Genomic DNA, 274610 nt, shown 5'->3' on the forward strand with positions numbered 1-274610 from the left:
CACTCCAGTATTCTTACCTGGAGAGCCCCATAGACAGAGGAGCCTGGCGCAGGCTATGGTCCATAGGAAGTGACTTAGCACACAAGTCCCCTTTTAAGTCTTTCCCTTTTTCCTCCATCTCTACTCACAACTGCTCACTCTCTTCCTTGACTCTCATCGATTTGTGGCTGAGACAAGGTTCTGGAACAAATCCACCAGTGGGTTAAACCCTTCGGTTGCCCCTGACTACTCTGGGCAAAAAAAGCAACCTCGCTGAGCCTCGTTTGGCCTGGCTTCACAATATCTACCTCATGACTCAAAAGACTTCAGACCACTGCTGTGAATACTGAGCCATTTTCTGGACTTGCCTGGTGGTCCAGTAGTAAAGTATCCGCCTCCCAGTGTAGGGGACACGGGTTCCATCCCTGGTTGGGCAGCTAAGATCCCACATGGGAGGCTACTGAGCCTGCATGCTCCGGAACATGCCTTCTGCCAGAACAAAGCCCCAGTGTAGCTAAAAATGATAATTTTTTTAAATCAAGCCATTTTCAGTTCTTTATTTCCCACTCTTATTCTCCCGCCTGCCTTACCTGATTCTGCCTCCTTCCCGCCTCTGTCTCCATGCTGTTCTCCCTGAGACGTTTTGTTTTTCTGTCTTCCAGTTTACCCCCATCTTTTCTCTCTCCCTCTGGTTTTTCTTTCCTGTGTGTGTGTGTGTGTGCACACGTGCGCACGCGCGCGTGTATGTGCTCAGTTGTGTCTGACGCTTTGTGACTCCATGGGCTGTAGCCCGCCAGCCTCTGTCCATGGAATTTTCCAGGCAAGAACATTAGAGTGGGTTGTCATTTCTTCCTCCCGGGGATCTTCCCTACTTAGGAATCAAACCTGTGACTCTTGTTTTTCCCGCATTGACGAGCAGATTCCGTACCACTGCACCACCTGGGAAGCCCTCTCTTGCCCCTGGTGTGGCTTATTTCTTTTTTCCCTTCTTCATCTGGGTTTGCCCTCGCCACCATTTTGCAGCACATGCACCCTCTGCCTTTCACCCCTTCCTTCTCTCCTCCAAGCAGGTGATTGGTTTCTTATCTATCCTGACAAGCCTACTGGGTGCTGGGAACAGACTGCAGAGAGAGGCACACAGGGTCTGCAACAGGCCCCTGCTGTTTAGGGCTGGAGGAGCCGGTTGGAAATTGACACTCAGAGAAGCTTGGCTGGAGCCTGGAGGTGCCAACGCTGTCCTCTCCCATGCCCTTAGTTCTCCAAGGAGGGGAATAGGGCTCCCCACCACAGGGGACAGGCCAGGACTTGTATCTCCCAGGCTGACCTCTGCCTGCTTCAGCTCCAACACAATCTGCACTCCACTCCGAGTTTTCCCTGAAGTTGCCTTGTTTGTCCTGATGGAATCAAGCCCCTCCCCGCCACCAGATGCTTCACCCTTGGGACTGAGTTGGGGGTGGGGGGAGTTCTCTGGGGACTCAGAGGCAGGGGGCCTGGTCCCACCCACGTTTCCTGTTAACTCCGCTGACTCACTGTGTGTCCAGGGGCTGGGGCCGAGCCCCCTGAGCCTGTTTCCCCAGATGTCAGTCACGGCAGGGACATCAGCCATATTGTCCACTTGAAGACCTGAATCTTGAATTCTCCCTAATGAAGCCAGCTAAGCAGAGAGGGTGTCCCGCCTCACCGCAGCATGCCCCCCCCCCTGCCGCCCCTGGTTACTTTTGTGCAAGGAGGCTGACAGGGGGGTGCTGTGGGGGTGGAGGCTGACCCCAGCAGGAATCCAGAGGGACAGCCTACAGTCCAGGAAGGGGAGGGAAAAGATGAGGGACAAAGACGGGGAGGACAGTTAGCCTCTCACTGAGCCTCTCACTGAATGTTCTTGGCTGCGCCTCAGTTGCCCCATGTGTAAACAGAAACTCGAGGGCTGAGGTGAGGATGAGGCAGGCAGACTGCAGTGGTTGTTTGGTTCTCGCGGGATGGGGTGGGGAGCAGGGGGCATTTGGTGGACATGTGGGGAGCACTGGGGGCTCAGAGAGGAAGCAGATGGGCCCCCTGACAGGGATTGGCAGCACAGAGCTGGCTGGAGGGCTGTTGCAATCGTGCCCGGCAGTGTCTGTGCCTCGCTTTCACAACTACCCCCCTCTGCCCCAAGGCTGACACGTGGGTGTGGGGGCACGAGGCCAGCCAACCTGGAGTCTGGGGCCAGGGCCACCCTCTCCCAGCTGCCAGGGTTCACTAGCAGTCAAAGACAGCTGGGCGGAAGAGGGGGGAATGCCTTGGAAGGCAGCCCAGGGGGGATTGATGTGGTGGAAGGGAAGGGGGGTGGTGCTTGGTGTTCTGAGCAGCCAAGAGGGTGCCGAAGGGCAGATGGAGTGTTTACAGGGGCCTTGGAGGCTTGGACAGCGGGGGAACAGAGAGAAGGGAGTTCCTGGTGGATCGCTTGGAGGGGCACATGTCGGGAGTCTTGCAGCTGAGGTTTTGTACCTTTGACAGGTTGAAAAGACCCCTCTCCAGAGAATTCCCTGGTGGACCAGCGCTTAGGACTCACCGCTTTCACTGCCATGGCCCTGGGTGCAATCCACAGTTGGGAACTAAGATCCTGCAACACATGGCAAAAAAATAAATACCTCTCTCCAAAAAATATTGGGGACCATGAAATTAAAATCCCAGAGGAGCATCCAGGGAAGTTTGGGGGAGTCTCCCAGATGCAAAAAGATCGGGGAATAGGAAGGCTAGTCTGAAAGTGACATTGGATATGACAAAGGTGCAGGTGTGTAGCGGCAGACTCTAGGACCCCAGACTCTGGGAGAGAGAGTCATTTTAGCTGAAGAGGCTGGCTAAGAAGGGAGAGGGGATAGTAGAGATGGCCTGGGGACACAGTGTGAATTGACTTAGTGAGTTGGGTTTGTTTGTCTTTTTAATAATTACTTATTTGGTTGTGCCGGGTCTTTTAGTTGCAGCATGTGGGGTCTAGTTCCCTGACTAGGCATCGAACCCAGGCCCCCTGCATTAGGAGCGTGGAGTCTTAGCCAGTGGACCACCAGGAAAGTCCTAAGTTAGTGAGTTATTGAGTTTTACTGAGAGAACCCACCCCCCGCCCCCGCCCACCCAAGGCTGGGAGAAGGGTATGAAGCAGGAGAGACGCCTGAGGGAAGATGACCACAGAGAGAGGGGGAAGGCTGTCCCCTGGGTTGGGAAGGGACTATAGCAACTTGAGGTCCCCACCAGTCAGGGAAATTTGGAGGTGCACGTGCCGAACAACAAAATGCTTTGGGCCTAAGGCTTCAGCCTGGTGCCCTACTTGATCCCACCACCACCAAGGAGGAGTGGAAGTGGAGGAGGTGGGTGGGCACAGGGAGGCAGATGGTCAGGTGAGGGCTTAAGGGAAGGGAGACTAACCTGACCCCCCAAACCCTACCCCTCCACACCCCCGGCATCAATAAGGCCCTGGGCCAGGACCAGGCCACGTCCTGTCGCCTGTGCTGTCCTCAGTGCCCAGAAAGGAAGCTTCAGAGTGCCCCTCCGGACCCACCCCACAACAAAGCTCATTCTGTCCCTCTTGGTCCTATTGGTGGCTCTCTTCATGGTTTGGGGCAGTAAAAGTGGAATGGGACACTGAGAATTTGAGACTTGAAAGACTGAAGCTAGCACGGGCCTGGGGCACAGGCTTAGAGGACCCTTGAGAGCTCTGGGGCCCATTCTGTGCCCTGGTTCTCATATCGTCCACGAAGTGCCCCCGCACCTCCACCCGCCCAGGGCGGGTCTCATGGCTCTCTAAAGGCTGGTCCAGTGGATGGCAATCTGCCCAGGGGAGCACTAGCAACCAATAACGTAGTCACTCTCGCTCCTTCGGGATTGGCTAGTTTGCTTTTACCACGCCTAGAATGGGCGGGGAACCAGTCTAGTGTTGAGAATAAGGCAATTACCAGCATCGTGATCCCGATCTGGTCGCTCTGGTACCCTCCGCTGCATTCTAATGCCATGACACCCAGAAACACATTCAAGGATCTCCTTTCCCATCCCTGGAATCTCATCCTAAAGGGCTCCCGTTATGGAAATGTTTGCACCCTTTCTCCTCTTCTGGGCACTGCCAGCCCCAGCCCAGGTGGCCCCAGGCCCTATCAGATTCCCTCCCATCGTCAGAGGAGTACCGTGGTTTGGTCAAGTCGTGAAGACAACACAGCGAGTCATTAGCACCGTCGAACACAGAGAAGTTCCTCTGAAGGCCACGTAAGGATCCTTCCCAGGGAAAGGGAGGACTGGGGTGAACGGATTCAGAGACTGGGAGGTGGCAAAGTCCCTGTGGTCACACAGTTGGTTCTCAGATCTCAGGGTGCTCAGACTTGGGGGACTGGTTCCCCGATGCCTCTCCAGCCATACTGTAGAGATGGTCCTGGAGGATGGTGAAAAAACCCAAGCCTAAGGGGCAGGTGGACATAGGTCCACAGGCTGGCAAAGACTCACTATGCCCTGTGTAATATGAGCTTCAGTTTTCATGGGTTGACTCATCACCATGCAGGTGGTAGATCTCATTACATTTTGAACGGATAACGAAGAGGGATTTGAAAGAGGGCATGGGCTAGAAACCAGAAAAGACTGACACAATCCCCAGTCTCCACATCTCAGCTTTGATGTGCCTTCCTCCAGGAAGCCCTCCTTGATTCCCAGGTTGGGTCAAGCACCTCCATCCCAGCCCTGTCCACTCTGGGTCATCACTGTCTGGGGATGGGTCTGTCCCACGCCCCACTGAACTCTGAGACCTGGGGGCAGGGACAGGGCTTCATCACCACTGTGGACCCAGGCATAGCCTGGCACAGGACTAGATATGGTACAAAGATTTAATATTTGGTGAAACAAATATGGTGAATTAGGGGAAAAAAACTAAAGGAATGTATCATTTTTACAAAACCCTCCTGAGGCAGATGCTGTCACTGCTCCTATTTTACAAGAGAAAGAAACTGAGGCCCAGAAGGCTAAAGTCACTTGCTAGACATCACAAAGCCCAGCGTGCATAGAGATGGGATTTGAACCCAGGTGGGGCTTCTAGGGGCTATGTTCTACTCTGACCTCCTCCCCCAAGTCACCTTGCATATCATATCAGCTGTAATTAAGCACATACACCCGACCCCAGCCTCACTGGCATCACATTCAGCATGTTAAAATGTGCACATGTCCTTATTTTTTTTTTTAATGTATTTATTTTTGGTTGTGCTAGGTCTTCGTTGCTGCGAGCGGGCTTTCTCTAGTTGAAGCAGGGGCTACTCTTTCTTGAGGTGTATGGGCTTCTCATTGCGATGGGTTCTCTTGTTGCGGACATGCGCTCTGGGTGTACGGGCTTCAGTAGTTGTGGCGCATGGGCTTAGCTGCTCTGAGACATGTGGAATCTTCCCAGACCAGGGATTGAACCCGTGTCACCTTCATTGGCAGGCAGATTCTTAACTACCATATCCTTTATTAGAAGTCCCCTATATCCTTTATTAGATAGAATTCCTACAAGGAGTTACACTCGTCTTGCCTAGTTGGTATATGGGTATATCCTATAGCTATTTCATAAAAAAATAACTTTTAACTTGGTTTATTTATTTAGCATTTTGGAATCAATCAAATGATTTCCCAAGCACTTTCCTAAATCCCCAGAAATCTCTCACGTTAAAGACTCAGAAGACACACACTAATGGTCCAGTGGCTGGGACTCTGCACTCCCAGTGTAAGACCCGGGTTCAATCTCCAGTCAAGGAACTAGATCCCACATGCCACAACTAAGACCTGGTGCAGCCAAATAAATACATAAATATTTTTTAAAGATGAGTACATAACTGAATCCCTTTGCTGCATACCTGAAACTAACATATTGTAAACAACCATACTTCTATTAAAAAAACAACAACAATTTTTTCTTATACTGCGTAGGAAAAAGGATTGGAGAAGGCAATGGCACCCCACTCCAGTACTCTTGCCTGGAAAATCCCATGGACAGAGGAGCCTGGTAGGCTGCAGTCCATGAGGTCACTAGGAGTTGGACACGACTGAGCAACTTCACTTTCACTTTTCACTTTCATGCATTGGAGAAGGAAATGGAAACCCACTCCAGTGTTCTTGCCTGGAGAATCCCAGGGACGAAGGAGACTGGTGGGCTGCCGTCTATGGGGTCGCACAGAATCAGACACAACTGAAGTGACTTAGCAGCAGCAGCAGCAGGAAAAAGGATGAATGAAGTCACTTTGAAAAACAGTTTAGCAATTCCTCAAAAAGTAAAATAGTTATTGTACATCAACTACGCTTCAATTTAAAAAAAAAAAAAAAAGAATCACCTTGGGAATTTTTTTTTTGGGGGTCCGATGTTCAATGAAAATATTTCAGCACAGCAGAAAACTTCAAACAGCTCTAAATTCATCCCAACTGTAGGCTGCGGAGTGACCTGAAGTTTGGACAGACTGCCAAAGTCCAAGAGCTTCAGGGTTTTCTTAGCGTCAGGATCCACTTCAGTGATTTCCTAGTCTAGGGCTGAGACCTCAGGCACGTAATTCTCTCTCCCCTCTCCCGTCTTCTGCAGCTGGATGGAGATAACCCCTCACTGGGCCTCTCTGAATCCGCTTCATCAGATGTGCAACACGACCTTTGATCTTGTTGCTGAGCTTCCTGCCAGAATCAGGGCTATCTCCTGGCCTACACACTTGTTGGTGTGGAAGTACGTTGCTGCCCAGGCTGGTGTAGACTTCTTGGTGATGACCGGGGGCTGCCTTCTTCACGGTTTTGGTGAGATCTCGGCCCACATTGGTGGGTCCTTGGTAAAAGTGGGAGTTTTAAAAAAAAAAAAAAAATTAAAAAAAAAAATTTACAAATAGTTGTCCGAGCTCCTATGAGTGCCACAGCCTCCTCCAACTATTACTTGGAGCCCCTGGATGAGACATCCTCACTATGAGGATTAGGAGAATATGTTGCCTCACCAATTTAGGGACAACGTCCCTTGTCAGCTCGGAAGCAGTTATGGAATGAGAACGACGCCCCTTTTCCCTAGGCAACATAATTCTCCTAAAAGAAAAGGGGGGAATGAGAGAGTCATTTCCGAGGCAGGTTGATAAGAAGTCTAGGGGTCCCCAAGGAGAGAGAGGTCTGGGATATTCAAGGAGGAAGAAAGGACAAACTTTTTTACTTTTTTTCCTCTACATTCCTTAGGATTATATAACAATAATGTATCCTGCTTGAGGACAGTCTTTGGATTAAACCCTCTGGCTAATTCTGTTATCTTAAAACATAAATTATGGGAGTAGGTCTGGTCTTTACAAGGATGTATCCTGCCTGAGGACGATCTTTGGGTTAAACCTTCTGGCCAACTCTGTTATCTTAAAATGTAAATTATGGGAGTAGGTCTGGTGAGGTCTTTACAACCTCCAGACATTCTTTGGATTCATTGGAGAGTATATAACTCCATTGCTAACACTAGCAAAGGGGGTACTCTTTTGCCCTCTTCTGATGCCTATGTCAGAAGCTTTCTCTATCTCCTTTATACTTTAATAAAACTTTATTACACACACACAAAAAAAAAACCCTGTTGTACATTATATGTGGGGGCTTCCCTCGTGGCCCAGTAGTAAAGACTCTGCCAGCAATGCAAGAGATCCAGGTTCAATCCCTGGTTTGAGAAGATCCCCTGGAGAAGGAAATGGCAACCTACTATTGTCTGGGAAATCCCCTGGACAGAGGAGCCAGCGGGCTACAGGCCATGGGGTTGCAAAGAGTCTGACACAACTGAACATGCACACATTGCACACACTTTTTTTTTTCATTTATTTTTATAAGTAGGAGGCTAGTTACTTTACAATATTGTAGTGGTTTTTGCCATACATTGACATGAATCAGCCATGGATTTACATGTGTTCCCCATCCTGAACCCCCCTCCCACCTCTCTCCCCATCCCATCCCTCTGGGTCATCCCAGTGCACCAGCCCCAAGCACTTGTCTCATGCATCCAACTTGGACTGGCGATCTGTTTCACACTTGATAATATACGTGTTTCGATGCTGTTCTCTCAGATCTGCACACACTTTATATGAAAGTTATTATGAGAGTAAATCCTAAGAGTTCTCCTCACAAGAGATTTTTTTTTTTTGCATTTCTTTAATTTTGTATCTATATGAAATGTGTGTGTTTAGTAATCTTTACATGATGTATGTAAGTTAAATCATTATGCCGTACAACTTAAACTTAGACAGTGCTGTATGTCCAGTTTACCTCAATAAAATTGGAAGAGGAAAAATAAAAAGTTAAACAAGGTTACCACATGACCCAGCAATTGCATTCCTAGGTCTCTACCCAAAAGTACTACAAACATGTTCACACAAAAACTTATACACACCTCTTCATAACACTTTTATTCTTAATTGTCAAAAAAGTGGAAAACAGCCAAAAAATACCTATTAACTGATGAATGAATGTTATGAAATAAATCCATATAGTGTATGTATATCTGTATATGTATATCCATACACAGTGGAATATCATTCCATAAAATGGACGAAGCACTGGGAATTCCCTGGTGGTCCAGAGGTTAGGACACTTAAGACCTCACTGCTGAGGGCCAGGGTTTGATCCTTGGTCAGGGAGCTAAAATTCCACAAGCCACACTAAAAAAAAAGAGAAAAATCCAGGAGAAAATAAAAAAGGAGCAAAGCGCTGACACACGCTACAACATGGATGAGCCATGAAAGAAGCCAACCACAGAAGACCTCGTGTGACGATTCCATTTGTATGAAGTGTCCAGAACTGGGAAATCTCCTAAAGGAGGTCAGTCCTGGGTGTTCATTGGAAGGACTGATGCTGAAGCTGAAACTCCAATACTTTGGCCACCTCATGCGAAGAGTTGACTCATTGGAAAAGACCCTGATGCTGGGAGGGATTGGAGGCAGGAGGAGAAGGGGACGACAGAGGATGAGATGGCTGGATGGCATCATTGACCCGATGGACATGAGTTTGAGTAGACTCCGGGAGTTGGTGATGGACAGGGAGGCCTGGCGTGCTGCAGTCCATGGGGTCGCAAAGAGTTGGACATGACTTGGCAACTGAACAACAACAAAGAGACAGAAAGCTGGTCAGTGGTTGCCCTGCCTTGGGGAGAAGGGGATAGGAATGAGGGTTAAGGGGTGTGGGGTTTCCTTTTGGGTAATGAAATGTTCTCTAATTAGATAATGGTGATTGTTGCAAACTTTGCAAATATACCAAAACTCATTGAATTGCACACTTTATTTATTTTTGGCATCACCACACTGCACACGGGATCTTAGTTCCCCAACCAGGGATCAAACCTGGGTCCCCTGCAGGGAAGCATGGAGTCTTCACCACTGGACCATCAGGGAAGTCTGAATTGTACACTCTAAAAGGGTGACTGTTATGGTATGTGAATATCTCAGTTTTTTGTTATGTGTTTTCTTTTTCAAATATCTCAACTTTTATAGTAAAATGAATGAATGGAGATCTACCAGACAAAGGCAGAAAGTAGAGATGGAAGGGATATACCAACCTCTCTTCCACCCCTGACTTCCCCGCCACAACCCAGAGCAGCCAGGGAGGTGAGAAGTTAGGGATGACGGAAGGGAAGTGGAGGATTTCATGAGACAGGGAGTGGAATCTGGATTGAAGCAGAGACCCTGGAGTGGACAGAGTGCTTGGGAGTCTGGTGGTGGGACTGACGCTCTTGTGGACACAGAAGTTCAGGCTCAGAGATGCTCTCTGTCCCCAGACACACATGCTGAGGTCTCAGGGCTCACTGCTCCCGTTCCCTACTCCCCTCTTGTGACCTCTCTGCCCCCCACCCCTCACCCACAGTTGTTTTTGAGCCACCCCTGAGGTCCACCCTGAACGACCTTCAGCCTGTTCCTGCCTTGGATGCCAGAGATGGGCAAACATTGCAAGCAGGGAACAGCTCATGCTGACCTTGGAGCCCGGGCAGGGTCAGAGACCTTCCCCTCGGGCCCACCCACCCCTGGCCCTGCTTCCATCTGTCTCTTGCCCTCTGGGATTGGGGTGGGGGAAGTGAAGGCAGAGGTTGTTTCTGGCTTGGTTAGGCAGAGTGAAAGGGCTGGCTTCAAATTTACCACTTGCTGGCTGGGGAGCCCAACCCCCACAGCTTCAGTTTCCTCATCTGTAAAACCGGAATGAAAAAGATGCCCACTTTGCAGCACTGAAGTTGATTTAGTGAGTTAATGCACTAAAACCCTGATGGGTAGCGAGCATCAGGAAATGCAAGCTTAATAATTAGCAGCAGGGTTGTCAGCAGGGCTTTGCAGTGTGTCTGGCGTTGTTAGGGTAAGTTAGGTAAACGATCTACTTTACTCTCCTGCGTAAGCACATAGTCCATGACTATGGTTCGTGGATGAAGAAACAGGCCCAGAGACATTAAGCAACAAACACCAGGTCACACAGCAGGAAGGAGGTGGAGCCAGACTCTGAACCCAACACCCCACTGCATCCCCTAACACAGTGCAAGGTGGGGTTTTTTCTTTTTCTTTTTTTTTAATCATGGTAAAACATGTGACATCAAGTTTACCATTTGAACCATTTTTTAGGTGTACAGTTCAGTGGATTTAAGTAAACACACAATCTTGTGCAACCATGATCACTATCCATTTCAAGAATGTTTTCATCATCCCAGTCGGAAACTGCAGGAGATTTTATTTCACTTATGATTGTCAGTGGCTCAGATGGTGAAGAATCTGCCTGAAGTGCAGGAGACCAGGGTTCGATCCCTGGGTCAGGAAGATCCCCTGGAGGAGGGAATGGCTACCCACTCCAGTATTCTTGCCTGGGAAAATCCCACGGACAGAGGAGCCTGGCAGGCTACAGTCCATGGGGTTGCAAAGAGTTGGACACGACTGAACAACTAACATACATTGTTAGTGAGGAACTCTAGGGAGCATTCATTGAGCACCTACTGTATGCCAGAGCGCACACAAGGCCCACTGGAATGGACGGCGTTCTGGAAGGCCTCCTGATCAGTTCTGTACAGTCATTCAGGTTGTGGCCAAAGTTCAATTGTCAGACTGCATGTGTGCTTAGTCACTCAGTCGTGTCTTACTCTGCTATCCCTTGGACTGTAGCCCGCCAGGCTCCTCTGTCCATGGGATTCTCTAGGCAAGAACACTGGAGTGGGTTGCCATTTCCTCCTCCAGGGATTGTTGGAATCTCCACATAAAAACACAGGATGCCTGGTTATTTGGGTTTCAGATACACAACCAATAAATTTTAGTATACTTCCCAAATACTGCGTGGGACATATTTATGCAAAAAAAAAAGATTCATTATTTCCCTGAAATTCAAATGTCACTGGATGTCCTGTATTTTATCTGGCACCCTTAGACCAAAGAATCCAGCCTGTGGTTTCTTGGCTACATTGTGCATCCTGGCTCACAACTCAGTCCTCTGGGAGAAAAAGGCTCATTTTCTTTCTGTCTGGTGTTTGACCGAAGCCTGATGTTGACAACCTCCCACTAAGCTCTCCCTCACAGGGCCTCACTTGGCTTTCATGCAGACCCTGGGAAGCAGACACTTACTGCTATCCCCATTTTACAGGTGGAAATGCCAGGCAAGTGTATGCTCCTCGGTTCTATCTCATCACAACAAAGATTTGGAGTGATGGACATTAAAGCCCTTGGCGCGTCACAGCTCTCGGGTCTTAGACAGACCGTGTTATAGCTCTCAGGTCTCGAACAGACCATGTTATAGCTCTTAGACAAATCAGTGTTACAGCTCCATGTTACAGCTCTATTTATTTAGAAAATAGCAGGAGAATTCATCCTCGAGGCGTGAGGGCATGCCAACCCAAAGACAAGAAGAGAAGAGAGTAGGGGGAGCACGCCAGAGTGTGGGAGAGAGAAATAGAGAGAGCCCTTTGGCTCCTCTTTTTATATGTCTTTTTCCTCCCCCTGGGCCTGCCCTATGTAAACTGGGCTAGCCAGGAGTGCTGTTTGTTCTACCTGAGGTCCTCACTCTGGTCCTTGGACCATCCCTTGACCTTCCTTTGTTCTATTTTCGCAGGCTTTTCCCTTCCTTGTCTTTTAGCCACCGCCATTTCGGACTCCTGTTTCCTATTCTAACTACCTAACAGAAAGATTGAGCCCAGAGAAAGGAATATATTCACCCTGGTCAAGCGGTGAAGGTGTGTCTGGCCCTGTAGCCCAGTGGCCAAGGGATCTCAGAGACGAAAGAAAGAATAGGCAACTCTGATCTGTGAGCACCTACATTGCCAGCTTCCACACTAAGAATTTCCCTCAGGATGTCTCTGGGGATTCAGTGGTTAAGACTCCGAACTTCCAATGCAGAGGGTGTGGGTTGGATCCCTGGTCCGGGAACTAAGATCCCACATGCCACAGCGTGCAACCAAATAAAATAAAAATTTTAATTTTACAAACTTAAAATATCTAATTTCCCTTGTTATCACATCATTTAATTTACATCCTAAAGTATGGATTGTGGGCCCATTTTACGGAGGAGGAAATTGAGACCCAAAAGAGGGGTGGAAGAGGTCACAAGAGGTGGAGCCAGGATTTGAACCCAGTTCAGCACAGGAGGGCAAAGAAACTTCTGTCTTCCCCTGTCAGGTTAGGGTGGTGGGAGGGCAGGAAGGAGGCCAACAGGGGCGGGCATGGCCTCTGACTGTCATCGTCACCTGGGCCCCTCTCTCTCTGAAGTCCCTGCCAAGGGGCGTGGGGAGGCGGCCAGGGGAGGACTCTGCTCAGGGCAGCCTGCCCCTCCCCCAGCCCAGAGAGCTGAGCACAGAGGGACAGAGGCCCCCAGAAATGTCGTTCCCTGGACGCAGGCCCCAGGCCCTGGCCTCCCTCTGCTTCTGCGTTCTGGTCCTGGCCTGTGTTGTGGGTGAGGAAGAGCCGGGGGTGGGGTGTGGGGACCCCACAGCAGCTGGGGTGTGAGTGTGAGCGACTCCGAGGCGTGCAGATCTGTGTGCGTGTCTGGGAGTCTGTGTCGGGGGTGGCCGTGTTTGAAAAGTGTGTGCACAGGGTTGGTACAGATGACACTGGTCATGAATTTTGCACTTGTGTCTGTGTCAGCAAAAGAGTATGCAGGAGAGGTAAACATGTATGTGTGAACATTTGTATGCTTGTGGGCACGTGTGTGTCTTTAGTGGGTATTTATGCAAAAGATCTGAGGGTTAGCGGGTGGGAGAGTGTGTGTACCGCTGTGTCTGTCTGGGTTCTGCACGTGCAGTTCTTAAGTTTTGTGGTTTTGGCTGTGCCACGAGGTATGTGGGATCTTAGTTCCCTGACCAGGGATGGAACCTGTGCCCCCTCTATTGGAAGCGCAGAGTCTTAACCATTGCACTAAGCAAGGAAGTCCCTCCGCACATGCATTTAAAATATCACTATGTACACAGTGCCTCCAATGTTCCAGAAACTGGTTCTCCGTGTTAACCCTCAACTCTCACAATAACCCCATAAGCTAGGTCTTGTCCCGAGCCCATTCTACAGAAGGGGAAACTGAGTCTTGAAGAGGTTAAGTCGTTGACCAAGGGCACCCCACTGGCCACATGGGTGTTTCCGTACATGCCTATAAACATGCACGCGGGTGATGCTGGTCTCTGTAGGTGAGGCTTTGCCCAGGAGCGGGGGTGCCGGACAGACAGGTGTTCCTGGTGGAACCCCTGGCCCACCAGCCTGACACACGGCTTTGCCAACCTCTGTCCATGGGGACATCCCTCACTGCCCACGGAGGTCATTCAGACTGTGTGGGTGGGGTCACAGGAGAACAGAGGAGGCAGCAAGATCAGCTAGCGAGGAAGGCATGGCGGGACAAGGGTTACAGGCTGCGGGAGGGGACGACAGGCAGATGCAGGGCTGATGGGGGTCCCGGGCACAGCGGGTGAAAGGAGATGACCTGTGGTTGAAGGAGGCCGAGGGGGTCAGAGGAACAGAGAAGGCGGTGAGCGGACACCAGGAGTGACAGTGACCGCGAGCATGGAGGGAAAGCGAGAGGGACAGGCTCAGGGGCCCGGTCGTCCAAGTTGTCCCCTGGTCCCACCTAGCATGCCAGCAAGAAGAGCCTGAGGGGACCCTGAGCCCCCCGCCAGCGCCGGCCAGTACTTCCCAGAGCCAGATTCCAGGCAAAGTGAAGGAGCAAGAAGGGCCGAAGAGGACCCTGAGCCCCCCGCCAGCGCCAGCCAGGAGTTCCTGGAGCCTGGTTCCAGGCAAGGTGAAGGAATGGGTGGAACCGCTGGTGAACAGGACCAGAGAGAAGTGGAAGTGGTTCTGGTGAGTGTGTGCAGAAGGGGGCCGGGGGCCTGATTCTCGGGTCGGGGCGGGGGGGGGCAGGCTAGGGGGCCTGGATCCTGGGTCTGACGGAGGAGGGGCTGGGGGCTGGACTCCAGGGGGTCTGGGGGAGGAGGAACTGTGCCCAAACTCCAGGATTCCCAGGAGCAGGAATCCCAGGAGAGGAATCCCAGGAGCCCTGGGTGGGGCAGGGCTGTGATGCTGGGTCTGAGTAGGGTGGAGGGTAAGTGTTGAAAGCAGGGGCTCCTGGGTCAAAGGGAGGAATGGGTGGACACAGCAGAAGTCTTGGGGGCTATCTGTGGTCTCCACTGTGAATCCCCTCCCTTCCAGGGGCCCCACGGCCTTCCGGGGCTTCATGGAGACCTACTACGATGACCACCTGAAGGACCTGGGCTCTCGCGCCCAGGCCTGGCTCCGCAGTTCCAAGGATAGCCTCCTGAACAAGGCCCACAGTCTGTGTCCCCAGCTGCTCTGCAGGCCCAGCGACCAAAATTAAACCGTCACACCCTCTGCAATAAACAAGTTCTGTGTGTGTCCCTGTCCCAGTCCCTCCTGGCCTCGCCAGAGATAATCCCCCATCCCCCTCCAGAGGTTAAGGGGTGGAGGAAGTGACACGTGGCAAGGGAGCAACAAGAGGTGGGGGTGGGGAGGGGAAGGACTGGGAGGCCCGGAGGGATGACCCCACCCCGCCCCCAGTGCTAGACCCACCACTGCCAGCTTATGGGGGGCAGAGGACTCCAGGTTTCTTGGTTTGGGGTGGAGGGTGAAGGCTGGAGAGCAGTTAGCAAGCCCCCCACCCCTGCCAGCCGCCCCTCCTTCAGAGCTCTACCTTCCCCTCCCACGCGATGGAGACCCCAGACCTGATGCCTTGTGGGCACCCAGAACCCCTGACCCCTCCACAGCCCCCCATTCAACCTGTTTCCCTCTCTGTCCCCATGCCACCTCCCCCCAACTCTCCCCCTCCCACTCCTGCAGTCCTGTTGGCCAGGACTTTGGCCGAGGTGTCGAGGTGGGGGTGGAGGGGTGGATCTCAAGAGCTATAAAGGCTTTCTCTGCCCATTTGGAACTGCTGAGGACAGCCGCCAGAGTCTGGTAAGAGAGGGGACAGAAATGGGGGGCAGGGGACAGCAGGAATGGGCCAAGATTGTTAAATCAGAAACTGCAAAAGTCAAGATATTAGATTCCAGGGAACTCCCTGGCCGTCCACTGGTTAAGACTCCGAGCGCCCAATGCAGGGGGCACAAGTTCGATCCTTGGTTGGGGAACAAAGATCCCTCATGCTGCTTGGCTCAGCCTTAAAAAAAAAAAAAAAATTAGTTCCAGTTTTAGAATCATGGAATTTAGGGAATTCTCTGGTGGTCCAGTGGTTAGGACTGGGCACCTTCATAGCTGGGGGCCTGGGTTCTGTGCCGGGTGTCAGAACTTAAATCTCGCAAGCCGAGCATGTGGCATGGCTGGGGTTAAAAAAAAAAAAAGAAGAGTCATGGAATTTAAAAACTGAAGAATGTCTGTGTGTGCTGATCCTCCTCCTGTCAGATGTCAACCTCCACGTCGCAGTCTCTGAAACGTGGAGGGTGATGTGATGGGTGGAGGGTGATGTGATGGACTGAGCCCTGTGTCCCGGAGAGTGACTCCCTCCCAGGGCTGGGATCAAGATGACTTTGGAATGTGGGTAGAGCAGGGCCCAGAGCAGAGGAAACTCACTCATCCAAGTGGTGGTTCTTAACCCAGACTGTGGCACGTGGCCCTGTACTGACTGGGTCTTAAAATAAATGCCACCCCACTGCTGAGGCTTTCCGGGACTACACAGCACACCCTCTGCATTCCAGAGCACTTATCAGAGGGAGATAGGCCCTATACTTCATTCATTTGATGTTTGCTGCTTGCATTTCTCTCTCATGTTGGCTTTCTGAGGGCAAGGGCCACTGTGTTCATGGCTGGGCCCAGAACTGTGCCTAGCACACAGTAGGTGAAGAAACACTTCTTGAATGAATGAGTGTTAGAATTAAGATGTTGCAGGGAATTCTCTGGCTGTCCAGTGGTTAGGACTAGGCGCTTTCACTGCCGGGCCTGGACTCAGTCCCTAGTCGGGGAACTAAGACCCCACAAGCCATGCAGAGCAAGGGAAAAAAAAACCAAAGAATTAAGATGTTACAATCAGCAAGCAGGAGTAGCATCATAGAATATTAGGAAGTGAGGCTCAAGTCATTAGGAACTTGACTCAGGCAGGGAGGAAGGGAAGAGGGGGTCCTAGGCCGGTATCCTTGAGGCCCGCAGACCCCAGGACCAGATGCCTCCCATGGCCCTGCCCCTACCCGCCTCAGTGTTCCAGGTCTCCTGACGCCATGGGCACGAGATACTTCCTGGTCGGGTTTCTCATCCTCCTGGTGTTGGGGTTCGGTGAGTGGGGTTGAGTGGGGTCGGAAGGGGAGGTGGGGATGCCAGGAGGGGGAGGAGCCCCGAGCATCCTCCCGGTCCGTTCTTGTCTCGCCCTGCCCCCTGCCCATCCCTCTCCTTCCCCCTTTTATTCTCCTCCTGCATCAGGCCCCTCAGCTCCCCTAACGCACTCTCCTCCTGCAGAGGCCCAAGGGGCCCATGTTCCCCAGCAAGACGAGGCCTCCAGCCCTGCCCTGCTCACCCAGGTGCAGGAGTCCCTCTTAGGTTACTGGGATACAGCCAAGGCAGCCGCCCAGAAGCTGTACAAGAAGACATACCTGCCCACCGTGGATGAGAAAATCAGGTATCACCCGCCTCCCACCCACACCCCCAGAGCCCAGAGTCCCAGACCCCAGCCCCTTCTCCCTCACACTCAGGAGTCCAGGTTCAAACCTGCAGTCTCTCAAGGCCCAGGTATCTCAGCTCCCAATACCTAGCTCTGGGATTCTGGGATCCCATCCCTGTCCTACTTAGGGATCCACGGCTTTGGGTTCTAATCACCTTTTCCAACAGGACCCGTGATTCTGGGCCCCCAGCCTCTCCTCCCCCAGACCCAGGAGTCCAGACCCCCAGCCCCTCCTCCCTCAGTCCTTCTGTCCTTTCTCCCCAGGGACATATATAGCAAAAGCACGGCCGCTGTGACCACCTATGCAGGGATTATCACTGACCAGGTCTTTTCTATGCTGTCAGGAGAAGATTGACAGCTGGGCCCCCAATCACGGGGGAGTCCAGGCTCCAGCAGCCCCCTGGGTCCCCTGATCTACACCCCTCCCCACTTCCTTGCAACTCTCAGCATCCTGTTCCCAATTCTAGCCTGACTTATCAATAATAATAATAAAGCCAAGTTTATTCTTTTTGATATCGTCACTTTTCTGAGACCTCAGGGTCCACGATGGAGGAGCTGATGCCTGCCAGCCAACACTTATTGATCACCTATTCTATGTATATCTCCCTAACCTGGTCAGTGAGAATAAAGAGGTGAATAATAATAATGAATAATCATAACAACAATAATTAGAGACTGACCTGCACGGAGGTCTGGCTTTCTCATCCATTTTTTTTTTTGGTCATGCCATGTGGCACATGGAATCTAGTTCCCTGACCAGGGATCGAACCTGTGCCACCTGCTGCGGAAGCACAGAGCCTGAACCAGTGGACCAACAGGGAAGTCCTAGATTTCTCATTTGTAACATGATAAATGAATCAGTTCAGTTCAGTCGCTCAGTCACATCTGACTCTGCGACCCCATGGACTGCAGCACACCAGGCCTCCCTGTCTACTGCCAACTCCTGGAGTTTACTCAAACTCACATCCATTGAGTCGGTGATGCCATCCAACCATCTCATCCTCTGTCATCTCCTTCTCCTCCTGCCTTCAATCTTTCCCAGCATCAGGTAAATGAATACAGCTTACTTACAGTGGCCTCTGACTGTGTCTGGGGCCTGGACTGACACTTCTTGAAAATTTATTTAGTTTTAAGTGAAGGATAATTACTTTGCAATATTGTGTTGGTTTTTGCCATTCATCAACATGAATCACTGGGCTGACACTTTAAATATGCCATCGCAGAGAGGTGTTCAGTGGTGCTGTGGCAGAGGGGAGAGTGGTGCCCATGAGTCATTGCTGAGTATGGGAAGGCAGTGCCCAGGTTGGCTGGGGCCCAAGAGGGCAGATCTGTAAAAGCTGTGTTCTGTGCCAGTTCCTATACATTTGCCCCACCCCCAGTCATGTATTTATTGAGACACAACCAGGCGCTGGAGACACAGCAGGGAAAAAGACAGCCCTGCCTTCATCAGTTCAGTTTAGTCGTTCAGTCGTGTTCAACTCTTTGCAACCCCATGATCTGCAGCATGCCAGGCTTACCTGTCCATCACCAACTCCTGGAGCTTGCTCAAATTCATATCCAACTTGGTGATGCCATCCAACCATCTCATCCTCTGTCGTCTCCTTCTTCTCCTGCCTTCAATCTTTCCCAGTATTAGGAACTTTTCCAATGAGTCAATTCTTTGCATCAGGTGGCCAAAATATTGGAGTTTCAGCTTCAGCATCAGTCCTTCCAATGAATATTCAGGACTGATTTCCTTTAGGATGGACTGGTTTGATCTCCTTGCCTTCACATGGCCCCTCAAAAAGGTACTGATTGGGTCCTGACCCAGCTTCATACGGTTTTACTGATTACAGCTTGGCAGTATGCTTTTTTTAGCTCTTCTTACTAGCAATAGTAATAATGTTTCCTGAGCTCTTATTCAGGACCAGAAGCTCTGTTCCATCCTGAGCCACAAATAGAGAGGCTGAGGGGGTGGGGTGGGAGGCAGAGAGGACCCATGGAGAAGGTAACTTCAGATAGCAATGCAGGTGATGAAGAAAAGGTGAAGAAGTGAGGAAAGAGTTCAAGAGCTAGGTGCAGCCACCTTGGATAGGGCTCACAGGGAGCGTACTCTAAAGGACACAGCTGGGCTGGTCACAGGGTATGTGGAGTCACAACGAAGTGTGGTGAGGACAACTGCTGATGGGAAGGAGGGGGAGGGGAGGGGAGTATTCACTTGGCTCCCAGGTCTGAGAGGATGGAAGAGGGTATCTGGGCAGTGGGGAATTACCGGCCAAAAGCACAGGGGGTGAATTAAGAGCAGAGGGCCTGCAGTCTGAGGGAGGATAGTGCTGGGGCCCATGGGTGGAGGGGGTGAAGGGCCCGGACTCCTGCATCTGGAAGGAGTAGAGAGTGGGTCCTGTGCCCCCAAGTCCCATGGGTCGGGCCACTGGCCTCTGAGGATGCAGGGCCTGTAGTCTGCTAACAGACTTGACATTAACTTCCGGCCAGCCTTTTCAGCTCTCTTGGGGCAGTTTTCCCAGTCCTGGGGCTGGGCAGCTGTGAGTCCAGCAGAAAACAGGGGCCCAGGGCTTGTGGGAAATGCCCCCAAAGTCCCCAGGGCCTGGGAAGAACTGAAGCTGCCAAGCCCACTGGGTGATGGGGCAGGGGGGGACCCTGGATGAACAATCCCTGCTCTGTCCACTTGTTTCCCACAGACTCAAGCCAAACCAAACCACTGCCCAGGCTAGTTCTGCTTCCAACCAATCCTGGAGTACTTCCCAGACTCCTCCTTCCTTTCTCAGGCACCCACCCCCCAGCCCATTCCCTTCAGGACCCCAGGAGTCGAGGCCCCTAAACTCCTCCTCTGCCAGAATTCAGGACCCTCAATCCATTCTCCTTGGGGACCCAGAAGTTCAGGTCCTCAGCCCCCTTAGAATCTGAAATCTTAGCCTCTGGTTGGTGTCGGGCGTCCCCTAGTGGGGTACAGAATGGGTCTGATCGGTGATTCATTTAACAGGAATGGAAGTATTTACTTGATCATTCAGTGGACATGGGGGAGGGCTTTACAAGGACCCCATCTGAGGTCACAGTGTGGCTCAGAGCCCCTGGTGTTGCAACAGATCAGGACTCTGCAGTATATGAGGATGTTGGGGCGTCTAGTGCTGAAAGCAGAGATGGGGTAACAGTGAAACTGGAGAAGATGAAGCTTCAAGGCCCCTCACTTGCCTGGGCTTTCTTTGGTTCTCTATTTAAATTTGTACACATGATTTTGCACTTCTAAAAAAAGAGGTTCACAGGTACTTCCCTGGTGGTCCAGTGGTTAAGAATTTGTCTTCAGGAGAAGGAAATGGCAATCCACTCCGGTATTCCTGCCTGAGAAATCCCGTGGACAGAGGGGCCTGGAGGGCTACGGTCCATGGGGTTCCAAAGAGTTAGATGTGACTTAGTGATTAAATCGGAGAAGGAAATGGCAACCCACTCCAGTATTCTTGCCTGGAGAATCCCATGGACAGAGGAGCCTGGTGGGCTGCTGTCCATGGGGTCGTACAGAGTTGTACATGACTGAAGCGACTTAGCATGCATGCAAAGTAAATATTTAGAAACATTTATGGCAATCTGGCTTCCTATGAGACCCAGATGCAAATCCAGGAGCTGCTACTGAGTGATCCTGAACAAGCTAATACCTGAGCTGCTACCTTTTTAGAAGAAAGATGATCCTTTCAGCAGCAGAGCCAAGGATTAAAGAACTAACACAATTTGAACACTAGGGAAGGAAGGGCAAGAAGAAAGTGGAAGTGAAGTAAGAAGACACATGAAGTAAAGCTATAGGAAGATGTGATAGACAAAAACACAGCTCAGAGCAGCCCTTGGCAGTTTATCTGTATGGCTTCCCATCTCATTTCTCATAGGTCAAGGTTCATATCCCAGGATATAACTACTCAGAATTTGCGATAGCATCATCTTTCCCTTGACAGTCACCCAGGAAGCCCAAAGCAAGGTCTAAAAATGTGTTTTTTCAGACAAGTTTTAAAGTAGTATGGCAAGTTGGCCTGGATAGGCTCAGCTTACAGGCTTCCCAGGTAGCTCAGTTGGTGGGGAATCCACCTGCAACGCGGGAGACCCTGGTTTGATTCCTGGGTCGGGAAGATCCGCTGGGGAAGGGATAGGCTACCCAAAAAAAGAAAAAAAAAGAATTTGTCTTCCAATGCAGGGGACATGCGTTCAATCGCTGGTGGGGGAACTAAGATCCCACATGCCTCAGGGCAACTAAGCCCATGCGCCACAAACTAGAGAGAAGCCCGTGCCACAGTGAAGATCCCAGGTGCGGCAAATAAGACTCATAATTTTTTTAAAAAGCCCACAAAATCTCCATCTGCCCATCTTCTGGGAGACTTCATCAGTATGCTCATTCCATCTCTAGACTTGAAGAATAGGCCTCCGGTTTCACAGAATCGTTACTATCGTTAGTATCTGTACTAGAAGGGGACAAGGCAAGAAGTTTTCTAAGGTTTCTCCTTCTCCTTGTGTCGGTTCACAGAGGTAAGTCATTCACCTTCTGCACTCAAGAGTTTCATCCTTTCACTCAGCAGTCATGCCCTGGGACAGAGCTGGAAACATGACCATGCGGTGACCATGATCAAGACACACCCATCTCTGTCAGTGAGGACACAAAGTGGCCAGGGACGGGGTGGGGAGTCCAGGGATCCAGGAGGTCTGGGAGGCCGTGCCCTGCCCAGTCTGGGAGCTCAGGAGGGCTTCCTGGAGGACGGATAATACTTTAGAGCTGAGGCCTCGAGGAAAGTGGAGCATGTAGTTAGTAAAATGTTAAATAAATATTTAAAATATCTCAATGCAAAGCCTGCTTTCCTTTCCAGACCATATGTAAAGTTCATAACCACAGTGCTTGATACTGATCACTTACTAAGGCCCACACTAAGTGAGGACGGGGGCCAGGTGCTTTACATTCTTGTACAGAGGGAAAAAATGAAGCCCAAAGAGAGAGGTCAGTTGTCCACGATCATTTAGCCGCTCCGCAGCACAGCCAGGGTCAGACTTCCTGGGTTGAACTCAGGTCAGACTTCCACCCAATTCACTGGTGAAGGTTTCACAACTGCTAAGTCTTCTGTCCTCTCTGGGCCTCTATTACTCCTTCCTTGGGCCAAGGGTCTCTCAACACGTATCCGGAACTGTAGCAAGTTATTGAAAAAGCATGGAGTTCTTCGAGCCCTTGAAGCGGAGTCCACAGAGGCAGGCTTCGCTGGAATGCAAAGACCACGAGGGCTGCGTGCCTGCGCATTAAACTAAGGCAGCCCCAAGGCTTAGCGAGGGGCCGAGAGGGTTCAGTTAGGAAGTGTGGTGGCGTGAGGATGCTGAAATAGTAACTAAACACAAAGGGCTATAACCTAGGGAGACTTGTCAGAGGAAAACAAGAGAGGTCAGAAAGCGAGGCCACCGACCAAAGGTCCTGTCCTCCGAGTTCGGAGGGCAGGACAGTTCCTTTAACACAGGAGAGGTGTGGTTCAAGCGGAGAGGTTCTATGCGTTTACGGTGGCCGGGAAAGCTCATGAAAGTTGAAACGAAAAGGATTTAAAGAATCCGCGGGGCCAAGCGGACAGAATGACCCAGGAGGCTCACACAACTGAGAGGGGCAGAAAGAAGGGAGGCTGTGGCAAGCGTACCTGTTCGCCAAGCAAATCCTGGGAGCTCGGGGCACGCACGGTGTCTACTGTTTGCTGTTGTTTGGGCTATTTCAAATCCTTAAAGTTGATGCTGTGAAAGTGCTGCATCAATATGTCAGCAAATTTGGAAAACAGTAGTGGCCACAGGACTGGAAAAGGTCAGTTTTCATTCCAGTCCCAAAGAAAGGCAATGCCAAAGAGTGCTCAAATTACTGCACAATTGCACTCATCTCACACGCTAGTAAAGTAATGCTCAAAATTCTCCAAGCCAGGCTTCAGCAGTATGTGAACCGTGAACTTCCAGATGTTCAAGCTGGTTTTAGAAAAGGCAGAGGAACCAGAGATCAAATTGCCAACATCCGCTGGATCATTGAAAAAGGAAGAGAGTTCCAAAAAAACATCTATTTCTGCTTTATTGACTATGCCAAAGCCTTTGACTGTGTGGATCACAATAAACTGGAAAATTCTGAAAGAGATGGGAATACCAGACCACCTGACCTGCCTCTTGAGAAACCTGTATGCAGGTCAGGAAGCAACAGTTAGAAATGGACATGGAACAACAGACTGGTTTCAAATAGGAAAAGGAGTATGTCAAGGCTGTATATTGTCACCCTGCTTATTTAACTTATATGCAGAGTACATCATGAGAAACGCTGGGCTGGATGATGCACAAGCTGGAATCAAGATTGCAGGGAGAAATATCAATAACCTCAGATATGCAGATGACACCACCCTTATGGCAGAAAGTGAAGAAGTACTAAAGAGCCTCTTGATGAAAGTGAAAGAGGAGAGTGAAAAAGTTGGCTTAAAATTCAGCATTCAGAAAACTAAGATCATGGCATCTGGTCCCATCACTTCATGGCAAATAGATCGGGAAACAGTGGAAACAGTGAGAGACTTTTTTGGGAGGAGGGCCTCCAAAATCACTGCAGATGGTGACTGCAGCCATGAAATTAAAAGACGCTTACTCCTTGGAAGGAAAGTTATGACCAACCTAGACAGCATATTAAAAAGCAGAGACATTACTTTGCCAACAAAGGTCCGTCTAGTCAAGGCTATGGTTTTTCCAGTAGTCATGTATGGTTGTGAGAGTTGGACTATAAAGAAAGCTGAGCGCAGAAGAATTGATGCTTTTGAATTGTGGTGTTGGAGAAGACTCTTGAGAGTCCCTTGGGCTGCAAGGAGATCCAACCAGTCCATCCTAAAGGAGATCAGTCCTGGGTGTTCATTGGAAGGACTGATGTTGAAGCTGAAACTCCAATACTTTGGCCACCTGATGCGACGAGCTGACTCATTAGAAAACACCCTGATGCTGGGAAAGATTGAGGGCAGTAGGAGAAGGGGACGACAGAGGACGAGATGGTTGGATGGCATCACTGACTCGATGGACATGAGTTTGGGTAGGCTCCGGGAGTTGGTGTTGGACAGGGAAGCCTGGCGTACTGCGGTTCATGGGGTCGCAAAGAGTCGGTCACGACTGAGCGACTGAACTGAACTGAACTGAGTCGCTAAGTCGTGTCTGACTCTTTGCGACTCCATGAACTGTATAGCCCGCCAGGTTTCTCTACCCACGGGATTTCCCAGGTAAGAAACCTGGAGCAGGTTGCCACTTCCTTCTCCAGGGGAATCTTCCCTACCCAGGGATAGAACCCTGGTCTCCTACTTGGCAGGCGGACTCTTCACCACTGAGCCACCTGGGAAGCCCGAGGGTATCTACTAGGTGGAAACAAACGCGGCAAGATTAGAGTACGGTGGCCCGATTGGCCCTTTCATAGCCGGAAGAGGCTCCCGAGAGGCGTGGCTGAGGCGCTCTTGAGGGATAGATACGGTGGCCGGCGGGTCGGGCAAACGTGAAATCTCGCGCGATCGCGCTGGAGCCGTCCGGGACGGGGCGGTCCTGGCGGCGGGGGCGGGGACCCGGAGCGGGAAGATGGCGGCGGCGCAGGAGGCGGACGGGGCTGGCAGCGCCGTAGTGGCGGCCGGGGGAGGCAGCTCCGGTCAGGTACGGAGGCCGAGAGGGGCCTGAGGGGTTCTTCCCCACTCGGGGGGCCTCCCACGGGGCGTGTCCTGCCTCTTTTCACATAATCCTGTGCTCTGAGGGGTCCTTGCCCAGAGGGACCTTGAATACCGGGCCCAGGCGGAGCCGGGCAGCCTGGGAGGCCGGACAGTGCGGGGAGCCGGGCCCTGTTGCGCGCCGGGTCCCCTGCATACTCGCGCCGGGCGGCCACCAGGCTCACTGCTCGAGCCGAGGAGACAGGGGCGCGGAGGGGCGCAGACTTGTACCCAGGCTCCCTGGGTTCTCGACTCCACGGTTCCAGGCTCCCGGATCGTTCCTAGAGTGGGCTGGCGTTCACGGCATGCTCTAGGTGTGGGCAGTGATTGATTATTTTGGAGTTTTCTAACTCTGGGAAAGTCAGGTAATCATCGTGGTGAAAGGCACGCGCTATGGAGACTGACAGACCCATTTTACAGACAGGAATCCAAGGAACAGACTAAGGCGCTTACAGAAGGTCATCTAGGTTAGGTTTGGGATCTGTTCCCTGTAGAATTTACTGGCCGTTGCTGAAGCAGGGTGGTCGAGACAGAGATGGGTTTACTTTCAGCGTACATGAGTCCTATGGGGAAATTAATCCTGGCACTGACTCTTGACCCATTGCCACTTCAGCTAAACAGACTGTGGAACATACTAGTTAGGGCAGCCACCCTTCAAATGTTTAGGGAGTCGATGCAATGACAACGGAGGTTCTGTCGTCCCACCCACTGGGATGTCACTGACATGTGGGAGGCAGAACAGGGGAGAGGAGCGCAGGTTGTGAGAAGAGAACAAATCCGAAGCTGACTCTGGGTGTGACCTTGGGCAAGTTCCTTTCCCCCCTTCATTTTTCCAGTGGTAAATGGAGGGGTTGGACAGGAGGACCAGCCCTGTGAGAGCCCTGCTCTCTCTTCTCCTAGCCACGAGGGTGTCTCTAACCATGTCCCTTCATCAGTGGAGTGAGAGAGAAGACAGGAGTATAAAGAAGTATAATCCTAGAGTGACAAGGGTGGTGACCAAAAAAATCCATGTCAGGGACTGAGGGAGCCCAGAGGAGGGGCAAATAATACCACCTGGGGAGGACACTAGGGTGAGATTTGCGTGACAGAGCCAACCTTTCTGGTCTGGATCTTTTCAGCATCTTCAACCCGGGCCTGGCCCTGAGAGTAGTCCTAGGAAATGTTTGTCCCTGTCTTCAGGGGCTTCCCAGTCTCACTGAAAGAAGGCCTTTCCCTCTCGTGAGTTTCTGTTGATTATTGCCTGGGGGGTGTTCAGAGAGACTAGGGCTCAGTTTGCCCTGATTGCCCTGAGCTTACAGAAACCCACCCCTACTCCAGCCCCCGCAAGATCTCTTGTCCGACTTCTATCCAGAGTCTTTCAAGATTTATCCCTTTGCTTTCAGGATTAAGTACAAATTCTTTGGCAGACCGAGGCCTTGCGTGATCTGCCTTTTTTCCCTTAGACTCGATTAGGATTTCTCAGCTTCAGCACTGTTGACATTTGGGGTTGAACAGTTCATGGTAGGCGCTGTCCTGTGTGTTGCGTGATGTTTAGCAGCATCACTGGCCTCTACACGTTGGATGTCAGTAACACACACGTCCCTCCCCCATTGTGACAACCAAAAACATCTCCAGGTGTTGCTAAATGTCCCCTGGAGGGAGTGGCAGCCGGGGGGAGGCAAAATTGTCCCTGCCTGAGTCCCTGGACAAGAGCAGCATCAGCCACTGTGAAGCTCTTACTATGAAACGAGGCACACGCCTTGCTCTCTTTTCTCCTAGCCTTTGCACAGGTTTCTCCTGTCTTTACCTGATGGATCCTTATTAGTCCTGGATATCTCAGGTGTTCTCTCCCCGAGGAGCCTCTCTGACCCTCTCACACTGCCTGGTGCCAGCCCTGTCCACCCTGGGTTGTCACTGTCTCCTCCTGTGGACTGGGAGCCCCTGGAGGGCGGAACGGGAACTGCCTGGGTCAGCGCTGTGTCCCCAGCACCGCCCAGCTCAGGGGTGGGCATGGAGCAGGCACTCGGCACCTGTGGGATGAATGGGTCTTGAGGCAGAGGCCAGGCTGAGGTGGAATTCCCAGTGTGGATCCAGGCAGTCAGAGGATGCCCCGAGTTCCCTCAAGCCCCAGCCCCGTCTCAGGGCCTCCGCTGCTTCCTGGGGCCCTTCATGGGTGCTCTGGGGGTGGTGTGAGACTGGGCACGCGGGTCCCAGAGCCGGAACTATGTCTTAGTCACCGCTGAGCCCTCAGCCTCCGCTGCTGCCCTCGCCTGGCCCCTGGGCGGGCCCTCAGCGATCTCCTGCTCCAGCCAGCCTGCCCCTCCTTCAGCCAGGGCCTCAGACACCAGCCCACAGCTCTAATAATCATCCTTGTAGCTGATGTGGGTTGAGTCCCCACTGCCTGTTAGTCCCCATGCTGATACTGGGAATCGGCTGTGAACAAACAGAGGCTGTGCACTCTTGGAGCCCAGGTATTTGTTGAGGACTGGGGGGTGGGGTGGAGTTAGGGACAGGGACAGTGAATAAGAGAAATAAGAAAGTTTATCCAGATAAGAACATATATAAGAAAAACATACAGCAGCTTGGGTGGTGGTAAGTGCCGTGGCCAGAGCTAAAGCTGGGGAGGAACATAGGAAGTGAGGGTTGGGTAAGAGGGTTGTAACTTAAATACAGTGGTCTGGGAAGGGCTTTCTGAGGAGGTGACGTTTGAACAAGGATCTACCGGAGATGAGGGAGGGAGTCACACGGACAGTGGGGGAAAGCCCTTCAGGTGAAGAGAACACCCAGTGCAAAGGCCCCGAGGCAGAAGAGGCCTGGGGTGATGAGGGAACAGTGGGGAGGCTGGCCTGTCTGGAGCAAGTGACTGAGGGGAGGCGGGTGAGAGCAGACAGGCATGGAGGATCGTGCCAGGCCCCAGAGGGCCACGGTGACCGCTTTGCCTTTACTGTGAGAGGAGTGGGAGCCGCGAGAGGGTTACCTTTTTACTGAGGTGTAGACACCTGTGGTCAGTGCGGAATTCAGAAGCTTTCTGTACCTTTCTGCATTGTGCAATGCAGCCACTGCCCCAGTGTGGTCTGAGAATGTTCCCAGCCTCTAAGAGTGCTCCCTGGTTCCCTTCTGCATGTTCTCTGCCCCAGCGGTGGTCCTTTTTTATGGCTCAGTAGCATTCCATTGTGCCGATCCAGCACGGGTCACTCATCAAAAGACTCGTTTGTGGGTTGCTGCTGGCTTTATGTATAACACTGCTATGAACATTTGCATGTAAGCTTTTGTATGGACCCATGTTCTGAATTCTCTTGGGCAGAGACCTCCGAGTGGGATTGCTGACTTGGTTGGCGGGGGCACACTTAGCTTTTAAGTATCTTCAGGATTTTCCAAAGCAGCAGCTGTGTCCCCGCCAGCAGCGTACAACTCTTCAGTTTCTCCACATCCTCACCAGCACTTGTGCTTGTCCCTCTTTCTGATTACAGCCATCCTAGTGATTTGGTTTCCCTTTGCATTTCCCTGGGAGGGTTTCCAGGCCAGCTTGTCCACCATCATGGGTAAGATAACAGACCTGGGAGCCAGCTGGGTGCTAAGGTGCTCGGTGTCTGACTCTTTGCAGCCCCAGGGCTCCCCTGTCCATGGGATTTTCCGGGAAAGAATACTAGAATGGGTTGCCATTTGCTACTCCAGAGGATCGTCCCAACCCAGGGATTGAACCCGTGTCTCTTCTGTCTCCTGCACTGGCAGGTGGGTTTTTTACCACTAGCGTCACCTGGGAAGCCAGCCAGACATGGGTTCAAATCCTTGCCTGACTTCAGCCTTCCTTTTCTTGACCTGGAATCAGCCCAGACCTGCTGGAAAACCTTGCCCCCTTTTCCCAACCCCTACCCTGTGTCGCCAGGAGCAAGGCTAGCCCTGAACTCTGCACGATGCCTGTTTGACCTCGCCTGCCCCTTGGTCAAGGCTTTGCCCACACCTTTTCTCTCCCTCAGTTGCCCTTCACCCAAATGTCAAAGACAGCTTCTCAGGACGCCTCCCCGACTACCCAGCCACCCCTTTGTCATCACCCGCTCTGCTTGTTTCCTCCGGAACACATCCCCGTTTAGCATTGTTAATTATCCTGTTTACTTTTCTGCCGGCGTGCTTCCCCCTAGACCCCAAGCTCCGGGAGGGCAGGGCCCAGAGCTCTGTGGCCAGCACTGACCCCACCACCCAGCACCAGGCCTGGTGCTTGGGAGGTAACTTCTTTTGACATGTGAAAGAAATCTTTTCTGCCCTAAATGTATGGTATTATCACAGCCTGGCCCTTGGTCAGAGAGGTGAAGTGTCAGTGAGGGGAAGTGACACGCCCAAGATCTCACAGCCGGTAACTGTGGGACCAGACTGCAGCCTGGGTCTCTTGGACTCCAGAGTCTCCGCCTTTGACCCCAGCGCTGTGTGCTGCCCCCCACTTCTGGGAGGTGAAAGGAGAGCACTCTCACTGGTGAAGGGGCCCGGAAATGACAAGTGATGCGCTTAACAAACACTGGCCTCGGCTTCGTTGCAGCCTCATCTGGCTGTGGGGGCCTCTGTCTTCCGCTCTCGGGGGCATTTGCAGCTGACCGAAGGCAGAGGAGCAGGTTTGGGGTGGGAGGGAGAGAACTGGGGGGGCCCAGGAACAGGTAGACTTGAGCGGCTTGGGTGTTCAGGGCAGGCCTTTGAGGCAGCATTGGTTGATTCTCCAGGTGTTTATCGAGCCCCTGCTCTCTGCCAGCGCTGGGCGGGGCAGTGCACCCACCTAAAAGCAATCGTGACTGTCCTGGTCCTGTTCTTTAAAGCTGGGGGGTGAAGGCACAGCTATCGGGAGGGAATAGGGCAGGACAGGGGAGCCAGCAGGTGCAAAGAGCAGGGCAGGAAGAATATCTCAGGCCCTTCCAATCTGACATCATGACATTCTCTGCTTCTGAGCTTCTCTGTATTTCTTTTTTAAAAAACTTATTTAGTTTTGGCGGTGCCGGGTCTTGGTTGCTACGCGTGGGCTTTCTCCCGTTGTGATGAGCAGGGGCTGCTCTTCAGTTGCGATGTGAGGGCATCTCACTGTAGTGGCTTCTCTTGTTGCCAAGCTCGAGCTCTAGGGCACTCAGGCTTTAGTTGCTTTTGGGCATGTGGCATCTTCCAGGATCAGGGATCGAACCGGTGTCCCTTGCATTGCAAGGCGGATTCTTAACCACTGGAACACCAGGGAAGCCCCTGAGCTTCTGTTTCTGAGTGAAGATTCTGTCTTTGGGCAGCCCTGCCTGACTCCCTGGCCTGCCCACACCCCTGTCATCCTGCCGTCATCCTTCCTGAGTGACCCAGACACGTGGTGGCTTAGGCTCCCCGAGCTTCGTTTGCCCGACTGCCAGGTGGAGATGTTGCTAGTTCCGGCCTCACAGGTGGTCTGAGCCATGTCCAGGTCACGCACGTCCGCCTGTTTCACGCTCCGGTTGTGGTTGTGTTTCTCTGTGTCTGTCTCACTTGCTGGATGGACCCAGAGCCCTTGGAGGGAGGGGGCCCCCCACAGGGCTGACCACAGAGGAGGATCGTGACTTGTTTGCATAGGGAAGGACCTTTCCGATAAACACCAGCCTTGCACAATCTGACACCTGCCTCCTGACCCCTTCTGCACTGTCCCCGGTGGGCACCTCGAATCCTGGGAGCATGCTGGCCCCCGGGGCACTGGCCCGTCCTCAGAGTCAGACTGTCTCTCATGTTCACGTGTCCACCTCATTGCCTGCCCTGTGCCGGCTGACTGGTTGTAATTTAGGGCTCAGCTCTGGCGTCCCCTCCTCCAGGACTGCTCCCTGACCCCCAGGCTGGGCCCCGCGCCCCCTCTGTGCTCCGCCCTTGCTGGGCCTCAGCACACCGTGGTACCTACAACAGCCTTGGTGCGTCAGGATGCGTCCTCCGTCCTCACTCTGGCCTCTGTCCCTGCAGGTGACCAGCAATGGCAGCGTTGGGAGGGACCCGCCGGCAGAGACCCAGCCCCAGAACCCACCGCCCCAGCCAGCCCCCAACGCCTGGCAGGTCATCAAGGGTGTGCTGTTCAGGTGAGCGGATGCGGCTTTGGTGTTGTTCACTGACAAAAGGTCAAATAAGGAAAGCATAAAGAGGGAGTCCTCTGGCAGTCCAGTGGTTAGGACTCTGCTTCTGCTGCCAGGGGTGAGAGTTCAGTCCCTGGTCAGGGAACTAAGATCCCGCAAGCCTCGTGGTATGACCAAACAAACAAAATTTTAAAAAAGAGGAAAGAATCACTGAGAATGACCATCATCACTGTATTGATGGAGACCCTTTCTGTTTTTTCATAATTCTGGAGGCTGAAGTCTTGAGATTGAGGTGTCAGGCTGTCTCGTTTCCTCTGAGGCCTCTCTCCTTGGCTCGTAGCTGGCTGTCTTCCTGTGCCTTCACCAGGGCTTTCCTCTGCCTGCGTGTCTGTGTCCTAATCTGCCCTTTGTATGTGGGCAGCAGTCTTGTGGGATTAGGGCCCACCCTGAGTAATGACCTCACTCAGCCTTAATCACCTCTTCAAAGGCCCCGTCTGCCCATACTGTCACTGAGATACTGAGGGTTAGGACTGCAACACGTGAACATGGGGTGGGGTGGGGTGGGGACACAATTCAGCCACAACATTTGCATTACATAAAATTTACCATTTTAACTTTTTTTTTTCCTGGCCGCACCGCAAGGCACATGGGATCTTAGTTCCCCGACCAGGGATGGAACCCATGCTCCCTGCATTGGAAACCCAGAGTGGTAACCACTGGACTGCCAGGGAGGTCCCATTTAACTATCCTTAAGTGTACCATTCAATGGCATTTGGTACATTGATATTGTGGTGCAACCATCAGACCATCTATCTGCAGAACTTTATCATCTTCCCCAAACTGAAACTCTGTGGGCTTCCCAGGTGGCTCAGTGGTATAGAATCCGCCTGCCAGTGCAGGAGATGCAAGAGACGTGGGTTTGTGGCTCAGACAGTAAAAGCAATGTAGGAGACCCAGGTTCGATCCCTGGGTTGGGAAGATCCCCCAGAGAAGGAAATGGCAACCCACTTCAGTACTCTTCCATGGATGGAGGAACTTCATAGGCTACAGTCCATGGGATTGCAGAGAGTCGGACACGACTGAGCGATTTCACTTTCACTTTCTTTTCCAGTAGTCTTGCCTGGAAAATGTCTTCCCATGGAGGAGCCAGCGGGCTACAGTCCCTGGGGTCACAAAGAGTCGGACACGACTGAGCACACACATCCCCGCTGAAACTCTGTACCCATTAAACACTGACTGCTTATCTCTCCCTCACCCGCTTCAGCCGCTAGCCACCAGCATTCTACAGTACCTTCTGATTCTATGAATTTAACTGCTCTGGGTACCTCCTGTAAGTGGAGTCATACAGGCCATCCTTTCGAAACTGGCTGGTGGGCACCCTTTTACCTGTGGATTCACGTGACCATTCCCAGGTGCCAGGAGGACAGGACCTGCCTTCTGGAAGCCCAACCTTTGACCAAGCCCTGGGGAGCCTCTGGAAGGGCGTGGGAGGTGGGGGGAGGAATCTCCCTGGGTGGGTTTCTTCATCTGTGGGCCCCTCCCTTGGCTTCCCCATTCACTCCCTCCTGTCCCCTTGCCCCCATGTCCAGTAGCCACTCTATGGACCATAGCCTGCTAGGCTTCTCTGTCCATGGGATTTTCCAGGCAAGAATACTGGAGTCGGTTGCCATTCCCTTCTCCAGGGAATCTTCCCAACCCAGGGATTGAACCCACGTCTCTTACATCTCCTGCATTGGCAGGTGGGTTCTTTACCACTAGTGCCAACTGGGAAGCCCAGTAAGGAGTTAGAATCTTCTTATATATCAGTTTCTTCTTTGCATGCTTCAGGCAGCTAGGAATAAGGATTATTTTTATCTTTCCCTTCATTTTTACATAAGAGGTAGCCTATTTTACACAGTTCTGCACCTTGATTTTTCTCATTAACAATATATCTCAGAATCCTCTCCACATCAGTACATAAGAGAGCTTCCTTCAGATAGGCATTCTTCATACAGACACGGTGTAGGCTTATTTCCTTCCTTAGAATCAGGCAGCACCAAGAAGCGGTCCCCGTGGCTGCCCGAGGACCTTCTCCATCCGGAGTTCTTAGATGGGCTTCAGGCTTTGTGCTCAGGGGCCTGTGAACTCTCTGAAGCATCAAGCAGATTGTGAGAGTGGCCTCTTTGGGGAGGAGAGGGTAGAGTCCACGGGTTGCAGCGCCTCCTGCAACTATACCAGTGGTTACCTGGAGTAGGGGTGGGATGGGAGGGTGGTTTCATATGCTTTTTTATATACTTACATTTTTTTCTGTGAATGTATTGATAGACTGCCTGCTTGAGGTTGGAGAGAAGTCTCTTTTATATGCTCACTCCAGTAAGTTGAGAAGCAGTAGGTGAGGCCAGCCCTGGTATCCTCGGGCAGGGCCTCCTAGTCTGGGAGGCGGGGGTGGTGGGCTGCATCTGAGAGGGCCCGCGATGAGCAGATGGTGCACACTGGAGGGAACTGGGGATCTGGAATCCTGCAGAAAGTTTGGTCCAGCCTGCCACGTCTTACACACAGGGGCCCAGGTTCCCCGAGTGGGTGGGCCCCCTGCAGGCCACGCAGTAAGTCAGGGCAGAGCTGCCTGTGGATGTCCTTGCTCCCACACTCTCTCTTGGCATATTTACTAAAATAAGAGCCTCTCTTGGAAGTGGAGGGGGTCCCTGGAGATCACCAGCGTCAGACCTTCCCCAGCCCTATGCATCGGGGACCTCCTGGGGCAGCAGCGGATGGCTCACCTGAGCCGTGGCCCCTGAGACCCCAGGGCTGTGTGCCTTGTACAGGCAGAGGCAAGTCCCTGAGCCTGACCTGCCCTTCGGTGTGGTTTGGGGCTCAGCAGGGAGGTGCCCACGCACACTAGAATTCCCTTGTAGTGTTTTTCACTACAGTTTACAGTTTGTTGTATGCCTTTTTTCATATGATGAAAGTAACGGTAATAGCTGACACGTCTAAAGCATTTACTGTCGGTACCAGGCTCCATTCTAGATGATGTATGTATCGTGTGTGTGTGCATGTATATATCAAGGCATCTAATGTTTATAAGCAACCCTACGTGGTAGGTAATACTGTTGTCCCCATTTTAACTGTTGAGGAAATGGAGGCCTGGAGAGGTTGAATCCTGCCTGAGGTCGCACAGTCAGGAAGTAGCAGAGCTGGACTTTGGATGCAGATATCGCAGCTTAGAGGCTGAGCACTTAACCTCACTGCTACACAGTTGAACAATGTGGGGATCAGGGGTGCCTATGCTGTGAATCCACATATAGCTTAGAGTTGGCCTTCTGTGCCAGCGACTCCTCCATATTTGTGGTTCCACATCCACAGGTTCAACCATCCATGGATTATGTAGTACTGTAGTTACTACTGAAAAAGATTTGTGTGTTCAAACCCTTGTTGTTCAAGGGGCAACTGTATGGCTTTTCACACCTGTGATCAGTAAGTCCTTGGCTCATTTAGTAATTACAGAGCTGCATGTACATGAGAGCCCTGAATTAACACAATAGAATTTTCCCTCTGTCTCATGTACTGTTCTGGACTTAGGCAGACCATGGTTCTGCAGTGTTCTGCATCCCAGATTCCTTCCTGCTCTTTGTTCATTCCTGGAGTTTGCCTTTTATCCTCATGGCCTAAAACAGCTGCTGAGGATGCAGCCATCATGTCCACATTTCAGGAGGGAAGAAGAAATAAAGGAGGGATGCTCTGTCTCTTTAAGATACTTGTATAACATACTGTTTTTACATTTTACTGGCCAGGACTTCACCATGTGTCTACACCTAGCTGAAATGCTAGACTTGTAGTCTTTATTCCAGGTAGCCAAGAGGTCCAGTTAAAATTTAGGAGTTTTCTTTCTGATGGAGAAGGGGAAGATGAATACTGGGAGAAAACTAACAGTTTGCTATAGTTTTATTGTGGGGCTTTTTATTTTGTTCATTAAAAAAATATTCAAAAAGCAAAAAAAAAAAAAATTCAAAAAGCAAAGTGTAAAGAAGAAAATAAAAACCACCTAACGGTCGCCAGCATTCGACATTACTGTGTTGGAGGGGATCCTTTGGCCGCGTGGGCTTTTCTCTAGTTGCAGCGAGCCGGGCTGCTGTTCGTTGCAGTGCACAAGCTTTTCGTTGTGGTGGGTTCTCTTGTTGCAGAGCGCGGGCTCTGGGGCTTGCTGGCTTTGGTAGTTGCAGTTGCTGGGCCTTGGGCACAGGTTTTTAGTTGTGGCATACGGAGTTAGCTGTTCCTCGGCTTGTGGGATCGTCCCAGACCAGGGATGGAACCCGTGACTCCTGCATTGGCATGCGGAGTCTTTACCACTGAGCCACCAGGGAAGCCTCTGCGCAGAGTGTTTTTAAAGACAGTATTGTGTTTTGAGGCATTTTGTGCTGTTTTTGCTTACCCCAGGTCTTCCCTATTCCCCCAAAGCAGGGGGTCCGTTTTAAAGTTGATTTGTGCTTTATGCCTGTCTCTGCTTTTATGATGGTATAAAGGTGCATTACAGATTGTTGGGATTTTTTGTTTCTTTTTATTGCAGCAAAAAATGTATATAACATAAAACTTACCATTTTAACCATTTTTAGGGGTACAGTTCTATGGCGTTAAGTACATTCACATTACTGTGCAGCCATCATTGCCAAACTTCTCCAAAACTCTTTCATCTTCCTCATCTGAAACTGTCCCCATTAGACACCAACTTCCATTTCTCTTTCCTCCAGTTCAGATTTTCTGTGGGGTTTTTTAAGTATATTACACAATATGGATGGATAACTCTATATATTTTCCTTCCCCTTGCCTTTCTCTTTTAAAAGTGTATCCTGTAAATACCTCTGCTTCATTTTCAACTCAAAGATTGTATATTATGTTTATTCGATTTTGTAAATTGAGAAAATGATTCTAATATATTTGTTTTAACTAAGAAAAAAGAATACGTGTACACAAGTATACTTTAATAAAAATGAATAAAGAGAATATATATTTACATGTATTATGTATAAAAATTATATGTAAGAATATAGAGAATATATTGCTGTATTAAGAGTTGTAATTATGTATATAAGACTATATATACATGCTTGGTGTTTTCTTACTATATATGTATATTTTTTTTGGCCATGAAACGAGGCTTGTAGGATCTTAGATCCCCTACCAGGGATTGAACCCACACCCTCAGCAGTGAAAGCGCAGAGTCCTAACCACTGGACTGCCAGGGAATTCCCTACATAACTCCTCCAACTAGTTTCCAACAAGAAAGTTGGTCTGCGTAACCTAGCCCAATGTTACTAAAAATAGGGACTCACAATTCCTTACTATCTGCTCGTCCAGTTTTCAGTTGACTTGAAGTTCTGAGATGTTGCTCTCCCTAATGTCTGTGCCTCCAAAATGCTGGGATTCCAGATTCCAGGGTTCTCACACTTTGGGGTTCCAGGGGACTGGGACCCGGGGTTTCTAGTTCTGAGGTTTCGAGGGTCTGAGTCCCTGCGGCCTGTGGCTACCAGCCTCCCAGTGGGAGTCAGTGCCGGGGCCCCCACACTGGCGGACACAAGCATCTGGGGTCTGTCCCAAGGCATGGCCTCTGGGGGCATCTGGTCTTCTCAGCAGCCCTGCAGCTGCCTTCTCCGGGACCCCCCTCCCTGATCAGGCCCCCAGTCAGGCCCCAGCAGGTGCTGAGTCCGGTCAGGAGTAGCCACACTGGGAAGAAGAGGACTCACCATCTGCCCTGCTTGCCTCCTCAGGATCTTCATCATCTGGGCCATCAGCAGCTGGTTCCGTCGAGGGCCGGCCCCTCAGGACCAGGCAGGCCCTGGAGGAGCTCCGCGCGTCGCCAGCCGCAACCTGTTCCCCAAAGACACTTTAATGGTAACTGCTGGCTGGGAGGCCAGACCCGGGAGAGGAAGGGATGGGGTAGGGAGGGGGAGTCGCACGGGCAGTCAGCACGGACGCAGTCCCCGGTCACAGTCAGGTCTGTGAACAGGTCTGGGGTCAAAAGACTCTAGGTTCATCTTCAGCCTATGAAACCTGAGTCACTCAAGTGACATTACGAGGAACAAAGAAATTCTTTGGGGTTTGGGCTGGTGTTCTCTCTGGGGAAGAGGGACATCGTGCAGGAGAAGCAAGTGTTCTGACCTCAACAGTCTTGGCTTCTCCCGCGTTTGTGGTTCTCCAGAGCTCTGGGGTGCCAGATTTATCGGAATTCTGGCCAGCAGGATTACCGCTGCTGAGCTGGTCCTTATCAGGGGTCTTCCAGGTTCTGGAGAGAGAAGGCCACGGGGACGTGAGAAGGGAGTGGGTTCCGACGCCGCCTCTGCAGCGGCCCTGGGTTCTCAGTAGCCAGCCGACACTCCTGCACACCTTGACTGGGCTTTATCCATCGAAATTCTGATGAAGAAGCGCAAGAGAGGCTGAGAGGAAACATAATGCAGGGAGGTTCGGATCCTTTCTAGCCCTAAATTCTAATTGTCAGACTGGCCATTGTTAAGATTCAAGGTTGATCCCTTGGTTGGGAAGATTCCCCTGTAGAAGGAAATGGCAACCCACTCCAGTATTCTTGCTTGGGAAATCCCAGTGACAGAGGGGCCTGGTGGGCCACAGTCCCTGGAGTCGCAAAGAGTCAGACATGACTGAGCACGCACGCCTTCCTCCTTAGACGTCATAGGCTCAGACCAGGACAGACGTGGTGGGGTATGAGGAAAGAGATTTATTCTACCAGCTGCCACGCTTTTCCCCACTAACCCTCCACACCCCAGATTGTTCATGTTACTGTGATGACAGCTCCTCACCTGCTCTTTTATCTGTCAACCTTCAGAGGCTCCTATGAGCAGCCCTGGCTCACTCCCCTCCGCTTCCCCTCCCGACAGAACCTGCACGTGTACATCTCCGAGCACGAGCACTTTACAGACTTCAACGCCACGTCGGCGCTCTTCTGGGAGCAGCAAGACCTCGTGTACGGCGACTGGACTAGTGGCGAGAACTCAGATGGCTGCTACGAGCACTTTGCTGAGCTCGACATTCCACAGGTGGGGACGGCTTCTGGTTTCCGGCTCCACGGCTGCTGGGCCAGCACCCAGGGCGTATCCTTGAACCAGCTCCCAGGCCTGCAGTCGGGAGTCTGGGTTCCAAGCCTGGCTCTGCCCTCAGTTCACACGCTCTTGAGCACAGGTTGACCCCACGGTCTCTGGGCCTCGTTCCCTCCACTTCTCCCGGCAGATGGAGTTGGAATTGGCCTCCCACCTGCATTCAGGGTTGTGATCTGTGGTTTAAACCAGTGAAAGATGAGTAATCGTCCCTGGAGGTGTCCAGTCAGGCAGCCTGGTTTGAAAAATACAGTTAGTGTTGATTAAGTGCTCACTGCATACTGGGCACCAGACTAGGCTGACTGGGGGGTACCTCCCAAGGCAGTGGGAACTTTTCTTTCCATTTAACTAATGAGGAAGATTAGGTACAGAGAGGCCATACCCGGGGTCACACAGCCAGTGACAGTTTTGAACTCAGGCTGTCTGACTGTGAACTCTACAACAGCCCCAGGTTCCGATCCCACCTCCTCCAGGAAGCTCTCCCTGACGGCAGGCTCAGGCAGAGCCCTCTCTGGGCTCCCCCACCCAAGCCTTGCCAACTCTGGGTGGAGGGGGGAGGTGGTCGCTACCTGAATATGGATCTCTTTCCCCATGGGACTATGAACCCTGTGATGGTAAGGCTGGGACCATCTTGGTCACCACTGTATCCCCAGGTCTGCTTGGCAGTGGACTGGGTGCAGAGTCTGTGACTGCTGAAGCATCAGTGAATGTGATGGCTCTGTGAATGTCGACATGTCTCTGGGGCTGCCCTTGTTCATGTCTCCCCATCAGGTGTCCTCAGCTTCCTGGGGAGGAGGGGGTGTGGGCACTGTGTCTGGCTCTGTCTTGGTCTGTTTGGTAGCTGGAGGCGGTGGGGCAGATGCAGGCCTTCTGAGGCAGGTACGACAGTCCCAGCTGTGGGCTGTGGGAGGGGCGACTCCCACGGAGACTTCACGTCCAGCCCCTAGACCCCTCCCCAAGATCCCAGGAGGGCTGCGGGGTAGGAAGCCAGGCAGTGAGGACTGCTCCCAAGGACTTGGAGCTCACCCTCCTTCCCAGCTTTGTGGCGGGAGGGTGTCCAAGTTGTCCCTGATGTTGATTTAAGGAGGTGTCTGAGCAGCGATACAGAGAGGCCAGTGCCATTGGAAGAAGAATTTACTACTTACATTTCCTGGGAGGAGGGGGCCCACCACACCGTGCAGGGCCATGTGCGAAAGTGCCGGGTTTGGATAGGAGCACTTCGAAGGGGCAAGGGGAGGCCTCGGCCGAAACCTCTATTGAGGTTTCCTCTGGACGGGCAGGCCAGGTGGGGAAACAGCTTAGGACTGGGCAGCTTGGTCACTGTGTAGGCTCCGGGCTGGAGCCGTGGTCTCTGGTCGTCTGACGCCTGTCCTGGGTGATTGAGTGCAGCCTGGGCTATGAGAGCTGGGTAAAGGGCTCGTTGCGGGTATGGACTTGGGCTTCTTGGTTTGCGTTTTAAAGGTGTCTTTGAAGACAGGCGAGTTGTTTATTATTTCCAGGAATCAGCTAGCCCTGGGAGGAGCAGTCTCTCCCCCGCCAGATGTGAAAACAGCATAAAATATAAAAAACATAAAAATAAAAAATAAAAGGAAATAAAAAACATGGTTAGCACAGAGGTGGGCTTAAAAGACGGAAGTTGAGGACATGGTGTGGCCGAGTGACTCCCAGCTACCCATGAAGGTCAGACAGAGAGGCTCCAGCGAGGCCTTGGCCACCCACAGGCAGGCGGCCCCCCTGCTTCAGGTTCCTCATCTGTGTTGGGGGGGAGGGTGGGCAGGGAGGGTGGATGAGAACAGCAGTGAAGGACCCAGGGAGGACACAGATGGTGAGAGTCAGGGCCCTGGGGGAGCCCACAGACTGGGTTTGGATCCACTTACTGCCTGTAGTCTCTCCACCTGAGCCTCAGTCACCACGTCTGGAAAAGGGGATAATAACATGCCCCACTGCCTCAGGTGTACGTGCGCTGTGTGGATGTGGACTCGCCGGATCAGGCAGTTGCCATTCGCAGTGCTCAGAGCAGGGTCTGACCTTCATTGTTATACCATTTCATGAATGCAGGCCGCTGGTGTTATTGAGTGCCTCCTCTGGGCTCGAGTGGCTGTGCCCAGCGACCTCGGGTACTCCTTACGGGCCTGCTGTGCCCTCCGTGCTGACCATCTGTGTCCTGCAAGTGGGCCCTGGGACTCAGCGAGGCCACACAGCTATTGTGTGCTGGAGCCCGGTTTTGAATTGGAGTCTAACTGCAGTGTCTGACCCTCAACCCCTCAGCTACACTGCCCACCCTGAGCACTCAGAAATGGGAGTGGGGGTGGACGTCATTAGGGGCTTCAGTTTCCTTGTCCCCGTGCACCCACCTTGCAGAGTGTCCAGCAGAATGGCTCCATCTACATCCACGTCTACTTCACCAAGAGTGGCTTCCACCCAGACCCTCGGCAAAAAGCGCTGTACCGCCGGCTCGCCACAGTCCACATGTCTCGGAGTAAGTTCCTGCCCGCCCTGGGGCCTGGCCGGTGTGGCCAGACTCGAATCCCACGTATCCTACTTGTCTCTGGACACCCATGGACAGGCAGGAGAAGAATCTGCTGAGAGCAGGTGGAGAAAGGGCCTTTGGAGGGGGAGGAGTTGGTGTTCGCAGAAGGGGAGTGCGGGGTCAGCGGTGCACAGTGCCGGGCCTGGTAGACCAGAGGGTCCAGAGTAGTCTGTGGGTAAATGCTAGCTGGATTGAATGAGCAGAGGGAAACCGGAAGGCCCTTGGCCATCGGTTTCATCCAGTGTGATCTCCGATCATCCATGTCAGCTGCTTCTGGAATGAGTGCTGCACTGTGGGCGTCTGGGGCCTCCCTTGGGGCCAGGCGAGCCTTCTGGGCTGCGGGTTTGGGTGCGTCCTGCTTGGCTGTACTCTGAGCCTCTGTCCCCCCACACCCACCAACACACACCTCTGAGCGGGGCCTCTCTTGATGAGGCAGGCTGGTGGGGGCCACGTCACCAGACTGGCCCCACTCTCAGCCTTGCTGGCCGTCCGCCTAGTGCCAGATGCACCCCCCGAGAATCTTGATCTGGTGAGCAAACCCCAGGACAGCCAGTGACCCCAAGAAGCCCCAGGTCAGAACTGTGGCCATTTACAGAGCCTTGTACTGAAACTGAGCTTCTCTCTGCCCAGGGCCTCTTAAAATTTTTTTTGTTTTAAATCTCTTGTTAATGAGCACATGGTTTAAAACTCATGTAAATTCAACCAGACAGCAAAACTCATCCGTCTCCTGCCCACCCCCTCTCTGGTTCCCCTAGTTTCCACTCCCCACTGGCAGCTGCTTTAGCGGTTTCTGCTCCTTAACCTCCAAGGCTCCCAGTAACAAGGCGATGCTGCAGTTTTTGGGTTTTTCTGTTCTAGACATTGTTTCTTGACTTCCTACTCTGGAAGAGGAAATCTCAACTCAGGAACATAATTTGATTAGATTCAAATTCAACATTCAAATGATATTGAGTTTGTGGCTCTTCCTCTCGTCTAAACCACACAGTGTATGTGTTTATTTTCCCCTTCCTATTCTAACTTATTTTCCGTGAGGTTAATAATTATTGGCATTTTTTCATCTGCTCTTTGTCTTTTGTCCTTGAGTCCACTGTCTTCTAATGGGCAGGCAGGGGACTCTCTCAACGCACTTGAGTTTTAGCAGATCTAGAGAACACACCCGCTACCTCCCACCCCCAAAGCCCCCATCCCCTTCATGTAAATGCTGTGTGCCGCACCTCGCTTTGATTCTGTTGTGCCTGCGGACTTGGTTAAGATCCCTCCAGCTGTTTTGTGTGGGACAGCAACAAATGCACTTTAATTTGCGTGGTTAAGTCTTTCCCTACTTCTTTGGGTATAAAAATAACCCAAAGGATGAGAATATTTTTGTGATCATCTACACTGGATGAAGCAAAAAACTAGTGACTGTCAGTTCTCATGGCTGAGTCGGAAAAGTCCCTGGGGTGTGCTGAGCACTGTTCTAACTAAGCAAGTGTGTCTGTGGACCATGTTCTGCAGGGTGTTCTACCCAGCTGGCTGGCAGGCTTCAGTGGAGCGCATCCTCGAAGATGTGGGCTGAGGGGGTGTGGTCTGCAGCCCCCCCCCCAAAAAAAAGGTGTCCCTGCAAGTCTGGGTCACACGTGCCTGATGCCTGAGAGGTTACCTCGCACGTGACCCAGGTGGGCAGCTGCTCACCTGTCCAGTTATCCCCCATCAGCCCTGCTCAGTGCCAGCATCCCTTGTGGTTTCATCTTTGGTGTGAATGTGATCTGTGTCACTGTGTGGCCAGGTCATGTTCACGGTCAGTGCGACAGATACTGGCGTGCTCTGCAAAATAGAATCTGCAGCCTGTGAACCTGAGAAACCACCGGGGTCACCCAGGCTTGCCTCACAGCTGGGCCCTCTTAGAGCAGGGGCTCGGAGGGACATGCCAGCCCACTCCAGGGCATAGAACAGGAGTGTGGGATCGGAAAAGCCCCCTCCCCAAAGAACCAGCGATCAGGACTCTAGCAGAGTGCTGTCCCATAGAGATACAGCGCCTGCCACAGAGGTCATTTTAAGTTATCTAGTGCCCATGTTAAAAAAAAAAGCAGACGAAAAAATGATTGTTAGTAATAATTTTATTGAGGTCAGTGTGTTGTCATTTCAGCATGTGATCAGTATAAGAAATTAACAGGATGTTTTAGTCTTCTTTTTCCTGTTCTCCGTTTCAAAGTTCAGTGTGTGTTATGCTCTCATAACACATCTCCGTTTCAGCGAGCCCCATTGTTGGTGCTCAGGGTATAGTTCTAGAAGCTTTAACTCCTGAAAAGCGGAGCTCCTTTCACCCTTCGGAAGCCAGTTCCATCTCATATCATAATCCCATCTGATGCCACCAAGTTGCAGAACATTCTCCACCTGAGTGGAGAAGCCGCTCTCCTCTGGGGCTGGCCTCTCCCTTCCTCGGACAGCCTCCCTCCCCCAGGTGTGGAGATCAGTGGAGCATGTCCCCCTGGATTCGTTCTCCAAGTTGTCCACCCTTGGGTGTTTCCTGCTTTCCCCCAACAAGTGGGGCCTAGGTCTCAAATGCCTTCCCCATTAGTAATAATAGAAGTGCTGGGATGATATTCATGGGGACGATAGGAGCAGCTGTTCCTGGGCTGAGACCCTCAGTCAATTGCCACAAGAGTTTTTGAGTGTGAGCTTGTCCATAGTCTCCAGAAGCCCCCAGTTCTGAGTGGGTGGGAGGAATCTGGCCCCTGTGGTGTGTGTCAGTGTGACTGTGCCGGAACACTCCGCTTGGCTGGGCTCTGTAGAGCAGAGAGCCCCCTCCCAGTGGTCCTGCCCAGAAAAGGCGAGGCTTTTATCCCCATTGTCAAGAGCGGGGACCGAGGCCCAAGGAGGTGACATAGCTTACCAGTGGCCTCCAGCTCGTGGGAGACAGAGCCGGGGTGTGACCCCAGGGGCCCCCTCTCTTGGCTAGCTCCCTCTCTCAATTCCCCATCTCTCCCTAGCCCCTGAGGGCAGGATGAAGTCTCAGACGGGCCGTATGAGGTCCCAACATAAGGAGGAGCTGAACAGTTACCCAGCTGGGGTGGAGGCGGGGCGACAAGAGTGTAAACAAGAGGCAGCCCTGTCTGTCTGGTGTGTTTTGGCAGGGCTGGGGGCAGGGTGGCAGGGAGCCCGTGGCTGACCTGGCATCCACAGGAGGAAGTGAGGTCCATTCCTGCCCAGGGACTCAGCCCCACAGTACTTTCCATGTTGGTGGCGCTCGGCCGCCTCCAGCGCTGTCGCGCCCACCTGTTTACATCCGTCAATCGCGCTGCTCGTCACCATGGGCCCAGCCTAGAGTGGGGGATATACCAGAGCCCAGGAGGGCCGAACCCCACCTGCAGTTCGTAGACTGGTTGAGGGGACAGACAGCAGACAAGTAAACCAGTGCACAGGTGACCAGTGGGTGGTGATGGGCTGTTGTGAAGGAAACGGAAATGGCAAGGAGCAGGCCTAGGCAGCCTCCTTCAGTGCAGGGGGCAGAGGGCCACATAACCAGGGGCTGGAAGGGGTAGAAGGAGCCAGCCAGGAAGATTCGCACCCTGCTGGGTCCCTGCCAGGGAGACACAGCCGCTCATCTAAAGGCCCAGGGGCAGCACATCTGCGGAGAAGGCAGTGGGGTGGGCTGAGGCAAGGGGGCCATGGCGAGCCTCTCAGGGGCCTTGCCCAGGGCAGTGGGAGCCCTCTAGGGTTCTGAGGCAGAAGGATGGTGCAATTGGATACTTGGTTACAAAGAATCTGGCTTTCCTGGGCAGAGGGCATCTTAGGGGGCAAGAGTGGGCACCGGGAGGCCAGCACTGACGTGACTCTGGTCACCCGGAGGGGGTGCTGTGGCTGGCGCGGAGGAGGGCCCAGAGGGGAGACAGGAGTCAGGTGTTTGGCATGTGCTGGAGGACACGTCCATTCAGGGTGGGCTGATGGAACGGATGTGGCAAATTGCGGAGAGGGAAGACTGGGGACAGTTTGGTGGATGCTACTGTGGCCGTAGAGATGGGGACCCCGAGGCTAGGCGAAATGTGGAAGGCAGTGCAGGCTCTCTGTTGCTGCTGTTGTCCGTTGGCGGGTGGAAGAGTGGGGACCGGGAGCCAGGTGAGCAGCCGTCGGTGGGCGGGGGTCTGGGGCCTGGGTCCCATGAGTGCCAGCCCATCTCAACGTCCACCCCTTTTCCTGGCCTTCCTGCCTGCAGTGATCAACAAATACAAGCGCCGACGGTTTCAGAAAACCAAGAACCTGTTGACAGGAGAGACAGAAGCTGACCCAGAAATGATCAAGGTAAACACGAGCAGAGCCATCGGGTCCTGGGGGCGCCGTCCGGACCCGGGTTCCCAGCTTAGCAGGCAGCCCAGGGGAGTCATCTCCTGCACCACCCCTGAGCCACTGGGGGAGCCTTTATGTCTCCCAGCCTCAGTTTCCCTCACTGGAAGCAGAGTCAGGATGTAGTTAGCTCTCAGGGAGCGGGGGGTGCTCCAGGCGCGGTTCCAGCCGGCTTCTGGCAGTGGCGGGGCGGGCGCTCTGCGCACTGTACACAGACCCACCCAGAAGCCTCTCACCAGCCCGCTGGGTGGTCCCGGCACAGGCAGACTTGCCTGAGGTGTCACAGCCGGGAGATGGCAGGGTCGGGATGCATACCCAAGTGCCGGGCCCAGGGTTGGCCTGGCACAGAGGAGGTACTGGCTGATGGCTGTGGCTCTGGAAAGAACACTCCCCGTCAGTCCAGGGATGTGAACCTCTGGTGGCCCCAAAAGTTTCCCTCTCCACAAGGTGGTTCCAGGTGGGAGGGTGGTCCCTGAGTACGGAGCCTGCACTCCACAGCCTGGCACGCCATCCCATCCAGGTGGGCAGACCTGAGTGTTCTGCTCCAGCGGGTGGCTGGGGACAGCCAGGGCAGTGGGGTCTAGAGGCTGGCCAGCGGCCAGTGGTCGCTGTGGTGGTTGCTCTTTTGCCGTCGCAATGGTCATGGGAGTCCTCCGGAGGAAGCGAGCAGCTGCCTCTGAGGCCCCCCAACCCCTGTCTTCCCTCAGAGGGCCGAGGACTACGGGCCCGTGGAGGTGATCTCCCACTGGCACCCCAACATCACCATCAACATCGTGGACGATCACACGCCGTGGGTGAAGGGCAGCGTGCCGCCTCCCCTGGACCAGTGTGAGTCCCGCCGCGCTCAGGCTCCTGACGGGCCATTTCCTCATCTGGCCCCATCCCTGACCCCTCTACTCCTGTCGTCTCCAACTAGGTGTCCCCCCTCCCAAGCTTCCCGCCCCACCCTCTAGACACACCCCTTTCCCTCCCTCCTGCACCTCCTGGTGACCCCAGTGCTGACCACCATGTGCCCAAACTGGTCTCATCTGGCCCACGAGCTTTCTTCAGAAGGTGTGCACCGTTGCCAACCTTGGAAATGGAGGCAGCATCACTTACGAAGCCAGATTTCTGACTCTTTTACAAAATCCTGACACGCGGTGGCCCTCGGGGCAGCTGGAATCTGGAGCTGAGCTGCACCTGTCCCTCCAGCCGGGGCCTGCCCAGGCTGCCCTTAGCCTCCTCTTCCCGAGGTCATGCAGTCTTTCAGCTCCTTGGTACAGCCCAGAAATGTCCCCTGTCCTCCATTCTCTGTCGGGGGGGGCCCATTGGGTCCCCTTTGTCCTCGGAGGCCATAATCGCCGCACCCTGTGGGTGCCTGTGGCCTCTGGCCCAGGCTGAGTGGCGCCCCCACCGCTCGTGCCTACAGATGTGAAGTTCGACGCCGTGAGCGGTGACTACTACCCCATCATCTACTTCAACGACTACTGGAACCTACAGAAGGACTACTACCCCATCAACGAGAGCCTGGCCAGCCTGCCGCTCCGTGTCTCCTTCTGCCCGCTGTCGCTCTGGCGCTGGCAGCTCTACGCCGCCCAGAGCGCCAAGTCGCCGTGGAACTTCCTGGGTGACGAGCTGTATGAGCAGTCAGACGAGGAGCAGGACTCGGTGAAGGTGCGGCAGCGGGTGGGGCCTTCCCGGGCTGCAGGAGGGGAAGGGGAAGTGGACCGCGCTGCTGGCCTGGGGGCTGCTGGCCGGTGCTCTCCTGCCCACAGTTTCACAACCTCCCAGGGCCCCTCCCCGTGAGGGGCAGGAAGCAGGCACTCGGCCTCTGGCCCTGGCTGACGCTGGGGGTCCTGCCTCTGAGGCTTCCCTGGCTGTCCTTGCCGTGGCTTTTCTGTTTGCCAGCCGGCCCTCTGGGTCTAGACCTGCCCCTTCTGCCCCACGGCCTGCCGCCCGGCCTTTAGGCTCCGACTCGAGGTCTCTGCTCACTCTCCCTGTGTCCTTGAGCAGCATCCTTCTCTGCCCGCCTCTGGCATGTTGGGTCTTGGCCGCGCTTGCCTGGGGCCGTCTCTGGTGTTGGGTTTCTGTCCCTCGCTCCGACTGTCCCTGCATATCTCTCAGTTATTACTCTGCCTGCCCCCATCGCTGTCCCCCCACCTCTCTGTCCCCATTGTTCCCCCTCCCTCGCCCACCTGCTCTGTGCCCATCTGCCCATTTATGACCTGCTCTCCTCCTGGCCAGCACACCCCCTCCTCGGAAGCCCCGGGGTCAGATCTGTGGGAATATCATCAGGCTCTTCCGGGGCCAGAGGAAGGAGAGGCGGGCCGGCTAACAAGGAGTCGCGGCGGTCAGCCTCAGCCGGGGCCTGGCAGTGCTCACGGCCATCTCCCCACCCCCGTCCCAGGTTGCCCTCCTGGAGACCAACCCCTACCTGCTGGCGCTCACCATCATCGTGTCCATCGTCCACAGTGTCTTTGAGTTCCTGGCCTTCAAGAATGGTAAGGGTGGGCCCCAGGGCCCTGTGAGAGGCCATGGGGGGCTGGGGGCACTGGGGTGCGTGTGGGAAGGTAGGGTGCACTCACTCCCTCTTCGTCTCGGGCCCTCTCCCTGCGTGGGGCCCGCCAGCCCCACTCTCCAGATGCCTAGGGAGCGGCTACCAACTCCCAGCCCAGAAACTCCCGGCCGCCGGGTGTGGCGCAGGGGGAGGGGCAGGCCTGCTGTTCTGGCAAAGGTCTGGTCGGCACCGCCAGGAAGCAGGGCCGGGGAACTCCAAGGCTGGGAGCAGGGAAGCCCCACAGCTGCTCCCACCGCCCTGCCCAGCAGGCTGCCCGTTGGGGGAGACCCCTCGGGGGTAGTGCACAGGGCCCACCTGAGTGGGAAGGTGACAGCCGTGTCCCCAGAGGGCCCCAAGGTGCCAGAGGCCAACAGGGGTGATGGCCAGTGTTTGAGGGGCCCTGGCCACCTGGCAGGCACTGTGCAGGCACCCTCACCAGTGAGCCTATGGAAGCCCCGCAGCCAGAGCCCGGAGGCAGCATCATTACCCCACATTTATGGATCAGAGAGGTTGGTTACTTGCCCACAGTCATACAGCTCCCAAGCGGCCCAGCCAGGACTTGGATCTGGGAGCCCGCCCCAGCTCCCGCTTCATACTCCTGGCCCTCTGCAGCTTCTAAAAGTGGCAGTAGTAATGAGTACTATTAATATTATCATCATTATTATTAAGAGGGTATGGATGTGATTGAGTTACCTTCTGGAAAACTGTAACATCAAAACCCAGCAGTAAGTAGTGCTGACCCCAGCAGGGAGGAGTCTGTCAGCTGAGGTGGGTGCCAGTTCAGGCACCAGGGTCCCTCAGGGTCCCTCTTTCCCTAAGCAGAAATGAAGGCATAGGGGAGGTAGTCGCTTGCCCAGGGTCACAGAGCAAGTGTGTGGGCCCGGGGCCAGCTGGCTTTACACCCCGTGCTTGCTGCCTCTCTGGTCTGAAGCAGAACTCAAATCCACGCACCCCCACTAGAAAGAACCCCGTCTTCAGATGCATTCTTCCTAGTTAGGATCAGGTGGGGGAGGTCCTGTGAGGGGCCCCTTCAGATCTCCTGAGGGTCTGATGGTCTAACAAGAGAGGGATGAGCCTGCTGGGTGGGCTGGGGCTCTGGATTCAGAATCAGAGCCGGGTGGGCAGCCAGCACTCAGGCCGTGCCCATGTGACCGCAGGCCTGGCTTCTCCCCCAGAAGACCAGCATCATGCTGACTCGGCCTCCTCTGGTGGCAGAGGCTGGGTGCACAGCCCAGCAGGGTCCCACAGTGCCGTGGTCCATGGGAAGATCAGGGCCGGCAGTGGGGCTGAGCTGGGCCCCACGGAGGGTGGCAACGGTCCGGGGCGGGGTGGGAACACAGGAAGGAGCTTCTGTTGGAGAGCAGAGCCTGTGGTCCTTGTGCACTCCAGCGTGGGTGCTGGCCAGTTCCTTCAAGGGTTTGGGGCCTTGGGCCGAAAGAGTACGCATGCTGGATCTTCCCACCCAGCGAAGGCGCCACAGCACCAGGGTGGACAGCTCAGGTCTGTGTCACACAGACCCAGCTTCCGTGTAGATTCTGCCAGGCCAGGCTGTGCAACCTTAGGGATGCCGCGGCCCTGAGCAGCCCTCAGCACTGAGCGCGAGGAGCCCCGCAGCATGGCCGCTGTCGTCACCATCACTGCCCGTCTAGGGACTGACCCTGGTGCGGGGGTGGGGGGTGTCCAACGCGAGGACTGCAGAGATCCTGCCTTCCTGGGGCTTTGGCGGCACCCGTGGAGCTGACTCTCAGGGGAAACGGGAGTCGTGTGCCCCCTTCCCCCGGGCAGACCCAGTGCCGTCCCAGGAGTCTGAGGAGGTCGGGGCTTGAAGGAGCTGCAGGAGGGTCCAGGCGACTCCTCACCTCCCGGCTGCCCCCCTCCCCTTCCCGTGCACAGATATCCAGTTCTGGAACAGCCGGCAGTCCCTGGAGGGCCTGTCCGTGCGCTCCGTCTTCTTCGGCGTCTTCCAGTCCTTCGTGGTCCTGCTCTACATCCTGGACAACGAGACCAACTTCGTGGTCCAGGTCAGCGTCTTCATCGGGGTCCTCATCGACCTCTGGAAGATCACCAAGGTCATGGATGTCCGGGTAAGTCAGGCCGCCACGCTGTAGCGGGAGCCCCCTGAGGTTGGGAGCGGGGTCGCACGGCCCAGCCAGACCCTGGAGCTGGCCCCGGGGGATTCCCAGTGCCTGCCGCACTCCCGAGACCAAGGGGATTTTCGCACCAGGGGATTTTTCGGGTCACACATGGGGCAGGGGAACTGGGAGCAATGGGGGAAGGTCAGGGGCTGGAGCTGGCTTGGGGGCGGGGGAGGGCAGGAGCCCGCATGGTGGCTGACCGCAGCCTCCCTCCTTCTCTGCAGCTGGACCGGGAGCACAAGGTGGCAGGACTCTTTCCCCGCCCAACCTTCAAGGACAAGTCCACATACGTTGAGTCCTCAACCAAAGTGTATGACGATGTGAGTGTCCCCCTTCCCATTGGGCCCCAGGGAGGCTCTCCAGGTACCCGCTCGCTCCTGGGGGCCCCGGCTCTGGGCAGTGGTTGGGGGGCTGGGATGTCTGTCAGCTGACAGCCCCTTGCTTTAGGGCTTGTGTCATTCCCTCCAGTGTCCTCTGACTGCCACATCAACTTCCTGACTGAGTCCAGAGTTCCCAGGGCCACCTGGAAATTCCCCCGGGCTGGCCTGCCAAACCAGGTGTGGGTGGGTGGGGGCGAGGAGCCAGGGTGCCAGGTGGGGCCCGAGGAGCCACATCCAGCCCCACCCTGTGCCCTGCAGATGGCGTTCCGGTACCTGTCCTGGATCCTCTTCCCGCTGTTGGGCTGCTACGCCGTCTACAGCCTCCTATACCTGGAGCACAAGGGCTGGTACTCCTGGGTGCTCAGCATGCTCTACGGCTTCCTGCTGACCTTCGGTGAGCAGGCCCTGGGCGCACAGCCCCCATGGTGTCCGGGCAGGTATCCAGCCATGGCTCTCAACCCCGTGCTGAGGCCTCGACAGTGAGCGAATCAGCCTGGCCCTGCCCTCCCCACAACTTGAGGTCCAGTGTGGGAGACTGACCCATCCCCAGACATGGACACTTGGGGGTGGTCAGGGATGGCACATGGGCAGCCTCAAAGTGCTGCCCAGTCTGATCTAGGGGTCAGGAACGGATTCCAGGAAGCTCTGGACAGTGCATCTCGGTCATCCCCGGGGGAACCGACAGAGTGAACAGGCAGACAAGGGAGTGACCGCAGGTGATGAGTGGTATGAAAGGGTCAGAGTGAGGGGGCATTGAAGCTGGTGGGGGGACCTCTCTGAGGAGATGACATGTAAACTAAGGCCTGAAAGATGCCTAGGAGGGAACCGTGCAAAGATCTGGTGACAGCGGGCAGAGCAAGTGCAAAGGCCCTGAGGTAGGATGTGCCGGGCTGTTGGAAGTAGCAAGGCCAGTGTGGCTGGAGCAGAGTGAGGAAGGGACAGAAGCCAGAAACGCAGTCAGAGGTGGAGGGTCAGGATGCCCTTTGCTCTGCTCACGGGTGTCCCTTCCTCACCCCCACAGGCTTCATCACCATGACACCCCAGCTCTTCATCAACTACAAGCTCAAGTCTGTGGCCCACCTGCCCTGGCGCATGCTCACCTACAAGGCCCTCAACACCTTCATCGATGACCTGTTTGCCTTTGTCATCAAGATGCCTGTTATGTACCGGATCGGCTGCCTGCGGGACGGTGAGGCCCGGTGGGTGGGTGGGTGGGTGGGCCAGCCGCCCACCCACAGGCTCTCACCAGAGCTGGGCATGGGTGGGGCCTGGTGAGGGAGGGGCCCTGGCCTGGGGGCTCAGCCCACTCTGAGCAGTCCCACTCCTCCACCCCCCCACATGTTGGGGGGCCAGGTGGGCCCTGCCTCTGTCCCTCATGCTACCTCCTCCCCACCTCTCCCCTCAGATGTGGTCTTCTTCATCTACCTCTACCAACGGTGGATCTACCGCGTCGACCCCACGCGGGTGAATGAGTTTGGCATGAGTGGCGAGGCCCCAGCAGCAGCTGCCCCTGTGGCCGAGGCCCTGCCAGCAGCAGGGGCCCTCTCACCTGCCCCCAGCCCTGCCACGACCGAGGCCGCCGGGGAGGAGGCCTCTACACCCCCGCCCTCCCAGGCCCCCCAGGGGCCCAGCTCTGCCAGCGAGCCCCAGGAAGCCCCTCCAAAGCCAGCAGAGGACAAAAAAAGGGATTAATCACTCCTGGTCCTCCTCCGCCCAGGCTCCTGGTGACCACCACCCCGCTGCCCTGGCCCCTCGCCACCCCATCCCCGTTGCTCTTTCCCTGGACAGATCGGGCCGGGGTGGCGGGAGGCCCCCACGGCCGGGGCCCAGTGTGTGGCATGGGGGCCGGGGCAGGCCAGGGCCCATCATTTGTGGAGGCGCCGTCCGTCTGTCTGTTCCTCTGTGTTTCTAGCCATCGCGCCCCGCCAGCCCAGCACCATTGGGAATCATGGTGAAGCCAACGTGGCACTGCCGAGGGGGGGCCAGGCGGGGGAGGGGCCGGGGCCCCGCGGAGGGACGCCCACGGCCGTCGTCATCTTGTCTCTCGATCCCCCACCGAGCCCCCTCCTCCCAGACCGCCGCCCTTTAACACAGTCTGGATTTAATAAATTCATATGGGTGTTTAACTTAAACTCAGCAGAGCCCCCACCTCGTGCCTTCCTTCCTCTGCCACCCCAGGGAGCAGGTGTGGGCGGCTCTCCCGAGCATACACAGGGCCGCTGTAGGCCAGGCCCCTTTCTCATCCTTCTCCCCCTCCCAGAGGGTTCCAGAACTGTCCCTTCTCACAGATGGGGAAGCTGCCTGCCGTGACCGCACCGCACCAGCACTCTTAGCCACAAAGCTGTGTCAAAGCCTCACCTGTGCCCACTGACTATCTCCTGGCCTCAGGCGGCCTGGCAGGGCAGGAGGGCAAATCTACCGCCTCGAGAGTTGAGTCAGCCTCCCTTGGTCCATAGCCCTGGGACCCTGGCTGCCCGACCTTGCTTCTGGGCTTAAGAGCTTGTCTCCAGGGGGACCCCGAGGGTGAATCCTAGCTAAGAATGGTGCCAGGCTGTGGCATCCATAACTGTTGGGGTGCCGTCAGCACCCTCAGGGCTGCCAGTGCCCAGGACCCAGCCAGTCTTGTGTGGTGTGCCTGCCTTCCCGACAGACTGGGTACTGGTTCACCCACTTTGTAGATGAGGGGACTGAGGCCCCCAGGTGTCCCTGCACATCCCAGGAGTTGGCACCCCACATTCCCAGGTTTCCTTTTATTTGCGTGGGTGTTCTCATCAGTACTTCTAGGAGAGGAGCCCTGGGGCTGAGAACCTCTGCCACGGTACCCACAGAGCCAGGCAAGGCATCCAGGAGGTGTGTACAGAGCCCCACCTGTGTACACAGACACGTGTGCACACGCTGCAGGTTCTACCCCTCAGGCCGCTGCTCCACTCCCTCCACTGCTGTGCGTCAGTCCCCGCGCCCACTTCCCTAGGAGAAAGCCCCACATCCTCATCCCACAGCCTTTGGCAAGACCCATCAGTATACCCCACAATTGGCTTGGGGTTCTCACTGCTTCCACTGAGGCCGCCTGGTCCAGGCTCCTCATTACCCTGGGGTCCCCACTCAGCCTCCTCCCTGGCCTCTTACCCTTCCCCTCATCTGTTCACTCTTCATCCAGCAGCCAGAACTTTTCTTGTTTCTTTTTGTTACCCTGCATGGCGTGTGGGATCAAACCCATGCTCCCTGCAGTGGGAGCGTGGAGTCTTAACCACTGGACCATCAGGAAAGTCCCAAATAGCCAGAGCTTTGTGAAGCACAAACCTGACACTGCTCATTCGTTCAGAACCTACCATGACTCCCCAGTACCCCAGGGAGAAGAGCCCAGGCTGCTAACAGTGCTGAACACTTGTGGGGAGGGGGCTTCTTAATCCTTAGAGCCTCATCTGCCTTGCTCTAACTAGCTGTGCCTCTTACCCTCTGGCACTCTTCCCTTACCTGAGACATGCGTCCAGGCACACAGCACTTCATCTTACCCTGTGCATCCTCCAGGTTGTAGCTCCACAGCTCCTCCTCGAGGAAGCCCTTCCTGATCACCTCCTCTGAGACAGCCCCCCCCCCCCCCCCAGCTCCCTGGTCCCACATCCCAGCCCTGCCCACTAAGGGTCATCACTGCCTGGGGACAGGTAGTGTCCACCACCTGGACTGAGCCCTGTGAGGACAGTCTCAGAGCCTTGGCCATTGCTGTGTCCATGGCACAGAGGAGTCACTCTGAATGTTTGCCCAATCCTGACTCTCACCGGCACACATCCAGAAGTAAAGACCTAGATGGGACCTGTTTTAAGACACCAGTGGAGAGACTAACATACAGTCGATCAACAAATGTTCCCTGAGCCCTTCCCCTGGGCACTGCTCTGAGCTGGGGGGAGTTCTGTGCACACAACAGGGGTCAAGACAACCCCAGGCCTGCCTTCATGGGGCTCAGAGCCCCGAGCTGAGGATTTCCGATGTGTCCTTTCAGTCATTAACCCAACAAAGTGTTGTGAACCCTGACATTTCATGGGGCAGAACGGAAGGAAGCAGGTGGACTAACTGGTCCTACACATAGGAGCCACTATTCAACACTCTTATCATGAGGCAAGTTCTAGTCTTAAGTGCTGTATGTGGTTCTCTTCATTAAATTTCAGTACCCAATGGCCCCGTCACCTTACAGACCACGGCTTTTGCCTCATCTCCACTGCTTCCCCAGCAATCCCTCACGTCCTTGCTATTCTCTGAACATGCCATGCGTGTTCCCACCTCAGGGCCTTTGCATTTGCCGTTCCTTGTGCCTTGAACACTCACCTAGACATCCACATGGATCCTTCACCATTTCAGGTATCTGATCAGATGTCATCTCAGACCCTTCCTGAACTTCCAAACCCAAATGTTATCCTCATACTCAATCCTTGTATCCTGCTTTAATCTTCTGTAATAACCGCCATCCCCATCAGACATGTATTTGCTTACCTCTTTTCCAGCTGTCTCTCCCCCAGCTTGGATTTCAGTGCCATGATGGCAGGGGCTTTTTAAAACTATTGTGTTGCTTGCTGTGTCCCCAGCTTTTGGAAGAGTGCCTGGTACTATTACCCTGTGTGCCATAACTCTTGTTAGTCATAGTTCACAAGAGATGAGAAAACTGAAAACTCAGAGAAGTTAATTTGTCCAAAGTGCTAGAACAGCGCCTAGCACATGGAAGAGCTCTATACAAGTGTCAACTATTGTTAGTATTTAATTCTCACAACCATCATATTATTAGACCCATTTTACAGAAGGGGGTACCGAGGCTCAGGGAGATGAAGTCAGTTTCCTAAGATCTCCTAGGAAGTGGGAGACCTAGGATTGGAACTTGGGCAGCCTGATTCTGAACCTTCAAATCACAGCCTTTCTAGCAATGCCCTTGTCATATGCAAACTACAGCCTGCAGGCCCAAAATAGCATTTTCCAATTTTTCTGTAATTTTGACATGTTTTAAGTGGTTGGAGAAAAATCTCAATAATACGTTGTTTCACATGAAAGTTAAAATTCAAATTGTAGTGGCTATAATATAATATTTTATTGGAGCATAGTCATATTCATTGTTTCTGTATGGTCTTCAGTGGCTTTTGTGCTATGGCAAAGTGGAGTTTTGAGACGCCTGAACCTCAGCCTAAAGCAGAACAAATTTGCTATCCAGCCCATTGCAGAAAATGTCTGCTCCCTATTTGGCTTTATAGCAGTACTCCAACTTAAGCTGACTTCATATCACCAGAAGGCTTAAGGCCACACCTTGAGAACTACAGTGGACTCTCCTGCCTCCCATGAGCAGTTCCAGGGCTGGCTTGGGTGCCCTGGTACCCAGTGCAGGCTCTGGCACACAGCAGGTGCTCAATAAGTGTATGTCGACTGAATCAGTGAGTCCATGTGGGCCATGAAGAGAAGAGGTGGAACACTCAAAATTTTTACAAGCAGACACAGGATGTCAAACCTGGGCTCTGACCTGAGGGTGCTTGGTGTCCAAGCTGTGACCTAATAAATAGGCTTAAGACATATGATCTAACCAACTGGCTGCCCCTCTTTGAGCTTCAATCTCCTCTTCTCTGCATTAGCCCCAATTATATCACCTTTCTCTGATGCTGGTGCAAAGTGTGAGGCATTGGTGAGGCCCCCAGGTAAGCCCAGGGATCAGGCACTCAACTCATGAACCCTAGGGTCTGTGCTGTTATCGTTCCCAGACAGTTATTGAGCCTTTGAGCTGAAAGTGTTGTGGGCTGTTAGAAAACCTAAGGGAGCTGTGGGGAGGAATGAAACATCCATCCATTCATTCAGTAAACATTTATTGGGCACCTACTGTTTTTCAGGTGCTGTTCTAGGTGCTGGGGATACAGCAAGGAAGAAAACAGACAAATCCTAGAGTTGACACCCTAGCTTTAAATGTTTAAGTACCTTCAACGATTGACTCAGTTGAAGGAACTGAGGTGTAGAGAGACCATGGAAGTTTCGAAAAGATTATCATCAGGGCAGCTATAGAGCCCTGGTAACCTCCTGATCCCGAAGCTTCCCTTCCAGCCACAGAAACAGGTCAAGGCCGTTTGGCAGACTTGGGGAGGCAGGTCTCAGTTTCCTAATTTGCTGCATGGGTAGGTTAGGTAGTGGCTACAAGCGGACTCAGTGGTCTCGGCCTGGGTAATGGGCATCGTCGCTGGTCGGGCCCCTCCGGTGCGCCCAGCCTCCTCTTCCCGGCCGGCCCCGCCCCCGAAGCCACGTGACGCGTGGGGGTTTTCCCGTTCCCCTGGCGTGACGTAACGACGGGGTGCGGGCCAATGAACGCGCAGGCCGGCGGCGCCGGGGAATTCCGCCGCCCCGCCCCCGCCCGCCGCCCGCCCGGCCCGGCCCGGCGCCCCCCGCTTCCCCGGGCGCCGCGCGTCCAGCCCGGCTTGAGGCCCCAGCCCCTGCGCCGCTCTCCCGACCCGCGATCGTCCGCCAGACCGTGCCACCTGGCCGCTCTGCCCGCCCGCGTGTGTGTGTTTTGGTCTGGGCTGGCCTCCGGGCCGTCAGTCCCCACTGGTTGGGCCATGCCGAGTCGCCGCGTCGCCAGATCGTCCGCTGCGCCGGAGCTCGGGCCCTTGGGTAAGCGGGGTCAGGAATCAGGAGAGGAGTCTGGGGCGGGACTGGAGACGCGGGAGTTCTGGGGGTCCCGGAGTAGTCTGGGAGTTCCTACAGGAGTCCAGGGGTTTTGCGGGGAGAGTGTGAGGGTTCTGAGGGACACTATATCAAAGGGAAGGAGGGAGGCAGAGGATGGTGACCGGGTCCGGTCCAAGGTAAGAGAGAGGCGTCCCACTACGGAGTGAGAAGGGGGCGGGGCCTGACCCTGAGGCAAAGAAGGGGGCGGGACCCGACGACAGAGGGGGGGGCGGGGCCTGACTCGAAGAAGGAGGAGCGGAAGCCGTTCCTGAGGGATTGGGCGTGGCCAGACGCAGACAGGGAGAAAAAGGAGGGGCCTGGCTCCCAGAAGGGGGCGGGGTCTAAGATTAGTGCGATAAGGGGGCGGGGCCTAACGCAAAGAAGGAAGCAAGCTCTCGCCTATTCAGAGTAAAAGGCGGGGCTTACGGTGATAAGGGGGCGGGGACAGACTCGGATAGGGAGAAGGGGCGGGGCCTGACTCTGGCGGAGAGAGAAGGGGTAGGGCCTGTTCTGAAAAAAAGAGGGCTGGGTCTTAGAGAAGAAAGAGGAGGTGGGGCTTGTCTCAGGAGAGAAGTGGCAGGGTCTGAGAGGGAGAAGAGGACTGGCTTGACACTGGAAAAGTGAAGGGTAGGGTCTGACCCTGAAATAAGGGAGGGCGTGGGGGCTTTTTTAACTGAGGTTGATAAGGGCTCCTTCAGGCCCTTCTCAGCCTTCTTAACGGAGAGAAGGAGCAGGGAGGGTCTGAGTGTGACGAAGGGTGGGGTGACAGAGAAAGTAGAGAACCTGTCCACGAGTTAAGGAAGTAAGTAAGGCCAGACCAGGCAAGCTAAGGGTGAGGGGCCTGACCCAAAGAGGCGGTGCCAGGAGAGGAACGGGGTGAGGCTTGGAAGATTCTCTGGTTTTCCCGCCGCATCTTCATCACCTCCTGAAACATGCCTCCTTCCCTGCAGGGTCCGCTGACCTCTCCTCGCTCTCTCTCGCCGTTTCCAGGACCACGGGTGAGCAGCCCTCCACAGTTGCTGCCCGTCTGCACACTCAGGACGGGCAGAGGGAATCCTATGGAGGTGGCTTTGTGCATGCCTCTATCTGGGGGGGAGGGGGGGGCGCAGGGGATTGCGGAGGTCCACCTCAGCTTTCCTCAGCCTGTGTCCCTCCCTGCCCGTTGAGATGGGGGTCCCCAGATGCCCCTACCTCCCAGGTGATAAGGAGCTGGGCAAGTATAACTAACCACTTACTCTCTTTCTAAGAGGAGTCCTCTTTAGAGATTCACTATCATAGTGCAGAGGGCAATAATTATATACTGGTGCCACCACCCCTTCACTGTGTGAATGTCTGCAAGTCATTTCCCCTCCCTGGGCCTCAGTTTTTCTCATCTGAAGAATGGGCATAATATCAATGCCTCCCTTTTAGAGGGACCAAGATGAGTCAATGAGTTGATACAGCTAAACAGTTCAGTATTAAAACAATGACAGTATCAAAGCAATATCTGGCACACATTTAAGGATCACCCAGAGAGCTGTTAAAAACAAATCTTTGGGCTCCACCTCCAGAATTTCTGATTCAGTGGGTCCAGGATGAGCTCTGGAAATGTGCATTTTTAGCAAGATCTCAAGAGATGCTGAGAACCACTAGTCTATAATGCCCTTCATTCAGTGCCATCCAAAATTCATGGGACTTCCCTGGTGGTACAGTGGTTGAGACTCCACGGTTCCACTGCAGGGGGCGTGGGTTTGATCCCTGGTTGAGCAATTAAGATCCCACGTGTTATGCGGCAAAAAAAAAAAAAAAAAAACCCACACACACACACCATATACAGCGCTGACCAAGGAAATACAGAACCATGGCCAAAGGATGACATCCTTTCTCATAAATGTGCTGGAATTTGCAGGTCAGGGATTGAATTCTGCCGCCGTGAAAACTCAGAGGCCCCCGAGGGCTGGGTCTGAACCTCTCTCTGGAGGTAGAATCTTGGGATGGACCCCAGAAGTGCTGGCATGGCTGTGGAGGAGGGCCTGTGGGTTCTCTAACAGATCTCTGAGTGGGAGATTCTGAAAGGTGGGAGCTGCACTGGAAACAGGTCCTGCCAAGCACTGCGTCTGGGCAGGAACAAGGCTGAGATTTTTCTGACCCAAGACCTAGATCTTTGGTTTCAATTAAGAGTAATTTTTGCCATAATCCATTCGATAAATATTTATTGAGTGCCTATTCCTTACCTGGCCCTGTGCTGGGCAGTGCTGAGGACTCAGCAATAACTGAGATAACCCTGGCTGTGCCCTCACAGGGTTCCCTACCTAGACGTGGAGGCAGCTAGGTACACAATGAATTAACTGTAGGACTGTAAAATGTGATAAAGGTTATAAACAAATCTTGGGATCAGTGACACCTAAATAGCAAGGTGGGGATGGGAGAACTGAGATGGAGGGAAATTTTCCCTCGTTTTGATGAACCAGATACATACTGGGCCCTGGGTATAGTGGGGAAGGGCAGACGTGTTTCCTCCTCTCTGGTGCTCACAGTCTACAGGAGACTGATGTGAGTCACTGTAATATAAGGTCATGTCAAATCCTAACGAGTGTCATGAAAATGATAAAACCAAGGCACCTAACTATGAGTGACTGGAGTGGGGGTTCTGGGGGTTACCTTGGATAAAGTAGTCAGGGAAGACCTATCTAGGAGGTGACATTGGAATGGGGACCTGCAAGTGGAGAAGGAGGCATACAAAGAACTGAAGGAAGGGCATTCTGGCAGAGACTAACCTGTGCAAAGGCCCCGAGGCAAGTGGTGAGAAAGACAGCTGCTCAGATGTGCTCAAGTGACTGCCCCTGAATGGTGGCAAGTTTGGGTAGGAGGTGGGGGCAGGGGGTAGGTTGAGCAGACCCTGAATAAGACCCTGACTGAAAGATGATTTTAGATAATAACAATTTTAAAAAACTAATAACTAAGCTTTATGAAGGGCCTGAAGTGTTCAGACCCTATACTAAGCAATTTCCCAGTGTGCTTCTAAATCCTCATGCTAATGCCTGAGATATATCAGCTCATTTTATAGAGAAGAAGGCTCAGAGAAGTTAGGCAACTTGCCCAAGGCAACACAGCCAGCAAGTGACAGCTGGGATTCAAACTGACATCTGTGTGACTCCACACCTGATACTCTGATATGATGTCTTCCAACCTCCCCATTTTATAGACAGACAAACTTCTGCTGCTAGAAGCAATTTTCCCAAATTCATAAAATAATGTCTCTGACTCCTTACCCAACAATAGCCAGCATTTATGTATCACCTACTATTATGGCAGTTCTAAGTGCTCCCTGTATATCAGCTCATTTAATTTTCACAACAGCCCCACAAGAGGGGCATTATTATTATGTCCACTTTATAAATGAAGAAACCAAGGCACAAAAAGAGGTTAAGGGACTTCCCCTGGAGAAGGAAAAGGCTACCCACTCCAGTGTTCTGGCCTAGAGAATTCCATGGACTGTATAGTCCATGGGGTCACAAAGAGTCGGACACGACTGAGTGACTTTCACTTCACTGGTGGTCCAGTGGCTAAGACTCTGCACTCCCAATGCAGGGGGTCCGGGTTCCACCCCTGGTCAGGGAACTAGATCCTACATGCCACAACTAAGAGTTCACATGCCACAACTAAAACATCCCAAATTCTAAACTACAAAAAAAAAAAATTAAGTAATGGGCTCAAGGCCACATTAGCACATAGCAAGGAGTGGAGCCAGGATTTGAACTGAAGCAGTCCAGAGCTTCAGTCAAAGTTGCCCGGGCCTCAGTTTCCCCTTGCAGCCTGGGAGCTCTTTGAGGGCTCGGACACAGGCTAAGTCATCTTTAGAGCCCCTGGTCATCCAGCACAGACGCCTGAGAAGGTGTTTCCAAGTTGAAGTGACTTGATGTTGGCCCTGCCACTGACCGACAGCATGTCCCCTCCTCTCTCCCAGCCTCAGTGTCCACATCTATCAAGTGGGGGTGTCTTCCTCACCCTGCTGACTTCACAGATCACGTGAGATAAGAAGTGTAGGAAGACTGCTTGCTTTCCAAGGAGCAAAGGTCTGGCTGCCGGGAGCCACTCCCGGAGAGTGGAGGAGGAGGACAGATCTGGCAGCCGAGCAGCTCGGCGATAATCCAGTCGCCAGTCGCCAGCACAGGCAACCGTGGATGGGGCACCTGGACCCCGCCTGCCCTCCCTGGCTGTGTGACCCTCCAGGCTTGCTTGCTCCCTCTGGGCTCCCGTTGTTTTACGTCTGTGGAATGGTGGGAGGTTGGTTTCAATCCTCCATGGTCCCTTCCAGGGCTGAGCTTTCCTGAGGAGGTGATAAGGGGCTTCCCCAGCATTGCTGTTATTCCCTCCTTAGGGAGAAGGGGTGAATCCCGGATCCTGGGTGGGCACTGCTCGGGGACCAGCATGGGATGCAGAGCAGGTGGTTGCTTGGGGTGGAGGATCAGCCTCCCTGGAGCTTCAGACACCAGCAAGTGATATCTTGGGGTCTCGGGTGGGCTTTAGGGAGGGGTACAACCTCACATTTTGTTTAGAATCTTTTTTTTGTTATTTGGCTGAGCTGTAGAGCTTGTGGGATCTTAGTTCCCCAGCCAGGGATCAAACCTGGGCCCTTGGTAGTGAAAGCACAGAGTCCTAATGACCAAACCTCTAGGGATTTCCCTTGTTTAGAATCTTAGGTGTCCCCTTTTTTTTCCCCTCATGATAAAACCCTTGACTTTTCATCAGGTTTTCAAAAATGCTTCATAATCCCTGGTCTAAATGTTTTGAGGGGAGGTATTTGAGGGTAGGCTAACCCTAGGACCCCAACATTGGGAGCTGAAGGGAAAGTAGGCCAGGAGCGAGAGATGGGGGTTGGGGCTTAACATCCCAGGATTTCCTAGGATGGAGGAAGAGGGAAGGGTTCCAGGAGGGGAGGGGGTTGGGGGGGGTTCTATCTTAAAACATGAAAGTCTTGAACTTTCTGGACCTCACCTTTCTTACCTTTCTCTTTCTCTTCCTTCCACAGATGAACTGGGTAAGTATCACAGGGCGGTCTAGGGGGGAGGCTAAAGAGTCCCAGGTGCTCACTGAGGGGGATCTTGGCCTTCCTTGTTGATGAGGAGGTTACGGTGTGACTTCTGGGACTGCTGGGGGATTTTAACAGTCATGTGCTCCCAGGGTAATTAGCAGCGCTTGTGAAAATTCAGCATATGCCAGCTGCCTTTAATATTAGTTACTATTACTATGACCATTGTTCATTCCTTGAGTGCCCTGTATGGAGCACGAGCTGTGGATTCAGCCCTGAAGCGAAGCCTCTGCCCTCTTGGAGCTGATACTCTAGTGGCGGAGACCGAGGGAAAAGGAATAAAGAACAAAACAATGTTAGATTGGGCTAAGGCTTGTGAAGGAGATAAACAGGAAAGGGCCTGGGGAAAATACATTAGATCAGGCCTTTCTGAAGAGGTGAACTGAGACTGGAAGGACAAGAAGGAACCAGAATGGTTCAAATAGGGGGACCAGGCAGATGGAGGAACCAGTACAACACCCTGAAGAGGGCCGGGCTTGGTGGGTGCAACAGAAAAGAGACCAGAACGTGGTGAGAGGGGGCAATGGGAGGCCAGAGGCCCAGGACAGCCAGGATTCTGTGGCCAAGGCCAGGGGTTGTCTTGTTTTCCTGAGATGAATGGAGTCTGGGGAGAGCTTTATATGGGGAAGGTGGTGACTGACTCTTGGGGAGATGGGAGCCACTGGAGGTTTCTGTGCACATGGGGACAGGGTCTGATATCAGATCCCTCCGGCGATGAGTGGCGGATAGACTGGAAGAGGGAGGTGGGGACCAGGAGCAGTGATCAGATGGAAAAGGATGGAGGGCGGCCCAGGGAGGAGGCAGCGGGGGTGGGAGAAGTGGTGGGATTATACATGTATATTTGAGGGAGAGGCAGGAGAGAGAGTTCCAGGTGGTGCTAGTGGTAAAGAATCCTTCTGCCAATGCAGGAGATGCAGGAGACGTGGGTTTGATCCCTGGGTCAGGAAGATCCCCTGGAGGAGAAAGTGGCAACTCACTCCGGTATTCTTACCTGGGAAATCCCATGGACAGAGGAGCCTGGCAGGCTACAGTCCATAGCGTCACAAAGAGTCAGACGAGACTAAAGCGACTTAGCACGCACACACACACATGCAGGAGAAGTTCATGGATTAGACCTAGTGGATGTGGGATCCTGAGCCGCTGACAAACATGGCATCCTTCCAGCTTGATCATTGGATGGTGATGCTCCTTTCTGATACGAAGCTTCGGCAGAGCGGCTGTTATTCGTGTTGTTATTAAATGGGGCAAGATGGAGGCAGGGATGCCTGTGACTTGGTCTTACCTTGATCCAGGTGAGAGGTCATGGAGGCGTGGGTGCAGGAGCTGTTTTGGAGGCGAGTGGACATGAGCGTGCAGGAGAAGGAGAAACCAGCCGACCCCCAGGGCCTTAAGAACTGGGGATGCTGGGGGTCTGTTTGCAAGGATGGCAGGGGCTTTTTTGTGTGTTAAGAGCTGAAGCCCCTACTCTCTGTGTGTGAAGCCCACAAGAAATCTGTCTTGAAGAAATGAATGAACAGGAAATGGAGAGGGTGGCAAAAGTCAGGGGATTAAACAAGCGTTTTCTTTTAACAATCAGCGTCACCCCCAGTTTTGGCTTCTCCCGCAGAGATCATCGACGAGTACATCAAGGAGAACGGCTTCGGCTTGGAGGGGGCGCAGCCCGGCCCGGGCGAGGGGCTGCCGCGCCTGGTATCTCGCGGGGCGGCCTCCCTGAGCACCGTCACCCTGGGCCCCGCGGCGCCCCCTGCCCCGGCCACACCGCCGCCCTGGGGCTGCACCCTGGGCCGGCTGGTGCCCCCGGCCCCGGGCGCCGGGCCGCGGCCGCACCTGGTCATCACCGAGCAGCCCAAGCAGCGCGGCATGCGCTTCCGCTACGAGTGCGAGGGCCGCTCGGCCGGCAGCATCCTCGGAGAGAGCAGCACGGAAGCCAGCAAGACGCTGCCCGCCATCGAGGTAGGCAGAGGGAGATGGGCACCAGGAGTGGGGGGAGGCGGGGCGTGGGGTGGGGACTCGCGATTCTCTTGCCCCCAGGAGTCACATGCGCGTATTTCTTTATTCGTGCATTTTTATGATGATGATGATTGTTTTAAATTTTTCATTTATTTCTTTATTTTTGGCTGCACTGGGTCTTCGTTGCAGTGGGCTTTCCCTAGTTGCCGAGCGTGGGGGCTACTCTCTAGTTGTGGTGCCGGCTTCTCATTGAGGTGGCCTCTCTTGTTGCAGAGCAGGGGCTCTAGGCCCTTGGACTCAGTTGCTCCACAGCATGTGGGATCTTTGCAGACCAGAGGTTGAACCCCTGTCCCCTGCATTGGCAGGCAGATTCTTATCCCCTGCGCCAAGGGAGAAGTCCCTATGGTGGTTATTATTACTGTTGTTGCTACTTTTGGGGTGGATGATACCACTGGGGTGTGTGTGTGTGTGTGTGTGTGTGTGTGTGTGTTAGTCGTGCTCAGTCATGTCCAACTCTGCAACCCCATGGACTGTAACCCGCCAGGCTCCTCTGTCCATGGAATCCTCCAGGCAAGAATACTGAAGTGGGTTGCCATTCCCTTCTCCGGATACCACTGTTACTTGGCATTAAATTTAAAGAGTTTTCAAAGAAAGACCTTCTTCCTGGCAATATGACAGTATTGATCAAAATTATTATTGCTGTAAAGGCAGTGTAGCCTCTTGGTTCTTGGTAAGAATCAGAGTGTTTGAGTTCGAATCCTGCTTCCACCATCTGCTAGCTCTGCTGCCTCGGGCAGGTTACTCAGTCACGCTGTGCCTTCTCTACAAAACCTGATAATAGGGACTTCTCTAGTGGTCCAGGGGTTAGGACTCTGCTTTCATTCCTGAGGGCCCAAGGTTCAATCCCTTGTTGGGGAACTAGGATTCTGCAAACTGTGTGGCATGGCAAAAAAAAAGTAAAATAAAATCCCCAAACTTCTGGAAGTGGGATTGCCCATCAAAGGCAACTTGACAGCTGTTGCCAAGTTGCCCTCCTTGGGGGTTGCACCCATGACTGTCTCTCCCAGTGATGTCTGAGAGGGCTGGTGCTTCATGCCTCTCCAATACGGAGCCTTCTTGTATTTCTGGATCTTTGCCCCAAGTGTCCGTGGACCCTGAATTGTGTCCTCACCATCCCACTCGCCCCGGATCTAGGCCCAGCTGCTCCCTGACCTCCAGCTTCCTGCCTGGTGACCAGCTCTCAGTCCCCTGCAGATTTCCCTCCCCTCTTCGGTGAGGCAGCCAGAGGGGTGCTGGTAAATTACACATCTGCTCCTCTCTCCTGCTTAGAATCCTCCTTGGTCTCCCGAGTGCCCTCAGGAGGAGGCCCAAGATCCTCCTGGGGAAGAGCCTCCCCGGGGCCTCTTAAGACCTTTGCTTATTTCTTTTTAAAAAAAAGATTTATTTAATTATTTAACTGTGTTGGGTCTTAGTTGCAGCACGTGGGATCTTCCATCTTAGTTGTGGCATGTCGGATCTATTTCCTTGACCAGGGATGGAACCCAAGGCCTCCTGCATTGGGAGCATGAAGTCTTAGTCACTGGACCACCAGGGAAGTCCCTCTAAGTCCTTTCCTGGTCCGGCTTCTGCTGCCCACTCCCACCTGGAGCCCTCACTCCCCACCATCCAGTCATCACACCTTCGCCTCTGCTGTTCCTCCTGCCTGAAATGCTTTCCACCTGCAGCCTTGAGTTCAGTTCAGTCACTCAGTCCTGTCCGACTCTTTGCGACCCCATGGACTGCAGCACGCCAGGCCTCCCTGTCCGTCACCAACTCACGGAGTTTACTCAAACTCATGTCCATTGAGTTGGTGATGCCATCCAACCATCTCATCCTCTCTCGTCCCCTTCTCCTCCTGCCTTCAATCTTTCCCAGCATCAGGGTCTTTTCAAATGAGTCAGTTCTTCACATGAGGGGGCCAAAGTATTGGAGTTTCAGCTTCAGCATCAGTCCTTCCAATGAATATTCAGGATTGATTTCCTGGATCTCCTTGCTGTCCAAGGGACTCTCAAGACTCTTCTCCAACACCACAATTCAAAAGCATCAATTCTTCAGCACTCAGCTTTCTTTATAGTCCAACTCTCACATCCATACATGACTACTAGAAAAACCATAGCTTTGACTAGATGGACCTTTGTTGGCAAAGTAATGTCTCTGCTTTTTAGTATGCTATCCAGGTTGGTCATAACTTTTCTTCCAAGGAGCAGGCATCTTTTAATTTCAGTCACCATCTGCAGTGATTTTGGAGCCCCCAAAAATAGTCTCTCACTGTTTCCCCATCTATTTGCCATGAAGTGATGGGACCAGATGCCATGATCTTAGTTGTCTGAATGTTGAGCTTTAAGCCAACTTTTTCACTCTCCTCTTTCACTTTCATCAAGAGACTCTTTAGTTCTTCACTTTCTGCCATAAGTGTGGTGTCATCTGCATATCTGAGGTTATTGATATTTCTCCCGGCAATCTTGATTCCAGCTTGTGCTTCATCCAGTCCAGCAGTTCTCATGATGTACTCTGCATATAACTTAAATAAACAGGGTGACAATATACAGCCTTGACATACTCCTTTCCCAGTTTGGAACCAGTCTGTTGTTCCATGTCCAGTTCTAACTGTTGCTTGTTGACCTGCATACAGATTTCTCAGGAGGCAGGTCAAGTGGTCTGGTATTCCCATCTCTTTCAGAATTTTCCACAGTTTGTTGTGATCCACACAGTCAAAGGCTTTGGCGTAGTCAGTCACCCCCTATTTACCTGTGAGGCCTCAGCCCACCTCAGGGTTGCCTTTTCTGATCCCCATCCTGGTGCCGGCTTCTGTGTGTGAGATGTTTGCGTCTCCTCTCCCTCAATGCCTCTCTCCTTATTTATTTAATTGGAAGATAATTGCTTTACAATGTTATGTTGGTTTTTGCTGTACAACAGTGTGAATCAGTCGTAACTGTATATATATCCCCTCCCTCTTCAGCCTCCCTCTCACCCACCCTTGCCTCTCTCTTTATATAGACATTTATAGAGGGCAATTTGAAAGTGAGTTGGAGATATGATACTTCACTCAAAATGTTTCTGCCTGTATCTCTCAAAAGCCATGACTTTTTTCTGCAAGGTAGAACCTGTATAATGACAACTCTGTTATCACGTACTAGAAATGTAATATTCATGCAATGATATCGTCTAAGGTTAAGTCCATAGTCTATTGATCCCACTGACCCCAGATATCCTTTATACTTTTTTTTCTTTGGTCCACTTGTTTAATATCTGGTCTAGTCCAGTCCTGCCTTTAGTTGTCAGGTCTAAATGTTTGTGTACCCTCTCAATTCATACATTCAAACCCTAACTCCAAAAGTTGGAGTAGGAAATGGCAACCCGCTCCAGTATTCTTGCCTGAGAAAATCCCATGGAGAGAGGAGCCTGGCGGGCTACAGTCCATGGGGTCCCAAAGAGTTGGACACGACTGAGCACACGCAACTCTGAAGGTGATGGTAGTAGGAGGTGAGGCCTTTGAGATCAGTGCCCTTATAAATGAGGTCCCAGAGCACGCCCTCAGCCCTTCCCCCATCTGAGGACACGGTGACAGAGCCTGCACCCAAAAGAGGCCCTCACCAGAACCCAGCCGTGCTGGCACCTTGATCTTGGACTTCCAGCCTCCAAAATTCTCAAGAAATAAAGACAGGCATCTTCGGTGTCCTTTGACCTGGGTTTGTTCCTCAGGCTGCCTTTGAGTTTTGGGATGGGGACATTTATGGAGGACAGAAAAGGTGTAGTTTTGTTGTTGTTTTTGCTTATTTGGCTATGCTCCGTCTTAGTCGTGGCCCGAGGAATCTTCGATCTTCACTGCAGTGTGCAGTCTCTTTAGTTGCCTCATGAGGGACTTTTTTAGTTATGGCATGTGGACTCTTAGTTGCAGCATGTGGGATCTAGGTCCCTGACCAGCGATCAAACCTGGGCCCCCTGCATTGGGAAGTGCGGAGTCTTAGCCACTGGACCACCAGGGAAGGTGTTTTGTTGTATGTGTCACATTCTGGATTTATTGGCTGTTTCCAGGTTAGATCAGGTTATTAATTTTGGCAGGAATACCCCAGTGGTGAGGCTGTGGTCCTCTTAGAGTCTGACATCCTGGCACGTGGAGTGGCAGTTTGTCCTAATATCTGATGCTGAATCGGATCCTGCAGTTAAGGTGGTTTATACTAAGCTCCAGCTGCCCTCACAAAATCCCACAGACTGGTTGCCTTGAACCACAGGAATTTATTGTCTCATGATTCTGGAGGCGGGAAGGCCAAAACTGAGCTATCAGCAGGGTTGGTTTCCTCTGAGGCCTCTCTCCTAGGCTTGCAGATGGCCGCCTTCTCTCTGTCCTCACTTGGTCTCTCCTTTTTGTCCACACTGGTGTCTCTTTGTGCATCCAAATTACCTCTTCTTGTTCAGTCACTCAGTTGTGTCTGACTGTTTGTGACCCCATGGACTGCAGCATGCCAGGCTTCCTTGTCCTTCACCATCTCCTGGAGTTTGCTCAAACTCATGTCCATTGAGTCAGTGATGCCATCCAACCATCTCATCTTCTGTCATCCCTTTCTCCTCCTGCCTTCAATCTTCCCCAGCATCAGGGTCTTTTCCAATGAGTCAGTTCTTTCCATCAGGTGGCCAAAGTAGTGGAGTTTCAGCTTCAGCATCAGTCCTTCCAATGAATATTCAGGGTTGATTACCTCTTCTTGTAGAATGGCAACCCACTCCAGTATTCTTGCCTAGAGAATTCCATGAACAGAGGAGCCCAGCGGGCTACAGCCCACAGGGTTGCAAAGAGTCGGAGATAACTGAGCAACTTTCACTTCAGAACAGAAGGCCAAGAGCAGATTGGATTAGTCCCCACCCTAAGTGAAAGTGAAAGTGTTAGTCACTCAGTGGTGTCTGAGTCTTTGCAACCCTGTGGACTGTAGCTCGTAAGGCTCCTCTGTCTGTGGGATTTTCCAGGCAAAAATACTGGAGTGGGCTAGCCATTCTCTCCTCCAGGGGATCTTCCCAACCCAGGGATCCAACTTAGGTCTCCTGAATTGCAGGCAGATTCTTTATTGTCTGAGAAATCAGGGTAGTCTCCACTCTGAGAGCTGATTAATTTACTCACCTCTCTAAAGGCTATAAGGCTTCCCAGGTGGTACTAGTGGTAAAGAATCCACCTGCCAATGCAGGAGATGCAAGAGACTTGGGTTCAATCCCTGGGTCAGGAAGATCCCCTGGAGGAGAAAGTGGCAACCCACTCCAATATTCTTGCCTGGGGAAAATCCCATGAACAGAGGAGCCTGGAGGGCTATAGTCCATGGGGTCACAAAACAGTCAGACTCGACTAAGCACAGCACTTACAGGGTCTGTCTCCCTGGGGCTCGGGCTTCAATATATGAATTTTGGAAGCGTGCAGTTTAGCCCATAACAGGTAGTGACTCACTTCCTTGATGGTCCAGTGGTTAAGACTGCATGCTTCCACTGCAGGGGCACCAGTTCAGTCGCTGGACAGGGAATTAAGATCCCACAAGCTGCATAGCGAGGGAAGAAAAAGCCACCAAAGTGATGAATAATTCTCAGTCTAAATAAAATCCAGTCCTCTGTCAATTAACATAGTCCTTGCAGTTTTTGAAACTTCAGTGTATTTGAAAGTTATGGGGAAAAAATGTGTGCGTGTGCGCTCAATCGCTCAGTCGTGTCCGACTCTTTTCGACCCCATGGACTGTCGCCCACCAGTCTCCTCTGTCCACAGAATTTTCCAGGCAAGAATACTGGAGCAGGTTGCATTTCCTATTTCAGGAGGTTACCCGACCCAGGGATCTCCTGCGTTGGCAGGCAGATTCTTTACCATTATGGCACTGGGGGAAAAATGCTATATGTGTAAAATGGAAGGAGGTTCTGGCTTCCGAATTTTTCAAACAGGCTTGTCACCAATGTGAATGCTGGCGGGATATTCAGAAGTCTTACAGGATTTGTATGGGTCTGTCCTGGTATTGCAGGCTGGGTAGCATCTCTGGCTGTGTGTACTGCCTGCTGTCTCCATCACCAAAATTGTCACCAGTATCACAAACACCCTCTAGAGGGCAGTACTCGCCCACTGAGACACACCTGTTCATTGTATTTTATAGGCACCAGCTTTACATGTTCACTTTCCCTGGTGGCTCAGCTGGTAAAGAATCTGCTTGCAATGCAGGAGACCTGGGTTCGATCCCTGGGTTGGGAAGATCCTCTGGAGAAGGGAAAGGCTACCCACTCCAATATTCTGGCCTAGAGAATTCCATAGTCCATGGGGTCGCAAAGAGTCAGACACGACTGAGCACCTTTCACTTTTCACGTTCATATCACACTTTAGAGGTTCTCTGATGCCAGCAGGGCCCTGCGAGTGACCCAGGAAAACCAAGTGGGTCTGGGCCCCATCTCAAGGGGCTGGTATCTGTCTGCTGCCCCATGTGGCCACTGAGTAGAATTCCAACCCCAGTTGTCATAACTTCCTTTTTAAAAGGAGAACCTGGAAATCTGGAATAACATGATGTCTCATACCTTTTAAATGTGGCCTCAAAATTTTCCCCAACTTCTTCTTTTTTTTGCCCTGCTACACAGTGGTCGGGACCTTAGTTCCCTGACCAGGGATCAAACCTGTGCCCTCTGCAGTGAAAGCACAGCCTTAACCACTGAACATCAGGGAAGTCCCTTCACCAACTTAGAAAAATTTTATTTTATTGAGTTATAGTTGATTTACAATATCTTGTTAATTTCTGCTGTACATCAGTGATTTAGTTATATATACATATGTATATATTTATACATATATTCTTTTCATTATGGTTTATCACAGGATAATGAATATAATTCCCTGTGCTATCCAGTAGGACCCTGTTGTTTATCCATCCTACATATAATAGTTTGCATCTACTAATCCCAAACTCTCAGTCCTTCCCTCCCCTACCCCGCCCCAACTTTTTATTTTGAAAAAAAATCTTTTAAATCTTTTTTCTAGGTTTCTTGTTTGTTTCTTTCTTTGAGGTATAACTGACATACAAAAAACTACTTATTTAATGTACACATTTTGATGAATTTAGAATGAAAACAACTGCAATCTCCAGAAAAATTTAAAAAATAGTACAACAAACACCTGTGTACCCCTCACCTGTAGTCACCAGTAGACCTCAATTTTACCTAAATTTGCTATATCTGACCCTCTTTCCATGCACGCAAACATGCGTAGTGTTCACACACACACAGATTTGCACATTGCTTTTTTTGCGGACCCATTTGCAGATGAATTGTAAATATCTTGTTGTTTCACCTGTAGATACTTCAGGGGGCATCTTCTAAAAATAAACTCCTGATGGCTATGATGCTCATTACTATCCCTAGAAAAAAATCAATATTACCCCATAATATCATCTAATATACAGTCCATGCTGAAATTTCCAAATCATTCCCCCCATTTTTTTTTTTTTAACATCTGTTGGTTGATTGATTTTTGGCCATGCCGGGTCTTTGTTCTGCATGGGCTTTCTCTATTTGCGGTGAGTGGGGGCTTCTCTTCGTTGTGGTGCTCAGGCTTCTCCATTTGGCAGTTTCTTTTGTAGTGGAGCACAGGTTCTAGGCTGGAGGGCTTCAGTAGCTGTGGCTCACTGACTCTAGAGCACTGGCTCAGTAGTTGTGGTGCTTAGTTGCTCTGGGCTTAGTTGCTCCAGGCATGTAGGATCTTCCTGGGCCAGGGACAGAACCCATGTCCCCTCCATTGGCAGGTGGATTCTTAAACACAGGGAAGTCCCTCAAAATGTGTTTTATAATGACTTCTCCCTCCTCAATTTAGAGTCCTATGTTGCATTTGGTTGTGTCTCTGAGTCTCTCTCCTCTATTGTTTTTGGAAATTGAGTTGTATTTGATCAAATACTAAGTGTGTAGCTCTAAGAATTTTGACATATGTATACGTTATTTAACTACCAGCAGATCAAAATACATTTTTTGTTCTTTTTTAACCCCAAATATGACATCTATCTTTTTCTTTGACCACTCTGGGTTTTAGTTGTGGTGTGTGGGATTTAGTTCCCCAACCAGGAATCAAACCCAAGCCCCCTGTAGTAGGAGCACAGAGTCTTAGCCACTGGACTACTAGGGAAGTCCTCACTCATCTTATTGTCTTTCACGACACATATGTCTGAATGGATGACCTGCAGTTAGACCTTGTTTGACATTTCCTCACAACTAGATTCTGGGGTTGCACTTCTGGAGGGGCTGTCATAGAAGAAAGCCTTCTTTATGGTCCAGCTCTCACATCCATACGTGACTACTGGAAACATAGCTTTAACTAGACGGACCTTTGTTGGCAAAGTGATGTCTTTGCTTTTTAATACAACCTGTCTAGGTTCATCATAGCTTTCCTCCCAAAGAGCAAGCATCTTTTAATTTCGAGGCTACAGTCACCATCCGCAGTGATTTTGGAGTCTAAGAAAATAAAACTTTTCCCCCTTCTATTTGCCATGAAGTGATAGAACCGGGTGCCATGATCTTAATTTTTGGAATGTTGAGTTTTAAACCAGCTTTTTCACTCTCCTTTTCACCCTCATTAAGAGGCACTTTAGTTCCTCTTCACTTTCCGACCTTAGAGTGGTATCATCTGTGTGTCTGAGCTTGTTGACATTTCTCCTGGCAATCTTGATTCCAGCTTGTGATTCATCCCAACAGAGGATGCCTGTGCTCTGTTGGCCCCGTATTGGTGATACTGACCTTGATCACCTGGTTAAGGTGGTGTCTACCAGGTCTCCCCACTATGAGTATGTTATCTGTGGGCCACACTTGGAGACCTTGTGTGCATCCATTTTTTTTTTTAAGTGGCCAAAGTAAGTGCATCTGTGGGTCAGCTCTCGTGTTATGAGGTCCCCAGGTTGGAAGCTTTGGGTTTGGGATCTAAAAGAGGTCTTCAACCAACACACTTCCATTGTTGAGGGGGAGAGGAGGTACCAGAGGAGGCTTGGATGGGTGCAGGTGTCTGCGATGGGACCCCAAGAGCACCCGTCTTCCTGCAGCTCCGGGACTGTGGAGGGCTGCGGGAGGTGGAGGTGACCGCCTGCCTGGTGTGGAAGGACTGGCCTCACCGAGTTCATCCCCACAGCCTCGTGGGGAAAGACTGCACAGACGGCGTCTGCAGGGTGCGGCTCCGGCCTCATGTCAGCCCTCGGCACAGGTACCTGACCCCTGACTCCTTGCGCTTGGTCATGGAGATTTTGAGAGGCCGAGGATCACCCCAGGAAACCTTAGGACTGGGGCAGCTTAACCAGACTCTCCCCGCTGCATTGCCTAGATGGGGAAACCAAGGTCTGGGAACAGTGGAAGGTCTCATTTAGGCCTGGAACCCTGCTGCATGCACTTTCATATGCATTATATTTATCCCCATTTTGTAGAGAAGAAAACCGAGGCTCAGAGAGCTGAAGGAGCCCAGATAGCCAATGGCAGAGCTGAGATTTGACTCCAGACCTGACTTAACTGCAAGGCCCATTCTTTCTTTCACTTTATAATTTATATGTTTTCAGTTTAAAAAAGTAAAAGGTTCAGAAAGGGTGTGCAGTGAAAAATAAATTTCTTTCCATCTTTGGTCCCATAGTTACTAGTGCCCCTTCTTGGAGGCAACTAAAGATATGCTATGCCTATATATATACATACATACACACACACACACACACACACACACACACACACATGTCATTCCCTTATGAATGGTAGAGACATTTGCACCTTGTTTTTTTGTTTTAGTACATCTGAGAGATAATTCCTATCAGTACATTTAGAACTGTCCTATCCTTTTTATTGGCTGCATAGTATTCCAATGAATGGATGTTATCAATTGATTGAATATGTCCTTATTAATGGGCACTCATTCCAATCTCTGTTGCTCTGTTACTATTATTCAATGAATGGTTTCATATATACCCTTCTCTAGGATAAATTCCTAGAAATGAAATTGTTGGCTCCACATCTGTGCATTTATATTTTTAGCAATTTATAAACTTAATGAAAATGTAAGTTCTGTGAGAGCAGAGATTTTATCTCTTTTGTTCCCTGCTGTATCCCCCTGTTCCCTGTGCCTAGCACAGTCCCTGGCACACAGTAGGTGCTCAGGAAATCTTGGTGGAATGAATGAATACTGCCGTGTTGTCTTCTAGTACATGATCACTCAGGTGATTTACAGTCCCTCCAGCAATGAGTGAGAGTGCCTGATTCTCTTCAACATCACTTACAGAGGGTGTTATCCAGCATTTTGATCTCTGCTGTTTTGGAGAGTGTTTTAAAACATTGATATCACATTAGAGTTTAATTGGCAGTTTGCTTTTTATAAATGAGGTCAACTGGTGCTTTCATGAGATAAAGATAAGGTGTGTTCCCAAGTTCTCTCAGGAATCCTCCATTCCCCTAAGGGTTTGAGCCCCAATCCCATCCCAATGCTGGGAACCCTGGGCCTGGGGGGCTTCAGCCTTTGAGGGTGTGAGCCCCGCAGCAGCATCTGCCAGAGCTGTCTTGTGGGTCAGGGCTACACCTGCCCTCTCAGGAGTACCTCCCTTCACCCCTTCCCCCACTCAGCTTTAACAACCTGGGCATCCAGTGCGTGAGGAAAAAGGAGATCGAGGCTGCCATTGAGCGGAAAATTCAGCTGGGCATCGACCCTTACAACGGTGAGTCCCTGTGCCTAGCTCAGCATCTCATCCTCCCAAACTCCTCACCCTTCCGCCACCCCGTCCCCTCGCCTTTTCTGGTATCCACCATTGTCCCAGCCCCATCTCTTCCCTGTCCCCCACCCCCTTACTAGGGTCTCCACCACCCCAACTCAGCCTTCCTGTATCTCTCCCACAGCTGGGTCCCTGAAGAACCATCAGGAGGTGGACATGAATGTTGTGAGGATTTGCTTCCAGGCCTCATACAGGGACCAGCAAGGACAGATGCGCCGGATGGACCCTGTGCTCTCTGAGCCTGTCTATGACAAGAGTGAGTTGAGGGTGCTGTTCCATTAGGATTGTCTTTGGTTGCAAGTACTGGAAAGCCCCACACAGAATGGGTGAACAATCAGGGAATTCTTTTTTTTTTTCCTCAGTTATTAAGTCTGTTCCTATTGATTCAGCTGCTCAGCTATATCAGGGTGCTGGTTCAGTAGCTCTGTGATTCTCGTGGCCTTTCCCTCGTGGTCATGAGCTGGCTGCCACAGCTCCGGACATCATATCTGTGTTCAGGATGGTGTGTGGGGTCACCCTGTATGGTGTGCAAGCTGTACACTGCCCATCTCTAGAGGTCAGCATTTACTAAGTAGCCTATGGCAACAGGGCCTTCTGGTATTGTGGAAAGCGCAATCGGTACAACTATACAAAGCAGTCCTTGGGAAGAGGCAGCATAAGTAATAATCTCTCTGTTTTACAGAAAATGATACATTTCTCAGAATCACCCTGATAGGCATCTGCTTATGTCTCACTGGCCAGAACTTGGCTTCATGGCCACCTTTAGTTGCAAAGCAGTCTGAGAAAGCATGTATTTAGATTTTTCATCCTCTATAGAGGGGTACAGGCATAGAAGAGGATATTAGGAATGGCTGTTAGATTTTAGCCCACTTACAGTGACTGCCACAAGCATCAAAATGGGCAGGGAATATTAATTCAATCTGGACTTTTATGGATGCAAGAGATAGAATCCCAACTCACATAAGAAAAAAAAAAAAAAAAAAAGAATGTTAGTTCCATTAACTAAAAATATCCAGAGGTAATATAATGTTTCAGGTTTGGCTTTATCCAGGCTCTCAGTGATGTCATTAGGGATCTATTTCTTTCCATCTCTCAGTCATGCTTCCTTCATGTTAGAGTCACTCTTAGCAGGGCCCTCCCAGGCGGGGGCAAAATAACTGTACAAAGCTCTAGTTTTATGTCCTACCAGCCTGGAACTTTTCTCCTGCTCCTAAAGAGAGATTTTTTTACCCAATTTCCTTTTTTTTTTTTTTCCTGCATGCAGTCTTTCTCTAATTGCGGTGAGTGGGGGCTACTCTTTATTGAGGTGTGTAGGCTCTAGGCACTTGGACTTCAGTAGGTGTGGCAAGTGAGCTTAGTAGTAGCAGCTCAAAGGCTCTAGAGCTCAGGCTTAGTTGCTCCGTGGCATGTAGAATCTTCCCATGCTAGGAATCGAACCTGTGTCCGCTGCATCAGCAGACAGATTCTTGTCCCCTGTACCACCAGGAAGTCCTCTTACCCAATATTTTTGCTCGCATCCTCCTCTCTGACCAATCATCTGTGGCCAGGAGGAGGTGATGCTTTGATTGGCCAGGTCTAGGGCACATGGTCACCACTTAGCTACCAGTGGGCTTTGACCTATCCAATCCCCATGACAGAGATGGGAGCTCACTAGACCTCAGCGCGGAGGACTCATGGATTTCCATTAACCCCTCCACCCCAGGCATCTTCTTTTTCCACCTGCACCACAGGTTCCAAAAATATCAGACACCCTGGCTTGTCCATTTCCCACCTCTCCAACCCCGAGTGGGCACCCATGGGGTTCCTGGTAAGGATTTAATGACTGAATTCTTTTTTTTTTTCCCCTTTGTGTGTCTTCCTCTCCTCTTTCCCAGAGTCTACAAACACGTCGGAGCTACGGATTTGCCGAATCAACAAGGAGAGTGGGCCGTGCACGGGTGGCGAGGAGCTCTACCTCCTCTGCGACAAGGTGCAGAAAGGTGAGGGGCCTGGGGCAGCGAGCGGGCAGAGTGGGGTCTGACGCTTGCAGAGAGGGAGACGGTGAGGGGTAGCTGGTAAACCAGGGGAGCCTAGAAGAAGGGTCCAGAGCTCTGGTTTCAGATATTGCCCATTGATTCACTCTCTCACTGAGTCACCCAACCACACACCCACTCACTCATTCATGAACAGAGAACGAAGCCTGTTTATATCGGCCAGCGTTGAGTGCTGGGAAGACCTTGGCATCAGGAACTTTGGGGAACTACTCTGGTATTAAAATCGTGGACTTGTATAAATGCATGCTTTATGCCAGTTGGGTCGGAGCTCCAGATGGAGAAAATGGAGGAGGTTTCCACTTGAGTCATGTCCATTCAAATGTCAAAATCCCTTTCTCAAACAGGGTTTTTAAAAATTTTACTATTTATTCATTTTTGGCTGCACTGGGTCCTTGTTGCTTTGTGTGGGCTTACTCTAGCTGTGGCGAGCAGGGGCCACTCTTCATTGCGATGCACAGGCTTCTCACTGCGGTGGCTTCTCTTGTTGCAGAGGACAGGCTCTAGGTGCACACATACTTCAGTAGTTGGAGCACGCGGGCTCTGTAGTTGCGCCATGCGGGATCTAGGGCACTGGCTCAGCAGTTGTGGTGCACAGGCTTAGCTGCTCTGCAGCATGTGGGGTCTTCCCAGATCAGGGATCAAACTCATGTCCCCCTGCATTGGCAGGTGAATTCTTATCCATTGTGCCACCAGGGAAGTCTGGGTTTTTGTGGTTTTTTTTTTTTTTTTGAACAAGTAAATGGTTATTGGGTGGCTCCTCTATGCTGGCCTCTGTGCTAGGCAGTGCTGGGACATAGCAGTGACCAAGACATGTCCAGACTCTGCCCTCACAGGGCTCTCAGTTCAGTGAGAGGTAGGGAAAGAAATACAAATTATAAATATGCGTAATGCTGATAGGGAAGAAGACATAGTACTGAGACTGAACAACAGGAAGATCAGACATGGCCCAGGCATCTGGGAAGGCTTCCTGGAGGAGGTGATATTTGAGCTGAGATCTGAGGAAGGCCAAGGAGATTCTTAGGAGCCTGGGAATTGGGGTTAGGGCCAAAAAACTGATCCTGCCCTGGGTGAATGATTCAAGGTAGATGTGAGTTCTATTCCATTATTGACTCACTGGTTGATTTTGGCCAGGTGACTTCACTACCCTGTTTCCTCAACCCCTAAAATGAGCTGGTATTAAGATGAGATGGGATTCCAAGTCCCTAAGAGCTACATCACAAAGAGTTAGCATTTACTGAGGATTTTCTGAGTTCCAGACCTGGAGCTAATATTTTGCATAATGCTTATAAAAGCCATCATACTTAACAAGGATTGATCACCTATTATGTTAAGTCCTCTTCTAAGCCCTTTTATTGGAATGACTAATTTAATCCTCCTAACAAGTCCTACAAGGTGAGTGCTAGACTTTCCCTCTTTAGGGTGATGACACTGGGCCCAGAAATAGCAGTAACTTCCCCAAGTCCTAGGAGCTAGTGCTGAAGAGCTCCCATCTTGGATTTCCATCTTGGCTGCACCACTTCTCGACCATGTGACCTTGGACAAGTGGCTTAATCTCCTGGTGCCTTTGCTTTCTCCTCAATATCATGGGCTTCCTAGAATTGTTGTATGTCTTAGAGGTAATCTGTGTGTGTCCAACACATATAAAGCCTCAATATATATACATACACATGGGCTTCCCAGGTAGCCCTAGTGGTAAAGAACCTGTCTGCCAATACAGGAGACATGGGTTCGATCTCTGGATCATAAATCCTGGAGGAGGAAATGGCAACCCACTCCAGTATTCTTGCCTGGAGAATCCCATGGACAGAGGAGCCTGGTGTGCTACTATTCATAGGAGTCAGACATGACTGAAGTGACTTAGCATGCATGCACGCATAATTAGTTTTATTCTTAGAAATATTGGTGTTGATTTTGGGGGAGGCTGAGTGAGTTGGGTCTCTGGTGGACCAAGTGTCTTGGCCCAGCTGATGCCCCCACTTTCCTGCCAGAGGATATATCGGTGGTGTTCAGCAGAGCCTCCTGGGAAGGCCGGGCTGACTTCTCCCAGGCCGATGTGCACCGCCAGATTGCCATTGTGTTCAAGACACCACCCTACGAGGACCTGGAGATCGTTGAACCTGTGACAGTGAACGTCTTTCTGCAGCGGCTTACCGATGGGGTCTGCAGTGAGCCTCTGCCCTTCACCTACCTGCCTCGGGACCATGGTAACCACAGCAACCCAGGGTGACCCACTGCCCCAGAGACCAGGTCTTTGGCCTTGCTTGGGGTGACCCAAAGGGGAAAGGGGACGAGGCAGAAGTAGAATGGGGGCTCCGAGTTGCACAGACTGGGGTTCAAATCCTGATCTGCTTACTGGCTTATGTGACCTTGGCTTTTCCTAGTCTCAGACTCCTCCTGTGCAAAATGGAAATAATAACAGTACCCATCTCTTGATATTTTGGGATTATTTAATGATTTCTCCTCTCAGCACAGCTGCTCATGCCTGGGCCTCTGCTGGGAACATAGTGGTACCAGAGACAGCCCCAGCCCTGTGCTATGAGGCTCATCATCCTCTGGAGGTGGGGGGATGGGGGGAACAGATCCATTCCCATACAGGAACAGCCAGAGTGGGCAGGGCTGGGATGGAATTGCTTACAGAATTCGGCTTGCAGAGTAGGGCAACTGACCCAACCTTAGAGTTCAGGGTGGGTTTCCTGGAAGAGGGGGCAGTTGACCTGAGGACAGGAGGGTGACTAAGCAGTTTTCCAGGGAAGTGATAAGAGTTGAGGAAGAGTGTTTTAAGCAGCTGGAACAGCAAGTGTGAAGGCCCTGAGGCAGAATTATGCCTGGGATGTTCCAGTGTGGTTAGAAGTGGATTTGGGTTTTATTCTAAGATATGGACATCTATATACATTGGTTGGGAAAAAGCCAGAACAGCTCAACAACTTCCCAAACGGTTTCTATAATTCTTATTTTTCACGGGTTATTTTTTATGCCTCTGGTATCTCCTGATATCTCCTGATACAGACAGCTACGGCGTGGACAAGAAGCGGAAACGGGGGCTGCCTGATGTTCTTGGGGAGCTGAATAGTTCCGGTGTGTCCCCTCTGCCCCTTTTGATGTCCCTCTCCAGGTCCCTGGGAGGGGTTGACTGACCCCACCGCCCTGCCCACTCCCCCAGGTTGGGGAGGAGGGGCTGGTGGGATCCAGGGGTCCTCATCTTTGCCTTCCTTCAGATCCACATGGCATTGAGAGCAAACGACGGAGGAAAAAACCAGTCTTCCTGGATCAATTCCTGCCCAGCCATGGCTCAGGTGGGTATTGATTCAGTGCAAGCCCCTGCCCTCAAGGTGGGCTGAGGTGGGGGCTGCAGTCCCGCTTTTCTAGCCTCTTCAGGCCCCCCAAGAGCTCCTACATGGCCGGTGCCTCACCACTTAACCAGCAACATAAAGTGGAAATAGTGGCTCTGGACACAGTCCAGAGGCTCTGATCTCCACTTGGCCATGTACATGCTGTGTGACCTTCATCAAGTTGCTCTACCTCTCAGAGCTTCAGGGCTCCTCTGAAAAGTATCACCACATCCCTACCTCATTGGCCTTTTAAATATTACTGTATTTATTTTTACAGACACTCTGAGCATAACTGCTTTGTGTGTGTTCACTTAATCTGTGCAGTCCCTCTAGTGGGTGGGGGGTGGGTGCTGTCATCTCCTCCCATGCCCCGGTCCCATTTTACTGGTGAAAAAACTTGAGGCCCAGAGAGGTGACATCTCTTGCCCAAGGTCACACAGCCATCCGTGGTGGAGCTAGGAGTTACACCTGGGCAAAAGTTTATTTACTTGTTAATTTATTTAAATTTTTAATTATTTAATTAGGCTGCAATAGGTCTTAGTTGCATGTGGAATCTTCAATCTTCTCTGTGGCATGTGGGATCTTTAGTTGTGGCAATGTGAACTCTTAGTTGCGGCATGTGGGATCTATTTCTCTGACCAGGGATCAAACCCAGGGCCTCTGCATTGGGAGCATGGAGTCTTAGCCACTGGACCCACCACCCATGGGCATAGGTTTAGATTAGTGATGATACATATGAAACCAGTAGTAGGGAGTAGATGATGGATAAATAGAAGTGGTGTCAGAGCTAGCCAGCCTTGAATTCAGTCACCCTCTGACCTCTTCTACCACGGCCTTCATCTCAACTCACATGCCAGCCTCCAGATCCCATGAACTGTAACCCTGTCTGGCTGCTATCCAAAGCCTCCCCACTTGCTGACTGCTAGCTCTAAGAACGCTGTCCCCAGGACCCCAGCTACCCCAGGAGCCCAGCTCCCAGTCAGCTCCCAACCAGAATCTGCTGGAGTTGTCAATCTCAGCCAATCTCACCCAAAGGTTTCAAGTGTCATCTGTTGTCCCCCCCAACCCCTCTAACCAATGCCCAAGACCTCTGCCCCTAGAAACCCCCAGTCCTAGTCCATTTCACCAACCTTCAACCCTGAATCCCTGAAATCCCTCATCATTAGCCACTTAGTAATTCTTTCACTTGCTCCATCACCCCAATTTCCCAGTATCTAAAGTTCCCCTTTCTCATTCCTGTGGCAAAGCTGCCCTGGCATTAGAGTGGAATGGTTAGGAGCCTGGCCTCTGCAATCAGACTGGGTTTGAATTCAAGGCCACAATTTAGCCACTGTGTGATCTTTTTTTAAAAAAATATTTATGGCTGCATCAGGTCTTAGTTGCAGCATGTGGGCTGTTCATTGAAGTACAAGGTCTTCTCTCTAGCTGTGGTGTGTGTGTGGGGGGTGTCTAGAAATGTATTTGTGGTGCATGGGCTTAGTTGCCCTGAGGCATGTGAGATCTTAGTTCCTGAACCAGGAATCAAACCTGTTTCCCCTGAATTGGAAGGTGGATTCTTAACCACTGCGCTGGGGAGTCCCAGTGCAACCTCTTTGGGCCTCAGTTTACTTAACTTGCAGATGGAGATCTTCCTTCTTGGGGTTCCTTCCAGAATTTAGTGAGGCCACAAGGCACAGTTATTTAGTATAGGATTTGGTGCCCAGGAGATGTTAGGAACTTGCTGGAAACCAGGAATGCCACCTGTATTTGTTATGATCATGTTTAACTGCATTTACAGCAAAACCTCAAATAACAGGAGCTTCAGTAGGATAGGACATTATTTCTCCTCTCACATTAACACAGTCCAGGGGTGGGTGGTCCACAGATGGTTTGGTGGCTGCATGATCATCGGCGACCCAAGATCCTGCCATTTTCAGCTCATAATTTCCACCTAATGCAGAATGGCTGTTGCAGCTCCAGCCATCATGCCCACATTTCAGCCAGCAGCACTTGGTTACATGTCCACATGAAGCTACAAGGGAAGCTGGGAAATAGAGTTCCAGCAGCACTGTGACTCCTTCTAAAATAAGTGTAGTCAGTCTTTGCTGGTAAGGTTTGTCTTGTCTCAAAAAGACTTCCACAATAACACTTACCATTTTACCTTACAATTTTGGGACTTGATATTTCTCCTTGGGTCTCCCATGTTGTGGAGATTTCACCTTTTGGGTTGTCTTTAAATGCTGGGGGGCTTTGGAGCATCTTTTTCTTCCTCATTCTTAAGGAAAACCCACTAGCATTATAGGAGCACAGTTTCAACCCTGGTTCCACAACTCACCTGTGGACTGCAAGTTATTTTGCCTGTTTGCTTATTAAATAAGAATGATTCTTAGTTTCTTGAGGAACTTCCAAACTGTTTTCCACATACCAGTTTACCCTCCCACCAACAATGTATGAGGGTTCTCTTTTCTCTACATCCTCAACAGCATTTGTTATTTATGTCTTTCTGATGACAGCCATTCTGACAGGTGTGAGGTAATACTTCATTGTGGTTTTTATTTGCATTTCTCTGATGATTAACCATGTTGAGCATCTTTTCATGTGACTGTTGGCCAACTGCATGTCTTCCTTAGAAAAATGTTTATTCAGTTGCTCTGCTCATTTTTTTAGTTGGGCTATTTGTTTATTTAATATCGTATGAGCTGTTTTTATTTTGGACATTAACCCTGTATTGGTCATATCATTTGCAAATACCATATGATGCAGCAATTCCACTCCTGAGTGTATATCCAAAACAAACAAACAAAATGAAAACACTAATTTGAAAAGAGACATGTACCCCAGTTCATAGCATCATTGTTTACAATAGCCAAGAAATGGAAGTAACCTAAGTGTCCTTCAATAAATGAATGGATAAAGAAGATGTGGTATATATATATACAATGGATTACTGCTGCTGCTTAGTCGCTTTAGTCGTGTCTGTCTGTATACGACCCTATGGACTGCAGCCTGCCAGGCTCCTCTGTCCATGGGATTCTCTAGGCAAGATTCCTGGAGTGGGTTGCCATGCCCTCCTCACAATGTATTACTACTCAGTCATAAAACTGTAATTTGCAACAACATGGATGGACTTAGTATTATGCTTAGTGGCAGAGAAAGACAAATACTGTACAACTTATATGTGGAGTCATTAAAAAAAGTGAATATAACAAAAAAGAAATACTGACAGATATAGACAACAAACTAGTGGTTATCAGTGGGAAGAGGGGAGGGGGAGGGGAAATATAGGGATGGGGATTAAAAGGTACAAATTACGATGTATAAAATAAATCAGCAACAGGGACAGGGAATACAGCACAGGGAATATAGCCAATATTTTATAACAACTATAAGCAGAGTATGGGCTTCCCTGGTGGTCTGCATGGTAAAGAATCCACCTGCAATGCAAGAGACCTGGGTTCAGTCCCCGGGTTGGGAAGATCCCCTGGAGAAGGGAATGGCAACTCACTCTAGTATTCTAGAAGGGCAACGCCCTTCCAGTATTCTTGCCTGGAGAATCCCATGGACAGAGGAACCTGGTGGGCTACAGTCCATGGGATGGCCAAGAGTCAGACACAACTGAATGATTAAGCACACACACATAAGTGGAGTATAACCTTAAATAATTGTGAATCACTATGTTGTACACCTGAAATGTATAATACTGTTCATCAATTATACCTCAAAAAAAAAATTATTGTACATAAAAAAAAAAGAGAAAGAACGGTGGTAGTCCCTACTCAGAGTTCTCCCTGGCGTTATAGGAGGCCACATGATAAAGTATTTAGCCATAGACCCGGCATTTGACCTGGCGGGAGGTCGATCCTAAAAGCCCACCATGCTTCCTTCTTTCTCCTCATCCCTGCAGGACCGTACCTCCCGCCGTCAGTGCTGCTACCGGACACAGACTTCTTCCCGGGCACCGTATCCCTCCCTAGCCTGGAACCCCCCGGCGGGCCGGACCTCCTGGACGACGGCTTTCCCTACGACCCCGCTGCCCCCACGCTCTTGACCATGCTGGACATGTTGCCCCCAGCGCCACCACTCACCAGCGCTGTCGCGGGCAACGGCGGTGCAGGGGCCGCGGTCGGGGAGCCCCCCGGCCCTGAGCCGCTGACGCTGGACTCGTACCAGGCCCCGGGCCCCGGGGACGGAGGCACTGCCAGCCTCGTGGGCAGCAACATGTTCCCCAACCAGTACCGTGAGGCCGGCTTTGGGGGTGGCCTCCTGTCCCCGGGCCCTGAGGCCACGTAGCCCCGCGGCGCTGGAGGAGAGGCGCTGGGTGCGGAGGGAGGTGGCCTTCCAATCAGGATACCCAGCACCCCCATCCCCTGGGGCGGCCCTTGGTCAGTCTTCCAACGTCCTCGTCCTTCTGAATCGGACATCTTCAGCGCTGGGGAGAAACTCCGTAGCACCGGTTTCTCCTGAGCTCATTTTACAAATGAGAAAACTGAGTCTGGAGAGGAAAGGGGGCTTGGCTCTCAAGCACTAGCTTGTTAAAGCTGCTGTCTCAACCCCCACAAGCAGGGGCACTTCTCCAGGGGGATTCTGTTGTGTATATATGGGAGGAGGGTGCAGATCCCCCATCCTCCTTCCCCAAGCTTGAAGGTGGGGGGGGGGATAGGTTGTTTGTTCAGAGTCTTCCTAATAAAGATGAGCTTTTGATCCCTGGGGGTCTCGTCTCTTCGCTAGAGAAACAACCCCCGCCCTTACGTACGAAGTCTCCAGGCTCCGCCTACGTCCCCCGGATTTCCTCAAGCCCCGCCCTTCCGCTCACTCTCTAGTTCAACCTAGTTCCCGCCTCTCGAGTAGGCGGAAGTGCCTCTGCAGCTCCCCGCCCCGTCATTCAGCCTCCCACTTCCGCTTCCGGTGCGGGTCGCGCGCGAGCGCAGCGGTGGGAGGTGGCGACGAGCCGGTGAGTTCGGGCAGTGGGTGACCTGCTGGCCTCGGGCGGACGTCAGCCCGGCTTCCCCCTTGCCTCGGCTTCTCCGCGGTCTACTGTGAGACTCCGCTTGGCCCGGGCCCCGAGGGCCGCCCGCCCCGCACCCCTTCGGCCTGCCGTGCCTCAGGCCGCGCCCTGCCTCCGCCGTCGGCCAGAACTCGCCGCGTCGGACCTTGCCGCTTGCCACAGGTCCCGCCCCCTTGTCAGAAAAACTTAGACCGATCCCTCAGGCCCAGAGCGGGTACTCGAGCCCTGTCCTCCAGGCTTGCCCCTAAACGCAGCCCACCCCCTCCTGTCAGCTCGCTCCGCCTCCCTCAGCCTCTGTACCCTCCCCCCGCCCCCAATTTAGATTCCTGCTTTAGACCTCAGCAGCGCTCCGTTCTTTTCTTCCGGCGCTGCCTCCTGCCCCCCTCCTCCCGCAAGTGTCGGGAGGACATCCACCACCATCCACGCCCTTCACGTGCCCTCGACCCCCACCTCCACACCACTACTCTTTTTCCATAAAAACTTTCTCCTCTTCGTCCACCAGCCTTCATCCCCAGACCTCTGGTACCCAGACCCCGCCACCCCCACGGATGGCCCCTGGTGGGCGCCGTTTCAGCCCTTCCTCTCCCTTGAGCTCCCAACCCCAGCTGCTCATGGTCTTCCTCCAGACCTTACTTCAAACACTCTCTTCTTCCATTCTTGAACCTTTCATCCTTGATTCCTCCTCATTAAACACAGGATACCTCTTTCCCTGGGCTGCTCACTCCAGAATCAGCGGAAGTGGGGGTGGGGGATTCAGAATGCCCAGGGTACTGGATCAGACTTGCCCGGGATCCACCAGAGTGTATCCTGCTGCACGGCTCTGCAGCCTCACTTCCCCTCCCTGAAGCTGGTGTTCAGGATTAATTCTATCAACTTGTTAGGTGACGGTGATCCTGCCCGTATTTTTTTTTTTTTTTTAAAGCCCATCTGACACCCCTTCCCTCATCCCTCAGGTTGAGGCCCCAGCCTTGGCCTCACCACAATGTGGCACGAGGCTCGGAAACATGAGCGGAAACTTCGAGGCATGATGGTCGACTACAAGAAGAGGGCAGAGCGGCGCAGGGAGTACTATGAAAAGATCGTAAGTGACCCTTAATCTGGGTTGGGAGCTCCGTGAGAGGGCAGAGCCCTGGTTATCCTGGTACCACTGAGGCTTGGAAATACGCTAAGAGGGGATACCCATTTCCTGAAGAGAATGTCCATCTTTTGAGCATAGTGATGTGCTGTGCTATTCGGTGCTGAGCTGAGTCTCTCAGTCCCTTCCAACTCTTTTCCATCCCGTGGACTGTAGCCCACCGGGCTCCTCTGTCCGTGGGATTCTCCAGGCAAGAATACTGGAGTGGGTTGCCATGCCCTCCTCCAGAGCATAATCATTGGGGCAGGGGGGGCGGGGGGGCGGGGAACTGAGGTATTTTGTTACTTGTCCATGCTGTGCTGTCTGGTGTGGACTCAGAGTACAGAACTGGTGTTGGCAGGAAGGAGGGAAGTCTTTGTAGCACTCCAGACATAAGATTGGCCACCTCCGGAATGTTGTCGGTCTTGCTTATTCCTGTGTTCACAGTGCCTAGAGGAGCTCAGTCCTTCTTAAGATTTAACTTGGCACCCGTAAGGAATGCCACCAGTATTCACTAAGTGAATTCTGACCATTTCTCCCGTTAGATGCTTCAGTTGCTTTTGGAGAGAAGAGCACACTCCATCTTGTGACCTAAAAGGCCCTTGTGTTCTGGCCTGTCAGCTTCATCCTGAGGTCGCGCCATTGGCCTTTTTTTCCACCTCTGCCACCACTGGGTATTGAGCCTGTAATGCCTCCTCTTAGCTCCTTAACTTGTTACTTGTTCTTGAGACCCGAGCTTGAAATGGCATTGGCATACTAGGTTCTGATCTTCTGTGAGATGGTATTTATTTAGACGTTTTCATTTACTACTGCATTACTGCTGCAGGCTCCTCCCTGGTGTTCTGGCTTCCAGTCCTGCCGCCTCTAATCCACCCTCCTCAGAGAGGCCAGAGAGTTTTTTTTTTTAAATAAAGGATGGAATTAGTGTTATTTTTTAGAAAATATTTACTTATTTGGCTGCACTGGGTCTTAGTTGTGGCATGAGAGATCTACTTCTCTGACCAGAGACCGAACCTAGGTTCCCTGCACTGGGAGTGTGGAGTTTTAATTGCTGGACCAGTAAGGAAGTCCCCAGAGAGGTCTTTCTAAAGCACAAAGCTGACTCTGTCCCTCCCTTACTCAGAACTTCTCTGTGACTCCCTAGTGCCAGGCTCCTCATGACAGTCTTTAAGACCATCCATGGCCTGGCTTTTACCACCTCCTACAGACTCATGCTACTCTGCTTTCTGCCTTATTCGTTTGCTTACATCATCTGGCCTCCCTACTATCTGGGGCTACTTTTTCTAGCCAAAAAAGGTGTGTAAAGAGCTCCCAGTTTACCTCCCAAAATTGTATAGTTCTCTCTAGCCATAGGGGCTTTTGCGTGAGCTTTTCCTCTACTAGGTTAGCTCCTGCTCATCTCTCAGATCTCAATCCTCGGGGGAGTCTTCCCTCATCCTTCATACTCAATCAGTGTCCCCTATAAATGCCGTTATAGCTTCTTGTTTTTCCCCTTTGTGGCATTTGACACAAATTTTCAGCTCTGTGAGACTGGGGATTGTGTTTATTTGGGTCATGCTACTGCTTTCCAAGCTTGAGCCCAACGTGATTTAAAAGACTAGGTGAATAAAACAATAATAATAGCAGTTGCCATTTTAATTGATCCTTCTCAGGCTCCAGGCTCTGTGAGGAGAACTTCAGATGTATGATTTCTTTGAGTCCCCACAATCACCCATGAAACAGAGGCTGCTATTATCCTAGGAGAGGAATCTCTGAGAGCCTGTCTCTAGTGATATCGGAATAATTATGACGTGACCACAAGGGCAGGGCCTGGGTCTGTGTTGTTTATAGTTGAGGCCCTAGCGGTGGGCCAAGAACGCTGTCAGTGCTCAGGGCTGAGTAACCGCCACTTAATAAGGGTTCAGGGTGCGCCAGACCCCATGCCTGCTACTCTGTCACATTGTTTCTAGTCCTTTCAGCAGCCCTGAGGTGGGTGTTGATCCGTGAGTTAAAGGTTTGCTGATAACAGTAGTTAATGCTATTGAGCATTTGTGTGTTAAGCACTGTGCCGATCGCTTGACACGGGCCTCTGTTTCGTCATATCTTCACTGAAGACAGATGTTTATTTCCTTTTTGCCTAAAAGCCCACAGGTGGCCAGTCCTGCTCAGGGAACTGTTATTCAGCTGTGAGTGGCTTCTCTTGCCAGTGTTTTCTTTTTTTTTTTTTGCCAGTGTTTTCTTAAGGTTTAAGAGGGCTGCTCAAACTCTAGCCATCATGTCTTTATATTCCATTCAGCAGGGAGGAAGGGAGAGAAAAGAGGCCAGTGGGTTCTTGTCAGTTGTTAAGAAAGTTCCTAAATGTTTGCACGTGATACATCCACTCATATCCCCGTGACCACAAAGTAGCCCCTGGTCACATACAGCTGCCAGGAAGGCTGAGAGGCATACCCTGTGTTCTGGGGGGCCTTGTGCCAGTTATGTTAGGAGTCTTATTACTGTGGAGGAAGGGGCAGTGGATGTTGGTTGCCAAATAACGGGCTATCACAAATGGTGGGGATAGGGGCACCTCCCTCCCAGGTTATTGGAGTATTCGGTGAGATTGGGCGCAGAGACTCCCGAGGGCCGACCTGCTCAGGATAACTTGCTCAGTAAATGCCAGCTCTTCTTGTGCTCAGGTTATTATTACAAAGTAGAGCTGGAATTGCATCCAGGTGGATGGATGGAGTGGAGGAAAGAAGGCTGGAGTGGGGTCACTCAGAAGGCCTGGGTCTCCAGGCTCTCGTCCGTGTGAGCCAGAGAGCTCTCTGAGCTTTGTTTTCCCCCTTGCGATGGTGGTGATGACCAGCCCCTCTCACTGGGTGACAGGGAAGAGCTTCAAGAATAGAACAGTGTCTGTGGGGTGCGTTGTGGTGCAGGCCTGTACAAGCAGCTATTGTCCCCGAACATGAACGTGATCAGCATTCAGATCAGAGCCACCGAGCTGTGGATGGTGGCGGCTTTGAGGAGAGGATGGGGCTGTCACGTGGGTCTCTCATCTTATTCTCCACCCTAGAGAGGCAGCTGAGGCCAGTGTTGAAGAAGCAGAGGTCGGCTGTGGCAGACTGGGCCAGTGTGTCCAGACAGCTGATTTCTCTTCTCCTGATGTGTCCTTGGTGCCTGCTGTCCCTCCCTTCCTATCCCTGGTTCCGTCATTGTTCCTGTCCCTGTTGACTTTCTTTTAATCAGTGGTTTGGGTAAAGAAACAGAATTCTATGTTGATGTGAAAGTGGGAAATAACACAGATCTCAGCTCTGGCCTCTCCTTCTCCAGGAGGCCCCAGGCTGACCCCACTGGGCTGAGTGGTGCAACCCCTGGCTCCCCCATCCCAGCACTGCTCACTCTAGGTTGTCACTGCGGGGCCCAGGTCTGTCCCCCACACTGGACTGCAAGCCGTGGGGACAGGGGCTGACTGTCTCAGTCGCAGCTGTGGCCCTAGCACAATACCTCGCTCAGAGTGGGTGCCTACTTCACAGTTGAATGAGTGAGAGAAAGGCCAGGAACTTGTCTGACCCTCTTTGATCTGGAGACGTAATGGTCCAGTGGTTAAAAATAGATTTTGGCTCTTGAAGAAGTATTTGTACATGTTTGTTGGGAGTTTGTTTCACAATAGCCAAGATGTGGAAACAAATGTCCGTCAGCTGATGATGAATGGGTAAAGAAAAGTGGTCTGTACATGCAGTGGAATATTATTGAGCTGTAGAAAGAAAGGAAATTCTGTCACAGGCTACAGCATAGAGGCACCTGGAGGACTTTATGTCCAGTGAAATAAGCCAGTCACAAAAAGAGAAACCCTGCAAGATTCCATGTGTATGAGGTATTTGAAGCAGTCAGTCCCTTAGAGACAGAAAAGGATGGTTGTCAGGAGCTGGGGGAGGGGGAAGGGGGAGTAGTTGTTCAGCAGGTGTAGACTTTCGGTTTTGCAAACAAAGACGTCCTAGAGATCCGGTGCACAGCAGGGTGCAGATAGTGCTACTGTACTGTGCATTTAAAAGTGGGTAGGTTAGTAAATTTTATGTTGTTTGCCTGTTACCATGACAAAAAAAATTATTTTAGAAAAAAAATGGATTTTGGAGTCAGGCCTATTTGGGCTCAGATCCTGGTTCTGTTTGTGACTGGTGTGATCTGGAGCGAGTGAGCCTCCCCGCTCTGAGCTCCAGTTTCCCCACCGGGAACGTGGGGTAGGAGTAGCACCTTCCTCCCATGGTTGAGAAGTTTGGGATGTACATAAAGCACTTGGCTTTTGGTGTGGTTCATTGACTTTTCCAGAAGCTCCCAACAGAGCCAGGCCACAGACCCAAGTCTGCACTCCCCGCCCAGTGCTTTTTAGTTGCTGTGGTGCTGGTACAGTGAGTTCTTGGTATAGGCCAAAGTCCTTCCTGCGAACTGAGTCCCAGGTGTGTCTTGGGTGTGGGAGCTGAGCATTTGGCCTGGAGCTGTCTCGGAGCTCCGGGCGGTCACGGGGCCTGGGATGAGGGGCTGAGGGAGGCGGGTGAGGTGCGGGAGGCGGCGCCGGGTCGCAGCAGCGCCACCCTGTGGGGCGGGTGTAGCCCCCCCCCAGCTCCTCCAGGTGTGAAGGGCGCCTGGCGCAGGGTGCGCAGGACAGGGAGCAGCCCGGTGGCCCTGGTCATCGGTGAGCGTCCTTCTCAGCTCCTGCTGCCTGGGGTTGGGGTGGGAGCCGGAGGCCGAATGAGGAAGTGCAGGCTCTCGAGAGCTTGAGGCTGATGGTTTTCTCAGTCTCAGGGGCTCAGTCTCCTCATCTGTGAGTGAGGCCGCATTCTGTTTCCTTTGGTCAGTGTTCCTGGGCTCTGCCTTGGGCGCTCGGAATACAAGAAGACAGGTCCTGGCCCTCTGGAAGTTCCGTTCTAGTTGGGGGCGGGGGGCAGGTGATAGGTGATGGGCGGTGCTCTGAAGAGAGTAGGGTAGGGTAAGGAGCTAGCGTCAGTCGGGAGCTGTTGAGATAGACTTGATGAGGAAGGCGGCTGGAAGGAGATCAGAAATAAGTGAGGAGACAAACGTGGAAGAGCAGGGCTGTTCTGTGGTGTGGAGGCCGACGGTGTGGATCAGGGCAGGGCGGGGCTGGGGAAGCCCGTGGTGAGAAGTCAGAGGAGCCAGGCGGGAGCGGGCCAGGCTCTGCATAGAGGGACAGGGCCTAATACGTTTAACACCGCCTCAGGCTGCTCTGTGGAAAAGGAGCTGCAGAGGGCAAGGGTGGTAGCAAGGAGCCAAGCTGGGGAGAGGAGGCTGCTGAGTGGTCAGGGAAGGTGGCGGGGCAGGGGGGCTCGGGATGGGGGGTGGTTGGAGTCTGGGGAGGGGAGCTTGGTCAGGGTTTAGTGGGGAGCACCAGCACCCTGGCTCGTGGCTCTGACTCGGATTTTAGGCTTTCCTGCTGCAGTTATGGTCACTTGGGGTTGTAACCCCCACAGGAGAGCTCAGGTCAGAGGTGAGAAGTGAATGGAAGGTAGCAGCAGGTGGTGAGGTGGTGGGAGGGGCTCTGGAGAAAACGGTGACTCAGGGGCCATTCTCCTCCATCTTGGTGCCTTTTTTTTTTAATATAGCTTTACTGAGATATAATTCACATACTCAGGCCTTCCCTGGTGGTCCAGTGGTTAAGACTCTACACTCCCACTGGTTCTATCCTTGATCAGGGAACTAAGATCCTTTGTGCCTCGAGGCATGGCCAAAAAAAGAAGAAAAGGAAAAAAACTTTTTTTAAATCCACATACTGTACAGTTCAGTGGTTTTCAGTATCTTCCCAACCCAGGGATTGAACCCAGGTCTCCCACATTGCAGGCAGATTCTTTACCAGTTGAGCCACTGGAGAAGCTCAAGAATACTGGAGTGGGTAGCCTGTCCCTTGTCCAGCAGATCTTCCCGACCCAGGAATCGAACCCGGGTCTCCTATATTGCAGGCGGATTCTTTACCAGCTGAGTTACCAGGGAAGCCCTCAGTATATTCACAGGATTGTGCAACCATCTCCACCGTCTAATTTTAGAAACTCTTTGTGACCTCCAAAAGAAGCCCCATGACCATTAGCAGTTAGTTCCCCCCTCCCCACAACCCTGGGTAACCGCTAATCTACTTTCTGTCTGTATGGATTCATCTATCCTGGACATTTCACACAAATGGAATCATAGGTATATGGCCTTTTGTGACCGACTTCTTTGACTTAGCCTAATGTTTTCAGGGCTCATCTAGGTTTTAGCATGGATCAATATTCCATTGCGTTTTACTTCTAAATAATATTACATTGTCTGGCTATGCCATGTTTTGTTTCTCTGTCATGCATGGATGGACATTTGAATTGTTTCCACTTTTTGGCTGTTGTGCCTAGTGACACTGTGAACGTTTGTGTACCAGTATTTCAGTATCTGTTCTTAGTTGTTTCAGGTATGGAGTGGAATTGCTGGGTCATGTGGCAGTTCTCTGTCTAACTTTCTGAAGAACCTAATTTCTCCATATTCTTGCCAGTGTTTCTTGCTGTTGTCTGTCATTTCAGTTTTAGCCATCCTAGGGAGTGTGAGGTGGTGTCTTGTAGTTCTGATTGCTGTTTCTCTGATGAATAGTGACACTGATCATCTTTTCATGAGTTTATGTAGTCATGGTGTCTTCAAGGCTGCTCCTGGCCAATGTGCTCACACCTGGCTCTGAATGGGTGGTCCCGTGGTGGGTATGGGGTGGAGAGTTGGGGACTGATATTTTAGGGAGGTCGGTCTCAGTACTGGCTCGGTAGAAGACTGAGCTAGAGCTCAGAGCCTCTTGTGGCTACCTGGAGAGGGGCCACAACCTTGCCCTTGTCCGCAGAGGTTAGGTGGCCTTGTTAGTGCAGCCCGCATGACTTGGCAGGTTCTTTTACTTCAGAAGTGCAGCCTGCTTGGCATAGAGGTGAACCTGCTGCTAAACTTGGTTGTGTGGGGAGTGGCAGGGTTTGGGGCTCAGTTGGGTGGCGACCTCCATCTTGTCCATCCCTGCAGAAGAAGGACCCAGCCCAGTTCCTGCAGGTGCACGGTCGAGCTTGCAAGGTGCACCTGGATTCTGCAGTTGCCCTGGCCGCGGAGAGCCCCGTTAACATGTAAGACTGGGTTTGAGGGTGGTATCTGTGGCTGAGGTTTGGGGGTCCAAAGGGACCTGGTGTATGCACAGACCTGTGGAGCCTCAGACAGGAAAGGCTTGGCCTGAGTGGGAGGATGAAAGTCACTAGCTAAGGCAAGACAGCAGGGTTTGGGATGGAGACCCCGTGGTGTAGTGGTCGGAGCACCTAGAGGGGAACCGGCAGGGCCACGGCCAGAGGCCCAGGTGAAGCAGAGAGTTGGTTGCCAGAGGGGGTGTTTTGGTGTGTTAGCAAGTGGCCCATGGGACCTTGTTCAAGTTCCCACTCTTGCTTCATTCTGAGAAATAGGGCCCCGATTTCCTTGGGGCCCTTTCAGGTCAGGAGCCTGAATGTAGATTCAGGGTGTGTTGTGGCATAAGGACCTGAGAGGTGGGGGCTGAGAGTGGGACTGGCGGGGGGTCAGAGGGGCTGAGGGCCAGGCTCCCAAGCACAGGTGGCAGGGAGCAGCTGCTCTGTGTCCAGGCAGTGGGACCCTAGGCTCCTTGCTCCCTGCTCCCACTTTAGGATGCCCTGGCAGGGGGACACCAACAACATGATTGACCGCTTTGACGTCCGTGCCCACCTGGACCACATCCCCGACTACACGCCCCCGCTGCTCACCACCATGTAAGCCACCTCCCCCGGGGTTGCCGGGGTGTCCCTCCTGGGAAGGAGGGAGGTGTGCATGTGGGGGAACCCCCGCCAGCTGGAGGCTGGCCCCTCATCCCTCTTCCTGCTGGCTTGGGGTGGGAGCTCCCTGTGACCTCAAGACCTTTTCCTCCTGCAAAGCTCCCCAGAACAGGAGTCGGACGAACGGAAATGTAACTACGAGCGCTACCGAGGCCTGGTGCAGAACGACTTTGCCGGCAGTAAGTGACCTGGTGTGTGGGGAGTGGGTTAGGGGGAGGGGTCCCTGGAGGCTGGAAGACCGCAACAAGACTGGGAAGAAAAGTTATCCCAGTGCTTTCTACTACGGGGCCTTGGGTGTGGTCCCAGCTCTGTCATGGACCACTCCGTTTGCATCCCTTTTTTCTCTTGGGGCCTCCGTCTCTGGAATTGGTACAGGAGATGTCTGCTGACCTAGATGGTCCTACTGGATGGCCACTTCCACTGCCTGTGCCCTCTAATTCTGTAATCTTTTTCCTAAAAAATTGGGAGAGGTAGGAAGAACTTATTTTTTTTGCTACGTGTATTTTCCCCACCTGCATGGGTCAGAATGTTAGCTTAGAAGAGGAAATTTATGCCTGTTTTAAATGACTATTTAGGCAGTTTGACAGCTTGCCAAGTGTTCATACATATCTAAGGTTCTTTTCCCAAGCTGTCACCTCACAAAAGAGAAAACAAGTATAGGGGCTGTTCCCTGCTCTGGACTTGTGGAGGTTCCAACCCTGGCAGAGTTTTTCATCTCTGTTACTGCAGTACATCTCTGTGATCACCCAGCAGGGTAGGGGTGATGCCCCATCTTACAGATAAGGACATTGAGGCTCAGGGGTTGGGAGGGACACTGTGTCAAAGGAGTTGGGGTTCTCACCCTGCCCTTAAGCACTGTTGCCTCCTGCAGACAGCTCTGAACTGTCTCTCACCTCCTGAGAAGGACTCAGAGCCTCTCTCCCAGATCTCCTTGTGAGATTAAGGACCACACACTCATCCCTCAGCCTGGCTGGTCTCGTCTCCTGGAGAAGGGTGACCGTGGAGGTTTCTGCCCCTCAGGGTGATGTGAGGGTTCGCGTGAGGGATGCTTAGGGCCCCTGTACAGAGCCTGGCATAGTCCACCCTCGCTGTGGGTTCACTGTCCCCATATTTCTTTGTTTCTGAAGTAGATGTTTAGCATCTTTAAAAACAGAGATTTTCAAATTCTGGCTATCAATGAAGCCTTCACATCAGGGGAGTGTAGCATTACTGATGTGGTGGTTGTTTTTGCCTTCCCCCAAGGCCACATAGATGCTTGATGATGGAGCCAGGGTTTCCCTTAGTTCTGCCTGATTCTATCTCTTCATCCATTCATTCATTCATACAATTCCTGAGCACCTGTAGTGTGTCAGGCATTCTTCTGGGAGGAGGAGTCTAGTGGGGGAGCCATGTAATCACAAAAGCGGGGGGCTCATTACAAGCTGAGGCACTGTTTCGACAGATGGTATGGTGTTCTCTGAGGCGCTTGACTGAGGCTGGATCAGTGGAGGGTGGGGTGGAGTGGGGCAGGAACACCCCAGTGAGGGGAGGTGGGCTCCCAACTCTGTCCAGGCCATAAGGACAGCCATGAGGGGGCAGGAGGGGGGTGGCCTCGGGGACAGGGAAGGCCAGCTTGGCTGGGGTGAGACAGCTCTGTGACTGCCTAAGCCTGAGGCCCACATAGAAGCCCAGGGCCCTCCCTGGGGCTGTGTAGACCACCAGCAAACCAGACCCCGCACCTCGCTTTACAGATAGAAAAGCTGAGGCCCTCTGAGGGAAGGGGACATGTCCAGGGTCCCGCCGGAGCTGGGCATATGTCTTACTGCCCACGGACCAGGGGGCTCTGGCACATCGCTGAGCTCATCAAGTTGGATGTTGTAGCTGAGAACCCAGATTAGCTTAATTTAAACTGGGGCCCAGGTGACTGACGTCCAGCTCTCAGGATAGGTTTGTCGTTCTGAAGGGTCCAGTCAAAGGTCTCTGTGACAGTGATAACAGTAGCAGTGACCAAGTGCTCACTCTGCCAGTGGTCCTCCCGTTTTACAGAAAAGGAAACCGAGGCACAGAGTGGCTGAGTTCCTTGCCCAGGGGTGCGTGGCGAGTCAGCTGTGAGCCAGGGCCCTCCTGCAGCTGCTGTGTCTTCACCGCGCACAGTGTGATTATCTGGGCATCCGTGACTGCCTCCAGCCATGCTGGGTTCACACCTGCCCAAGCCCCACTGCATTCTTGAGTCCCCCCAGAATTCCCAGTGTCCCCAGCCCCCTCTGACTCACATGCCTCTTGCCCCACCCACCCCAGTCTCCGAGGAGCAGTGCCTGTACCAGATCTACATTGACGAGCTGTACGGAGGCCTCCAGAGACCCAGTGAGGATGAGAAGAAGAAGTGAGTCGGGGTTCAGGGCTGCGGGGGGCAGGAGGGGTCTGTGCCCCACAGGGCACGGCCTCGTCGGTTCTGTCCACCCGCTGTCTCCTAGAGCCGGGCCTGGTGGTTGGCACACAGTAGGTGCTCGCTTCATCAGTGTTGTAAGGAGGAGGCAGCCGCCAGAGGGGAAGGGTTTGCTGACAAAGCTCTACATGGCGTTTTCCACCCTGGGACTGGGAGGAGGTGCAGTTAGGAGAGCAGGCGCTGCACTGGGCCAGAGCCTGGCTTTGAGTCCTGCCCTCCGAGCCTCGGTGCCCCCGGCCTGACGCCCCAGGACTAGAGGAGACGGAGCTGGTGAAGTGCTTGTCCCCTGCCAGGCAGTAAGCGTGTGGCCCGCAGCAGCTGATGTCACTCCGCAGAGGGCTCCTCCAGGCTGTGCACCCTGAGGAGTGACTCATCCCTGTGCCGGCCTGGCCGGCCCCTCTGCCAGGGCAGCTGCTGCTCTGCAGTCCCGGAGCTCCCTCCTTAGGCCCTGCTGCCGAGCCATCCCCACCGCTGTCCTCACGGAGGTGACTGAGCGTCTCAGTGACTGACCCTTATCCACGGCCACCTGTTTTGGACGAGACTGGCCCAGGGATGGCGTCAGGGAGTGTTGACTCAGTTTAGCAGCACACGTTCCCTAGGCCCCTGCTCCATCCTGGACCAAGTTGGGCTGCGTTGTTACCCACCAGATTGCGGGCCAGCTATTGCAGGACACATAGTCGGGGGTGGCAGTGGAGAGACCCAGTGTGAGCGGGGCCAGGGGCTGAGGATGGCCTCCACCACCCAGTGGGAGGACTTCCTGGAGGATGGTGCGCTGGAGCTATAGGAAGAGGGAAGGGCTGGTGGGAGGTGGGCGCAGCGCGTTCTAGGCTGAGGGACCGTTGGAGGGCGCCAGGCTGCCTTGACTCTCAGGAGGGTGTCGTGTGGGCAGGGGTGTGTGGGCCCTGGGAGGTTTGCCTGGGCTGCATCCGGCCTGGCGCCTGCCTCTCCTGGCGCGGCCCTGACTCTTGGCTCCCCCTTGCCAGGCTGGCAGAGAAGAAGGCATCCATTGGCTACACCTACGAGGACAGCACGGTGGCCGAGGTGGAGAAGGTGACAGAGAAGCCGGAGGAGGAGGAGTCCCCGGCCGAGGAGGAGAGCAACTCGGATGAAGATGAGGTCATCCCCGACATCGGTGGGGTCCCCTCTCTGCCCTCCCCATCCACAGTCCCCGGGCAGCGTTTTCGTGTCTCGCCCCTCCCCCTCTGTGGGGCGCTCCGTGCTTACGAGCCCACTTCTTCTTCCCCCACCTCCCGCCGTCCTTCCGTCTCACTCGTGTCCTCCTGGTCCAGCCTCCCTCGCTGTTTCTTTCTCCTTCCTCGTTTCTAGGACTCTGCTCCTCTGACACTGTCCCCACCCGGGTTCTGGCTCTGTTCTCCTCTTCTGACCTCAGCCTCTTGGTCTCTCCCCGCCCTTCTCTCTCACTCTCTTCTGGAAAACACGTGTTCCTCCAGTTACAGAGCCGGCCTCAGCCCCCACCCTGCTGCCCACCGCCTGCTAAATGCCCACTGATCAGACCGGCCACCCATTTCCCCCCTTGCCTCATCCAGCTCGCTCTCAGCCTGTCCGCTGTTTGTTCAGAAGTGTGTAAAGCCCACCTGCCACTCAGCCATCAAACATCCCGCTCCCGAATATCTGAGACCTGCGCCCCTGCCTCCACCCACCTAGATCTGCAGCTGCCCTTGTTCACGCCCCCGTGTCCGTCACTCTCTCCCCATCATATCCCCCCCACCCACGCCCTCACCCACTGTTTATGGTGCTTGCTCCGGGCCGAGCCCTGTGCCAGCCTGGGGATACCAGGATGTGCTGACTCATGTCCCCACCCCCACCCATCCACAGAGGCCTGAGGTCTGGTGGGCACCCCCGCCCCCATGTCCTGGGGCACTGCCCCTTCCCTTCCTCTTGCTCGGCTTTGGCCCCTGACAGCCTTTCTCTTGGTGCAGACGTGGAGGTGGATGTGGATGAACTGAACCAGGAGCAGGTGGCCGATCTCAACAAACAGGCCACGACGTATGGCATGGCCGACGGCGACTTCGTCAGGTGAGGCCTGTGGGCCGACACCGCTCCCCACCCTGTGGACCTGGCATCTCTGCTGTTACCTCTCTTCCTGAGCACTGGTGTCCCTGACTCTGCACCAGGGACGTTACACGCACAGGCTCCCGAGCTCGTGGAGGTTGTACAGGGTGGTCCTTGGGGTCAGCTTCAGCGGTGTTGAGACAGAGGCTGCCCCCAGCTGTGTGACCTGAGGCCTTCTGAGCCCTGGGAGCTTTGGGGGTTTCTGGGCCTGGTTGAACAGCGCCCTCTAGTGGAGAGGCTCCTCTCCCTGCCTCTGCCCTGTGCCTCACCCAGGTGGGTCACATAGACTGGTCCCAGCTAACAGGGTGCTGAGTCCTGAGTACTTACTCCCACTTCTGAACACAGCCTGAGCGTCTGAGCATCCTCACTCAGGAGCAGCCAGTGTCCTCACCACAGCCAGAGTCTCACCTCTCTGGTCCTCTCCCCACACATTCCACCCCTGCCCGGGCTCCGTGGCCTCTTTGCCCCTCAGATGCCCGAGGCCCCACCTGATCCAGGGCCACTCAGGTGCTGTGGGCTCTGCCTGCACCTGCGCGGCTCACTCCCCAGGGGTCTCGTCAGCTGTCACTCCCTCTGAGGGGCTTCCCCAGCCTCCCTGTTAAAAACTGCAGCCTCTACCAGGTCCCTGGACTTCTCTCCCCTTCTGTGATTTCCTTTCCTATCAAGTTTTTCACTATTTAACAAGTCACGTGTTATGTGACTTTGGTCACTGTCTCTCTTCTCCTCAGAATGTTAGTCCATGAGAGTGGGGAGTTTTGTTTTCAATAATCTTTGATGCCTGAGATAGCGCCTGGCGTGCAGTAGGTACTCAGTAATAGCACTGAAGGAATGCGAGACCCCCCAGGATGGCTTGGGGTCCTTCGCTTCCTGCAGTGACTCTGCCTGTAATCTGACCTCGTCCCTCCTGGTGGCCCTCCTCCCCCTCCGCAGGATGCTCCGGAAAGACAAGGAGGAGGCGGAGGCCATCAAACACGCCAAGGCCCTGGAGGAGGAGAAAGCCATGTACTCGGTAAGGGCTGAGCCGGGGTGGCAGGGCAGGTGTGTGCTTCGTGGAAGGCGCAGCCTCACCAGCTTCATCCCCACCCTGCTCCAGGGCCGTCGCTCCCGGCGCCAGAGGAGGGAGTTCCGGGAGAAGCGGCTGAGGGGCCGCAAGATCAGCCCCCCCAGGTAGGTGGGGTTCTGCCCTGTGCCCCTGCCCTGCCAGCGTCGGTCTTTCAGAACCCTGGGGGAGGAGCCAGGGCTCAGGAAAGTCTGGGGGGGCAAGCTTGTGGCCTGCGGACAGAGTTGTCCTAGTAGAGCAGTGAACAGGGAAGGTCTGGAATAGGTGTGGCCACAAGGGGCGTGTGGACACCCATCCTGCCAGCCGTGCCCTTCTCCCTGCTGGATTCGGGACCCATGTCACCTTCCCTGGCTGTGAGCAGAGTCCAGGGGCACTGGCCTGGCCCTGGGCTGTGATTGCTTTTGCTGCTGGGCTGCCTCCTCTCTGTTAGAGTTTGGGCAGGTGACTTTTCTCTTCTCAAGCTGCAGTTTCCTCTTTGGGAGAGGGGCTCCCCCTTCCAGCAGGGGGGCTACACCAGTGCCCACAGTGAGGTCTCGGGCAGGTTTGGATGAGGCAGCTAGTGAGCGGAGAGCCAGCCTGAGGCCTGGGCAAACCCATGCCTCTGCCACATCTCTGTTCAAGGGGAGTCATAGGGTTGCTGTGAGGCTAAGGGACCTGCGGTGGGCTCAGGGTCGGCTGCGTGGTCTGGAAAATGTCCAGTCACGAGCTGTGGTGATTCTTGCCATCGTCACCGAAGAAGTGCAGGGCTGTGGTCCAGGCTTTGGGCAGGTGTGAGGGGATGGGAGGGATGAAGGCAGGGCCCGTAACCTGGTCCAGTGCGTGGCCTTGGGCACCCAGGTCAGGGGTTGGCCTCAATTCCATGCATACTGACCCCATCCCCCACCCCACTCCGTCGAATCTGCTTCTCTCTACAGCTACGCCCGCCGAGACAGCCCCACCTATGATCCCTATAAGCGGTGAGTTCTCAGGGCCCAGCGCCCTCCTGATGGAGGGTGGGGTGGGGCGGGGCAGGTGCGCTGTAGGCTGCCCTCCTGAGATCACGTACTGGAGAACGTGTTCTGCCTTTTTCTGATTTAAACATGATGGAGTTTTGTGTTAAAAGTGACTAAACATGGCAGGAAGGCAGGACTTAGATGTCAGGTGTCTTTAATCTGAACTCCCAGAAATAACCAGTGAGAAATAACAGGCACAGAATGGCCTTGTCGCACATAACATGTGTCTCCTGTCGTGGGAGTGGTTGGTCAGAGGCTTTGACGGTAGACAGATCTCAGTCTGACCCCGTCCCCTTTGCCAGATGGGGTGAGAGGGACCCTCTGGGCTCCTGGGAGGACAGGTGAGATAAGGCAGGTACACCTTTTAAGGAAAGGTCTGGCTTGGGTAGGTGCTAAACTGTGGGTGCCATGAGGGAGATAATGTACTTTCTTTCACAAAACAGATTATTTCACACTTAATGCTTTCAAACTTGCTTTACACCTGACTTGACATCTTTTGCCAAGAGAATGTGCTGCTCATAGCAAACACCTCTTCTAGCAACACAAGAGAAGACTCCACATGGACATCACCAGATGGTCAATACCAGAATCAGATTGATTATATTCTTTGCAGCCAAAGTTGGAGAAGCTCTATACAGTCAGCAAAAACAAGACCAGGAGTTGTGACTCAGATCACGAACTCCTTGTTGCCAAATTCAGACTTAAATTGAAGAAAGTAGGGAAAACCACTAGACCATTCAGGTATGACCTAATGATTATACAGTGAAAGTGAGAAATAGATTCAAGGGATTAGATCTGATAGACAAAGTGCCTGAAGAACTATGAACGAAGGTTCGTGACATTGTACAGGAGGCAGGGATCAAGATCATTCCCAAGAAAAAGAAATGCAAAAAGGCAAAATGGTTGTCTGAGGAGGCCTTACAAATAGCTGTGAAAAGAAGAGAAGCTAAAGGCAAAGGAGAGAAGGAAAGATATACCCATTTGAATGCAGAGTTCCAAAGAATAGCAAGAAGAGATAATAAAGCCTTCCTCAGTGATCAGTGCAAAGAAATAGAGGAAAACAGTAGAATGGGAAAGACTAGAGATCTCTTCAAGAAAATTAGAGATACCAAGGGAACATTTCATGCAAAAGATGGGCTCAATAAAGGATAGAAATGGTATAGATCTAACAGAAGCAGAAGATATGAAGAAGAGGTGGCAAGAATACACAGAACTATACAAAAAAGATCTTCATGACCCAGATAATCATGATGGTGTGATCACTCATCTAGAGCCAGACATCCTGGAGTGCATAATAAAGTGGGCATTAGGAAGCATGACTATGAACAAAGCTAGTGGAGGTGATGGAATTCCAGTTGAGCTATTTCAAATCCTAAAAGATGATGCTGTGAAAGTGCTGCAGTCAATATGTCAGCAAATTTGGAAAACTCAGCAGTGGTCACAGGACTGGAAAAGGTCAGTTTTCATTCCAATCCCAAAGAAAGGCAATGCCAAAGAATGCTCAGACTACCCCACAATTGCACTCATCTCTCACGCTAATTAAGTAATGCTCAAAATTCTCCAAGCCAGGCTTCAACTGTGAACTTCCAGATGTTCAAGCTGTATTTAGAAAAGGGAGAGGAACCAGAGATCAAATTGCCAACACCCGTTGGATCATTGAAAAAGCAAGAAAGTTCCAGAAAAACATCTACTTCTGATTTATTGACTATGCCAAAGCCTTTGACTGTGTGGATCACAACAAACTGAAAAATTCTGAAAGAGATGGAAATACCAGACCACCTGACCTGCCTCTTGAGAAACCTGTATGCAGGTCAGGAAGCAACGGTTAGAACTAGACATGGAACAACAGACTGGTTCCAAATCGGGAAAGGAGTACGTCAAGGCTGTATATTGTCACCCTGCTTATTTAATTTATATGCAGAGTACATCGTGAGGAAAGTTGGGCTGGATGAAGGACAATCTGGGATCAAGATTGCCGGGAGAAATATCAATAACTTCAGATACACAGATGACACCACACTTATGGCAGAAAGCAAAGAACTGAAGAGCCTCTTGAAAGAGGAGAGTGAAAAAGTTGGCTTAAAATTCAACATTCAGAAAACTAAGGTCATGGCATCCGGTCCCATCACTTCATGGCAAATAGATGGGAAAGCAGTGGAAACTGTGAGAGACTTTTTTTGCAGGGGGATTCTAAAATCACTGCAGATGGTGATTGCAGCCATGAAATTAAAAGACGCTTACTCCTTGGAAGGAAAGTTATGACCAACCTAGACAGCATATTAAAAAGCAGAGACATTTCTTTGCCAACAAAGGTCCATCTAGTCAAAGCTATGGTTTTTCCAGTAGTCACTTATGGATGTGAGAGTTGAACTATAAAGAAAGCTGAATGCCGAAGAATTGATGCTTTTGAACTGTGGTGTTGGAGAAGACTCTTGAGAGTCCTTTGGACAGCACGGAGATCCAGCCAGTCCATCCTAAAGGAGATCAGTCCTGAGTGTTCATTGGAAGGACTGATGTTGAAGCTGAAACTCCAATACTTGGGCCACCTGATGCGAAGAGCTGACTCATTTGAAAAGACCCTGATGCTGGGAAAGATTGAAGGCGGGAGGAGAAGGGGACAACAGGGAATGAGATGGTTGGATGGCATCACCGACTCGATGGACATGGGTTTGAGTAAACTCCGGGAGTTGGTGATGGACAGGGAAGCCTGGCTATCCCTCTGGGCCTTCCCAGTGTACCAGTCCTGAGCACTTGTCTCATGCATCCAACCTGGGCTGGTGATCTGTTTCACCCTTGATAGTATACTTGTTTCAATGCTATTCTCTCAGAATATCCCACCCTCGCCTTCTCCCACAGAGTCCCAAAGTCTGTTCTGTACATCTGTGTCTCTTTTTCTGTTTTGCACATAGGGTTATCGTTACCATCTTTTTAAATTCCGTATATATGCGTTAGTATACTGTATTGGTCTTTATCTTTCTGGCTTACTTCACTCTGTATAATGGGCTCCAGTTTCATCCATCTCATTAGAACTGATTCAAATGAATTCTTTTTAATGGCTGAGTAATACTCCATTGTGCATATATACCACCTCTGTTCTTAATAATACTTTTCTGTCACTGCTTTTCCTGGTTGTATTGAGAAGGCCTCCGTGGTCATGAATCAGATCCTTGCAGGACTGCTGTCTTTCGTTGTCGCTCAGGGCCCCGCTCTTCTGCGTCCTGTTGCTCTGTGGAGGGTTTGTTCGTGGGTGGACAGGCCTGAGGGTCCCGGTGACTGAGCTCCTTCTCCCTGCTCTTCAGGTCGCCCTCGGAGTCCAGCTCCGAATCCCGCTCCCGTTCCCGCTCCCCGACCCCTGGCCGGGAGGAGAAGATCACGTTCATCACCAGTTTCGGGGGCAGCGATGAGGAGGCGGCCGCAGCCGCAGCTGCAGCAGCTGCATCAGGGGCTGCCACAGGGAAGCCCCCGGCGCCTCCCCAGCCTGGCGGCCCCGCACCGGGACGTAATGCCAGCGCCCGGTCTGTAACGCTCACGCTGTCCACCCTACACCCCAGCCACTGTGGGGGGGACTCGGGGCAGCGGGGGGCCACGGCCCGGGCTGGCGCTGACCGCCCCCCGTGCCCGCCTGCAGCCGCCGCTCCTCCACCTCCTCCTCCTCCTCCTCCGCCTCGAGGACCTCCAGCTCCCGCTCCCGCTCCAGCTCCAGCTCCCGCTCCCGCCGCGGCGGGGGCTACTACCGCTCCGGCCGCCATGCCCGCTCCCGCTCCCGGTCCTGGTCGCGCTCCCGGTCCCGCTCCCGGCGATATTCTCGCTCCCGCAGCCGCGGCCGGCGGCACTCAGGTGGGGGCTCCCGAGACGGACACCGCTACTCCCGTTCGCCGGCCCGGCGCGGCGGTTACGGGCCCCGGCGCAGAAGCAGGTGCGTGGGGCGGGGGGCCCATCTGGGTGAGACCAGGCTCTGTGAGGGAGCCGTGGGGTTGGGGGGACAGTGGTCATCCCAGATGTGGTGCCAGTGGGCAGGAGACTGGGCTGTGCTTGTTCCAGGGGCTCCCCAGATGTTTACAGCAGGTGACCCGCAGGACCAGGGTGCCCCGAGGGCAGGGGCCAGAAAGTCAAGGCAGCTTTTTGAGGGGAGGGAGGGGTGTGACGTAAGTGCTGCAGGTGGAGCAGGAATACCATCCCGGGACAGGAGCATCCCTCCTGCCCTTCTCTGGGGGGTCAGGGCTGCCCGTGGAGGGCTAGCACGACCTGCCGGGTGAGAGCGGCGCTTGCAGAGCAGCCGGCCAGGTGAGGAGTCTGGGCCTACTGCTGAGCTGCTGGGGTCTCTTCATCTGCAGACGACACAGAGTCATAATGTCTCCTCCATTGAGTCGCAAAGTTGTGACAAATTCTACCTCAGTGCTTGGTCCAGAGCCTAGCACTCAATGAGTGCTCTTGTTGTCAGCGTTATTACCTGTGTTATTATTGTGTGGATCTCAGTGTCAGCTACCCACGAGGTCTGGCAGGTAAAATTGAGGCACCCCCGTGGGCCTGGTGACCCGGGAGCACACTTCCCCTCTGCTGGGTCGTAGGCCACTCAGTGGCGGGTGTGGCGTGCCTAGTTTTCTGATTTTTCCAGAGAAATTGAGTTGGATGTTTAAAGAACAGCCCTTGTTTTTTTGATGTTGCTAACACAGTCAAATTTTTTAAAAACCCGGAACAGTCCCACCAGAGTCAGTGTGCAGTGTTGGTTTGGCATCCAGATCATTGCCTGGAGCCTGACCCAGGGCGATGGCAGGAGAAAGGCTTGGGGTCAGAGGGGGGCCTGGTCACCCTGTGCCAGCTTGAGGAGGGGGCCCTTGCTGAGGAGCCCCCAAGTCTTGAGCAGAGAGAGGACGGGGCTCACACATCCCCAGACTGGATTCTGTAGGTCTGTGCCGCAGGCGAGTGGGGAGGGATGAGGGGTCGTCCCCACTGGTAGCGAGACCCTAGGCCCGGCAAGGTGAGGAGGTGAGCATCCAGGGGGTCCCCCTGGCAAGTCCTGCCCTCCCAAAGGTCACGTCGCAGGGAAGTGGGTGCACAGGTGTCTAGTGAGATGTGAAGAGCTGTTCTAGGCCAGTGTGTTTAGAGGACAGTCTGTTTAGAGACCGAGGAGGCCAGGGAGGATGTCTGAGGAAAGCAGCGGGAGGAGCTTGGAGACAGACCGCAGGGCCTTGCGGAGGCGCGTAGATTCAGTGCCCGGGTGGGGCGGTGCGCAGGGGGTCCCTGGCGTCTCACGGCCTCCCTTCTGCTCTGCGGTGCCCCCAGGAGCCGCTCCCGCTCTGGGGACCGGTACCGGCGGGGAGGCCGGGGGCCCCGGCACCACAGCAGCAGCCGCAGCAGCTGGTCCCTCAGCCCGTCCCGGAGCCGCAGCCTGACTCGCAGCCGCAGCCCCAGCCAGAGCCGCAGCCGCAGCCAGAGCCGCAGCCGCAGCCGCAGCCAGAGCCACTCGCCGTCGCCGCCGAGGGAGAAGCCGAGCAGGCCGGCAGCGTCCCCCGCTGTGGGCGAGAAGCTGAAAAAGTGAGCGGGGCGAGGGCAGGGGGACGGAGGCGGGGAGCGCGCCCCACTGTTCTGTTTCGGAAGGAGCTTGGTCCTGCCCTGGGGGGTTTGAGGGGGCCACACCTCTGCCCTTGGCAGGGGTGGGGGTGCTGAGGAGTCCCAGCCTCGGCCTAGGGTGAGGGGTCAGAGGGGGACATGACCCTGCCCTGCAGGGTCCAGGAGGCGTGTGGTTTCCGCCTGGGGGTGTTTGGGGCACAGAGCCTTTGCTGTCTGGTCCGAGGGCAGTACTGAGGCCGTGTGGGGTTGGAGGTGGCAGTTGCTTTTTTTCCTCCCAGGACCGAACCTGCCGCTGGTAAAGAGACAGGAGCTGCCAAAGTCAGTAAGAATTTGGAACTCGCCCGTCTAATTCCCGCCAGCAGCAGTGCCCGAGAGCTGGGCCCGGTGGGCCTGCAGGGGGGCCCGGGTGGGCCGGGAGATCCAGCCCCAGGGATTGAGACCTGTGTCCCACTCGCCCCTTCCACTGTCCACTGGGGCTCCCAAACCCTCGTGGCCAGTCTCCACAGCTTGCCCGTCCTCCGCTCCTGCCCCTGCCAGTCCCAGGCTCTTGGATGAGGTGGGTTGTGGGAGCTCCGGGACACCCACCCGGTCTCCTGCCTCTTCTCCCCCTCCCCCAGCCCAAGCTGACGCCGCAGGAGAAGCTTAAGCTGAGGATGCAGAAGGCACTCAACAGGCAGTGTACGTCCCGACCCCGCCCCTCCAGGGCTCCCCTGCTCCTCCTTCTCCCCATCTGACCACGGGAAGGCCCTGCTCTCTCCGGGACAGGAGGCCCTTGGCGAGGAGCGGGTGTGCGCCTGCCCTGTGGCCGCCAGGTCCAGGGCCTTGGCAGCCCGGCCTCTCTGAGCTCAGCTTCTACCTCCTGGTGGGGAGCTGGAGGGCACCCCTCAGCCACCTCGCCCCTCTCCCCACAGTCAAGGCGGACAAGAAGGCGGCACAGGAGAAGATGATCCAGCAGGAGCATGAGCGCCAGGTATGGGGGGCGGTGAGGGCGTGGGGCCCACACAGGGCGCAGCCCAGCCCCACCTTCACTGCTGTCTCTGCTGCAGGAGCGGGAAGACGAGCTTCGTGCCATGGCCCGCAAGATCCGCATGAAGTAAGACTGACCCAGCCTGCCTCTGGGTTGTCCTGGGTTCCCCACCACCAGCCGACCCAGAGCTCTGACCAGGCCCTCCGGGTGGAGGAATATTGAAACCTCCTCCGGACCTTCGTGTCCTTCCCGCCTCGCAGCTCCGCCAGCCTCCAGCTTGGGTCGCCTTTCCTGCTGTCTCCCGATACCCACCCACCGTTCCCCAGGGCTGCTCTCGGGTCTGTCCTTACTGTCCTGTGTGGAGTAGCACCCCCAAAAACACTGTCCTCCAGCCCCGCCCTGCCCTCATGGCGCTCGTCTCGCCTGGCATCCTAGTGCCCTGTCTGTGTCCTTTACTTACTCCTGCTCATGTCCGCACTGAGCAGTCGGGTCTGGCTGCCAGGCTCCTGCTGTGCGCTCTGCCCCCAGAACCCTGGTGCTCATTAATGCTGAAGGCTGGATGCAGGCCAGCCCTGCGCTGGGAGCCAGGGCTTCGCTCCCCTCCTTCCTGCTCCTCTCCTCGCCTGACTCTTCTGCATGGCTGAGTGGCCCAGAGCCTGCTTCAGACAGACGTGGGGTTCAGTCCAAGCCCCGCTTCTGTCTGACTGTGACCCTGGGGTGGGTGCTCGTCCTGACTGAACAGTCCTTGATGCCGAACGGACAGGGTAACAGGAATTAGTGCCCTTAGAGCCTCAGCCTGTGTGGGGCCCATGGGCAGAGCTGGAGGCTGTAGTGCTTGGTGTTGGCAAGGAGGGGAGTCAGTCAGTTGAGAGCTGTGTCACCTGTTACTTACTTCTCTTTCTACCCTGTATTTGCTGTGGGTCCTTGGGCAAGTACCTTAATCTCTCTGAGCCAGGACTCATTATGTGAGGTGGATGTAACAAGGCAGCCGTCTCTGTGGAATCCCGCAGTAAGGCTCCTGATGTGTGTGCTTGGCACGTGGGGAGGCTTGATGGCTGGAGCTACTGTTACTGGCTGGTGGCTTGTTACACACCCATCACACAGGCGCGTCAGGAGGTGGGGACCACAGTGCATAGGGACTCAGCATTGTAGTCAGTCAGGCCGGCTTCGGATGCTGCCTCTGCTCCCCCCCAGCTGTGGGCCTTTCTCCTGTCTGAGCCTCCGTGTGCTCGTCTGCTAGATGGGGGTGAAATACTTGTCCCGTCTCATAGGCTTGTGGGCTGGGTTCTGTGTGATCAGGGCCAGGCACCGCAGCGCTCAATAAATGCAGCCCTTGGGGTGGCCAAGCAAATCCCGGCTATTCTGACAAAGGCCAGATAAGCACTTGGCATGTAAGTCCCTTTGTTCAGAGGCTGTGCCTGGAGCATGACAGGAAAGATCAAACTATCCAGCCCTCAGCAAACCTTGCATCGGGGGGTAGACGCATTCAGCTGCCGGCCAGTGTCCCCTCTCAGAGCTCAGTGCCCTCGTCCCCAGGTGGGAAGAGGAGCAGGACCTGCCCCTTGGCTCCCTCTTCCACTTGGCCTGGCAGGCGACCCAGCTGGCCCTCAAGTTCAGCATTCTCACCTCTTACCCTGGTTCCCCTGCAGGGAACGGGAGCGCCGAGAGAAGGAGAGAGAGGAATGGGAACGCCAGTACAGCCGGCAGAGCCGCTCGCCCTCCCCCCGCTACAGTGAGTGTGCCCCCGGTCGCCCTCCCCCTCGGCAGCGAGCGTGCCCCCGGTCACCTTCCCCCCTCTACAGCGAGTGTGCCCCCGGTCACCCTCCCCCCTCTACAGCGAGTGTGCCCCCGGTCACCCTCCCCCCTCTACAGCGAGTGTGCCCCCGGTCACCCTCCCCCCTCTACAGCGAGTGTGCCCCCGGTCACCCTCCCGCCTCTACAGCGAGTGTGCCCTTGGTCGCCCTCCTCCTCTATAGCAAGTGCCTCTCTGGTCGCTGAATCAGGAGAGCAGGCTGAAGGCTCGGGGGCATTAAAAAGAGAAGAGATGTGAAAACTGGGTTACAGAAAACCACGGTACACCTTCCACATCAGTTTTCAGTAAATTAAAATGTTTAAGCCGTACACACACGACATACAGCGCTTCAGTCCCAAGGGAACTGCAGGAGCTGGAAGAGGAGCGTCGCAGCGCGTGGGTGTGGGCCGAGGGCAGGCAGCGGCCTGCTGTTCTCACCTGTATTCCTGTCCCCCTTCTTTCCAGGTCGAGAATACAGCTCTTCTCGAAGGTAAGCAGGCAGGCCCAGCTCCGGGCAGTCACTGTTGTCGTCTGGTGGGAGGTCCCCGCCCTGGTTCCCCCATCCTGGCCCCGGCCCCAGGCCCTTCCAGTCGCAGGAGCTGCCCAGGGCCTGGCCTCATGCTGCACGCAGCCGACTTCCGCGTCGCCGAAGCCCCAGTGGTCCCCTGTGGGTGGGGGTGTGTGTGCACCTGCCCACATGGCTGGGCTCCCTGCTTCCTGCCCAAACCCTCATGGGGCCTCTCTCCCCACTTCTCTCTCCAGACGGTCGAGGTCCAGATCCCGAAGCCCTCACTACCGACATTAGGCCGAAGCATAGGGGGGCAGAGAGGAGGTGGGGGGACAAGGGCTCAAGCTGTGATGCTGCTGGTTTTATCTCTAATAAAGTCACACGTTATTTAATTCCCTTCACCTGGTCTCTTGTTTCGTCTGTGTGGTCAGTGCAGGGCCCCCAGACCCTGGTGCCCACCAACTGAGGCCAGCTGGGGAAGGTGCTTGGTGGCTTCGGGGAACAGGCGCCAGCGTGGCTGGGTGGGGAGGCCCGCCCACACCTGGGCACTGGCGCATGGCTCCTTGGTAATCACAACTTCTGCTCCTGCCACACTTGGGGCCCGGGTGCCATGTGGTGGGAGAAGGGCTGAGCACCCCGCCTGTGGAGGATGGGCCAGGACTTTGCCCAGGGGCCTCCGGTGACAGGTCCAGGCCTCTCCCCGCCCTCGCCTCGGCCCCTGCCCTGGCCTCGCCCACACCGGGAACCGGGAGCACAGCTTTCTGTGCCAGTCCTGTGGTGCCCCGGGCACTGGGGGCCAGCCTCTCCTCTCCCCTCACCCTGTCGTTCCAAACCGGTCTGTCCAGCTGTCCACCCCAAGGAGGGAAGCCTCCCGCCCCACCTCAGCAGACACCCCAAGAAAACCAGAGTCCAAACACACGTGTAGCTGCAGGCAGGCTTTACTCATGGGTTGAAGGGAAGAATAGGTCACAAAAGTGGGTAACCGTGGTGCCCTGGACGGCAGGGGGCATTTCCTCTGCTCAGGCATCCCCAGCCATCTCAGGGTGCTTCTGCCGCAGATGCTTGTCCAGGGTGGCCCGCAGGCCGAAGGGCACGCAGCAGTGGGGGCACTCGAAGCGGGGCCCACCGGGCCCCAGGCCGTGCATGCGGCGGTGGCGGTTGAGCTTGCTGCTCTGGGCACAAGCGTAGGAGCAGAGCTCACAGGCGTAGGGCCGCTCGCCCGTGTGCGAGCGCCGGTGCACCGTCAGGTTGCTGCTGTTGGTGAAGTGCTTCCCACAGAACTCGCAGCTGCCCCCAGGCCCCGGCCCCCGGTTCTTGCCCGCCGGCTTCAGCGTCTTTTTGGGTGATGTCTTCTGGTTCTTATCCGGGTCCGTTCTCTGCTCCTTAGTGTCAGCGCCCCAGCCGTCGCCACCAGGGCCCGCCTGAGCCCCGCCACCAGGAGCCCCGGGTTCCTGGACCCCTGCCGTGGCCGCTGCCCCGGCCCCCTCTCCTCCTCTGCATGGGAGGAGGCTGGTGGGGGCTGCGGCATGGGCAGCGGGCTCGGGAGGGGCGGTGGAGGCCTGCTCCTGACCCGCGTCGGCCAGGCAGGGGCTCTGGGGCTGCAGCTGCCGGTGGGTCTTCTTGTGGCGGTTGAGCTTGCTGCTCTGGGCGCAGGCGTAGGGACACTGATCACAAGCGTAGGGCCGCTCGCCCGTGTGCGAGCGCATGTGCACCTTGAGGTTGCTGAAGGAGCTGAGGGTCTTCTTACACACAGGGCAGGTGGGGCTCCGCCGGGTGGGCCCCACCCGGGAGCCCTTGACCTCGGCTTCGGGTCCCACCACCGAAGACACGGCCGACACGGCCGCGGCCACCTCAGCCAGGCCCAGCAGCGGGGCCTCCGGGGACTCTGGTTCTGTCTGGTAGATGGACAGTCCGTGGTCCCACTGGGCGTGGCGCAGCAGTTTCCAGGCTCCCGTGAATTGTCGGCCACAGCGGAGGCAGTTCAAGGCCTTCAGGTCCTCGTGTTCTGCATGTAAGAGAAGGGCCAGGAAGTAGTGTGATTGGCAAGTCAGAGCAGTTGCAGTTCACGGCTGCCAGCTGGACATTAGATGTGGGAGAGGCAGCAGAAAGAAGAGGCCAGGCTCCCCGCCCTCCCAGGGCAAGGTGTGCAGAGAGCGGGATGGACAAAGAGCAAGGAAAATCTGTGAAGTAGATGAGGCCTTGGGGATTCCTTCTGTGTTTGAAAAGTCTTCAAGAAAACGTTAAAAGAGCAGAGGGATGGATAGAGGAGTGCTAGCTTATATTGGGGTCACGAAGGCCTGACCCAGTTAGGCATGCTGGGCACCTGCCACCCGCAGCTCCCTCTGACAACTTTCCTTAGGAAAGAAGACTTTCATTTTCCAGACGGGAAAACTGAGGCAAAGAGACCTTTCCCCAAGGTCACACAGCTAGGAAGGGGTAGAGCTGGGGTTTCAATCCAGAAATCCCGAAGAGTGGGAGAGAGAGGAAAATTTTTTAGGAAAAATGATTGGTTTACTAGTAAAAACAGCTCTTGATAACTGGGTGTCTCTGCCAGGCCCCAAATACTCGGGTTCCATCCATGGTCCCCTTTTCCTGCCTTAGAGACAAGGGTGCCAAGGTTTAAATGGGGAGAAGGCTTAGCAGTCACCAATGTTTTCTTTTGACCCTCAGGTACTATCAGTAATGTACTTCCAGATCCTTTTACCTTTATGTTTTGGATGGGGGTAGCTTTCCGGATGTAACACCAAGGTCAAGAGCACAGGTGGGGGTTGGAAAGAGTCAGCCTGTCCTGACTTCCAATTGGTTCCCCTGCCCCCTAGCTGTGTGACCTTGGGCAAGAAATACACATCTCTGAGCCTCAGTTTCCTCATTTGCTAGAATACGGGGATCCTAGGGGTCCTCTCCCTTTTAGACTTGCTGTGACCTCAGATGGAGAATAGCTGAGAGTTCTGGTCCATCAAGCCCTCTATAAGCATTAACTGTTTAGTCACTAAGTCTGCGACCACATGTACTGTAACCCACTAGGCTCCTCTGTCCCTGGGATTTCCCAGGCAAGAATACTGGAGTGAGTAGCCATTCCCCTCTCTAGGGGATCTTCTGGACCTGGGGATCAATCTAACCGCATCTCCTGCTTGGCAGGCGGCTTCTTTACCACTGAGCCACCTGGGAAGCCCATCGTGTCCACGATTCTCCCAAGCCCAAGCACCTAGGAGTGTTTTGTTCCCATGATCCCATCACAGCCCCACCCTTGCCCACCGGGCCAGCCTCCCTGCTGCAATCTAAATCCCCCCTCCCCCTCTCACTGCAGGACCCTCTCCCTGGCCCAGCCCTGAATATAATTCCATTTCTCAAAAATCCCAGGGGCATATGGCACAGGGGATAGAAATCCAGAGCTGTGCATGCGATCCACAATCGATGCTGATCAAAAGCTCAGCTCGCCACACGTCTAGTACCAAGTGAAGGGTTTTAATTCCTAATTTAATAGGGCCGGGAGCCCAGGTATCCAGACACCCAGGACCTGGCTGAAAACAGGGGCTTCCTGGCATGCAAGGCTGGGAGATTCCATCAGGGAGGGAGGCCAGAAGCCCCTTGACTCCAAGCAAATGCCCAGCACCTCGATGAGAAGTGATAAATAAATGGAAGGGGGTGACAACACCCCCAGTCCAGCTGGCCTCGGCTCCCCTCCCCCAGGCCGCTGCCCTCCCCAGAGGTCCCCCCTACTGCCACACTGGTCCAGCCACCTGGCCAGTTATTTCTGGCCAAGGGGAAGGAGAAGTGAAACCAGATTGGGGGTGTGTGTATGGCAAATCCCCAGACCAGTCTTCTGGGGCTGGCCACACCCTGTGGGTGGCCCTCCTCCCCTGCCCAGCCCCGCCCCCACCTACCCCCCTCACCACTAGTCTCAGCCCTAGGACAGGGCAGGCCCTGGCCACGCCTAGGCTGCACCCGGTGGGGAGCCAGAAAGGGGAAGTAGTGCTCACTGCCCCGCCTGTCCAGCTCAGCCCCTCTCCCACAGGAAGCCGGGCCCTTGAACTTGAGATCGGTGACTGCATCCCGGCTTTACTCACCTGAGCCCTGGCAGGGGCTGGGGCCTCTGAAGAGCTGACAGCCCAGCTTCTTGTGGTCCATGAAAGCAGTGATGGCCTCCAACGGGAAGGTCTGCAGGCAGCGGCCGCAGGTCAACAGATCTGGGTGTTTGTCGGTCCAAGGCTGGCGGTCTGCAGGGAGGAAGCGGGTGGTGAGCGTGGGGTGGGGCCAGGATGGGGCCTGGGGGTTCCGAGGGAGAGGGGAAACCCGAAGGTCAAAAGGCAGGTTGGAGGCCAGGACCTGGCCAGGAAATTAAGGCAGGGGCCGGGAGTGGTGGGGGGGGGGGGGAGCCCGGGGGTCGGTGCCCCGAGAAGGTCCCACCCGAGAGAGAAGGGAGGGAGGTTGGCCTGGGGCTGGGGTAGGGGGCGCTCACCGTGAGGGCTCAGGGACAGCGGCGTCCACGGCGCCCACTGGTTGCGCAGGCCGAGGGCGTGGATGAGGTCGCCGGCGGGCACGGGGCCGGGGCAGTGGCGGGGTTCGCTCTCGAACCGCTCCGGCGCGAGCACTTCCTTCGGAGTGAAGGGCCCTAACCCCGGGGCCTGCAGGGGCCGCGGGTCCGGCTCGGGCTTCACGTCGATGACGAGGTCTCGCATCTCCATCTCGTCGTCTGAGTTGGCGGCGGGCGAGGGTTCTATTCGGCGAGGCATGCAGCCGGCCTTGCGGCGGGACATGGGTCGCGGGCAGGCGGACTGACGGACTGGCGGGCGGAGGACACGCGAGGCGTGCGCGCTCAGACCGAGGCGCCCAGGTGAGTGACTGCGGCGACCCGCAGCGAACTCTTACACGTGCTGGCCCGGCCCGTGGCTCCGCCCACCGAGGCGGGGCCTGCCGGGAGAGGACTGCCCCACCCTCAGCCAAACTCAATCAGGACCGTGCCCCCTGAGTTTGGCTGAATGATTGAATATCTTAAAGATAACGAGTTCACACGACCACGCACAGAAACAGCTATTCCTGACCCCGTTTCCGGGCTGGTGGAAACTGAGGCACAAGGTGCCCACTCACACCCCCAAGCGAGAAAATGGTAGGGGCCAAGTTTCTAGCTAGGCGCCTGATAGTAATCTGACCTATTCCACTGAATGCATTACAATAAAAATTCCTTGGGCAAACAAGGATTAAGCGCCTACTATGTGCCAGGTTCTGGACTAAGCACTAAGATGCAGCAGGGTAGAAAAAGAGACAATAACCCTGGCCTTTTGCAGGTTATTCGTTCAGAAAGTCAGAGTCTCAACAAGAGAAACTAAGGAAAATATGAAGTGCCGTCCACGACAAGTGCCATGGGGGGAGGGGGGCGGAGCTAGGAAGGGTTATAAAGGGACAGGATTACTGGGGTGAGGTTGGGATCTCAGTTTTCTCCCCATGCCAGGCCTGTGTATTCGAGTTCTGTAAATTAAGTTCTGTATTGACGGAGTTCTGTGAGAAAACAAGGTCAGCTCCAGGGACATCTTTTGACCACTTTAAAGTCTTCGGTTTTTTGAGACAGAAGCCTTAGGAGGGTTTGGAGCCCAGGAGGGTCGTGATCACATACACTGCTCCGAGACCTGGACTCGCCATTAAAACCAAATAGCCAACCAATAGCCGCCTTCCGCTGGGGCCTCCTCCAACTTCCCTTGTCAAAGCTGCTCTCTGATCGCTATTTGAAGTGGCATCAACACCCTGCCCCACCCTCCAACCTTGCAAGTTTTCTTTTCTTCCTGGCACGACCACATCACCATCTAGAACTGTTTGTTTACTCTCCTATCTCCCCTCTCCCTAACACAAGCCCACCCACCCCCCAGAGGTCAGGGCCAGGGTCAGCTGGCTCTGGCCTGCCGGCTGTGTCCTCAGCCCAACACTGAGGGAATTTCACATGCTAATCTCCTGGAGTGCCACTGCAAGCCTGAGGGTTCCTTCATATTGTTATTCAGGTCTCAGCTCAATCGTCCTCCAAAGACCAGAGGACCTCCCTGACCACAGGATCTAAGAGAGCCCCACCCTGCTGAAGGCCTTACAATTTACACTCCATGACCTCCATCTGTCCCCAGTTCCCTCCTGGGCTTCAGGTTTCCCATCTGTTACCTGAGGTGGTTTCTTCTTCAATGCCACCTCCCATGACGGCCCAATTAAAGACGCTCCCCCAACCTGCTACCCCCTATCTTATTTCCCTTATTTTATTCCTTTTGCATACTTGTCAAGCCTTGAAGGACCTTGTCGGTGTATTTGTTCATGCAATAACCACCTGGAGCTCTCTCAATCTCCCTAGAATGTAGGTTCTGAGATAGACGGAGCCAAATCCATCTTGTTCATGAACAGAGCTCCTAATGGTTCATAGTTCAGTTAACAGATTGTGTATTGAGCTCCTTCTATATGCTTTTTTTCCCAAAATATATCTGCAGAGGATCTCTGTACCAGGCACTGGGTCTTGGGGATCCAGTGGGAAGCCGAGGTCCACAAGACTCCCCCCCCTCCCCCTTAGTGAAACTGTGGGGGAGAATGAATTCTGAGTTCAGAGCAGTGCGTTTCCAACTCAGGACAGACATTCTGCCTTTCAGGGCCTCAGTTTCCCCTTGTAAAACGGGCTGTGGGGAGTCCTGCAGGGCAAAATGACCGCCTTTGGTCTCTCCCAGTTGCTGCTCTGCAAGGCTTTTTCCTGGTGCCTGGCTGCTGAAAGCATGATCTCAAGGTTTCAATAGGGACGGTGGGGTTCAGAACGGAGGTGAGGGGTAGGAGTGTGCACGTGTAGGGGGTGGGGGTGCCAAGTCCCACGTGCCTTGAAGCAGACGAGAGGAGCCCTAATTTCTTCTTCTGTAAAATGGACATCCTGGACGTCCACACCTCGCAGACTGGTAGATCAAGAGCTAGGCGCAGGGTCAAGACGCTGGCGGGGTGGCGCCCGGGGTCTGTGCTGGCTTCCGAGCCCGCGAGCCCGCCCGCGACCACGTGGGGCGGCGGCGGCGGCGCTGGCGGAACCCAGGCTCGGAGGCTCGCGGCCTGCCCGGGCCTCTACAGTCGGCGCGCCGGCGGAAGTAGGGGCGCCAGCCGCCGTGAATCTCAGAGCGGTGCGTCGCGAGCACGATCCCGCTCCTGTGTCCTGGCACGGGACGCTCACCCGCGTGCAAGACCCCGAGCGGCGGAAAGAGGCGGGTCCGCGCTTGCAGCGCCGGCTGCTGGGAAGTTCTAGTCCCCGAACGCCTGCATTGGGGTGGGACTGCACTCCCAACGCAGCAGCGGAGACGTCCCCGCGCCAGGGGTGAGTTGTCGGGGGGGGGGGCGGGGTTCGGAGGTCGGAATGCACCCCCTCGGGAAAATAATAACAACGACGATAATAACAGTAATAATGGCTGCAGTCCTCAGACTCCGGCCTTTCCTGGAGCAGAATCGTTCGTTTAATCTGTGTCGGGAACGTCCAGCCCTGGGCGGAGTGGGGAGTGGACGCCTGCGGGCCGGGAGGACCTACTTAGTATGAGAAAAGGAGATCGACGGGTGGCCGGGGCGGAATTGAAAGGAAACTGACCGGCCCTGGTGGGGGGCGGGGGATTCAGCGCTCGGTGTCCAGATGCTCACCGGACGCCCCATTTAGCTAATTTGCATCCAGACCGGGCCAGCCCTTGGGGTGGTGGTTGTAGGCTGGTCAGTATCTCGGTGAATTCGGTCTAGAGTCTTCGCTGTTAACCTGGTAGCTCAGTTGGTTCCCAACCCTGGCCATTGAAGGTTTAGCTAAGTGTTTGTCCACGGAGCCGATCATTCCTGTTTTCTAGAAAGTGAACTTTGAGGCCCCCAAGGATGGAAGTTTGTGAATCTCCTGCCCCTGTCCAAACTAAAGTGATGGGCACTTTCGTTTTTCTAGTGGGGAATGGGATCCAATTCCCCCGACCGCCACCCCTCCCCGGAAACCTGGGCAGGAAATCCTTGGCTTGGAGACTGATAGGATTAAGGACTCTCGGCTTGGTCACCAGGAAGAATACCTGCTTTTGCTGTCTTGGGCACACCCTATGTGACCTTTCTCAGACCAGTTTCTTATCAAGTCACTCCCAGACCTCAATGGCTCTCCTTTGCTGACTGAAAAAACTGCCCTTTTGCATAGGGCAGGGGTGATGGCCCTGACTGTTACCAGACCAACCTGGGTTTGCTCCCTTTTCCTGTCAGTCACCAGCTTGTACCCAGTAAATGCTTTGGCATCACCCAACTTGAGTTTCCTCTTTGGTAAAATGGGGATTGTGCAGGTATGACCAAATCTTTTTTTTTTTTTCCTCCCTAGTAGCAAAAACATGGCCTATGCTGGCCCATGTTTAATTTAATTTTGTTTTACTGAGGAATTTAACAGAACTCTTTGGCAACTTGCATATTTCCCATCAGCCCTAGAGGGGAGTGTTTCTCCTAAAACACTCAAGTGTTAACCTACAAGTGCTGGGAGAAAGCTCTGGGGGCTGGTGACCCTGGACTAAATTGGGAATGCAGTGGTCAGATACATTAGAAATGTACATATCCCTTAATCTCATTTGCAGCCATCTGTGGTGAAGTAATGAACATGTAGCAGTCCCATTAATTCATTGTTCACTGTGGTCTTGCCCATCAGGTGAAAACCTAGGAGTCTTCCTTGGCTCTGCCCAGTCTGTTAGCAAATAGTGAGGGCTCTCAACCCTCAAGAGATAGCCTAATCCAATCATTTCTCCCCGCCCTGCTTCACTGCCCCAGATAATGTCATCTTCCATCTTCCCCTCGAGGTGGCCTCCTCACTGGGCTCCCTGCTTCTCCCCTTGCCCCTCACAGTCCATTCTTTGTGCAGCAGGCAGAGGGATCCTGCGAGTCAGACCCTCCTCCTCCTCTACTCAGAGATACCCCAGTCCTCAAGGCCCCTGCCCCCAGCTCCTGCACACTGGCCTCCTTAGTGTCACCCAGTCACCCTTCTATGGGCTTTCAGTTTGCTGTTCCCTCAAACTGGAATGCTTTCCCCTCCATATCTCCTCATGGTTCAATTCCTCATTCCATTCTGGTCTTTGCTCCAATGTCAGCCTTCTTTCCTGAGCCCCTTCCTGGAAACCACCTCTTACCTCCCCAGGCAGGGCCAGGTGTCCCCTCTGGGCTCATGAGGCCCCCGGGCTCCTTCATTCCAGCCCTGCCTATTCTTGGTGTCACTCTCTGGAGCCCTGGTGTGTCATCCACTTGACGGTAGGGCCAGGCTCTTTGGCTCCCAGCTGGGTCTCCAGCACCACCCAGCGTGGGTCAGGCGCAGAGCAGGCACTTGGGTAACAGGGATCCACAAATATTTACTGAGTGACCCCTGGTTGCCAGCCCTTGTGATGTAATCAGACATGTCCCTTCTCCCAAAGGCTTACGTTCTGTGGCAGAACAGATGGCACATAGGCAGACAAGTAAATGCATACTGTCAGGAAGTGATAGTGCTGTGGGGAAAAAAAAAAAAAGATACTGCAAGGTGAAAGGGCTATTATTTTCCTCCCTGTAAGAAGGAATGTTTGAGCAGTGACCTGAGTGAAGTAAGGGAGGAAGGCAAGCCATGTATCTGGAAATATATATGTCTCATGTATGGAAGAAGGTTCCAAGCAGTAAGAATAGCATGTGCAAAGGCCCAGGGGCAGGAATGTGCTTGGCATTTTCAAGGACTGACAGCAGTGACCACAGGGTAGAAGGGAAGGAGATGAGATCAGAGAGGTGATAGGGCCTTGGAGTGAGGACTTATGCTTTTGGCCAGGTGGAGTGGGAACCATGGGAGGGCTCTGAGCAGAGGAGGTGTGAGATCAGACTTAGAGCTGAAGTTGAGAAATGCTGATTCATTTCTCTGCAGGATCCTTTCTTGCAAGGAGCTGACAGTTGAGCTGCCGAGCCAGGAAGAGCCTCACAAGAAAAAGGACAATCCCAATCACCTCTGTACGGTGAGTGGCCCTGGGATGGGACACTGGGTACCTGATTCATGTCAGTCACTTCAGTGAATCACTTTAGAGAGGAGGGGACTGAAGCAGGGGGAAGGGTGCACTGCTTGAAACTTAGGTCCTCTCTCCTGCCCACAATGCCAGCATCTCCTTACATGTAGTCAGCATCAGCGCAGTGGTCAGGGTGCAGGGTAAATTAGGAGTGTGAGATTAACGTATGCACAGTACTATATATAAAATAGATAACCAACAAGGACCTACTGTATAGCACAGGAGGGAACTATACTCAATATTCTGTAATAACATATAAAAGAAAAGAATCTAAAGAAGCAGATATATATATATACATACATATAGTTTTCCCTGGTGGCTGAGTAGTAAAGAATCTGTCTGTCAATGTAGGAGATATGAGTTTGATCCCTGGGTGGGGAAGATACCTGGAGAGGAAATGGCAACCCACTCCAGTATTCTTGCCTAGGAAATCCCATGGACAGAGAAACCTGGCAGGCTACAGTCTATGGGGCTACAAAGAGTTGGACATGACTTAGCAACTAAAGAGCAAAATATATATATATATTTAATATTTATATTTATTATATATATGATATATTTATTTTATATTTTAAATTATATATTATATAATTTATATATAATATATATTATATTTATATATATATAATATTTATATATAAAGAGCAAAATATATATATATCTGAATTATATATATATATTTATATATATATACACACACACATATAACTGAATTGCTTTGCTACATACCTGAAACTAGCACAACAACTATACTTGAAAAAAGAAAACCCAACCTCAGTGTAGTGGCATGTAATATGTTACAGGCGAGTGCTAAACTTTCACATTTGTTAGGTCATTTAGTCCCTGTGGCAGCCCTGTCAGGTTGGTCCTCTTGTCAGTCTGTTTTATAGATGGGGAAACTGAGGCACAGACCTGGTAAGCAGCTTCCCCTAGGTCACACAGCAGTAGCGATACTCACACAGTTGTTATTCAAGCGTAACTAGGGAGGACCTGGCGTGTAGGTCATGGCCCTATGGTGCCCGAGCCTGTTGCCTCCTGATAACGAGCGGAGGCGGCCGTTGGTGCCATTTCTCCACCCAGTGGAAGAGGAAATGAGAAAACTGTCTCTTGCTTGAGGTCACCCAGCTAAGCAGGCCTGAGAGCTCAATTTCCATTCCATTCATTGCAGCAGAAACAGTATTTAAGGAGTCTGGTCTGTATGCCACGCCATGTTCCAGGAGCTGGGGCTACAGCAGAGGCAGCCCATCTCGCAGGGAAAAAGACCATAAGCAGACCAGTAAATAGACAACATCACGTGTAAGAGAGTGGCGTGCTTCTGAAGAGTGAGGAAGCCGACTCAGATGAAGGCAGCTGAAGGGGAGATCTTGAAGACAGGCTGCTCTGGGAACGGGGAGAAGGCGGTACAGGCAGCAGGAACCCCAGTACCAGGGCCCATGAAGAGACCACGCCAGGTGTGCTGGAGACCCAGCAGGGAGGCCAGTGCGGCCGGGTGGAGAGAGTAAGTGGGGCATGAGGCCAGGGCGCGGGCGGGATCCAGAGCATGCAGGCCCTTGAGGGCTGTCGTGAGGACTTTACTTTGACTTTGACTCTGAGCAGGACAGCAGCCAGGGGAGGGCTCTGAGCTGAAGAGGGATGTGATCTGACCTAGGTGTTAATGGGGTCCCTCGGGCTGTGTGTGAGGACAGACTGGCAGCGGGTGAAGGTGGAATCAGGAGTCCAGTGAGGAGCTGACCCCAGTAGTCCAGGCGGGAAATGACAGTAGCTAGACTGAGATGTTGGACAGAGTGAAAACTATTAGGTTGTGAATCAGTCAGTTCAGTTCAGTAGTTCAGTCGTGTCTGACTCTTTGCGGGCCCCCTGGACTGTAGCACGCCAGGCCTCCCTGTCCATCACCAACTCCCAGAGCTTACTCAAACTCATGTCCATTGAGTCGGTGATGCCATCCAACCATCTCATCCTCTGTTGTCCCTTTCTCCTCCTGCCTTCAATCTTTCCCAGCATCAGGGTTTTTTCCAGTGAGTCAGTTCTTCGCATCAGGTGGCCAAAGTACTGGAGTTTCAGCTTCAGCATCAGTCTTTCCAATGAATATTCAGGGCTGATTTCCTTTAGGATGGACTGGTTGGATCTCCTTGCTGTCCAAAGGACTCTCAAGAATATATATATATATTTTTTAAATTAAAAATATATATTTTTCTCCCTGAGCATTTCTTTTTTTTTTTTTTTGCCGCCTCTAGCCAGGGATAACCTGGTTAGAGTCCTCTAAGCCGGGATAACCCAGGCCGCTTCCTTGGTGGCTCAGATGGTAAGGACTCTGCCTGCCAACACAGGAGACCTAAGAGATGTGGGTTCAATCCCTGGGTCAGGAAGATCCCCGTGGAGAAGGAAATGGCAACCCACTCCAGTATTCCTGCCTGGGAAATCCCATGGACAGAGGAGCCTGGCGGGCTACAGTTCATGGAGCTGTAAAGAGTCAGACACAACTGAGCAACTAACACACATACTCTTAGGAAAGCACCACATCCTAACCACTGGTTAATCCTCACCAGGGGACTGCCTGCGGCCCCGCCCCAACATTTGCCTTTTATGATCTGTATGTTTTTGAAGAGCCAGGCTAGTTTTTTTTTTGGTTTTTTGGTAGAATGCCCCTCAGTTTGAGTTGCCTCAATAGATTGAGGTCATCCATTTTTGGCAGGACCACCATGGAAGGGGTGCCCTGTCCTGAGTGTGTTATATCAGGATGCCCTTGGTGTTCGTTTGCCCCATTACTGTACATGTTGATTTTAATGCCAACATTAGAGTAGTGTCTACCATGCTTCTCCACTGCAAAGTTACTCTGAAGTCTTTACAAGGAATATCTTGTGAGGAGGTACTTTGAAGACTTTGCAGATATCCTGGGCCTTCTCAAACGTATGGTAAGGACTTTCCCCTCTCCTCCCTTTATTTACTTCTTCATTTATTTATTTAAAATAAGTATGACTCATAAAATTTCACCCTTAAAAAAAATCACCCTTTTGAGCTGACACCTGTGTGAATGGGAATTTATTTGGAAATGTGCTGTGCTTAGTCCTTTATTCATGTCCAACTCTTTGCGACCTCATGGACTGTAGCCCCCCAGGCTCCTCTGTCCATGGGGATTCTCCAGGCAAGAATACTGGAGTGGGTTGCCACGCCCTCCTCCACAAATAATGGATTGGATGGGCTGTTTGTGAGAGAGGTCAGGGCTTGTTCTTTTAGCAAGTATTTATTGCTAGGGACTGGGGATAAAAGCAGTACAGGGGATTTCTCGGTGGTCCAGTGGCTAGGACTCCACACTTCTACTGCAGTGGGCCACGGTTTCGATCCCTGGTCCGGGAACCAAGATCCTGCAGGCTGGGTGGCACAGCCAAAAGCTTAAAAAATAAAATTTAAAAAGCAGTGCAAAGGCCCTGCTTTCATAGACCTTGTAAACGGGGGTGCTAGGTCCTGGGAAGGGGGGTGACTGGCCGACAGATGGCACAGATTTTAGAAGGGGGACTTAGGAGTTGGGTTTTGGACAGGTTAAGTGGAGATGGGGTAGATAGGCCTCTGCCCCCAGCCCCCTCCTCCTGTAGCTCCACACTCCGCTAATGACTCCCTGGTCTGCCTCTTCACCCAACAGCCAGGATAATGCAGACTCCGCTGGCCACTCCTGTGCCTGTGCTCCGGCTCCCCCGGGGTCCTGACGGCTTGAACCGAGGCTTTGCTCCCGATGGACACAGAGCCCCCCTGAAGCCGGAAGTCCCTGAAGTCCTGGAGCCTCCAGAGTCTCGGGAATCCCGGGAACAGCAGGCTCGAGCCTCCCTGCGGGAGCGCTACCTCCGCAGCCTGCTGGCCATGGTGGGGCGCCAGGTGTGCTTCACTCTGCACGAGGGCGTGCAGGTGATCGCCCACTTCGGAGCCACCGACCTGGACGTGGCCAACTTCTACGTGTCGCAGCTGCAGACTCCAATAGGCGTGCAGGCTGAAGCACTGCTCCGGTGTAGTGACATTATCTCATACACCTTTAAGCCATAAAGACTTCATCGTGTTCATCTTTCTGCCTTGGGCGTAGCTACAGTCTCCCAGGCTCCGTATGCTCCTGAGCTCGGACCTCTGGGCCCCAGAGAGTTCCGAACCCCCTTGGAAATTTGCACCAAGCTCCAAGCAACTCTGACATCTCTGGACATCCAGGGTGTAGTCAGTAAACTTCTGCAACTCCATGGGTTCTACATCCTGTTGAAAGGAATGCTCTACCTCACAGAACTCTCAGCTCTACAGATATATGGGTTCCATGCCAGTTCCTGAAGATTTGGGACCGAGGGAGGGAATAAAGGAAGGCAGATTACCTAATGGGAAATTGTCTATTGAAGAGGGTGCAAAGTTCAGCCACCCTGGAAATATTCCCCAATGCTTCTCTCCTGCCAAGGAATCAATTATCTCAGGAAACTTTGCTTCTTGTTTTATTTCTCTTTTTAATGTAGCCTATAGGGATTGAGCCAGATTTAGGGAGTGAAAGGGTGGCTATCGAAAGGCTGAATCCTGTGGAGCTGGATCTGGAAGGGGAAGACATGTCCAGGGAGTGGGAGGAGCTGGGATAAAGATGTGGGGATTGGACCACTGCTAGTCTGGAACAGCTGGTGTGACCTGGATGCCAGACTTGGGAGACTTGGACTTTTCTGGTGGGCTGGCTTGTATACAGTGAGGGGAGTGAGTTGAATTGGGTCACATGGTCACATGCAAGAGGTCCCTCCCATGGTCTGGCCTCTGGGTGGATAGTCTTTAGGTGGGTGGAACCCTGCATGGCAACAGGGAAAAAGGGGATTAAGGGTTAGAGTGAAACTTTGCCCCTTCTCCATTTAACCCTGGCTTTGTAGCCTGGTTGACTATTTCACACACTTTACTTAGCCCCATTACTAGCAGTCTTTCAACAGATTTATTTATTTATTTGGCCATGACGCTGGGATCTTACTTCTCATACCAGGGGTTGAACCCGTGCCCCCTGTAGGGGAAGCACAGAGTCTTAACCACTGGACCTCTAGGGAATTCCCTCAGCAGATTGTTTTTAAAAGTAATTTCTGCCCCATCTGTAAGTCCCATCAGTTTGAAGTGAGGTGAAGATTTGTAAGTGAAGATTCCATTCAATATGGATGTGATTTCCTTGGGTCATCTTCAGTGGCCAAAGTGAGGCAGCCACTGAAGTTGAATGAAGCTTGTGCAGGGCCTCGGCTCCCGTTCGTTCATTCACAACGCTACCTCTGGGCCCAGATTTCGAGTTGCCTTAGCAACGACGTCACTTGCTCCTCCCCAAGTCACCTTTTTGGGTTTTAGCTCCGCCCACTCAGGGTTGTGGTTGGGCTGGGATAGAACGGAGAAAGTGCGGGGGCGAATAGTAAACGACTGAGTCAGCCCTTGTAGGGGCGTGGCTTGAGTTCGTGCTAGTTCGCTACTGGCTCGGTGATCTACCTGCTCCATCGCCGGGTATTTCGGTTGGAAGATTCGTCCCTTGCTTTCGGAATTTCTTCCTTCGTCCAGTTTTTTCTTTTCTTAAAAAAAAAAAAAGCTAAATTAGGGCTAGAATACTCCTTATGGGCTCATATTTTCGTTTTTAAGTTTATATAAAATACAATTTATACAAAAGAGCCCGACACGACTTACTGTCTGTATAACTACAACATCCAAAGAGGGTCATTGATGAAATTACAGTCTGCAAATGGAAAGCTGGAGCCTAACCAGCAAGTGGAGACAGGCTTTGTCTCCAGGCAGAGGTTCCCTCTGTCAGCATCCATCACCTGTACTCATATAGTCAACACAACTCCTATAGCCTTTCAAGTTCTCCATCCCTTTACTTCTCTCCATATCAGTTGGCCTAGACTCACCAAGCATATGTTTTTATTCCTACCACCTCCACCCCTTTCTCTGTTGCCTGAGCTCGTGACGAATGTGTGAGGGCCTGAATGTTAGTTATCTACTTTGAAGCGGGGAGGCGGGGGGCGGGGGGCGGCTTAGGTTCGCGCTTGCGCGCTGCTCCGGGAGACGGCGTCCATCTCGCCCCGCCCCTCGTATTCTGCAGTTCCGCCTCTGCAGATTCACTACTCACGTTTCTTTTTCCCGTAGCTCTTTCTGCCTTTTGGTACGCGCTTTAACAACGCACGAGACAACTCTACCTGAAAATAACTTAAATTTATTTTCTGCCTTTCCGTGTACGCGGCAGGCTCACTGGCCCTTAACGAAAGTGCGGCTGCGAACGAGCAGACGCGCACGGGGCCCGGGGGAGGCGCGCTCGAGCTCCCGGCGGCGACGACTACGACGACCAGGAGAGGGGACGGAGTCGGCGCCTGAAGCAGTGGCTGAGCCCATGCCCCGGGACGGCGGGAGGGCCCGGAGAGACAAGTCCGGGGCCCGGGGCATGTCCCCAGGGCCCCCGTGAGGAGGCGGCGGCGGCGGCGATGGAGATCCCGCCGCAGGAGGCGCCGCCCGGGCCGGGCGCTGACGGCGAAGCCGAGGAGGCCCCCGCAGAGGCCCCGTCTCCCGGCCCCGCATCGCCCCCGGCCGACGGGCGCCTCAAGGCTGCGGCCAAGCGCGTTACGTTCCCTTCCGACGAAGATATCGTGTCCGGAGCCGTGGAACCCAAAGACCCCTGGAGACACGGTAGACACGGCTGGAGCGCGGGGGCGGGCTGGTGGGGGACTTGGGAATCGGTGCGGCGACCAGTACAGAGGTGGAGCTCAATAAGTTGCCCCTAATGATTTAAGGAGACAGTCGTCAGTTTAGAGCTTGGAGGGTGTTAGAGAGGGAGTGGCTGTTGGGTTGGGAAGGTGAATATTGCTGGTTTTTGCTACTCCCTCTCTCCCCTCCCCAAGGGACGCTGATGGTGATCGTTTGAGGAATTCAGACGGTGAGCAATCAAAGAAAGTTTAGTGACTTGGGAGATTGATTAGGAGGGCGGTAGCCTTTGAGTTCATAGTTCCCTCAGAGAAGGATAGAATAGTCAGGGGAGAAAGAGTGGGTCAACATTATCGCCGAAAGGGCAGTTGCAGGAGTTTGATGGGCCCATGGGGACAGAAAGAGGTTACAGTTGTCGGTCTGCTAGCCTTGGGGCAAGGGTTGGTCATGTGACTCAACTTCCTTGGCTGAAAGGAGGAAGAGGAGTAAACTTGGAGTCAGCGGTAAAGGAGTCAGTCAGTCCCGGGATTGGGAAAGGGAGGCAAGGTAAATAAACTTTCCAGAAAAAGGAGCAGAGTTGGTGGTCAGTTTGGGGCTGGTTGAGATAGTGCAAGGAGGTGTTCCATCTTGGCATTAGGAAGAAAAATCACCGCCTGTCTCCTTTTCCTGTCCTCCCCTACCCCCCCCCCCAAAAAAAAAAAAAGGGAAGCAAAACATTGTCAGTCATTCAGGAGCAGAGGAACTTTGGAGCCGGGCTTTGGGAGGGTTGTCCTTGTTTTGTTTCCCCTGCCCCCGTCCCGCCTGCCCCGAGAAAGCATTGGAGTTGCTGTCGGTGGAAGGTGAGAGCGCTAGAGAAGTTTGATGGCTCAAGGTGTGGGGGAGAGTGACTGCATAGGTTATAAGTCCTCTGGAGAAGGTCGGCTCTGGGTTGGAACTGAAGAGCAGTTGGAGGAGTGTGTTTTATCTGTAGGGCTGGGAAGGTGGAAAGTCGCTCCAGAGATGGATGGCAGGGTTGAGTCCCGGACAGGTCTGGGACTCGTGCTGGGATGGAGCCGAAGAGGAGAGGGATAGGCCTGGAGCCTGGTCTATAGAAGTTGGTCTGTAGGCCCTGGGGAGAGAGGTAGAAATGTTGCTAGTCTGTGGGCAGTGGAGAAATCGATGACTTTGATGTGAGGATGGGAGACGTGGGAACTGAAAGCTGAACACATGAGGAGCGGCCGCAAATGCCATCTTGGCCAGTTAGTTTTGTTTGTTTTGTCTTTTGGCTGCACGGTACGGAATGCAGGATCTTGGTTCCCCCACCACGGGTCAAACCCTGGGCCCCCGTGCAGTGGAAGCACAGTTGTAACCACTGGACCTCCAGGGAAGGAATGCAGGATCTTGGTTCCCCCACCACGGGTCAAACCCTGGGCCCCCTTGCAGTGGAAGCACAGTTGTAACCACTGGACCTCCAGGGAATTCCCCAGCCAGTTATTGTTAAAGAGACAGTGATTAATTTAAAATTCTTGGCCTTGGGAGCCAGCCAAGCCCCTGGGCTCTCAGCCCTCAAGATAGGTTAGGTTGCAGGGCTTGGGGGACTAGGGCTGAGGAAGGGAAGAGGGAATGGGCCCCAGATACAGCATCCGGTCCAGGGAGCTCAGAGCAGGAGGAGGGAAAGAGCTGGAGAGGCAGAGCAGGATGGTGGCTAGCCTGGGCTCCAGCTCAATCCTGAGTCCCATTTACCCAAAGCATGACCTCAGGCTGGGTTCCTAACTCCTCAGAGCCTCGATTTCCCACCTGTAACTGGGTGAGAATAGCCATGTCACGGGGTTTCAGAGAGGACTGAATAAGGCTGTGTGTGGAAAGCGGTCGGCCAGGATGAGCCTTCATGAAGCTGCAGTTATGGTTGGTCATTTTAGGGGTGACATTAGGGGCAGCTGGTCATGTTAGGGGCCAGCTTGGAGGAGTTGGTTCATGGAGTTGAGGGGGGGGGGCCTGCTTCACAAGCTTCCAGTCCGTTGGTGGGCTCGGGCCCATGGGGGAGGGAAGATGTTCCGTCTGTGGGCCGGAACGTGGTGGTGGCGGCGGCAGTTGGAGAGTCCGGGCCGGGGGCGGGGTGGGAGTAGGGGAAAGTTTCTGGCCCGCAGGTTCCCAGAAGAGCAGCAGCTGTGTGTTAGCAGCTGTTGGGCTGTGGGGAAGCCATTTTTCCTCTCCGAGCCTCCTGTTTCTTTCTCTGCAAATGGAGGTGCTAATTTCTACTGTGGGGAAGTTGTGAGGATTAAATAAGATAGTCCTTGTAAGTTCCTGCCACATAAATAGCACCTGCTGTTATCCAGGCAGATTCAGTCTGGTGTTTTTTTTGGTTGGTTGGGTTTTTTTTTAATGTCTCATGGACAGTCGTGAAGAGGCAATGAAAGCGGGGGTTGGGGGGGCAGAATGTTGAGCAGGAGGGTCAGTTGGTGCCTGGCTGGGAGGGGTTGAGAGGATGGTGGCTGACTGGTCACCCCGGGGAAGAGGCACAGGTGGTGACAGCTCCCAGGCTGTGGGAGTCTCTCCTTCCTGGAAGTTGCAGGAGAGACGACAGGACTGGTCTGCACTCACTCTCCAAAAGCATCAGTGGGTCTGAGATGGAGAGGTGATAACCTGGAGAAATGGGTTGATTTTACGGGAGGGCGGGGAGAGTGGGTCTGTCTGGGCCAGGGAGAGGGGCTGAGGTCGACCTGCGAGGGAAAGAGTTGGGTGGCAGGGGAAGGAGTTCCCAGGCAGGGGAAGGCTCACTGGTGAAGTTGGTGAGTTTGGACAGTGGGATTTGGCAGGCCTGATGGTGCTGGCCGGTGACTCGCCCTGTGTCTGTGGAGGACAGTGGAGTTGTTGGCTGGCCTGGGACTCAGACAGAGACTCGCCAGGCTGTGGAAAGTTGGGCCAAGGGGCTGCCTAGTTGAGAGATCGAGGGTCTCAGCTGGGGGCTTCAGGGAGGGGTTGGCAGGTCTTGGAGGAGGGGCAGGAGATTTGCTGGAGGAAAAGCCACGGGAAAGCAGAGAGGGTGTCATTTGAGCTGCGGCCCTGGTGGGAAGGGTGAGGGAGGGGTCATGCTGGGGCCTGCCCTGGTGACACGACCCCAAGGCCAAGGGTGAGGGAGGAATTGGCGCATCGGAATTGGAAGAGGTCATTCAGAAGCTGTTCTTCCATCGCAGAGATGGAGAAGTCGCCCCGGCCCGAGGTGCCGGAGTGCCCCGGGCTGGGAGCAAGCAGCCACTGGAGAAATTGGGCCCTAGCATCAGGCGTCCAGTCAGCAGAGCCTTGCCCTGGGAGGAGAGCTCGGCCAGGCCTGACAGCCTCCGGCTGCGGTGGGCCGTGCCTGGGTCTGGGGCTAGGTGGGAGCTCAGCTCGGTGGGAGCCTCTGGGGGTGTCTGCCTAAGACAAGAGCCCTGTCAGGTCCTGTCAGAGGTCACATGTTGGGGGATTCCTGGAGGCCAGACATCTGAAGGAGGGAGGTGGTGCGGGAGGGTCTCTTGCCTACTGAGGCTCAACCCAGCCCAGTGCTCAGAAGGGCCATTCCTGGCTCCCATGTCACATGATGTCCCCGCCTGCCCCCAACTTGGGGGCCTGCTTGTCTGCCTCATTGCACTAAAGGCCGCTGCTGTTAAGATCGACATTTGTTTCGTGCTGGTGGTCTCTCTCCCCCACTGGAATGGGAGAGCAGACAGTGTCCATCCTCATTCCCGCTCAGCCCCTTGAAAGACACATGGTGATCATGGCCGAATGAGCACCAGGGGCACGTGCAGCCTCAGAAGGGCTGAGGCCAGGCCACACCTGGGGTCTGTCTCGCCGGGGTGTGCTCCCTGCCCGGCCCCAGCCGCAGCGTGCTGTGGCTCCTGCACAGCCCCTATTCTCGCTGAGCTGGTTTGTTTCCTCATCTGTGAAATTGTGAGCCCTGTCCTGCTGATCTGACCTCCAGGATGTCTGAGTGGACGGGATGGACCTGGTGGGGCAGGGTCTCTGCAGCAAGCCGGTTGCCAGTGGACGTGCTGTGAAGCTGAAGAGGAGGCCACCTCCGTACTGCGGGGCTAGGGCCCATGTGCACCCCACACTCCCTGGGGGGTGGAAGTGGGCGCCCATGGAGGAGGGGCTAGCCTGCCACAAGCCCCATCCATAGTGGGAGGTCCCAGCTCCTCTAAGGGTCTCGTACCAGGGACTCTTCAGACCAAACTGCAGGAGTGACCTGAGGCCCAGCTAACCGCTGTGTGGGGAGGAGACCGGGTTTGGCGAGGCAGGCGTCGGGGAGCACATGACACTGGCCACAGTCTGGGCGGCTGTCTCCCCCCTCCCTGCAGTCCTGCCCGTGACTCATTCCCCGCTCCCTGACCTCCACCCTGTGCAGTCTGTCCTGGAGTAGGGGCAGGGGAGCTTTGCCGCCTGGGAAACTCCTCACGTGGAGTGGAGGCATCTGCAGGGTGAAGGGGGCCCAAACGTGCCCAGCTCCGCCACCTGAGCTTCAGGGGTGGGATGGGGGAGAGGGGCTGGTGGGGACAGTGGCCATCGTGTTCCTCAGTGAGGATCAGAGCGGGTGGAAACACCTTCCTGTTTGTTCTCAATGAAACCTGTGCTGCAAATTGAGTCCTTGAAACTTCTTTGACAGGTGGAAAGGTACCCGTCAGTAGTGGACAGAGGCTCTCTTGCTGGTTAATGGCTCATTTTACCTGAGTGGTGGGCGGTCTGGCTGGGGAGGAGCCAGTGCCCTTGTAGGGGGCGGCTCTGATGCTTCCCCCAGATTTCCGTCAGGGCCCACCCTCACCTCCTACTGCCGGCGTTGGCACATAGACTCTGCCATGTGACTTTGGGCCATCCTTCTCTCTGTCCGTGATGATATTTCTGTCTATGAGATACAGCTGACAGTCGTCCCTCCTCAAAGGTTGATGAGGAAGGTGAGATAACAGTGTCCACAGGGAGCGCTGGGGGGCCTTGTTCTTGTCGTCGCCAGTCTTCTGCCCCCGCCTGCAGCCCCTGCCCTCCGTGCTGCGCTGTCTCTGTTGTGTGTTTGCACTCGCCTCTCCTCCAGCGTGTCCCTCATCAGAACCCTGCGGTCTATCTGTCAGAAGAGTGCCCTGACATCCCTGACAGGGACGATCCTGTCTGTGACAAGCTGGGTGACTCTGGGCAGGCTGCCCAGCCTCTCGGAGCTGAAACTCAATCAGCCTGTCTCGGCCTCCAGCTGAGAGGCAGCAAGGGCAGTGAGGGTCTAGATGTGAAGTGTTAGCCGCAGCCTCTCAGACACTGGCCATGACCGTGGACAAGTTCCAGCTGCCCCCCGAGCCCCAGTCCCTTCTGTAGAATGGCCCGGCGCCCCGGCCCTAAGCCCCGTGGGAACTTGACTCGGTGGACGGGCCTGTGTGGGGAGCGGCTGGCTCTCCTTTCCACCTCTAGGGCTTTATTTGTGTTCGCATCATGTTTCCCTCTTCAAGGGTGAGGACTGTGGGTCACCCCCATGACCTGCGTCTGGCGCCCAGGAGGGTGGGCGAGTGGCAGAGGAGTGAGGCTTTCCGTCAGATCTCACGCCACCGGGGCATTGGGGAGAAAGCCTCTCAAATGAGTTGATGGGCCTGTGCCAGGCCCCACGACTTGGGGGCTTGGCACTCGGTCGTCCGGGGGGCTGTCGGAAGTGCGTGCACGTGTTTCTGGGAAACAGGCGTCTCCTGTCTCTCACAGGCGTTTGGCTCCAAAAGTATTAAGAACCATGGAGCCAGACGCCCTGGACTGGACTGGCCATGACGGGGGCGGCTTCTGGGAATGGAGGCCAGGAATCTGTGTTTCTAGAAAGCTCCCCAGGCGGCCAGGTTTGGCTGTCCTGCTCAGGGCCCCTGATTCAGCTCAGCTGCCTGGCGCTCAGTCCCAAGGCTCAGCTTCAGACCTCAGTTCAAGGGTGGCTGAGGCTGGCCTCGCAGACTTGTTTTAGAGCACACTGAAGCGTCTGACTTGCGGAAACTGCAGAAACGGGATTTGGGTGGGTGGCCTGCCGCAATGGAGCATGGAGGGGCCCAAGCCGAGGCCCCTGCTCTCCGGGTGACCCTGGTCACCGCTCATTACTCCCACGCGCCCACCGCTGGGCTGAGTGGGTGTCTCGGTTATGTCTCCCAGCCACCCGGGAGGCAGGTGCTATTTTTTCCGGTTTGTAGATGAAGTACTGGAAGCACAGAGAGGCAAGGTCACTCACCGGAGGTCGTCACAAAGCCAGGCAGTGTGGCTGGGGGCCTGCGCTCTTCGCCCCCGAGTCCTGGCTGCGTGAGCTTTAGTAAGTTGCTGTATTCGCTTCTGCCTGCTGCATGATTTCTTCGTCTTGAACCCATAACCCTTTGTAAGATGGAGATGACCATTCCAGCCTCACTAGGTAGCTCAGGAATGAGAAACAGCCTGAGTGAAGGAATCGGCTGGGTGGCACTCAGGAGGGGATCTCTGTGGTTCTTGGACAGCTCAAGCATCCTGGGAGCTCTTCGCTGCTCCTCTGTCCTCCGCCTTGGCCCGAATTCCTCCTGTGCTTCCCAGCGTCAGGACGGGGTGCATGCTCGGTCACCCCCCCTGAAGGCGTGCGCAGCGTCTCATTTAGTAATTGCCGGTGTTAGGGGTCGGGGAAGAAGGCAGGCCCTGCCTCTGTGGAGGTCACAGTTGAGTGAGGGAGTCACACTGTAAACAGTTCTAATCAAATCAGGGTGCCCAGGACCCTGACTGGGAGGAGCTGACCGGCAAGGCACAGGTGGCTTCTTGGGGAAGGGGCTGTCTCAGGCCTAAAGAAATCACTGGAGCGAGCCAGGTGAGGAGCAGCTGAAAGAAGTGCAGAGGGTTGGAGGTGGAGCCAGTGAGGCACATCAGAGGAGGAGGAAAAAAGCCAGTCTTCCTGGAGCCGAGGTGGAGGCAGGAGGGTCAGAGGCCAGACTGGAGAAGCAAGGCAGGGGCCACCCACCCAGGTGGGCCTCGTGGGCCCTGTTAGCCTGAGGGTGGCAGGGAACCAGCAGAAGGTTTTCAGTAGGGGCCTGCCCGCTGTTTCCCACAGAACCTTCTGGGAGTGTGGCCTGCAGACCCAGACCAGGGTCGGGGCCGCGAGCCTGTAGGCTCTCGGCTTCATGAAGCCCTGCAGCGGCTAGGTGCTTGCATTTGTTCGATTGATTTAATCATCAGATTTATCAGAGGCTCCCCCTCCCCAGAAGGTTTGCTCTGCGGTGCTGTCCCCACGGTCTCTGAGCTCCACCCTGCCCCCGCCCTGGTTCGTGTCTCCTGCCCGTGGGGGGGGGGGGGGGCGGGGATCGTGCACTTAGGTGCTAACGCTGCCTCCCCTGTGCCACCTCAGCAGCTGGCTTCACCTGTAAAGTCCCCCAGGTCCCACACTTCCCAGACCCAGAGAGCTCTAAAACCTGGGGCCTAACATAATAGAGGAGGCATCCTGTGGTGGTTTTCTAAGATCAGGAAATTCTGAACTCCTACTAGAAACTGGCCCAGCAGTTTCTAGTAGGAGACCACAGAGCCCCCAGTGGGCCCCTCTCTCTTTCTGTGAAGCTGTGGTAACACGAGGCAGCCCAGGCCTCGGGCTTCGAGGCACTCTGGTGCCAGTCCACCTCTGCCCTCTGTCCAGAGGTCGCCTGGCTTCTCTGCCTCAGTACCCCATTTTGTGTGGGGATTGAGAAACTTGGGAGGCGACTGGACCTGTAACTAGCTGTTGCAGGCACTCAGTAAGGGCTTGTTAGAGCTGAACCTGGCCGTGTCCTGGTAAGCCTGCCCTGGCTCCTCCTTTCTGAGAGCAGGCTGACCAGCCCAAGACCCGGGGCTGATTGTGAATTCCGCTGCATGAACGCAGGCACGTCCTGAAGCCTTGCTGGGTCACAGTTTGCTCGTCTGTGGAGCCGTTTTGGCAGAAGAGGAGTCTGTTTCGAAGCCTCCTGGCTTTGGGTGGGGAGCCAGGTCCAGCCTTCCGAGCCAGGAGCACCCCATAGCCCCCGCAGACGTGGTGAGAATGCGGGGTCCTTGACGTCACCGCTCCCGGGCCGCCCGCATCACTCCCGCCCTGAGCTGGGCTGTGCTTCTGTTAGGGCCACTTCCTCTCAGTGGAGCTCAACAGGAGGTGGGGGTCTGGTGCTTCAGTTAGGGTGGGACAGGTGGAAGGGGATTCCAAGGCCGGGTGCCCCCAGGAATGATCGACACTGTCGTGCTCTGCTTCTGTTTTCCCCCCGCTGGGAAGGCAGTTCCACGAGGGCAGAGCCCGGCTTGGTCTGGCTTCCCTGCGTGTCCCCAGAGCTGCCCTCCCCGTGATGGGTCGTGGTGGGTGCAGGTACCCAGTGGGCACTCTATATGAAGTTATTCTCACTCCCTTCCTTACTCTCTGCAGCAGCTCTAGAGCCTTTGCCTTAAGGTGGGGGTGGCGGTTTGAAAGTGTCTGCTGACAGCCGTTCGGCTCATGTGACTTGCCTGACGCCCTCTCCCTTTCCAGCAGAAGCCTGGGGTGGGAGCCCTGTGGTCTGATGCTGCGGAGGCCTTGTCGGATCCCAGCTGGGACGTACTCCCCGATCGGGTGGGTGGGAACCCGCTGGGGTCGGACTCGTGAGCCACTTTAACGCCCCACGCCCACTCCTCCGTCTCCCCACAGCCATCGCCTCCTGCCAGCTGCCGTCAGCTGTGTGGTGCGGGAGCCGCTGGAGCGGCCCTCCCCTTTGTGCGAAGCCAGCACCTTCACAGCTGAACCCCCTGGGTTCCTCACAGCCCCAAGGTGGGTGGGGGAGGCAGGGCAGGGCTGCCGGGAGATGGAAGCCCCCGGCCCCCGCCAGGGAAGGAAGTGAGCCTGTGGAGGGTCAGGCTTCAGGATGGCCATGATGGTGACAGCCATGGTGGGGTGATCTAAGCTCTCTGGTGCTTCTACTCATTTAATCCTCAGAGCAGCTGGGAGGGAAAGCTGAGGCTCACAGGTGCCAAGGCCACACAGACAGTAAAGGGAGAAGCCGTGTTCAAACCAGAGGGAGCAGGACTCACCCTCTGCTCTGTTCCCCAAAAGCCTCCCAGGCAGGCCTCCTTCCTCACCACAGGAAAGAGGCCGCACCCCTGAGCCTGGCGGGGAGCCCTTCCCAAGCCGGTGTCCATCCCCGTCCATCCCCCGGCACCCCCAGCACCCCTGGTCTAATCCACAGACCCTGGTTCCCTCTGCCCTACGTCCCCCCACTGTCGCACACGTCGTCCCCAGACAGAGCGCTGCTCTGCTCTCCCGGGTTCCCGTGACGCCGCCTCACGCTGTTGTTATTTGTTTGGGTCCATCTCCCCCCACTGGACCCAGGAACACCGTGAGAAACCGCATCTGTTCCCTCTGGCTGCACGAAGGAGACCAACCAGTGAACACCCCCAGGCCCACAGGGACTCCGAGCACAGTGGGCCTGCTGACGAGCGCCCCGGGTTGGGAGCCTCGGGCCCCTAACCCAGGACTGGGCCTCAGAATAGTTGGGGGCCCGAAAGGGAGCAGGGACCAAGGAAGATGTTCATGGGGTCATTTGGATCATTTGCCCACGCTGCCATCCATCCATCCGTTCGTTCATCCCCTGCCACCGCCTCTCCCCACTGTGCACCAGGTGACGGAGTCCTGACTGCCCTGCCTGTTCTCACGTCCTCTCTCCATTCCCGAAGAAGCGAACCCTGTTTCTTCACATCAGGCTTATGGCCCATTTCTCCTACTGCCTTTCACACCCCATGCAGGATCCCTAAAACAGCTCTCAAGGTCGGCCCCCGCCGCCTTCACTGACCATGACTGGGCCCTCCCTTGCCCGTGTCCTCTCTGCGTTCAAGTGCGATGGCCTCTTCTCAGTTCCAGCCTGCCGGGCGCTCCCCACATCCTGTCCTGGAATGCCTGCCTTGCTCTCACGGCTCTAGCTTGTCCTCAGGTACCAGCAAACCCTTCTTTCCTGGCCCTCTCACTTGGTTCCCCCCAGAAGGTCAGCGATCTGGTTATCTGTGGGCCAGAAGGTACTCTTGCACCCTTGACTGTGAGCATTGTGAGGGCAGAGATGGCTTTGGTTGGGTGCTCCCTTATCCCCTGGTGCTCCCAGCATGCGGCACCAAGGGAAGGAAGGGCAGGTGATGCTAGGCCTCGGGGACCGGATGGGCCCGCCCTCAAGCAGCCCAGGACGGGGGAGGAATAGAGGACAGGAGGGGGCCCCGAGTCTGCCACTGGTGTCCTCCTGCCAGGTCTGCAGAGCCCTGAACTACAGCCTGCGGGAGTGCAGGCCGGCCGTGGGGGTCAGGGGCAGGCCCATCTTGGCTGTGGACTTGCTGTGGGACCTCAGCCAAGCACTGCCTTTCTGTGCAGCAAGGGGGTGTCAAGGTCCCTTCCCACCCCGTGTGTTTCCCTGTCTGTCCATAGGTCACCCCCACCATTTAGGGAACGGACTGCCAGGACCTCCTCATCGTGGGCCGGTGGGCGGGGCAAGAGAGCTCAGGTTGTGGTAACTGGTCTGCCTCTCTGCCTTTGAGGCAGGTGACCTGATTCCCTGCCCGCCAGCGACAAGGCGTGTCATGGGAAGAGGTGGAGGAGGTCAGTGGGGTCCAGCCCCCCGCTCCCCAGCTCAGGCCTCCACCCTCACTCCTTGTCCTGTAATCCCCTTCTGTCCTTGGGATACTGGCTTCCCGACACAGCTCTCCCGACTTTGATCGCAGTGACTAGAAAGGGCTGTGTTCCCTGGGATGGGGGTTGGGGGTCCTCTATCCCCCGGGCCTGGGCTCAGCCCTCGGGGTCTGCGGCGTGGAGCCTCTCCAGGCTCCCCTGCCGTATCACTGTCTCCCCGCTGCAGTGTGAGCCCCAGGAGGGCAGGGCTGGGCTGTCCTGGTCACTGCCGTGTCCAGTAGCACAGAGCCGGTGCTTGGCGACTGTCATTCCAATAGCATGGAGTTGGGGCGGGGGTGTGGGCAGAGCCCGGAGATAGAGCTCCCGTGGAGCCCTGCTCAGAGCCCACATGTCTGACAGCAGCCTGACCCTGGCTGGTCCTGAGCAGACACCCCAGGCCGGTGAGTTTGGGGGGCGGGGGAGGGCAGGGCCATCTGACTCCCTGGGCGGCCGCCAGCTGTTGGGTCCAAATGCCTGTGCTCACTGACCACCCAGCCGTGAGGATCCCGGCTGGCACAGGTTCCGCCCCTGTTTCCCACGTCCAGATTATCAGGGCTGGAGGCTTATCTCCTGGTTTTACAAGTGAGGCAGCAGGCCCGATGGGGGGCCTGGCGCCCAGGACGGCTCCTGCTGCTGCGTCTCAGGCCACCTCTGTCGCTTTGAGGGGCCAAGTGACACATCCTCGAGGAGGACGGCTGAGAGACCTGCCTTGTGCCCCTGGGTTCCCTGCCCGATGTTATTATGAAAAGAAAGGCTCTGGGGCAGTGGAGATGCCATCTGCAGCCCACAGGGCAGCTGAGCAAGTCCTGCCCGAGGCTCTGCTTTCTCCTCATCCCCTTAGTGGGGGTCGGTGAGGGGAGTTGGGGGTGAAGGGTGTGCGGTCACCCGGGAAGCTCAGAATGGTTGTTACTAAGGGAGAGACCCCTTACTTTGATTCTTTTCTGACTTTACAAATAAGATATGTCCACTGTGAAAAAAAAGAGAAAAAGATTTGGAAAGTCGAAAGAAAATGAAAATCACTTCTTAAGCTTACCATCTGGAATTTTTTTTTAAAAGCTCTGTTGAGATGTAATTCACGTACATTTCACCCATGTAAAGCATACAGTTCAGTTTTTCCCAGGATGGTGCGTTTGTCTTCATAGTCCATTTTTAGAACATTTCAGTACCCGACGACCTCTCCCCCCGAAGAAACCCTGAGCCCCTTAGCGGGGAATCCCAGCACCCCTCACCCACCCCCTCAGGCCACCGCTGATCTGCTTTCTGTCTTGTTAGCTTCTGGATGTTTCCTGTAACTGGAATCGTGCCACCCGGGGCCTTTTGTGTCTGTCTGCTCTCACTCAGCAGTGTTTACAGAGTTCACCCACGTCGTGACTGCCCGTGCTTCGTTCCTCGCTGTCACCGGATAACATTCCATCGTGTGGATGTTTTCTCTCTTCATCCGTTGACGTGCATTTGAGTTATTTCCACGTTTTGGCCGTGATGAGTAGTGCTGCTGTGGATGCTCACGCTCAGGTTTTTGTGCGGACCCAGGCTTCCGTTTTTCTAGGCGTGACTCTAACCCTCTGAGCAACTGCCAGACCGTTTTCCCGGGCGGCTGCCCCACTTAGCGCTCGCCTCCATCGGCGAGGCTTCCGCTCCCTCCCTCCACATCCTCCGTTCCCTGTCTGCCCCTTAGATCCCAGCCACCCCAGCGGGTGCTGGGCGTCGCACTGTGGTTTTGGTCTGATCTGCATTTCCCTGATGGCTGTTGGTGTTGAGCATCTTTTCATAGGCTTCTCGGCACTTGTGTGTCTTCTTGGGAGACATGTCTGTTCAGATCTTTGGCCCGTTTTAAAATGGGATCATTTGTCTTCTGGTTGGGCTGTAAGAGTTCTATATATATTTTGGACGCAAGACTCTTTATCAGAAGCGACGCACACCACCTGGAATGTCGTCAGCGTGAAATGCCAGAGCACTTCCTTCCCATCTCTTCAATGGTTAAGTTACAGTGCCACAAACACGTAAAAATAAAACTGGGCGGAGCCTGGGTATACAGTTGAATGTCCTACATTTTCACTTCATTTTTCCTTTTTTTTTTACAAAGCGTGATTAAAATCCACCGTCAGGCCATTGTAATTTGCTCCAGCCATTCCGCGTTGCTGAGCATTTAGGCCCTTTCCAGTTTTCAGCTGCATGAATAATGCAGCGATGTTCAGCCTTGTCCATAAATCTTTCTGTTGTCGCGGGGAGCTTTCTCAGAAGAAATTCTTAGAAGGTGGTTTACCAAGTCAGAGGGTAGGAACCTTTGAAGTCTTATATACAGTCTGTGCCCACAAAGGTCTGGAAGCCTTGAGGGACGGCACTTGGTTGTATCTCTTGATGTTTTTTTTTTTTTAAAGAATGAATGAATAATACTTTTGCATTTGGGTGTCTTGGTGCCCGGATGGTGTTTTGTTTTAATGAACCTTTTTGAACTACTAGTTAACTTGTTTCTTGTTATTGCATTAGTTGCTTCTTCTTGAGCTGGGCCCATTTTTGTTTTGGGACGTTTTGTAAGCCCTGTGTCTCTATTTCAGATATCCACTCTTGGGCATTACACGGTGTGCAGATGTATTTTTCCTCATTTGTCATTGGCCTTGCTGGAAAGGTGGAGGTGGGGGAGCCTCCTTTCAAAGAATCCCTGTCGCCTTTGCTCTTTCGCTGGCTTTCTGCAGCAGAGAGGGCGGGGTGGGTGGTGGGGGGTGGCGGCCCGGGCCCTGGTGGCACTATGGGGTGTGGGGGGGCGGGGAGGCGGGTTGTATTAGTGGCGGCCAGGCCCAGGCAGAGGGGACAGCAGGTTCCCAAGAGGTTCTCCTGGAAACACACCTGCAGCCTCTGTTCGCTGAGCACTAGGCCGAGCCACCCGGCGAAGCTGGTGGGGCCCCTCGTTGGTGACCTGGCGCTATCCGTCACTTGCTGAGGTCACGGCCCTGTGCAGAACGTGGCCAAAGCCCCATCCCTGGGCACATCCAGTCTGCCTCACCCCCAGGAATCTAGAAATCTACCCCCCCCGCCGCCCCCGCTCCTCCAGCGTCTACATGCTGGGCCTCTGTGCTGGCTCTTCCCTCTGCCTGGGAAGCTCTCCCCAACTTCCGTGGGGTTACCATTTGTCTGCTGACATCCGCTCCCTGTCTTGGGTCTGCCTTCTCCATTGGAAGGGACTTGGGAGGGGATGGTCCAGGGCTGCGTTCACTGCCTCAGTGTGTTCACCTTGAACTGCGCCTGGCCCCGAAGAGACACTTGAAAAACATTTGAGGGAATGAATGAATTTCTGCCTCGTAACTCGTCTTTTAGGTATCAGCCTGAATGTTCCTCCCTCTGCTGGCCTTTCCTGATTACTCCTTCCGATCTAAGTGATCATCACCTGTTTTCCTCTGAGTGCTTTCTTGCTTATAATTTGTCACTTTTATTTGTGTGATTATTTGTCTGCCTTCCTAGCAATCACTCCCCGAGGGCAGGGATCCAGATCTATATTGTGCTCTGTTGTATGCCCAGCCCAGGTTGTTTGGTAAAGAATGAATGAATATGTCCTTTAGCACCCAGACACACCTCGTGAGGCTACGTGGCGGTGCTCACCTTTCACAGGGGAAGAAAAGTCAGGTTGGGCAACGAGAAGTTCCAGGCACTCAGTGTCCATCCCTGGAGCCTTCACTGCACCAGTAAACAGCTCACAGTTATTGGATTTTAAAATTCCAAACTAAAGTCCCCAGTGCCTCTGAGTCCAGCTGGCCATCTGGTGCCCCGACCGGAAGCCTGAGGCAGGCAGCTTGAAATAGCCGGCCTGGTTGTCCCCTGATGGTCCTCAGCTTTCTCAGAGGTCCCCTGCCCTGAGCTGGGCCCGTTGCCTACCCAGGATTTCAGTAGATGGGAGTGGTGGGAAGCAGGGAACCACTGAGTGATTTGCAGACCTTTTTCAGGTACCGCAGTGCTCCCAGCCCTGTGTTGGGTCCCTTGCCTATTTGCCTCACTTGCCCCTGACAGTGACTTTCAGTCCCCAGAGGCTCCTCAGTTCTCTGTCCTCTGAGCCTTTGTGCATGCTATTCCCTTTGCTGCAACACACTTCTCCCTCCCTCTACTTTTTTTTTGGCTGCACCGAATAGCTTATGGGATCATAGTTCCCTGACCAGACCAGCCCAGGGATTGAACTTGTGACCCCTGCAGTGGAAGCATGGAGTTCTAACCCCTGGACCACCAGGGAATTCCCTCCTTCCCTCTGCTTTTAAAATTATTGTTATTAAGTTCTCTTCGTGGCATTTAAACTATGTATGTACCATACACGTAAGTTAAAGTGTAGTGTAATAAAGACCCATGAGCCTACCTCCCAATTTAGGGCTGAGAACATTACCATTAACTCACCTCTGTCTGGGTGGGAGGGTGGATGGAGCCCAGAGACCCATGACTGCTACCCTGCTGGTTGTGATTGTCATGCCTCTTTTTTTTTTTTTTTTTAAGTTTTATCACCTGTGCGTGTGTGATGAAAAAACACAGAGTTTGGTTTTGCTTGTTTCTGAGTGTCATAAAAATGACGATGTGTCGTGAGTGGAGCCTGGGTCTCTCCTTTCCCCTCAGCGTTAGGTCTCTCAGTTCCATCCATGGAGATGCTCCGGAGTGGCTTTGCGTGGCTCTGCCTTAGATTGTCCTCAGTGGACATTTGAGCTGTTTCTGGCTTTCGGTCTTAGACACCCGGCCCAGCCGTGAGCTTCGTGTATGTGTCACCTGGGGTGTCAGCAAGACGTTCTCCAGGGTACAGACCTCAGGCTGGAAGTGCTGGCTGCAGGTGGAGCTGTGCAGTGGTACATGATCATACCCAGCCCTCTCAAGTGGCTCTTCCCTCCCTCACCTGGTGAGCTGCTCAGACCCCCTGGGTCTCCTCACCACCCCCCCCCCCCCACTTTCTTTCCTTCAGTAGATGGAGCACCTGGCAAGGACCAGGTGCAGTTATGTTAAATTCCAGGATGAGATGATGAATGAGACTCACAGCCCCTGTGCTCATGTGACCAGTGTTGTTAGGTAGCCCCTCCTCCAGGAAGCCCTCCCTGATCCTCCGATCAGGTTAGGTGCACTCCTGGGCCCTCCTGCCTTAGTCCTGGCCCCCTCGGGGTCATCACTGTCTGGGAATGGATCTGCTTTGCCCCTGGAGGCAGGAATCAGAGGTGTTTTGAATGCTGTTTCCCCATCATCACCCTCTGGGGGTGGAGCACAGAGCAGGTATTAAGCGAAGGATCCGTTGAATTATGCTGAGACACTGGCCCTTGAGGCAGGTGGGATTAAAGGGAGAACGGAGTCCAGTATCCAGTACTGAGTCAGACTCGGGCCCTGGGCCCAGCACCTCCGCAGGTGGCTGAGCACGCAGGGTGCCTGGGCCTGTGCTTGGGCCCATGGCAGAAGGATGGACTGTGGCCTCTGCGCTGGGCAGCTGAGAGGAGCCGCTGCCCAGCTCTTCCCTCCTCGGCCAGTGTGTGGGCTGGGCAGGGGTGCCTCGCTGAGGAGTGGGAGTTAAGAGTTGGCATGCGCGTTCCTTTGACGAGGGCAGGACTGGGAGGCTGAGGTGAGCCTCACAAAAGGTGGAGGGGGCAGGCGTCCCGGAGGAGCAGTGTGGGCTGCACGGGGCCGTCGGTCAGTAACCGCGAGGGTGGTGGTGGCTGGTGTTGGCAGAGCGCCCGCCTGGTGCTGGGTGCAGCGCTGACATCGTCCATGTGCCAGCCGGCCCTGTCCACACCCGGTCGCTCGGGGTGGGTGGATCGTTGCCCCATTTCACAGACGTAGGGGGATGGTGAGATGCTGAGGGGGGTCCGGCTCGCCCGGCCCGCTGGGAGTGGAGTGGCATCCCCCTTCTGCAGGCAGGGGGCTGGCGCTCAGAGCTACGTGGCCAGCCTGGGCTCCTCCTCGTCCTGCGGCCCTGTGGGTCCTCCTCCGTCCCCAAGCCTTCACTCCTGCGCCCTTAGGTGCCCAGCCCTGGGTAAATATTTGTCTCCAGGCAAGCAGGAGTGGTGCGATCAGTATTTCCGAGCCAGGTGGCCGGGGACAGGTGGATGCAGCTGGCCCACGGGCGGAGCTGGAGGAGCCTCCGGGCAGTGCTGAGCCTTTGTTTGCCCAGGCGCCACTCCGCTCTCCAGGTGCTGCCAGATGTCAGCTTGGGGCCCCCTGACGGCCGGCCGGCTGGCCAACACCAGCCTCCCGCCAAATGCGTCACACCAGTGATCTCAGTGACTGCTTCTGGAAGCCTCCATGCGTGTGTGTGTGTGAGTGTGTGTGAGAGAGATTGGCTCCGTTTTCCAGAAGAGGAAGCACGACCAGAAAGAGATTAGGGCCTTGCCCTGTGGTGGCCAGGGTCTGTCTAAGACGTCAGGGTCAGAAACCACTTGGGGCCCCGTGAGGTAATGAAGGTGCTCACGGGAAGGGCACAGGGGCCTCTGTCAGTTCCCGCGAGGCGGGGGGTGTCAGAGCTGATGGGAAGAACCAGTCCCAGCTCTCCGGGCCACAGCGCTGCTGACTCGCTCTGCTCTCCGGTCACTGGCCGTCCTGGTGGTCGGGACAGGCCTGCTCGGTCCTGGCCCCTAGCCCAGGCGGTCATGCAGGCTGAGCAGAAATCCCACATCCTTCCTGTCAAATGGGGCCTGAGAGGGCTGGGCTCAGCCTTGTGGGGACTTGGGGACAGCTCAGAGGAGGGGACCTGGACTCCTCAGACGCCCTAAACAGACACTGCCAGATACGCCATCTGCCGCCAGAGGCCATGCCCTCCGCACCGGCCTGCACTGCTCTGGGTTGAGAAGGTGGATTCACATCGCGAGGCAGAAAGCCACCAGTCACACACCCACCCGCTGCAGCCCCCAGGAGACAGCATGCAGTGTCTCTCTCACACACACACACACACGCCCCACCCCCCCAGGAGACAGCTCGCAGTGTCTCTCACACACACACACACCCCCACACACACACCCACTGCAGCCCCCCAGGAGACAGCGTGCAGTATCTGTCTCTCTTACACACACACACACACACACACACACACACACACACGCCCCACCCCCCCAGGAGACAGCTCGCAGTGTCTCACACACACACACACACACACACACACCCACCCACTGCAGCCCCCCAGGAGACAGCGCGCAGTATCTCTCTCTCTCACACACACACACACACACACACACACACACACACACACCCGCTGCAGCCCCCAGGAGACAGCGCGCAGTGTCTCTCTCTCACACACACACACACCTGCTGCAGCCCCCCAGGAGACAGCGCGCAGTGTCTCTCACACACCCACCCCAGCCCCCCAGGAGACAGCTCACAGTGTCTCACACACACGCACACGCGCACACACATCCGCCCCAACCCCCCAGGAGACAGCGCTCAGTGTCTCTCACACACCCGCCCCAACCCCCCAGGAGACAGCTCACAGTGTCTCTCTCACTCACACACACACACGCACACACCCCCCCAGGAGACAGCGCGCAGTCAGAGGGCCCGTCCTGGTCGTGAGTGCTTGTGTTGGGTCGTGATGTGGCTCCACCCAGCTCAGGGCTGGACGTGTTGTCTTGGTGGTTCAGCATCAGCGGGCGTTGAGCTCTGTGCCCACCCACGCGTGCTGCGGACACAGCACCACCAGGGAGGCGAGAGACAAGTCAGCCTCGACACCACAGACCCACTCGGAGGGCGGGAGGATGAGGGGAACCCAGGGCCAGCGCAGAGAAGAGGGGGCGCAGCTGGGGGTCCAGGCGAGGCTTAGGGCCACAGACTGTCCCACCCCCGCCCCCCCGCTGAGCCTGCTGCTGCAGGCTGCAGGGCCGGCTATGCCCGCCTCTCTCCTGGCTGTGTCCTTGGAAAGTACCCCTACCTCCGTGGGCCTCAGTTTCCTCTTCTGGAAAGTGCAAAGCGGTGTGTACTGTAGCCCAGACTGTGGCTGTGGACAGAAAGCGTCGGGTGTGGTTAAGGGCAAGGGTTGTGGGGACTTCCTGATGGTCCGGGGGTTCAGCATCCCCCTTGCAGTTCAGGGGGCGCGGGTTCGATCCCTGGCCAGGGGAACCAAGACCCCGCGTGCCACAGAGCAGCTAGGCCTGCGTGCCACAAGGAAGACCCTGTGTGCCGCGACTAAGACCCGACACAGCCAAGTGAGTAAATAACAAAGGAAAAAGGAGCCAGGACTGAGGCGTCAGACTGCTTAGGCCTGAGCCCCGGCTCCTCCCCTGGCTCTGTGATCCCGCAGGCTCCTTAACTTCCCCTGCTTCAGGTCCATTTTTCACCTGGGGAGTAAATCTGCCCTTATCTGATTGCCCGAAGCAGTAAGTGTAATGCGCTAGCAAGGTGCTGTCCGTGTTTGCTGCTGTGAGTAGCGGGACCTTAGAACCAGAAGTGGCCCGTCACACAGCCGGTGCTCGGGTCCTTAGTGTGCCCTGTGTGACCAGGGCCCGGGGCCAAGGCCTGACCTCCCCCTCCCCCTGGAGTGCCCTGGAGCTTCGTCAGGCTCCTGCTGAGGGGGAGGCTCCTTGGTGGGCTGAGCTGAGACGCCTGTAACTTAAGAGGCTTCCGCACCTTCAGACTGCACATGTTTCTGTAGCAGGATCTTCTGCTGGGCCGAGCGGCTTGGAAGGTTCTGAGGGTGCCGCAGGTGGAGTAGCCAGGCCCTCCTTCTTCCTGGCCTGGGGTCCTGGCTGGTTGCTTAAGCCCAGCCCACCCCCTGCAGCTGGCGTCCCAATCCTGCCTCCCCTCCCCCAGTCATGATGCCTCCCTCCCGGGAGGGACAGGGAAAACCACTCTTATCACCCAGGAAGCTGTGGGCGTTGTGGCCCCTTCGCAGGCTTGGGAGGGCCCGGGGTCTGAGAAGATGGGACTGGGCCAGCCTCTCCTGAGGGGCCTCCTGTCCAGGGCACGGCGTGGCTTCCTGCCGCCGCCACATGGTTCTCTGGGGAGAAAGGAAGAGAGACTTCGTGCTATTCACAGAGTGAGTCGTTCATTTGCCGCAGTGATGTCTCTAGACTCACGGAGCCCTTGGTGTAGGACAGAGAGCGAGCAAGGAAACAGATACCAATTGGGGTGCATCCCGTGAGGCCCCAGAGGGACGTGGTGGAGAATACGGGTGTGGGGGCACTGATGTAGAAAGGGGCCAGAGAAGGCTTCTCAGAAGTGGTGACATTTGAGCTGAGACCTGGATGACTGGTTAGGAAGGGGGAGTGGGGAGGGGAGCGCTCTGAGCCGCAGCAATAGCAGTTGCCGACCTAGTGGCAGAAACAAGCAAGGTCGGGCTGGGGAGGTGTGTGCACGGGGGTGGGGGTAAGACCACTGCAGGACAGAGTCAGGGGCCTTGTCCTGGGGTGAGGAGTCGCAGCCTCAGTCCCAGCGCAGGGACAGGCTGTGGAGGCTCAAAAGTGCCAGAGGCCAGCCTGTTCCTCACCGTGGTCACCATGGTTCATTATGTGCCCGCCTGGCTCCGAAGGGCAGAGACTGCAAGGTGGACGGTTTTCCTTTCCTGGGGGACCTGCTGCAGTGTCCCCGCACATACTCAGCATGTTCTGAAGGTGCACACCCAAACACACCCCCTGGGGGTCTCCCCAGCACCCCCCGCCCCGCCCCGGCTCTGTCAGGGACAAGCAGGGGGCCGCCCAAGCGAAGGCCCAGGAGACCAGGCTGGCTGGAGTGAGGGGCAGCGGCCCCTGGCGCTGGTGCGGCTCCAGGACTGATGGAGCTTTGGCATCACCAGTGGCGACTTGGGCACCCTCTGCTGGGAAAGTTAGCGCTTCCAGCCTGGGTGTGACCTCCACTGCCTCAGTCCCTCTGAGCTACAGAAAGGCTGGTGGGGGTGGAGGAAGCCCAGCGCTTCGTCATCGGGAAGAGTAACTCATGACCGTGTCCCTTCGTTTTTCCTGAGGAGTCACAGGCAGAGGCTTTTTTTGGAGCCCGCCGCGCTGCTAGAAACCCCTGCTGGTGGAAGTCGTCCTAGCAGAGGCCGCTGCTCCCCTCCACTGTGTCTGGGCCCTGTCACTCCCCCATCCTGTCCCCCGGCCTCCTGGCCCCCAGAACACCCTGTGGCTGGGCCCTGGGGGAGCCCCCAGCCTGGCAGGGGGACAGGGCCTGAGGGGTCGTAACTGCCGCGGGCACGGGTACCCGAGGACGCTTCCTCCTGGCGGGTGCGGAGCCGTGGAGCTGACTTTGGCCCGCTCTGGAGGCCATGGTGGCCCAGCCGTGCGAGAGGAGGGCCCTGGAGTGGGTGCCTGTGTGCTCGCTCAGGCGTGCCTCCTCTCTGCACCTGATTTTGTCTGTCTCAGGTTGGGGGCCTGGCCACCTCCCTTCCCAGGGGTGCTGTGAGGCTTCAGCTCGGGCCCGTGAAGGTTGTCACCGGTAGCGGGCTCCCTGCAGAACTCAGGGATGCTGCCATCGCCCAGGCCTGTGCTGGAGCCCTCGACTTCCCCCGCCGCCACCGTGTGCCTGATTCCGTGTGACAGCCCTCCGTCCGGGTACCCTGTCCCCCTGGTGTGGGTCTGAGGCCCGGCTTTGTCTTCCTCCCTTCCTCCCTCCAGCCCATGTTGGCTGATCACCTGCTGGGCCAGACCTGACTGTGTAATTAAGGTTGTCAGGAAAGGCTGGCCTTGGCCTCCCTCAAGCTTCTTCCCTCCAGTCCCAAATGCTGCCCCTGTGCCCCGTGTGGACCACCAGCTCTGAGCAGCTGCTTCCCGCCCCCATTTAACTTTCCGTGATGGACACCTCCCGACAGAGCAACCGCTTTCCAGCTTCAGTAACGACCCGTATGTGGCCAGTCTTGACCCTCAGGCTGCCTCGCCCCCATTATTTTGCAGCAAATCCACCATCCCCCCATACGTTCTTCTGAGTTGCTTCTGAATTGGCGGGGGACACTCAGCCTCAAGCCAGCCACCTGTCCTCGGCGGTCATCTCCCCCAGTGCAGGACGAGACCGCGCTCCCTGTGGCCCCTTACACAGTACATGACGCTCAGAGAGGAGGCTCCCCCCTAGCAGGGCGAGGCTCCCCCCCAGCAGGGCGAGGCTCCGCTGGCTGCCAGGACGGCCTCCACGCTCTGATTCCTGGTCAGCTTCCCTTGCTGCTCCGTCTCTGGGTTAGTTTGCTTTCTAATAATGAGCACTGTTCTGTAAAAGGGAGTGTTCACCAGCACGCTCTTCTGTTCTACGCTGTGGGTAGTAACCTGATAGGTATGCAAGTTCACACCTTTACAAGGATCTCTGGATGAATCTCCAGGAGTGGAGGCGCTGGAGCAAAGGGCACACGCATTTGTCTTTTGGCCTCTTGATTGGCTGATGTAGCCATATTGCTGTTGAAAGGGGCTGTGCCTCTTGGTGCGGACACCGGCTGCTCAAGGGCATGTCTGCCTCCCACGGTCACCAGCAGGTGCTGTCCAGCTCGTGGGGGTCGGCGTGTCTGAAAAATACGTTAGTGTACTTGCATTGAATTCGAATTTCTGTTTATTCTGAGAATGAGTGTGGAAGGATTCCGAACCTCGGTTTCGTCATCGAGAGGTGGCGGGGAGAACTTGATGAGGCTCCCTCCCCAGCCGAGGAGCCAGTGCAGCGGCTGGAGATGCAGGGTGCGAACGACGCAGACGGGGCCAGCTCCGGCCTCTGCCTCCCGCTGGAGCAGCGCCCCTGGGCAGGTCACTTCCCGTTGTGGGCCTCACCTGGAAGGCAGGGTGACGATGCCTACCCAGGATGGGTCACGGGTCGTTTCTGGCAGTCTGGACCCTCGCATCCTGCCCGCCTCCCTCCAGGCTCTTCCGTGTTGTTCTGCACATGGAGCCGACCCCCCGCCCCATGATGTCAGAAGGCCTTGTCTGCCTTCAAGGCCCAGGACAGTGGCCAGACATGAGCTCCGCTGTCTGTCTCTCCCTCCCTCACACTATCTTGGTGCCTTTTCTGTGCCTGGCCCTGTTAGGGACAATGTAGGGGATGTGCGTGGACCCCCATCCTGGGGCTCCTAGTCCAGTGACAGTTTAGTGTGGGCCGGGCTGAGATGGGGGAGCCCAGGGGAGGGAGCCTGACCAGTGGGGGGCTCATGGAGGGCTCCCGAGAGAAGGGGGCCCCTGAGCTGAGGGTTGAAATGAGAGTGTCCTGCCTAAGAGGAGGGAGAGAATGAGGTGAGGTGAAGCCTTGGCCCTTTCTGGGAAAGGAAAGGAGTTTTGAGTGTGGCTGGAGCACACTGCTGGCGGGGGTGGGGCGATCCACGGGCAAGTCTTCAAGGGGGCTTCTGAGACCTAGCTTCCTCCTCCACCTTGTCCCAGCTCAGTCCAGAGCATGCATAACATGCACCCCCCAAGGGCCTCCCTGGATGGGCTGCATACTCCTCCCCCCAGGTAAGAACCCCTGGAGGGGAGGGACCCCTGTCCGAGCCCTCCCTGTCCTCCCAGCGCCAGGACACAGCTTGGCACGCCTTGCTGGGAGGTGTGGACTGACGAATAGGAAGATGGTGTCTAAGTGAGAATTGTCGGTTAGAAGCCTCACTCCAAGGGGCTGAAGGCTGAAGGGGGATTTTATTGTCTTCTGGATCTGAGGAGTCTTGACTAACTTGACTTCCGGCCTCACTGGATTCTGTGTCTCTCCCCTCTGGGCTCACCTCTCCCAAGTCGGCTTTATTCTCAAGAGGCTCTCTCCTCTTGGTGGATTCCGGAGTGGCTGCTCCAGAAGCGGGAGGCCACGTCGTCCACCCCTGGGGAGGCAAGCCCTTGTTTCCTGACAGCCCTGCAGGGGTCATCCCCCTGTCGTAGGCCAGTCACTGCCAAGGGGGCTGCGGAAGGGCACCTCTGGGGAGGACGGTGGGACGTGGAGGTGACGCAGACGTCCCCCCTGGGGCCCGGGAATGGCGTCGTGAGGGCGTTGGGGCCCGGTGCTGACTGCCTCCTGCCGCCCCGGGGCGGCAGGAGGCAGTCAGCACCGGGAGGGGACGCGGACAAGGCAGCCTCACCGTGGGGGTGGGCTGCGCGCCTGACAGACCGTCTGCCCGGGGGCTGCTGGCCTGAGGCTCCATGTGCTTCCAGGTGCCTTTTCAGGGCTGGCCTGGTGCCCCCTGAAGGTATGAGCCCAAGCGGCCTGGGTGGGCGAGGATGGTGTTCCCCAGACGTCGAGGCGTGGACAAGAGCCCGGGTGTCCTGCAGGACTGGTCCCTGCAGTGACCCTGCTGCTGCGAGGCTCTGGTTTCCTCTCTTTCGGGCAGGGTGATGGTGATGGTGCCCTCTGTCTGCGGTAGGAAGGGTCTGAGGGTGGGCTCCGCAGATGCGCTGGCCTAACCCTGGGAGTCAGGACCACGTGCGGTTAGAACCCAGGCCTGGCTCCGGGCCGCCCAGTAGCTTCAGCCTCCCTCTTCAGCTCTGGGCACCAGTCCTGACAGCCTCCCTGTTAGGGGACTCAGGGGGCTCCCCGCTCCCCGGCCCTGGTCTCTGCAGACACAGTCCTCCCTAGACTGCGGATGGTGCCTGACACTGCTCTGAACCAGCCTAGTGGCTCCTGTCTCGTGCAGAGAGCGGAGTGCTCCCTGAGGCCCGCTGGATCCCCGTCCCTCCCCCTCTGCCTCTCCTGGCGCCCTGGATCCTGCCCTGCCTGTTCCCACCCCGCCCTGCCTGCCCGCTCCCCGTGGCCACTGCCCTCTGCTCTGTGTCTCTCATTTGTGTCTGCAGCCTCAGGAGTGAGAACTGCCCCATCCCCTTGTCGTCCCCCCCGCCCCCCGCCATTGCTGCTTCCTGGTTTTGACGCCCACTTGGGTGACCACAGCTCCAGGCAGGCAGGGGTGTGGCCTGAGTCGCCGCCGCCCCCTGGCGCCCACCCCGTCCTGGCCTCTCGTGGGTGCCTTTGCACCTGTGTGCAGAGGAGCGAGCCCTCTCTGCCCGTCACCTGATGCCCGGCATCAGGTTCTGTGTCCCTTTGGGAGGCAGGGGGTGGGGGAGCAGCCTCGTTTGCCCCACAGCCTCTTCCTGGGAGACTGGCGCTGGCTGCACACGGGCCTCGCTCCCCACAGCTCACACCTTTGCCCCGGCCCCTGCCTCCACCCAGGCCGCTCAGGGTCGTGTGAGAAAGGAGCCATGTTCCAGTTACAGAGCAGGACAGGTCGGCGTGTGCATTCCAGCCCGGCCGCTCCTGGCTCCGGGACCTTGGACAGATGGCTTGCCGTCTCTGAGCTTGCTTCCCCTGATTACAAAGTAGAAATATAACTGCCAGTCTCACAAGGTCACGCAGCTGGCAGAACAAAATGGCGTAGAAAGTGCTCCTTTCTACGGAGCAGGTGCCCGTAGACTACTACGTAGCGGGAAGTAAGTGCCTGATGCCTGGAAGTGGTGGCTGTGGCCACCATTGCCACCTTTCTCCAGCTGTGTCTCCCGCTGAGCCAGGCCCCACTCTGGGCAGCTCCGCGGCGGGTGCCCTCATGTCCCTCTCTCCTGAGACCCTCTAGGTGTCCCTTTCAGAGAGGGAAAGAGGTCATGGTGTTCATCACAGCCTCACAGGAGGAGGATCAGAACATGGGTCCTTTTACCCGAAGCCGTGACCTCTTTGCATCCCAGCTCGGAGCCCGGGGGTGCGCCCCTCACCGCACAGCCCCTCCTCTCTGATGGCTGCTTACACCAGGCCCTGCCCAAATCAGACCTTCGCAGCCGTGGCTGTGGGAGCTGGAAACACACACTCACAGGTGTCTCCCCCTCGCACACACCTCACCAACTGTTCCGTCACTCGACAGGTGCTCTGTTCTCTTCTGGGTCCCCGCCTTCCAGTGTGGAGACAAAACACAGCATTGCCGGCCGGCTGGCCTGGAGGAGCACTTGGGAGCGTGAGCTCAGCCCCTGCCTCGAGGAGCACTCGGGAGCGTGAGCTCGGCCCTGGCCTCGAGGAGCACTCCGGAGCGTGAGCTCAGCCCCTGTCTGAGGATGCTCTGTGCTGACTCAGTCACCACACTCACCCTGGGAGGAGTCCCGCTCGGCCTTGCTTTCAGGGTCGGGTGGTTGAGGTGCAGACGTTACGTTGTTTTGCTTGGAGTCACAGAGCTTAAGTTGGGAGCCAGGACTCGGCCCCAGGCGCTCTGGCTCTGGAGCCCGTGCTCAACCATGCTGCGAGACCCCACATCTCCGGTGAGCTGCGTCCAGGCAGGGCCTTCCTGAGCTCGCAGGGGCAGGGGCAGCCAGGACCCAGGCCCCCCGATCTCAGGCTGGAGCTGGGCCCTCACCACTTTGCAGCCCTGGCCTCGGAACCTGGCCCCAGGGCTCCAACTCGGGCCTCCCAGCCTGGCCCAGCCCTGGTGGCCAGTGACCTCACCAGGTGAGCTGTCCTCCTCACGCAGCTCGCCGGGTTCGCTCGCTCATCTGTGGGTGCCTGGCTGCAGCTGGAGGCCTGGGCACTTTGACTCACAGTGGCCTTGTGGCTCAGTTAAGGCTGGACAGGTCAAGGGCGGATGACCCGAGGTCATCACAGATGAGCAAGTGTGCGGGGGCTGGCCCTGAGCCGGCTGCCCGGGCCAGCCTCCACAGCCTGTAAAGTGCTTGGGTGGCGCCTGGCACAGCGGAAGTGCTACGTAAATGCTCTGTGTAAGCACCTGTACTGCCATTTCCTTACCGTGTTTTTTGGGTTTTTTTTTAACATTGGTTCATTAAAAAAATTTGAATATGTTTCATCTCATTCATTTCCAGTGATAATCTATGCAAAGTGCTGGCTTTGATTTAATAGTTCCTTTTTCTTATATATGAATGAAATACACATACATACCGCTGACCTCCTCAAGGTCCTTCCCAATCCACCTGACACTCAGGCGTGCCCACTGGTGACAGACCAGGCCTGGGGACGTGGCTGGCGGTGCCATTGAGAAAAGCGAGACAGGGCTGGGGGGCCCCCAGGCTGAACCCCGCTTCTGTTCCTCTGAGTGTCTCACCCCACTGCTGCCCCCGCCTGGAATGTGTGTCTCAGCATCAGAGGAGAATGACGAGACGCAATTATCATCCTTTTTGAAAAGTGGTGTTATTTCATTTACCAGTTTTCGGCTGAGCTGGGTTTTCATTGACGCGCGCAGGCTTTTCTCCAGCTGGGGCGAGCAGGGCCTGCTCTGGTTGTGGTGCGTGGGCCTCATTGCCGCCCGTGTCCCTCGTGTTACGGAGCGGGGACTGTAGGCGTGTGGGCTGCAGCAGCTGTGGCGCTCGGGCTCTTAGGGCACAAGCTCAGTAGTTGCGGTGCACAGACTTAGTTGCTCCGCGGCATGTGGAATCCTCCCGGATCAGGGATCGAACCCACGTCTCCTGCATTGGCAGATAGATTCTTCACCACTGAGCCACGAGGGAAGCCCGCAGTTGTCATTCTTGTCTGCAGTTGCTCTGGGCCTTGGGCCCCAGGTCTCCAAGCCTGTCTGTCTCTCCTGCCCCTGCTCTCAGCTTCCCCTACTGCACCTGAGTGGGCAGGTGCTGCCTCCCCCAGCCCTGGCAGTGACCGTGTGTGAGGCTGTACAGGCATCAAAACCCCACGGGCGCCTCACTGGAGGAGTGGCTGGATGGTACCTGTGGCTGGTGTGGAGGTGGCAAGGTCAGAGACCCTGGCCCTCAGACTCACCAGGACGCCTCTCAGAGCAAAGTGGATAGGCTTTCAGGGGACATCAGGAGCCAGAAGTCCTAGGCAGTCAAGGAGGGCTTCCTGGAGAAAGCAGTGTTGGAGCTGGACACCTAAAGGACCAGCTGCAATTTGAGAAGTTGCTAAGGGCTCACATTTCCTGTAGACTGTCTAGGATACTGAGAACTGCTACTGAACAACCCCATGTGTACCAGTCCCTACTTCATCCCCATCTGAGGTGACCAAACCAGCTCCACCTTGGCCTGGGGGCTGTTATTGAATGGAGTGGGTCTCACGGAGCAGTTTTTGCCTTTTGGCCATCTGGTAAAGCCTGTGTACACTTTTTTGGAGCAACGATTTTTTTTTAAAAATCCTGGAGTGGGCTGCCATGCCCTCCTCCAGGGGATCTTCCTGACCAAAGGGTCGAACTCCCGACTCTAGATATCTCTGCACTGGGAGCAGGTTCCTTACCACCAGTGAAGCCCCGTGCAGCAGCGAAAACGGGGTTTATAAAGGGTACCAGTTAAAATAGTTTATTCAATACCTTTAAAATCATTATATAGTATTTATACTTGTCCTCATTGACACATGGAATAACAGGATGTAGCAGCAGCTCGGACATCTCCCAAAGCAGGGATGAGCGTTGAGGATCTGCAGTAACTGTTATGTGACGTGAAAACGTCTGCCGTTTCTATTGCTGACAGAGTGTTAGGGTCTGCTAAAGAGTGTTTCTTTTCTCTCTTTTTTGTCTCTTACATTACTAAGAAGGAAATGCTAAATTACGTCACAGTTCAGCTAGTGAAAACAAAGAGGCAATTTTTCTCAAGTTCATGGATCCCCCAGGGGGTCAGTGGCCCCTTGCTTGGCGGATTCCCTGAGGACAGGCCAGTGCCTATCCCCCCTCCCCCAGAGCTGGGAGCCACCAGGCACGTGATGGCATGTGGGGGGGGGGGGCAGCTGACACGGGGGAGGCTGCTGATCACCTACAGCTTCTCTCAGGCTCCATGCTGCCCACTTCCACCCAAGAAGGAAGCGAGGGGTCTAGGATGGGGCCTGAGCTCTGGGGAGCCCGGGGCCTCTACGAGCTTCTTTCATCCAGCATCCCTCCCTAACACAGTGGAGAGAGTTCTGGAGTGGGTATTCCGCTTTGCCTGGACCAGCTGCCTGGCCCCCGGGAGGCAGCTTTCCTTCCCTGGACCTTGGTTTCCTCCCCAAGAAGTCATGGTGCTGTTTGATAGGGTCGGGGTATTGGGCTCCTGGCCAGAGTGGTGGCCGGAGGGAGCGTCCCCCAGAAATGCCTGCCCAGAAGCTCCGCAGGGGCTCTCACTGGCCCATCCCTGCCCACCCTGCAGCCCCCTGTCTGCTCCACGCTGCTGGCTCCCTGCACCCAGGCCTGACCCCATGCCTCCCCCGCTCAGAGCCCCTCCTTCCTGCACTCCTGGCTGCCCCCGGGCAAAATCCAGGCTCTGACAGCCAAAAACTGGTCTTTTCACCTGGCGAATGGCTAAACAAAATGCATACCTGGACAGTTACTACGCAGCACCACAAAGGGGCCGAAACTCAAAACTGTTCCGTTCCAGAAAGAAGCGGGCTGCCAGAGGCCACATACTGTTTACCACCGTTTGTATGAAATGTCCAGAAAAGGCAAATCTGTGCAGACAGAAAGGCCAGCCCTACCTTCCACATGGTGACAGGCCCCGAGATTCCCAAGGACAAGCCTGTGCAGGTTGGGTTTGGGCTGCACCCCTCGTTCATTTGGGGAGCCAGGGCCGTATCAGGGACTCTGACTGCTGCTGTGTCCCTGGGGCACAGGAAGCCCCGTTCGGCGCTGAGGGCGTTTTGGGAGTGAGGAATCTGAGAGGCCGTATGGCATCTCAGTTAAGGGCTGAGTTCCAGCTCCACTACTCACCAGCTGTGTGACCTTGGGCAAAGTGCTTCACCTCTCTGAGCTCAACTTCTTCATAAGGTCGGAGTGTGGCCTCATTCTCTCATTCAAAAGAAACCACAAATCAGACATCTGCCCTGGGTCTGGCCCTGTGCTGGGTGGTGTTGGGGACCCTGGGGGTGACCAAGGGAGCCCCAGTCCTGGCCTGTGGGGTCTCCCAGTCTAGTGGAGGAAGTAGCTGACAGGTAGAAAAATGGTGTGGTATTAGTTGTATGATGTTTTATGTGAAGGTGTTTGGGGAGCTTTGGGTAGGTGTGGGAGGATGGGGTAACTTGGCTTGGGGGCACCGGGAGACACATCCCCAGAGTAGCAGTCACAGCAAGGGCCTCAACAGCAGGACTGAACTCAATGGGTTGTTGGAAGGAGGTTGAGAGGGGAGAGGGGTGGCAGAGGCCAGTGGGTGGGATGGGTGAATGAGGCCCAGGGTGTGGAGAGTCACCTGCCTGGGTCTTCTCTGCCTGCAGCCCAGAATGTGACCGTGGACGAGATCATTGGCGCCTACAAGCAGGCTTGCCAGAAGCTGAACTGCAGACAGATACCCAAGCTCCTCAGGCAGCTCCAGGTATGCCAGGTGACTGGGGGTGGGGGTGGTCCCTGGGGTGAAGCTGCCCTCCCTGTGCCCACCAGCACCCTCTGGGCCCGTGGTGCCTGCCCCAAGCAAGAGAGGGTACACAAAACACTCCCCTTCCCCAGCCTAGCCGGCCAGCCAAAGGCCAGTGTAAATATGTCTTTGAAAATCCTCTCTTAAGTGGTAAAACCAGTCAGGCTCTTCATGAATACTTAAACAGTACAGAATTACATAAAGTAGGAAATTACTCGTCAAGAATTATCCGCTCTCCAAATAAGTTCTCTTCCCCAGGGGAAAAGCCATGTATATGAAATTTAAAAGTCTGAATGACAAAAATAATGTATATTCTCTCTTTTAAAAAGTTCAAATACTGCATGTATAAAAAGCAAGCTGTTTCTCACTTCTTGCCCAAGTCCCATTCCCAGGAGTGCCCCCTGGTGGCAGCTTGGGGTTTTCACCTTCTAGACTGTGCTTTTATAAATGGAGGAGTCACTGTCCAGAGATGTGTAGACACGTGGGCAGGTTCTGTTTTTTGTATGACTAAGGCCTTGCTGTGGGGCTTCTCTGGTGGTTCAGCCCATAAAGAATCTACCTGCAATGTGGGAGACCCAGGTTTGATCCCTGGGTCGAGAAGATCCTCTGGAGAAGGGAATGGCAACCCACTCCAGTATTCTTGCCTGGAGAATCCCCATGGACAGAGGAGCCTGGCGTGCTACAGTCTATGGGATCACAAAGAATTGGACACGACTGAGTGACTCACACACACACACACACGGCTTTGCTGTACCTCTGGCCTGCTCGCCCCTAGTCATCATTCGCAGGTGTCTTCCCTGTCGCCCGTCCACCCTGGTCATGTTGGTAGAGCACTGCCTCAGTGCCTTCCCTCTGGACGGATCATTCCAGAATGTTCCAGGATTGCTTGTTTCAGAGCCCTGGCTGCCCCACTGTTAGGGACAGACAACCTGACAGCCTGGTCAAGGTCTTCCTGCCTTGACCACTGTCCGCTCTGCTTTCCCAGGAGTGCACGGACCTCGGGCACCGCATTGACTGTCTGGATCTGAAAGGTGTGTGTCTGGAAGGGGCTGGGGGCCCTTGGGTGGTGGGCAAAGCTGGGGCCTCCCTGGAGGTGGCCGAGGGCAGGCGGGGCTGGGCCAGAGAGAGGTGTGGGCGTCCCCGGAGGTGAAACAGGCGCCTCGAGCCGTGGGGAGGAGCGGGGGTCTTTCCTCCCTGGGTTGGCCGGGAGCCTGTGTTTCTACCCAGCGCCCCGCCCCACACCTGGTGCACATGCGTAGAGATGCGCGCATAGATGCGCCTGCGCACATAGCGCTCCTTCTCGTCCCAGGTGAGAAGCTTGACTACAAGACCTGCGAGGCCCTGGAAGAGGTCTTCAAGAGGTTGCAATTCAAGGTCGTGGATCTGGAACAGACGAACCTAGACGAAGATGTGAGCAGCCCGCCACCACCCATCCCCACGCCCTGAGCTCCCTGCCCCTTAGAGGTCTGGGAGGACAGAGGCTGGGCGGGGCCTCTCGAGGAGCAAGATCAGGGAGACGGCCAGAGTGGCCAGAGTGGGGCGGTGGGGTTGGACTCTGGCAAGGGCCCCGAGAAACGGTCTCATAGACTCACCCCAAAGATGGGGGCTTCCTAAGCAGGGGGGAGACATGGGGAAGCAGGCCTGAGCGGAGGCGTATGGCCTTCGGGAGCCTAGTGCCTCAGCCCCTGCCTCCTGCCTTCCCCGGGCGGCCATGACCCAAGCCCCGCTGTCTCTGCCCAGGGTGCCTCAGCCCTCTTCGACATGATCGAGTACTATGAGTCGGCCACCCACCTCAACATCTCCTTCAACAAGCACATCGGCACCCGGGGCTGGCAGGCTGCCGCCCACATGATGCGCAAGGTGGGCACCTCCCGCCCGCAGCCTGTCCTTGTAGGGCCTGGTTCCACAGCCCTTCCCTCACCAGCCAGTGTCCCCCGCTGTACAACCAGGTGGCCCTGCTGCCCATGAAGCTGTTGGGATATGGGGGGCGGGGGGCCAAGGCGGGGAGGGCGGGGCCAGCCTGACCCCGCCCCTCACGCACCTGCCTCGCAGACAAGCTGCCTGCAGTACCTGGACGCCCGCAACACACCCCTGCTGGACCACTCGGCGCCCTTCGTGGCGCGCGCCCTGCGCATCCGCAGCAGCCTAGCGGTGCTGCACCTGGAGAGCGCCAGCCTGTCGGGGCGGCCCCTCATGCTGCTTGGTGAGCCCCGGGGCGGCGCGCTGCTGGGCTCGGACTGTTGGCCGGGTCCCCCAGGCCTTGCCGGTCACAACCCTCTACCCCTCTCCCCCAGCCACGGCCCTGAAGATGAACATGACTCTGCGGGAGCTGTACCTTGCCGACAACAAGCTCAACGGCCTGCAGGACTCCGCCCAGCTCGGCAACCTGCTCAAATTCAACTGCTCCCTACAGATCCTGGATCTCCGCAACAACCACGTGCTGGACTCAGGTGGGTATGTGGTCTGCACCCCACCCCGCTCCAGTCCCCCAGCACCCACCGTGTGGCCAGCCAGTCCCTCTTGGTGCTGCTGACACAGGGGTGGCCAGGACAGTCCCAGCCCTCCCCTCCTGGTGACGGCTCAGATGGGGCTGGGCTGTGGGAGCCCCAGGGTCTGGCCCCGACTCAGGATGAGGGAGGAGCTCAGAAAGAGGGAACAGCTCAACTGTTCCTTCAGGGTGAGGTGCAGTATTGACCACGTGGTTGATGTTGGGATAAAGGATCAACCGGAAGATGTTTAAGGTGTGCAGTGCAGGCAGGGACCTCTGGGTGGTGATGAGGAGGCAGGGCTGGAGCCAGCCATTTAAACAGCCTAGGGAAGAATCCAGGCAGAGAATACCAAGTGCAGAGACCCTGAGGTGGGAAGGACCTTATGCGTGCATGTTCAGTCATTTCAGTCATGTCCTACTCCTTATGACCCCATGGACTATAGCTAGCCAGGCTCCTCTGTCCATGGGATTCTCTAGGCAAGAATACTAGAATGGGTTGCCATGCCATTCTCCAGAGGATCTTCCTGACCCAGGGATCGAACCCCCATCTCCTGCATTGCAGGCAGATTGTTTTATTGCTTGAACCACCAGGAAAGCCTGGGAAAGAGCTTAGATGTTAGATATCTGGGGGGAAGAGCCCCAGTGAGCCTGAAGGTGAGTGAGCAGTGAAGAGGGACTAGTCACAGGGCCTTGTCAGCAGGAGGAATTTGATTTCATCCTGGTTCACTGTCGAGCAGAGTCCCTTGGCCTCTGTGAGGACAGGGTTCCTGGGGAGGGAGGTGCAGGATGGGGCAGCAAGTCCAGCGCCTTCCTCCAGGGCATCTGGCCCCAGACACCACGGATACTGAGCACCTACCACATTCAGGGCCTCTTGGCTCCTGGTTCACAGCTGTGAGTGAGGCAGAAGTGTCTGCCTCAGGAGAGACAAAGCCAAAATACATTAATAATGTCTGTTAGATGGTGAGACATGCCCTGAGGAGAAACAAAGCCATGATGGGAGACAGAGCTGTCTGCTGAGGGTAGGCTGGCCAGGACTGTCCTGTGAGCGGGTGAGATTTGAGTGAAGATCTGAGGCAGGTGGAGGAGTCCTTCATCTACTTACCCAGAGGAAGAATGATCTCTGGGATTGGGAAGCTGTGTGTGCCAGGTCCCAGGTAGTGGGGCCAGAGCCTGTGGGGCTGGGCAGGCTGGGGTGGGGGTTTCTGAGCACTCGCAGGGTGGCTCCCGGGCCAGCATCCCCTGGGGAGAGTCCCCAGCCACAGACAAGACTTGCCCACGGGCCTCCCCAGGTCTGGCCTACATCTGCGAGGGCCTCAAGGAGCAGAGGAAGGGGCTGGCGACCCTGGTGCTGTGGAACAACCAGCTCACGCACACGGGCATGGCTTTCCTGGGCATGACGCTGGTGAGTCGGCTGGAGAGGGAGGGGGCAGTGTGGCCCCTCCAGCACCTCCCCCACCCCCTTCCCCCTCTTCCGCGGTCCCGGCTCATCCTGCCAGTTGGGGAACCTGCCCTCTCCCTCCAGCCCTGCTTGGTCTCTGCTCCGGCTCCTGCTCCCTCTTTCTCTGAGGAGGGTAGCCCTTCCTTCATTGCTTCTCCACACCCAGCACCACAGACTAGTACAAGACAGTGCCTTGTGCCAGGGGAAAACGTTTTGCATAGAAAGTTAGCATCCCTGGAAGTCTTCAGTAAGTCTTGAATCTCTTCATCACATGGTATTCAAAGCAAGCCCACAGGGTACAAGGACTCAGACCCAGGTTAAGAATTACCCACAGCCAGACCTGTGCCCAGAGCCCTCAAGAGGCTGGCGAGGTCAGAGGGTGGGCCTGGGGCCATGGGGTGCAGCGCCTGGCTGGACACTCGGAGGGCTGGGGAGTGGACGGGCAGCTGGCACTTGGGAGATTTCTGCGTACCTGAGGGATTCGGCCCGAAGCAGGAAGGTGCCGGTCCTCGGACTGGGGGCCCTGCCAAGGACAGCCTGCCTCTTTCCTGACTGGCCTCCTGGGCCTTTCCTGGCTCTCGTGTGCCAACCCCTCCAGCCGCACACACACAGCCTGGAGACGCTGAACCTGGGCCACAACCCCATCGGGAACGAGGGCGTGCGGAACCTCAAGAATGGCCTCATCGGCAACCGCAGCGTGCTGCGCCTCGGCCTGGCCTCCACCAAGCTCACGTGCGAGGGTAGGGTGCGGGGGATGGCGGGGCCAGGCTGGGGGGCGGCCAGCGGGTGTGGGCCCGTGGCCAGCCCCTGCGGTCCCCCTCCCAGGCGCGGTGGCAGTGGCGGAGTTCATCGCCGAGAGCCCCCGCCTCCTGAGACTGGACCTTCGGGAGAACGAGATCAAGACGGGCGGGCTCATGGCGCTGTCGTTGGCCCTCAAGGTGAACCACTCCCTGCTGCGCCTGGACCTCGACCGTGAGCCCAAGAAGGAGGCGGTGAGCGGGCTCTTCCCTGACGGCAGGTGGGGGTTGGGCCGGGGACCCGCTGCTGGCAGGCCACCCAGAGCCCGAGCCCGGCCTGCTCCTCCGCCCGCAGGTGAAGAGCTTCATCGAGACGCAGAAGGCGCTGCTCGCTGAGATCCAGAACGGCTGCAAGCGCAACTTCGTGCTGGCGCGGGAGCGGGAGGAGAAGGAGCAGCGGCTACAGCTGTCGGCCTCCATGCCCGAGATCACCGTCACTGAGCCCCAGCCTGACGATGAGCCGCGGGAGCAGCCCGCCGCCGAGGCGCAGGAGAACGGGGCGCCGGACCCCAGCCCCGGGCCGGACTCAGACTCAGACTCAGACTCTGAGGGGGAGGACGGGGACGAGGCGGATGGGGAGAGGGCTGAGGCCCCCTGCCCCGCCCTGGTGCCCCCCACGGACTCCCCGGGCCCTGGGGACAGGAGCCCCCCAGGCTGCCCCTCCTCCCCCGCCGAGCAGCGCATCTCTGTGTCCAGCCCGGGCTGGGGCCACAAAGTCTTTGTGGTGACCCGGGTGGAGAGCCCACCCGAGAGGGCAGAGCCGCCCGCGCCCCCCGCCCCTCCTGGCCCTGCGTCCCCCCCCGCCTCAGCCTCCCCGCCGCCCGCACCTTTCCCGACGCCCACTGAAGCCGCCGGCACTCCGGACCCTGGACCGCCTGAGCCCCAGCCACCGCCGGAGCCGCCCCAGGTGGGGCCATCGTTGCCCAATGGCCTGAAGCCCGAGTTCGCCCTCGCACTGCCCCCAGAGCCGCCCCCGGGGCCTGAGGCCAAGGTGGGCAGCTGTGGCCTGGAACACGGTGAGAGGCGCCCTGGGGCTGGGTGGCGGGGCCCCTGGGTGCTGCATGTGACCCTGGGGGAGCATCCGCCCGTGGGGTGCCTCAGTTTCCCCTTGATGGGGACAAGTGGGACTGGGTTCTCGGTTCCCCCCTTACTCCCTTGGGTCCCTGGGAGCCCCTTGGGGGTGGGGCATGTCAGATCTGCTGACTGGAGTCTGAGGGTCTCGGGGTCACGGTGGACCTGTGCTCCCCTGTGAGTCTGGCTCAGGCAGGGCTACTGCCCCCAGCCCTCCCACCTGACTGGAGGCCGCCCACCCTTCTCCCCCGACGCCCCACAGAGCTGAGCTGCTCCAAGAATGAGAAGGAGCTTGAAGAGCTGCTTCTGGAAGCCAGTCAGGAATCTGGGCAGGAGACACTGTGACACTTTAGGTGCGGTGTGGGCCGGGGGCACAGGGGGCCGGGGAGCCAGCGACAGAGCCCCGGCTCTGATAGGCCCCCCGCCCCTTCTCTCCTCTCTCAGCTCCCTTTTACCCGTCGGTCTTCGAAGAGCTGAGGACAGAGCCATGAGAATCTGCTCACCCTCACCCCCAGCCTTCCTGAGGCCCGGGACACCAGGGGGTGGGGGCCTTCCTGGGACCCCCGCCCACGCCCACACACAGCAACACTACACGGGTGCAGGAGCTACAGGAGTGGCCCTCCCCGCCCTGACTGAAGCACTTCTATTTATGTCGACACTCGAAGACTCTGGGCTGGGGGTGGAAGGGAGGAGGAAGTGGATGCGGTCTCCAAGGTCATCGGGGTCATGAGGCCCCGGTGCCTCTTCCCAGGGGCCCATTTGGCCAGGCTTGCCCCATCGAGGGCAGGAGTCCTAGGTGGTGGCGGGATGGCCCCCAGGGCCCCGGGTGCGGGGCCAGGCCGGAGGCACGGCTTGGGAGGGGTGGTGAGCGTTGGTGGTGGTGGTGGTTGGACTTGGCGGAGCAGCCCCAGGCAGGGTGAGGGGCCTGGGCTGGGGTGGGTGGGGGGAGACGGGAGCCGAGATCAGAGCTTTCTTTATCTTAAGTGCAATAAATCTTTCAGGGAGCTGGGGCGGGGAGCAGCCAGGGCTTGGAGAACCTGCTGTCCGGCCACGTGAGGCTGCGCCCTGAGAGGCACTACAACCCGGGTTGGGGGGCGCGGGGGAGGGGGGCGCAGAGGGCAGGGGAGGGGCTGCTCCTGTCGGTGCAACTCTGTTCACACCTTTTCTAATAAACCGGAGCTGGGTTCCCCATTTGCCTGCTCTCTGCTTGCCCTGATCCTGGGTCTCCGCTGTGGGGGCTCTGGGCAGGGGGAGGGGGAGGGCAGGGGCGCGACAGGTCCTGACTGTGGAGCATCCATGGGGATGTGTGGAGGCCATCCCGGAGGAGAGCCCCAAGGCGCGACAGGCAGGAGCTGGGTCTTCCCACCACAGCCGCCACCCCGGCGCCCCTTCCTCACAGGAGCCCAGGCTTCTCTGTGTCTGACAGCCGGTTCGTCCCTGCTTCCACTCCCCTCTCTTCCGAGGAAATACGTTTCAAATACCTCCCAGCTTCAGGTCCAGCTCGGGTTCAGAGGTCATTGCTCTGCCCGGTCAGACTCTGTGCGCCCCCATGGACTGTAGCCCCCGCAGGCTCCTCTGTCCATGGGACTTCCCAGGCAAGAATACCTGAGTGGGTTGCCATTCCCTTCTCCAGGACTCTTCCTGACCCAGGGGTTGAACCTGGGTCTCTTGCATTGCAGGCAGGTTCTTTACCGCCTGAGCCACCAAGGAAGTAGACAGCAGCCCAGCCCCGTGAGCCCTAGACGTCCTGGCAGGAGAACACCCCGCCCCCGGAGCCCGGCTGGTCGCCTGGTCACTGCCCACAGGCACTGAGCTGTGGCTGGAGGGCTGTTGGGCACTTATTTCTGGGAAATCTGGGTCTCACCTTTCAGAAAAGGTGAGAACCACTTAAGGGGAAGGCCTTTGCACCTACTCCTTTCCTGTGTGGGAGGCCAGCTCAGGAGGCCGCATCTCAGGAAGAGATGCGGTGAAAAGATGATGAGAATCACAGCATCGATGACTAGGAGCCCCTTCCGTTCCTATGCAAACTGCCCCAGTTGCCAGGGCGACTGAGATGAACACCTTGAGCCACCAACCACTACGGTGTCCTAACAGTCCTTAGGACTGGGACTTAGTCCCCTTGGCTGGGACTCCCTCTCATTTGGGCAAAGGGCTGGGGGATGCCATGTACATTGGTCACCGGGGAGACACCCACAGAGTGTCCAGGTTCCGGGCTGTGGGCAGCAGCATCCTCTGACTGGTACAGCTGTGAGGGTGGGGGACAAGCCCCTCCAGGCTGCCCTGCCTCCAGCCCCCCTTCCTAGAGAGACCCAGGAGTGCCAGCTTTGTTTCAAAGTGCTGAGAAACCACAGTCTTTTGCCAAGTTGGAGTATTGTCAGTACAGCCCCCTAAAAATCTCAGTAGGTCTTTGGTGAAATTTAGCCATTGCCCAGGAGTCAACCCCGGTGGGGGCTTTTGGCCCTTGCAGCAGTGGTGGGTGCTCACCCATCCCCTTTGCTGTCTGCCTCCACCTCCAGGCCAGGTGATTAACAGGCTGGGCTGAGGGGGACGTGTGGGGAAGGAGCCTCTGCCTCATGGGGTGCCTGGGAACGTCTGGAGTCCTCTTGCCAGCCTTGTCCCTGCCCTTCCTTCAGCTTGTGGTGAGGAATTAAGCCTTTCCAACTGTTGATTCAGGGTTGAATTGTGAGCCTCACCCACACCTCGGATGGGACTTTAGAAATAGGGTCTCTATCGAGGTATTCAAGTTAAAATGAGGTTGTAGGATGGGCCCTGATCCAATACGAAAAGGGGGAGTTTGGAGACAGAGACAGATGTGCTCACAGGGAAGATATAAAGACACCAAAGGCCTTGTGAGGATGGAGGACTTGTGATGCAACCACAAGGCAAGGATGCCAAAAGCTGGAAGAGGCGAGGAAGGGTTCCCTTTCCAGGTTTCTGAGGGAGTATGGCCCTGACAACTCCTTGATTTTGGACTTCTGACTTCCAGAACTGTAAGGAAATAAATCTCTGCTGTTCTAAGCTACTCAGTTCGTAGGATTTAGTTATAGCAGCCCCAGGAGACTAGTAGACCAGCTCTGCGGGGCTCCTGATTTTCTGACTTTTAGGAGTCTTGGATCTTAAAGGTAGATCCCTGTGGCCAAGGGTATTTTGTTGTTTTATTTAAAGGCCACGTGTCTCAGCTTAAGGGATCTTAGTTCCTTGACCAGAGATCAAACCTTGGCCCTCAGCAATGAGCCTCAGAGCCCTAACCACTGGACCACCAGGGAAGTCCCTGGCCAAGTACCTCTTTCCTTTGCCTTCAGCCACGCAAGCATCACCCAAGCTTGTTGTGAACACACGAATCCTTTAAGACAGCTTGACATTGTACCAAATCTTAAAAGATCTCAATGCCCTAACACGGGAGATGTTTATTTTCATGCACGTGGGCGTTGCAGGTGGCAGACAACTGTTCTCCATGAAGTGACTCTTGGAAGCCAGGACCCTGCCCTCTGGTGGCTCTGCCATAGGTCCTCAGGAGACCCTGCGTCCAGCAGGCAGGCGGGGGAGGAGAGCGGAGAAAAGGCAATCCTGACTCTTAAGTCGTTGTCACGATGGGAAGAGACACACACTTTCACTCCCTTCTAGGTACCAGTTCCCAGCAAAAGCCCCACACTACAGAGGACCTGTGAATGCCGGGGGACAGGGAGCCATCTTGGCCACACCCAGCCCCTCTGATATCCTCTTTTGGTTTGGTTTTTTGACGTTTTTTTAGTCTCCGAAAGCTCTATAGTTTTGCCAGACTCATGGCCAGAATCTAAGATAAAATTGGGCGACAGTTTGACCACTGCTGCACACCCTGTTACAGGCTGCAGCTTCCTCCTGGGGCCTGGGGGTGAGGCGGTCCTCAGTCCTACTCCTGATTTTCAACCGAGTCTACAGGTGAGTTCTGCCTCCCCAGCACCCTGGTCCTGGGGCCAGTTTGTTTGCAGCCTAGACTCTGCCCAAGTCAAGTGGGCTGAGGAAGCAGAAGGGAAGGGAAGCATGCTGCCTACAGCAGTACATCCACGGAGACACCCATCTAAAGTGTCACGAGGACCATGTCTCTCCCCGCAGTGGCTTCTCTTTTTTTTTTTTTTTTTAATTAAGTCACTATATATATTTATTTATTTATTTATTTATTTTGGTCTTTTTTTTTTTTTTTTATTAGTTGGAGGCTAATTACTTCACAAGTGGCTTCTCTTGAGCAGGCTCTCCCCCTACTGTTGGAAAGCATCTCAGCACGTCCGGGTTTATGCCACTAGCTCAGCCTTGCCAGGACTGCCAGTGCTTCAGTCCTGGCAGCTCCTTTCAAGTCACAGGCTGATTCTCTGCCCCATCAATAACATTGAAGAAGTTATTGGCCAGGGGTGTTGGGGTGCTGCACCCAACCTTGGAGATATGGCATGAGGGCAGTACCCCCAACTAGGCTGCATGGCCTGGGGGTGGGTGTCTTCACAGAGCTCCTGGCTCCCTCTGGGATGGTCCTCTTGGCTCTCAGGGTCCTGGCTCAGAAGTCACACCCACCCCCGCCCCCCAGCCACTGAACTGGGCCAGGCACACCATAGGCCTCAGCTTGTAGCTCTTTGACCAATGAGAACCGGGAAGCTGCCCAGAGGAGTGGCGCTCCCACCCTAGGTCTCTGTCCCTGAGATGGAAAGGAAGGTGATGAGGCAGGATGGTGGAGGCCGGCCCTAGGAGGCCCCCCACTTTGCCTCCATGTGCCCCATCTCTGCACCTCCACTTCCCTGTCCTCCTCAAGGGACTCATCCGGTGGCCCTGGAATGATCCATAAGGCAGGCATCCTCCCTGGACAGTTACTTGTCCGGGGGAGGCAGTGCTACCAGCTCCTCCAGACTGCAGTGCCAGTGAAGCCAAATTAACCCATTATGCCAGGGGAGGAGCCACCCTGGGAGGGGAGCAGCCTGCTGAGGTCACTGGGGACACCGCCCTCGGAAATGCCAGCTCCTGCCCTGCCCACGGAGGGGCAAGCTCAGGTGTGGGGACAGGGATCTGGATCCCCTGAGGCCTGGGTGTGCCCCACTGAGTCAAGGAGCACATCCGTCTGGCCCTCATCGCCCCTGCCTCCGCAGCCTCGCCCGACGCCCCCCGCAGCCCCTCCTGCCTCTGGGATGTCAGCGAGCAGGCTGCCAGCTGAGCCTGCCTGACTCCCTGGGAATGCAGTGGACTTGGCAGGACAGGGCAGGCCTGGTGCCCAGTCCTCACTGAGCTGGGGAGGTCAGGGCCATCTCTGCTTCTCCGCTTCCCTGCCCTCATCAAGGAAGACCAATCGGGGGCTTTCACATTTTCATTTATTGCACTTGAACCCCGATTTCCTCATGGGTCCTTTGGCCCCGGCTCTCAGACACTGACATGCTGTCCCATTCCTGGTGGCCACCGCCTTCGGCTCTCCCTGGCTCATAGATTCATCTGGGAAATATAGGCACCACAGGCCCCATTCCGGACACTGGCCCCTGGGTCTTGAGCCCACTCAGGCCCCCTACACACTCATCTGGGCAGATGCAAGTGTTGTGCCCATAAGTCTTACATTCAAGGCCCACCTGGGCTGGCCTGCCCCTGAGTGAAAGGCGCTCAAGCCATGGGTCTGGGCTTGCCCCCCTGAGCCCAGTCCCGGGGATGGTGGGCTTCGCTGGCATGCACAGGGGCGTGCCCTGCAGGGTGGCCTGCCCGGGCTGCCCCGGGGGCGTGGTTGGCTCCGTTGGGGGTGTGGGGGGTGTCGCGGGCGGGGGACTTGGGCGGGCTGGGCGGCTTGAGAGTGCTGACTGCCCGGATGAGGCTCATGCGGCGGCGGATGGAGTGGTCCAGGTTGACCGTGCAGCGCAGCAGGCTCTGCGCCTCGGCCACGGTGAAGGGGAAGTCGGCGCCCAGGAAGCGTTCAAAAAGCTCGGGGTCGCCGTCCAGGTCGAGCACGTTCTTCAGCGGCTTGGTCATGGTGTGCAGCTCCCGGCTGTGGTCGCAGAACACGTCCCACAGGCGCGCTCGGGCCTCGGGAGCGCCCCCGGCCTGCTGCCGGTCCTCCAAGCACTGCAGGGCCCAGCTGAGGCGGCACGGCCACTGGTTGGCGAGCACGACCCAAGCCACGGCCTGGCGCGGCGAGGGGCCCCCGAAGTCCCCCTGCTGCTGCTGCAGCAGGCGCACGGTGATGGGCACGGTGTTGACGATGCGCCGCATGGACACCACGTTGTCGGGCACGTACTCGTAGAGGCAGTCGCGCTCGTCGTGCAGGCAAAAGAGCGCTTCGCGGATGCGGCGCGCCGCCTCGGCGTCGATGTGGCTCTGCGCGCGCTCGCCCCCCGCCTGCGTCTGCACCTCCAGGAGCTGCGCGCCCTCGCCGCCCCCGGCCCCGGCCCCGGCCCCGCCCGGCGGCCACAGCTTGCGCGTCATCTCGCGATAGAGCAGGTCGTCGCGGCTCTGCACGGCGTCGTGGAGGAACTGCAGCTTGGTGCGGCGGCCCATGATGGGCACCGAGAAGGGCAGCGTGACGGTGCGGTTGAGGAAGAGGTAGCCGTTGTCGGCCGTGCCCTTCATGGAGCCGGCGCTCTCGAGGCACGCGGCCAGGATGCTGGGGTCCACCACCAGGATGAAGATGAAGGGCGCGTGGCTGTCGGACAGCAGCGTGTTGATGGCGTTGAGCACGCCCACCACGCGCTCCGGGTAGCACGTGTCCAGCCCGGTGACCTCGAGCACGACGCGCAGCCGGCGTCGCTGGTAGATCTCCAGGAAGCACAGGAAGTCGGTGAGCAGCTCCACCTCCTTCTTCACCTCGCACATGAAGCCCAGCTGGCTGCCGAACTTCTCGCGCGACACCAGCCGCTCGATCTTCTTGCGCTGGCTCACGAACAGGTGCTTGCCCACCGAGTACACGGCCATGAGCAGCCCGGAGCCCGACAGCGTGGTGGCCGCGCCGCCGAACACCCGGAGCAGGCTGCTGTTGGTGGCGCGGTGGCTCAGCGAGCGGGCGCCCACCGACAGGTAGAGCAGCCCCACGCCCAGGCTGAGCACGGCCAGCAGCGCCAGCAGCGCCAGGCATACGCGGTGCCGGCACTGCCACTCGCGCTGGTGGAAGCCCAGCGTCGTGGCCGCCTTCGTGCCCAGCACCGAGTACACGCTGAAGGGCAGCGCGCCGTACTGGTGGCGGATGCCCTCGCACAGCGTGGTCACCAGGCCGGCCCACAGCTTGTCGGTGCCGGCGTACTGCCAGGCGCTGAAGCGGATGAAGAGGAACTTGACGTTCTTGCGCCGCAGGTGCACCTCGGTGATGATGGGCTGCAGGAACACCAGGTACCACAGCAGCTTCGGGAAGGCCCAGCCCCGCACGGGCCGCGGCCGCCACTGCACGCGCTCCAGCTCCTCGGCCTCGCGCTGGGCTGCCTCTTGCTGCATCAGCGCTGGGGGGACCGAGGGTGCAGGGGGGACGGTGTGAGCGGAGGGGACCTGCTCAGGCCAGCATGGGGGCCTGGATGTTAGGGAGTGCAGGGCCACCCCCAAGCTCTGGGCAGGTGCACAAGGGCGGAAGGAGAGGCCTGGAGCCAGGCTTGATCAGGGGAGGGTCTGAGGTGGGGGAGGTGAGAGGGGAGGCAGAAATAGAGCCCCCAGAGTAGAGAGGATGGCTTGGGGGCAGCCAGGTGCTGAGGAAGAGAAATGCAGGGCAGCAAGGATACCCCCTGGCTCCCATTTTCCTGGCTTACTGCCCCTCCTCCAGCTCTCAGCTCAGCTGTCACCTCTTCCAGGAAGCTTTCCCTGATACCCAAGCTGGGTCAGGTGACCCTGAGCTCCTCCGCTGCAGCCCTGCCCATGCTGGGTCCTCCCTGTCTGGGGACAGGTCTGTCTCTCGTGCTGGTGTGTGAGCCCAGGAAGGGCAGGGCCCCGGTCGTTTTGGCCACCCCGCGGCCTTGGGTGCTGGGAGACTGGAGGACTGGATCATGAGAGGTTGGGGGTAGGACCTTCCTGCTGGGAGGGTGAGTGAGTGAACCGGAAGCTCTGTTTGCTTTTGCCTTTTGGCCAGATCTTTTCTCTTCCCAGGACCCTGTTGTTTGCTCTGTGGCAACAACATGATGTGGGCTTGCTGAGCAGGTGTTCACCAGGGCTCGGCACGCAGGGGTGAGTCACCTCCGGTTTCTCTGGCGGTGACTGGGGTTGGGGGCTGAGCTGCAGCAGGCGTTGAACCTGGTTAAGTTTCAGCTCGTGTTTGCAGTTAACATTAGCTGTCAGGGGTCTTGTGGGTGCCCGGCCCTGGGCCCGGCTTGAGGAGAAGAGATGGGCTTGAGGAGCACAGAGCCCAGGAGGGACTCGGCAAGAGCCTGCAGCCTCGGCGAGGAGCCTGGGCTTTCTCCCAAGGGTGCTGCGGAGCCATGGGAGACTTCTGAGCAGGGGAAGGACAGGGCTAGATGTGTATTTTATTTTTTGTTGTTATTTGCTTAATTTTCTGACTGCAGTGCGTGGCATGTGAGGTCTTAGTTCCCTGACCAGGGATCGAACATGGGCCCCCTGTGGTGGCAGCATGCAGTCTTAACCATTGGACCACCAGGGAAGTCTCTCATAGATGTGTATTTTAGAAAGATTCCTTGCAGTGGATTTGGCGGGGCAGCGGGGGCGGGGGGGGCAAAGGCATGGGGAGGGACCTGGTAAATGCTGACCTATAGACCTCTGGACTGGGGCCGACTGACCTCAGGGACAAGCAGGTCTTGGGGAAGCCTGGGGCTGGGCAGGGACCCAAGGCTCCATTTCCCTTAATTCCTCTCTCCCCAACACCTGCAGGTCCTCACCCGTGATCTTGTCCAGCATCATGTGCAGGCGGCAGCCAAAGGGGGCATAGAAACCCACAGTCACCGGGACGGGCACGTGGCAGAGAGTCTTGGCCAGGCAGCTGCAGTAGACGTCATCCTCTGTCAAGATGTCTGGGGGTGCCGGGGGTGGGGAAACCCAAGTCAGCAAGGCTGGCCAGGCACCACCCTCCTCCCCTCTGCCCTCTGCAGCGCTCGCCCTCTTCCTGCACCGCCGGCAACCCCCTCCCCATCTCCCAGCTGCGACTCAGGCCAAAGCCCCCGACAGAGGTTTCTGCAGCCGCAGGCAGCCCCCTCCTCCAGGACCAGGTGTGCCCGTCTGGGCCCTGGGTCCGTACCCAGAGGTGTGTGGGAACGTGGCTGCCATGACCCCAGGTCACCAGGCTCATCATGGTCCCCCTCCGAAAAAATCTCACCACCTTTTCTTGAGGTTCCAAGGCCCTCAAATACTGAAGTCACCGCCTTCCACACTCAGAAGCCTGCCGTGTGAGTTTCTCCCAGCTCTGCCAGCCTGGCTGGAGCATGGACAGGCCCGGACAGCCACAGGCTCCTCAGCTGCCTGTCCACCCCTTACTCTGATCCCTCTCTGTTACCCGGTGCCCACCGTCACTGATCCTAAGCCCCACGAAGACACGGCTTCTGGTCCTGGCCCCTTTCTCCACATGGCCTTAGGCACAGTGCTGCCTCTGGGCCCCCTCCTCTGAACAGTGGGGTGCAGAGACGCCGGAGAGCGTGAGCGCCCAAGGGTCTGGTGAGGCCAGGCCCTCTGTCAATGCCGTGGTCTGGGGTGGCCCTTCAGGGCGCAGCTGTCCTGTCTGAGTCCCGGCATAGGGACTCAATGCGCAAGTGCTACAGCCCACTCTCCAGAGCAGGCCTGCTCTCCCGCCTTGGGCCCCCACTGAGCGCCAGTTCTTGGACAGAGTTGGGGCACCAGAAGGGTGGCTGGGTTGCAGTCGAGGGGGGCACTGGCCAGCCTCGAGGTGCTCGGTGGGGATGACACGCCCGCTTCCATAAAGGCCTCTGGGCTGCGTTATCCATCCCTTGCCCAGGGCCAGCGCTGGGCCTGGGGGCACAGTTGGGAGGGCAGGGGGCAGACTAGGGCCACAGCCAGCTGAGGCGGCAGCCAGGGAGGACCTGAGCCTGCTCTGGCTGACCTCACCTCACTAAGCCTCTACTTGCCAGTGTGTGAAATGGGCATCGTGGCCATGAGGCTGCGTCCTATTTTTTCTCTATTGATGAGGTTGTGCCTGACCTGGAGATGAGCTCAGCCGAGCTCTGTTTTCAAAACAGACCTGGAAGCCAGTGTGAGTCCCCACCTTTGATGCCACCTCCCTGGTCAGGTTGCCGGCCCCTCTTGCCTGGACTCCAGGAGTCGACTCTCACGTCACATCCCGAGTCAGCTCTGAGCCCTCACGGCTCCTGCCTCTCCAGGGGAGAAGGCCGACCCCTCACTGCAGCCAGGAGGTCCACAGAATCTGGCTGCCTTCCACCCTCTCGGACCTGTCTGACCTTCCTCCTCGCCTCCCCTGATCCTGCCACATGTACCTCCTGGTTGTCCCTTGAACCGGCCACCTCAGAGTCAGTGCATTTGCCATTGACTCAAGAGAATTGCCCCATTTTGCTCAAATGTCGACTTACTGGGGCCTCGCCCGGTGACCCTGCTTAATTTGCAGACCCCATCTCCTCTGCCTGCTTTATCCTTCCCCCAACATGGTTATCACCCAGTGACGCTCTTTTGAACTTTCCTATTGTTTCCTGTAAACCCACCTCCCCCAACTGCCTACAGAATGTGAGCTCCATGAGGGCAGCAATCTGTCTGCCCTGCTCCCTGGGGCGGTCCCAGACAGAGCCTGGCACTCCTGTAGGTGTCCATACCTAGTCACACAATGAAAGAATGAATGAATGAGTGGCTGGGTGTCACTTGTCAATGTCAGTCACGACACTGACAGAGGGCGTCCCCTCCCATGGTTGCACTGCTCTCTGAATCTCCCAGGCCACTCCACACCTCTGGCTGCAGCCGCACACTTGACCCATTTCCCCCACCCCCGAGCTGGCCAGCAAGCTCCCATGGCTCCCGACAGGTGAAGCAGCGGTGGCTGCCCCGAGGCCCAGGGTCAGGGACGAGCGCCCTCCAGACAGAGCCCAGACGGAGGGGTAAGGAGGGCAGGCCCCAGGCCCCTGCGGGAAGCAAGGTGGCAGGGACAGAGCCTGGCAAGGGGAGGCTGGGTGAGCACCGGAGCTGTAGGAGGTGAAGCAGCCGCAGGCTGCGGGGGCGGGCAGGGGCCGGGCGTCCGAGGGCCTGCTGGGTTCCAGGAGGGTGCCGGCTGCGGAGGGCAGGGCTGGGCCGCCGGTGGCCACGGTGAGTGAGGTGGGGGGCGGCTGGGGGGCGCTGGCCGGCTGCGCGGAGGCAGCAGTGGTTGCAGGTGGCCGCTTCTGGGCCCCGTGAACAGAGCAGAGATGCTGCTGCGGGGGCTTGGGAGGCGGGGGCTGGGGCTGCCGCCTCTGCTGCTGTTGCTGCTGGGTCGGGGGCTGGGGGCCCCGGCGACAGCCGCCGCGCCCCCCCTGGCGGCCGTGGTAGGCCGGCTGCCGGCATGCCTGGGGGGTCGGCCGACCGGGCCTGTGGGTGCCAGGTGCCGCTGGGTCGTGGCACCCCTGCAGACAGCATCCTGGAAGGAAGGAAGTGGGAGTGACTGGGCCTGGGTCCCCGAGCCCTGAGGGCACTGGCAGGAACCGGGTCGGGTCTTCAGGTGGAGGGGGGCTCAGGAGAAATCAGAGAAAAGAGGAGAACAGGGTGAGGCCCCGTGCTGCGTGTTCCCAGGCCTGGGGTGGGAGGAAGGGTAGGAGGTGCAGGGGCCTGGGCTTCAGCCAGGTCAGGGACTAGAGTGGGGATGCTGTCCCGGAGTTCCTGCTCCCCCAAATTCCCCAGTTCTCGGGTGTCCCCCAGTGCGGGCACTGAGAATACTCCATTGGGAACTGGCCCGGTTGGTCCAGAGGCCGGAGTGACGGGAGGTGACTGTGGAGAGGGGACAGGGTGGGGACTAGGAAAGGGGGGTGGGCCTCACACCTGAGCTCAGATGAGGCCCTTGGGAAGGGGGCTGCCCTGGGAGGCCCCAAGCAGGCGGAATCAGCCCTGCTGGGCAATAACCACCCCCTCCCCACCCCAAGCAGGAGCACCTGTGGTCACCATGATAGGCTGGACCCCCACTTCCTTCATACGCTCATTGTGGGGGGCTACGGTTTGCCCTCTGATCCCTCCCTCCCACCACACTGCTCCCCCCAGGTGGGGGGCAGTCCCCCCAGGCCTAGTGACTCGGGGAGGAAATTCTTCCCATGCTGGGGGAGGAGGGCAGGCCAGGTGGGCCTCCCAGGGTCCCACATGGCCCCATGTGCAGACGCCTCTATGGTGAGTGCTGGTGGCTTTTCTCTCTTGGGGCCTGAGGGTCTTCTGCTTGGCCATCCCCCTTAGCCACCCCTCCTTGCTGCCAGGACCCCCCCCAAAACTGAACCCCTACCTTTTCGGTGCCCCAACTCCGGGTCCAAGTAGCAGCGCTCGGCGGCGATCCGGGGGGGCAGGGCACCCTTGGCAAAGTGGACGGTGTAGTGCTGGTGCATGGTGGCCGGGGGCCTGCTCAGGGAGGGGGCGGGAGGGGCCCGGCTCAGTGCCCAGCGCCCTCGGGTGCCGGCTGCCAGAGCCAACCCCCGGGGCAGCTCCCAGAGCCAACCCCCGGGGCAGCTCCCTGAGACCTGCCGGGGATGAGCCCCCCTCCCTGATGCTGGGTGCCACGTTAACCCAGGTGGGGTGGAGGTGCTCCTCCAAGTAACACTGGGAGGTCTGGATGGGGTGCGGGGGGCAGTCGGCGAGGCCCCAGGTTGGACGGTAAGGAGGGTAATATGGGAGCTACTGGGCGTTTCCAAGAGGCTGGGACAATGAGGGTGCTGAGCTGGGGTGGGCTGGGAGCTGGTGGGTGGCTGAGTAAAACCGGTGGGGGGGAACTAGGTATTGGGGGTTTGTGCTGTGGGATGTGGGGGCTGGCGCCCTTTGAAACCAGCACAATCAGTGATGAGAGGTGGGAGCAGTGAGCCACCCAGCGAGTGACTGGAGTCTCAGGGCTGGGGCGTTAGGGATGTAATGAGGGGTTGGAGGGAGGGGGACTCTCGGGGAGAAAATGAAATCGGCGTGGTCCGATTTGGGAGAGGCCGGGAGAGCAAACTGGGGATGAGACCGGGCGGTGGAGGAGGGCACCGGGGTTTAAAATGTGAGGTGCCCATTTTAAGGATGGGAAGGATGCTGCTTAGAGGCAGGGACGGGTTGGGGGGGCCGCCGAGGGGCAGAGGAAACGGGGTGGTGAGGGTTGGGGACCAGGCGTGTGACCCCCACTTACCCCACCCCACACCCACCCGGGCCTGGGGTCTCCCCGTACCTGAAGGCAGCCTCGCAGCCCCAGCTCCCCGCCCGGCTCTGTGCCAGCCCCTCCGTCCAGCAGCGTCAACGCCGCCCCGACTACGCGGAGGCCCCAGAGCCAGAGTCTAGGAGCCGGGAACCCAGCCACCCGACCGGTTTGCCCGCCTCGTCCCCGCCCCGTCCCCAGCAAGCCCTCCCAGTCCCCATCTGGTGCGCCCCACTTTCCAGGACTAGGGTGCCCCAGGTAAGGCACGGAGACGGCAGGCCTCGGTGCCGCCCAGGGAGGGCCCCGCCACAGGGTCTGCAGGTCTGGGCGCCTCGACTGCGGGCGGGCAGGAAGGAAGCCGGGAGCCCAGGCCCAGGGAAGGAGCCATCCCAGCTTCGGGTGCCAGCTCCTCCTGGGCCGGGTGACTTCCCCTCTCTGAGCCCGGCTTCCTCACTGCTGAGTGGACTGGCGTCCGGGCTGGCCTCTCGTGGCCGTCGGGAGTCCGCCGAGCCCAGCACCTAGAGCTCGGCAACAGGCGCCAACCGACCCACATACCAGCTGCTCCAGATGCTTCACATAAAGTGACGACACGCGAGTTCCTGGCTCATTAGGAGCCACGCTCGGTGGACATGCTTTTCCCTTTTGGGGCCCGACACACAGCTTGTGGGATCCGAGGTCCCCAGCCAGGAACTGAACCCCGGCCCCAGCCATGAGAGCACAGGGTCCTAACCACTAGACCACCAGGGAACTCCCCACATGCTTCTCTACAGTAACGCCCCTTCTCCTGATGACGCCCCCGCAGGGTGGGGGTGAGGCCTGCCCTGCAGATGAGGAAACAGGACCCACGGAGTCCCCCCCACCCCAGGTCTTAGGGAGGCTGAGTCGGGCTTTGCAGGCAGTGTTTAGTGCCAGGTGGTGAAGGCGCCTTGCAGACATTCTTGGGGGGTGGGGGTGGGGAGGAGGCACCTTAGATACCTTGGAGGGGGGCCCCTCTGCTCTCCAGGGTCCTGTCTCCGTGCGGCTGCTGCTGGGGTGATGGCGCCAGCAGAGGTTTCCCCTGGGAGGTGGGGGAGTGACCACTAAGCAGCGCCCAGGACCAGAGAGAAGGACACCGACGGGCCCTGCAAGGCACCCAGTGACCAGACGCCACCCCCTGCAGCCCAGCTATGCCTCCTTCCCTTTTCGCCAGGCCTCCCAGCAGCTTCTTCCTTCTCGTCCTCGCCAGCTCAGGACTCTACCCCCATCCTGATCAAGCAGGCCAGGCTGGCATGTCTGAATCAGGGGTGGGTGGGTCTGTGGGGGCCCCTCCTGGACCGCCCCTGGGCATCCTGAGGGCAGGGATGGCCCCAGGTTATTCCCCCACTCCTCCACCACCACCCGCCTGCCTGCAGAGTTTAGCTGAGTGACCGAGATTCATTTGGGACTCATCTCACAGTGCCAGCCTCCAGCCAGCGACCCACAGGGAAGCGCGAGTGAGCAGCCGCTCCAGGGGATGTGGTGGGCAGCGGAGCGGCGGAGGCTGCAGGCTGCTGGAGTAGGCGTTTGGGGAGGCGGCCAGGCAGGAAAGGCCCCTGCTAAGGCTCGGAGGCAGCCCAGGGACTGCAGGGCTCGGCTGTGTGCTGGGGAAGGGGCTACATGCGGTGTCTGCACCAGGCGCTATGGAGGCAGAGGAGCCCCAGCCCCTGGGGGGGGTCTTAGGCAAGGGGACTCCTCCTCCCCCCATTCGGGTCGATCCCAGCCTCAGGTTACAGCTCCAAGGCCATGGTACTTACCCACCTCAGGCAGCGAGTGGCAGAGCCCGGCAGAGTCCAGACGGGTGATGCCCCCAGATGCTATGAATGTAAACAGGGGAGGTGGTGGCAGGGGGTGGGGTGCGGGCACGGAGGCTGAACTGCCCAGAGACTAGTCAGCAGGGCCATTGTTCTGGGTATGACTTGCATCCGCCAGGCACGTGAAGCATGTGTTAGAGAGTGTGTGTGTGCATGTTGGGGGAGCTGAGGGTGTCTAGCCCACCCACTCATCTTCCGTTGTTCCTGGCAGCCCCCCAGGCCAGCCCACACCTGGCAGCAACTCCAGGGGCCCCTGGCCCAGCTCCCAGGGAGAGGTCCATTCTTTAGGCCCTGCTGAGCAGAAAGCGGTCCCAGACTTGTCCATGCTGGCAAGGCTGCCCGTCCCGGGGGCCACCCTCGCCTGCCAGGTGTGCAGGGCGGGAGGCGGCCAGCCCCAGGGCTGAGGCTGCAGCGGAGGGGACCCGGGGTGGGGGGGAAGCCACAAGGGGTGTTTGTGCACAGGGCCCATGACACACACATTCGCTTTGCCCCTGCCCCCAGCCCTCTAGAGTGACCCCCCCCCCCCACTTTCCACGCTGAGTCTGGTTCCACCTACAAAACCTTTATTGAGAGCCTGCCCTGTGGAGGGACGTGTGTGATGTGGACCCCCCCACACCAGCGCCCGGGACACCCCCACTTCCCTCTGACACCCATCTGTTGGGCATCTGTGACACCCTGCAGCGCGGGGACCCCGGTCTCCCCAGCACCAGCCCCCAGCACAGGCAGCAGCGGGGGGGGTCTCTGGGCCGGGGTGCTGTGAGGCTCATCTGGGAGTGGGACCTGGGGCTCCTCAAGGTTTCTGGATCACCACCTGGAACTTACCTGGAAGAGAAGGGCTGGCCTGAGCTCGAGGCTGGGGCCGGAGTGGAGAGAGAGGAGGAACCCCAGCCGCTCCAAGCCATTCACCCGGGCCCTGCGCCCTCAGCCCCGGTGGCCCTGGCTGGACCTCGTTTCCTCGCTGGCCTGCGATGGTGGTGCCCCAGCCCCACCCCCGGCCTGCGCCCCAGGGCTGTGTGGGTGGCTGGGGGCACAAAGGTCAGGCAGCAGGTCAGGCACGTAGGTTGTGGGGGAGGGGCCTGGCCCAGTTTCAGAGGCACGTGTGGCTCGGATCCTGCCAGCTCAGGCCCCAGTCCCCCGTGACGCATGGCCCTGGGGATCGGTAGAGGGGACGACACCCGAGGGAAAGGGGGCCTGGAGGGCTGGCCCCCAGGTAAGGGTGGGGCCTCGGCTTGTCCAATGGGGGGGCACTGTGGGCCAGCGGGGCCCCGGCATCAGGAGGACACCCCCTCACACTGGCTGCCTTTGGAGCCCCTCAGCCCAGCACGCCACCACCCCCTACCCAGGTGACTTCTATTGTGTCCACCTGGGTTCTCGTGCTGGGAAGAGTGTTGGAAACCACTAGCCCAGGTCCTTATCATGGGCTCTCTCCTCCAGGCTGGCATGTCCCGGGGAGGCAGTCTAGGAGGACATCGGGGCAGGTACCTGCTGTGTGGCCTGGGCCCGTGACTTCAGCTCTCTGGGCCACAGATTCCCATTTGCAGAGGGGCTGGGCAGCCCGGCCCCACCTCCGTGGCCCCCGGGAGCGGGGGGCAGGGGGCACCCCCTGGCACACTCGAGGGATGGGAACCTCCCCCCACCCCAACTCACAGGCGGGCAGGGCTGCCACGGAGGCGGTGACCAGGCTCTTGACGCCCAGGGTGCTGAGGGTGCCACGCAGGAGGCCGCAGGTGAAGGCCAGGAACTGGGGGCGGGGGACACGGGTCACCGTGGGCAGGGCAGGGGGAGGCCAACACCCCGGGGCCACGCCGGGCTTGAGGGTTCACGAGGAGAGGAGGGTCCGCCTCCCTCTCCCGGGGTCCTGGGCTTGGGAAGAGGCCTGCCTCAGGCCAGAGTTCTGCCCGGTACCTTGGGCGCTTCCTCCAAGTACTGCAGACCCGAGGCCATCCGGACAAGGAGGGGGAAGCTGTTGTCCTGCAGGACGTAGGTCCCCTGGGGACAGAGGAGGGTCCGAGGGAGCCGGGGTGGCGCCTGTACCTTTGTGGGCGGGCGGCGCCAAGGGGAGGCAAGGGCCCAGCACCACCACCCTGAGGTCTGGAAGGACCCTTCCCTCAAAACGGCTGTGGTCGTCTCAGGCCATCCTTCGGGGCTGTACGAGGACTCACGGGCCTTCGGATCAGGGCCTGGTGTCCCCCCCTCTGATCCCCTGCTGCACGACTTCCAGGGTGCCCAGTGGGGAGAAGGTGCAGCCCAGGCCATCGGGCCACCAGCCGGGCCCAGCGTGGGCGCCTAATGGGAACAAGGCCTGGGTGCAGACAAGCAGCGTCAGGCCGAGGCAAGGCGGCCAGCCGCAAGGGGCCTGTCCTGGGTGGGGCTTGTGGGGAGGCCCCGAGGGGGGCTGGGCCTGCTGTGACTGCCCTGAGCCGGGGTCCCCTCCCTGGGTCTCGGGGGCTCCGGCCTCTGCCCGTTGTCTGGCCGGAGGGGCACGCACCTGGTGGTTGGTGCGGAGGCTGTCCATCTGCTTGTGGAACACGGCCACCCACAGGTCTTTGCACAGGAACTTGAGGACGTCCAGCTCTTCCCTGAAGGCTAGTGTCTCCCGGGGCAGCCTGGGGGGGCAGCGGCAGACACCGTGGGGGCCGGGCTGGGGGAACCCCGGGGTGAGGAAGAGGGAGGAGACCGGCCTGGCATCCTCTGTGCAGGGAGGCACCCTCCCCGCCCGTTTGCCCAGGAAGGGACCCCACCGCGGGGCCTGCCCGCCTCTCACCTCTCGCCCAGGGCCTGGCCCACGCGGAAGCCCATGCCCTCCAGGACCAACAGGCTGGTCTTCTGTCCCTAGAAGCCCAGCGAAGGGAGGCTCAGGGGCCCTCGGCCACCTCCAGCTGGTGGGGCAGCTGAGGGGGGCTTGTGCATCCCTGCTGGTGCAGGGAGCTAAGACCCAGGATAGAGGGCTTCCTGAGTGGCAGGCTGGCTCCACAGACCGCACTGGCCCTCAGGCCCCACTCGCCCTCACTCCAGGAAAAATGGGGGTCTTGCCCAGGCTCAGCCTCACCCCTATTGTCTTTCCTGGCAACTCCCATCACTTCCTGTGTGTACTTTTCAGCGTCCATCCTTACAACACCGTGTGGGGTAGCACCCCCATCACTCCAGAAACTCAAGGTGACTTAGCCTGGGGCTCATGTGGCGAGCAAGGGGGCTGCAGTGAAGGGGCCATGAGGGGTGGGCCCCCGGCCCGGCCAGCAGGCGGCTGAAAAGTCAACTGTGATCATGGGGCCTTAACTATGAGCCGAGACTCCTGGGAGGGACCCCCCGGGGCTTAGGGGAGGCAGGGGTTCGGTGTGCTCGGCGAAGGCAGTGGTGGCCGAGTGGCCTTCCGGGGGGCCAGGCTAGGGTCGCGCGGTGGGGGGCTGAGGCGTGGGGACCAAACGACAGGAGGCCACACTTGGTGTCTGTCCACGTGCCCTGGAGCGCGGATGGCGTGGCTGGAGGACAGCCGACCTGTGTGACCCAGAGAGAGCTGAGTGGCCCTGACTTAGGGCATCAGAAACACCAGGACGGCATTAGGGGGGCCAGGCACACACCGGGGCGCGTGAGAAACATGCTGGACGAGCAAAGTGAGGACTCGGGACCTGGGCCTACGCTAGGCCAGATGCCTTGGGCAGACCCCCTCGTTTAACAGCCCCTTAAGGTAGGCTGTGTTTCACATTTTGGAGACCCGGGCACAGAGGGGTTAGGTCAGACCTCTCAGAGGCACCTTCGGACCCGAGCAGGTCCGGCTCCTGCATGCAGGTGGCTGACGGGCAGGCGATCAGGGCAACACTCGCAGCTGTCCGTGCCCCAGGGAAGTGGCAAGGGCTGAGGTTGGCCAAGGGGAGGTGCCAGGATTGGGGGGGGTTGTGGAGCAGAGATGCCCCGTGTGATGGCCCCCTCCTCTGCTGGGCCACGCAATACCCAGACCCTGGCCCGCCATTCCGCCTTCCTCCTGTGGGAACCGGGCCTGGGGAAGGACACAGCTTCCTGCCCGTGACTCTGACGTGTGCTCTCTGGTGTCCTCCGACACGGCAGGGCTGGCCTTGGTGGGGGGCGCCAGGCTGACTAGGTGACTAAGGTGTTCGACGTCTGAGCTCGGCTGTGAGGAGCAGAGAGGGGAACACATGCCTGGTGGCTGGGTCCAGGGTCCGGATCCTTACCAGCTGTGGGCCTGGGGCAGTAGCCAGCTGCCCTGTGCCTCAGTTTCCTCCCATGTAAAAGGAGGCCCTCGTGAGGATTAAAGGAGTGGATAAGTGCAAGCCCAGCGCCCCGAGTCGGGCTCAGGATGCGGTACTGTCGTCATTTGCGGCCTCTGCACCTGTCAGCCTGCTGATGAGCTGATGTGAAAGGGAAGGAAAAGCCCACGAAGGAGGGGCTCTGTCCTGTGGGCGGACGCGTCTCAGCACCTGGTTCCCCGCCCGGCCCTCGCCAGGCCTCTGCCGCTCTTACATCACCTCCCCGCTCAGGAGAACTCCTGGAGGGGGTCGGACGGGGCTCCACTCTGACCAAGCGCACCTGTGTTCCCAGGACTCCCCATTCATCCCGCGGTCACTTCCTAGCTCCCCTCCAGGAGCTTGCACACCATGCCTAGTGGGGATGACAAGCTGGTGACAGGCTTAAGGCGGGGGCCCCAATCTCCAGGGGTGGGTGACCGGCAGCCTGCAACACAGCTGCTGCGGCTGCTGGCCCCACGGTCTCAGCCCTCGGAAGAGGCCAGGTAAATATCTGCTGCACTGCAGAGACGGGGGGTGGGAGCGAGGGGGCATAACGCCAGCAGGGGTGAGGAGAGGCAGTGGGGAGGGGAGCCGGGAGGAAGTGTGACAGGGCGTGGGTTTTGGGGGAGGGGAGGGCGGCAGGGCTGGCACAGCCCAGGCCCTGCAAAAGCTGCCCCGACACTAGGGGGTCATCACTGCTCCGGAGGGAGCGCGAGGGGCCTCTCCCATCTTGTCCTGAGCCTCTGGAGCCCGGGCCAGAGCCAGAGCGTTTCTGGGCTCCCCGCACCTGCCGCAACCAGAGCCCACGGAGAGGAACTGAGATGATGGGAGAAGCAGGGCAGGGGGACCCCCTCAGAGAAGGCTTATTTAGCATGGGCACCAAGGGCATCCATGAGCAGCACGGGCGCTCGGAGGAAGGGACGAGCCGACAAGGGAACGTTCGTGGAGATGAATGTGGTGGCCAGAAGAAATCTCTTTGCGAGGGAGCCGAAAAAGAAAGAACTCTGCAAAGTCGCTAAAACCTCACAGATTGTTAAGGGGAAAAAAAGAAAAGAAAAGTTGACACATGGAAAGAGACCCAGAAAGTCTACGATTCCTCTGAGCGCCACAGATGGAACAACAAGGGGAGAAGAAACAATGAAAGAGGAAAACGTGCTCAGCCGCACTCTGCTAAAGGCGGATTCAGGCCTCCAGGCTGAAAAGGGCCAGAGCTCCGAGCAGGAGCAACGCCAAACAAGTAAACCACACTGCCTCCCCCGAGCCATCCTGGACTGCTGGGTGGGGGCGCTGCGTGCCGGGCCCCTCAGTTATCTGTGAGGTTCAGCCCCCACAGGTGGGGCCACTCTATGCTGGCCCAGGGCAGGGCAGTCCAGATCCTGCCTCAAGCACAGGGAGAAGGGATGACTTCTGACTTCCCCAGCGTGAATGGCCCCGGAAGATGCAAAAGAAGTATGGCAGGGGGGACTTCTCTGGTGGTCCTGTGGCTAAGACTCCGAGCTCCCAGTGCAGGGGACCCAGGTTCGATCCCTGGTCAGGGAACTAGATCCCACATGCCGCAACTAAGGGCCTGTGTGCAGCAACTAAAAGACTGAAGATCTGGCGTACTGCAACTAAGACTCGGTGTGGCCAAAGAAATAATTTTTTTTTTCTTTAAAAAAAGAAAGTATGGAGAGCGACCAGGTGGGAGCAAACCTCCCAACCTGTCGCCGGTCTTCTCCCCCATCATCCCCCCAGGCAGTCTCCACACAACCGCAGACCCCACCTTCTCCGCTGACACTCCAAGAGCTCACCCGGTCCCCTGTTTCTCTGCCCCTCCCCTGTGCTCCGGGCTCCTCCCCCGCCCAATCTCCACCCCTTCTCATCCAGGTGGCCAGGGAGGGCCTCCGAAGAGGTAAATCTGAGCCCGGCGACCTCAGGTTAAACCTTCTACGGCCCCCAGCACCCTCAGGACAGAGCCCCAGTTCGCTCACAGAGGCCCCACTGCTGGCTCTGCAGCCTCAGAGGGACCACGCCCCAATGCCATCCACTCTTTCAGGAACCAGGTGGTTTCCCAGGCTCTGGCCTGGGGACAAGGACTGTATCTGATGGCTGCTCCACCACCCCGCCCCGCCCAGGCCCTCCTGAGAGAAGGGACTGGCTGAGCACTCACTGGGCTTAGGTGGACAAGGGCCCGGCCCGCACGGCTGTTCCCGGGCCTCCAGAGGACAGCTCATTCCCACGCTGACTTAACTCCTTTGCCCACAGGTTCCCCTTATCGTCAAAGCTCCTGAGATGGACAAACCACAGCCGCCTCCTCTTCCTCCTCCTCCCCTGCCTCTTCCTCCCGGAACTTTTCCTGCTCAGATAACAAAGGCCCTTTGACCTTCCTGTTCCTCCAGCCAGCCTTCCACTCAAGCCATAACCCTCCAGGAGAATCCATTCAACAGCTACAAATAACCAGGCAGGACGTGGAGATCAAAAAGCCCTAAACAATGACTGTGGCTCCTGGGCGCCTGGCGGTGGCGGCAGAGATGAACCAGCCACCATCGCTTTCTTCAAAGGGCTCTGGGGCTGGTGCAGCTGCTGCCACAGACAAGCTCTGACCCGGATGCCCGAGTCCTGATTTTGCCTCTGATCCTGGAAAAGCCCTTCCTGTCTGGTGCCTCAGTCCCCTCTCCTGTAAAATGGGGTAATAACATCAACCCTGGAGGGCTGTTCTGAGGACGAAATCAGATAAAGCACTGTGCTGGAGCCACGAGAAGTATCCCAAGAGGCAGACAGGACACTTGCTGGACCACAAAGAAGGAGCGGAGAGGGGAGGGGCCAGGAGCAAAAGAGAAAAGACTGCGGGAAAACCAGGCAGCTGCCCACGACGTGCCTCTGAGAAACGGAGTTTGCCAGCTTGAAGGTATGTGGGGAGATGGCAGTCCTCACTCTGGCTGCACACGGGAACCACCCGGGAGCTCTGAGGGCCAATGTCCAGGCCACCTCCCAGCCCAGCTCTGCCGGAATCCCTGGTGCGGGGACCCCAGCACTGGGGCCGCAGAGGCAGCCGTGCAGAGAGCCAATGCCAAAGGTCATGGGCACACTCGTGCTCTGAAAACCCTGTGCTGAGCAAAGCTGAGTAACCGCGTGTCCCCCACACTTGCTCGGCCACATCAAAATCCTCCCAAGAGTGTCAAGGAAGATGCTGAGACAGGTGAGTTTATAGCACAGGTTTTGGAAGTGGGAGGCCCAGTTACATTCCTGACTCTGCCACTTGACAGCAGAGACTCCATCCATCAAAGCCTCTGTTCCTTGTCTACAAAGCGGGCAGGATCATGCTGACCTCCGTGGGTTGTTAGGCGGATCAAATGAAATCAGGAAGGTGAGGCCCCTGCAGGCACCTGGTGGGTGTTACTGTTGGCCACAATACTAAGTGAACCCCAGTCCCTACCCTCACCCTCCACAGCACAGGGGCTGCGCTCACTTTTTCAACAGACCCACACTAGGATTTCCCTGGTGGTCCAGTGCTAAAGAATCTGCCTGTCAGTGTAGGGGACACGGATAACATCCCTGGTCCTGGAAGGTTTCACACGCCGTGGGGCAACTAAGCCCATGCCCCACATCTACTGAGCCTATGTGCCACAAACACTGAAGCCTGCACACCCCAGAGCCCGTGCCCCACAAGAGAAGCCACGCCAGTGAGAAGCACCGCAACTAGAGAAGCCCCTGCTCACTGCAACTGGACAAAGCCCAAGTGCACCAACAAAGGCACAGCACAGCCAAAACCAAACAAATAATAAATTAAAAAGTATATACATCCATTCTGAGGACCTACTATATGGTGATCAACGCAGACCTGGTCCCTGCCCACACCACACAGCACGAAGCCTGGCAGAGGAGACAGCAGTAATTAAAGGATCATAATCCAGATTTTTACAGTGGGTGGGGAGGGGGAATGTGCAAACAGAACAAAGATACCCCCACTTCCACTGAGAGCTTCCCTGAGGAAGGGACATTTGAACTGAAGGATTAATAGGTGTTAATGTAGTATCGACGTGGCAGGTAAAATAAGCTGGAAGATGAAGAAGGGGGCTGGTATGGAGTAGAGAGGAGGGAAGCCACACGGCAACAGGGAGGGGACAGATGGGAACTGTATTTAGACAGTGGAACAGGCTGGGCCTGACTGATGGCTGGAGGTGAGGGAGTAAAGGTGGTTATTGGAGACCCCTGGGTTCCTTGTTTGAATGCCAGGATGGATGGGGCTCTGGGACACTGCAACCCTCTCCCTGACACATAGGCAAGTGCACTTTCCCTCTCCCAAGTGTCATCATTCTCATAGCATCTCCCCAAGGTACAATATAGATGCATTTATCTGATTCATCTGTTTCCCCCACTACAACGTAAGTTCCAGAAGGCAAGAGTTTTGCACAGTTTGCTGAGTAGTCTCTAGCCCCTACAGCAACGCCTGGCACCTTGCATGTTTTAATAGTTAAGAGTTTGTTGAATCTATGTTGGAATGATAACAAGCAACAGCCTTGTTAGGGCTCCTGGACTGGGAAGGAAACACAGATCAATAAAAATGTCTTGCATGTTGACGATGATGATACAATAATAATGAAAGAAGTGGGCATAATACCCACTTATTAAGCATCTACTTTCTCTCTAAACATTCTTCTTAGTACCAGATTTTAGAACAGAGTTCCATGTTTTGAGGGCTTATGATGTGTTAGACATGGCACTAAGTACTTTAAAGTCGGAGCATTTTTCATAAGGACCAACTTTCAAAATTCCAAGCACGCTCTAAGGCCTCCTCTTGCCTGGAATGTTCTTCCCGCTACTTATCCCCAGGGCTTGCTTCTTCCCTTCTTTTCCTCAGAAAGGCCTTCCTCCACCAGCCACCAGCCACCAGCCACCACTCCATCCCTTTTCTCTCCCTGATTCTACTTAACTTTTCTTTATAGGACTTCTCACTAGCAGGTGGCACATTTATTGCTATTTTTATTGTTTGCCTGGGTGCCCTGCTCAGTTGTGTTAAACTCTTTGTGACCCCAGTCCGATAGGCTCCTCTGTCCGTGATATTTTCCCTACAAGAATACTGGAGTGGGTTGCCATTTCCTCCTCCAGGGGATCTTCCCAATCCAGTGATCCAGCTCACGTCTCCTGCATTGGCGGTGGATTCTTACCACTGAGTCACCTGGGAAGCTCATTGTTTGTGTAAATTTCCTACTAAAAGGTTAAGCTTTGTGAGGACAAGGAAGCAAGTGCCTGGGAAACAGTAAGTGCTCAGTAAGTTTGTTGAATGAATGTCTCACCGAGCCTTAGGTGCTGTTATGATCCCATTTTACAAGGGAGTAAACTGAGGCACGCAGATCGAATCACTGGCTTTCATACACAGGGTGAGTGGCACAGGCGGAATTTAACCCGGGCAGTAAGTCTTCAATATATACCAAGCAATCGTAATTACTACCCTCTTACTCTGTGTCAGGTTTTGAACTAGGAGCTTGTCCCCGAGTTGTCTCGCACAGTTTTAGGAGTAACCCGCGAGGGCGGCCCTGTCCGGACCCGGCTTTGCCGAGGCGGAAGCCGGCAGTGGAGGTCTCTCCGCGATCAGGGGCGGGCGGGTATTCGACCCGGACCGCTGCCGCGCCCTCCGTGCCTCCCGGGGGCCTCGACTGGCTTTCCAGCCGCGGCCCGTGGCTCCTCCCCACCAGGACCCGGCGCTCACCCCGGGGCCGGGGTCTGGATCTTGAGCCCACAGCTCCGCTACCATCTCGGTGTGGAGAAACTCGAACAGTGCCGGGTCCGCCATGCGCGGGTCTCAGTCGCCTAACAACCGCTCAGCGTCTCGTGTTCTCATTGGCCCAGTTGGGCAAACCCCGCCTCCTGCTTCTTAAGTGCGGCCCGCCCACCCCTGCTTCCATTGGTGTTTCTGGCTAGCCCCGCCTTCCGTTCCTGGGCTCTCGTGGTGCGCGCGTGAACCCGGGAGGGCCTGCTTTGTCTGTATTGGCCGCACGTGACAAGCACCTCCGCCCTTCCAGCTGTTTCTTCACCGTTTCCGGGTTCGCGAGCGTTTCCATTGGTCGAGTCGCTGGTTACACGTGACAGCTCGTCTTTTAGCCTCTCTATTTGTCCACTCTTCTCGCAGCACAACCCGGAAGCGCCAGCCCAATAGCTTTCCTATTGGCCGTGCCCTTATTCACGTGGCTCTTTACAGACGCCCCAACATCTAGTCCGGAGGGCTTACTTCCTGGTTGGTAGTCGGGCGGCCCGGGTGATAGGCCGCCAACACCCGCCCAACTTTCTCCCCTATTGGTTGGGGCTGCCGCGCTCCTCGGTAAAGACGCCGCACTTCGGATAAGTAGAGGATCCCGCAGGCTCGGAGCTCTGGTGACCCGGTACGGTCTTCGGTGATAACGCCCCCCCCCCCCCCGCCCCTCGTGCATCCTCCCCCGAGTCCAGTTGGACTGTTACCCTTTCTGTGATGGAGGCCCTGGTTCCCGAGCGGCTCAGAAACTCGTGTGCTTCCGAATCCGTCACAGGCTAAGAGGACAGTGCGGAGGGTGTGGCCTCTGCTAGGAAGCAAAATTGGGAAGAGTTTAGTTTAGGATTCCGGGACCTCGTGTCTCAAGAGTCTTGATCGAGCTGGTGGTCCTGTTTCCCCATCAGTACACTGAAGCGGCAGAGTCCAGTAGTTCCTACCATCATTAGGGATGATGGGCTCAGTTCGCAGAAACTGAGGCCCAGGCAGGCAGTGACCCCAAATTAAGATAGTGGAGGAGGTGAGAATCCAGAAACTGCGGCTTTTAACCACGGCAGGGCGCCCGCCTCTCATATCATCCTTTCCCGCGTCTTCTCCCTAGCTCGCGCCATGGAGTCTCAGAGTCGTCCGCGGAGGCCGCTGCGGAGGCCTGAGACTTTGGTTCAGGGGGAAGCGGCCGAGTCGGACTCGGATCTCTCTGCGTCCTCGTCGGAGGAGGAGGAGCTGTACCTGGGCCCCTCGGGCCCAACGCGCGGCCGCCCCACGGGACTGCGAGTGGCTGGGGAGGCCGCGGAGACCGACTCAGACCCGGAGCCGGAGCCGAAGGCCGCGCCGCGGGACCTGCCTCCGCTCGTGGTGCAGCGGGAGACGGCCGGGGAGGCCTGGGCGGAGGAGGAGGCCCCGGCGCCCGCCCCCGCGCGCTCGCTGCTGCAACTCCGGCTGGCTGAGAGCCAGGCGCGGCTGGACCACGACGTAGCGGCCGCGGTGAGCGGCGTGTACCGCCGCGCGGGCCGTGATGTGGCCGCCCTGGCCGGTAGGCTGGCGGCTGCCCAGGCAGCGGGATTAGCTGCAGCCCACAGCGTGCGTCTGGCGAGGGGGGACCTCTGCGCGCTGGCGGAGCGTCTGGACATCGTGGCCAGCTGCTGCCTGCTGCCTGACATCCGCGGTGTGCCGGGGACCGAGCCTGAACAAGACCCGGGACCGAGAGCCTAGCCATGACCCACTGTCTCCACTGACTGTGCCCTGGGGGTAGGCCTTGCGGCCTCTTGACCTGGCTCTCTGCTCTGTTTAGCCACCCACCCATCTTGCTGTCACCCTCAGGGATAACCTCGCCCCTGGATAATGCTGTGTGTGTTTCTGTGTGTATGTGTGTGTGTATGTGTGTGTGTGTAGCCCTGCTGGACCGTAGCATCTGGTTCCTCCCCCTGGGCTTGGCCTTTGCTTCCTGGTTCAGAGGTTGTGTCTGAAACTTGACTCCAGCTCCTGGGTACCTAGCTTCCCTTTGATATATCTCCCTCTTAAGGGCTCATGGAGCCTCATCTTTCCTTTCTCTGCCTTCCTCAGTTTGGTTTCTGTTCACAGGGGCTGGACCTGATTTCTCCCCACGGTAGCCCCAGAATCCGGTTGAATGTCGATTCCCTGATATCTTCCTTTACTCTGTTTACTCCCTCGGCTCTATCTCTCCTCCTTGCCCCGCTTCTGGAATTTTGTCCCTCTAATCTGGACCCTTTTTCTACTCCCCAGGCTTGGCCTTCATTCCGTCTCCACCTTCTGGTCCTTGCTTTGCCACCTCTTGGCTCCTTCTCCTTGGGCTTAGCGCTACCCTCTTGGCCTCATCTTGTTTCCTGGGTCCAGCTGTACCCTTAGTTTTGGTTCTGCTTCTTTCTGCTTCTCCCATTCTGTTTAAACTACCTGCTTATGTCTGGACTCCAGGGATCCCCTATGATTTTCTTCATCAGGTCCAAGATGAGGCTCCCTCCTGACCCAAGGAGGTTCCCCCCCCCCCCCCCCCAGCTGTCCAGGCCCAAGGTGACATCTCTTCCAGGCCCAAATTGGTGTATCCTTCCCGCCCCCCCCCCCCCCCCCCCCCCCCGCCCCAGGCCGAGATTATGCCTCCTGCCTAAGCTCCAGGTATGAGCTCCAGGCCTCAGCCTGACTCACCAGGCTGAGAGTGCCCCTAGCAGGCACTGAGGGCCCAGTACAGACTCGCCCTGGAACTTTAAGTGCAATATGACACCACTTTGCAGATAAGGACCACAGTGGAGTTTGTTTGTTCACTATGTTCCTTGGAGGCTATGGATGCTAAACGGCTTGGATTTCTGGGTTAGCTCCTTCTGTCTCCTCCTCCTCACTGCTCCCTCCTCTCCCAGCCCCTGCCCCTCAGTCCCATTCACATGTATTCCCCTCCCCCACTCTCTTATCCCAACCTGAGCTGAGATCTGAGCTCCCAGGATGAAGAAATGCTGAGGAAGAGCGTTGTATGGCAAACTCATTAAAACTCAAGACATTCACTGATATGATCAGTTCCTCTTATCTCCCCATCTAAGCTGGGGGCCAGTCGGTTGGCGATTCTACTGCAAATGTGAGTCCCAAGAAAGGGAATCCTTCCTACCTGGCCGATTGAAAGTAGACCTGTAACTAGGAAATTGGGGCCCCAAGTTTTTTCACCCTGGTTCTGCACTTACATGCATTTTGTTCATTCACCACACATTTACTGAGCTCCTGTTCTCTGCCTGTCCTGAGCCAGTCACTGGGGATGCCCCACCCAGGCTGGGCCCTCTCAGAGCTGACAGTCCACCAGGGAAGACAGACATGAAAATGTTATTGTATAAGTGGATAGTTTTAATAATTGTAATTAAACTTTGACTGTAATTTTTCTGGCATTGTGGTTAGTACCCTAAAGAAATGCAGGAGGTTTGTGAGAGTGTAACTGAAATCTGTCAGACTTTGTTTGGAGGATGGTCAGATGGCTTCTGTGAGGAAGTGATGAGTGAATTTGAGCCAAACCCTGAAGGTGTAAAAAGATGAAACATGTCGGGTGAAAAAGTGTTGTGAGCAGCAGGAGCAGCATATGCAAAGGCCCTAAATCAGGAGAGGGCATAGCCTATTTAATAACAGAAGAGGGTGATATCTTCTAGTCTCTACCTGGAATGGGGAGACGAGGGGAGATGGGGGTGGTGAGTGCTGTGCCAGCAGGGGCCAGACAAAGCTGGGCTTTTAAACCAAGTAAAAATCCTTGGTCTTTATTGAACAGCCAACAAGCAGAGAATGATGCCATCTGGTAAATGTGTTGTGTGAAGGAGCCTCAGTCTGGTGCTTCTGCAGTGTGGCTGCCTCTGAAAAATACCCAGAAAAACTGGTTTTGAAATCAAACGTCCTTTTTTAAATGTACAGCTGAGCTCAGAGCATGGGAAATCTGTACCCAAATTGCAGAGGTAGCTTCAAACCACAGTTGTCCTGACAGTATTTGCCAATACCAGATATTCAAATCCTTGGGTTTTTTTTTAATAATTTATTGAAGTGTAGTTGATTTACAGCATTGTGATAATTTCTGCTGTGCAGCAAAGTGATTCAGTTATTTTTGTTGTTCAGTCACTCAGTCATGTGACTCCATGGGCTGCATGCAGCACGCTGGGCTTCCCTGCCTTTCATTATTTCCCGGAGTTTACTCAAACTCATGTCCATTGAGTCTATATATGTTCTTTTTCATATTCATTTCCATTATGGTATATAACAGGATATTGAGTATAGTGCCCTGTGCTATGCAGCAGGACCTTGTTGTTTATTCTATATATAATAGTTTGCATCTGCTGACCCCAAACTCCCAATCCTTTGCTCCCCTACCCTCTTGGCAGCTACACGTCTGTTCTCTATGTCTTTGAGTCTGCTCTGTTTTGTAAATAAGTTCATTGGTATCCTGTTTTAGATTCCACATGTAAGTGATATCATATAGTATTTATTTTTCTGTGTGACTTACTTCACTTAGTATGATCATTTTAGGTCCGTCCAGTTTGCTGCAAACGGCCTTTCATTCTTTGTCATGGCTGAGTAATATTCTGTTGTAGACATATATTACATCTTCTTTTTCCATTCCCCTGTCAGTGGGCATTTATGTTGTTTTCACATCTTGGTTGTTGTAAGTAGTGCTCCTGTGAACACTGGGGTGCTTGTGTCTTTTTGAATCATAGTTTTTGGATTTATGCCCAGGAGTGAGACTGCAGGATCATATAAAATCTTGGATTTTAACAGCTGTTGGACCTTGGGCCAGGCGGTTTGGAGGCAAGCAGAGGCCCCTGCATAAAACTTAGTCCCTTGAAGAGCTACATCTTCAATGAAAGAATGTGGTAGGAAAAAAACCCTGAGTGATACCATTGAGGCACACTTAGAAAACTTGTCCATTTTGGCTTGGGCTGTGCATAAAGGGACTATTTCCTCAGGGAATTTGTAACTACAGGCCTTTGTTCAGGCCTGATTCGGGTTTGGGTTTACCCTTGTAGAGCAGTCCAGGAAACCAGAAATGAACTGAAAGTAGGCCACAGCCAGGGGATACACCCTCAACTGGCCTTATGCGGAATTACAGCAGATTAATACAGACCAAACAAGCTCACAATTGAAAAATGCCAGGCGTACCTGATGATAAAGTAATGAACTAGTGTGGGCTGCTGGTTCCTTTCCCCAACTTCAGCCTTGGAGAAACTGGAAGAAAGAACAAAATCAGGATCGGAGGAAAAGAAAAATGTTGAGAAGTCTTCAGGGACAAAGAGAATTCTGGTTCTGGCATAGTATAACTGGTACTTATTTCTTTGTAATAAATGACCAAAAACTTGGTGGCTGGAAACAACTGTTTTATTATGCCCCAGATTCTGTGGGTCAGGAATTCCAGCAAGGCTCAACAGGAAAATTCTTTGGTTCCTTGGAGTAATGACTGAGGTCACTGAGGTGTTCAGCTGCCAAGTGGGTTGGCACAGAGAGTCCCACGTGATTTCACTCAGGTGCCTGGACTACACTTACTCAAAGATTAGGCTCGCTGGCTGAAGTGTCTATAAGTGGCCTTCTCATATGGCTCAAGCTTCCTCCTAACATGGCAGCCCCTAAGTCATCAGATTCCTTACATAGCAGCTCAGCTCCAAATATGTTTCAGTTTTTTTTACTTAAAACTTTACTTAAAACTTCATGCCATGTAGCATGTGGGATCTTGGTTCCCGACCAGGGATCAAACCCATGTCCCCAAAGCACGGAGTTTTAACCATGGACTGCCAGAGAAGTCCCCAAATATATTTCAATGGACAAAGTAGAAGCACTCGGGAATGTTCTAACAGTTACTAGCTAGTCAGTAAGTCCAGCCAAGATTCAAAGGCAGGAGTGGAGGGGAAGGAGACATGGACCTTTGATGAATGATAGTGTCCACCTTTGTGGATCTATTTTGAAATCACTACAGGTAGATGGGAGAGTGGATTGTGGAAGAGGCTTTGACTGTTTTGGTCCCTCTCTTTCACCTTGCCTTGAATAAATGATTGCCTGAGACAACAGCAGCGGCCACGAAGACCCTCTGGGGAGGGTGAGGTCACATCAGGGGTGTTCCAGATCCCTATTTTATTTAATGGGTTATAACATATTCCTCTCATGGCTTTGTGTCCAGTTTGGCCAGTAGGATCTCTTTTCAAGCTGGCTTCTGTGTCCTGTGACATTTCTCCATCATTGTATGAATGCTTTCTTGCTGTCCAGCACAAGATGATCTAGGTACATCTTGTATTTTTCTGTGCCTCAGCCTTGGAATCAGCCATCTGTGCATGGGTCCCTGGTTCCTTTTAGTGGGAAATGGTGTTTAGAAGCCAAGATGTGGGTGCTGGGTGTGCTCACTGCTAGTGAAGTATTGCTACTCCCAGGCCCTCTGAATGCACAGACCTAAAACAAAAACAAACAAGGCAAGCAAAACTACAAAACTATGTAATCAAATAATAATTCAATAATGCAAATAATTCAAAACAAAACTACATAATCCCCATACACACATCTTAAAATTGGTTTTATGTTTAGAGTGGTTCACAACAAAATTGAGTAGAAAGTACAGAGAATTCCCATATGCCCCCAACCCTGCCCCTCACAGCCTCCCCCACTATCAATATTCCACACCTGAGTGGTACATTTGTTACAGTCGAACCTAATCAACATCATTACCACCCAAAGTCTACATTTTAGAATTCACACTTGTTATACATTCTATTGTGCATGCTTAGTTGAGTCTTGACTCTGTGAGCCTTATGGACCATAGCCTGCCAGGCTCCTCTGTCCATGGACTTCTCCAGGCAAGAATACTGGAATGGGTTGCCAATTCCTTGTCCTATAGATTTGGACAAATGTATAAATGATACATATCTACCAGTAGAATGTCTATATGAAATAGTTTATAGTTTCCCTGCCCTAAAAATCATGTGTGTTCTGTCTCTTCCTCCTTCCCTTCCCCCAGCCCCTTGGCAACAACTGATCTTTTTCATGTCTCCACAGTTTTGCCTTTTCTGGAATATCGTACAATTGGAATCTTACAATTCCAATTGGAACGTAGCCTTTTCAGATAGGCTTCTTTTGCTTAGTAATATGCATTTAAGTTTCCTCCATGTCTTTTCATGGCTGGATAGTTCATTTCATTTTTTTTTTTTTGGCTGATCACTGGACTTAATTAAGATACAATCACTGATAATTACACAGAAGCTACTTGCCTAGGCTGAAATCCTTGAGGTTCACATGAACTTAGTTACACAGATAAATGGCATGTTCGGAACCATAGGAAATAACCCCATGCCCAGGTGATGAAGGCTGGGGTGAATGAATCTGCACACTTATTTCAAGCCGTCAAAACCGCCTGTGGGCCACACAGGGGTCCCTTGTATGCCAGAAGTCGAAGAGCTCCTCTGTGCTGTACTGTTTCTGTGACCCGGAGGATACATGCTCAGAGTTCTAGCTACTCCCGAGCCTTTACACATTTCTCCAGCTGCTTGCATTGCTCTCTCACTGTTAGGGGATCCACCAATTCCTCCTCCTCTTCCTCCTCCTCCTCAGGGTCTCCGGACCCGATCAGCATCCTTTGTTCATCCTTTAGCCCCATGTCCCGCTGTGTTTCTGGACTCAACACAAGCAGCAACAGCCTAGTTAATTTCTTTTTAGCACTGAATAATATCCCATTATCTGGAGGTACCACAGTTTACTTATCCATGCACCTGCTCTAGGACATCTTGGCTGCCTCCAAATTTTAGCCATTACGAATTTAAAGCCCCTCGTTTGTGTGCAGGTTTTTGTGTTGATACACATTTCAGCTCCTTTGGATAAATACCAAGGAGCACGGTTGTTGGCACACATTGTTTGTATTTCTTTCTATCCACTCTGGCATCACGGGTTCTAGTTCTCTCTAAAAGGGACTTTTCGAGGGCAAAATCCTACAAATCTAGAAAGCATGGAGGACGATGCCACATGTGCTTGGAAAGATGAAAAGCACACAGATGAGTGAAAAGATCTTAGCAGTCCTGAGAAAAATAATCTAGAAAAGACCGACAGCTGAGAACCAAGCAATTTAAGCAGCAGAATTCCCTCAAACTGCAGGAATTGTTTGAAACAGCTACCGGGAAGGCAAAAATAAGTCGATTGAAAGGCTGCCTAAGCAGCAGCCAGATCCCTGATAACCTTTCCTAATTGCAAATGAGGCAGCCGCAGCTCCTCTGTTCTGGAAACAGTCCGGGGATTCATCCTGGGGGTGGAGGTGGTGGGAAAATATGAGAATGTTTGTCCTGGATGGGGTGTGGTCAGTCCATTCTGAAAACAGGACTGAAAGAATGAATGTACACTGTTGCTCTACCTCACCTAAAACAGAAAAGTGAAGATATAGAAATGTAAGCTTCCAGGACTTCCCTGGTGGTCCAGTGGTTAGGGCTCTGTATGGTCAATGCAGGGGGCATGGATGGGTTCGATCCCTGGTCTGGGAACTAAGATCCCACATGCCTTGCGACACAGCCAGGAGATAAAATTTAAAACATTTTAGAGGGGACGTGCCACCATCTCAGGTCTCTTGGCCTCACCAGGACCCACAGGAGGGAGCTCACACCTGGGTCCTCTAATCCTTATGGGGGACCAGCCTTCTACTTCTGGGAGATCACCTGGAAGCAGGCAGGAAACAGCCTCCAAAACAGCACTGCCTCCTAGCTCCACAGTGGGATTATCCAGAAAGAGCCCCTAATGGAGGTCGAATTCCTCTCCTTCCACACCTCCTCCAGCATCACCAGGCTGAAGTCACCCCAACCTTCTCCAGAGATGCCGTACAGTGTACTTCTCAGACCCCAAGCCAGTCTTCGGGGGATTACAGAGTGACTCCGTTTCCTTGATGTATTCATAAAATAGTCCATTCAGTGAAGACAATGAAGATTATTGACGACACTACCCTGCTGCTTCTGATGTCTGGCACCAGGAAGTGGTGGTTTTTTTGTCTTATGATGTAATCAGTGACATTTCACCTCCTGAATTTGGATGGATCATGGGACATGACCACCATCAGGCCGTAGACCTCTAAGATTGACAGCCCTGGGCTGGGTCGTGGTGAACTCCCCAAAGCAAATAGCGCCTGTGAGGTGGTCTTGCAGCAGCCAGTCGCTGCTCTCTTCTCATGACACCCCATCCTTGCTGTAGAACTTTGAATTCATATAAACCCATTACGGTGCCAATACAGTTTTTCTCTCATTTGCTGTTAATTTTTTTTTAAGAGAAAAAAGAAATGTAAGCTTCCTATTAGAGTTGGCCGACACCCTGCCTTGAACTGGGTCAATTTACAATTGACACACACACAGCCCCCCACCGCCACTCCCTCGGAAGTGCCCATTTCCTTCCAGTGGCAGACACAGCGTCAGCACCGGGTTGTATGTTTGCCAATCTGATAGGTGAAAAATGGCACTCAGGGTAGTTTTAAATGGCGGGAAATGAAATTAAAACCACAGCATGACAGCATTTCACGCCCATCACGTTGGCAGCATTTTAAACGTCTTAACAATACCGATTGTTAAGTGTGGAAGTGAAGCAACGGAAGTTTTACAAGCTTCGGGTAAGAAATGGACATTGACATGACTGCCTGGCGAGACAACTTAACCAGTAGCTGATGATGTACCCACCCCACACCCCAGCTCATGTTCTGTGTTCATAGAAACACTGGTAAACGCCCATTAACAGGCGAACAAAGATATATGTTTTGGTATATTGATAAAGAATACTATACAGCAGTGAAAATGAATTAACTAAAGAACATCGGGTTTCCCTGGTGGTTCAGTTGGTAAAGAATCCACCTGCAATGCGGGAGGCCTGGGTTTGATCCCTGGGTTGGGAAGATCCCCTCAAAGAGGGCATGGCAACCCACTCCAGTGTTCTTGCCTGGAGAATCCCATGGACAGAGGAGCCTGGCGGGCTATAGTCCACGGGTGGCAAAGAGTTGGGCACAAATGAGCATCTAAGCACACAGAACATCAGAAGACCGAGGCAAACTGCAAACGAATACGTTCAGGAGGTCATCCTTCATCTAAAGTTAAATAACAAGCAAACGATTGGTATGGATTCCTGGGTTTGTAAGTACATGCCCTATACATTTAAAGGAAAGTGGGAACAGTAAAAGATTCCCCAGTTGCTTCCGTGGGCAAAGAGAAGGGTGTCACCAGTTGGCAGGTTTCACCTAAGTTGATGACATTTTGCCCTTGAACTGGATGGTCAAGACAGGGTTATTCACGGCTTCCATGGTGGTCCAGTGGTTAACAATCCCCCTTGCAATGCAGGGGACGTGAGTTCCATCCCTGACCCGGGAAGATCCCACATGCCGCAGAGCAGCTAAGCCCCTGCGCCACAACTACTGAGCCTGAGTGCTGCAACTACTCAAGTCCATGCATCCTAGAGCTTGTGCTCTGCAACAGAGGGAAGCCACCGAAATGAGAAGCCCATCACCGCAACCAAGAGTAGCCCCCGCTCTGGGCAACTGGGGGAAGCCGAGCACAGCAATGAAGACCCAACGCAGCCAAAAATTTTTTTTTTTTTAAAGACAGGGGTGTTCGTTTTCCATGTTTGTTATTTGCATGTCATACATATTCCATAAGGCAAATAAGAAATAAAGGTAGGTATGCCGATAGAATGGCAGGGATAAAGCTCCTGAGGCTGGAGACTGGCATGCTAAGAGCTGGGGGCACAGGGAGTGAAATGTGATGGAACAGTCAGCAGGGGCCAGACCAGACTGGGGACCCCCTTGAGAACTGGGTTGCTTTCTCCTGAGAACAATGGAGGATCATGGAAAGAATTTAAGCATGTAAGTTACACAGTCAGATTTGCACTTTGAAATGATTGTTTCAGCTACAAGATGAAAAGCAGAGGGAAGCAAGAGTGGGGATGGTAAGCCCAGTCAGGAGTGATGACAAATGGAAATAACAATGGAGTGATGCTAGACTTCCCTGGTGGTCCAGTGGTTCAGACTTTGTACTTCCACTGCAGGGGGCATGGGTTCGATCCCTGGTCAGGGACCTAAGATCTGGCATGCCACATGGCGTGGAAAAATTCATAAGTTTTTTAAAAAGAGTGGAGTGATCCAAATTCAGGTGTACAAAAACGGAGTCAATCAGCCATTGAGGATCTGGTCTCAAACACCTCTCTGCTCCACTTTGAACTTGAACTTGCTTTGAACTGTGCTAGCTCCAAGGACACCACCAGCTGTAGTCAGAATAATACCTGCCACCTGCAAACTTATCCTCTCAAGGTCTCCCCTTGTAGCTGTGCAAGCATTTCAGATGCCAATCAATCCTTCCTTAGCAAGTACTGTTGCTTCTTGCCAACTCCAATTATAATTCTTGAGAAACAACTCATGTAACTGGCTGTAACTTTGCAGTGTTTGCCGTTTCAAGCCTCCCCTGTTTTGTAATCTAGAGCTTCCCATGTGGCACTAGTGGTAAAGAATCCAACTGCTAATGCAGGAGATGCAAGAGATTTGGGTTTGATCCCTTCGTGGGGAAGATCCCCTGGAGGAGGACATGGCAACCCACTCCAGGATTCTTGCCTAGAGAGTCCCATGGGCCGAGGAGCCGGCTGGGCTACGGTCCATAGGGTTGCAAAGAGTCAGACACAACTGAATCAACTTCATGCAAGCATGCACTTTTTTGTTTGTTTTTTCTAAATATATATATTTTATTGAAGTATAGTTGATTTAATAATGTTTCAGGTGTACAACAAGGTGATCAGTTACACATGTACACATATATTATTTTTAAGATTATTTTCCATTATCCGTTATTACAAGATAGGAAAATAGTTCAAGTGCTTCTTGAATCTGTGTCTCCTGGGCTGAAGTTCTAACAAACCCTCAATAAACACCTTTTTAATTTCAATCAGGATTTTGTTTCTGAGAGCTTTACTAGCAGGAGGTTGGTGTAAGGATCCAGGTGAAGTAAAATGGTGGCTTGGACCATCTTCCAAACTTGCAAGGACAGGGGGTCTGGAGACAAGCGGATGGAGTCAAGAACTGTCTAGGAAATGAGATCAACAGACCTGTTTATGGGTGACGGAGAAGAGGAGTCAATCAAGGATAAGTCTGAGCTTGCTGGCTTGAGCCCCTGAAGGGATGGAGGTACAGACAATAATGGTTTCCTATTGTCACTGTATCACCAGCCTTCTGGCAGTAGAGGGGGATCTTAGTGGGGGGAGTTGAGTGCCTTGTCCTTGTTGGAAGGCCTCATGGGATTTGAGCTGGCCCCAGATCTCTGCTTGCTTTAACTTTGGCTAAGTCCTAGACCCCTTCTAGCCCAAGGGAAGAATGACTGCTGGCTGAGTCCAATTCACCTGGGGTTTTTTTGGCCCCACCACATGGCATGCAGGGTCTTTAGTGACCTGACCAGGGAGTGAACCAGTGACCCCCTGTAGTGGAAGCCTGGAGTCTTAATCACTGGATCTCCAGGGAAGTCCCCCAGGTTACTTCCTGATTCACAAGTTGGTGGAGGTTAGCAGATAAAAGCGTGGCCCCTGGAGCCAGCCTGCCTGGGTTCATGTCTGAGCTTTGCTGCCTATCAGCTGTGTGACTTTGGGAAAATTGCTTAACTTCTCTGTGCATTTCCTTATTGCTGTTACGGACTGACCTGTGTATTCTCAAAACTCATGGACTGAAACCGTAATCCCCAGAACCTCAGAATGTGACTGTATTTGGAGATAGAGCTTTTAAAGCTTTTAAAGAGGCGTGTAGGTTAAATGAGGCCATTGGCTGGGTCCTAATCCAATCCAACCGATATCCACTAAGAACAGGAAATTTGGAACTTTCCTGGTGGTCAAGTGGCTAAGACTCCACTGCAGGGGGTGAGGGTTAGATTTCTGGTCAGAGAAGTTCTGCATGCAGCGAAGTGCGGCCAAAAAGAAAAAGGGGAGGAAATTTGGACAAATAGAAACCCCAGGCATGTGCCGAGGAGAGACTCTGTGACAAAAAGTTGAGAAGCTGGTGGTTTGCAAGCCAGGGAGAGAATTTCTCCAGAATTGTGAGAAACACTTCTCATGTCTAAGCAACCCAGTTGGTGGAATTTTGCTATGGCAGCCGTAGCAAACTAATATGTCTACTGAGTTAGGATAAAACCATTATCCATCTCCTGGGGTTGTTATACATATGGCAGGTGCTGAGCCTGCAGATAAGGCTGTCATTCACTGTGTTCAGTCCTCTAGATGTCCTTCGGGCTCTCCCAGGCGGCATCTGGGTTGCAAGAGAGAACCTTCCAGGTGCATGGGAAGCAGATGCTATAGATGTTATAAGGCCAGCCTGGGGAAGTTACGAGGCACTTCCATCTCACACTACTGGTCAAAGCAAATCTCAAGGCCAGAGTCCGATTCTAACTGGTGAACCCTAGGGAAGGATTCATTGAAGTTTTTCTGTGGAACGTGGTTGCCAAAACCGATAAAGATCCTGACATCATATTCACGTTCTAGCTCAGGGCTTTTTAATTGAAAGTCGGACTACAGGGGGCGCTCCTGCCATCTCATGGAGACAGGCCGGTTTCCATAGTAGCAGTAGTGAAAGTGAGTGAAAGTTGCTCAGTCGTGTCCGACTCTTTGTCCATGGACAAAGAGTGTCCATGTATAGACATGTATATAGTCGTGTCCGACTCTATACAGTGCAACTCTATACAGTCCATGGGATTCTCCAAGCTAGAATACTGGAGTGGGTAGCCTTTTCCTTCTCCAGGGGATCATCCCAACCCAGGGATCGAACCCAGGTCTCCTGCATTGCAGGCAGACTCTTTACCAGCTGAGCCACCAGGGAAGCCCAGTAGTAGTAGTGTTAGTACTAATACCAACAACTCAATGACAGGTCTTGTTTGAATTTCAGCAGTTTTCCTGTCCGTCAGTGTCCTCTTTGTTCCAGAAGCCAATCCAGGATCCAACACTGCATTTCCTTCTGAGTGTCCCCCGATCAGTAACAGCTCCCTATCTTACGTGACCTTGGCCCTTTTAAACAATATCGATCAAATCAGTTATTTTCTAGAACATCCCTCAGTTTGGGCTTGTCTGACGTTTCCCCTATGATTATATTAACCCTATGCACTTTTGTCAGGAATACTCCAGAAGTGGTATTTTGCACCTCAGTGTCTTATACTGGGGCTTCCCCGGGGGCCCAGCAGTAAAGAATCCACCTGCAATGCAGGAGCTGTAGGGACTTGGGTTCGATCCCTGGGCAGGAATAGCCACTGGAGTAGGAAATGGCAACCCACTCCAGTATCCTTGCCTGAGGAATCCCATGGACAGAGGAGCCTGGTGGGCTACAGTCCATAAGGGTGGCAAAGAGTCAGACACGACTGAAGAGACTTAGCACACACACCTTATATTGAGGGTGAGTGATATTGATACAGGTGATATTAACCTTGATTACTTGATTAACGTGGTGTCTGCTGGGTTTCTTCATTGAGAGGTTACTGTTTGTCCCGCTGTAATTGACCGATATCTTGGGGGAGATACTTTGAGATTATGCACATATCCTATTTCTTCTCAAACTTTTGCCCAGTATTAGCATCCATCAGTAGATCTTGCCTGCAACAACTTTCATCAGGTGGTCTTTTAAGTCTTTTTAAGATCCGTGATCTTGGGAAGTGCTGTCTACCTCTTGGCACACAGTCTGCTTCAGGAACCAGTTTATTGGCTCTGAAAATCGTCTGGTGGCGGTCATCATCTGTAGGGATGGGCTTCCGAGAATCCTAGGAGAGCTGACCTGGGTCTGGTTTAGCGTGTTTCCTGTGAATTCAGCAGGATCTCTTTTATTCTGATGGTAGTGCAGGTGATCAGCAGTGCTCGAGAGATCCTTTCCAGCCAGGTGATAGTATGCATTTTCTTCTAAAACCTTGACACACACTGGATCTCCTGGTTGGAAGGGATGACAAGGCTCATTGGCCAGTGGCGGCCTGCTGACCACACTCTCCATGTACACAGGCAGACCTGTTTTATTGCCCTTGGCTCTACTGAACTTCTCAGATGATGCACTTTTACAAATTTGTGGCAAGCTTTGTCACAACTCTAGATTGAGCAAGTTTGTTGGCTCCATTTTTCCAACAGCATTTGCTTGCTTCCTGTCTCTGGGTCACATTTCGGCAATTCTTGCAATATTTCAAACTTTTTCATAAATACTGTATTTGCATGGGCCACAACTAGAGAGCCCATGCGCCACAACTGCTGCAGCCTGCAGGCTCTAGAGCCTGTGTTCCTCAACTACAGAGAAGCTCTAAGACCTAGTACAGCCAACTAGATAATAAATAAAATAAATACATTTTAAAATACTACATTTGGCCATGATCTGTGTTCACTGATCTTTTTAAAATATCAAATTGAGCGAATGATTTATTTTTTACTTATGTTTTTAATATTTGTTCACTTATTTGGCTGCACTGGGTCTTAGTTGCCGCAAGTGGGGTCTTTCTGCTTTTTTTTTTCTTTTACTTGCCGCTTGCAGGGTCTTTAGTTCTAGCACGAGATTAGTTCCTGACCAGGGATTGAACCCAGGCCCTGTGCATTGGGAGTGCGGAGTTTTAGCCAATGGACCATCAGGGAAGTCCCCCTCAGTGATCTTTGATGTGACTATTGTCATTGTTTTGGGGGTGCCAGAAACAGCACCCGTATATAAGACAGTGAGCTTAATTGATAAATGTTGCGTGTGTTCCGACTGCTCCGCCAACCAGCCTGTCCTCCGTCTCTCTCCCTCTCCTCGGGCCTCCCTGTTCCCCAAGACACAGCAATATTGAAATTAGGCCAATTACAACCGTGTTGAGGTCTCTGAGTGTTCAAACGAAAGGAAGAGTCACATATCTCTCACTTAAAATCAAAAGCTAGAAGGGGAGTCCCTGGCAGCCCAGTGGTTTAGAATTCACCTTCCAATGCAGCAGGTACAGTTTGATCCCTGGTGAGCTAAGATCCAATGTGCCTCTCAGCCAAAAAAACCAAAACATAAAATAGAAGGAATATTGTAACAAACTCAGTAAAAACTAAAAAATGGTCCACTTTAAAATATCTTTAAAAAAAGACTTTAGTGGAGGAAGTAACTATAGATGGGTGGAAATAGCTAGAGAACTAGAATTAGACGTGGAGCCTGAAGATGGGACTGAATTACTGCAACCTCATGGAAAAACTCTAATGAATGAAGAGCTGTTTCTTATGGATGAGCAAAGAACGTGGTTTTTTGAGCTGGCCTCTGTTCCTGGTGAAGATGCTGTGAAGACTGTTGAAATGACGACAAAGGATTTAGAATATGTCATAAACGTAGTTGATAAAGCAGTGGTGGGCTTTGAGAGGATCGACTCCAATTTTGAAAGAAGTTCTGTGGGTAAATGCTGTCAGACAGCACTGCAGGCTACAGAGAAATCGTCTGTGAAAGGAAGAGTCAATAGATGCATCAGACTTCATTGTTGTCTTATTTTAAGAAATTACCACAGCCTCCCCAACCTTCAGCACCCACCACCCTGATCAGTCAATGCCCATCAACACTGAGGCAGGCCCCTCCATCAACGGAAAGATGACAATTCACTGAAGCCTCAGACGATGATCAGCATTTTAAAAAATTGTTTTTGTTGTTGTTCAGTCAATCAGTCATGTCCGACTCTTTGCAACCCCATAAACGGCAGCACACCAGGCTTCCCTGTCCTTCACTATCTCCCAGAGTTTGTTCAAAGTCAAGTCCACTGAGTCAGAGATGCCATCCAACCATCTGTCACTCCCTTCTCTTTTTACCTTCAATCTTTCCCAGCATCAGGGTCTTTTCCAGTGAGTCGGTTCTTCCCACCAGTTGGCCAAAGTATTGGAGTTTCAGCTTCAGCACCAATTCTTCTAATGTATATTCAGGGTTCATTTCCTTTAGAAATTATATATATATATATATATATATTGCAAGTGGGATTGTCAGTCTTCATTGAGGCATGCGAGATCTTTAGTTGCAGCATGTGGAATCTAGTTCTCGGATCTAGAAGCTGGGCCCCCTGCATTGAAAGCTTGGACTCTTAGCCACTGGACCACCAGGGAAGTCCCTCTGCTGTAAATTTTGTGTATCTGATATTTATGGTGGCTCAGATGGTAAAGAATCTGCCTGCAGTGTAGGAGACTCTGGTTCAGTCCCTGGGTTGGGAAAATCCCCAGAGAAGGGAATGGCAACCCACTCCTGTATTCTTGCTTGGAGAATTCCATGGACAGAGGAGCCTGGCGGGCGATCATCCATGGGGTCACAAAGAGTCAGACATAACTGAGGGACTAAAACTTATGCTCCATCAAGCTATGTATGCATGTATTAATATTTCCGCTGTTCCTTGGCCCCATTCCACAGAGGAATGCCAAATTGAGGGATAATCTCCATTATTCATTTCTTTTCCTCCATCAGAGCACCAGCACGTCTGGCTGGATAACCTCCAACGCCTCCAGTAAACATGCAAACAGCAGGAACAGCCTAAAGCCAGAGGGCAATGTATGGAGCCCATGTGAGAAGGTGCAAGGGTCAGCGTGGACCTTGGAGGATTTCCTGAGATAAGCTGTTCTCTGGGGAGCCGCTGAGATTCCCAAACAGCACATCAGGAAATACTTTGGTTAGAGGTTTTATAGATGCTGGGGCAGAACCCATTGTCCTTTAGAGGCTTCGCTGCCGCCCATCTGCACGCAGGTCCCGTCTGATGGGAGATAAGGTCAGCCAGAAGGTCACATGAAGGGGGCCAGTCAGTTATAGCTCAATAAAAAAAAAAGAAAGTGGGGGCCCGCGGAAGACCCTTTGGCCTGATGTATAGTCCACCAGTGAATCATTTGCTTGGTACCTTTTTTTTTTTTTTTAATTTGAGGTGTAATTGACATATAACATTATTTTAGTTTCAATGCAGATCATAATGACTCATCATTTGTGTATATATGAAATGATCACAGTAAGTCTAGTTAACATCCGTCACCATCCTCAGTTACAATTTGTTTTTCTTGTGATGAGGGCTTGTAAGATCCACTCTTAGCCATTTTCAAATATGCGATGCAGTGTTATGAGCTACAGTCACCGTTCCGTATGTTACATCCTTGGGACACACTGTTTGGTACCCTTTTGTATCCATTTGTCCTTTTCAGCTTGTGGTATATTTTCCTGACTAGCTGATAATATCTGTTAGGGATAAAGGCAGATTTAGACTACTGGGTGGAGAAGGGATCAGGGTGGGGGCAGGGGGCTATCTGTTTAGCAGCCTTGTGGGCTCTGTCCTTCCCTGGAGATGGGGTGTCTGTCTCCACAGTGACCAGCAGCAATTTTAGCAGGGAGGTCTGTTAGCCTCTGGGCTTCCCAGGTGGCGCTGGTGGTAAAGAACTTGACTGCCAATGCAGGAAACATAAGAGCCTCGGGTTGGATCCCTGGGTTGGGAAGATCCCCTGGAGGAGGGCATGGCAACCCACTCCAGTATTCTTGCCGGGAGTATCCCATGGACAGAGGAGCCTGGTGGGCTACAGTCCATAGGGACACGGTAGGACTCAACTGAAGCGACTTAGCACGCACTCTCTTAGCCCCTGTCAGGGCAGCAGTGATATCCCCGATGGCAAATCGGAGTACCAGCAGGGGTCAGGAATCCACAGGGTTTCCAAGTGCATCGGCAGCGCAACAGACACCAAAAGCATGTCTGGAGTTGGCCTATGTATGTACTGCTAGTTTGCAAGCTCTAGGAAGAGCTATGAGCTGGGCCACTGGGGCTGAACTTGTAGTGGGCAAAGCATAAGCCTCCAGCATTTGCCCTGGGGAAACTCGGGCATGACCTCGTGATTAGGTTTCCCCAGGAATTTCGTCTACAGGAGCCATCTCGAAACAGAAGAAAGTCTGTGTTGTCTGAGGTGGAGAGGGTGCCTAAGAAGTATTTTCGTGGCTTTGAGACCATTTCTCTAGTTGTAGGGCGATTGGGTGGGCTTCCCTGGTACTCAGCTGGTAACGAATCCACCTGTAATTCGGGAGACCTGGGTTCAGTCCCTGAGTTGGGAAGATCCCCTGGAGGAGGGCATGGCAACCCACTCTAGTATTCTTGCTTGGAGAATCCCCATGGACAGAGGAGCCTGGCGGGCTACAGTCCATGAAGTCGCAAAGAGTCAGACACGACTGAGCGACTAAGCATAGCACGGGGCGACCGGGTAGACGGGGTGGGGCTCTCTGTCACCAGGAAGCGACCATAGTCAGATGGGTTTTAAGTGTTACAGTGGTGCAAGATGATGGCAGGTGGGTGCCTGCAGAGAGAGGCACCTTTGGAACATCAGGGGGAGCAGAGGGGACTGGGGAGCCCCAGGTGAGGTGGTGGCTCAGAGGGGGGCTTGTGTCTGATGCCACAGGGTCTACCTGACCTGAGAAATACGCTATAGGGCGTAACTGAGAGGCCAACAGTTGTCATAAAACATTGTCCTCATGTCAGTGGAGGTGAAAAGGTTTGTCAAAATGAGGTCAGCTGAGAGCTGGGGGTGTGGACAGTGCTCATTTTAAAGTTTCAGGGGACTGATGTTCATTGCAGCATTATGAACAACAGTCAAGACATGGAAGCAACCTAAAATATCCACTAACAGAGGTATGGATAAAGAAGATGTGGTGTATATATATGCACTACTCAGTCATAAAAAAAGAATGAAATAATGTCATTTGCAGCAACATGGATGGACCTAGAGACGATCATACTAAGTGGAATAAGTCAGAAAGAGAAAGACAGATATCAAATGATATCACTTATATGTGAAATCTAAAAAAATGAAATGGGGGGTTGGAGGGAGGGGAGGTGAAAGTCGCTCAGCCGTGTCCGACTCTTTGCGACCCCATGGACTATACAGTCCATGGAATTCTCCAGGCCAGAATACTGGAGTGGGTAGCTGTTCCCTTGGGATCGAACCCAGGTCTCCCTCATTGCAGGCAGATTATTTACCAGCCACAAGGGAAGCCCAGGATTACTGGAGTGGGTACGGAGGGGATATATGTATACTAATAGCTGATTTACATTGTCATGTGACAGAAACCAGCAGAACACTATGAAGCAATATTCTCCAATTAAAAAGAAATTTTAAAAAATAAATAAAATTTTAAAAGAATGCAAATGAACTTATACACAAAACAGAAATAGACCCAGAGACATAGAAAACAAACTTATGATTACCAAAGGGAAAGGGGGAGGGATAAATTAGAAATTTGGAATTAATATTAGCACACTGCTGTATATAAAATAGCCGACAAAGACCTAGGGGATTTCATAATAACCTGTAAGGGAAACGAATCTGAAAAAGAATAGATATATACATGTATGTATAACTGAATCATGATGTTGTACACCTGAAATTAATGCAACATTGTAAATCAACTATGCTTCAATTTAAATAAAACAGTTTCAGAGGAGGTTCATGCCTCCAAGAGCCAGGACATGGGCTCCAAATAGCATCTGAGAGGAGGGCAAATAAAGCTTGAGGAAAGGCAGCAAAAATAAAGGCATCTGCCAGCAGCAGCTTCTCCCCCGGGTTTGCACGTCTGCTTTTTTTGCTCCGAGTAGAGGGATGGACAGCAGTGATTTAAGGCATTTGGGAGTGAGTTTTTGAGTTCCCTGCAATAACTCCTATCTTGAGTAGGTGGCAGTGGTTAGCAGCCACTGAAGCTTAGATCTGGAAGCATTCTGGTCTTATCTAGTTCGTGCCCTGGACTTCCCAGGTGCAGTGGTAAAGTGGTAAAGTGCAGTGGTAAAGAATCCAGCTGCCAATGCAGGAGATACAAGAGACTCGGGCTTGATCCTTGGGTCAGGAAGAGCCCCTGGAGGAGGGGGCCTAAAAGAATGAGAGGGTCTGTTTCATCACCCTGCTTATCAGGTTACAGAGTAAGAATCCATGCAAGTATTGAGCAAGGGTGGAGTCTGGGGTAAAGTCTACAAAGTGAAGTCAGCTTTAAAGACTTGGGAAAATAATCTCGCACCATCCCTGAGATATGTGAGTCCACGTTAATTGTCGCGCCCTCTAAACATAATTACAGAGAGAAATGGGGTGTCAGGAATCAACAGTGGGGAAAGAAAGCTGAGCAAAGGTCCATCACCGTAAATCAGGCTGCGTCAGCAGGAGTCGATGTGAGGGTTAGGGACTCTGAGGTGGAGAGAGTGACAAGCGTTTATGACTCTGCCCCCTTTGGACGTATCACCAGGTTTGATTCAGAAGGGAATCAGGGAGCAGAAGTTGCCCAGCGACTCTTGACAGCCTGAATGGAGTCAGAAGTGGTGGGTAGACATAAATCCTCTGAGCCAAGGGTAGGCAGCCATACCTGTGTCGCTGTAGAAATCCATGGAAGACTTCCCCGGTGGTCCAATGGAGAAGAATCCGCCTGCCCAGTGCAAGAGACACGGGTTCCGTCCCTGGTCCAGGGAGATTCTGCCTGCGGGGGAACGACTAAGCACGTGCACCACAGCTGCTGAGCCCACGTGATGCAACTGCTGAAGCCCGCGGGCCTGGAACCTGGGCTCCGCAACAAGAGAGGCCACCGCGAGGAGAAGCGCGTGCTCCGCAACTAGGGAGCAGCCCCCACTCTCTGCAACTAGGGAAAGGCCCGAGTGCCGCGGTGAAGACCCGGTGCAACCAAATAATAATAATAATAAACAAGTAAGTAAATTAAAAAATAAATAAATCGAGGGAGACATCCCTGATGGTCCAGTAATTAAGAATCCCCCTTTCAATGCAGGGGACCTAGATTTGATCCACATGCAGCTAAGCCCGTGCGTCACAGCTAGGGAGCTGGTGCTGCAACTGCTGAGTCTGTGCCCTCTAGAGCCCGAGCTCTGCGACAAGAGAAGCCCAAATGCCAAAATTTAAAAAAATTTTTAAATTGAGAAATGGAATTTAAGGCTCTGGCTCTTGCCCTCTGCGATGGCCCCCACTCTGTCTGTGGAGTGTGTTTCTAAATAAATCCACTTCTTCCTATCAAAAAAAAAAAAAAGAAAGAAATGAAATTTAAGAAATCCAATTCCTGATCCTCTGTCTTAAGTTCAATGGTGGGTGCCAGGGTGTGACTCAGGATAGGACTGACCTTGTCCTTGAAGGGGAATTGCCCCTGAAGGGGGAGAACGTGACCCTCTGAGGGCTCAGCGTTCTAGGATGATTGCTTTTTAAGCTTTCCTTTATTTGACGTACAGGACCACTGTTTTCCCAATGTCCCAGCTTTTTACAGAATGTACAATTGTCTTGGGACAAAGGCAGGGACCGTTGATTTTAACTGCTTTTTCCTCCTGCTTTCCTGAAGGCTGTTGTAAAAGAACTGAGAAGCAGTTTCTGTAATAACACTGAGAGCCTGTCCATCCTGGCCAATTGCGCTATTTTGGATTTGCTCAGACAGTAAAGAATCTGCCCATCCCTAGGTAAGGAAGGTCCCCTGAAGGAGGGCATGGCAACCCACTCCAGTGTTTTTGCCTGGAGAATTCCATGGACAGATGAGCCTGGCATGCTACAGTCCATAGGGTTGCAAAGAGGTGGATACAATTGAGTATACACACGTGTGCTAACACACACACATGTTAGGGAGATTTCCAACTAAAGCAGACGTGTTCTGGGGCATCTGAGTTTGATGCATTGTGTCTTTGAAAGGTCTGTGTAACACCTTCCACAGAGATTTGGGGACGCTCTTTCTGAGCACACAGTTCAACCTGGGACCAGTTTACCTTTGGAGGAAAACCCTTTAGCATCACTCCGATCAGACCTGGAACATCAGGCTCCACTCAGGTCATTTCCTGGCCATTTGCTGGAGCACCTGGGAAGGGTTCTGGCCACCAGTTTCCCCGGTGTGGGGAGTTTTTTGCAGGAGCTATTGGCATATGGCTTTAGTACCATCAGCGGGCCTTCCCTGGTAGCTCAGTCGGTAAAGAATCTGCCTGCAGTGCAGGAGACCCAGGTTCAATTCCTGGGTTGGGAAGATCCCCTGGAGAAGGAAATGGCAAACCACTCCAGTATTCTTGCCTGAAAAGTGCCACGGACAGAGGGGCCTGACGGGCGATCCTCCACCAAATTGCAAGAGTTGGACATGACTGAGCGACTAAACCACCACCGTAGTATCATCATCAATGGAAAGAACACATCTTACAAGCTGTCCCCTATAAGCAGGGTTATGTATGGCCACTAACGTTTCTAGCTCCTCTCTGCATTTGGCAGGATCTTCTGGAAGTGGAAGTTTAAAAGATCTGCTGGTGTCCAGGGAACATGGACTCTTTCCAGTGGAATCCAGGATATTTCTATTTTTTTTTTTTTGGCTGAGACGGGTCTTAGTTTCAGCATGTGAGATCTAGTTCCCTGACCAGAGATCGAACCCTCGTCCCTGCATTGGGAGCATGGAGTCTTTGCCACTGGACCACCAGGGACATCCCCGTCCAGGATACGTTTATTTATTTATTAGCTCTGGTTTACCCCAAGCATAATCTTACATTTTCTGTTTATTTATTTATGGCTGCACTGAGGCTTCTTTGCTGCCTGAAGGCTTTTCTCTAGTTACAGGGAGTGGGAGCTACTCTTCACTGTGGTGCATGGGCTTCCCATTGCAGTGGCTTCTCTAGTTTCGGAGCACAGGTTCTAGGCACCCGGGCTCAGGAGTTGTGGTGCACAGTCTTAGTTGCTCTATGGCAACGTGGGATCTTCCCAGACCAGGGATCGAACCAATGTCTCCTGTATTTGCAGGGGGATTCTTAACCACTGGACCACCAGGGAAGTCTGAGTCCAGGAACATCTGACCAGCCCTTTGCCTGGGAAAGCCTGACGCTGATGGATTTTGATTACAGAGCCCTGGGAAGTACTCCTGATTACCAGAGATGGCAAGTCCAGTACTGAAGCCTCTAAAGTTTTCCTCCTCAATATCAGCATTTATGTAAATAACCTATAACCCCCAGTCCAGAGATCAGGCCCAGGTGTTCTTTGGATTCTTTCAGGGAAAGGGAAGTTAATCCTGGCAGCTGTGTGTTTGAGGGATTTTCTGGGGAAGCTGGGGTAGTTTTAGAAATTAAAGGTATTTACTGGGGAGGTGAGGCTAGATTTTGGGGAGATGGATTTGAAGCAGGGACCCAGAGATCCAGAAGACCTTCTGGGGGGTCAGGGATAGGGAGTTGGGTATGAAGAGGCATGTGGGAGAGTGGAAAGGGGATATTTATGGGGACTGTAGGTTTTTGTTCTAAGTCTGACTTCTGTTTTTTTTCAATCTTGTTGAAGGAGGCCCTAAGGCTAGCCAGGATGCTCTTTTGCTTCCTTCTATCAGTTTGATCTTGGTTCCAACAGGGTAGTTATTTAGGATGAGAAGTCTCTAAAATCTTTTAAAAACATAAATGTTTTCCCAAATCAAAGCATCCCTTATCTCACCATTGATGGGTAGAATTTTCAAAGGTGTTGTTTAGTCACTCAGTTGTATCTGATTCTTTGCAACCCCATGGACTGTAGCCCGCCAGGCTCCTCTGTCCATGGAATTCTCCAGACAAGAATACTGGAGTAGGTTGCCACACCCTCCTCCAGGGGATCTTCCCGACCCAGGGATGGAACCCACGTCCCCTGTATTGGCAGGCGGATTCTTTATCACTGCACCACCTGGAAAGCCCAAAACCCAGAAAGAGACAATAATCACAAAAGTCACTAGACTCCAAGAATTAGTTCACACAAATGTTTTCTCCAGCTAATGTAAATTTAGAAGGGAGAAATACAGTAGAGACTTGTATGGCTGGGCTTGATCAGACCACATGCAGGGGCCCAGGAAACAGAAAAGAAGTCTTACATTTTGCTGCCTTTGTCAGGTTCCAGGATCTCTCAGTTGCAGCCTCCAGAGTGGGCAGAAGGTTCTAGCCAAGGCAGTCTCTCCACACTTCCAACGCAGGAGGTAAGGGTTCGATCCCCAGTCAGGGAACTAAGATTCCACATGCCATGTGGTGTGGCCAAAAATAAATAAATAAATGGTTAAATATAGAATTACTATATGATCTGGCAACTCCACTTCTAGAAATATACCCAAAAGAATCGAAAGCAGGGACTCACTCAAACAGATACTTGCACACGAATGTTCATGGTAGCATTAGTCACAATAGCCAAGGAGGTGGAAGCAAACCAGATGAATGAACAAACAGAATGTGGTATGTACATACAATGAAATAGTATTCAGCCTGGAAAAGGATCAGAATGTTGATACATCCTGCAGTATGCACAAGCACGAAAACATTATACTCAGTGAAATAAAACAGACACCAAAGGACAAATAGGTATAATTTCTCTTATATAATGCATCTGAAATATGCAAATTAATCAAGACAGAAAGAAGAATAAAGGTTACATAGACATACAGTTCAGTTCAGGCGCTCAGTCATGTCCAACTCTTTGCGACCCCATGGACTGCAGCACACCAGACCTCCCTGTCCATCACCAACTCCCGGAGTTTACTCAGACTCATGTCCATTGAGTCAGTGATGCCATTCAACCATCTCATCCTCCTGCTGTCAGTCCTTCCCAGCATCAGGGCCTTTTCAAATGAGTCAGTTCTTCACATCAGGTGGGCAAAGTATTGGAGTTTTAGCTTCAGCATCAGTCCTTCCAATGAATATTCAGGACTGATTTCCTTTAGGATGGACTGTTTGGATCTCCTTGCTGCCCAAGGGACTCTCAAGAGTCTTCTCCAACACCACAGTTCAAAAGCATCAGTTCTTCAGTGCTGAGCTTTCTTTATAGTCCAACGCTCACATCCATACATGACTACTAGAAAAACCATAGCTTTGACTAGACAGATTTTTGTTGGCAAAATAATGTCTCTACTTTTCAATATGCTGTCTATGTTGGTCATAACTTTTCTTCCAAGAAGTAAGCATCTTTTAATTTGATGGCTGCAGTCACCATTTGCAGTGATTTTGGAGTCAAAAATAAATAAATAAATAAAATCTATCACTGTTTCCATTATTTCCCCATCTATTTGCCATAAAGTGATGGGACCAGATGCCATGATCTTAGTTTTCTGAATGTTGAGTTTTAAGCCAAGTTTTTCACTCTCCTCTTTCACTTTCATCAACAGGCTCTTTAGTTCTTCTTTGCTTTCTGCCATAAGGGTGGTGTCATCTGCATCTCTGAGGTTACTGATATTTCTTCCAGCAATCTTGATTCCAGCTTGTGCTTCATCCAGTCCGGCAGTTCTCATGATGTTCTCTGCATATAAGTTAAATAAGCAGGGTGACAATATACAGCCTTGATGTACTCCTTTCCCGATTTGGAACCAGTCTGTTGTTCCATGTCTAGTTCTAACTGTTGCTTCCTGACTTGTATACAGATTTCTCAAGAGGCAGGTCAGGTGGTCTGATATTCCCATCTCTTTAAGAATTTTCCACAGTTTGTTCTGATCACAGAGTCAAAGGCTTTGGCATAGTTAATAAAGCAGTAGATGTTTTTTCTGGAACTCTCTTGCTTTTTTGATGATCCAATGGATGTTGGCAATTTGATCTCTGGTTCCTCTGCCTTTTCTAAAGCCAGCTTGAACATCTGGACATTCACGGTTCACGTACTGTTGAAGCCTGGCTTGGAGAATTTTGAGCATTACTTTACTAGTGTGTGAGATGAGTGCAATTGTGTGGTAGTTTGAGCATTCTTTGGGATTGCCTTTCTTTGGGATTGGAATGAAAACTGACCTTTTCCAGTCCTGTGGCCACTGCTGAGTTTTCCAAATTTGCTGGCATATTGAGTGCAGCACTTTCACAGAATCATCTTTCAGGATTTGAAATAGCTCAACTGGAATTCCATGACCATAGACGTGGGTTAGGGAATGATTGTTTACTGGGCACAGAGTTCCTATTTGGAATGTTAAGTAAAATTCAGGTAAGTAAATTAAAAAATTAATTTGGCTTACTCAACAGTTCATGAATCAAACTACATTCCATCCACCAGCAGAAAGGTGCTCCGTGGAGCTGTAAAAAGAAAAGTTTTTTTGTTTGTTTGTTTAATATTTATTTGTTTGCTCGGCTTAGCCAGATCTTAGTTATAACAGCAGGATCCTTTAGCTGTGGCACGCAAACTCTTAGTTGTGGCGTGTGGGCTCTAGTTCCCAGACCAGGGATTGAACCTGGGCCCCCTACATTGGGAGCACAGAGTCTTAGCCACTGGACCACCAGGGAATCCCAAAAGAAAAGTCTTTTATGGGTGGAAAGAGGGTGGGGAAAAAAGTTATTAGAAAAAAAAAACAAAACAAAACCTTTTTTTCAGACAAAGTAACCCTCCTAATGGGAATGGAAGGATCTATTGGGCTATGAGCTCACTGGTACTGACCGGGTAATTCTAGGTTGACTGGTCAAAGGTCACATTCCTGGAGACTGAGACTACAATTGGGTTAGATATTGTCTTGTTTTCCTGGCATGGGGTTGAGCACAAGTGACTCCATTTTGAGCCTGCTATCTTCTTTTTAAGGGGGCTTCCCAAATGGCTCAATGGCAAAGAATCTGCCTTCAGTGCCGGAGACTTGTGTTTGATCCCTGGGTTGGGAAGATTCCCTGGAAGAGGAAATGGCAACCCACTCCAGTAGTCTTGCCTAAAAAGTTCCATCGAAAAGAGTAGGACTTGACTAATCCATTGAGCATGCATGTCTTCTTTTTAACCATCCCCTAATTTTGATTAGATTCTCAGCCTGAGAGATATGATTAAACCTTAAGGCATTAGTGCCACTTGAAGCTACTGCTCTGTAGTTCTCTGAGCTCTTATTGATCCTCGGTGCCAAATTCCCAAGTCCTGATGTTTTTGCTTAATCTGTGATCCTCGCAGCCACAACTTCAGACTCACATCTTTTACGCTGGACATTTTCTTTGTTTCTTTTCTGATATCCCAGGGAGAACACTTATTTGGTGATTATCGGCTATGAACACACAATTAAAACGTTTGACAGAGTATGAGAGAGTACAGTGTACCAGGGAGATGACTGGTTTTTATAAGCAGGATATTTCTTAGTGTTCAGAGTGCACTTTGGCGATGTGATCATCAAGACCCAAGCCAATCAAATCAAATAAGTCAAAGAAAAACTCCACTAAAAGAATGATCTTTGTATGTATATATAAAGATGATTATATATTATAATATATTATATATTATATAATTTTATTTATTTATTTATTGGCTGTACTGGATCTTTGTTGCTACTCAGGCTTTTCTCTACTTGCAGCAAGTAGGGGCTACACTCTAGTTGCAATGCACGGGCTTCTCTTGTTGCTAAGCATGGGCTCTAGGGTGCATGGGCTTCAATAGTTGGGGTTCCCCACCTCTAAAGTGTAGGGTCGATAGTTTTGGCACATGGACTCAGTTGCTCTGAAGCATGTGGGATCTTCCCAGACCAGGGATCAAACCTGTGTCTCGTGCATTAGTGGCAGATTCTTTACCACTGAGCCACCTGGGAAGCCCAGAGAGTGATCTTCTTAAGCCAGGTGGCCTCCTCGATGATCTTACGTACCTGAGTTTCAGCTTCCCCAAAGTGTTAACCCAGGTACAACAGGTGGTGTTGGCCACAGACACCGCCTCACTCAGCTAAAAGATAATCAAGGACTGTCCTGTTACCGGGAACAACTTTGACCAGGGTCTAAGGACCTTTGTTGGGCAGCTGTGGTCTTAGCAATGGAGATTACAGTATCTTCAAGAGTTAAGATGTGTGAAGTCATGTTCCCATTTACAGTTAATCCTAACTGGAAAAGTAGGGCCCTGCCAAAGGACGTGAACCTTGAATCATGAATGCCTCCTGATAGTTCCTTTCTTACTAGACAGTGTAGGTCAAGGGGATTCAATCAATGAAATGTCTTCATTCCTTTGTCCACAAAGTTAGGGGCACAGTTAGATAATCTAAGAGGAATTACCCAGCTGTACACCAGTCATCTAGGCATTCACACACCCTACGAGAATGATAACCATTACAGACAAAGACAAAACTTGTTGCAGGACAGACCATTCCCCTTATGCGGGTACTATAAATAGATCCATTCAAAGGCATGGCTGTGTTTACCCATTCAAGCCAGAGGTCAGTTAGGTTTTTAGTGCATACGGGAAGAAAATCTAGCCTGCAACAGAGTCATTTTAAATCCCTTGCAAAGATGGGAGCTGCTGGTGAGAATGTTTAGTGAGTGGGAGTAGATCTGATCTAGATAATCATGAGTAGGTGGCGGGTGCAAGTGTACAAAGATTTACATAGGTGTGTGTGTGTGTGTGTTAAGTCACTTCAGTTGTGTCCGACTCTGTGGCCCTATGGACTGTAGCCCACCAGATTCCTCTGTCCTTGGGATTCTCCAGGCAAGAATATTAGAATGGCTTGCAATGTCCTCCTGTGGGTTACGTAGATATTCCTGTGTAATTGGGTAAGCACAGGCATAACAAGAGAGAGGAAAAGACAAGGCACTGGATATTCTGGCCATAACAGCTGAGACTTCTAAGGGGAGTCAATCATGGTTTGCAACGACATTGTGGATAGAAGAGAAGTGGGTCACAGGAAGGATCAGCGGGGATCTCTCGAATCATGGACAGGTGAGTTTTTGATGACAAATTCAGCAGTCTGAAAGGTTGCTCCACTTAGCAATGGCCTGGGAAATATGATGAGGGCATTATCTCGCTAGGCCAATGCCAGAGTAAAGAGAAGAAAGGGTTTCATATTTAGCTAAAATATGAACTGGTCATTTTTTTTTTTTTTTTTTTTGGCAGCTCTTGGGTTTTCTCTAGTTGCAATGCACAGGCTTGGTGGCCTCATGGCATGTGGGATCTTAGTTCCCTGACCAGGGATAAAACCCAAGTCCCCTGCATTGGAAGGCAGAGTTTTTTTTAAACCTAATAACAAGCTTTTAGTTTTTCTTTTTTTAATTTATTTTTGGCTGAACTGGGTCTTTGTTGCTGCGCACAGACATTCTCTAGATGCAACATGCTAAGTCACTTCAGCCATGTCCTACTCTTTGTGATCCTATGGACTATAGCCCGCCAGGCTCCTCTGTCCATGGGATTCTCCAAGCAAGAATACTGGAGTGGGTTCCCAGGCCCTCTTCCAGGGGATCTTCCCGACCCAGGGATCAAACCCAGGTCTCCTATGGCTCCTGCATTGGCCGGCCGATTCTTTACCACTAGTGCTACCAGGGAAGCCTCGTTGCAGCAAGCAGGGGCTACACTAAGTTTGCAGTGTGCAAGCTTCTCATGGCGCTGGCTTCTCTTCTCGTGGAGCACAGGTTCTAGGGTGCACGGGCTTCAGTACTTGTGGCACACCAGCTTAGTTGCCCTACGACATGTGGCATCTTCCTGGACCAAGGATCGAACCAGCGAACACTGCACTGGCAAGTGGATTCTTTACCCCTGTACCACCAGGGAAGTCCCTGGCACAAGTATATTTTAACAAGGTTTCTTGCTGCCAAAAGACATCTCTACTGCAAAAAAAAAAAACAACTGAGCTCTGAATTCAGTGGCACCGTGGTGAGGGATATCCAGGGGACAGACCCTAAAACAAAGGGACCAGTCAGCTGCTCAGACTTGTCCACAGACTCAGGAGCCAACGAATCACCAGCAAAGTCCATCTGGACCTTTATCTCCGGTATGGCTCACCTAATTTGTTACTGAACCAGGTTCATTTGCCCACAGTGAAGCAAGCCAAAGGCCGAGACACTAAGGTTTGCAACAGAAAGTTTATTCACAAAGCAGCCAAACGAGACCTCAAATCCATAAATCCTGCTCCCCCATAGGTGAGGAACTTGGAATATCTGTGGGTGAAAAAGTTAAGGTGGTCATAAGCGTGGGGAAAGGAGATTGGAGGTAGGGGAAAAGGTGAAGTAACTGGCATTCTGCACAGATGTCTCTGAATTATTAATACATGAGATGCTAATTATTAATACATAATTCTTCATGAGATGCATGTTAAAAAATGGAGGTGCTTTAGTGCAAGCTGAGGGGCTTCCCCAATGGCCCAGCGGTAAAGAATCCACCTGCAATGCAGGAGACGCAGGAGAGGAGGGTTTGATCCTTGGGTTGGGAAGATCCCCTGGAGGAGGAAATGGCAACACACTCCAGTATTCTTATCTAGAGAATCCCATGGAGAGAGAAGCCTGAAGGGAAACAGTCGCGAAGAGTCGAACACAGCTGAGCACACACCGCGCACTCCGAGACTGGAGTTTTTGCCCCTCTGATGTCAAAAGGGCATCTGTTGGACACTTGTGCAGGCCCAGTTTTACGGCCGGTCGTCCCAATCAGTCTCAACTGACTCGGACAGGACAAGAACTGACTCCAAGTTCCTGAAAAACAGCTTAAGCCCCCATGACTATAGTGACCCATAGGTCAGTGGTGTTATCTATAGGGGTGGTTAAGGCATGAAAAAAAAAAAAAAAGGCAAGCTTGGTCAGTGAAGGCAAGTTACAAGTGGAGATTTTGTTTATTTTTTTTAAACAAGGTGTTTCCTTAGTTGCTGTTCTGTAAGACCAGCTCAAGAATTTGTTAGTCACCAATTTCTGTTAACCTCGTGGAGCACAGTTTTAGTTATAGCCTTATAGTTGGGGTAGGCACTAGCCACTGAATCCACTTGTGTGCTGTAAAAGGCGATGAAAGTATGAAAGTGGCAGTTGCTCAGCTGTGCCTGATTCTTCGTGATGCCATTGACTGTAGCCCACCAGGCTTCTCAATCCATAGAATTCTCCAGACAAGAATACTGGAGTGGGTTGCCATTTCCGCCTCCAGGGAAATCATGCCGACCCAGTGGTTCAAACCCCGCGTCTCTTGCATCTCCTACATTGGCAGGCGGGTTCTTTACCACTGGCGCCACCTAGGAAGCCCTTAGTAAATTTATAGAGGGGAAAATTACGATCTGCAGTAGCCAGCCAGGATTAGAAATCCACCAAGCTGTTGCCTAGTTGTGGGTCAAGGAAATTCTTGGGTTACCTTAATCTGTTTGGGAGACAATTGGATTCCTTCAGCACTTCGGTAATAAACAGTGTCTAGAGATAGTTGTTATGTTGCATTAGAGACTTCATGTCTCTTTTCAACTAACCATTGCAGCAAATAAATAGAATCGTTTCTGGACGCCTCTTGGGGAACTGAGCACAGCAAGAATTCATCTATATATTGTAAGAGGGTCGATTTCCTGGGGAAGTGGAGGGTGCTCAGACCTTGGTGGAGCACTTGGGAGAAATAAGAAGGGGTCTCCGTGGACCCTCGGCACATGAATGTCCAAGTATATTGTTGATTGTTTCAAATAAAGGCAAATAGATGTTGGCGGTTGGGGTCCACAGGGATGCTCGGGGGAGAAAGCCAAGCAAAGAACTACAGGAGTGAACCACTTTGAGCCTGGTGGAATTAGTGATAAAAGAATGTTTGTGTTTGAAACAACTGGGAATCGGGGAATAACTCTTATAAACAGCTTCCCAACCATTAGATTTTTTTTCCCCCTGTGCTGGGTCCTCACTGCTATGCGCAGGCTCTGGCAATGGTGAGCTGGGGCCACTCTCTAGCTGTGGTGTGGTAGCTTCTCTTGTTGGAGAAGGAAATGGCAACCCACTCCAGTGTTCCTGCCTGGAGAATCCCAGGGATGGCGGAGCCTGGTGGACAGACTGAAGCGACTTAGCAGCAGCAGCTTCTCTTGTTGCAGCTCACAGGCTCTAGAGAGGGGGGCTCAGCAGGTGTGGCCCACGGGCTTAGTTGCCCCATGACACGTGGGATCTTCCTGGACCAGAGATCAAATCTGTGTCTCCCACACTGGCAGGCAGATTCTTAACCACTGGACCACCAGGGAAGTCCTCATTAGGTTTTCTAATCATCCAGATCAGTGTTATAGGCACTTGTACAGGAAATGATTAACCTTGGTGATTAGATTGTCTATTGTTGGTGTGAGGCCTTGTATGGATTCAGGCTTTAATGAATACTGAGGCAGTTTAGAAAGAGGTCTAACCACATATGTCAGAAATTTTACCGGCTCTGCACTTTTTGCTTTCCCAAAGTCAGGATTAGAAATAGCCCATAGATTCAGTATTCTTGCCTGGGAAATTCCTGTGCAACAGAGGAGCCTGGCGGACTACATTCCATGGTGTCACAAGACTCGGACATAACTTAGCGACTAAACAACAAAAATGGTTTAGTTATGAAGGCAAGTTACAGTAAACAGACCAATTATCGTAAGTATTAAATGCTAATATAAAAGAGAACATCTCACTGTTTCATAAATAAAGCTTAAAATGCAAAAAAAAAAAAGAAAAGAAAAAGAGAGAGAGAAATAACCCATAGATTTGGGGGCACCTCTGTTAAACTAGAGAATTTTTGTTGTAATTCTTTCTCTTCTATATCAAGGACAGATTGTAAAGAACATAAAAGATCAGGTTTAAGCCATAACCTACCAGCAAAAAGCCCTAACTTCATTAGCCAGAGTAGTACTAGACAATAAGATTGCTTGTCATTGTAAGAACATGGATTCAGTCTCACAGAAAACATTTTCTCATGGATCCTATAAGAATAAAGTCAACATTGGAGGGATTGCTTAAATTCAGTAATAGTGTCTTGTGCTGCTAGGATTTATATTCCTTCTTGTCATAACTCTGTTCTTGTTCCATCCAGACCCATCAATTTTTGCAGTTTTTGACCTCTGAGGTCCCAGTTAGCAACAGCCCTCATGGATTCAAAACAAGACAAGCAAACACATGTACCTTAATATATTGGTGATAACCAAGAGATGTTACTGCATCCTGGCCCAGAAAAGGTTCTGTATACACCATGACCAATTCCCAACATGGAACTTGGGACTAGGGAAAGGACTGAACCAGCAGACTCCAAAGAATGAGAATTGCAGGCTCCTTCCAGACAAATGGGAAACTGCAGTGGTCACCAGCTGTTCCCGACATGGAACTAGTGATTCCAGACAAATGGGAAAACTAACTGGAAAGCTGACTAGGTCAGGAACGTGACGCAAATAGAACAGAACTCAGAACCAAGAAGAACTCACCCAGGGTCCTCGGAAATGGCCAGAAAGACAGTCAGCTCAAAGGGTTCACGGGTGCCACACCTATATTTCCTGTTGTCTCCAAAGCCATCAGAAATCTCCTTTGTCCTGCTGCCGCCACCAAATCTGTTAAATAACACAAAGTCCCAACTCGGTAAATTTAAAGATCAAATTGGCTTTATTCAATGATTCATGCATCAGGTTACATCCCATCTAGCCATAGAAAGGATCTCCACTCAGCTGTAGAAAAGGGAAGTTGTTAAAGGCAGAAATGGAGCTGAAAAAAGGATCTTTTCAGCAAAGAAATTCATTGTTTGAGTCAAGGCTATCCTCCTAAGGGGATGGAAGGGCTTATTGGGTGGATTACCTCACTAGCATTGCTGATTTATTGGACATGAACCTGGGCCAACTCCGGGAGATGGTGAGGGACAGAGAAGCCTGACGTGCTGCAGTCCACAGGGTTGCGGAGAATCGGACTCGACTTGGCAACTGAACAGCAGCAAACCTCACTAGTACCAATCAGGCGATCCTAGGTTGAATAGCTAAAGGTTATGTTCTGGTGGGGTTGAAACTACCATTAAGTTAGTTATTAAATCTTGTTTTGTTGACCTGAGGGTTAGCACAACTGACTCCATTTGGGACCCGTTTTCTTCTTTTTATCAGAGGTGATGAAATAGCTCTAGGGTGTGGTGACAGTTGCACAATCTTGTGAGTGCACCTAATGTCACTGAATTATATCTAAACTTTAAAAGGATTAAAATGGTAAAACTTATGTTATGTATATTTATTTTACCGCAGCAATCATGTCCGACTCTTTGAAACCCATGGACTGTAGACTGCTCGGCTCCTCTGTCCATGGGATTCTCCAGGCAAGAATACTGGAGTGGGTAACTATTCCTTTCTCCAGGGGATCTTCCCAACCTAGGGATCGAACCAGGTCTCCTGCATTGCAGGCGGATTCTTTACTGTCTGACCTACCAGGGAAGCCTATTATTAAATAATAATACTATTTATTATTATAAATAATAACTATAATTTATGTTATTAAAGAATAGCCATAATTATTAGATGATAATTACAATTTATTAGTGTGAAATAATTGCTTTCAAACTGTGGCGCTGGAGAAGACTCCTGAGAGTTCCTTGGACTGCAAGGAGATCAAACCTGTCAATTCTTAAGGAAATTGATCCTGAATATTCGTTGGAAGAACTGTTTCTAAAGCTGAAACTCTAGTACTTTGGCCACCTGATGCAGAGAGCTGACTCACTGGAAAAGACCCTGATGCTGGGAAAGATTGAAGGCAAAAGGAGAAGGAGGCAACAGAGGATGAGATGGTTGGATAGCATCACCAACTCAGTGGACATGAATCTGATCAAACTCCAGTAGATAGTGGAGGACAGAGAAGCCTAGCATGCTTTGGTCCATGGGTTGGCAAAGAGTTAGACACAACTTCGGGACTGAACAACAAATTAATCAATAATAAATGCGAAGAACAAGTGAAAAAACCCAGAATTTGCAAAGGAGAAGTGAGGACAAAGGTCACATAGAGCCATTGTAAGGCCTCTGGCTTTTATACGGCGCCCCCCACCCCTCGCCCCGGGCAGATAAGTTGTAGGTGAGATTCTTCTAGCAAACTGTGTGTTGACAAAACCCCCCCGGTCGGACACAACTTGGCGCCTGAACAACCACGTGATTGGTCACTCGTTTAAGTTCTGGCTTTCACTCACCAACAGCGAGATTGAGTTCAGTGACCCAAATGGAGGTCATCTGTGGGTACCCTTTGCCCAGTTTTGTGGGTTGAGTGGGGGCTGGATGTATGGAGGCTCTGCCGGCCTTGGGAGTGGACTTTGAACTCAGGTGCGGACCCATCAAGGGGCGGTGCTAAGCCCATGGGCGTGGCTGTTGGTTAGACTAAACCCCATTGGGCGTAGCTAGAGAGAGGGGCGGGGTGGAATGCTTGACTGGCAGTGTGGGCGGGGCTAACGCGGCTCGGGCAGGCCAGGCTTCTTATAGCCGCCCCCGGAAAAACCCCCTTGGTCCTAGGTCGGGTGATCTGTTGGTTGGGGTTGTGATGGAGTCGGAGTGGGATGCTCTGAGAGTGCTGGGAGCGGTTACAGCCCTGTTCCTGCTGCTGTGGGCGACCTGGGCTGTGGGCTCCACAGTCTATGTTTACTTGCTGCCCCAGGTACGCCGGAGCAACCATTGGCTCCGGGCGCACGGGGCCTGGGCAGGTAAGAAAGGAGGGCTCTGCGCTAAGCAGGTAGAGGCGGGGCAGCAGGAACACGGGCAGATGACCGGTGAGGGCCCCCAGTCAGGGCAGACGCCAGGGACCCCTGGAAGCATCACAGGTGAAGGCTGGATTTGTATGAAGTCCTCCAACCTGTCCGAGGTGTCAGAGCCCCTCGCCGATGAAAGAGGAGGACGAAAACCAGGAGGGTTGGGTCTCAGTGAGGGCGGTTTCCAGACAAGGTGCAAAAAGGGACAAGAGGGACATGGAGTGGATGACGGGGGTAGGATAGGGTGGGGATCCCCTCCTGCCCTTTCCTCCTCTCCTTTCTAGTGGTGACAGGAGCCACCAGCGGCATCGGCAAGGCTTACGCACGTGAGGTGAGCCAGGGCTTGGGGTGGGTGGTGGGAGGGCTTCTGTTTGCCTTGTTGTCAGCTAACTCTATCAGACTGAGAATGGTGTGCTCTCTCTGGTTCCCGCAGACATCCTCTCCAGGGAGCCTTTCCTCTGCTCGCCAGGGTGGGGGCAGGTGTCTGCACTGGGCTTCTTCTGATTTATTCATTCAAAACATATTTATATAGCACCTCCATGCACCAGGCATCTTCTAGATGCTAGGGGGTACAACAGTAAACAAAATAGGTTTTTTTAAAAAAATCAAAAGACTTTGTCTTCTCAGAGCTTATATTGTAGTGAAGGGAGATAGGTGTAAGATAAACAAATGAAATGTATAGTGTGTCCAGTACTGGAATAGTTGCCACTTCCTTCTCCAGGGGATCTTCCTGACCCAGGATTGAACCCAGGTCTCCTGCACTGCAGGTGTTTTCTCTACTGCTTGAGCCACCAGGGAAACCCATCAAATGGTTATAAGAGTTAAAGAGAGGGACTTCTGTGGTGATCTAGTGGTTAAGACTGTGCTTCCACTGCAGGGGGCAAGGATTCCATCTCTGGTCCCTGTCGGGGAACTAAGATCCCACAAGCCACACAGTGTGGCCATAAAAGAAAAGAAAAAAATAGATTTAAAATTTAAAAAAGAGTTAAAGAGAAAAATAAATCAAGAAAGGAGAAGAGGTAGCCCTGGGGATGTGCAGGTTCCAATTTTTATATAGGGTAATCAAATATGTCACTGAGAAGGCAGCATTGAGCAAAGAGAAGGAGATGAGGGATGGAGTCTTGTGAATAACTGGGAGAAGGAATTTCCAAGGAGAAGAAATTGCCAGTGCAAAGGCCCTGAGGTAGGGAGCATCACTTGTTGGAGAAGCAGGAAAAGGCCTGCTGTGATTGTATCAGAGTCACAGGGAGAGAGGAGCAGTAGGACATGAGGGCAGAAATGCAATTTCCGGACAGATCATGGGGAATCTGGTAGGTTATTGTGGAGACTTTAACATCTACTGAGTGAGATGGGTTCTGAAGAGGGGTATGATACTATAGGGGGTGAGGATGCAAGCAGAGAGATCCTGCTTATGCAGGCTCTTGCAAAATCCAAGCAAGAGATCTTGATGACTCATCCAAGTGTGATAGCATCATGGCATGAGAAGTACTTGCATTTTGGTTTTATTGAATTATCGACTCATTTATTTTGGCTGCGCCAGGTCTTAGTTGTGACACAGGGAATCTTTGATCTTCCTTGCAGCATGCTGCATCTTTTAGTTGTGGCATAAGAGATCTAGTTCCCTGACCAGGAATCAAACCTGGGCCCCCTGCATTGGGAGCACAGAGTCTTAGCCACTGGGCCACCAGAGAAGTCCCAAATTTTGGATTGATTTTGACGTTAGTACTCATGGATTCTTTACCAGTTAAGCCACAAGGGAAGCCCAAGAATACTGGAGTGGGTAGCATATCCCTTCTCCAGCAGATCTTCCCAACCCAGGAATCGAATCAGGGTCTCCTGCATTACAGGTGGATTTTTTTTTTTTTTAACCAACTGAGCTATAAAGGAAGGCTTGTACTGATAAGATTTATTCTAAAGATTGGATATAGAGTATGACTCCAAACCTCTGACCTTATATAAACTGAAAATTTGCTAAACCCACTTAGTTCTTGTAACCATTTTGTAGATTTCTTGAGATTTTCTATGTAGACAGACATGTCATCCGTGTACAGAGACAATGTTATTTCTTCTTTCCAATCTGCATATATTTTATTTCTTTTCTCTGCCTTATTGTACTGCCCAGGAAATTAAATAGGACATTTAGAGAAGTGGTAAGAGGTAACATCCTTGCTTTGTTCCTGTTCTTAGAGGAAAAGCATTCAGTTTTCAACTATTCAGCATAATGTTAGGTTTTTAAAATTCATGTATGTGTGTGTGTATGTATTTATATGATCTTTATAAGGTCAAGAGAGGCCCTTTCTATACCTAGGTTGCTAAGAGTTTTTTTTTTTTTTATCATGGATAGTTGACTTTTGTCAAGTATTTTTTCTGTCTGTTGACGTGATCATATGGTTTTCCTTCTTTAGTCTGATTATATGGTAAATTATATCAATTGATTTTGCAAAGGTTGAACTGACCCTGCATTCCTGCAATAAACCCCAGCTTGAGCATTACCTCTTATCCTTTTTCTGTATTGCTGGACTTGATTTACTCATATTTCACTGAGAATTTTTGTGTCTAAGTTTATGAGGGATATTAGTTTGTAGTTTTCTTGTCATCTTTGTTTGATTTTTGCTATTAAGATAATGTTGACCTCATAAAATAGATTACTTATAGGATTTGTGACCAGAATACCTCAAAGAATGGAGCTGCCATTACTGCAATGGAGTTGAACTGAGGGGAGGACCAGGTTTGGGGAAAGTGGAAAGGAGTCTAGTTTTCGACATTCTAAGTTTGACATTTTGGGCATTCTATCTTCCTTGGTGGCTCAGATGATAAAGAGTCTGCCCACAATGTGGGAGACCCAGGTTTGATCCCTGGGTCGGGAAGATCCCCTGGAATAGGAAATGGCAACCTCCAGTATTCTTGCCTGGGAAATCCCATGGACAGAGGAGCCTGGCAGGCTATAGTCCATGGGGTTGCAAAGAGCTGGACACGGCTGAGTGACTAACACACACATTTGAGATACCAGTTAGGTATCCAAGTTATGAAGTTCCAGAAGTTGGAAATGCCATTCTGGAGTTCAGAATGGGTGGAGACAGAAATTGAAGCATCATCATCATAGCAATGCCATTTAAAGTCCTAAGACTAGGGGGCCTCCCTGGTGGTCCAGCGGTAAAGAATCCATTTGCTAGTGCAGGAGACATGAGTTTGATCCCTGGTCTGGGAAGATCTCACGTGCTGAGGAGCAGCTAAGTCCATGTTCCACAACTACTGAGCCTGTGCCCTAGAGCCTGGGAGCCACAAGTAATGAGCCCATATCCTGCAACTACTGAGGCCCATGCGCCTACAGCCCATGCTCTCCAACAAGAGAAGCCACCACGAAGAGAAACCCGAGCACTGCAACTAGATAGTAGCCCCCACCTGCCACCACTAGAGAAAAGCCCACACAACGATGAAGACCCAGCACAGCCAAAAATAAATAAATACATAATATTAAAAAAATAAAGTCCCAGTACTAGATGAGATGCCCATGGTAGTGGGTGTGGATGGAGAAGGGGAGCACAGTCTGAATCACCCCAAAGTGCTCCCTGGAGCACTCAAAGTTAAGAAGCACAGAAGATGAGGCACAAGAACTGAGCCGGAGCAGGAGGGAAACCAAGGTTGGAAGAGATGTCTTGGAAGCCAGGAAAAGAATGTTGCCTGGAGGAGGGGTGATGAACGTGTCAGCTACTGCTTCGAGGTGCTGAGAACAGCACTGGGTTTACCATCGTGGAAGTTACTGTTGACCAGAGTGGTTTGGGTGGCACAGTAGGGGTGGGAGTCCAACTGGAGTGGGTACAAGTGGGCTTGGGAGAGAGCCAGGGTAAGCAGTTCTTAGAATGTTGAGTAAAGTGGGGTAGCGTGATGAGAAATGGGGCAACACCTGAACAGAGAAGACCTTCTGGCAGGTCTGCATGTTGAATGGGAATCATCCAGAAAAGAGAGATCGTGATGCAGGGGGAAGATGGGCGAAAGCTGCAGCGATGTCCCTGAGTAGGCACAAAGGCAGGGGAGGCTAGTTGTTGTTTAGTCACTAAGTCATGTCCGACTCTCTTGTGACCCCATGTACTGTAGCTCTCCAGGCCCCTCTGTCCATGGGATTTCCCAGGCAAGAATACTTCATTCAGTGCACCCTGGACTGTATGCTGTCCTTTAAGCTAGCCAGCCTTTGTGCAAGGGCCTCTGCACTTGGTATTCCTCCTGCCTGGAATACTCTGACCCCAGAATGCATGCTCCAGAATGCATGCGAGGGCCAACTTCCCTTATTTCTCTTTTGTTCACCTCTGCATCGGCAGCGCCTACAACAGCGTAGCACACAGTAAATATTTGTGGCTTTCGTGAATAAATAAACGAATGCATTTCCTGCAGCTCGCCCGGAGAGGTCTGAACGTCGTCCTCATCAGTCGAGACCTGAGCAAGTTGAAGCACGAGGCAAAGGAGATAGGTGAGTATAGGAAAGGAGGGAGCTGGGAAACGCAGCCCTCCTGGCTCAAGGGCTGAGGTTTGACGGGGCGTGGTCGGGGGCGTGGTCGGGGCGTGGTCGAGGAGGGTGCGCGGAGCAAGCTCCCGCTGCCTCTGGGGCCTCCGAAGGACCGGGTAAGGGCCTGGGGACACCGGAGTGAGGTGCAGGCAGAGATGAGTTACAGCCAAGAGCCTGGCTCCCACTCCGCCTACGCCCCTCGGCCCCCCCCCCCCCAACCCCTCCCATACTTCCCAGAGCGGCTTTACGGCAAAAGCACACGAGTGATTCAGGTGGATTTTACCGGGGGCTTGGAGATCTACGAGACCATTGAGGCAGGACTGAAGGACCTGGAGATCGGAGTATTGGGTATGTCGCCGTGCCCGTTGGGAGGAGCGCTGCTCTCAACCGCCCCGGGGCTCACCCCGACCCCGGAACACTCTCCTGGCCGCCCTCTCTGGCAGACACTCCCCTTTGCCCCCGCCCGGTGTCCCTGGGACTGTGGGAGTGAGACAAGCACTTTGTCCCCTCTCGTTCAGTAAACAACGTGGGCCAAAAATATGCACCCCACTTGAGTAAACTGCTCGACTGTGAGGACGTCGCCAAAGTGAGTAACACACGTCCGCGGGACCTCCGCCTTACACTGCTCCCTCTGTTGGAAAACCCCGCGCAGTACACTAGCCTGATTAAGTGTTTCGAGAGCTAGGAATCTGTGCTCTCCTTCCATGGGGCGCCCTTCTGCAGTGCTCAACCAGAACCACTGTCTACACTGAATCTGGTCCTGCCCGTTTTATATTCTCCGGTGCTGACTTTCTGGAGAAATGAGGGACTTCCTTGGCGGTCCAGTGGTTAAGACTCCGTGCTTCCATTGAAGCGGGGCGTGGGTTCTGCCCCTGGTCAGGGAAATAAGATCCCACAGAGCCGACAGTGTGGCCAAAAAAAAGAGTAGGGGGCGGGGAATGAGCCACGTAGGAAAGTCAGCGCCTCAGTCTCATATCTATAAAATGGGAATCAATATTTTTTGCTGACCTTGTAGAGCTGATAAGACCATATCAGCTGATAAGACAATATAATGCATGTAAACCTAAGTTGTGTGCTCCATAAATGAGGGCTATTATTATTAGACATAGACAAAACAGGAGATCAAGATGGCTTTTAAATTCTCTCTTGTTAGTTCTTTTTCTAACCATGTTAGTTTAAAGAGGTATGTTGTGGGAGTGAGCCTGGTAAAAGTACCTAAGGCCTTGATAAGACTAGGGAGTGGGGGCATTTTCCATCCCCCTTCTGATGTCTATGTCAGAAGCTTTCCCTGTCCCTTTTTCACATTACTAAAACTTTGCTACACACAAAAAAATAAATAAATACATTCTAAATATTATTTCAAAAGAAATGCGTAAGGGAGTGGGAGGGAGGTCCAGGAGGGAGGGGATATATATATACACAGAGCTGCTTCACTTCCTGGTACAGCAGAAATTAACACAACATTGTAAAGCAATTATGCTCCAATAAAAATTAACCTCTGACAATAGAAGTCGGAAAAAAAAAAAAAAAGAAGGCATAGGCTCATTTTAGAAAATGCAAGGAGAATCAGCCTGGGTATTCTGCCTCTGGTATTAGAGGAAGTTGTGACTGAAGACTAACCCTGCAAATGAGAAGGAGTAGGAGAGCTGGATAAAACCGTTTTAAAATAATGGTTTGAAGACATCAACCTACTAGGGCAATGAGGAATTGTCACATCAAGATTTGAGGGAAGAGAGAATTCAAGAGAGGTGAAATCTGACATTTGAAGCAACATTTCCCTTCCACGTGGATAGTGTTGGAGCTGCAACAAATAACATAGCACAAAGCTTTGGAAAATATCTCAGGTTTTAGGTTGGAATCCTGAACACTGTAATCCAGGAGTTAGGGTAAAGTAGGTTTCATAGGCCCTGGAAGAGGGCATGGCAACCCACTCCAGTATTCTTGCCTGAAGAATCCCATGGACAGAGGAGCCTGGTGGGCTACAGTCCGGGGGTTGCAAATACCTGGGCATGACTGAGCGACTAAGCACAGCACAGCAGCAGGTTTCATAGGAACTGAAGCCAATTTTCAGATGATCTTAATTCCATTGGGATTATGTGGATGTGATATTTTAGCACCCCCTAGTTTAGCTACCTGGCAGACGCAAAACCAAACCATTTTTAGAGAAAAACGATGTAGTCCAGAGACTCAAATTAGCAGTTCAATTTTTTAAATATTAAATATCCAGTGCTCAAAAAATATAACCAGGAATATTAGAAGAAAATTCATGATTGAACACAAGAGAAATAATAGATAATGTAACAAGGTCCACATGGAGCCAGGGTAATAGAAATATCAGCATAAATTTTTTAAAAATTGTGACATATATAACATAAAACTTGCCATTTTAACCATTTTAAAGTGTGCAACTCAGTGGCATTGAATACATTCACAGTGTAGTACAGCTATCACCACTGTGTATTTCCAAAACTTTTCCATCATCCCGAACAGAAACTCATTAAGCAGTATAAGTTAAATACAGGACCTGTAAGTTAAACAGGTCCTAGTAGGCAGTATCTCCACATTCTTCCCTATTCCCTGGTAGCATCTATTTCTACTTTCTGTGTCTATGAGCTTGCTAATTCTAGATACCTCATACAGGAGAAATCACAGAATAGTTTTCCTTTGGTGTCTGGCTTATTTCAGTTAGCATAATGTTTTCAACTTCATCTGTGTTGTTAGCAAATATCAGAACTTCATTCTTTTCTTTTTTTTAAGTTATGGCAAATATATATAACTTAAATTTTGTCATTTTGACTCTTGTGTGTGCAGTCCAGTGGTATTGTGTACACTCAGATTGGTGTGAAACAATCACCTCCATCCATCTCCAGAACTTTTTCAGCTCTCTACCTGTTGAACAGTAACCCCCAATTCCTAACTACCTGCAGATCCTGGAAACCACCATTCTGTCTCTATGAATTTGACTATTCTAGGTGCCTCATGTAAGTGGAGTCATACCGCATTTATTCTTCTTGTTTGTTTCGCTTAGCATAGTATTTTCAGGGTCCATCCATGTCACAGCCTGAGTCCCAATTTTCTTCGTTTTTAAGGCTGAATAATATTCCATCATACGTATTAATATATATCACCCTTTATGTCTTCATCTGTTGACAGACACTTGGATTGTTTCCACCTATTGGCTGTTGTGAATAATGCTTCTATGAACTATTGAGGTACCAATATCTGTTTGGGTACCTGCTTTTTATTCCCCAAACTTTAAACTTTTTCTTTTGTATTGGGGTATAGCCGATTAGCAATGTTGTGGTAATTTCAGGTGGACAGTGAAGGGACTCAGCCCTACATATACATGTATCTATTCTCCCCCAAAATCCCCTCCCATTCAAGCTGGCACGTAACATTGAACAGAGTTCCATATGCTATACGATAGGTCCTTGTTGGTTATCCATTTTAAATACAGCAGTGTTGGGTACCTGCTTTTAATTCATTTGGGCATATACCCAGAAGTGGAAATGATGGATGCAAGATTAGTCTGGCTAATATCAGGGTCCCTTGAGATTCCATATGAATTTGGGGCAGGATTTTTCTTTCTGCAAAAAATGCTACTGGGATTTTAATAGCAATTGCTTTGAATCTTTTAAAAAATATTTATTTTATTTATTTATTTGGCTGTGCTGGGTCTTAGTTGCAGCTGTGGGATCTTTTAGTTTGGCCTGTGGGTCCTAGTTCCCTGACCAGGGATGGAACCTGGCCCCCTGTATTGCAAGTGTAGAGACTTAGCCATTGGACCACCAGGGAAGTCCCAATACTTCCTTTATGTGGGTAGAAGCTAAAGATTTGTGTTCAGTTTTTACTCTAAGATTTGTGTACTTTGGTATGTATATGGTATGCATTTATAAAAAGTTTATTGATCAGAAAATCCAAAGAGAGAAGTTTATGAAATGAAGGTGAAAATCTTCTTTCTCCCTTCAGTCTTATTCCCCAAAAGTGCTCCCCAGTTTAAAATAGTGATAGGTTTTTCTCTCTATGCCTACAGAAGGATGTATATGTAATTTTTATCCAAATGGCGGCAGCCTATTGTTCTTTATGTTTCACAAGTAGGCATGTATCTTGGGGATCATTTTAATCAGAATAATTAGCTGATCCATTCTTTTTACTTGTTGTTCAGGGGTCTATCCATGGGCTACCCAGTGTTTATTTAGTCATCCCAGTATTGATGGATATTCAGGATGTTTCCTGGCATATCTGACTACAAATTGTGTTATAATGTGTATTTTTGGACATATGCATTCCCCACATATGTGAGTATCTTAGAAAGGAATACACTTCCAGAAGGGGAGTCGATGCATCGAGGTTTATGTGTATTTAAATTCTAGTAGATGTAACTTTTAAAAACTGTGTTCCACATTAAAAGAAAAGTAAGCTAGAAAATATGGGAGTTGTGGCAGAGTTGTGGTGAAAGAAAGGACTGATGGGTTCCATTTTCTTCCCCTAGAAACTCCAGGATATTATTAACTGCAACATGATGTCTGTGGCCCAGGTGAGTCAGGGCTAGGAGGGACTGGGTTCAGTGTCAGCGGAGCTCTGACCACTCTGGGTGGTCCTCAATATCCCCCAGTACTGGACTTGGCATGGAGGAAGTGCTAGTGGAATAGTCCCTGATGGAAAGTAGGGGGATAGGAGGGAACTTGAGGAGGGGGCAGGAGTCTGGGCAGGTGAAAGCAGAGGAAAGAAGGAAAGACAGGATCCTCTTCATTCCTCCTGCAGATGACTAGAATCCTCCTGCCCCAAATGGTTAGCAGGTAAGAGGCAGTCTCTTTTGTCTTTCACTCTGGATCTTTCCCCATCCAGCCTCTGGCTATTTCTATTCCCCAGCTCTCCCATTCACATTTCCAACTCTTCCCTAGTTCTCTGATCTTTCTGATTAGCACAGAGACTAAAGGGTGGGGAGGTGGGTAAATCCCTGAGACCCTCTCTTCCCCATTGGCAGTGACTGCTTTCCAATTAATGCTTCCTCCTGCAGGGGCAAAGGCATCATCATCAACATATCTTCAATAGCTGACAGGAAGCCGTACCCATATTTAGCAGTGTATGCGGCTACCAAGGTACCCAGACCCACAGTAGCCCTTAATTCTGGCCCTGAAGGTTATGGCGGAAAAGACCCAAATGCGTGTGTGTGTGTGTGTGTGTGTGTGTCTGTGTGTGTGTTTGTGTGTGTGTGTGTGATGTTTCACCAGAGTCTGAGGCTATTAATAGGTCAGATATCTGGGGCACAGTCCAGTGGGCAAGTCAGATTCTGTGTTCTTTTTCTAAGAGAAAAGAAAGCTAGGATTTCGAGAACCGGTGAGGTGGGAGGAGGTCAGGGAATACACAGAGACTGGCGCAGCTGGAATGGAGAGTGAGTGCATGGGAACAAAAGGAGGGCTTAGAGCAAAGAAACTTTCGGGTGTTAAGGTGAGAACTTGAGCCGTGAGGGAGGGGCCCCTCCGGGAGGGAGCGGGGAATGTTCTAGGATCCGGGACGGCATGCCGGGACAGGGGGCGGGCTGGAGGACTCCACGCGGAAAGCTCGTGGTCCTGGGACCCTCCTCTCCTTCTCCGCAGGCCTTTGTGCGAAGCTTCTCCGTGGCCGTGGGCACAGAGTACCGCTCCAAAGGTGTCATCGTGCAGGTGCCTGACTCCGGAGGGAAGGAGCTCGAGAGGGACAGGAGTGGCAACTCTCGAGGGTGGGGGGGGTGGGCTCTGAGGGAGGAGGAGCTTGGATTCAGTGGAGGCTCCTAGGAGCAGCGGCGGGCTCGGAATGAGGTGGCGGTGAGGTCTGAACGAGGACCGCGACTCAGTCTCAAAGAGCTTCGGTGGATGTACATCAACTATACTTCAGTAAAATTTAAGAAAGGAAGGAAGGGAAGGGAGGGGGGTAAGGGAAAAAAAGAGGGAGAGAGAAGGGAGGAAGGAAGGAAAAGAGAGAAAGAGGGAAGAAGGTAGGAAGAACCTTTTTTGAAAAAAGCTTCCGTGGCGCGAAAGTCGCAAGGGGTGGGTTCTCGAGGGGGCGTGGCCCGAGAGGCGTGGTCAGAGCTATCTGGGGGCGTGGTCCGCAAGAGGGGTGGGATTCAGGGATTCTTGGAGAGGGCCCTGGTGCTTAGGCTTGGGAGGGAAGGGAGTTCTTATCTTGACCCCTTTCTTACCTGCAGACAGTGAGCCCCTTTTTGGTTGAAACAAATATGACCTACCCCTTGAAAAAGGGACTGCTCATGGTGAGCGCCGAAGACTTCGCTCGGCAAGCATTGGACACGCTTGGCCTCACTTCCGAAACCACCGGGTGCCTCAGCCACGCCGTGCAGGTGCTTTCCTGGGGGCAGTCCTAGGGTGCGATCTGATGGGACAGCCCCTGGTGTGGGTCCACTAGTCCTCAGAAGGGGGGAGACGGACAGAGAAGGGGAGGGCCCCCAGCCCGGGCTGGGGAGCCGGGAGAGGAGAGGAGGGACTCAAGAATGGGGCGTGTCTTGATCCTTGGTACCTCTCCTTCCCAGGATTTCCTGCTGACCATGCTCCTGCCCAGTTCGCTTTTTGCCAGTCCTAGGGGATTTTCTCTGTTGGAGAGATGTAATGTAGCAGGGTTCCTTTCTGAAAGAACTTGACTAAAGGCCCTGAAGGCGTGACCGCACGTCTGTCGACCCCGCCCCTTATCAGAGTCCTAAATCGGAACCGTTGTTAGGGAGAACTCCCACCTGACAAACAGGCCAGTGAAACGGAATTGGTCTCCCAAATACCCGGACATTAGTGACAACTGCAGCATCTCAAATCTCTGGCAGAAAGATGGAGCTCTTAATATGTGCCGCTAAGACTAGATAGACATTTGGAGGAAACCAAATACACACACACACATACATATGTATAAATATAGCTTGAGCAATGATGGCTGCACAACTTTGTGAAATACTTAAGCCCACTAAATTGTACACAATTAAAAAGGGTGAATTTTATGGTATGTGAATTAAATCTCAATAAAAATACTTTTAAAACAGAGATCCCCTGTGTATGTATATATATATATATATACATTTATGTATAAAGTTGGATTTAGTTCTCACACCATGTACCTGCATAAACTCCAAATGAATTAGAAATCCCTAAATCGCTGTGTGAAAGTGGAAACACATCAACTAGAAGAATCCATGAATGAATTTCTTTCCATCTTGGAAGTGGGAGAATCTTTTATTATTAATACTGAAAATTAAAAGCAGCAAAAAAAATTATTGAACTGTAGTTAATGACATACAGGCTGAATTATTTAGGAAAAGTGTACTGATGTCTGCAATCTACTTTGAAATGCATTGAAAAGTTAGATGGATAGAGTGAATATAAATACGGTTAGACAAGTGTGGCAAAATGTTAGTAACAGACACATGTACATCTCTTTCAACTTCCCTGCATGTTTGAAATTTTCCATAATAAAATGTTGGGAGAAATCCAGGAGCAATAAAATTAAATTTATAAATAAAACGACTTAAGCAGATTTAGAAGTCACTTAAGATGATATGCTTTTTATCACATTTCTGGTGAAGGACAGGCTCGGAACCCTGGGGAAGAAACGGACTTTTTTGAGGGGAAGCGCGGATGTAGACCATCGAAGAGCCGTCGTGCTGCGACTTAGGAGTTTCATGCGCTTTGGTGCGGGTGGTTGTGGGTAGCGCTCAGTGGAAGGAAGACGAACAAGGACGGGAGCCACGCTGAGGCAGGTGGCGGTGGTCGCGCGATCTCGGAGGCGCTGCAGGCCTTGTGTCGGGAGCTGAACCTGGACGAGGGCGCACAAGCTGACTCCGCAGCCATCCAGGACATCTACAGCCTGGAGGAAGTTACACACTGGTCGGCTTGTTCATTATCCGTCGCCTGCCTCAAAAGCATTATCCCCACAGTTGGAAACTGTACCTTAGGAGGAAATTAAGCCAAACACAATTTTGAGGTGTCTACTGTAATTTTCAAAAAATTTGAGCCAATTAAAAAAATTTTTTTTTGAGTCAATTTTTAAAGATGTGTTTCAAAGTCCATATGAACAGCCACCAAAGTTACCACGAAGCAGGAAGCAGAGGATTCCTTGATGTGTTAAGGAGCTTTTTAATTTCTTTTGGACACTTTGTTTATACTGAGGATAATTTTCATATGATTGGAGATGATTTAGTAAACTCTTATCATTTCCTTCTGTGCTGCTTGGATCTGATTTTCGCCAGTGACATATGCCCAAATAGACGAGACTCCTTGAATTCATCTTCAAAGGTTTACCATCCTGATTTTCATACTGCTGATTTTAGAGCTTCTGTGTAGACTTGCTGCATCACTGCTGTGCTGTGTGAACTATAGCCAGAGGGATAAAGGAGCGCTACTTTAAGCCGTATGTTTCAAAACTATTTGACAGGAAGATTTTAAAGGAGAGAATGCCTCCTGGGCCTTTCCAGTTTACTAACAATAGCAGAACAGTCAACACGGAGTGTGAAGAATATGTTTTAACTGTTGGTGGTTATGATGAGAAGCTCTTGGGGAACACATGCAGAAGAGGAAATTGACACCTGCAAAGTTTGCTGGTGATGCCCTGTTCGGGAAACTGACAACCCAGACTACTGTGGAGTGTAACCTTCAACAAAACTTTGAAACAAACAAACATTATTTATACCTTCTACCCCACTGACAGGACAGCAGTATTTAAGAGAAAAAGCAGCAGTCATTAACTCCTGTTGCTTCTTCAGTCACTCAAAGTGTGAGCTGATTACAGAGTATTGTGGCTGGATTGAAAAATGTACCAAGTAATCAACTTATAAATATTTTTGAGTCTTGTTTGTGTAATCCTAGGGAAAACATAATGAAAATAGAGAGACTCTGCCAACACTATACTCAATCAACAGATGAACAGCCAGAATCTTGCATAGACTTTGCCATAAACAAACAGGAGCTTGCAGAAATTTTGTATTATAAAATATTAGAAACCACAATGGTTCAGGCAACACAAAGACTTCATGGAATAGACATGTCAGTTATTTTAGAGCAGGATATATATATTTCATCATTCCTTGATGGCCTGTTGCTTGGAAATTGTCCTCTTTGCCTATAGCTCACTTCATACTTTTCCCTGGATTACTGAAGTTTTTAATCTGTGGCCATTTTATTTTTATAAGGTTATAGAGGTGGTGGAGTGACAGTGGAAACAGTGACAGACTATTTTCTTAGGCTCCAAAATCACTGCAGATGGTGACTGCAGCCATGAAATTAAAGGATGCTTGCTCCTTGGAAGAAAAACTATGACAAACCTAGACAGCATATATTAAAAAGCAAAGACATTACTTTGCTGACAAAGGTCTATCTAGTCAAAGCTATGGTTTTTCCAGTAATCATGTATGGATGTGAGAGTTGGACCATAAAGGAAGCTGAGCGCCTAAGAATTGATGCTTTTGAACTGTGGTGTTGGAGAAGATTCTTGGGAGTCCCTTGAACTGCAAGGAGATCAAACCAGTCAGTCCTAAAGGAAATCAGTCCTTTGGAAGGACTGATGCTGAAGCTGAAACTCCAGTATTTTGGCCACCTGATGCGGAGAACTGACTCATTAAAAAAGACCCTGACTCGGGGAAAGATTGAAGGCAGGAGGAGAAGGGGATGACAGAGGATGAGATGGTTGGATGGTATCACCAATTTGATGGACATGAGTTTGAGCAAGCTCCGGGAGTTGGTGATGGACGGGGAAGCCTGGCATGCTGCAGTCCATGGGGTCACAAAGAGTCGGACACGACTGAGCGACTGAACTGAACTGATAGAGGTGGTGATCTGCTCAGAAGAGGGAGTCTCCAGAGACGTGGTGAAATGCCTGAACAGCATCGAAGAACAGATTTTAGAAAATTTAGTATGGAGTCATGATTTGCACTGTGGGAGGCTCTCCATGCTTCTGCAAAGTTCCTACCTGTGAAGAAGTTATATTCCCAAATAATTTTGAAACAGGAGGTGGGAGAAATGTATAGGGACATCTTTCCCATGATGCCAGTGTCTCCTGTAAAGAATCCAAGGGTCAGAGAAATTTGGACTGACAGTGGAAGTCTTCAAAAGGGTAGGGAACTGTTGTCTCCAATTTCTGTCCATGAACGCTACAGTTCTCCTATGGCTGGGAGTGCTAAGAGACTTTTTGGGGAAGACTCCCCCCAAAGGAAATGCTTAAGGACAAGATCATAACAGAGGGGCAAAAATTGAAATTTGCTCCTTCTTCAAGGATTACCGCTGAAAATATATCAATTTCACCCAGACAGAGTCTTCTGTTAACGACCAGAGACATTGCATACAATCCAGCAAATGATGCTGGATCGATTACTGATATCACTGTTATGAGTTTCCATGAATGGGTCAGTCCTTACGCCAAGGAGTGCTCTGCTGTCTAAATTCAGTGCAGCGACTCTAAGAGTTTGAAAGATGTCAACAACGTGATAAGGCAAGGTGAGTAGAGAACCAAGAAATGGGCGATAGGGACTTCCCTGGTGGTCAGCAATTAAGACTCTGCCTCCAATGCAGGGGACACCATTTCCATCCCTGGTTGGAGAACTAAGGTCTTACATGCCTTGGCCAAAAAATATAAAAGAAGCAAGCAATGGCTATTGATGGTGTAGAATCACCATCAAGAAAATGATGATGTGTTACTTAAATAACTACAGGATGTTGTCAGTGAAAGAGCAGATCATTAGCTCCGCCCCATTTCTATGATAAAAGCACTTTCAGGATGTTTTGCAGAAAGTTGGGGCTCTGTTTTTCAAAACATTCAGCCCTTGTAAGTAGTAAATATCACTGAGTTACAAGAAAACTTGCATCAAAATCAAACGGGATTTTTTTAAAACAGTTATCCAAAATGTAGTTGCAAATATATTTGAGTTGGATTGCAAACAAATGTTTTAAATGCCTTCTAAACATGTTAATAGTCATAGTTTTTTTGTTTTTGTTTTTTGTTTTTGGCCGCACCATGTGGCCTGAGGGTGTGGATCTTAGTTCCCTGATAAGGGATCAAACCCTTGCCTCCTGCAGTGGAAGCAGGAAGTCTTAACTCCTGGACCACCAGGGAAGTCCCAGAATTTTTTTTTTTTTTTCATTTATTTTTATTAGTTGGAGGCTAATTACTTCACAACATTGCAATGGGTTTTGTCATACATTGACAAGTCCCAGAATTTTTAACATATTTGTTCTTTGGGTTTTTCAGATGAAGTAAGGAGAAACTTCATCATTTTCTAGCCCACTTTTTAAAATAATCAAATGTCTTCTTCTAGGCTTTATACCATGAGGGTGAATAATCTGTTTTTGGCCAGTATGCTTTGAGATGCTTATGTTCCCAGTTTAATGTTGAGCAGGAGTTGGGTCCCATAGCATCTAGGGCAGAGGAGATGCACCAGCCTGTCTTTGACCCAGCGTGGTAACTGTACATCCAGGTGCCAGGACCATTCTGGGCTGTCCAGACCCTTCTCATGCCCTTCCTGTCCTTGAATGGAGGTAGATTTATACCCGAGCCCCCTCACTATCCCCCACGACTTACCCCCAACCCTAAACCCTCTTAGCCTGGTGTCACAACCTAGCAAGACAGGTACTTGCTCCTTTTTAAAATTACTATCATTTTGTTTTCTAGGCCATTAGCTAAATTATATATGATTATATTATGTCATATAATTCTCAAAATAAGAAGCTGCTTCTCAAGCCAGTAGAGTAAAATACAGAAAAGAGTTGTTAGAAACTGAATTTCCTATTAGTGAGATAACACCATGGTAATAGGGGAGATGTTCTTTCTGAGGTCTTAATGGGATTGTTCATTCTCAGTGTCTAATTGATCTCCTAGGAATAGTTGAAACCTTTTCCAAGACCGCAGTAATATCGCCTCATACCTTTTAATTAAACTATATACATCAATGAAACATCTGTATATTACTCCCCTCTCTTTGTTCTCAGCATCATTGCTACTTTGTAAGCTTCCCATTAGGGTTTTTATAAAGCAATTCCTTTTTTTTTTCAAACTTTAAACTTTTATCTTGTATTAGGGTAGAGCTGATTAATGGATTTCCCTGGCAGCTCAGATAGTAAAGAATCTGCCTGCAATGCAGGCGCCCCAGGTTCAATCCCTGGGTCAGGAAGATCCTGTGGAAAAGGGAATGGCACCCCATTCCAGTATTCTTGCCTGGAGAATTTCATGGACAGAGGAGCCTGGTGGGCTACAGTCCATGGTGTTGCAAAGAGTCAGACACAGCTGAGCAACTAACACACGCACACACACATAGCTGATTAACAACGTTGTGATAGTTTCAGATGAACAGCAAGGAACTCAGCCATACGTACACATGTATTCATTCTCCCCCAACCCCCCTCCCATCCAGACTGGCGTATTATATTGAGTAGAGTTTCATGTCATGTGCCTGTTCAGTAGTCCTTGTTGGTTATCCGTTTTGATCATAGCAGAGTGTATATGACCTTCCCAAACCCCCTCTTCTTTTTTTTAAAATTATTTATTTGGCTGTGCTGGTTGCTGTGTGAGGGCTTTCTCTAGTTGCCGTGTGATGCTTCTCATTGTGTTGGCTTCTCTTGTTGTGGAGCACAGTCTGTAGGTGTGGGGGTTTCAGTAGTTGCGGTTCCTGGGCTCTAGAGCACAGGCTTAATAGTTGTGGTACATGGGCTTAGGTGCCCTGCAGCAATGTGGAATCTTCCTGGACGAGGGATTGAACCTGTGTCTCCTGTATTAGCAGGCAGATTCTTAACTGCTGGACCACCAGGGAAGTCCCCCATTAGCGTGTGATCCCTGGGCCCCTAAAGGATGTTTTCCAGGGCTAGGGGTGCAGCTTTCCAAAGAATCAGTTGTTCAGTATTCACTTTTTCTAGTGTGTTTCCAGGATCTAGAAGGACTTGGATAAGTAGTTCTCAAATAATTTTGACAAAATGTTATCGAATTTACCATCTGAGTCACCAAGGAAACCCTATTATGTTTATTAAATTGCACACCTTATTTTTTTTTTTTTTTAGATATTTGAAATACAACTTTATTCTGATTCTAAATGAAAAGGAATGGGAATGACAGTAACAAACAAGATTCCACCTCTCAATATTGTCATGTGACTATAGCAGTCTTATATTTGAAACTCAAGGAGGAAACAACTGTGTTCCAAAACACCTAAATACGCAGGTCCAAAAAATGAAGGTATTTTTTTTTTTTTAAACTGCCACATTCACTCCAAAGCCCATCCATCTCCTTCAGCATCCAAAGATTAAGCACATGCTCTGCTTAGCTATATAATAAAGTGGCAAACACGCTGCACCACTGACATCACAGGACAGTTGCCTATAAAACTAGACTTCTGACGCTGGGCCCCAGCTTCACTTTCTCACAGGTCATCATCTTCATGCGGGAGGGCAGTTGTCTGAGCAACCTCTAAATCGTGCTCGTACTGTGCTGCCAAGGCTGGGTCCATGACCACCTCTGGTGGGGCAAGAGCAGGCATGGCGACAAACCCCAAGTTAGGGTCTCCAATCAATTTTCTAGCAAGCCAGAGGAAGGGCTTTTCAAAGTTGTAGTTACTTTTGGCAGAAATGTCATAGTACTGAAGATTCTTCTTTCGGTGGAAGACAATTGACTTTGCCTTAACCTTTCTGTCCTTAATATCCACTTTGTTGCCACACAACACAATTGGGATGTTCTCACACACTCGTACCAGATCTCTATGCCAGTTAGGCACATTCTTGTAAGTAACTCTTGATGTTACGTCAAACATTATAATGGCACACTGAGCTTGTATATAATAGCCATCTCTCAGTCCACCAAATTTCTCCTGACCAGCTGTATCCCATACATTGAACTTAATAGGTCCTCTGTTGGTATGGAACACAAGAGGATGGACCTCAACACCCAAGGTAGCTACATACTTCTTCTCAAATTCACCAGTCAGATGACGCTTCACGAATGTAGTTTTTCCAGTACCACCATCACCAACCAAAACAAGTTTGAACTGAACTTGGGGTTCTCCTTGGGCAGCCATCGCGATGTTACTTCCAGAAGCGTCTCCGCGCCCGTCTCACACCTTATTTTTTTAATGCAAAATATTTAACTCTAACCCTGGCTAATTTGAATTAGTCTAGGATTTGACTATGAATTAGTAATTACGACAGGAGTTTTATTGTTAAATTTTAAGAAGAAAAGTGACATATTACTTTTCTGGAAATTACATCCTCATTTTTTGTGTAGTATCTACCTGTTTTATAAGCCAAATAACATCAAGTCTACCTTGAATCCATATAAATATATATTATATTTTTATTATATCAGTTCAGTTCAGTCACTCAGTAGTATCCGACTCTTTGTGACCCCATGAATTGCAACATACACCAGGCTTCCCTGTCCACTACCAACTCCCAGAGCTTGCACAAACTCATGTCCATCGAATCAGTGATGTCATCCAATCATCTCATCCTCTGTCATCCCCTTCTCCTCCTGCCTTCAATCTTTCCCAGCTTCAGGGTCTTTCATGAAGAATACTCATTCAGTTCTTCACATCAGGTGGCCAAAGTATTGGAGTTTCAGCTTCAGCATCAGTCCTTCCAATGAATATTCCAGGGTTGATTTCCTTTAGGACTGACTGGTTTGATCTCCTTGCTGTCCAAGGGGATCTTAAGAATTTTCTCCAGCACCACGGTTCAAAAGCATCAGTTCTTAGGCACTCAGCTTCCTTTATGGCCCAACTCTCACATCCATACATGACTACCGGAAAAACCATAGCTTTGACTAGACAGACCTTTGTTGGTAAAGTTACATATATATATAGGGCACACCAAATGGCTTGTGGGATCTTAATTCCCATACCAAGGATCAAACCTGGGTCCACAGCAGTGAAAGTGCTGACTCCTAACTGCTGGACCACCATGGAATTTCCAAATCTTTGTATATATTTTTATGTAGCTGTAACTGTTGTGTCATTTTCATTGTTGTTATTAATGTGCAAAATGTAAATGAGCATTTGCACTTGTCTTTATAAGAAACTCTGGACATGTTTTTATCAGATTTCAAGACTGGATAGCAATGCACATAAAATAGTTAATAAAACATTGGAGTTTTGAGATTATTGAAAAAGATGATGGTGCTATAAGCAAAGTAAAACTGTGACAATCTCAGAGAAAATATTTACAACTTATGTCACACACACAAAATGTGTACCTCTTTATAAGGAAAAGACTAAAAGCCCAAATGTGCAGAAGAAATATATCACAGAGAAACAAATATGCGCCATCATTAACTCTATGAAAAGATATTCAGCTTCACTCATAATAAGAGCAACTCCAATGAAAACTACCCTGAAGTGGCAGTCTTCACCTATGAAATTGGCCAAAATTTCTAAGGTGGGAAACACCTTCTCATGCATTGCTGGTGGGCATGCAAAATGATACAAACTCCATGGGGAGAAATCTGATGATAGCTAACTAACTGAACAACATATGTCTTTACTCTCAGACCTAGCAATGCCACTCCCAGGAATACACCTTGCAGACCCATCTCCACAGAAAGAGCAAGCCCTCACCTTGGGGTCAAGCTTGAAAACCTTCAAAGAACAGAAACAGGTATCACAGGTGGGGCCATTCTTAATTTTCTATTTTGAAAATTTTTAAGCCTATTTAAATTACAAGACTAGTGTCTTTGTTCACTGCTTCATCTAGATTCACTGCATATTAATGTTTGTTTAACTTGCTTTTATTTCTCTCCGTGTATATGTGATGATGATGGTCATGGTGGTGCTGTTAATGAATGGACCATTTGAAAGTAAATTGAGACCTTATGATCCTTTACCCCTAAATGCTCTAGCCGGTAACTCCTAGGAACAAAGACATTGTTCTAATAACAACAATTCAGTGATTGAATTCAGGAAGCTTATAATTGACATACACTGTTTTTTAAACAATAATTTTATTTATTTTTGGCTGTGCTGGGTCTTTGTTGCTTGTTGGGCTTTTCTCTAATTGCAGAGAGTGGGGGCTACTCTCTAGTTGTGGTGCACAGGCTTCTCATTGCGGTGGCTTCTCCTGTTGTGGAGCATGGTCTGTAGGACTTTAGTAGTCGCAGCTCCCAGGCTTAGTTGCCTCAAGGAATGTGGGAGCTTCCTGGACCAGGGATGTGACCCATGTCCCTGGATTGGCAGGCGATTCTTAACCACTGGACCACCAGGGAAGCCATATATATATATATATATATATATATATATCTTTTGAATAAATACCCAAGAGGATTCTGAATCACAGGGTAAATGTATATTCAACTTGACAAGAAAGTGCCAATCTGTTTTTCAAAGTGGGGGTACTATTGGGTTGGCCAAAAAATTCGTTTGGGTTTTTGCGTTACATCTTAAGGAAAAATCCAAACGAATTTATTGGCCAACCCAATATTTTGGACTCCAACACTATGTGAGAGTTCTAGCTGCTGCATATTTTTCTAGTGTTTGGTATTACCTGTCTTTTAAAATTTTAGCCTTTCTAGAAGATGTATAGTCATATCTCTTTATGGCATTAATTTGAAAATCCCTGGTGATTGTAAATGTTGACTGTCTTGATATGTTTGTTGGCCTTTAACATATCTTCTTTGGGGAAGTGTTCATGTCTTTTGCCCATTTTCAAGTTGGATTTAAAAATTTTTTTCATTATTAAGTTGTAAAGATACTCTATATATTCTGATTTCAACCAATTTGGTGGAAAACATGTTACACATATTTTCTCCCAGGTTGTGACTTACAGTTTCATCTTCTTAATTTTGTTTTTTGAAGGACGGAAGTTTTAAGTTTTGTTAAGTCCCATTTATCTATTGTTTTTTTTCCTTTTATGGTTAGTGCTTTTAGTGTCTTGTCTAAAAAAACCTTGCCTACCCCAAGGTTATGAAAATTTTCTCCAATTCTTTTTTTAGAAATTTTATAGTTTTAGAGTTTATATGCTAGGTCTATGATTATATGTTCGGTCTATGATTCATTTAAGGTAATTTTTGTGTGCACTGTGAACTGGGTTCAGTTTTATTCATGCAAATATTCAGTTGTTTCAGGATCATTTATTGAAAAGACTTTCCTCCCGTTGAATTATGCTACATGTTTATAGAGAATCAACTTTGGGTCTATTTGCACTATTGTGTTTGTATGGTATATATCCTTATTCCAATACCACACTGTCATTTTTAAAGGTTTATTTACTTGTTTATGTGTGGCTGCCCTGGGCCTTTATTGCTGGGCACAGGCCTTCTCCAGCTGCAGCGAGCGGGTGCTGCTCTCTAGGTGCAGTGTAAGGGCTTCACACGGCCGCCGTTTCTCTTGTTGCAGAGCACAGGCTCTCGGAGCTCAGCCTTCCTTAGTTTCGGCACGTGCATGGGCTGCATAGCTGTGGCACGGGGGTTAGTCGTCCCTCGGCATGGGGGCTCTTCGGGGACCAGGGATCAAACCCGTGTCCCCCGTATTGGCAGACAGATTCTTTAACACTGAGCCACCAGAGAAGCTCCAAGACCACACTGTCTTGATTACTGTAGCTTTAAAAAAATTATTGAAGTATACGTGATATACAGTGTTATAAATACATGTTCTTCTTCATATTCTTTTCCATTATGGTTTATCACAGGGTATTGAAAGTAGCTCCCTGTGTTACACATTGTTGTGTAACCATCCTACATATATACTAGATTGCATCTGCTAATGCCAACCTCCCAGTCCTTCCCTCCTGCACCCTTCTTCCCCTTCGGCAACCATGTGTCTGCTCTCTATGTCTGTGAGTCTGTTTCACAGATATCTTCATTTGTGTCATATTTTAGATTCCACATATAAGTGACATCATGTCATTCTGACGTACTTCGCTTAGTATGATAATCCCTAGGTCCATCCATGCGGCTGCAGATGGCCCTGGGTCATTCTTTTCGTGGCTGAGTAACATTCCCTCCTGTATATACAGTGCATCTTCTTTACCCATTCACCTGTCGATGGGCATTTAGCTTGTTTCCATGTTTGGCTATTGTAAATCGTGCTGCTGTGAACACAGGAGTACATGTATCTTTTCAAATTATAATTTCTTAAAGCAGTGGTTTTTTTTCATTTATATCCCACCTCTGGATCCCTGCTGTGAGCCCTGCCTGGGAGGTTCGGCCAGTTGTGTTGCAGCAGCGCTGGGGTGCCCTGGGGGGGCATGGTGGTGGTGGTTTGGTTGCCAAGTTGTGTCCGACTCTTTCGAGTTCATGGACTGTAGCCTGCCGGGCTCCTCTGACCATGGAATTCTCCAGGCCAGAACACTGGAGTGGGTTGCCATTTCCTTCTCCATTAAAGCAGTGCTTTTTTAGTTTTCAGTGAAAATTTACTCCTAATTTCACTCCCAGGTGAAATTTACTCCTATTATTATTTTGTCTGCTTTTGTAAATGGGATTATTTCTTAATTTCTCTATTAGACTGTTTATTGCTAGTGTATAGAAATACAACTGGTTTGTGTGTGATGATTTTATATCCTGCACACGGCTGAATTCATTTTTAGTTCTAATTTTTTTTTTTATTCTTTAGGAGTTTATACTTATAAGATCATGCTATTGCAAACAGATTTTATTTCTTCATTTCCAGTTATTTCTTTTTCTTGCCTTTTTCTAGAAGCTGGAACTCTAGTACTATGTTGAATAGAAATGGTGAAAGCAAATATTCTCATTTTAATTCTGATCTTAGGGAGTTTCAAAAAGATTGAAAATTCAATCTTTCCCCATTGCATGTAATATTACTTATTTTTTAAATATATTGCCTTTATCATGTTGAAGAATTTCCCTCCTATTCCTAGTTTATTTATTGTTTTTTGTCATAAAAGGTGTCAGTTCATGTCTAATTCTTTTTCATATCCCCATGAACATGAATGCAACAATAATAAAATATTAGGAAAGCAAAGCAAACAATACATAATAAAAATACATCATGATCAAGTGGGTTTAACCTTAAAAATTCAAGATTGTTTGAACAATCAACCACCAATCTAAATAATCCATCTTCCATTAATAGAATAAAGAAGAAAATAGTTTAATTACCCTAAAAGATACAGGAAGAGCATCAGGCAAACTTTACTTTCCACACAAAAACTCTCATCATGCTGGGAATAGAAGGGATCTTCTTCCTTCTTATATGGAGCATCTATGAAAAGCCTACAGTTAACATGATATTTGGGCTTCCCTGATAAATCAGCAATAAAGAATCCACCTGCCAATGCAGGAGAATCGGGTTCCATCCCTGGGTTGGGAGGATCTCCTGGAGAGGGAAATGGCAACCCACTCGAGTATTTTTGCCTGGGAAATCCCATGGACAGAGGATCCTGGCAGCCTAGAGTCCACGGGGTTGCAGAGTCAGACATGACTTATTGACTAAACAACAACAACATGACACTTAATAATGGAAGACTAAATGCTTCCCTTCTGAGCTTGGGAATAAGATGAGAGTGTCAACCTCCAATCTTTTATTAGTTATGTTGTATTCCCCTGGGGACTGTACCTACTGGACCCAATTTAACTAGTCACCTATTGACTGTTTTCCATCGTCGTCACTTTGAACAACATAGCAGTGTCTGTCTTGCACCTGCGAGAATACTGCAAAGGGACACATTCCTAGAAGTGGGGTTCCTAGGTTCAAGGGTGTGAGCATTTTAAATTTCCCTTTGAAAATCATTCCATGTATTACAAAGTTCTTTAGGCAAGACTACAAGAAAATTTGGGGGAATCTATTGATTCCATTTTCTTCCTCGGGACCTGTGGGGTATTATGAACTGCCAGATGATATCTGTGGTTCAGTGGAAGGTTGGATCTCAGAGCAGGTGCCTCTTCCTCCAGGAAGCCTTCCTGCTTCCCAGACAAAGTCAGGGAAACTTTGAACTTCCCCAGCTCTTTGAGCTCCCCAACTCTAGCTTTGACCACTTTGGATGACAAACATGTCTCCCCCCTGGACTGTCAGTTCTGTCAAGGCAGGGCCAAGGCTGTTGAGGTCACTATAGTGTCCCCAGTATCACCCTGTACAAGGTTGGCTGTACAAGATGCACTCAGTGGATGAATGGATAGAATGGGTGAATTTATAGTGACAAAAAGAGAGGCGAACCAAGGTGGGGACAGGACTCAGCTTCCAGGGGCTCAGAGAGGTGGTCGGGAGGCTCAGAGTGAGAGATGGAGACTTGAGGATTGGAAGGGGGCTTCCAGAAGGAAAAAGGTCTCGAAGAGAGAGATAGCCAGAGAGGGGTGGTATCTCAGGAAGAGACATGGGGACTCAGTGGTGACTAGGGATTAGAGAAAGCAGTTAAGGCTGGCAAGGATGACGGGTGCTCCGACAGGGGGTGGAGGTTACCGAAAACCTGGGACCTGAGGCCCCTAGGCAGGGCGGGAGTTCGGTAGATTCCCACCTTCATCCTCCTCGTCTTGCAGACAGCGACGACCAGGCTTGCCTCCTCCAGTTTCACCATCTGCTTGGCTATGGAAGGCTTGGGAGGGGCTCAAGGGCTTTGCTAGGTCAGCACTGGACACCGTTTGTCTCTCCCCCAGACCTCATGGGCCTCTTTCACACTGTCTGGGTGCTTTGATGGGGCTGCCTTAGACACAGGGCTCAGAGCAAAATGACCAGGCCTGGGTGGGCAGCTCATCAGAAAGGCATTGGGCAGAAAAGGAGGGTCCCCACCCACTCTTGGTGGGGATGGAGGGGCGGCTGCGGGAAGCTCCAGGGCGGGGGTGGCTGCTGACCCCGGGCCCGCTCCTTTCCCAGAATTTCCTGCCCTGGAGCCTTTACGGTCCTGGCTGCAGTTTCACGTTTTGATGAAGCCAAATGATCCTGGTTCCGGCTGAACCAAGCCCAGTCCGAGGGGAGGACATGGCCCCCTGGAGGCCCTCTGCCTCTCTTTCTCTCATCTGGACCGTGGCCGTGGCCCCTATGGATAGTCCCCTCCCCAGCCGGCGTCGTCTCCTTTCTCCCCTTCCCAGGAAGGCGCTGCTCAGCCACTTCCTGGCTGTGTGATCAGAGTGTCCATCAGAGCCTTGGGGACCTCATCAGTGCACCAGGAACAATAACACCATCCATCTCCCAGGGGTTGACGGGGAGGCTGGCCCAGGCCCAGGCAGCAAGGCACGGGCACAGTGAGTTAGGCACGTGCTTGGCCTGGCGCACAGCAGGGCCGCGAGATGGTGACCGAGACCTCTTGGAATCTATCTGATTGGGGTTTAAACCCCAGCCACCGCCTCTTAACTGTGCTAACCTCTGAGACTGGTTCCTGCCTGAGAGGACTAGTCCCTTCTCCCAGGGCCAGGGGGACGATGCCATGAGATACTACATTTTTAAAATATTTTTTTTATTTGTGTCTTTGTTTGTTTAGGCTGCACTGGGTCTTAGTTGCAGTATGGGAACTCTCAGTTGCGGCCCGTGGGATCTAGTTCCCCGAACAGGGATTGAACCTGGGCCCCCTGTACTGGGAGCAGGGAGTCTTACCCACTGGACCACCAGGGAAGTCCCGAGGTGCTCTGCATGTTAGATACATTCAGGGAGCACCTCACACAGAATAGGTAGGTACCCAGTAAACAGTTACTACCCCGCCCTAGTCCCACAGTCCAGAAATCAGCTCTGTGTGAATCCCATCAGTTAAGGGTTTTCCAAGCACTTCCCCTGGGTCAGGATCTGAGCCAGATGCCTCGCACACAGTCTCCTCACGAGCCTGGGGTGAGTAGGTGGGGTCTTGCCCCTGGCACTCTTTGGATGGTGGTTTGACATTTTTTATTAATTTTTTGACCGTACCACACAGCACATGGGATCTTAGTATCCCAACCAGGAATATCCCAACTCATGCCCCCTGTGTTGGAAGCGCAGAGTCTTCACCATTGGACCACCAGGGAAGCCCCGGGTGGTGACTTTAGAGGCACTCCTGCCTTCGTCTGGGCCTCTGTTTCCAAATCTGCAAGTTTGTTGAGTGAATCCTCGGGAGCATGGGACTTGGCATGCCATAGGTGCTAAATTAACGCTGCCGTTAGGACTCTTCCCCCGTTTTACAAAAGTGGAAACTGAGGGCGTTGCCTGGTTGCCTAATGGTTAGGGCACCTGGGCTTTCACTGCTGTGGCCTGGGTTCAATCCCTGGTCAGGGAACTGAGATCCTGCAAGCATGCAACAAGGTCAAAAAAAAAAAAAAAAAAAAAAAGGTGGAATGAAGCTCAGGGTAAGGTCAGAACTTCTCAAGGAACCAAGAAAATGTTTGTAATCTAGGGAAAAAAGTGGAACATAATACTCATAACCAAAAAGTAGAAACAGCCTAAATGTCCATCAGCTAGCTGCATGCATGTGTGCTAAGTTGCTTCAACCGTGTCTGACACTTTGCAACCGCATGGACTGTAGCCTGCCCAGCTCCTCTGCCCACGGGATTCTCCAGGCAAGAATGGGTTGCCATGTGGGTTGCCATGTCCTCCTCCAGGGCATCTTCCCGACCCAGGGATTGAACTTGTAGCTCTTACATCTCCTACGTTGGCAGGTGGGTTCTTTACCACTAGCACCACCTGAGAAGCCCATCCATCAGCTGATACATGGATAAATACAATGTGGTATAGCCATACTGGGGAATGTTATCTGACAATGAAAAGAAATGATGTACTGACACATGCTACAACATGATGGATCTTGAAAATACTATGCGAAATGAAAGAAGACAGGCCCCCAAAAGATCACTTCTTTATTCACAGTAGCCAAGATATGGAAACAACTCAAATGTCCAGCAGCAGATGAGTGGATAAAGAAAATGTTGTAAAGCCATACAGTAAAATATTATTCAGCCTTAACAAAGAAATCCTTCCATCTGTGACAATCATGATGTGAAGTGAAATAAGCCAGTCAAAAAAGGACAAGTTCTGCATGATTCCACTTACATGAGGTATTCAAAATACTCAAACTCGGGCTGGGGGAGGGACAGACTGGGAATTTGGGGTTAGCAGGTACAAATGACTACATATAAAACAGGTAAACAACAAAGTCCCACCATATAGCATAGGAAACTATATTTAATAGCCTATAATAAACCACACTGGGAAATATGAAAAGACTATGTATATAGATCTGTATAACTGAATCACTTTGCCGTGCAGCAGAAACTAAGATAACATTGTAAGTCAACTATACTCTTCAATAGAAAATAATAAAAATTAAAATAACTCATCAAAGTAGAGAACAGATGGGATGGGGGAGGGGGAGGGAACACATAGTTAAGAGTTCAGAGATCTGCGGTACAGTATTGTGACAGTAGTTAACACCACTGGATTGTGCACTGAGAAATGTGGTAAGCGGGCAGATCTCACATTGTGTTCTTAACACCCATACACACATATACACACACAAAGAGACCCCATATTCTGTGATCCCATTTACACAAAAACGTTCCAGAACAGGCAGATCTCCAGAGAGAAAAAGAAGACCCGTGGTCACCAGGGCCTGAGAGGGATAAAGGGGTTGGGTTGATGGTTAAAGCGATGCAGGGTTTCTTTAGGGGGGATGAAATGTTCCCAAAATTGACTGCAGAGGTGACTGCACTGAACTATGTACTTTAAAGGGATGAATTCTCTGCTGTGTAAATTCCATTTCAATACAGCCATTTTTAAGTGGCGCGCCAAAATCTTGAAAAAGAATCCTGCCAAACTGAGAGGAATACATTTCTTATTAAATGCCCACAAACTGCAGCCGGTTCATTCCTCAACTCCCCACTTGTATATCCATGACATTGAAAGTATCACTTTAGGATGTGAAGTGAGGGGCATATATCCTCTGGACATCTCACCTCGTCCTGGGCAAAGAGAGGTTAAGCAGTTCCTCAAAGAGGGACAAGGAACTACAGCCCAGAGAGGGTCAGCTTCCTGCCTGGCGTCACACAGCCCTGGGGCTCCAAGAGACCGTCAGACGTCAAACGTGAGTTCAAATGTGCGTGAGCTTCCAACCCCAGCCTCCACTCTGACCCCTGGCTGCCTCCTCCTTCCGACTTTGCAGAAAGAAAAAAAAAAAAGCCATGCCAGGAAGCATCCATCATAGCCTGTCCAACTGGGCCGGAGGGGCAGGGGTCAGCAAGGAGGTGACCTCAAGGTCTCCGTGGGGACTAGGATCCGGTGGCGGGGCTGGGGGTGACAGCCTGGAATTTTTCCCACCCTGAGATTTTCCTGCGTCAACCCAGGAGGGCGCCCTGGATGCCGCCAGCCCTGCCCCCAACCTCCTTCCTCTCTTGATACCGCTTCCCGCCTGAGGATGGGGGTGGGGGGTGTGCCAAGGTGGAACCACTGGGCCCAGGAGAGAAGGCACTTGGGGATGGACAAAATGAGGGTCGCTGGCCAGAGAGGCCGAGGGCCTGCCGTAGAGTCATGCAGCCTCGGGGACTTGGTGTAAATTGGGCGGCATGGCTGCCCCTGTCCTGCAGGGCCTCCTGCGGCCTCCACCGCTCTGCCCAGGAGTTGGACCCTAGCCCGGCCTTGGGTGTGTGAGAAGCCCTTGGCCCTGGGCCCTGCCCCCGGTCCTTCCTCCCCCCACACACTGGGGACTCAGCCCTTCCTTGTGTTAAATACAAACCTCTTTATTCTAAGTATCGTACGTTCCTTAATACATTGGATTGAGGCCAGACCTTGAGGTGAGGGGAAAGGGGGGGCCTGGGATATTTGTGTACAGCCTTCCAAAACACCACCCACCCCACGCTGGGCTGGGGAGATGGTGCTGGGAACAGGCTTCATGGCCTTGGGAAAGTCCTTGCTCCTTCTAGCGGGTTTCTCCTCGGAACAGGGAGTTTGGCGGGAGGGGAGAAGACCCCTTAGGTTCTTGCCAGCCCAAGGGTCTGTGGTGCCAGGCTGGGAGTTGGGGTCGGTGGAGAGGGGGATGGTCTGTCAGCAGCAAAGATGGGGGCACCGAGGTGGGGTTGGGAGAGTCTCAGCGTCAGGCCTGGGGCCGCCGTAATGGAGACGGAGACGGAGGCCGAGGCCAGGGCAGGCAGGCCAACGGGGAGAGGAGGCGGCCCAGGAAGAGAGGGAGGCTGAGGCAGATAGGCGGCCGGGGCACGGGGATGTCTGCGAAGAAGGCGCGGTCCCGAGGAGGGGACAGGGCTGCCACCTCGCAGAGTTCCAGGTCCCGGGTCACCGCCAGGATCTCCTGGCGGGCGGCTGTGTGGCGCAGACCACGGATGTCAAGGAGTGTTGCCACGTGCTTCTGCCTGGGGGTGGAGGAGGGGACAGGTGCATGGGGGCCTCCAGATACACTCCCAGCCTGCCTGGGACACCCACCCCACCAGCTGTCTCTTCCAGAACTTGTCTTAGCTCTGGAGCCCCTTTGCTCTCTCCAGATTCCTCCTCCATATCAGTTCCCCCCAGATCCTCCCTCCCCACCAGCCCCTCTAGATCATGTCCTTCCCACCAGCTCCCCTAGATCCCACCAGCCCCCCTCCAGGACTTCCCTCCCAACCAGTTCCAAATCCCCCTACTCACAATGGATTCCAGAACCCTCACCTCCAAAACCAGCACAAGAATCTTCCTTTTCATCCCATCTCAGCTCTTGATTAAAATAACCTTCCATCTTCACCCCTAGCTGAGCTCAGACCACTCCTGAATGACCATTCTGCTACTCTCACGCCTGTTTCAGCTCTGGACTCTGTAGCAATCCTTAACTTCATCTTCACTTTCATCAGCTCCGCATCACCACTCAGATCTAGCCTGGAAGTGCTCACCCCCATCCCTATCCCAACCCTCACCTCACCCCAACACCTGGTCTAGAATATTCTCCACCACTGCTGTTTGGACTCTTGTCCAAATTCAACCTCAGAACACTCACTTCACCACTAGCCCATTCCTGGAATTGTTATCAAGCAAAATTCTCCCCCAGAACTCCAAATTCACCTTGGGGACCCTCACACCCACCAGAAACTCTGTGCTCAAAACTAACTCTATTCCACAACCCTCGCCCCTAAATCACATCGGAACCTTCCCTTCACCCCATCTCAGCTCCAGATCCCAGATCCAAAACTTAACTCCAGAATCACCATATTTCAATTCAATATCCTGCACCCAACATTCATTTCCAGAACTTTCATTTCAAACAAAGTTCTGGGGTCTTTACCACCCCCTTCAATCCAGCTCAGCATCTTCACCTGTCCACATTCCAAATTCGAAATCCCTGTAGCTCCCAAACACTCATCTAAAATGGGACTCAAGAACCTTCCAGCTCAAGTGAGCTGCAAAACGTGGCCCTCCGAGCTCCAGCTCTGGAACCCCTCCTCCCAGGCCAACTGGGAGACCTTTCAAACTTGGATAGCAGCTGGTGGGCTGTATATCCAAGTTCAGATTCAAGTTCAGAAACCCCAGTCCAGCAGGAATGCTGGGACCCCTACTGCCATGCAACTCTGGGATGCTCTGCTTTCCCAAGGATACAAATCCCACACCTCACAACCAGAACTATCCATCCTGAATCAGTTCCAGAGTCCTTCCCTTCAGCCCCAAGTCCTGACCCTAAACCCAGCTGATGCGGTACTCCAGGGTCCCGTGGCGCGTAAATACAGAATGTCTGAATACAGAACGTCTGTCTGCCGGACGTCTGTCTGCCCGACCAACGCTGTAGGACTGCTGCCAGCAGTACCTTAGGCAAGTGGCAGTGTTGTGTGGTGGTCAGGGGTGCCAGCTTAGGGCCTCCTGCCTGGGTTCAAGTCCAAACTTTGCTGCTGGCTGGCTGCGACATTTGGGGTCAGCTAGTTAATCTCTGCCTGCCTCCAATGGTGCTAAGCTCTCAGAACAGTGCTTGCCTTTTACCTGCAAAGAATTTTTAAAATAGCTTTCATTCTAAAATAACTCTTACTTATAGAGTGGGTGTGTGGAATGCTGTTTTAGGTCTGACCTAAGGACTCAATAGTCAAGAACTGGTGTTGTTACTGCTGTCACCACGGATGATGGTAAATCATCCCCCGCTAATCATTTGAAAAGAGAACTATTGTCCCCATGGATCAGAGGAGGAGACTGAGGCTCAGAGAGGATCACAGAGAAAGGAAAGAGTCCATCAGGACCTAAACGGACCCTGCCACTATCCCAGTGCGTGTGCACCCCTGCGCCCCTGCGTGTCCCCGAGTCCCCCGCGGCTCAACTGATGGGCCGGCCCTTCCTGCCGGCCGGGCGGCCCCGCGCCCCCCCTGCCCCGGGCTTCCTGTGACTGCTTGTTTGTTTGTGAGCCCTGGTGGCGGCGGCGGCAGCGACGGCGGCGGCAGAAGGAGGGAAATCGTATTAATAATGCCCTGGTTTCCAGCAGGAAACGGCCGTCAGACACGCTCGCCGCCTCCCTCCCTCGCCCAAGAGGCAGGAAACGCACGGACGGATATGCCAGGGCTCGCGGGAGACCTCGGCCCTGCCGGCGGCAGCGCCCGCAGAAAGGGACGGGGCGGCCGTGGGGGTGGGGAATCTCACCTGATGTCCGGGTAGTCCCGCACCAGCACCCCCACCTCCATCTGGATGCTCGGCGTGTCTTCCAGGCGGAGAACTTCGGCCAAACGGGGCACCACGGCGTCCAGCCACGAGGCCTGGGACTCCTGCAGTTAAGAGAGGACCCCGGGCTCACACCCTCGCCCCCAGTCAACGTTTACCCCCCTCGAAACCACCCTCTCCCGAGGCCCCGCCGTTTTCTCGTCGGTAAAACCAGGCAGAGGGCGGGCTGTAGTCAGAGATTATCTGGGACCTTTGGAAATTTGAAGGAAAATCCGTAATATAATCTACTGTTTGTAGATAATTTGGGGCTCAGGGACAAAATGTTACCTTTGGGGGAAACTGGACAAAGTATGCTAGAGATCTCTCTCTGCTCCTATAACCACATGTGAATCTACAGTTGTCTTCCCACAAAGTAACAAGAAAATTCCAAGGACTCTAGGTTAGAAACTCCCGGGATAGCCTGAGTGAGACCCTTCCGGTCTTGCTGATTATAACTGGGTACAAAGAAGATTTGCTGATTTTAAAAGCTTGGATTTGGGAGCGCTCAAGTTCTGAGTTTCTATTGCATTTAGCGACTCTCTGTGCTCGTAATAATAGCTGATGTTCAGGATTCCAGGTCCTAAGCCCCTTTAACTGATCTAGTCGCCAAAACAACGCACAGGGACCATTTTTCTCATTTGAGCCCAGAGTGAGCTCTCGCCGCTGGGAGAAAGCCGAATTTTTACCCGTAGAGGGCAGAGATCAGAGTATTACAGCTGGGTACAAGTTGTGTGAGGGTCTCATTCTAAGCCCCCGCCCCCGGCTATCGAGTCCCTGGATTCCCGGAAGCCAAGGTTTTCCTGGTTTCAGAGCCCCCCCCCCCCCCCGCCCTCCGACCACACTGACCAGCCGTCGGAATAGCCTCTCCAGCTGCGCGGCGTCCTCCCGGAGCCTCCCGGCCACGCGGCTGCGGGTCCGTGCGGAACCACAGCGCAGGCGCCCGCGGAACAGGGGCCGCACGTACTCGACGAGCGCCCGCCGGTGCAGCTCGGCCACCAGCGCCTGGGGACCGGGGAAGCCGCGAGGGGGTGTGAGCCGCCGATGACCCTCTCTCCCCGCTTCCCACCCGCCCGTGCCCACCCCGGTTACCCGACGGGAACCCCTCCCTGCCCCCAGTCCACCGGCAGTCCTCCTTATCGGGAACCCCTGTCCTGCTCCCTAATCAGCCCGCAAACCCACCGGCCCCCAAAGGATGCCCCATCCCAGCCCTCTCGGCTTTCTCCGGAGCTCCACCTCCCAGAGGCCCCAACCCTGCCGGCACCCCCCTCCCCCGCTACACCCCGATACCCGTGGGCACCCTCCGCGCAGACCCCAGATTGAGCGCCACCTATCTCCCCAATAGAGTTGCTCCCCACCTAGAAGAGGTCTCTCCTAGCAGAGCACTCTGGCTCCCCTCTGCCCCTCGCCCCACGGCCTCCCGGGTTCCACCCCGCACCCCTCCCCGGCCCAAGCAGACGCACCTGGTAAGGCTCATCCTGCATTCTGCGCAGTGCGAGGGCCTTAGCGCCCAGCGTGCCCACGATGCCATCCAGGGCCTCCGAGCTGCTCAGCCACTTCCTGCGCATCAGCTTGCTAAAGTGCGGCTGGGTGGGACAGAGTGGGTAGAGGTTCGAGGCTCGCCTCCTTTCCACCCTCTTTCTTCACTTAGCAATTCAATATTTGTTCCCCAAACTCTGCTCCTGCACAATGCTGAGGACACAGCAGTGCCAGAGACAGTCCAGCCCTGCCTCCCTGGGGCTCACAGACCAGAAGGGGAGACGGACCCATTCCCAGGGGGTTAGGAAACCCAGAGAGGAATGGCTGCGTCAGCATAGAGAGTCAAGGAGGGCTTCCTGGAGGAGGGGTCTCCAGAGCTGAGGCCCAGAAGATGGTCACTGTTAGCCAAGTGAAGAGTGGGAGGGGGAGTGGCTGAATCCAGGGGAAAGCCAGTGTGAGAAAGATTCAGATTTCAGATGGGCCTGCAGATCAGAGGGCCAGAAAGGTCAATGTGGCTGGCAAAACCATCTAGATAATTCACAGGCCCAATGCAAAGTGAAAATTGGGGAACCTTTGTTCAAAAATAATTACTTAAGAGGCAGCAGAGCATTAAACCAAGCTACGGGCCAGTCTAAGCAGGAAAAGGAGTTAGGGTTGGCAAGGAGGGGGAAGGTCGTGTATGACTGCCCAGTGGACAGGTGGGGCTGGTCAGGTGAACGGAACAGAGCACAGAAGCCTCCTGGGCCGTGTGAGGATCTCCAGATTTCTCCTGAGGGTACTGGGGAGCCATGGAAGGTTCTGAGCAGGAGAGGGAGCAGATCAGCTTTGTGTTTCACCGAGATGGCTGGGAGGGGGCAAGACTGAGGCAGAAATGGGGGGTCTGGAAAGAGGGGGAAGGGATGAGGAGGCAAGGAGAATACAGGTAGTAGATGCATAGGATGTAGTGGGTGGTCACCTGTCAGGGGAGGGCGGGCAGCATCTAGATCCCAGAGGTGGGATGGGGAGTGGGTCTGTCCCTGAGATGGAGGCTGGGAGGAGCGAGGGCAGATGCTGCTGTTGGGTGGACACTGGGAGCTGGCGGTCCCCAGACACCTTTGAGGTTGGTGTCCATGGGGGCCTGAAGCAGTACCCTAGTCCATTCAGCCCTGCACCCCCTTCCTGCTCTTTCATCCCACAGTAGCCCAGTTTTCTGATCCTCCAAAACTGAGGCCTGTGGGCTTTTGTTAGAAAGCAGGTGTGAATCAAACGAGCCGACGCTGTTAGTACAGCACTCAACTCCGGAAGTGTTGCCATTGCTGTGAACTCTGTACATTTACGAAGATGACAATGGTCAGTACTCGAGAGCCAGGACTCGAGCTAAACACTTTATGGCCGCAAGCCCATTGCTTCCTCACAGCCATCTGAGAAGGCTGTGCTCATCTTCCAGATGAGCAAACACAGACCCCAAGGGGAAAGCCATTTGCCCCAGACCCCCTACCTGCAAGTGGTACTGCCAGGCCTGGAATAAAGACTGTACCCAATTCCCCCACCACACTCACTCACTTTCATTCCCATTTGGTCATTGTCCATCTGGTCATTCAACAAACATTCTCTGAACCTTTCCTGCATGGCCCAGCCCTGCGTGGATCACTGGGAACACATCAGAGAACTCTTGGGAACACAGTGCAAAATGAGATAAACAAAACTCCAAGTGCGTGATCATCATAAGCCACTGGGTGGAATCTGAATTCTGATCTGTTATGTGATGATATTAAGGACTGATTGTTCCATTTGTTAGGTAGGAGAGTGGCAGTGAATTATGTTTGTTTAAAAAGGCCGGATTCCTTATCTTTTTGGAGATACAGGTTGAAGTCCTGATGGATGATGACAGGATGTCAAGGATGTGCTTTAAAAGAAACCAGTGGGCAGGAGAGGTGGGGGGAGAGGTGGAGTTGATACTTGCTGGAGCTGGTCCACAGGAGGTCATTCTGCCGACTTTTGTGTATGTTTGAAATTTTCCATTACAAGAAAGTTATTTTAGAAGCATTCCAACAAATCCTTGCCCTTGAGAAGCTAACATTCCAATGGGAGGAGACAGATTGGGGGGGGGGGGAAGCAAAGGATATAGCATGGCAGGTAGTGATAAGTGCTTTGGAGACAAACAGAGCCCGGGCGGGGGGAGGGGGAGTCTCAAGGGGCTTCTATTTTAAATAGGACAGTCAGAGGAGGTCCTTCTGAGAAGGCGACATTTGAGTCAAACCTTGAAAGAGGTGAGAGAGGGAGCTCTGGGGCTATTGAGGGAAGAGAAGTCCAGGCAGAGGGACCGGCAGGTGCAAAGGTACTGAAGTTGGAATGTGTCTGACACATTAAGGAGCGGCTGGCGGGTGGATGTGCTGCAGTGGAATAAGCAAGGAGGGAAGCGGGAGGAGATGAGGTCAGAGAGGGAACGGGCAGACCATCCAGGCCCTTGGGGGGGGCCACAGCAAGGACCTTGGCTTTTGCCCAGAGTGACCTGGGAGCCACGGAGGGTTCTAAGCAGAGGTGGGACACAGCCTGAAACACAACGTGGACTGAACACAAATTACAACCAGAGGCACACACAGCTGTCCCCACCAGCCCCCCACTCCTGTCTCTGAACCTCGTCCCCTCTGTGCACGTGCAGGAGCCCAGAGATGCGTAAATGGGGCTCTTGGGACTAGGGGAGGCTGGGCAGGGATTGGGGGGGACCTCAGTGAGGAGGAGCTCCACCAGTCCCAAGGCCCCTTCCCGCTGATGGCTATCCTCCCCCTGACCATGTCCTCCTGCCTTTTCCTTCCTGCACCCCCCCACCCCCCTAAACCACCCAGATATAGCCGTTACTCCACCCCACCCCCTCTGCTTCCCAAACACTGAGTCATGGGCTGAAAGGAGCTGCAGGATGAGGCGGGGGCACCCCCTTACCCTGGCCCCACCCCAGCCCACCGCCTCTCACCTGCAGCTCCTGGAACAGTAGGTCGGTCAGGACGCGGTGGCAGAGTCGGATCACACGGTCCAGAGCGCTGGCTGCCGCTTCCCGGGCCGGCTCACTCTCAGGGGGCCCTACTCGGGCCAGGCGCTCCGCCAGAGCCCTGCGGGGATCCATGGCACCAAAAGTCATGGACCCCAACATCTCAGCCCAACTGTCTGGACCTGTCTCCCCTTAGACAGACCCTATTTTGTGGGTCACAGGGGTGACAGGTCAGAGGGGGAGCTGGCAGAAGTCAGGGGCTCTGGGGAGGGCCTGGGGTGAGAAATATCAGGGGATGTCTGGAGGGTTGGGGATTTGGGGGGCTCTGTGGACTGTCTGGGAGTCTAGGGGGATGTAGTGGGAAGGAAGTGGTCTCTCTGGGTCTGTTTCTCTTGGTGCTTTCTGGGTGAGAGTGGGGACGCCTGCATCCTAAAAGTCTGTGATTCTAAAGGACTATAATTCTAAAATTCTACCTTTCTCATTTTCTGTCATTGTAACAATTGATGACCATCTCCATCACTGAAAGGAGAATTAACCTGGTTTGGAGGGCACTTGGCACTTTCTGCCCAAATTCCAGCAGACCCCCTACTGAGAGCATATCCCTGAGTCTCCACACTTGCGCCAAGTTTTTCTCTACAAGAGTGGAGGCCACTGTCCACCCACTGCGGACAGATTAAATGGAAGATGGCAGATCCAGACAGTGGACAACAGTTCAGATATGAAAGAGGAATGTGGGAACTCTTCAGGTGCTCACAGAAAGACTGCCAAGGTGTAAAAGGGAAAAGGACAGAGTGTGTTCAATATTCTACCATTTGTATTTTGGGGGAGTCATCTCCCCTTTTTTTGGCTATGATGCAAGGCATGTGCATGTGGGATCTCAGTTCCCCACCAGGGATTGAAACTTTGTCCCCTGCAGTGGAAGCACAGAGTCTTAACTGCCAGGGAAGTTCCTGTATTTCTTTTTTTTGTAAGAGAAGGAATAATATGTATGCACATAGTAATATATTTACTTGTGTATGTATGAAATATGCATATGCATGCATATCTATACATATGCATGAAGCGTGCCTCTGCATATATATACATATTTACTGGTAAATGTATCAAATACTCCTGCAAAGATATGGGAGACATTAGTAATAATTGGACCAGAGCGTAACAGAGGGAAGCTTTTCATTGTATGCCCTATTGTATCTTGAATGCACTCCCGATTTTAAAAATTCAGTTAAAAATAAGTCAATAAAAAGGGAAGTAATATAACTGAATCACTTTGCTGTACAGAAGAAATTAACACAACATTGTAAATCAACTATACAAGTAAGATAAAGACATTTTAAAAAAAAATGTAATTCCTAGAGTCTGGCTTCTAGGTTCCTGTAATTCTAACACCCCCAGGTTTTCATTACTCTGTGATCTAGTGATGCTGTGGTTCTTTCTAGGACTCCCAGGGTTTAGGATTCTCAGGTCCCCTGTATGTGCCTCTCAGGGCCAGGCGTGCCCACCCAGGATCCAGGCACCCCAGTTGAGCTTGTCACCCTGGACTGGCATCTCCCCCATACCCTGTGGATGCTCTCACCTCAGAGGGGGGCCGCAGTTGACCAGGGAGATGGTCCTGCTGATGTAGGTGTCGGGTGGCAGCTCGCGGACTCCTGGGTTGTCATGGAATCGCTCCACACGCTGCTGGAAGCTGGTGGGAGGAGAAAGGGGAAATGGCAGACAGATGGAGCACCGCAGGATAAGGGTCCCTGGCTGGGCAGTCAGCCCTGCAAAACCTGTGATCCCTACAGAGGTGCCCCTGCCCATCTTGATTCACTTTCATCTGTCCTCTCTCTGTTGGATCCCAGGTCCAGGTGCCCACCCCCCACCCCCAGTCCTCCGTACCTCTGCAGAAACTCCGCCAGCCCTCCTAGGCAACAGTGGGCCATCCGCTCCCCAAACTCCTGGCTGATGCGGGGCGCTCGCTCTGTGTGCTCTTCCAGCAGCTGCGTGGTCCGGGGTGTGAGGAGGGGGTGAGGAGGGTGCCAGGTCCCAGTCTTCCACCCCACCTGATTCTCCCTCCTCTTCCCCGCCCCATACCTCACACACGTCCTGGGCCAGGTTGCTGGACCAGTCTTCCGTGCTCCCCCAGTGCTCCCCGTCCTCCTGCAGCACTCGAAGCAGGGCTGCCCGTGTCTGAGCCTGGAGGAGGGTAGAGACAGGAGTCAGAACCCCTGGAGCCTCTCCCACCACGATCCCCATACCTTAGGCCCCAGCAGGTCTGGATTCTACCTGTGAGCTCATCAAGGTAACACCGGAGAGGGGCTGGCCCAGAAAACTGCCCCAGCCTTTTCCATTCCTAAGCCTACAATTTGGTGCCTGATATTAAAGAGTCTGTGGTTTTAAGGCACCTCCATCTAATAGCCAGAGGGCTTGAGGGTTTATTCTCTCATTATCTGATGATTCTAAGACTCTGCTCGCAGGTTCCACAAAACAGTTTGCTCAGGGTTTCCAAATTCTGTGAGTCAAGAATTCCAAGAATCTGAGGTTCTCAGGTTTACACATCTCTGATTCTCTAGTTCTGCGCTGTCTTCAGTTAAGTGAGTCTGAGAATCTAGACTTGTTCTAGCCTAAATTTCAAAGCTTCAAGTTTAGAATCGAACTAATTAGAATCAGAATTGCAACTAGAATTAGAGTTGCAAAGATTCTGATTTCTCTGGCTGAGGCAGGGCTGGCTTTTAGACCAGAAACACAGCCGTGGCAGGGATGGGTGTTTATAGAAGGGCCATTCTGCTTAAGGCCCTGTGTCCGGCCGGTTATTAAGCATGTTTATTTACTATCAGCCCTGTTTATATGCAAAGATGTTTTGATGCCCTCTTTCTGCAGAATCCTTGGGTGTGTGAGCTGAGGTCCTGTGACTGACTCTGTCTTGCTGTAAAATTTGAAGTGTCCGAATATATTGAACCTTTACTGAGTGTCCCTATGGCTGGCTAGGTGCTTGAGATACACTGAACATGAGACAGAATTGATCAGTATGGGCTTAATTTCTCTCTTTTAGACAAAACTCAGAAGTCCATAAAGGGAAAAGGGAGACAGAAATAGGGAAAGGGGGAGGGGAGAGGCCCCCCCCAAGCCCAGTGTAACCCCTCCCTCTCTACAGAGTGCCTCCCGCTTCCTGATCACCAGTGCCAAGTTCTGGGTACCTTCACGTCTGTGACACATTCATCCTCCAAGCCACGAAGGGTGCCGGGCGACAGAAGGGGCCCCAGCTCCCCGTTCTCCAGAGCAACCATGTCCACCAGACCTAGGACCTCTCTAGGGGTGGGGGAAAGAGACAGGGGGTCTGTGAGAGCTGGGGCTGGACAACTGGGACCCTCCCCACACCCATCCCTTCACCCACTCTGTGTCTGTGACCCGAGCCACTCCCTTCCTCCCTTGGGACCAGCTTTGCTCATCCCTCTAAGGAAGTCTCTGGAATTGTTGCTCCCTTGGCTCCCGCTCTCTGAGTCAGCTCCCTGATGGATGGTGTCCGGGCAAGACTTGGAGGGATCAAGTCCAGACGTGACGATTTGGCACGCAAGGTCTCACCCACCAGAGGTTCACAGGACAGGAGCTTCCTTCCACCTCCAGCCCAAGTCCCTCCGGCCCCGCCTGGCAGGCCTCCCCCGTCAGCCCTCACTCCTGGCTTCTGCCCTTCTGCATGCCCTGGCCTGTGCCATGCCACCACTCCCCCCACACTGTCCTACCACCCCCACACACACCAGCCTTTGGCTCATCGCATCCCCTCAGCCAGAAGCCCCATCTCCCTGCAAGTCAGACTTAACATCTCGACATCCCAGACTCCCTATTCTGCCTCCCCCTCTGACGGTTGGCATGAACAGATGGGATGTGGGTTAGGGGTAACTGTTGCCTTACTATTCTTCTGGTGTCAGCACCCTGATTTTGATGAGGAACCACCCACTCCCTCTCCTTCCAATGTGTGGTTTGGGTGTGGCTGATCCCTTTTCCCTGGAGCCCATAGTGACCCAGTTATTACTAATCATGGTATTCCATCCTCTGCCACAAGAATGGAATGTTTTAAGGTCCAAAGGCTCGATGGTTATAAAATTCTAGGACCTGAAGTGTCAATGGTACTCAGGTTCTAGATGCTAAGATTATAGAATTCAAGGGGCTAAAACTGTGAAGGATCAACAGTGTCAAAGTTCTAGGATCCAAAGAGGGGATGGGGAATTTCCTGGTGGTCTAGTGGTTAGGACTCTGAGCTTTCACTGCTGAGGGCGGGTTCAGTCCCTGGTCAGGGATTTAAGATCCCACAAGCCTTACATGGCAGACGGAAAAAACAAAACAAAACACTAAGGTATAGGACTCAAAGGCTCATTAGTGCCAAGGTTCTCAAGTTGAAAATGTCATCAATTCTAAAGTTCTAAGATTGGAAGAGTCATCGGTGCTAGTGCCCTAGGCTAGAGCACTGTGAAGGCTAGTGAGCTAGAGCACTGTATGGGTTCTAGAATTCTAAGGGTCAACAGTGCCGAGATTTCAGGAGGACAAGGGTCACTGGTGCTAAGATTCTCGGATTGGAAGGGTGGGCAGTGCTAACATTCTAAGAGTGCAAATGTTGAGGATTCTAAGGTTCCTGGCTGGTACTAAGGTTCTAGGATCTGAAGGCTTCCTGTTGCCGAGTTCTAGCGTGGAAAGCGTGCTGAGCCAGAAGATTCTCGGCCTGTAAATGTCACCAGTGCCGAGTCTGGAAGGGTCGTAGATGTTCAAGTTCTAGGATTGAAAGTCCAGGGTCCTTAGGGTCTGAAGAGGCCGGGACTGGGCCGGGTGGAGGGAGGGGCGCTGCACGCGACTTCGGGGCAGCTGACGGCTGGCCCCCGGCTCACCTGGGGTACACCTGGTTGTGCCAGTGTAGCAGCGCGTAGCGGTCGGCCAGCGGCAGCCTCCGGCGGGCGGCGGCCCCGATCCACTCGGCCAGCGCGCCGTGGTAGCCGCGCAGGTAGATGCCGAAGGCGCCCAGGCCGGCTGGGTAGGAGGGCGCCAGGCGGCCCCGCACGACGCCCATGTCCTCCAGCAGCCGGCCCCGCAGCGCCTCCAACTGCCCGGCCAGGCCCCCGGGCGCCCCGGGCGCCGCCGCCTCCAGGCGCTCCCGGGCCGCGCGCGCCACCGCCTCGGCCCAGCGGGCGCGCAGCTTGCGGGCAGCCTCGGGTCCCCGGCGCCCGTCGGCCGCCTCCTCCTGCACCAACACCTGGCCCAGCTGCGCCACGGCGCCCGGCCCAGCGCCCGCGCCCAGCCCGGGGCCCGCCAGCGTCTCGCGCACCAGCGCCCACATCTCGCGCTGCAGGGCCTCGTAGAGCAGAGCCACGTCCCGCGCCCGGCGGCCGCCGCCCGCGCCCTCGGCCTTGGGCGGCCCGGGCGCGCCGCCCCCCGACGACGACAGCTCTTCGGCCTCTAGCTCCAAGATGTGCTCGTCGGCCCGCGCGAGCTCACGCTGCTGGATCAAGCTCAGGATCTCCAACACTGTGGGCGCAAAGCGGGAGATCAGGGGCTGGAAAACGGGGCGGAAGGGGGAGAAGAATGGGAAAGGGTGGGAGGCGAGGGGGAGAAAGTTACGGGTGGTGAGGGGATGGGGGCAGACGTGGAGGAGGTCAAGGGAGGAAGGTGAGGGGAATGGAGAGAATGAGGAGAGGGGTCAGGACTTGGGGCGGGGAGGATGGGGGAGAGAGGATGAAGGAGGGAAAGAGAGAGTCAGGAAACGGAGGAGACAGGAGAGGGTTGGGGAGGGAAGAGGGGGTTTGGTGATGGGAGAGGGAGTCTGCATATGGGAAGGAGGTCAAAAGACTAGAGGGTGTCTAATTAGGAAGAGGATAAGATGAGGGTAGGTGTTGAGGAAGAAGGAAAGGATTAGGGCTTGGGGTAAGGGGTCAGGGCTGGGAAGAGAGTATCAGGTGGTGGGTTAGGATATGGGGAGGGGTCAGGGGAGCTGAGGGCGGATAGGATAGAAAAAGTGCATCAAGATTTTTTTAAAAAGGCATCAGAGAAAGTGAAGAGGCTGAAGGAGGACAGTCCCATCCAAGTGAGGGGAGAGATGGGGGCTTGGAGGTGGGAGGAGGATGTGAGGACCAGAGGTGGGGCTTTTGGGGTGCAGACAACTGTGGGGGTGACCTGGCTCTCTGGTGATTTCACACCCCCCCAGGAGAGGGGAGTCCTCTGAGGGATTGGGAGGCCTCTGAGTGAAAGCAGAAGCAGGGTCCCAGTGGCCCAGGGTTACCCCCAACACCTCCCCCCACTCCCCTTCCTCCCTGGCAGAGAAACTATTTCCTGGCCAGTGCTATTTCTGCCCATCCGTTTCCAGAAGGCGGGGGCTCCACTCACCCGCTTTGCACCTCCCTGCAGTGCCCTCCCAGTCCCTAGGGCGCCAGGCTGAAATAGCCTCTGATGCAGGATGTGGAAGGCATCAGAGGATGAAGAAAGGGGACTCCGGTGCTGGAGCAACAACGGCTGTCCGTTGGGGGGAGGCCGGGGTGGGGGTTGGGGAATAGAGACAGGGCTGGAGGTGGGGCTGGATGAAGGTGGGGATTGGAACAGGGTTGGGGTTGGGGTGGAGTGTCAGGGTTAAGGCTGGAGATGAGGATGGGGTGAAGGTGGGGGTTGGGATGCGGTAGTTTAGGATGAGAGTGAGGTTGGTACTGGAAATCTGAAGAGGGAGGTGGGAAAGGAATTGAGGGTGATGTGTGGGCTTTGGGGTAAGGATGGGGTTGGAGATGAGTTTAGGTGGAAGCTGAGGATGGAAAGAAGGAGGTGAGTTTGAAGAAGTCTGGAGATGAGCTGGGGTTAGGAATGTGGAGAGTTGAAGTTGGAGGTTGGGGGTTAGGATTGGGACTGAGAGGTTGAGTTTGGGTTAAGGTTGAAAATGGGGGCTGGGAATCTGACTAGAACTGAATGAGGAAGTTGGGGAGGTGAGTGGGGTTGAAGGGGGACACTGAGATAGACCTGGGGTTGGGGGTTGGGAGTGAGATGGAAGAGGGGAAAGGATTGCACACAGGGACGGGACTGAGGGTGGGATGAGAGGAAAGGAACAGGCCACAGCACGGGACTGGGCCGCTTGGTAGTTGTCATGTTGTTGGGCATAGCTCTCAGGTTAAAGACGGCATTTGGAAAAAGGGATGGGTTGAGAATAAGTGTGTGGATGTGTCTCAGGGTGGAGACAGATGATGGGGTTGGAATAAGTGTGACTGGAAACCAGAAAGGCACTGGGGAAGACATTGGGGTTTGGGGTACTACTAGGGTTGAGGATACAGCTAAAGTGGCATTATGAGTTGAATTGTGTTTGTCCCCCCACCTCAAAAAAAAAAAAAAAAAAAAGATATGTGAAGCCCTAAGCCTTAATACCTCAGAATGGGATCTTACTTGGAAATAAGCCATTTGCAGAGGTCATCAAGTTAAAATGGGATCACAGGGTGAGCCCTGATCCAGTGTGACTGTTGTCTTTATAAGAAGGGAAATTTGGACACCAAGAGTGACAGGCACAGAGGAGAACATGATGTGAAGATAGAGAAGGCCACAGGCGGATGGAAGGCGGGAGGGATGCAGCTACAAAGCTAGAAACGCCCAGTGAAGTGCCAGAAGTTGGCAGAGACCAGACAGGTCTCAGAGTGGGCATGGCCCTGCCAACACCTTGATTTCAGACCCCTTCAACTGCAAGAGAATAAATGTCTGCTGTCTTAAGTCAGCCAGTTTGTGTGCTAACAGGAAACTAACCCAGGTGGAGGTGGGTTTAGGGGGATGTAGCCGGGAGATGGAGGGAGACATTAGGCATGGGCGTGAGCTTGAAGATGGAACTTGGGCATAAGTGGAAGTAGGGATGAAGTTGGAAGGTGGAGACTGGGGCTGGGGGTTTAGGATTGAGGTGGTTAGGGTTGGGGTTCAGAGTGGGATGGAAGAAAAGAAGAGATTGGTGAAGGAGTAGGTTGAGGTGGGGGTTGGAGTTTGGGGCCAGAACTAGGGCTAAGGATGGGGATGGGGCGGACTGTGGAGGTTAGGGAGGGGTTTAAGGTCAAGGTCAAATGTGGATACTTTGAAAGGAGATGGGATTGAGGCTGAATTTGAGAGGAGTAAGGGAAAGAGGATTGAAACTGGAGACAGGGAGGGGGTTGGAGGAGATGAGACCAGAGTTGGTGATTTGATTGTCTTTGGATGGGGCAAGGTTGAAGGACGCAGGTGGAGAAAGGGACAGATTGGGGCTGGGAGTGGAGATGGGGCTGAAGCTGGAGCTTGACGATGGAGATTAGGACCGCCGGAGGGACAGGCTGGCCCTGTCCATGGAGGTGGGTGGATGGAAATTGGAGATGTGAATGGCAATGATGTCACGGGTAGAGACCCTGTGATTCTCCCAGGTCTGGGCAGGGCTCCCAGCTCACCTGACAAGGGCTCTTTCACCTTTGGGGGCTCTGGGACCTTGGGCGGGGGCTCGGGAGCCGCCTCACCTGCGGGCACCACCCTCTCAGCCAGTGATGCCCGCCGGGGCTTGGGCCCGCGCCCCAGTCTCAGGAAGGCCAGTCTCCGTGCAGCCTCTCCAGCTGCCTCCTCATCGCCCTGGGCTCGGATCCCCTGAAGCCTGGCCAGGAGGCCGAAGTCTGCTGAGCTCCTGCGAATCCCTGGCGACAGCACCCGGCCCAGGAAAGAGCGAGGCTGCCCATCCCCGGGGCTGCCTGCCCGCCGGCCGGGGGTTTTGCCCAGCCGGAAGGGGGACAGGCCTGCCAGCTTCTCCAGGGTGGCTCGGCGACGACATGACGTTCCATTGGGCAGAGCCCCCAGCTCCCCAGCCTCCTCTTCTTCCAGTCCTGAGACTTCCTCAAAGGGGTTCCGAGAGGACCTCAGAGGCAGTGTCCCTGCCCGGGGCACCTTAGAGTCTGCCACCCCTAGACTCTTCAGGATGGGCATTTTGACAGGAGAGGACCTGGGGGTGGGAGGGGGGGAAATGGACCATCGGTATTGTTGGTGACAGGTGGCATTGATGACAGTGCCTTTGTGTACCCAGCACTTTGAAGCGTGTGTGCCAAGCACTGGTCTGAGCACTTACACACCCCTGCAATCTGCACAACCTCATGAGGTGAGCACTGTCACTATGCCCATTTTGCAGATGAGGAAACTGAGGCTCTTAAGAGCCTAACGTCCCACGGTGATTCAGGGAGAAAGCTGGGATCCAGACCCAGGCCTGTCCGATTCTAGATCCTGGGTTCTTTCCCCAGAGCACTGGCCTTCAGACCCTTCCCCTACCTCACTCCTGCCCTGGGACCCTCCTGTTCCAGGAGGATACAGGCTGAGAGGGGAAGGTCCCCTCCTGCATGGGGACCCAGAGCACACCCCACCGTCTACCCTCTCGGGCACCTTCGTCTCCTCCCCATCCGGTCAGTACTCCTGTCATCTCTGCCTCATTCATTCCTCCAGCGAACTTTTACTGGGAAAGATCTAGAGCAAGCCAATCCATAGAGACAGAAAGATTAGTGGTTGCCAGGGACTGGGAGAAAGGGACTGGGGCCTGACCACTTAATAGGTACAGGGTTTCCTCTTAGAGGGATGGAGATGTTCTGGAATTTGTGGTGATGTTTGACCAACTTTGTGAATACATGAAATGCCACTGAACTATACACTTAAAAATGGTTAATATAGTAAATTTAGTGTTGTATAGATTTTACCACACACACACATACATGCACACATGTATACACACACACACGTACACACTTACTCGGTATTTGTATCAGTCCAGCCCTGTGCAGGCACAGAGGACACAACGGTGGACAAGGCAGACCCAGTCTCTGCCCCTGTGGGGCTGGAAGCTTCCAGAGTCTGGCCTATTCCATCTACATCCCTGTCTCCTCCCTCTTCATGGCTCCTACCCTAGTCCAAGCCCCCTCCTTCTTCTCTGCTTCAGCCTCCTCCCTGATCTCCAGCCTCTAGTCCTCCAGTGCACCTTTGAGGCCGTCGTTAGGGCTCAAACCCGCCCCTCCCCTTCTCTTAACCCTCCATGGCTCCCCAGTGCCCTCAGGACAAAATTCAGGCCGGCCAGCTGGATCCCTCATCAGCATTATCCCACATTTTCCTCCTCCTTCCTCCAGGCTTCTCTGGGCTTCAGCATCTGCTTCTACATGGAATTCTGTTCTCCATGGTCCATTCAGGCTTTGGGACCCAGCTCAGATGTCGCCGCCTCCAGGAAGCTCTCCAGGATACCTAGGCTGAATCAGGTGCTCCCCTCCTTGATATTCCCACTCTGGGTCATCACTGTCTGGGGATGGGGCTGTGAGCCCCGAGAGGGCTGAGTCAGGACTGTCTGGGTCACCACTGTGTCCTCAGTTCCCAGGGCGGGCACTCTGGGAATGAATGGGGGCCAAACAGGAAACAAAGGAAGGGGGCAAGGACTTCATTTCTCGTGGGGGAGGAAGAATGATAAGTCAAACCGGAGAGGTCAGCAAGAAGCAGGCTAGGCAGGGCCTCAGAAGTCACAAGGCAAGGCCTGAGCTTTCTCCCGAGGGCACTGGGGAGTTGTGAAGGGCTCTTTTTCCTTTGTTTTAACTTTTGGCCACATGTGGAACCTCAGTTCCCCAACCAGGGATTGAACCCACACCCCCTGCCTTGGAAGGCAGAGTCTTAACTGCTGAACTGCTGGGGAAGTTCCGGAAGGGCACTTCTGAAAACAATGAAATAGTCCAAACATTCAGAAAAGTATAGAAAACAAATTTAATAAACACCCTTGTGCTTATGATCCTAGCTTCATCTAATGCAAATATATGCTCTCTTGGGTTCAGTTTTTTGTTTTCTAAAGAAATAAGCATTGCAGAGCATTCCCTGGTGGTCCAGTGGTTAGGGGGCTTCCCAGGTGGCGCTAGTGGTAAAGAACCCGCTTGACAACAAAGGAGATGTGAGTGATGCAGGTTTGACCCCTGGGTCGGGAGGATCCCCTGGAGGAGGGCATGGCAACCCACTCCAGTGTTATGCCTGGAGAATCCCATGGATAGAGGAGCCTAACAGGCTACAGTCCATAGGGTCGCAAAGGGCTGGACACGACTGAAGTGCCTGAGCATGCACCAGTGGTTAGGACTCTGCTTTCACCGCCGAGTGCACAGGTTAGACACAGGTCAGGGAACAAACACTCAAGCGTTGCAAAAGCACTGAAGCGTCCCACACCCCTCCCTGATGCCGCCCGCTCTAGCCCTCTCCCAAGGAAAGCCATCCCTTTGCCTACCCAGACTAGTACCCAGAAATAGCACATTGCTTTGCGTGGTTTCAAACTCTCTATAAACACAATCTTACTGCATGTATCCCCTGCAACTTGCTTTTTCTTTCCTCACATTTTACATGTGAGATTTGTCCATGCCTGTCTCTGTGGCTCTAATTAGTGCTGCATACTGTACTCCACTGTGCAACTATGACAAAATGTGTAAAGTATCAGATGTTCCCACATCCTCTTCGGGCTAGACACATAGGTTGTTTTCAACTGGGACAGAGTTGGAGCAGGTTAGGGACAGGGTCAAGACGGGGCACAGGATGTAGGGGTGCACAGGGGCACTGGGAGGAGGCCGATGCTGAAGGGGCCCTGAGCTGGCTGGGCTGTGGGCACGAGCCTCTCCTTTGCTGGTGGTGACCCCACTTCTTTCCTCCCTGACTTCAGCCTCTAGACTTTAGCCATTGCCTCTGAAGCCTCCTGTTCCTCAAAACACCATCCTAGCCTCTCTTCAGTCTCGATGGTCCCCGATCCCCACGGGAGGCAGTCACCATGGCAACCCTTGCCTGGAACCCCTGTGGCTGTGGGCAATTGGTGCCAGCCCCTCCACATACACACACACACAGAGACACACAGACACACACAGACACACACACACACTCCCCACATACTGATTCTCTTTCATCTTCCAAGCTGGGCTCCATAGGCCTCATCTCCAAAATGGCTCCGTCATCCCCTAGAACTGGCTCCATCATTCCTCCCCCCAAGAAAACTCCACCTCCCTCTCAAAACAGGGGCCTTCGATTTCCCTCCAGTGGAAGTCAGCACCACTCAAACTAGATCTTTTTTCACCCAAAGGAGATTTGACATTCCTACTCCAGCTCCGACATCGACCCCTAAACTGGAACCCCTCCCCCGCCCAATCATTTCCAACATCCTCAGACCTGTCTGCAACACTTTCCCAAAACTGACCCCAAAGTCTTTCCCTTTCCTGGCTCCAGCACCTACCTCTGCAACCTGACTCCGACATCCTGCCCCCTCCAGCCCCCTTGTCGGCCTCCGGTGCCCGGCCCCTGACTCACTTCCGAGGGATCCCTCAAGCCCCCCAGCCTCTAGGCTCCCGCAGGATGTCTTGGCCACCAGAGCTTCCCCCTTTGGGCTCCTCTTCCTCTTCCTTGCTGCCAGCCTTTCCCCAATGCCCCGAACCTTCTGCAGGCCGGCCGGCCTGTTTGCAGAAGTCATCACCTCCAGTCCCATGCCTATGATCAGGGAACTGCCCTGACCAGCTGTGTCCTACACAACCCCAATCCAGACCCTGCCCGCAAACAACTCGGTCACCAGACCTGCCTGTTCCAGGTTCACCTACATCTTCAATCCCAGCCTCATCCCACCTCCTGCTCTATCTCCATCCCAACCCTGGTCACCGCTCCCATCTCTGGGACCCCATCTCTTGGGGACAGAGCAGACTGCCCATCCCTCTCTGGCCTCAGCCTTCCCACCTGAACTCAGAGAGCTTCCAACCCAATGACATTGTGTCTCTCTTCTCCCTTGGTGCTTCCAAGCTCTGCATGACTCCCTGGCAGCCTGGATCGTCAGAGTCCCCATGGTGTGCCCTGTAGCCTCCTCCTCCTGCTCCCCCTTTCCTCCCCCCAGCCTCTTGCTGGCTGACACCATCCCCGCCCCGCAACCAGGTCAGGCCCTAGAGTTTCTCTTTGCTCCCAGCTTCTCCTGGCTTCAGGGCACACGTTCTCCCAAATTCTGGTCCAGCCCCCAATTCAGAGGCGCCGGGGGCGTGTGACTCCCCTCCTCCTGCACACTTACCTCCTTGTCAGTGTCCCTCTGTCCCCGCTGCTGTCCTGTGTTGAGGCTACTTCAGGCAGGACTGCCAAGAGCTTGGATCTGAGGAGGGGGGGTTAGAGGAGGTCAATTTCCTGTCAGGAAACCCCTCCCTCCTGGGGCCAGGGGCGGGAAGGACTTGTTATCTGTCTGCCCTTTTAGGCCAGGCTGTGGCTGGGCTGGGAAGAGGGACAAGGCTGCAGTCAGGCCCCACCTTCATCCACCCCAACCGGAATTGGCAACCCCCCCCAGTCTGCTCTTCACACCTTCCAAGGTGACAACACCATCCTGGGTACCCCCCAGAGACACCCCATGCTGGCTGTGGGCCCCGAAGTTCTCTTGTGAGTTCCCCGCTCTGAGGTAAAGACATGGAGGAAGGTTCTGCTGGGACCAGGGGCTGGTTGGAGGCCTCAGGGGTGGCCCTGCGCAGGGCTTTGCTTCTGTGGTTCTCTCTGCCTAAAAGCCCCTGTCCCCACGCCTTCATACGCCTGTCTTCTCTTTATTACCCAGGTCTCAGCTCCAGGGTCCTTTCCTCCAAGGAGAGGTTCCCGACCAGCAAAAGCACTTCTGCACGTACTCTCCTCCCTCCCCGGAGACATTGCTCTGATTTGTCAGGTCCTTTGTAGCACTTTCTACAACCTGAAATGATCAAGTCCCTCTGGCTCCCTGGTAGATTTTCTGACTGTCCCATTTAAACGTAAATTCAGTGCAGATTTTGCTTACCTTGTTCATTGTGATAGCTCTAAATACACACCTGGCACATAGAAGGTGCTCAGTAAAGATCTGTTAATGGAATGAATGCACCAGTGGGGATAGAGCAGTGCTAAGGACGGGACGTTGTGGATGAAGAGGGCAGATGGGTTGGGGCTAGAAATGGGTTGGGGGTTGGATGGAGTGAGATGCAGGATTAGGGTTACTTTCAAGGCTAGGTTTTAGGCTTAGGTGGCCCTTTGGGTTCTCAGGCAGAGTATCCCAGGTGTTTGGCCTGAGAGAATGATCACTTGCCTCAGCTCAGTTGGGGTTGGGGTGAGGTAGGGTTGACATTAGGGACAGGAGCTGGGCTCAGGGATCACTTCTTCTCCCCTAGCCCCAGTGAAGGCTCTGGGGACATTAGGTTGGAATAAGTGCATCAGGGGTTAAGATGCCAAGGTCTGAAGGCCTCCATTTAAGGATTGGATTTGTCAGCAGAGGGCCCCGGGGAAGGGGCTGATTTGGTGGCCGAGAGGGCAAGGGGAGAAACAGGCTTTGTCCTCCCCAAGTCAGTGTGGACCCATGATAATGAGAAGGCAGGCCGGGCTGGAACCAAGCATCTGTTATGGGCCATGGACACTGTTGGATCTCTCCCTCTTTTTTAACTTAATTTTCTATTGAGCTGTAATTCTTATGACATAAAATTCACCCTTTTAAAGCATATGTCAATGGTTTTTGGTATATTCGCAGGGTTGTGGCAACCATCCCCACTATCTAATTCCAAAGCATTTTCACCACCCCAAAAAGAAATCCTTAAATCCTAAAACTTGTTAGCAGTCGTTCCTTACTGCACTCTCTCCCAGCCTTTGGCAACCCTGAATCCACTTTCTGTCAGTAAAGATTTACCTGTTCAGGATATTTCATATAAATTTGTTGTTGTTTAGTTGTGAAGTTGTATCCAACTCTTTACAACCCCATGGACTGTAGCCCTCCAGGCTCCTCTATCCATGGAATTTCCCAGGCAAGAATACCAGAATGGGTTGCCATTTCCTTCTCCAGGAAATCTTCTCGACCCAGGGATCAAACCCTCATCTCCTGCATTGGCAGATAGATTCCTTTACAACTGAGCCACCTGGGAAGCCCATTTCTTATAAATGGAATTATACAATAAGTGGTCTTTTATATGCTTCTTTTGATGAGCATAAGTTTTTAAGGTTATCCATGCCACAGCCTCCCTTCTTTAAGCCTCAGTCTCCCCATCTGGGAAATGAGGTGGGGACCATACTGGGAACTACGGAACCAGGGTGAGCCCTGAAGAGTGGTGGGCAACCTGTGTAGGGAGGTGATCTTCTGCCCTCGTGTGGTGTTTCGGAGAACTGCAGCTGTCAGCGCTAGGGCTGGGAAGGGATTGGGCGGATTCAGCCTCTATCCCGTTCCCAAGACCCCACCCATCATCCCGCAGAACCCTTGGGATCCCAAAGCTTCCGGAACAACATTCTGAGTTCCTCCCTCTCTGCCTCCCACCATCCCTGAGATGCTCCATTTGTTGAATAATAATAATATCACCCGTTTAAGAAATTCTAATCTGTTCCTGCAAGAACTGCTTGCTTTCCTTACATAGTCTCATTAATTTGTCGCAGAGCTAGGCTGCTACTTTTACTCTCCAGAGACAGGAAACCACAGTGGCCAAGAGCCTACTTTGTGGAGTTTGGTGACGCTTGTGCTCAAATCTCAGCCCTGCTGCGTACCAGCTGTGTGGACTTCAGCATGTGGTTTTCCCTCTGTAAGCAGGGGTGACAATGATGGTCCAATCTCATGGTGTAGCAAAAAGGATGAAGTGCTCAGAGCCTGGCATAGAGGAAGCCTCTGTGAGTAGATGTAGCTGATAGTATCAAGCAGTGATATACAGGTCAATATGTTACAACCAGCTCTCTGCCGAGTGAGGGCAGAAAGCCTTTCTTTGTAGCTGGTGCCAATTTCCATGGTGTAAATATTCCCACCATGGCTAATTCCAGGCTACCAGGGTGACATCATTGAAAGCGTTTGGGGGAAAAGAGACGTGCCGTCACCCCTTACATAGCAGTTTCACTGTAATAGAATACAATAGATGTAAATAACCTCAGGATCACACGTAAGAACAAAACGTAAAATAATTAGGACGTGATGACTATTATCTTTGCTTTAAATATCATTTATTTAATTGTATGTTTGCATAATTTAATTTTTAATAATGACTTTAACTACCAGCTCCAAAATCCCTGAGACTTCA

General features: G+C 53.1%; 14 protein-coding genes and 4 pseudogenes across 27 annotated transcripts; 11 read left to right on the plus strand and 7 right to left on the minus strand.

Annotated features, from left to right (window-relative positions):
• Positions 1-4297: 4297 nt before the first annotated feature.
• Positions 4298-6779, minus strand: LOC122692779 (annotated as a pseudogene).
• A 5893-nt stretch (positions 6780-12672) lies between these two features.
• APOC4 (apolipoprotein C4) lies at positions 12673-14783 on the plus strand. Its single transcript, XM_043899448.1, has 3 exons — positions 12673-12843; positions 14006-14231; positions 14580-14783. Exons 1-3 carry the CDS (start codon positions 12768-12770, stop codon positions 14743-14745), a joined length of 468 nt encoding a protein of 155 aa, XP_043755383.1. The 5' UTR covers positions 12673-12767; the 3' UTR covers positions 14746-14783.
• A 492-nt stretch (positions 14784-15275) lies between these two features.
• APOC2 (apolipoprotein C2) lies at positions 15276-17539 on the plus strand. Its single transcript, XM_043899449.1, has 4 exons — positions 15276-15341; positions 16574-16649; positions 16830-16989; positions 17296-17539. Exons 2-4 carry the CDS (start codon positions 16595-16597, stop codon positions 17384-17386), a joined length of 306 nt encoding a protein of 101 aa, XP_043755384.1. The 5' UTR covers positions 15276-15341; positions 16574-16594; the 3' UTR covers positions 17387-17539.
• Positions 17540-24523: 6984 nt separating this feature from the next.
• On the plus strand, positions 24524-51864 carry CLPTM1 (CLPTM1 regulator of GABA type A receptor forward trafficking). Its single transcript, XM_043899451.1, has 14 exons — positions 24524-24675; positions 30645-30757; positions 36490-36613; positions 37612-37770; positions 40189-40306; positions 44550-44635; positions 45385-45505; positions 46086-46330; positions 47064-47157; positions 49107-49297; positions 49573-49668; positions 49987-50122; positions 50750-50917; positions 51134-51864. Exons 1-14 carry the CDS (start codon positions 24604-24606, stop codon positions 51418-51420), a joined length of 2010 nt encoding a protein of 669 aa, XP_043755386.1. The 5' UTR covers positions 24524-24603; the 3' UTR covers positions 51421-51864.
• Positions 51865-56045: 4181 nt separating this feature from the next.
• On the plus strand, positions 56046-84234 carry RELB (RELB proto-oncogene, NF-kB subunit). The gene is made up of 12 exons (XM_043900608.1): positions 56046-56352; positions 57357-57404; positions 61418-61426; positions 63084-63430; positions 72490-72647; positions 74039-74130; positions 74309-74440; positions 76059-76163; positions 78206-78421; positions 79224-79292; positions 79433-79510; positions 83430-84234. The coding sequence occupies exons 1-12, from the start codon at positions 56046-56048 to the stop codon at positions 83813-83815; spliced, it is 1947 nt and encodes a 648-aa protein (XP_043756543.1). The 3' UTR covers positions 83816-84234.
• Positions 84235-84364: 130 nt separating this feature from the next.
• On the plus strand, positions 84365-109229 carry LOC122692164 (CLK4 associating serine/arginine rich protein). 3 transcript variants are annotated; one of them, XM_043899453.1, is made up of 21 exons: positions 84365-84476; positions 85484-85611; positions 92635-92732; positions 93276-93377; positions 93540-93619; positions 95718-95802; positions 96849-96997; positions 97806-97902; positions 98869-98947; positions 99032-99105; positions 99913-99954; positions 103290-103505; positions 103619-103906; positions 105274-105525; positions 105840-105879; positions 106179-106239; positions 106473-106531; positions 106608-106654; positions 108178-108260; positions 108786-108810; positions 109083-109229. In XM_043899453.1, the coding sequence occupies exons 2-21, from the start codon at positions 85513-85515 to the stop codon at positions 109123-109125; spliced, it is 2019 nt and encodes a 672-aa protein (XP_043755388.1). In that variant the 5' UTR covers positions 84365-84476; positions 85484-85512; the 3' UTR covers positions 109126-109229. The 3 variants fall into 3 exon arrangements, 2 of the variants coding, with proteins under 2 accessions (XP_043755388.1, XP_043755387.1); XM_043899452.1 differs by having other exon boundaries at positions 84426-84692; XR_006340608.1 differs by lacking the exons at positions 108178-108260; positions 108786-108810; positions 109083-109229 and having other exon boundaries at positions 84425-84692; positions 105840-105883.
• Positions 109230-109750: 521 nt separating this feature from the next.
• ZNF296 (zinc finger protein 296) lies at positions 109751-113585 on the minus strand. The gene is made up of 3 exons (XM_043899455.1): positions 113288-113585; positions 112896-113045; positions 109751-110833 (listed from the first exon to the last, which is right to left on the minus strand). The coding sequence occupies exons 1-3, from the start codon at positions 113583-113585 to the stop codon at positions 109848-109850; spliced, it is 1434 nt and encodes a 477-aa protein (XP_043755390.1). The 3' UTR covers positions 109751-109847.
• On the plus strand, positions 112869-123272 carry GEMIN7 (gem nuclear organelle associated protein 7). 5 transcript variants are annotated; one of them, XM_043899457.1, is made up of 4 exons: positions 113673-116140; positions 118694-118781; positions 120047-120327; positions 122467-123272. In XM_043899457.1, the coding sequence occupies exon 4, from the start codon at positions 122475-122477 to the stop codon at positions 122859-122861; it is 387 nt and encodes a 128-aa protein (XP_043755392.1). In that variant the 5' UTR covers positions 113673-116140; positions 118694-118781; positions 120047-120327; positions 122467-122474; the 3' UTR covers positions 122862-123272. The 5 variants fall into 5 exon arrangements, with proteins under 5 accessions (XP_043755394.1, XP_043755395.1, XP_043755392.1 ...); XM_043899459.1 differs by lacking the exons at positions 113673-116140; positions 120047-120327 and adding an exon at positions 112869-113005; XM_043899460.1 differs by lacking the exons at positions 113673-116140; positions 120047-120327 and adding an exon at positions 113529-113662.
• A 1716-nt stretch (positions 123273-124988) lies between these two features.
• PPP1R37 (protein phosphatase 1 regulatory subunit 37) lies at positions 124989-162179 on the plus strand. The gene is made up of 13 exons (XM_043899454.1): positions 124989-125474; positions 155056-155153; positions 156178-156223; positions 156502-156602; positions 156933-157052; positions 157245-157395; positions 157487-157642; positions 158970-159082; positions 159717-159858; positions 159944-160110; positions 160211-160931; positions 161249-161339; positions 161431-162179. The coding sequence occupies exons 1-12, from the start codon at positions 125273-125275 to the stop codon at positions 161329-161331; spliced, it is 2100 nt and encodes a 699-aa protein (XP_043755389.1). The 5' UTR covers positions 124989-125272; the 3' UTR covers positions 161332-161339; positions 161431-162179.
• A 4122-nt stretch (positions 162180-166301) lies between these two features.
• NKPD1 (NTPase KAP family P-loop domain containing 1) lies at positions 166302-176915 on the minus strand. Of its 7 annotated transcripts, none has more exons than XM_043899465.1 (6): positions 176845-176915; positions 175169-176025; positions 173318-173430; positions 172040-172471; positions 169788-169919; positions 166302-168410 (listed from the first exon to the last, which is right to left on the minus strand). In XM_043899465.1, the coding sequence occupies exons 3-6, from the start codon at positions 173415-173417 to the stop codon at positions 166594-166596; spliced, it is 2481 nt and encodes an 826-aa protein (XP_043755400.1). In that variant the 5' UTR covers positions 173418-173430; positions 175169-176025; positions 176845-176915; the 3' UTR covers positions 166302-166593. The 7 variants fall into 7 exon arrangements, with proteins under 7 accessions (XP_043755400.1, XP_043755401.1, XP_043755398.1 ...); XM_043899466.1 differs by lacking the exon at positions 176845-176915 and having other exon boundaries at positions 175169-175250; positions 175970-176436; XM_043899463.1 differs by lacking the exon at positions 176845-176915 and having other exon boundaries at positions 175169-175250; positions 175966-176436.
• TRAPPC6A (trafficking protein particle complex subunit 6A) lies at positions 176564-186305 on the minus strand. Of its 2 annotated transcripts, XM_043899471.1 has the most exons (6): positions 185953-186305; positions 178787-178854; positions 178511-178628; positions 177928-178011; positions 177670-177763; positions 176564-176844 (listed from the first exon to the last, which is right to left on the minus strand). In XM_043899471.1, the coding sequence occupies exons 1-6, from the start codon at positions 186034-186036 to the stop codon at positions 176813-176815; spliced, it is 480 nt and encodes a 159-aa protein (XP_043755406.1). In that variant the 5' UTR covers positions 186037-186305; the 3' UTR covers positions 176564-176812. The 2 variants fall into 2 exon arrangements, with proteins under 2 accessions (XP_043755406.1, XP_043755407.1); XM_043899472.1 differs by lacking the exon at positions 178787-178854 and having other exon boundaries at positions 178511-178663; positions 185953-186275.
• Positions 186306-186469: 164 nt separating this feature from the next.
• Positions 186470-189407, plus strand: BLOC1S3 (biogenesis of lysosomal organelles complex 1 subunit 3). Its single transcript, XM_043899470.1, has 2 exons — positions 186470-186622; positions 187088-189407. The coding sequence occupies exon 2, from the start codon at positions 187096-187098 to the stop codon at positions 187696-187698; it is 603 nt and encodes a 200-aa protein (XP_043755405.1). The 5' UTR covers positions 186470-186622; positions 187088-187095; the 3' UTR covers positions 187699-189407.
• A 3928-nt stretch (positions 189408-193335) lies between these two features.
• On the minus strand, positions 193336-193588 carry LOC122692782 (annotated as a pseudogene).
• Positions 193589-194313: 725 nt separating this feature from the next.
• LOC122692783 lies at positions 194314-194866 on the plus strand (annotated as a pseudogene).
• A 27027-nt stretch (positions 194867-221893) lies between these two features.
• On the plus strand, positions 221894-233709 carry LOC122692172 (very-long-chain 3-oxoacyl-CoA reductase-B-like). Its single transcript, XM_043899473.1, has 11 exons — positions 221894-222141; positions 222471-222517; positions 226576-226651; positions 226925-227035; positions 227206-227273; positions 231180-231224; positions 231452-231486; positions 231708-231789; positions 232288-232353; positions 232875-233024; positions 233214-233709. The coding sequence occupies exons 1-11, from the start codon at positions 221982-221984 to the stop codon at positions 233319-233321; spliced, it is 948 nt and encodes a 315-aa protein (XP_043755408.1). The 5' UTR covers positions 221894-221981; the 3' UTR covers positions 233322-233709.
• A 512-nt stretch (positions 233710-234221) lies between these two features.
• On the plus strand, positions 234222-237095 carry LOC122692784 (annotated as a pseudogene).
• A 2873-nt stretch (positions 237096-239968) lies between these two features.
• Positions 239969-240742, minus strand: LOC122692173 (GTP-binding nuclear protein Ran-like). Its single transcript, XM_043899474.1, has one exon. It carries the CDS (start codon positions 240708-240710, stop codon positions 240060-240062), a length of 651 nt encoding a protein of 216 aa, XP_043755409.1. The 5' UTR covers positions 240711-240742; the 3' UTR covers positions 239969-240059.
• A 10500-nt stretch (positions 240743-251242) lies between these two features.
• EXOC3L2 (exocyst complex component 3 like 2) lies at positions 251243-271772 on the minus strand. Its single transcript, XM_043899475.1, has 12 exons — positions 271637-271772; positions 267012-267550; positions 263478-264111; positions 261798-261909; positions 260695-260796; positions 260500-260600; positions 260195-260305; positions 258604-258739; positions 255638-255760; positions 255024-255179; positions 254121-254242; positions 251243-251890 (listed from the first exon to the last, which is right to left on the minus strand). Exons 2-12 carry the CDS (start codon positions 267532-267534, stop codon positions 251617-251619), a joined length of 2394 nt encoding a protein of 797 aa, XP_043755410.1. The 5' UTR covers positions 267535-267550; positions 271637-271772; the 3' UTR covers positions 251243-251616.
• Between the last annotated feature and the right edge of the window lie 2838 nt (positions 271773-274610).

Source organism: Cervus elaphus, chromosome 4, assembly GCF_910594005.1.
Source record: "Cervus elaphus chromosome 4, mCerEla1.1, whole genome shotgun sequence".
In the NCBI taxonomy this organism is placed as follows: Eukaryota; Metazoa; Chordata; class Mammalia; order Artiodactyla; family Cervidae; genus Cervus; species Cervus elaphus.

Coding starts and splice junctions, on each gene's coding strand:
- APOC4 (XM_043899448.1), top strand. CDS start 12,768: ATGTCGTTCCCTGGACGCAGGCCCCAGGCCCTGGCCTCCCTCTGCTTC. Junction 12,844..14,005: donor GGTCCTGGCCTGTGTTGTGG/GTGAGGAAGAGC, acceptor GGTCCCACCTAG/CATGCCAGCAAGAAGAGCCT. Junction 14,232..14,579: donor GAGAAGTGGAAGTGGTTCTG/GTGAGTGTGTGC, acceptor CCTCCCTTCCAG/GGGCCCCACGGCCTTCCGGG.
- LOC122692164 (XM_043899453.1), top strand. CDS start 85,513: ATGTGGCACGAGGCTCGGAAACATGAGCGGAAACTTCGAGGCATGATG. Junction 97,903..98,868: donor GCCGACGGCGACTTCGTCAG/GTGAGGCCTGTG, acceptor CCCCCTCCGCAG/GATGCTCCGGAAAGACAAGG. Junction 108,261..108,785: donor CTCGCCCTCCCCCCGCTACA/GTGAGTGTGCCC, acceptor CCTTCTTTCCAG/GTCGAGAATACAGCTCTTCT.
- RELB (XM_043900608.1), top strand. CDS start 56,046: ATGAACGCGCAGGCCGGCGGCGCCGGGGAATTCCGCCGCCCCGCCCCC. Junction 72,648..74,038: donor CATGTCAGCCCTCGGCACAG/GTACCTGACCCC, acceptor TCCCCCACTCAG/CTTTAACAACCTGGGCATCC. Junction 78,422..79,223: donor CTACCTGCCTCGGGACCATG/GTAACCACAGCA, acceptor CTCCTGATACAG/ACAGCTACGGCGTGGACAAG.
- GEMIN7 (XM_043899459.1), top strand. CDS start 122,475: ATGCAGACTCCGCTGGCCACTCCTGTGCCTGTGCTCCGGCTCCCCCGG.
- BLOC1S3 (XM_043899470.1), top strand. CDS start 187,096: ATGGAGTCTCAGAGTCGTCCGCGGAGGCCGCTGCGGAGGCCTGAGACT.
- LOC122692173 (XM_043899474.1), bottom strand. CDS start 240,710: ATGGCTGCCCAAGGAGAACCCCAAGTTCAGTTCAAACTTGTTTTGGTT.
- TRAPPC6A (XM_043899471.1), bottom strand. CDS start 186,036: ATGGCGGACCCGGCACTGTTCGAGTTTCTCCACACCGAGATGGTAGCG. Junction 178,012..178,510: donor GCCTCCGCACCAACCACCAG/GTGCGTGCCCCT, acceptor CTCTGTCCCCAG/GGGACCTACGTCCTGCAGGA. Junction 177,764..177,927: donor ACTTGGAGGAAGCGCCCAAG/GTACCGGGCAGA, acceptor CCCCGCCCCCAG/TTCCTGGCCTTCACCTGCGG.
- CLPTM1 (XM_043899451.1), top strand. CDS start 24,604: ATGGCGGCGGCGCAGGAGGCGGACGGGGCTGGCAGCGCCGTAGTGGCG. Junction 36,614..37,611: donor TCCCCAAAGACACTTTAATG/GTAACTGCTGGC, acceptor CCCTCCCGACAG/AACCTGCACGTGTACATCTC. Junction 37,771..40,188: donor CTGAGCTCGACATTCCACAG/GTGGGGACGGCT, acceptor CCCACCTTGCAG/AGTGTCCAGCAGAATGGCTC.
- LOC122692172 (XM_043899473.1), top strand. CDS start 221,982: ATGGAGTCGGAGTGGGATGCTCTGAGAGTGCTGGGAGCGGTTACAGCC. Junction 227,036..227,205: donor CCTGGAGATCGGAGTATTGG/GTATGTCGCCGT, acceptor CCTCTCGTTCAG/TAAACAACGTGGGCCAAAAA. Junction 227,274..231,179: donor ACTGTGAGGACGTCGCCAAA/GTGAGTAACACA, acceptor TTCTTCCCCTAG/AAACTCCAGGATATTATTAA.
- NKPD1 (XM_043899465.1), bottom strand. CDS start 173,417: ATGCACCAGCACTACACCGTCCACTTTGCCAAGGGTGCCCTGCCCCCC. Junction 172,472..173,317: donor GGAGTTGGGGCACCGAAAAG/GTAGGGGTTCAG, acceptor CCTTCCTTCCAG/GATGCTGTCTGCAGGGGTGC. Junction 168,411..169,787: donor GATGCTGGACAAGATCACGG/GTGAGGACCTGC, acceptor CGGTCCCCCCAG/CGCTGATGCAGCAAGAGGCA.
- EXOC3L2 (XM_043899475.1), bottom strand. CDS start 267,534: ATGCCCATCCTGAAGAGTCTAGGGGTGGCAGACTCTAAGGTGCCCCGG. Junction 264,112..267,011: donor GGTGAAAGAGCCCTTGTCAG/GTGAGCTGGGAG, acceptor TTGCGCCCACAG/TGTTGGAGATCCTGAGCTTG. Junction 255,180..255,637: donor TGCAGGATGAGCCTTACCAG/GTGCGTCTGCTT, acceptor CCCGGTCCCCAG/GCGCTGGTGGCCGAGCTGCA.
- ZNF296 (XM_043899455.1), bottom strand. CDS start 113,585: ATGTCCCGCCGCAAGGCCGGCTGCATGCCTCGCCGAATAGAACCCTCG. Junction 113,046..113,287: donor GCTGTCCCTGAGCCCTCACG/GTGAGCGCCCCC, acceptor TCCTCCCTGCAG/ACCGCCAGCCTTGGACCGAC. Junction 110,834..112,895: donor CAGCCCCTGCCAGGGCTCAG/GTGAGTAAAGCC, acceptor TCTTACATGCAG/AACACGAGGACCTGAAGGCC.
- APOC2 (XM_043899449.1), top strand. CDS start 16,595: ATGGGCACGAGATACTTCCTGGTCGGGTTTCTCATCCTCCTGGTGTTG. Junction 16,650..16,829: donor CCTCCTGGTGTTGGGGTTCG/GTGAGTGGGGTT, acceptor CTCCTCCTGCAG/AGGCCCAAGGGGCCCATGTT. Junction 16,990..17,295: donor ACCGTGGATGAGAAAATCAG/GTATCACCCGCC, acceptor CTTTCTCCCCAG/GGACATATATAGCAAAAGCA.
- PPP1R37 (XM_043899454.1), top strand. CDS start 125,273: ATGGAGATCCCGCCGCAGGAGGCGCCGCCCGGGCCGGGCGCTGACGGC. Junction 157,053..157,244: donor CCGCCCACATGATGCGCAAG/GTGGGCACCTCC, acceptor CCTGCCTCGCAG/ACAAGCTGCCTGCAGTACCT. Junction 159,859..159,943: donor CACCAAGCTCACGTGCGAGG/GTAGGGTGCGGG, acceptor TCCCCCTCCCAG/GCGCGGTGGCAGTGGCGGAG.